The following is a 288,358-nucleotide window of genomic DNA, read 5'->3' on the forward strand; positions in this document are numbered from 1 at the left end:
TGTATGTATGTATGTATGTATGTATAGATGGATATATAAGTTTAGAGGTTGATATCTGTGTAAAAAGGTAATAAAGTTGTTGTTACTCTAATCTGTAATTTTGTTAAAAAGTTAATGAAAGTTTAACAAGGGTTATTTCTGAATAGTTTGCATAACTAGGCTTATAATTTTTTTTAATTTAAACTGTAAGAAGGTATCATTTCTAGTTTGGTATTAAAAACTGATAATCAGAATTAGACAGTCTACTTTTAACTTGTGAAATATTAATCCATATGAAATTAAGCTGCTATTGAGAATTTGAAGCCAGGTATAAGCTAAAACAGGACCCCATGAATAATAATTTTGCTCTTTGCTTTGTATATAATAAGGTGTCTTCAAGTTTTTAAATTGTTACTTTTAGTGTGGTTTATATCTATGCTTCATCTTATTTTGTACACCAACTTAATAAGAAAATAGCTTTTTAGGGAAATGTGGGTTTAAATATTCTTAAATCCATGAGATTAGTGTATTAAAAATGAATAATAAAAATATTTCAAGATTTTAAGGAATCCTATTAAAGCTACCTAGCAATGATGCTCTTTTTTGATTTTGCCAAGTTCAAAGTATAATGCTGATTCAACAGCAGATTATTTAGGTGCCTTAGGGCTTCTTCCTGAAGAATGAATAAACAATTTTAGCACTTTTTCTTGTTTCTCCAAATTCTCAGTACTGATTTTGAGGGTCATGGGGTGAGGCCCATCTGTTTAATCAGGTTTCTGCCTGACGATGCAGGTAGACTGGAAAGTTGAAACTCAACCACGCTTTCCTTTAAGTATTGTAATTAGCCTCTTCTGTCCGCTTAGAATGTAAGTAATAAGCATATTTAAAAATGCAATCATAGCAGAATGTAAGTTTGGCATGCTTAAATTCTTCCAAAATTCCCATGGGTTGAGTGTCTTCCTTCAGCCAAATTGGATGAGGTTGGTTTAAAACTGCCCTAACATATCACTCAAGGATGTAGCCCAATTTATTCACTTAGATGTCAAGAGCTCTACTGAAGTAGGACAGAGTCATGTCATAAGTCTAAGGTTTATTTATTTATTTTTTTCTTCCCAAATGTTCAGATTAAGTATGGACATTCTTTGCCCTTCAGGAAAAAGACTTAGGAGAAGTTCTGTTTGTTGACTATTCTTTTTCTTCTTATGACTATCTGTAACACACAGGCACAGCTATATAGATTTTGCCATAGATATTCCTTTTAGGCAACAACACAGTAACAGAAAAGAAGAAAATAAGAAAAAGACTCATTCAATAAACTCTTAAGGTAACAGTGTGAAATCCTAAGGAAATCAAGTGCAAAATAAAACAAAGTTAGGTTCATGACCAATCCCAAAATTTAGGTGACTGAAATGGACTGAACGAAAGGAGGGTAGTGTCAGATTCCACTAGACCTGTCTGTGCTGTCCAGCAATGTAGATCGCCACACAGCGATGGTCCAATTTGCATTCATTAAAATTAAACTAAATAAAAATGTGATTCCTCAGTTATACTATCCAAGATTTCACACGCTCAATAATCACATGAGTATAGTGGTTAAGATATTAGATAGCACAGGCATAGAACATTTTCATCATTGCAGAAAGTTATTGGAATATATTGCTTTAGAGTAATGATCCTAAGGGAAATTTATCTCACTGTTTGGTTTCAGTGGGTCATGAATTCAAAGAGTAGCTACTATCATTTAAATGAAAAGAACTTCTCAGTTGGCCTGAAGCTACCCTTAAAAAAAATGTTATTTTTGAATCACTTTGGTCAAAGGTACTTCAATATTGAGGCTAATCTTTTCCTACTTATGTTCAACAATCAGAATCTAGCATTTGTTTTTAATAATAATCTATTATATGTAACTATACTATGTATATTAGGAATAAATTTTGCAGCAATTACATTTTTAACTATGGGAAAGTGTGGAATTTATAATATCAGTGCATATACTAAATTAACTTTGTTTTTGCATTTGTTTCTTCAGGATCACCAGTTAAACTCATTTAACATATTTTAGCTATTTCTTATAAATATTCTGCATTATAATTATTTTACATAATTGATTTTTATCTCATTTTAAAAATTGCTGAGTAAAGTTAAGTATATACCCTTTACAGATATTTTAATCATGCTGGTTTAATTTCCCCCCAGTTTTGGCAGGCTTATAATTTTTCTCTCATATATTTCCTGAATTTGAAAAGCATTCTTTTCACCTTCTTCTATTCTGAATGTTACTTACTTTAAATATTTGTATATTGACTTTGATAGCTTTTAATTTTTATTATTAAAGGAAATATCAAATATATTCCAAAGTAAAGTGTATAGTGTAATAAACGCTTAACAGTACCTCACCCAGCTTTGACAATTATCAATGTATAGGTAAACTTTTTTCATCTTTACCTCTTCTCATTCCCACCAATTCCTAATATTATTTCAATGTAATTTTAAAATATGGTATTGTGTGATTCCATGTATATAACATTCTTATTGGAACAAAAATGTAGAGATAGAAAACAGATTAGTGGTTGTCATGGCAAAAGAATTACATGAGAGTGTTCCTTTTTGTGGTAATGGAGCAGTTCAGTATCTTGCCTTCTGTGGTGATGGCATAGACCACTACCTAGAATAAAACTGAATAGAACTACACACACCTATACACATGAAACGCAGTTTTAAAATGATGAAAACTGAATTCAGTCTACAGTCTGTACAGGTATCACTTTTTTTGGTTTCCGTATTACTGGAGCTATAAAAGTGTCATCATTGAAAAATCTGGACACTTTGTACTCTCTATAATTTCCCATGGGGATATAATGACTCCAAAATAAAAATATTTTTAGAATTAATCTTAATGGAACTAACCACTTAAATATTTAGAAATGTATTTAATAAAATAAGTGAAAAACCACAAAATGATTTGAAGGAAAATATAGAGATCTCAATAATTGGGGAAATATATCATGCTCATAGATTAGAAGATTCAATATTTAAAAACACTAATATCACAAAATTAGTGTACATTTTCAAAGTAATCACAATTATAATCCCAGTATAATTTTCTTTTATAAAATTCTTGACATGCTGAATCTATGATTTACTTGGAAATGCAGATCTAAGAAAAACCACAAACTATAAGAAAATTATTTTCAAAATGTAACTTTCACAAGACTTCAATTTCATATATATAATATATGTTTAAACAACTCGCTGACAATAATAAAACGACAAAAAAGTCCACAAATTAAAAAAGTGATATATAAAAATGGGCAAATAAAAAAAAAACTAAGAAAATAAACATTATTTTTAATCAAGAAAATTCAAATTAAATCACAGTAAAAATATCACTACAAAACTACAAGTTTAGCCAAATGTTAAAACTCCAAAAACACCAAATGTTGGCAACTATGAAGAGCAGTTAGAACTCTTAAACACTTGTGGTGGAAGTGTAAAATTACACAAGCAGAATGGAAGAAAAAAAATGATGCTGTATTTAAAAGCTAAAAGCTATCCCATGACATTGAAATTCCAGTCCTATTTAGTTTTCTAAGAGAAATAAAAATACATGACCACAAAACATGTCTTCGGGGATATTCATATCAGCTGTATTTGTAATCACCACACTAGAAACTACTCAAATGTTCCTCATTAAGAATAAAATGATTTTCATATTCATATTTAATAGTAAAAAATTGCCAAAACATGAAACACCATGCATGAATCTAGCAGACATCAAGCTGAAAGAATCCAGGCACACAAAAAAGACATATTATGCAATGCTCTTTGTACAGAGTTCTAGAAGAGGCGAACTAATACATAGTTTTAAAGAAACTAGAAAGTGTTTGTCTTGGGTATAGATATGTTAACTGGAAGAGAAGAGAGGAAATTTCTGAGATTCTGGTTAAGTTCTGCATGTTGATAAGGGCTGGGTATATAAGTGTACAAATTTTTCAAAACTCTTCGAATGAAAACATAAAATTTGTACATTTCACTAAAAAATATATTAAATATCACTGTAAAATATTAAAATTTAATTGTTTTTAATTTAGCTGTGGTATCAGCAATTTTGAAACTATCTTTCTACCTATAGAAATAGAGAGTATATGTGAGAGAGAGAATACATATTGAATTATTGAAGATAGATTTCTTACTGTTAGAGAAGTGAGTTATAAATATGAAAAGAAATAGACTACAATGTACCATATCACTTAGAATTGGAGGTATCATGGTGAACTTAAAGATTTTAATAAAGACAGATATAGAAATAAATATAGATATAGGTAAAGGTTGAGAAATAGGCATACCTATTTACAATTTCTGTCTCCTTAGTGGGTTTACAGAAATATCACACCAGAAGAAATATGTTTAAGTTTGTATGCAACATTCTAGAAAGTCGTTTCTAATGAAGTGATATTTTTATAAAGCCCTGAAGAAAGCTAAGGAATTAAGCATTAATTCAGAAAAAGGGCATACTATGTCCAAGAAAAAAAAAACTACTGAAATTGGTCATATGAAATGCCTGATATGCTAAAAAAAAATTAGAAAGAAGATAAATGTGAAGGAAATATGGTTGATAATTTCAAAATTTTAATACAGTGCAAAATATTATAAGCTCTCATGAATCTTTGTGAGGACTATTTGCTACTGCAGAGTTTAACACAATGGAAGGATCTATCTTGTGAACAGACTGTAGAAAGGCAATAGTAGAATATCTGTCAGTGATGATGATGATGATTGGGTATAAGATGATAAATCAATATGACTTAAGAAGTGGTAAGGTTTTAGATATATTTAGATTTAAATTCCAGAAATTTAGATTCATAGATGTATAGGTGTGTATGCTAAATATACAGATTTAGATGTTAAATATTTAGATCTAGGTAGATCTCGCACAAGATTTGTCAAGGACTGGGAATTAAATTTGAAATAATGAGAAGAACCAATGAACACTTACATATGAGTTTTATTTTACTTCTATTGGAAGATCTTCAGGACAAGCAAGTTTAGGAGAAGGAATAGGGCTTCATTTTAGACACATAAAGTTAAAGATCTATTAGACATTAAGAGACATCAAATAAGCAACTAGAAACTTGTCTAGATTTGAGCAGAGCATTTCAAATTTGAGAAATGTCCTTGAGAGCCCTCAGTGTGAGATAAAATCTTGAGCTATGAGTTTGCATACAGCTATCAACAAAGTGGAAATACGATAAGTTGATAAGAAATTCAAGCCTGATCCCCAGGGTACTCCAGAGTTTAGAGTCTGAGAGATAAAGAACTGTTAAAGGAGACTTAAAAGTACTAGATGAAGGTCTAGTAGTAGAAGAGTCAGATGGTGTGCTAAAATCAAGAAGACACTTTCAAGATATACTGAGTAATCCCTTCTGTCAAAGACTGCTAAAAGCAAAAAAAAAAAAAAAAAAAAAGGAAGACTAAGGTTTTATGGTTATAGGGTATCCCTGATCCTAATAAAAACAATTTTGTCCAGTAGTAAGGTCAAAAGCTAAATTAATAGGGTATCCCTGATCCTAATAAAAACAATTTTGTCCAGTAGTAAGGTCAAAAGCTAAATTAATAGGGTATCCCTGATCCTAATAAAAACAATTTTGTCCAGTAGTAAGGTCAAAAGCTAAATTATAAGGTCTAGTGGAAAGGAGAAGAATGCCTGATTTCGAAAGGAGTAAATTTACTCAAAATGATAAGAATTTTGTTAGAAAACATGTGAAATCAAGATGAAAGAAACTGATGCTAATGAGAAAGATGAAGTATGGAAAAATACAAAGGCACAAAGGAGAAAGAAAAATTGCTGGGGCAATGTCTTTGAACATGAAAGTTAAAATGGGGCTAGTATTGGGGAAATACAATTGAAAACAAAATCTTCAGCTAACTCTGAATGCCTCTCCACAAAAGCAGAAGAGAAACAAAACAATTATATCATTGAATGAGCTTTAAACTAGAAAGAATTTGTATTTCTGGACTTGAAAGCAGCATTTATCACACTGAATTCATCCTTGATTCACCTTATAATTGGTTTGGCCATCTGTGTTTGCTAATTGGCTTTATCCAAACTAAAAATAAACTTCTTGTATTGTTATTAGAGGAGGTAATTTTAGAACTTGAAGTTAGGATCTTATCTTCCCACAGAACTTTTGAGATTAGGGTGCTCTATTCCTTGATGTTACATTTCAAATAGATGGCTCTAGGACCTTGAGAAAGACATTTCTGTTTCTTAAAGCTGGAAAGCAGCTTATTTGCATTTAACAAGATTTATATACAGTTTAAAATAATAGAGAAAGAACCTACAAGTGCCCTAAAGGAAATGGTCTAAGAAAAAGGAAGTTAAGTCTCTTATTTTCAAAGGGGAGAATTAAGCTTCTTATTTTAAATTTGTATTTCCCCTTATAAGCCTCTTATTTTAAATTTGTATTTCCCCTTACTAACACAAGTAGAGATACAAATCTTATTTAGGGGCACAACTTTCTTTACAGAAAGATAGTATAATGTGAAGGCAGATAAAAGGTCCACAATCCTTTATCCAAGACCTTTGCAGACAGAGGTGTTATGAAATAAGAATGTATTTGAATCTTAGATAGGTAAAGCTATGATATGCACTTCATATATTAAGTAAAACCACAATAAAGTTTTAAGAAACATGCAGTAATCAAAACATTAATAGGTCTGTGGTGAAATATATGAATATTCACACTCATTAGGATAAAAAGAGTTATATATCAGTTTCAGTTAGGTCTGTTCAGGCCAAGTTTTATAACCAAATGAGTTATAAAATCTCATTTTCACAGCCTTTTGAATTTTTGCTTGTAAGATAGAAGATTTGGAATTTTGGAAGGAGTGGGACAGTTAACACATGAATCAACTATAGTGTGATTCATGAAAAATGTCTGAGGACTCATATGATGCCTTAAAAATTTCAAAGAAGAATAATCAGCAAAATTGCATGTTTCTATCCAGCCATGTTCATCTGTATGTTAACATTTCAAATAAACTAGAACATTGGACTGAACTGTATCTGTTTCTTTCCAGGCAAATAGAGAAAAGGGGGAGGGGAAGGATTTGAGTATCAATATGAGTAAATGATTATAATAAGATCTGACTCCAACTTAGGAAGGAGAGAAATTAGGTAGTGAGTGGATGGTACACTAACATGAGTAGGTGACATAAGTAGAACTGAAATACTTGCAGGGCTTAATGGTTATAAAACTATGGTTTTTACAGACATGAGATGGAAAAACAACAGGTGATGCACAAAGAGTGAGATTCAAACTTATGTTCACAAAGGGGTTTCAGGTGGTAATAAGCAGATCAGTAGTATACTCATGAGAACTAGCGACCAAGTCAAGGCAGAAGACAGTCAGCTGAGGAGAATAGCTTAGATTATTAGAAAGAGCACCTGCATGGAAATGGAAATAACAGTAGTTATAATAGGAGTAGGACTGGAGACAGGAACAGTAAGCAAAAAACCAAAATATTCAGAGTATGAGAGGAATGACCCTCTGCAGATAAGTGTAACAGCCAACTTTATGTTAATCTCATTTAAATTAAAGACTTTTTTGCTTTTCTTACTTTTTCTTTCTGGGAAACTAAGGTAGTTTTATGTGTTTCTATGGTTACATTAGTAGTATAATTTTTACTAAAGAAGAGTTTATTTCTCTTGGTCAGTTATTGTTTCATTATTAAATCACAGTGCAATGTTTAAAATCACTAAAACTCATGTATCAAATAAAACTTTAAGATATATTTAAATTAAAATTTAATCTACTTTCATGCACACATTCTAATCCAATTTTATAATGTCAAAAATGATGCAAATTATGCAACATGCATAATTTATTAATTCAGTATTTTCCAGCCTCTTTAAAAATAAATACCAAAAATAAGTTTGACTTTTAGAGTTTTAAGTCAGTAACTATGACTAATAAAGTTTAATAATTGGGATTAAGTAAATTGAATTTAGGCACAGAAGTTGTCAAGATAGTGTTACAGTAGGTAGCCAGCCAGATGTGAGTAGGGCAGGAAAAGGTCCCCACCACTGCCAGGAATGTCAGGCAACCAGCAAGTGATGGTTAGGCAGTTGGCAAGCTGTTTCTCTAAAACATTAATTTGTCACAATCACTACCAGAGAAAGACAGTTTCCCAATAGATAGGAACACATGAAGCTGGTGATCAGTAGCCTCCCAATAATATCTCAAGAGTTAGGCCAGTGGGATCACTCGTGCACTAAGAGGCAAAATGGCAGACTTTAACTGGTACATAAACTTGTAGGAACATTTAGATTGGAAAGGGAAGAATGCCTGAATCGATGATGTGTATAACTCCGGTAAACAAAGTGTACATGCAACCCTCCCAAGTCCTGGCAGGCCGGCCGCTGCAAATGCAAACAGCCCACCCCAAGGAAGAATGGGGAGAAGGGATGCAACCCCAGAAGCATGCCAATGTGTAAGACTCCAAGTAAAAGGTCAAACTGAGCACTTGATGTCTCAAGTCACTTTTGTCCTCTTCCAAGTATACTTTATTTCTTTTCATTCCTGCTCTAAGGCTTTTTAGTAAATGTTTACTCCTGCTCTAAAACTTGCCTTGATCTTTTCTTCTGCCTTATGACCCTCAGTCAAGTTCTTTCTTGTGAGGATGCAATAACCGAAGTTGCTACAAACCTGTATGGATTTGCCACAATAACATCCTTTGGTGCTGTGTAACTCAGATTCTCCAGTGCTAATACTCTTCTATACCTCTTCTTCAGCTAGAGGAGTTCAACCTCTGTATTTTTCTTCTTCCCTTTTATTCTCCTGATCCCCGAACCATTTATCTCAGCCAAGGTACTCTGCTTCCCGTGGCTGCTCTCTCAGCTCATCCTGATGGGTCTTTCACTGGGGTGAGAAAGAACTTGGAGTCTGTATCAAGCAGGAATAAGACACTCATGGCCCTCCTCGATAGGAGGCTCATGAGAATGGTAGAGCTAAAGTCCAACACTGTACAATGTCTGTGTTTTCTTCTGCTTTTCCAACTAAAATTGTCTCTTTCCCCAAAACCGCACTGCCTATCCTCCTGTTTTCTTTGTGTGTATTCTGAAATGGCCTTAGGCACCCACCAGACTGTCCACTTTGGAGGTGAGTCCGCCCCTTTGCTTTCACTTTGCCTGCTAAATGACTTTGTAAACTCACAGTCCCTTTTATTTTTGTATACACTGCTCTTGCTGTGTTTGTGTGGCCACAAAGACAAAGGTTCTCTTAAAAGATCCCCTGAGATTTATGCTTATTTTTACTATACCAGCTTAGATGACCTTCAACCCTTCCCCTGTTCACTGGCACGTTGCCGGGAGGACATTAATTGGAACCCCAGCTCTGCCAGCTCCTTATGACTTACCATATGCTTTTTATTCCTTTATGGGCCAAAGGCCAAGTTTGTCTGTGGCTTTTAAAGCAGTTTGTCCACCTGCATAGACCCTCACCCTCTGGTCCTTTAAGGATCTCACCTACTTGCTTTTTTTCTTTAGTTATTACAGCACCCTTTGGAGAGGAAGGGAAATTCTGCTTTTGCAATTTGTGAGTTCTCACCCTAAGCTCCAGAGATTACTAAGTTTGTCAAGAGAGCAAATAAATATTACCCTCTCTAATTCAAGGGGTGCTTTCTTTGCAAGAATATGAAGGCTTTCCACGAGTATTTCTCTTTAGTTCTCCCACTGCCTCCGGTAGCCTCATTTCCCTAATTACTTCCATGCCCTACCCAACATTCACTACCACATTGAAGGTTATACTTGAATAGACAGAAGTCCAAAAGCCTTGTTGGGAGTTAGCAGAAAAATAGGCTTCTTGTCTACTGAAAGAACATGGTAAATGGGAATATGAGAAAAGGGATAATCAAATATATATATAGGCCAGCCCAAAGCCACAGGAGCAAGATAACCACAGGGCAGAGATGGATATTTGTCTCAGGCTAACAGATAACCATTAGAACAGAGACAAAGGCAAGGTTATAGGTACATGGTAAGACAGGTTCATTCCAGAATCTTAAGGATGAATGGGGTATGTCCTACTCAGGATAATAGGAAAGTAAGAAGGGAGACTTTTTTTTTCCTTTTTTTCTCCTCTATTCTCTCTTAACAGACAGATAATCATGTCTCCATACCAAAGGACAAGCCCCTTGGTTACATCTCCCAAAATTGGAAAAATTTTGATTGTAAACCTCAAATAAACAAACAAATACAACTGGTTTTTCTTTGTAATATTATTTGGCCTAAAAATGAACTGAGAGGAATTTACAAAAGTCAGCCTTGAAACTCAGTGCCCTTGTGTAGAAAATCCTTAAGTCAGCTGCCTCATTCTTTCATAACCAAGATTAGGGCAAGGAAGACAGGGTTAAGGCAAAGGAGAAATGCAGGAAGAAGAGGTAGGCTTGACTACTGGCTGTTCTGTCAGCCCAGCCCACCAATCCTCTCCAGGTACCTATAGGGACACTCTTCCAGGTAACTGCCATTATTGCAGGAAGCCAAGCTACTGAAAGGCAAACTGCCGCAATGAGATAAATGGGAAAAAGTCCTGCCCATCTCCACTCTGCCACAGGGTCAGCCACTGGAAACAGGACTTTCTTAAGGGCCAAAGGGCCCATGGGATAGAATCTCAACCCCTGATGGCCTTGAGCTGAAGGGGCAGTATGCTAGGGCTGGCTTCTAAATCAGACACTATTATCAACAGAACAAAGCCAAGGGAAACTCTGAATGCAGCAAATGAATTATAAATTTTCCTTTTGGTTTCAAGAGCTGCCTCCTCAGTGCTAACTTTCTCTAAGCAACTGCCTCCATATCGCATTATGTAATGGGGGCAAATGGTACCCAGTCCCACCAAAAGAAAGATTCACACCACTTTGAGGCACAAATATGCTTTCCAAGATGGGAGCCTGCTTAATATTTACCTAAGTTCTAAATACGTCCTTTCCTTTAATAACCCTGTTTCTCCTGAGAAAGCTACGTAAATCTTTAACCTGAACACTCTTAGTTAAGAAATACCCTACACTTACTTGACAAACTCTACTAAAAATCTAAGCAAGCAATTTTTTGAGGGAGGATAACGTCTACAGTATGTAGATGACCTCTTTATCTGGTTCCCTTTCACAGGATTCACACAGCAACATGAATTACTTGTCTAATTCAAATGTTATAATATTAAAGAGGTATTTTTTGGTAAAGAAGGTTACAGAGGAAAAAACATTTTATATGAGAAAATATCTTTTATGGTAAATTCTTGTTCTGAAGTAAAATGACTAGTTATTTAAAAAGATGGATGTCTAGGACATGTAAGAAAGTCTACATATGTTATAGGTGTTCTGTGAAAGTCGTGACTAGATTTGCAAAATGGAATTTATTAAAATTGTATAGTTTTAAAGGGGATTAGGTCTATTAAGTGATTTAAGGTTATAAACTAATATAAACTGCTCTTAACTGTAGAACTTGCCTGTTTTAATGTTAGGTAAGTTGTGATGACATATAAAGTTAGCCATGCCCCCTGGCTATGTTAGAGTCAGAGCTTACCTGCACTTCTCTCTGGTGTCCTGGGCTCCACAACTAGTACGAAATTATGATCAATTGCTTAACAGTTTTTTTCACCAAAAGTATATGTAGATAAGAGTTAACAGAGTAACATGTATTAGAGACTACTGGTAAGATAGTTTTACTTGCAAGGCATGTGAGGAAAGTAGAATGTATTTTTGGTCAAAGATGGTAAGAGAACACGGAAATCTGAAATATTTTGCCTAGTTTAGGGGATTAAAATATTGTTTCAAGTTAGATAGGATAAAGTTGAAGGTTTAACCAAGTTGCGGGAGGTTTATGAAAGAAATTTGTAAAAGAAATTCTGTGTGTTGAGTGATCATATTGACTAAAGTTAAAGGAGTATTATTTAATTTATCCATAAATCAAACATCAAAGTAAAATCAAAATTGACTTTTCTTAGAATTGTTCTGCTTTTTAAAAGAAAATTGTAAAGGCATAAAAGGTATATGAGAATCTTACCTTATGGTTAAACTGATTAAGATGGAATAGGTTTATCTATGAGGTATAATAAATTGGATTTGACATCAATAGTACACTAATGCAAAGGTAAAATCTGGCCTTATTTGGGCTGTATTTGCATAAATGTGTTGTCATGTGTTCCAAAATTATGCAAAAATCCTGTAATTGTGATATGACTTAATATATGTTGTCAGTAATCATCATAATTAATTATTGTGTGCAAAAGAGGTAACAAATTTTCTTGTCAACTGTCTTTTATTGTGGCTGCCTTGAGACTTTACATCATCCACAACAATTGTTGTCTTGTTTTAGTTCCCTTTAAAATGTGTGTTTATAATCAGCTATTGAACTCTTACAGGTGCTTTTATATGCAGATTTCTGATAGCTTTGCAGGTTATGGTATTAGAATTGAGGGAAAAAAAAATTCAGGAGACTCATGGAGAGCTGAAATGTTCATGAATATCTAGCAGAAAAGAAGTTAACTGCATGGACTGAACTAATAAAAGACAAATGTAATTCTTTTACGACTTTTTGTCTGGAACACTGCTAATCTTATGTTTGTTTTTCAAAGGCAATAAAACTTTTCTTTTGAGCTATTTACAGCTTTTAGCAATTAAGTAAAGTTTAATTACAAACAAAATTTGCAGCATATTTTTCTCTACTGGATTTCTCCAAAATCTGGAAACTAATTGTGAGTATTCTTAACTTATTGGCAATATAGTTATTTGCATAGTATAACAATAATCATTCTTTTGCATCTCATCAGACATGCATGTTTGCATAAATGATGAAGCCAACCAATTTTACGCCTCCTTAATAATGCATTCTTCAATTTAGTTTTAAGAAAAGCATTTGCTTATTGATCATGATGCATTATCCACACTCTGGAAAGCACCCAGCAGTTTGCATTTTCTAAGTTAATTCTGAATAATTCAGGAAGTTATATGAGTTGTGTTTATTTTCATTAAGTTTTTAAATACATACCTGAAAGATAGTGACATGTAATTAGCTATACCTAGTTATGAGCATGGTGCTATTGCTTTGTAATTTACAAACATCATGGCTTGCAGGCAGAGCATATATAAATTTCTAGTACCATCTTAGAATTATCCTATAACAGTTATATAGTGTCTTTTATTACATGGTTTAGAACAAAATTCTTTCATGGTGATTATTTTCTTTACATTGGCAAATGCTATAAAAAATGAATTCTTGGGTATAAACTCTATAAAAATAAGTTATGTTAAAATTGATAAAAGATAAATTTCTGTAGACAGATATGCTTTCTCCCAACATATTATATTGTTGTTACTGTTATTTTTAAAGTATGGAATAAAATTTTAAAATTATTTTGGCTGAGCTTCTAATATAAAGCAGTTCCAAAATAAACGGAGCCGGGGAGTATTTAAGCATAATTTTATGGAAATAGTCAATAAATAATAGCATACTTTTTAAAATAATGTATCAAGTTCCAGGTTATTTTGGCTTGGAATTAAGTAGGCAAGCAAGAATAACAATCCCAAAAGTAAGTACAGTTGACCCATTTATACAGTCAATAGATCCATGCACAGGGTAAGAGAGGTGGTTTAATTCTAGGCCAGATAAATATCTATTTCCAATTTTCTAAATTTAAACATGCATTTAATTCAATGTGGTCCAAATACATATTATATAGTTTATACAATCTGAAGCTAAGTCTCATCCAGATAATTGTTCCTATCCTAAAAAAATAATTTTGAGGCAACATATTAAAAATACAAATCTTAAAACAGTACACTAGCATTTTGTCATGTTTTGGAAATAAGCTTATCTATTAGAACATAGAAAAATCAGCATTAGGAGTAAGTTTAACTTGTAAACGTGTAGCCACAGAGAAATTTGATGAAAAACTATACATACTTTTTAAGCTTTGTCTTTTTTCTTGTATTATCTTGACAGGCATTTTACTCATTTCTAAATTGCATAAAATCAAGTGACTCATTTTTCCTTTATTGCTGTTTTGCTAAAGAATGAGTTAACATACAGTATTAATAACAATATACTGCAATCACTGGTTTAACATTTTAACAAAAAATTTTAAGTTCTTTTAATTAAAATAAATTTGTTTGGAATTTGTTCTCTGAAAAGCTAAACAAAACAAATAACGAGGACAAGTTTCTTCAGTAAAACAAAACTCTTCCCACATGGTATAGTGGCTGGAACAACATAACAATAAAATAAATGTATTTTATTTTACTTTTAAATAAAATACTGCTTCCAACCTACATAGTGACTTGTCACTACAATATATATGTTCACAATAACATAAAATAAAAAAATTCTATTTTTTTCATTGAAGACCTGAAAACTAGTATCTTTCAATATTGTTCTGCTAACACATTAGACTTCCATGAGCTAAGAAAAATCTCAGAGAACCTGGTTTGCATTTGGTTACTTTCCTATAATAAACTAATGCAGCGAAAATTGTAGAGAAACTTAGAACAACTCAACATCATTTACTTCCATAAATAATCATAAGATTTGAGTGGCTTTTTTTCTAATCTTAATTTTAGAAATGTCTCTTTTTATAAAACTGTATGTCTGTAACATATTATAAAGGGCAATGAGAAAAACAGCAAGAAATAAAATTTTAGTAACAACTTATATATCCTGAGAACTTTACATTTGATTCTCACTTATGGGCAGCTTTACTAAAATAAAAGGTAGACAGACAAAGTTTATCTATCTATCTATCTATCTATCTATCTTTCTATCTGTGTTTGCATGTGTGTATACAGAAGGAATTGAAAATGATACTTTTTCTTTTTGTTTCCCTATGAGAATATATTATCCTTTTTATATTGCTATGCAGCCATTTTCCATAATATCACAACATAAAATTATTAAGCTTAAGCCTCAACTATTCAAATTGAATGATTTGTCATGTTGAGATTCAAAATATATTGAGTATTTTCAGATTAATTTTAAATATTTGGAGAAAAAATAGTTCAAAGTGGTGTTTACTAAGATATTATTTCAAGCTAGCTTTTAAAAACTATTAGGGTAATCATTTGAAAGTTCAGCATGGAACTTACTTCCTATTGAGGGACCTAATTACCAAACATTTTTGCTCATATTTTCTGAAGGTTATGATTACAACACATTAAAAAAACAGCAGATTCAGATCTAAGTGAACAATAAGGTACATAAGGTGACAAAAGGTCTTCCATGAAAAGCACAAGGCCACAGCCATTAAGTATCATCTATGAGAGCACAATCATTTAAAAATCAATACAAATCTTTTAGAGAGTCAGTGTCCAGTAAAACACAAATGAAACTGCCAGGAAGAATGAGAAATTCTGAATTTTATATGAGGTAAACTAGAAACTACATGGAAAATCATAGGGGAAAAAACGACTTAAATTATTCAGATTTGTCAAAAATAAAGCTGTTCGACCTGTCAAAATTGTTGTTACAGGGCATTGCTGCATAATAATGGTAATAGACACATCTCTTTAAAAATTGACATAAACTATATGATTTAATTTACATACTTAAAATATAATATGTTGATTTTCTTGACATTTAAGTACAAAATATTAAAAATGGTTAATGTATTTAAAAAGAAAAAAAATGAAGTAATCATCTTATGCCTGGAAATTGTTACTTACACACTGTATCAGGCCATTTTTGAATTGCTACAACTGAATAGCTGAGACTGTAATTTTATTTATATTTATATATATACACATACATATATATACATATGTCATATATGTGTGTATATATACATATATATACACAGCATTACTATATATATATATAGTAATCCTGTGTAACCTGGGTGAAACTGGGAAGTCCATAAAGCAAGGGGCTTATTGACTCCTGTAATAATTGAAACATAAGATAACTGTTAGACCAGAAAGGAATTATGAAAGACAGATTGTAATAGCGTTGTCTCAATATCTTTAGACATATACTGAAAGAAACATATCTGAAGAAATTCCATCCTTCATGTTGTCTAACATATACATAGAAAATTAGAAAAGTGCAGGAATTTTTGTGTTAAATATAATCCAATAAAGCTATTAAAGAAAAAGTTGCCACTCCCATAAACTTTGTAAACCTAATTTAAAAATAAATAAAATAAGATATTGAAAAATATAGACAAGGAAAATGAGACATTGAAGAAGGAAGAAATGGTAACACAACTACTTTTAGGCTCCTCCCAAGGAGCAAAACAAGTAAACTGCCAGATGTCTTGGCATAAAAATTGTTTTCCTATGAAATGACTTTTTCCTGGTATCTACTTTCTATCTTCCATAAGAAGTTTCTATTTTTGCCTTAAGTCCCAAAAACTAATGTCAACGGCAGCACACAAGACAATTTAGGGGACCAAGTCATTTTCAAGAATGACTTGGGAAGGTTTCTTAAGTTATTTTACATAAAATTTTTTTTTTTTTTTTTTTTTTTTTTTTTTTTCAAAACAACCACCACTCAGGAAACCAGTGAAACACACTTTGTAAAGCAGACTTTCTATTTTCTTACTCTTAATGTCTGACAGCAAGAAAACCTTGTTCTAAGAAACTGAAATTAGATAAACTGTGGTTGCCACTTTTATTTTGGCAGATCAATATTTTAAATAAATTTACACAGCATTCAATTCCAAACCTAATAATGTGCAAACATCGGTCACTTTCTCTAAAGATCAGAAAATACAGAAACATCAGGAGAGATGTTAAAAAATTCACTTCCAAAGAAATGTACATTGCTAAGAAAACAAAGTAACAAATTTCTTCATAAAACAGAATAAAAACTTAAACAGATGATATTAATTGCAATATTTGTGATACATTTTCATGTGATCTTGAATCAGAAATGAGAAGTTTTGCTGAAAGACAGATTTTGCAATACAATAGACAGTGCATGACATATCACATATTATTTAAAAACAGGACAATATTAGAAATTATTTTAGAATTTTTAAGAGAAATAATAAGATACCAAAATAAAGCAGGCACGGAATATGTGATCCAATATTCATAAAACAGTAATTCTGGGAAAGAAGATAATAGCCAGAGAAGTAAAAATCAAAGTAATATAAAGAGAGATTCCTATGCAGAATCAACATGATACTTTATAATGAGGAAATTCAATAAGAACTGATGGTATTAATTAAGATGCCCACACTTAAAAAAAATATTTTGTTAGTTTTCACTTTCCAAGTTTTAGATAAACTACAATTATACTGATGGAAAACACAGTTTACCAGTGCATAGAAAATACATTTTAAAAATGCATAGGAATTATAATACAATGAACCAGATCCTGATGTAGATTTTAGAAAATCTAAAATTCCAAAAGAGTCTTAGAGTATCTCTCTGGTTTGTCTGTGACAGACCAGCATCATTCTTGAAGTGAAAGTAAAGCAGGAGGGGTGAGTCTGCAGGTAGAATCATATAAAATAATTTAGAGTGTGGTCTGTGATGAATTTGTGAGGCTTCCAGACTGGAATTTCCAGATGTTACATTATAAATTGGTTATAGGAAGTGGTAAAATTGTTTAAGCTGTGTGGAGTTGATAAATTAGTTTTCTTAAACATTAAAATTTTAATTTAGCCGGGCGCAGTGGCTCACGCCTGTAATCCCAACACTTTGGGAGGCCGAGGCGGGCGGATCACAAGGTCAAGAGATCGAGACCATCCTGGTCAACATGGTGAAACTCGGTCTCTACTAAAAATACAAAAAATTAGCTGGGCATGGTGGCGCGTGCCTGTAATCCCAGCTACTCAGGAGGCTGTGGCAGGAGAATTGCCTGAACCCAGAAGGCGGAGGTTGCAGTGAGCCGAGATCGCGCCATTGCACTCCAGCCTGGGTAACAAGAGCGAAACTCCGTCTCAAAAAAATTTAATTTATACCTGTCACTTACTGCATTTTAATTTATTCCATTGAGTGCTTATTCTATGCCTGATTTTAATTTGAATGGTTTAAATAAACCATCTAATATAATCATTATAATAAAACTTAGTAGTACAGATTACTATCTCCATCTTAAGTAAGAAAACCTGATATTCCCATTTTATTTTGAGGTCTTTGGTAATTCATGCAATTTGACTAGAGCCTGAGTTTTAACAGCTTTCTAACTGGTGATTTTACCATTAATCACTGCTCCCTGCTGCCATTTGCCACATTGAATCCTGATTGATGTTCCCATTGCCTTCAAGATAAAGTCCAAACACCACCACGTATTCCCTTCAAAATCTGGACTTCCTCGTACCTATTTGCTGAAATGTTCTATACCTCACTCTTCTATGGAAACCTCAGTGTCGGATTTTGACACATGGAGCTGTACTCTTTTGATAATCTTTGCACTTTCATGCAGTTTCTTCTGCTCTGAATCCTTGTCTTTGGTCTCACACCAGGCTAAATTCTGTGAACCCAAAGTACCTGAGACAGGTCTGAGTAAATGTAGAAAGTTTAGGACATCCGTGTGACACTACCTCAGGAAGTCCTGACAATACGCGCCCAAGGTGGTTGGGGTACACCTTGCTTTTATACATTTTAAGGAGACAAAATACATCAATCAATACATGTATGATATACATTTATTCTATCTGGAAGGACAGGGTGTTAACAACTCAAAGTTGGGGAGTTCCAGGTCACAGGTTGATTTAAAAGAGTTCTGACTAGTAATTGGTTGAAAGAGTTATTATGAGTAGAAAGGAATGTCTGAATTATAATAAGAGGTGGTGGAATCCAAGGTTTTATCATGGAGATGAAGGCTCCAGGTAGTGGGCTTCAGAAAGAATACATCATGAATGTTTCTTATCACACATAAGGTCTGTGTTGATGTTAATACTGGAGGGGTATAATGAGGTATATTGGAACTCCTCTTCCATCATGGCCTAAACTAGTATTTCAGATTAACGCTGGTATGTCCAGCTGAGAGGAGGATTCCATGCAGATGACTGGGGGCCTTAGAAGATTGTTTTTGATTTTTAATTTCATATGGCTTTTGGGGCTTTTGTAAAGGTCATTTTCTCTAAGTAGTGTCCCCTTACTTTCCTGAATTTCAGATAAATATCACTTACTGTGTGCTCTCATTTCCACTCTGTTCATACATATGTCATTGTACTTTTTAGACTATTCTGTAGCTTTCACTTTGTTTTCACTTTCTCCATTAATAGATCTTAAACTCCCTGAGATTATTTTTTATAATTTAGGAGTTGTTTTTAATCTCTAGTGTTTGACACATTTTTAGACATAATCAATTCTCAACTAGCATTTGTTGGATGAGTAGATTAACAAACAGAAACCTAAAGGGAAAATTTATATAAATTCATAACTTTAGGAACAATATTCCAACAGAAATTGGAAAATTCATGTTTAAGCAAATGCACATTGAAAACATCTTTAAATTATTAGAAGTAAAACAGAAAATACAAAAGTATTTTTATAAATGTATAAATATATAAATAATGCCATTACTGGAAAAACATAAAAATTAGAATTCTAAGACAGTAAAAAGTATAGCAAAGTATATGAAGACACTTTTCACAATTAGGTAAATGAAATATTTAGTTAATATGAACAATATTCAACCACAATATGAATCAAGATACGTAATTTTGATCAATTAGCAACTATTAAACAATTTTATTTGTTATGATGATGCATAAGTTGGGCAGAACTTTCCACAAACTCATAGTGGGACAATAAATAAGAATGGACTTAGTATTGATGGGACTTAGAGAATGCTACCCCAAAATATGGCCCCGTGGCATGCTGAGTATGCCAGTATGCCAGATGCCATATTTTGGGGTAGCTGAAGAAATTTGAGAGAGTCACAGAAGCCATAAGTTTCCTCCTAGTTTTGCTCCCCTTCTATCCTCAATCAGGTCATAAAACTGAGAAAGAATTCTCTGAATGTTCCCTGGAACAAGTCATAAGATTTTCATGTGAGAGATACCCACCCTAAACCTAGAGAAAAGTTATGTCATTATCCTGGAAGACACAGGGACGTAGAGAAGAATCTGAACAAACAGGCCTGGCTAAGTTCCCCTCAGCTATCACTATTAGATCATACAACTTTTTGTCCAATCAGACTTCTCTGCAACTGCTCTTCATCAAGCCGATGCATAAACACATACAAGTATCCCTGTTTCTTTAGGTCTTCATTTATAAGGCTCCTATGCCAAGAAAAACTTGAATAAATGTTTAGGCTATTCTCATGTTAATCTGTTTTTGCCAGTTTTATTTATAGATCCAGCTTGGGACCTTAAGAAGGTAGAGGAAAACCTTCCTCCTCTACATTACAAGTAATATAATTGTATGTCTAAAGCATTGGTGGGGAGGTCAGGGAGGGTAACATGGGGAGAAATGCCAGATGTAGGTGACAGGGGGGTGGAGGCAGCAAACCACATTGCCATGTGTGTACCTATGCAACAATCCTGCATGATCTGCACATGTACCCCAGAATCTAAAGTACAATACAAATTATTTTTAATTTCTAAAAATTTTGAAAGGGTGTTATCTTAGTCATAAATTACTTTTAAAATAGCAAAAAGGATTCCAAAATATATAGACAAAGATGATCATTGCAAGGTTATTCATAAGAAAATTAAAAACCACTTTCATGTTAGATATTAAAAATTATGTCTACAAAATAGTAAGGATTATATATACGAAATTTTTATTTTTTCATATTTTTTCTCTAGTAAGCATATTTAATGATCAGAAAAAGAGTAAGCTTAATATCTAATAAAAAAGGATAATACTATTATGGAAATCAGCAAAAAGTAAATAGCATGAACTATGAAATATCTTTACATTCTAAACACTAATTCATTGAACTACTTTTGCATTTGCTACTCAGAATATTATAAATATAAAATCAAACTATTCAGAGCCCGTGGAATTCAGGTTTTTATTGTTTAGATTATGTAGGTATATCTGAAAAGGGATTATAAGACCATTGAAATCATCAATCAATCTTACAATTCTTTTCAAGTTGGCCTAACAGAGCCACATGCAAATTTCTATAGCTACATCATCTAAATAAAAAATAATCCTTACTATATCATGTAAATAGACACACATACACAAACATATGTATAGAAAACACAGTGATCAAATGTACTGACCACAAAGGTTAGTTATAACCAGCAGAGAATCACCAGAAAATGGCAGATATATTCTGCCAATTAGGAATAAAATATTCTAGGTTATGTAAGGTGATCCTACTGTTTGCTCCCAGAGCAGGGAATTCTGCATAGAATACTGTATTATTCTGACAACTGATTAGCATTTTGACGTGCTCAAAATTTGTTCACATAAAAATGAAGTATTAGGGCAGACAGAAATTCAAAGTAACAGATGAAACAGTTGCACAAGGCCTTTTTTCTATATTTTTAAATAATTGGTTGCCAAGGACTATACTCGAGATTCATTCTACCTTCTCTGATTACCACAGAAGTAAAGCTGTAACCAGTAAAAAAAAAAAAAAAAAAAAAATAGATTTATATATTGAGACAAAAGTGTTTCTGCTGTCAATTTAGTCTGCTAAAAATTAAAGCAAAACCCAGAAATTATTTTTTTCCTTAGTGAAAAATGATAAAATATTTTAGCTCAAGATTACCAGAGAGTGTTGATGCTAAATTTTCTCTTACATAGTAGACACAAAAAAAATGAAAAATCATAAAATGTATTTTGTTACTCAAAGAGAAGTATCTTGAAATTTGTAAAGTATATTTCTACAAAGCTTTTTCAATTTGCAACATTTCATACTCTATTAATTGCGGTTAGAATGTTGCTCTAAATATATACTCTATAAAAACAACAGTATTCTTGGTTAAACTTAAAATGTGATTGTCTTTTATATAGGATAAAATAAAAATACTACATTAAGATGATGAAGATGAATGTTCTTTTTTTAAAAAATGCAATATTAAAAGTAAATTACAATAAGTTGAAATGTGTTTAAACTGTGCTTGGTCCTAATTGTGAAAAGGAGCTCCCAGCTTACATTTGGAATATACATTTGCTTTTTTGAGTCACAGTGTATTTAGTAAATGACCTCTTCTACCATAGGAAATGTTACCTCAATGGCTCAAAAGTGCTAATGTACAGCCAAAAATTGCCAGCGCTCATTCCCAGTGCCACTTCACCCTTACAGTACCATGCTTGCAGCTCCATTGTTGATTCACCTTTCAGAATATAGGAATAGGTAACTATTTTCAGCATGTTTTAGCATTGTCACAAAACAGTTCAATCTCTCTTTTATAATGCAAAAGGACCATATTTGGAGATCTGGTAGATAACATTATAAAAATGTTATAGGCAAAGACATTTTTATTCTATTTTTATTTTTATATTTTTATATTCTATTCTATATGACATTTCTTTTTTTTTTTTTTTTTTTTTTTTTTTTGAGACGGAGTTTCGCTCTTGTTACCCAGGCTGGAGTGCAATGGCGCGATCTCGGCTCACCGCAACCTCCGCCTCCTGGGTTCAGGCAATTCTCCTGCCTCAGCCTCCTGAGTAGCTGGGATTACAGGCACGCACCACCATGCCCAGCTAATGTTTTGTATTTTTAGTAGAGACGGGGTTTCACCATGTTGATCAGGATAGTCTCGATCTCTTGACCTCGTGATCCACCCGCCTCGGCCTCCCAAAGTGCTGGGATTACAGGCTTGAGCCACCGCGCCCGGCTCTATATGACATTTCTATATAAAATGCAACAAATATTTTTGAATCAAATATACATTTTAAAAATTGATTATAATGTATGTGTTCACTATTATTTGCTTTTTCTTTGATCTTAATTCCATTGACATTTGCTCATTTAAAAAAATACCTCACACTGTTTAAAATACAGCAAACCAATGTCATCCCTGTATTTCCTGTGTAGCAATGTGCAGTTTGAAAATGAAACCACAAGAAGATAATGTAGTCTGTTCTTTAAAAAAATGTATATTTTATGGATTGTAAGATATTCTATTCGCACAAGTAACATGAACAATGTTTATTAAGACAAACGATATAAACGCTGAGATAGAATTTGTAGCTGCTGCCCTATGATTTAAATGTTGTTGAAAATAAGAGAACATAATTTGCTCTGGAATGAACTCCGTAATAACCACCTAATACATACATTTATAGATAGCATTTTCTTAATTAAAAATGTGCTTTATTTTCCCAATTTGACTTTTATAATTAATTAGTTTTAATCAGTTTTAGCATATCCTGTCTTTCAAAAAAGCCTAGTGTTTTAAACTTAAGATCTTTGAAATTATTCTCAGCAATATCACATTTTAATAAATGTACTAACTTCAAAAATTTCCAGAAAAAAAATACATCCTTACAAAGTGATTTGCAACCAAAGCAAATTCTGAACTTTAAATATTATTTTAACAATGAATTATGCAACCTCGGTAATACTATTAAGGACATAGGCATGGTAAAAAAAACTTCATGGCTAAAATACAAAAAACAATTGCAACTAAAGCCAAAATTGACAAATGGGATCTAATTAAACTAAAGAGCTTATGCACAGCCAAAGAAACTACCATCAGAGTGAACAGGCAACCTACTGAATGGGAGAAAAATTTTGCAATCTATTCATCTGACAAATGGCTAATATTCAGAATCTACAAGGAATGTAAACAAATTTACAAGAAAAAAATAAAATCCCATCAAAAAGTGGTCGAAGAATATGAACAAATGCTTTTCAAAAGAAGACAATTATGTGGCCAGCAAACATATTTTAAAAAGCTCATCATCCCTGGTCATTAGAGAAATGCAAATCCAAACCACAATAAGACACTATCTTACACGAGTTAGAATGGCAATCATTAAAAAGACAAGAAACAACGGATGCTGGAGAGGATGTGGAGAAATAGAAACACATTTGCACTGTTGGTGGGAGTGTAAGTTAGTTTAACAATTAATGGAAAACAGTGGGGCAAATCCTTAAGTTCTAAAACTAGAAATACGATTTGACCTAACAATTCCATTTCTGTGTATATACCCAAAGGCTTATAAATCATTCTACTATAAAGACAGACACACATCTATGTTTATTGCAGCACTATTCACAAAAGCAAAGACTTGGAACCAACCCAAATGCCATCAATAATAGACTAGATAAAGAAAGTGGGGCACATATACACCATGGAATACTATGCAGCCATAAAAATGAATGAGTTCATGTCCTTTGCAGGGACATGGATGAAGCTGGAAACCATCATTCTCAGCAAACTAACGCAAAAACAGAAAACTAAACACTGCATGTTCTCACTTATAAGTGAGAGTTAAACAATGAGAACATATGGGCACAGGGAGGGAAACATCACACTCAAGGGCTTGTAGGAGGTGGGAGGTAAGGAAAGGGATAGCATTAGGAGAAATACCTAATGTAGATGACGGGTTGATGGGTGCTGCAAACCATCATGGCACATGTATAACTAAGTAACAAACTTGCACATTCTGCATATGCATTCCAGTACTTATAGTTAAAAAAAGATTATTTAAATAATTATGCACATGTCTTCAGCAATTCCTAAGGAATTGATGGTCATTAAAGTGCTTAAAATGCATTCTCAAAATACATGTTATATGTTTGTTATTTTTTAAATCTACAATTATACAGCAACAGTTTGAAATATAATCGGTGTCAAATTCATACCCTCAAGTTTTTCTGAAATATATGTGGTGGCTTTGTGTTTTTAATTAGAGATTACCGTATTTTGTGGCTTTACATTCTATATATGATTTTAAGAAATGTAGCAATATTGTTCTGTTCCAAAAAAGAAAATGTGGTGTATGGGACATCACAGATTTTTTATTCAAGATTTGAGGCAGACTACTTAAAATACTATAGAAATATTGATTTTGAAGGACTGCTCATGACTGCACCAAATGCATACATCATCCGTGTTCACCTGCTTTATGAGTAATAATCTAGGTATGCTTACTTGTAAAGGCAGTAATTTGTGGTTCAATTTTAAATACCTTCTCAGTCATTAATAATATATTACATATACAGAAGACATGTTAACTTAAAATAGTAATATGGTCAACTGGTGAATATAATAAAGAAAATAATTTCAATAAATAACACTGCTGTTTAATACTAGATTTATTTTCTTTAGAGGCATAGCTATATGAAATCTAGCAATCAAAGTAATGGTTTTTGCAAAAATATAGTGTGTTTCAAAGTATCGGAATAGTTTTTTATATGTATTTGAATTTTTTGAGCTACCTAGAATACATATAATACTATTAAAATATATAATGTAAGCCACTACTTAAACACGTTAATATCCCTCTGGCTAAGTATCTAAATCAATTGCAATTATCTCTACTACTTTATATATTGTATTAACAAATTTCTTATACAATGTATTTGATTTTATAAATATTATCTGTAGCTCCCCCACCTCTTCACCACAAAAGAAAAGCACAGGATGAATTTTGATAAAGTGAGTTATTTTTTAAAAAACTCAAATATATGGTGATTCTGTAGGTACATGTTTTACCTAATTAAGGCATAATATTTAAACATATATATGTATGTTTAAACCAAACTGACCCAAACTGAAACACTGGTTCTCTGGCATTTGAAAAACAAACTATACTTCTTATTTGGAGCCATCAGCAGTGTAGAAACACTGGAAACACAATACTCTGATATGTTTTCTTGACAATATATCAGGAAGTATTATATTGATTTGTGGGCAGCAGGCTACTTAGAAGGCAAGACCTTCTATAAGTTTATAAAAAACTTTCTTACTTGTTTTGGTGACTTTTATAATTTGGGCAATATGCTGACATGGATGGAATCTCTTGTTCTCCTCTGTAAAAAAGTGAAATTTGCTTTTTATTCAAGTATACTGGATGAACAATTAAAAAGTTACACTTGTTGACTGCAAAGGACTCAGAAGCTAACAACTCTTTTCCCATGAGCATTTATTCAGAGCCTTGGAGATGTGTGTGCACTAAAAATGCCTGTAACATGTTTTGCACATTGAAGGAGGACTTTTAAGACACACACCACAGTACTGGGATTTTAAAAACAAAAAGACAGGATTTGCACCAAGGCTTTTTTGGCCCTTTTAAGATATATACTTATGAATATTAGATCAGAGATTAATAATGAGTATGGTGAGTAATTTATAAGCTAATTAGAAATCTTGTAGCTTCGAGAAACATTTTTATTACTCAATGCTACAGGGAAATTCTACCACATATAATTACTCGTAGAGATAATAGATAATAATAAATTATATAAAATATTCATATAAAAATAAATTAGATAAAGACAGAAAAAATCACTGAGTTTTGTTTTATAAGCTGAAAAATGAATTTGTCATTTTTATGAGTTCAAATTCTGATTTCTCTTCTTACCACTTCCTTGAGTTGGAGCAAGTCTTTTTAACAATAATGCACATTTTTACTCTTCTGCCCAGTGAGATAAGATTGTCTTATTTATTTGTCTTTATGATTAAATGAGATATATATTTCTCATTTTATACATTTAAAGAAAATTTAAATGTGCTGAGGCAATATATTACTAGAATTCAAGTTTCTAATAGTCTTGATGAATAGACAGTGCCCAACAGGATGCTGTTAAAAGCCAAACAATAAGAGAAGCCTTATGCTAAGTAGATTTTGAATACAATTAAATTCCTTTAATATGAATACAGGTAATTAATAGTGGCAAAGAAAAGTTTGTTTCAGACAGTAGTTTAACAAATTGTGCTAACTTCTGTTGAAAACTATTCTGGTTAGTGAAAATAAGATAGTATTAGTTGATTTCTGTATTTAACCACAAAAAGCATTACATACTCTGCCAAATACAATGATAAATAATGAGGACACCAAATTAAATAATGCATGTTAAGTATATGATATTAGCAAAGTATTATAATCCTTAAGAAAAGGGGATCCTATTACATAAGCAGAGGAATTACAATTTAATTCGGCCATTGTATTAGTCCATTCTCACATTGCTATAAAGATAACCTCAGCATCCAGCACTCATAATCAGATTATAGTTCAATGAAAGACTAGAAATGAACAAAGAAACTAACAAAGAGTCAACAAATTTCAAAATCTAGGGAAAAACCAGCAACCAAAAAGTGTTGACAATTAGGTAATATTGTAGATTCAGAAATCCTGTGAAAGCATAAATTCACTAAAGATTTATTTCATCTAAAGGGTATTTCAGGAGCTGTACTTCTGTACAATCCCTTTTTCTCTGTCAGATTTTAAAGGCATTATGTAGCTCCCTGATTAATTTACTTTACAAAAGAATGCAACCAATTTATATTATAAGTTGCAGACATTTTTAAGAGCATGTCTACTACAGAGAAATGGCCAACAAAGCAATTGCCTAAAATGCTCATTTTTCAGAAAACTACAGACAGACAGACACACACACACACACACACACACACACACACACACACACACAGACACTCTTGCTGACTACAAAATAAAATTGGTTATTTGATTTACTTTAACTTTTTATGAAAGCATTAATTAAAAAATGATTATTTGGAAAAACAGTTCTGCTTGGTTTTTCAACACACATAGACAATATGATTTCAGTTGCATAGTGCTACGAATTTGTAGAAGATATAAAATATGCAAAGCATATTGAATAAAGCTTTAGAATTCTGGAAAAAGTAAATTAAATATTTTCTTTTCACTTCATCATTTAGAAAAGATGTTGATTGCACATACACAATCTATAGCCTCTCCTACACTGTTATGTTTCTAAAATATATTCTAGAACCGTGAATCCAGCTAAATGTGTACAGGTACTTATCAAGTTAGGCAACCCATTTAATTGCAAGAATTATTTTTGTTGTTCCTGCAATCAGTTTGCAATCAGCTAGGAGAGCTAAATATAACTTTATTGCCCTCAGTCTTTTAAGTTTCTCATTTTGGGCTTTCTTAGGTCTAACATAGAACCAGAAAATAACATCTTTGCTAAGAAGGCACATTTAGATTAATATAATTTTAAAATATTCATATTTCAAACATTGATTTCCTTTAACATTTTGAAACACTATCATTTCTTGGGATATGTTTCCACATAATTACTTATATAATGAATTTATTTTATGTTAATGATATAGACAAAACCAAGTACTTGAATCAAAAGCAAAATAATACCTATCATTTGAGTGCTTACAGTGAAGAGGCATTGAATTTATTATCCTTTAACATAAGAGCCATAAATGATGTTGCAATTACTCTAACTTTGTGGAGGACCAGGGACATGAGAATCGCTAACTATACATAAGGTCACAGGAGTGGAAGAAGTAGTTCTGAGATTGGATATAAGATTTATTTAGTTCTGAAGCTGTAGTTAAAAAGCATAGAAATTTATTATGTGTCTTTTATTTTCTTTAGACAGAATATAATAAGGTTATAACTGTGAAGAGCATTGGTGAAACACTTCCGCTACATGCAATAAATATATTAAATAACTATAGAAAGAGTTCCATGAAAATCAGCACTTTTGAAATCAACTCTGCATTTGTGCCCATGGCTGTCAAGTTGGTGATTACAAATATGTAACTGATTTAGACTATCTGATATCAGAAACTGTTAAACTTATTGGAAGATAAAAATCATAGAAATTTTCTGGGATCCTTTTATTTTTCATTTCTTTTTTTTTTTTCTCCAACCCAGATCTATTGACACCAAAGATCTGGCATCCTTTTGTAACAGAATCTTCCTCTGCTTGTTAATGAAAACAGGAGAAATGAATTTATTTCCAGCAGAAGATTGGCTTGGTATATATCATAATGCAAACTAAGCTAGGGAAAGTTTGAGTCTACATGTTTTGGGAATGGATGGATTCTACACATCAACAAAAGATACAAACATGTATTAAATGCCCACAAAATGCATACAATTTGAAAGCTACAAATGCTGATTACATGCAAATACAGAAGAGATGTTTTCATTTCACCAGGACTTCTACCTGGATTTAAGTATGATAAATACTTTAAAAATATTAATTATAAAAATATATAGTTTATGATTTTTCTAATCTAAACAGTACTGAGCATCCCAATAAGTCTTTTCTCTTTTTGTCAACTTTTCTATTTAGCTTTCCTTTTGGACCAATAGAAAAATATGTAATTTTAAAGAGCTTTCAAAACAAAATATTTAAAATTTAATATTAATAATTGATACCAAGTATTTTGTATGCTACTGATTGTCATAACAAAAAGTAAACATCTTAACAATGTCTATTTCTCCATAAGAAAGACCTAGAATTTACTTCTACAATTTTATGATGTGGTGATTAATGTAGAGATTATATGATGTTTTACTTCATTTGCCTCAAAATAGCTGACAGTACTTTAAAAGAAGCTGTGAGAAAACAAAATGGAAAATATCAATTACAAAGTAGGGAATGTACTATATATACAATCCATACAGAACTAGGAAAAGCTAACAGAATATACATGTAATTGAATAATTCATTAAACTGTTGAATACATTTCAAGTCAGTTAATATTGATTTAATTCCAAAAAACTAATTTTAACCTATAATCATCAAGTACAACTTGTAAATTCTAGGTAATTCTTTTCATTATTTCAATGATTCAAAGTAGATACTAAATTAATTGTGATCTTCAACATTTCAGAAATCTCCTAATCATACTCTGATTAACCATTTTCCTAACATAGATGTTATTTTTTAAATAAATTTACTTTTATATTTTAAGAATATTAAAACATGCATAGTTATTTACTACACATTAAGTTTCAAATAACAAATGCATGTTGATATTATGACAGGACATCTAAATAGATGATCATAGACAAGTATCTTGATGTATTTATTCAGGATATATTTTTTACCTAAGAAAGAAAATCATATAAATGATACGATTTCTTCTTATTAAATAGATCTTTTCATATATGGTATGTTTCTATAAAAATTCCACAATGATACCCCACTGAAAATTAAAAATGAAAGTAGGAGAGGCGATCACAATGCTTAACTTATTAATGTAAGAAAGAGGAGACCTCAAAATAATAGAGGACATGCGCAGAGATTTAAGTTCAAGCGGTCACATTAGCCATCATGACCAACAAAGCTGGAGGGAAGGCCAAAGAATACTGACTCTCAGAGAGCTGTTAAGATGGCTAATAGAACATGGTTTGCCAATAGGCAAAAATATAAAATCATGGAGAAATAGAAAACTCAAACAGAACAATGAATAAGAAAATAAATGCAGTAATAAAAGTGTTTTAACCAAAAACAAAACAAAACAAAAAAAGCCCAGGATTCACTGGCTTCAATTATAAATTCTATCAAACATTTAAAATTAGCTAATATCAATTCTACTCAAACTCTTCAAAACTATTAAAAGATCATTTAACATGATTGAGATTCACTCCAAGAAGCAAAAGTGGTTTAACATATGCAAATCAATAAACGCAACAAATGTGATATATTAAGGGATACATCAGGAACCAAGGAACCAAATATGAAAATTTGGTTCATTTATGAAATTTCAATATGAAATTATCTATATGATAATTTCAATAGATATTTTAAAAGCATTTAACATAATTAAATATTTATGATTAAAAGAAACATATTTCAAAATGATAAAGGCAATATATCTGCAGCTACCATCTTACTCAATGGGAAAAAAACGCATTTCCTCTTATATCTTAAAAAAGAAAAAAAAAAAAAGAAGAATGCCCACTTTCACCACTTTTATTCAACCTAATCTTAGAAGTCCTGGCCAGAACACTTAGGCAAGACAAAGGAATAAAGGGAACTCAAATTATAAAGGAAAAATTAAGATTATCTTTGTTCACTGATAACACCATACTGTATTTGGAAAAACATAGACTCCACCAAAGAACTCTTAGAAATGATAAATGAATTCAGTAAAGTTTGGTAATATAAAATCAACATACAAAAGCTAGTTGAATTTATATATTCTATCTGTGAACAATCTGGAAAAAAAAAAAGTGAAAAGCAATCACATTTACAATATCTACCAAAATATAAGCTATCTAGAGATAAATTTAAACGAATAAGCAAATGATTTCTACAAGGAAACTGCATACTGATAAGATAAATTGAAAAAAAAAAAGAAAAAAAAATCCCATGCTATTGAATTGGAAAGTTAATATTATTAAAGTCTCTGTATCCAAAGCAATGTACAGAGTCAATACAATTTCTATCAAAATACCAATGACTTTTTTTAATAGAAATAGTAAAAGCAATCCAAAAATTTGAACAGAACCATAATGGAATCCAAATGCCAAGGTACTAATGAGCAAAAAGAACAAAGCTGGAGGGACTATGTGTATGTTATAAAGTCATAGTGACCAAAACAGCATGATACTGGCATGAAAACAGGCACACAGGCCAATAGAACAGAATGGAAACTACAGAAATAAGTCTACATATATACATTCAACTCATTTTCAACAAAGGCATCAAAAACATAATGGTTGAAAGGATACTTTCATCAATACATGGTGCCAGGGAAACTGGATATTAATTTTCAGAAGAATGAAGCTAAACTGTATTTCTTACCTTACACAAAAATTAAATCAAAATGGATTACAGACTAAAATATTGGACTTGTAACTATGAAACTACTAGAGGAAAACATTGGGAAAATGCTTCAGGACATTGGAGTGAGCAAATATTTTTGGGGTTTATCACATGCAACAAATGAAAAAAAAAATAGACATGTAGAATTATGTTAAAAAGTTTCTGCACACCAAAAAAAAAAAGTCCAAAATGAAGAGTCAACCTACATAATAAGAGCAAATATTTACAGACTATTCATCAAATAAAAGATTAATAACCAGATTATATAAAGAACTCAAACAACATGTAGCAAAATATCCAGTTAAAATGAGCAAAGTGTCTAGGCATTTCTCCAAAGAAAGCATACAAATGAGCAGTGCATGGGAGAGAAAATATTCATCATCATCAGGCAAACAGAAATCAAAACTACAGTGAATATGTCCTCACCTCAGAACAGCTATTACCAAAATGAACAACAAACAAACAAAATACATAATAGATGCTGGAGTGTAGGGGGAGAAAGTGGAACTCTCATATACTATTAACAGAAATGTAAATTAGTACAGCCACTATAGAAAGCAGTATAAAGGTTCTCTCAAAAAACTAAAAATAGAACTATCATGTTGTCTAGCAATCCCACTGCTGCGCATATATCCAAAGAAAAGAAATCAGTATATCAATGGGATATTTGCACTCCTATCTTTACTGTTGCAATATTCACAGTAGCCATGCTATGGAATCAACCTAACTGTCCATCAACAGTTGAAAGGAAGAAGAAAATGTGGTATATCTATGCAATGGAATATTATTCAACCATAAAAAGAATGAAATCCTATCATTTGCAGCAACATGGATGGAAATGGAGGTCAGTATGTTAAATGAAGTAAGCCAGGCACAGAAAGACAAATTTTGCATGTTCTCACTTATAGGTAGGAGCTATATAAATGGATCTTGGCTGGGCCACAGTAGCTCATACCTGTAATGCCAGCACTTTGGGAGGCTGAGGCGGATGGATCACTTGAGGTCAGGAGTTTGAGATCAGCCTGACCAGCAATGGTAAAATCCCATCCTTACTAAAATTACAAAAATTAGCTGGGTGTGGTGTCACATGCCAGTAGTCACAGCAACTTGGGAGGCTGAGGCAGGAGAATCACTGGAACCTGGGAGGCAGAGGTTGCAGTGAGCCAAGATTGTGCCACTGCACTCCAGCCTGGATAACAAGAGCGAGACTCTGTCAAAAAAAAAAAAAAAAAAAAAAAAAAAAAAAAAAAAAAAAAGTGGATCTCATAAAGGTAGAAAGTTAGTGATTACCAAAGGCTGGAAAGAATAGAGGGCTGGGGGGGATGAAGAGACATTAGTTAATGCACACAAAAATACAGGTAGTTGGAATAAAATCTAGTATGCAATAGTAAGTTGGGTGACTATATTTAATAATAATGTATTGTGTACTTCAAAATAACTAGAAAATAAAAATGGAATTTCTCCAAAATAAACACAAAAACACATGTTTGAAGGGGTTTTACTGTTTTGAAAATTACCTGTTATATGCTGTATCAATATATCACATGTACCATCCAAAATATGTACTATTACATATCAACAAAAAAATTGTAAAAATAATTTTAAAAGAATTAAACCCAAAACTTATCATGTCAAATTAGCCTTGTAATTATAACCATCCATAGTCAGTGTATCTGAACTTGATATTGTACAACCTTCTTATAAGATTCTAAATGAGATTAATTATTTTTTTTTCTTTTTTTGAAAAATGAACAAAGGTAATGTAACACAAATGTATGCCTAACCAACAATAACTTTTTTTGCAGGGCTAAAAATTGTTACCAAACTTTCATAATGAACACAGGTACTATTCAAATTTTATAGGCTATTATTAGACATAGTAAGTATGATTTGGGGGTTCTTATAAAAACTGAAGTCCTTGGGAAAATAAGATTAAGAATTCCTGATGTTTCTTAAAATTATTTCATTTCTGCTGTTCTCTATGTCCATTCATGGTTATGACTAGAAGTTGATAATAAGAACATTTTTAAAAAAACATTTTAAAAATTACCGATCCCATAATTTTATTATGCTTTATTAATTTGCATAGGTTCACAGCAGTTTACTGGTATGGAACTTTTACAAAGAAAAGTAAATACAATGAAATTGTAATAATAAGCTAATTGCCACTGTGGCATCAATCCTTTTTTAAAATATGATATCTGAGGTTGCTCCACAACTGGAAAACACAATCAAATAGTTCCTATGCTACAAACAGTGAAGTATTTTTGACGTAATACAGGGTTTTTTTTTTTTGTCTTTTTTTTCTTTCTTTTGCTTCTTTTCTCATCCTCCCTTCCTTCTCTTTTCTTCTCTACTTTTAAGAAGAGGTCGCCTCGGAATTTTCAAAACATATTATATACCTGGCTGCTGCACTAGCAGCTTTGAGTACAGCATAAAATGTGGAACCTGCATTCAAAGCTTCTCTGAATATGCCATCTCAGAAAATCATTCAGAAATATAAAAACTTACTATGAATAATCTATTTATAACAGCAATGTCTAACCCCTCAGTTAAAGAACTCACATCCACCTAAGTCTAGTTGACAAACACAGCTTTCTAAATTTATTTTCTCCCTGATTGAATGTCGCACAAATTCTCTGCATATGATTAACTAGTAATGCTGACATTTGGCATGCCACAGTCAAGCTCACTGCTGAAAATCTAAAATTTTATAAATTTATATTGAAATTCAAAGAAAGATGACTTTTCTCCACAACTGATCACCACTAGTAAATTAAAAAAAAAATCTGTTATATTGAAAAGTGATATTGAAACTACATTAATTCCTAGTCAAATATAAGGTCCAGTTGCCCTCATTTATCATGAGTCCCTATACTTTTTATCTATTTTTCTAAACTCAAAGTTTATGTATAAGTTCAAAATTGGAATGATACTATCACATTTGACTGTACATATGTGCTACTAGCCTCATTTTTTTTCCATAGAACATTTACCCAAGTAGAGGGTCTTTCTTCCCTCTTAATCTAAAAGTAATTCAAAAAAACTAAAATTTACAATGAAAGACAGTAGAATTTATGAAATAAACAGATTTTGGAAACAAGTTTATCTGTGTGTTAATTTTTCCAAACATAGCAGTTACTAGAAATGTCATAACTTGCTTACAGTGTCTTAGTTGCTCTTTTCATAAAAGCAACATTATTATCAATTTCCCCTGATTATTGGGAGAAAGTGCTGAAAGTATCTGGCATACACTAGAAGTTCATCAGTATACATCTTCCCCTTTGCAAGTGTTAAGTAGAGCCTCAATATTTTCAAATAACTGGAAAATCATAGCATTCCTAAGAGAACCTCAGTTCTCATTATTGGATACTTTTTCTCTTCACAGCCGAAGAGTTGAGGGTCATCAGTGTCTTACAGAGAAAAAAAAATATATAAATATGGGAGTATATTCCCAAGAAACAACCAACAATGATTTATATTACATAAAGGAATCACCAAATTGTATGTTTCATTTCCAAACTAGATGCTCTTAGAAAAAACAAAAACCTCTACTTCTCTCCATATTATTCTTCCTTCACTTCCTCCCCCTCCTCTTCCTGCTCTTACTCCTGCTCTTCTTCTTTTTCCTTTTCTGCATAAGCATCAGTATATTTTGAATATATTTGAGTTAGGCACTTAGTTAATTGATTTACATATCCAGCTACGAAATATTTCATTTATTTATCCTGAATACTGGCACCTACCCATACTAAGAAATAGAAATGGTATTGTTCATCCTAACTCACTGAATGCGGTACTCCATTAGCATAAATAACAGCAGATATTGTATTAAGAGGCTAATATTAGTGTAAAATGATCAGATAATAGTGTAAAATGATCAGATAAATTAATAGGATGCTTTATCCAAAGTCTAGATTTATAGATTTATTGAAGTCTTTCCTTCCATTTTTACTAAGTCCAAACGATTCTCCATTTGGTGCTAAGGAACAGTCATTATTTAATTAGTGATAGACTTAAACCCAAATTTGCATGATAAATCATGATGGAGAAAGAAAGGGGGAGGCAAGCCTTGTAGGTTGGTGCCTACAAGGTGATGATAAATTAGAGGACAGGAAAAAGAGAAAATATTAAGAAATGGTATCTAGGGGCAATGGCTGCTACTTTCAGTGAAGAAAAGCCGAAAACTGAAGCCCTACATCGGTTAACCAAGCTAGACAAGCAACTTGAATTGGTTAGAAAAGTAAGTCTGGAAATTCGAGGAAGATAATTAGCTAAGAGTAGGATCATCTTGAGGGTAGAGAAATGGAACAGTGCCTTTTATTTAACCTCGTTTAATCTGTACAACCTATGAATTAGTGATTATCATTCTTATTGTTCAAATTAGAAGTCCATTCTGAGAAACTTCTATAACCTTACCTAAAGAACCACAGCTGGTAAATTTCAGGGCTCTGATGTGAAATCAAGCCTTTTCTAACAACACAGGCCAAGCATTTAATTACTAAGCTTCTTTTCCTTTAAGGCTCGAATCATGAGATCTATGTAGCTGCAGTGTAAGTATAGAATAATCAGCCTAAGTGTCTAATCCTATTTATTGTCTTAAAGCTTTTTGGTGGAAAAGCTTTTGGTTCTTCTAAGAGCATCTAGTTTGGAAATACAACATAAAATTTAGTGATTCCTTTATGTAATATGAATCATCGTTGGCTGTTTCTTGGGAATAGACTCCCACATGCATGCTTCTTTCTATACAAATATATGTCATTTTACAGAATCTTTATATTTTCTATTTAATATCAAATATACTTGATATTGAAGATGTTCAAAATAATAGAAATAGAGATAGACTGAAATTTCATCTCCATTTTTATTCTTACTAGTCTCCTTCCCTCCCTCTTTCCTTCCTTCCTTCCTTATTTCCTTCTTCTTTCTCTATACCTCCCTTTCTTCCTAACTCTCTCCTTCCCTTCTTCCCCTCTTCTCCTCCACCTCCTTTACTTCTATCTCTGTTTTAAAATGTCTTTTTTTTCCCCTCTGGGCTAAGGTAAAGAAAGGATTCAGTGGTGCCCATCTATTCTGAAATATTATTGTTTTAAGTAAGTGTGTATTTCTAGTGGCTGGGTATATGCATATATTTTCTTTTGTAGTGCTTGCATATCAAATGCCTTCTTAAAACATTAAAGTACGTACTTGAAATGAAGCAATTATTTTCCTTCATCCCAGAGAAAAAAAGAAGTGAACAAATAACTTTTTTTCTATTTTCTGGTAGCCTGCCACAGATGAAGTTTACACTAATTAGAAATCGTCTGGAGGCACAAGAGCAGATTGAGCCTTCGGCTGGAAGTGCTTCCAGACAGGTGGTTCACCACAAAGCAACATTACAATTACCTAACACACTGTTTGATTTGTGTAAACCTCATTACTACTCACATTATTTAATGAACTATGAGCATTCCTTCACCTCCCTGCAGATTGCAGTGCTCCATTTCCATTTCCATTCAGAAATGAAGCTTGCATGGCTTAAAATCATTTGTTTTTTAAGAGCAAATGTTGCCTTGAATTCAAAATTCTGAATTTGAATAGGTTTAGAATATCTACCTAAAACTTATCAGTGAAACATGCAGATGAAAGTTTATTCATGTTAATATTATTAAGATTTTACCTTTTAGTTCATATTTCCCCATGAATAAAAAAGAAAAACTAACTTCTTCCAATGCATGAGGATGTGTGTGTTCAGTGTGTGTTCCCATGTGTAGTGAGGTGAAAAATTGAAGCAATTACCCAGATAATTCAAGTCTCAAACCACAAAATTGCCTCAATTATTAAGTTCTCTTTGTATGTGACTGCATATACTGAAAGTCCATTTAAACAAAACTAAAATATTGTATTTTATTTTCTAAAAAATGTCTAAACCTTTTTCTATCTGTTTCAGCATAAAACTTCATGTTTTAATAGCTCATGCATTTCTATTCTTAAAAGAGAACAAAGGTATTCACAATTTGATTCCAGAGAAGTGACTTTGACTAACAGAACCTAGATATTAGTCACAAGCTATTTTGATAAATAATTTTATCTATTCCAGATAAAATAGATAGAACATTCTGTAATTTATGCTATTAAAATAGGTGGCCTAGTATGTGCCTACCACTGTGTTAAATTTGTGGAGTATAAAAAAGTCTAAGGCAATCTCCATTTTGAAAGTATATGTAAGTATGCATAGAAGACAAAACTGAGTAGAAACAAATATGTGTTAAATGATGATGAATTCTGTGTTTTTACTGGTTATTAAAAGGAGAAAAAGGAGGCATTTTCTATTGCAGATGCAGTTGCCACTCAAGTGACTGACACTTGTCTTTAGTTTTCACCCTGTAAGTTACTGAGCTGACAGTCGACTAGAACATTACTTCAGTCCTCTTACATTCTTATAATGAATAGACCAGTGAATTATTTACTGTCTGGAGCTAAAGTTTGATGTTTTCAAATTTAAAAAATATTGACATCATTTTACATTCCAGATATTAATCACTAATTGTCTAATTATTAACTTTCAGAAGCTTCCATTCCTATCAAATGGTTTACTTAATATCCTGTACATATTCCTCCACTCAAGCAATTTCCTCACAAAGATACTCTCTAATTTTCTTCCAGTGCTCACTCACCAAAGGTCATTCAGTAAAGAAGTGACTGAGCCCAGCTCTGAGTGACTTTGAAGCCTGACTTTTTTATACTGTCTATCTAGCTATCCAGATCCGTTAAAAATACTCATTAGCAGTTATGATGACCTAACCATGCTGCAGTTACATACTACCTCTCAAACCTGTGACTTAACGATGCACAAGTTTCTCATTCATAGTACATTTCCAATCTCAGTTGCTAGAGCTACCTTCTCAATGTAGATAGGAACATAGACAAATGAAAGGTTGCTCTTAACATGTGCTTCCATTATCATGAGAGCTGAATAAGTGAAATATGAGGAATCATGCAATCACTCTGTGGCAGATTAAAGATAGTTGAGATCTTTTTCTTATTACTTTAATTAAAAAATGGAGTTTAGTTCCCTTTCTTTGAATTTGGGTTGGCTTTCGTCACTTACCTGATAAATAGAAAATTGCAAAAGTGAACATGTATGACTTCCAAGTCAAGATTTGAAGATACCCTAAAGCTTGATGTCTTAGAACCCTCCCTCAGGAACTTCTGAGACACTAAGTAAGAATTCCAGCTATGATGATACCGCCGTGCTGCAAAGTTCATCTATAGGAGCTTTAAGCAACAACCTTGGCATGCACTATATTTGAGTCTTCAACCATCAGTGCCAAGTAGCCAGATCTATAAATGAAGCTATTTTACACCCTCCAACCAGACCTATTGCCAGCTAAAAACTACTAAAGGATTTCCCATCTGATCTCTGAATTCTTGACCTGAGAATTTGGAGTTATAATAAAAGTTTTTAAGCTCCTACATTTTGGGGTAGTTTATTACACAGAAATATCTAAGCAGAACAAACTCTTAAAGCCTTTATTAAGTGACACATGTTCATTCCTTCTCATGATTAACGGGACAAAAAGATGTCAAATGGGCTGAGGAGTGCTAAATCAAAGACGGTAACACCCATTACTGTAACAAATAACATCTTTTTTTTTTTTTTTTTTTTTTTTGGAAGGTAATCTCTCCCTGTCCTAAATTGTTTAGAAATTACTGAGTTGGCAGTTATTGTGTGCTTCTGTTGATATATTTTCTGTCATCTTGAATTGTTAGTATTTTCAAATATGTCCCCTTAATATTTTATTTCTCATAAATTGTATGGCCACTGAGCTTAGTTGGCAAGACAGAAATGGTCACTGTAGATAAATGTAATAATGAGTATAATTTTAAGGATTAGATACAACAGAGGAAAAATGTTAGAGAGACAGTAGAGAGAGTAGAGTGGTAGGGAAGCACTATATAACAGATGTGAAAAACCAAACAGAGGGTTTTATGTATAGTTGATGCAATATTTATTTCAATAATATTAGAATAGCGTAATGAATATAGATTTGGGGATATATTTCTTTTCAGTGAGTTGGAAGAAAATAGAACTTGAGAGAACTGATAGGATAGGTTTTATAATTCATATGTTCTAGACAACAGCAACCATACTGGTAATTTTTAAAAAATTAACCTGAAAGACATTTCAAAATGTCAGGTTTCCATGATGCCTGTAAGACTTATAAATGAATCCAAGTTACCCAATATGATAAAGGCCATTATGGAATCTTTTTCAAATAAACCTTGTCTATACAGTATCAAATGTTTCTTATGTTTCACACTAATTCCTCTAGAAAGTAGAGCCATAGCTGGTATTTCTTCATACTTAGCACAATATTAGACAAATAATATATTCACATTATAATCTTAAAAACAATAGAAATATTTCCAAAGCTCTTACTCTAACCACCATGCATGCTGTTTGAAATTGCATTGGTATATAGTCATATCTATATATAATTAGGCCTAGTGTTGCTGTGTGCCATTTTGAATAATCCAATACCGAAAGAAGGACATAGGGAATGTACTTTAAAATGCATTTTCAAATAGAATACAATTATTTTGAAATATGCACAATGTAACCAAGAGAGCAGATGGAGCTCTTAGTGAGTTTATGAAAACTTAATTGCAAAATTATTTTTCAAAGATATAAAATGTTAAGTCAGGGGTAACTGAGTTATAATAATAAATATCCATATTTTATATTCCAAAGAAAGACTCTATACAAAGGTCACATTAATAATCTGAGGGATAGCTGTGAGAAATAAAATATAAGCAAATTATAAAGTATATTTTTTTCAGAGTGGGATGCGTTTGATAAAAGGCCAGGCACGTTGGCTCACGCCTGTAATCTCAGCACTTTGGGAGGCCAAAGATGGTGGGTCAGCTGAGGTCAAGAGCATGAGACCAGCTTGGCTAACATGGTGAAACCTACTAAAAATACCATAATTGCTTTATTTTCTTGTATATCTCTAACAAGCATATTTTGGAAATTAAGAATATATTTCTTAATAAATCAAGTATATCAGTAAGTTTTTATAATTTTATCATACAAAAATGTGGCAGTATATTACATTGTAATTAATTTTATTTCAAAACTGAAAGAAGTACATGGAATGATGTGTATTTTATCCTTCAGTTCTAGTCACTGAAGACAATTAAGTATTATAACAGTCTTCAGAGGCTCTTAAACTTTCTCTTTCATTAAAGAGTCAATCTGGATTTTAAAATTTTACAGAAAGACATACTGTAGCCCCTCTCTATTACACATGAGGAATTTGAGACAAATTACATCTGTGGTACACTTAATAATGGTCTCCAAAGGTGTTCGTGTTTTATTTTATAATTGTCAAAACCTATAAATATGTTATCTTACAAAGCAAAAATGTAAGATCGCCATGTAATCTTACTTTCGAACATGTAACTAAGGATCTTGAAATGGTGAGATTATTCTGGATTATCTGAGTAGGCCCAAGATAAACACAAAGGCCCTTGTAAGACGGTGGTAGGAGAGTCAGTTAGGAAATACAAAATATAGAGAGAAGCAGAGAGAAAGAAAGAAACTTGTGCAATAGGTACAAAAGCCAAAGAAATAGAGAAAAAGGGAAGGTGAAAGAGAATTTAAGACACCACTGATGGCCTTGAATATGAAGGAAGAGACAACAAGCCAAGGAATGAAGGTGGCCTTTAGTAGCTGGAAAACACAAGAAAACATATTCTTCCTTAGATGATCCAGAATAAATACAGGCCTGATGAGACACTCATTTTAGAATTCTTGACACCAAGAGCATTAAGATAGTACAGTAAATTATCTTTAGGACACTAAATTGGTAGTGACTTTTTACAGAAGCATTAGAAAATTAGTACATTACTTAACTTCACTTTCTTATAGTAAAAATACTTCAACCAGGAACTCTGACCCCAACAAATGTTTCTATTCTATAACAAATTAGTGACATTCCAAAATCCTACCTCAGTCCTAAAACAGATTTTAACATACATTGAAAGATCAAAATATCTAGAAAGCAAATTACTAGTTGTATCAACGGACATAAATGGTACAAAATTCTAATAAAGGGGGGAAAAGACTATTACATGAAATTAAAGACTTTAAAGGAGAATGATTTATTTAAAAGAGGGTAAACAATTTAATCTGAAATACAAATGCACAAATTCTTACCCATTACTTAAGTAAGAATCCTAGTAACTAGTAAAAACAGCAAAGCCGGTCAAACTCAACTAGATTATTAGGTTTACGAGCTTATGAGCACAGAACCTTTATTTTGCCTACTCATTGTTGTGCTATTGCACATAGCATGATTGTCCTGTAGTATTAGGCAGATAATTATGTATCAAATAAATTTCATCTAAAAATTAAAAGATAACATTTCAAGACAAAGACACCTTCTAGGTAATATAAGCCTTGTTTTTAAGCAGAAAACAATATTGCTAAAACTTCAAGTAAATGATTTAAGACAAAAATCTAATATTTTACATAATCTGAGTATGCTAAATATTTTCTGATACAGATTGACATTATCGGCAACTAACCAGTAGATTCACTGTATGATCCATTACATCAGCCAATGTTCCAATTATAGTAAAATGAGAGCCTTGTGAAAAAAGGGAAATGATCATTTTAAAAGCAGAAGCAGATAGATGATAGAGAAGCAGAAAACATGGATACCACTGAAATTTAGTGAAAGAAGTAAAAGTTTAAATATTTTAACATATGAGAGATACTGAATTATGGGTGACTATATGAATGAGAATCATTAAGCAAAACTAAGTCCAAAACCAAGTGATTATTAAGTGTGATACAGCTAGTTTAATTCATAGGGTTCTTTGATCTAAGAGATGAATTGCATGGGTTCAGAGAACATGACGTGGTATATGCAGTGTATTTTGTGGTATATGAGATTTGCAAACTAATAGGAGACTCAAGAGGTTATGAAACTTAGTTATTATCCTTGAAAATTGATCTATAATTTTTTAGAGAGATTATTCTTAGGATTAAAATGGCTGGTTTCTAAAATTATAAAAGTACAGGACTCAATTCGATTTCAAAAAAATAAACAAGAATTGATCTGTTATACTAAGATATAGTAAGATGTAAAGTAGTTTTAAAAATATCTCATATTTTTTATAACCTTTCTATTCTCATTTTAGGCTTCATGATCTAGATTCCCCATCATCCTATACATCTGCTTTTAAAATATTGGAGTAACATTGGAAAGTAAGTATGTGGGCAATGTAGTTGTATCATTGTGCCATAAAATATATTAAAGATTAACAGGCATTTTGTATTATATCATAGTACCTATATAAATTGGTATATGTATTCTTTTAATTATAAAGAAATTCAAGTGAGATAATAGTACAATAAACATGCATATTTCCATCATCCAGCTTCAGCGAATATTCACTCATGGCCAATCTTGTTTCCTTTCTACTTTCATGTCCAAAGACCTCAAGTTCAGATTATTTAGATTATTTTAATACAATTCCAGGCTTTGCATTATTTCATCTACAAATATTCTATTTATGTGTTTCTAAGAGATGCCTTTTGTTATTTATTCCATTTCTTTTATATATGTAATTTATACTACTGTATGATTTTCTCATATGAATTTGTTATATAACTTTTACTATTCTTTTAGTGTTTAGTACATTTTTGATTTATTATTGACTAATTCTTAGTTTTTCCAATTCTGAGAATGTTGTCAAACCTTCCATGGTTTAAAATATTTTCCCCTCAATTAGATTTTTCCTTATTTTGACATGCATGGTTTTCCCTAACATAACTTGAAGTCTAAAAGACATTGCAATAATTATTTTGTTCAGTCATTAGTTATTTTTTTGACTTACATAATATTAAACTCCTCTGATAATCTATATTTCCTCCAGAATGCTCATGTTTCTGTCTGTAAGTTTTTCTTTGTTAGAAGAACTACATTTACGTTTTCTTTTAAGTGCAGGCCTGTAGTGACAAATTTCCTAAGTTACTGTTCGCTTAAGAATGTCTTTATGACGTAAATCAATAAGAAAAAAAAGTAACCCACTAAAAAGTGAGCAAAGGACATGAAAATGACACTTCTCAAAAGAAGACACATAAGAGGCCAACAAACATTTCAAAAATGCTCATCATCACTCATTGTCAGACAGATGTAAATCAAAATCACAAGATGCCATCTCATAGTAGTCAAAATAACTATTATTTAAAAGTCAGAAAATAACAAATGTTGACAAGGTTGCTGAGGAAAAAGGAATGTATATACACTGTTGGTGGGAATGTAAATTAGTTCCAACACTGTGGAAAGTAGGTAGAAGATTTCTCAAAGAACTAAAACCAAAACTAATATTTGACCCAGCAATCCTATTACTGTGTATATACCCAAAGGAAAATAAATCATTCAAAAAAGGCATATACACTTGTGTGTTTACCACAGCACTATTCACAATAGTGAAGTCATGGAATCAACCCAGATGCCCATCAACAGTGGCTGGGATTTTAAAAATGTAGTAAATACATGCCATGGAATACTACACAGCCATAGAAAAAGAATGAAATTGGCTAGGTGCGGTGGCTCCAACCTGTAATCCCAGCACTTTGGGAGGCCAGGGTGGGTGGATCACCTGAGGTCTGGCTTTGGAGACCAACCTGGCCAACATGGTGAAACCTCACCTCTACTGAAAATACAAAAATTAGCTGGGCGTGATAGTGGTCACCTGTAATCCCAGCTACTCAGGAGGCTGGGGCAAGAGAATCACTTGAAACTGGGAGGCAGAGTTTGCAGTGAGCTGATATCTGCACAAGTGTACTCCAGCCTGGGCAACAAGAGTGAAACTCCAACTTAAAAAAAAAAAAAAAAAAGTAAAAAAGAAAAAGAAAAAGAAAGAAATTATATATTTTGCAGCAACACGGATCCAAGCTGGAGTCTGAATTAACAAAGAAATAGAAAACCAAATGCCATATGTTCTCACTTGATAGCAAAACATTCAGTATTACAGACAAAAAAATGGAAAAAAATAAACACTCCCGACTCCAAAAGCAGGGAGAGAGTAGGAGAAAAAGGGTTGAAAAACTACCAATCTGGCTACTTGGGTGACAGAATCCTTAGAATCCCAAACCCCAGCACCACACGATGTACACATATAACAAACCTGCAAATGTACCCTCCGAGTCAACTTCTTAAAGTCTTTTATTCATTTTTACTTTTGAAGGATGTTTTTACTGACTAGAAAAATTGGAGGTTTGTGCAGTCTTTCTGTCACCACTGTAAAGATGTCTTACACTCCCTTCTGGCTTCCAGTGTTTCTGTTTAATAATCAGTGATCTATTATATTGTGGGCCCTTTGTATGTTGTTTTGTTCCAACTTCTTTTCAACTTTTTTTCAAGATTGCTAACAGGTTTACTACTATGTGCCCAGGTGTGACTTTTGTTGAGTTTGGGTTTTGCTAATTTCTTGAATCTGAGTGCTGATATACTTCATCAGTTCTAAAACTTCTCAACCATCATCTCTTCAAATATTAATTTTGCCATACCATTTCTCTTGTCTTATTCCAAATAAAACACAGGTCAAATCATTTGGTGTAACCCACATGTCTCTTATATTCTATTCTTCATGTATTAACATACTTTTATATTTTATCTGTTTTTATATTGTCCTGTCTTCAAGTCTACTAATCTCCCATTTGTTGTGAAATCAATTCACTAAGTTCTTAATTTTACACTTATTTCAGTTTGGAATGTTCATTTTCTTGCTTTTTTTAAAAATAGATTTCTATTGTCTTTTGTAAGTTTACATTCTGCTATCTACTTTTGTCTTATTTTTCTTCTATTTTCTTTATTACTTTTATTATAGTTATTTTAAATATAGTATCTGCTGATTTCAATAACTGGACTGTCTGTATGTTCTACAATCCTTATCTACTTTACTTTTGGTTATTACCCATTGGTTGTTTTTTTTTTTTCTTTCTTTTTATTTTTTTTTTTTGAGAAAGAGTCTCCCTCCATCTCCAGGCGCCAGGCTGGAGTGCAGTGGCGCCATCTTGGCTCACTGCAACCTCCACCTCCCAGGTTCAAACAATTCTCCTGCCTCAGCCTCCCGAGTAGCTGGGACTACAGGCGCACACCATTTTTTTTTTCTTTTTTCACATGCCTTATTATTTTTAAATTATTACATGTTGAAAATAGTGAAAAATAACTCCAGAAGATCTATTATTTCACCAGACTTAGTCTCTTTTTAATCTTACTATCTAAAGCAATCAGAAACTGAGTTGGATTAGGTTATATTGCATTATTGTGAAAGTCAGCCCATCTCAATCTTATGCTTATTGTTAAGGCATTGCCATCCCAGAGAAATGGGTCACTCTCTTCCTATCCCTACAATATCATGACAGATGTAGCTCTGTCTGTCCTTCAGAGATTACCAACCAAGACCTCTTGCTGTTCCAAGAAGCTCAAAGTCTAGCATATACCTCAAGGAGAAGAAAATTGTTGTGCTTGAGCTAAATACTCTCCAAAGTAAGTCTTACTTTCCTCAGCACTGTAAGATGTGAGAGATCTACTGCGACTTTTGTAAACTTTCAATCTAGTTCCCCAGTCTCCTGTACAGCATCAAAGCTCAGCAAATGTTCAATGGGAAAAACTATGATGAGTTCATTCCTTTGTCTTTAGTTTCCAATTGTTCCCATCAGGCACACATGACCATTAAGTTCTAAGGTTAATGATTCATTTATTCTTCTCCTAACACATTTTCTTTCTAAAAAAAAATCCCAATGTTTAGCTTATTCTAAGAATTAATGAATACCCAGAGAAGTGCAGCAACTTCTCTTAGAAAAGTTCCACTGTCTGGAGCATTTACTTATCTAATCCTCAAAGCATTCACAGCTCTCTAATATCATTAAAATATAATTTTATAATTGATATATTTTTGAGGGCTGAACCATATGAAATTGCCATTTTTAGGGTCAAAACCAAATTGTCACAGGCGCTTGAGCTAGCCATGACCTATTGTATCTTATTTATAAGAAGAATCATGACACAAAAGAATTTTTTAAACATATTTTTAGTAAATTAAGCAGTTCACCAATACTTAAATTTGAAATCCAATAAAAATATTCATGGATTTATAACAAAATAGTTAATACATACCTATTATTTTTGTAAGGCTCAATGTTACATGTTGATGATGCAATAATTGGCAAGACTGATTCAGTTCCTACCCTGATGAACTTAAGTGTTTAATCAAGGAGGCAAACATTAATCACAAATTTATAGGAATACATAATCATAAATTGTGTTTTGAGAACAAATTCTGGTGGTATAGAAGTGTTTATAAAAGGAATCTGGCATAGTCTGAGGATAATAGAGAAGCCTTCTAAAAAACTGTTTTAAACTGCAGAGCTAAAGAATGCATTAAGTAAAATAAAACTAGAATTTTATATGTGAATAAATTCAGATTAAAAGTAAAATATAATTACCAAAAATTAGAGTACCTTATTGTAAAAATGATTTAAAATTTCTATAATAAGACACACAGAATTATAAGAACATTTGAGTGCCATTTATTCTGACTTTAGTAAGCTAGAATATGTTCTCATAGAATTTTCCATGTAAGCTCACACAGGAAAGCGAAGTTCATATTAATCATGAAATAGGGAAATTTTACATTTTGACAGAGGAAATTTAAAAGAAAAACATGACAGTTCTTTAAGATATTTAAAAATAATTTAGACAAAGATAATGGATAGCTATCCAAGAGTTTTAATCAGAGAGCTGCCACTATTAGCTCAGCATTTTACAGATGACTAAACCCAAAGTGGTGAAAGATTTGGAGAGGAAAAGACTATAATCAAGATGTGACTGTTCTGGGAATGGAAGTGAGCAATCAAAATTCCAGGGAGTATGTGAAGAGAGGCTGTTGGAGGGATTTTAGAAGACTGACATGTCAGGATCTCTCATTTGATTGAACCTAGGGGGATTATGGGAGGCAGAAGTGAGTATAGGATTTAAGGGCAGAAAGCAGCAAGCTTGTCACCTAAGAGAAATAAGTTATAATTTGACACTGAAGATGTCTATTTTTTATGAAACTGAAGCTTAAACATGGGCTATGTAGGGAGTTAGTTGCCAATGTGCTGAAATAAAGCTCATTTGAGTTCAGAAGAATGAAACAACTAAGAGGTTAATTTATATAAAATTAATCAAAGTGGATATGGAAGTCACCAACACGGATAGGCATTGGAAAGATGTAGTGGGTAGAATGACATTAAGAATGCTTAGAGCATGTAAAGCTTATAACATCCAATGTGGGTAAGGAGATGAAATGGTCATGAGTTGAGAAGATGACCTCACACATGATCTTAATTTCATTTCTAGTTACTCATGTTTTATTTGTTTTAATTGTATTTTTACATGTACATGCTGCCACTTTTGTTTTGATGTTAGTATAAAGACCAAAAGTATGCCAGCCACAAAAGTAAATCACAAGAGCTCGAGAGTAAATCATTTGAGAAATAAGATTAGCTTCAATAACAATGTATTTACCTAAAGAGTAAAGTTTAGCTTATATAAATACAGCAAACATCTTTGTAAAATAGGGAATTCAGTGTAACCACACACACACACACACACACACAGGAAAATAATATTTGTGTGTTGTCTGGAGAAAGTAAATTTATAGCATTGACAAAAATGTTCCTCGTTGTACTTAGAAGAGCTTTTTAGTAAGGAAATCAGATAATATGTTAGTTTTAATTAAAAGCTGCTACATGCAAGAAACTTGGACTTTAAAACGACACAGAAAAGCAAAGGAATGTATATAGGACAATCGTGACAATATTTTAAATCAGTCCTAACTCATGAGTGCATATTGGGGGAAGAGAAAATACTGGAATGTTATTTTATCTTTTTTCAATGTTTAAATAAAAGTGTACCATTATATAACAGATGCATTCTTTCCTGAAAGAGTACTTCTGGAATTAAAATATCAGAAAAGTACTATTTTATTTGCTTAGTGGGTCTTGTACAAATCATATTCAGATAAACAATCCAGGAAAAAAAAATTCCATTAATATATAAGAGGCTAAGGAAACAGTGACATCTACAGCAGCAACAGTTAACCAAACATTTATAAATGATATTCAACATAAACCATATACATCCATTTCACCTTTAGCCTGGAGAGCAGGGGCCCAGCTGCCACATCTGTGTGTGTATGCTATCTAAGTGATGAGAAATGAATCATTCAAATAATCTGCTTTAATGAGAACAGAGAAACCTGCTGCACCAAGACCAGAAAAAAAAAAAAAAAAAGGATTGTCCCATATTTGAGTGATGTATGAAATGTACATTGTGTAAAACTGTTTCCTTTGTGAGGACATGAAGGGAGCTTTTGCATGTAGAAAATGATTTTGGAGTATTGTGTCTCAAAACAAATCAGAACTGTGGGCCCATATATTTCTTTTCCACCTCAATCTTCTTTAAAAAAAAAAAAATCTAAGCAGAGAAAATAAGCAAGAAAAGGAAAAGATTGAAATGTCATCTGAAGTCTTGTTTTCCCCTAGCAAGTAAATCTCTATATCATTTCCTCTACATGACTCATTAAGTTCCACCTCTGTGTCTTGCACATGCCATTACCTCCTGTCTGCTCTCTGAATAGCTATCTACCTCTTACCTCAAATCAGATTATTTCCCAATTACCTTCAAGAGCTAGGCTTGCAGTCACCTTTTTCTAAAAGCATCTCTACTTTCATTGCTGGATCCAGGCTAGGGTCAAACAGGTACCACCAGTTAGTGTTTTCAGTGGTTATGTAAAACATGTTGGAAAAGGCAGTTTGCATGGGGTATAACTAAATCAGGCTAGACATGGAACATTTCAGAAACCAGAGGAATTCAAAATAGGAAAGGCAAAGTTCAATGACAGAAAATGTAATAAGGCTTTACAAAGACTCTGGTTCTCTGAGTCAGGGACGGCAAAACTACCTGTGTCAGCTCCCTAAAAGGCACATGAAGTTGACAAATCTCGGTTTAAATTAAGGAATTCTATTCTCTACTTTCAAACAATACTTCCCAAACCTGGCCTATTGGTGTTTTAATAAGCTTTTACTGGTTTCCAGAAGAACACATTGTGAGAAAACACACATAATGTGAATAATTGTTTCTATGAAATTTAATTCAGACTGTCCTGTATTTGGAGATTATGTCCTTCCTACATTTTTTGTAATAATAAATAATAAATGGAACTTACTTTGTTTTTCTTTATGTTTTTATTCTGCAAATTAAGTATTAGAAACCATAAGTTAATTACTATTTCTTTCTCTTGATCTGTAAAAAAATCAAAGGCTTTATTGGCATTTGGTCGCCCTCTAGATAAAATTCTCTTTTGGATATGATGTAGCATAGAATTTTATAATTATGAAAAATCTCCTCCATTACTCAAAAGACGTTAATCTTTGTTCATTTCTTCAACTAATATCACTGTATACCAGCCACTATGCTAGTTACTTATGATATATGTGAAAAAGCCAGACAAATTTCTTTTAGTAACTTCAGAGATGCAGAAAAATAAGCATATAATTGAATCTGAATTTATATACAAATAACTCATACATAAAATCATATAGTATATGCTATGTATAAAATTAAATTCTGTACAATTATGTGATTCTCACTGTGAAGGTATTTATATTTGGATGATTGTAGAAAGTCTGTCTAATACCGTAACATTTTAGCTCACATCTGATTGACAGGTTTAAGCCAGCTTTAACAAAACTTCTTTTAAGAAGATGCAAGAGCAGTTGTCAAAAAGGCTCAAAGGTGTATTGAAGTAGGATGACTGATGCCCCCTGGAGTTGTGCAGTGTAGCAGGACTGTACAAAAACAGAAAGAAGATAATTTACTGAAATACATTGATCAAGACTAAGAAAAAGAAGTAGCTTATGGCCAGAGAGATAGAAAGTATGTGAACAAATTTATTAGTAAAGGAGGTAGGCTTCGATTTCTTTTAAATACAATGAAGAAATACTGAAATGTTTTAAGTAGGGAAATTACAAATTTATATTTACATTTTCAAAAATTACTCTGATTTGATTCTGGAAAATGGATTATAAAGAGATAAGAATGGAAGCACAGAGCCAAGTAAAGAAACTTGCATTTGTCTACAAGGAATATTTTGGACAGATAGTGGTAAGGAATGAAGAGACATAGGTTACTACAGATCATATTTCAGAATCACAATTCATAGAAATTAGCGACAGTTATAGGTGGGAAGCAAAGCAAAAAGTGACTCAAGGATAACTCAGATACTTGGCTTGAGCAATTGTGTATAGCAGTATCTGTTTTAAGATAGGAGCAACTTGGAAGGAGCAAGTGTAGAGGGAAAATATCAGATATTCTATCTGGTAACGTCAAATTCGAGTATACGTTGTGTAAAGAGGTGGCTATATGACTCTGCAGTTCAGAAAAGGCATCACTGTGGACATGAATATCTTTAGGCAGTTGCTGAAATAAAAAATTATATTTAGTTCATGCATAGATTAAATCATTCTCACACTAAGCATTTGATATATTTACTTTTTAAATCTCCATTTGACAGAGGCAAAAAAGGTGAGGTACAGTAATCTGTGCCCTGCCACAAAGCTAATAAGAAACAGTGTTTGTGCTCATGCAATATAATTCTAAACTTTTAAGAAGCGTGTTACATTTATTAATATGTTGGCTTGCACTTATGACCATGCCATAAAAAGATGGATGCCCTTAACTGATGAAGTTTAAATTCTACTTGAACATAATTGAATTTGGCTAAAAACTATACAACTGATATAAACATTAAAATAGGCTTACACATATGTGCTTTTGACTGGGATTACATGTTATACTCTTCATGTTGTCTGTTATGCTGAAGATGAGCTCATGAACATCGCTTTATAGCTGCAGTTCCTAAATGAGACAATTTAGTCCTCCCAAAGGACATTTGTCAATAAACGGCAACATTTCTGGTTGTCTCATCTGAAAGGGATAGAGGACTGTTACTGGCCAGAGATGTTGCTCAACATCCTAAAATAAACGAGACAAAGCTCACAACAAAGAATTATCTGATGCAAAATGTCAATAGTGCTGAGATTGACAGACTCAGCTTTATAATCATGCAAATGGAAAAAAATATTCTGTGAGTTTCTTTCTGAAAATCTAGATGTTGTTCATATCATGAATACAGCTTACAGTAAGTACTTGTTATTCTTTCTAGTTGCCGCATGTATGAACACCTTTTCTGTCTTTGGGAAAGTCCTTACTTTATGATTCTTACGGAGACAGCCTCCAATTATTGTAGCTTAAAAATGTTGATTCTTTTTTTTTTTTGGAACTGGTACATGGTTATACAATGTGTGTTCAACAGCAACAATGAAATAATCCATCCAGTCCTTTAATTAAAAGTTGGTGATGCAAACAAGGGAGATGGCTAAAATCTGCCTTTGGCAACAACTACAGGAAGGCAAAATTCCTGGTGTGATGAGACACAGTGATAAGGGGTAATCCTGTTGGCCATTCAAGCTATTTGGTGCTTGGCAGCTGAACTGTGATTGGAGAGGTTGTTCCTGGATGCATAACCTGGTGCTATGAACCCTCAGCAATTATGAAGTTGCCCAGTGTTTAATAAAATTGCCAGAATAGGATTCAGTTGATTTTAAACAACAACAACAAAAATTTGGATGAGCTGTTTTTTAATCTTGATGTCTTGATATCTACGTCTTTTGACTACTACTATTTTGAAAAGATACAGATCAGTGTACATATTCAATTAGGTGTTTCTTTGTTATTTTAGTTATGTACAAAGCACAAAGAATATAACTTTTTTTAAAACAGCATGCAAATAAAATTTTAAAAATAAGACTTTCGAGGGAATGAAGTATTCTCTATGTGCCCCTAACATTTGCCCCACCTGTCTCCAGTGGCGATAAGTACACTGAATATTTATAAAACAGAGGCTTTGTGAATATGTGTTTGTGTGTGTGTATGTGTGTGTGTGTGTGTGTGTATCATGTATATACAAACACAATATGTATCCTGATTTTCAGTATATCTGGAAATGTATTTATGGCTTTTGAAAGTTACTGAGAGCTCTAATGCTTCCTGACTGCCACTGATAATGAAAATGAATTTAGATATTATGGTTATAATCTATTTTCAAACACTGATATCTATTTGACTGTCAAATGCTAATTTTTTAAGCACAATTCAGAATTCATAAGATAGAATCTCTTTGATTGGTAACCATCATTGCAAACAAGTTCTGGAGAGAGTATTATACATTCTTAAAGTTAGAAAAGCTCTATTCTCTTATATTCCATGGTATTAAAAATAGTATCACTACTAATAGACTTACAAACAATCTCAAGAGGAAATGTCTTCTTAAGACATGCTCTAGGACTTGAATTACTGAACAATATTAGGGTACTTTATCTGCCCCAAATAAACTTTGTTAGCTGTATGTGTTCCAAAAAGTGGCCTTTCACTTCTATGACTTTTTTCATTAAGAAAGACTGTTAATTTTGATACAGTGAACTTTACCAATCATTTTCTCCATGTTTACATATTTTATTATTTTTTAAACAGTCTTCTCTATCCACAATCTTAAATATTTATTTCTATTTTTTACTGTAAATAATTTACCTTTTTTACATCTAAGTTTGGCATCTATCTGAAACTGACTTTTTAAAATATGCTGTCATTCAGGCATCTAATTTTATCTTAGTATTATTATACATTTATTATCATTTTTGGCATTTATGTAGAATTTATTTATATTCCACCCAACGTTCCTCAAAATACAGACGGTGACAGATATAAGGTTCTTCTGATAAATAGGTGATGTGAAATTCATTAATTTTCTGTTAACTTAGATCAAATCCTGTTTGTCACCTAAAACCGAGTTAAGTATCATATGTATGGCCTCTATGAAACTAAACTATAATTAAACAAATGAATCAGCTTTTCTCTGATGATTACATCTGCATCTTTAATCTCCAAAATTCAAGTCTCTGACTGCAGTTTACTCACAATGTTCTCTCACTAAGGGACACACTATGATCTAATTGGCACTTCAGTCATTTAACTCATCTTCCTTGTTCTGGTTAATATTTCTACTTCTAGTTGTTATTTTCTCCTAGATCAAATCTAAATTACATGGTCTGTCAAATCAACTAATCAAACTTACATCCCCTATATTCCAGTGTACCAAGCAAGTATATTTTCTGGATGATTCTACCCATCTATCTTCTCTGCTCTCATACTATTCTAAGCAGTATGTGTTTGTGGGGGAAAATAAAAACTATCTGTGAGACTCTGTATCACTGAAATTTGTCATTGTTAACCTCTGAATTCTTAGTGCAAACTCGGATAACTCACGATAACATTTCTCCTATTTGTGTTTAACATACTAGAGATTATCAGTTCAAATAAAGATCATAAGGCTAATATTCCTGAAGGTGTTATGCAACTAAAAACATTTCTTCTTAAATGCAAACTCTTAGTCACTTTATTCTTGTCTATGAAGAAAAGAGAATTTTTTTTTTTTTTAGGATTTTTTTCGGTGGATGTTGGCTCTTTTATCCATATCCTGGAACCCATCTTCTCACATCTTTTCAGACAACATAAATATCTTTCTCTACAGCAGGTTTTAAATGTCAATATGCATACTTTCAGCTCTTTGTGAAGCCTACAAATGCACATTTTCAACAAGCCCATTCTCTGTGAAACTGCAGCAGGCAGCCTCATCGCCTCAAACCCTTTGAGGATCGCAGCTCCAGTGTAGCATTTTTAACCACACATTCTCTCTCTTCTCTTATGCCACCTTCCTCTCAGATTTCCTTAAACATGTTTAAGATTCCTTAACATTATGGAGAATTCTATCAATTTGTTTCTTTTAAACATTGAAGTTCCCCTACCCTCCAAAAAAGTAGTCTGCATTTTGTTTCCTTACATTACCTCACATTAATTATTCACTATATTAGATCTGCCCTCATCTATCATAACTCCACTAAAACTGCTTTTGTTAATAATTCCTAGTTATAAAACCCAAAGTCCTGTTTTTTAAATTTGCAATTTCTCACAGTCATCTTTAGTAAGGTTCTTCTCCATTGTGTTGAATTGTCTTCTGTTCTAAACAATTTTCTTAGATGCATTTTTTATTTTATTTTTAAATTTCCATAAGTTATTGGAGAACAGCTGGTGTTCAATGCACCCATCACTGGAGCAGTACACACTGAGCCTGATTTGTATTTTTTTAAATTGTACTTTCAGTTCTGGGGTACATGTGCAGATCATGCAGGATTGTTGCAAAGGCGGATACATGACGAAGTGGTTTGCTGCCTCCATCTCTCCATCACTTATCTGGCATTTCTCCCGATGATATCCCTCCCCAACTTCTCCACCCGCTGCTGTTCCTCCCAGTTTGTATCCTTTTATCCTTCACCCCCTTCCCACCCTTTCCCCAGGAGTCCCCAAAGTCCATTGTGTTATTCTTATGCCTTTGCATCCTCATAGCTTAAGCTCCCACTTATGAATCAGAACGTACCATGTTTGGGGTGTGTGTGTGGCGGGGGGGGGGGTGTGTGTGTGTCAGTTTCCTTATCCACTCACTAATTGATGGGCATTTGGGTTGGTACCACATTTTTGCAACTGCAAGTTGTACTGCTATAAACATGCATATGCAAGTACCTTTTTCATATAATGACTTTCTTTTCCTCTGGGAAAAATATTTCATATCTACCAACCTCCCCTCCTGTAGTAGGGGGATTGCTAGATCAAATTGTATTTCTACTCTTAGTTCTTTAATGTATCTCCATACTGTTTTCCATAGTGATTGTACTAGTTTACATTCTGCTAGCAGTGTAGATGTGTTTCCTGTTCACTGCATCCATACCAGCATCTCTTATTTTTTTATTTTGATTATTGTCATTCTTGCAGGAGTAAAGTGGTATCACATTGTGGTTTTGATTTGCATTTCTCTGGCCATTAGTGATGTTAAGCATTTTTTCCTATGTATTTTGGCCATTTGTATATCTACTTTTGAGAATAGAGAACCTAGAAAGTAAGCCAAATATTTGCAGCCAACTGATCTTTGACAAAGCAAACAAAAACATAAAGTGGGGAAAAAGACACCCTATTCAACAAATGGTCCTGGAATAATAGGCAAGCTACATGTAGGAGAATGAAAGTGCATCCTCATCTCTCACCTTACGTAAAAATAAACTTAAGATGGATTAATGACTTGAATCTAAGACCTTGAAAGTATGAAAATTCTAAAAGATAACATAAGAAAAACCCTTCTAGACACTGGCTTAGGCAAGGATTTCATCGCCAAGAACGCAAATGCAATAAAAACAAAGATAAACAGCTGGGAATGGCAAAAGGAATAGTCAGCAGAGTAAACAGACAACCCACAGAGTGGGAGAAAATTCTCACAATCTTTATATCTGACAAAGGACTATGTCCAGAATCTACAATGAACTCAAACAAGTTTACAAGGACTAATATCCAGAATCCATAAGGAACTCTAAGAAATTTACAAGAAAAAAGCAATCCTGTCAAAAAGTGGGCTAAGGACATGGATAGACAATTTCCTTAGCTGCTTTTCTACTTATCTCTAGATGTCACACGTGTACTAATAAGCCTCATGTTTATACTGCCATCCAAGTGACTTTCTTACTGAGATTCAGACTGCGTAACAGATGACTCCATCCTAATGTCCAATAAAAATCTAGAGCTCAGCATATTGGAAACTGAAATCATTTTCTTCCTACTTAACCAATGCTTTGTTTGTTTTGCTTCTTGGTTAAATCCACCAACTTTTACCTATTTATCACAGTAATAATGTCAAGAATAAGGTTCAACTCTATTCTCTCTCATTTTCAATGTTTTGAGAATTTGTCTTTCTAAACTGATCAAAATTCCATCTGCCTCATTTCCATGCATTTTAGCTGACAGCACTCTGGTTAAGGTCACTATCATCTCTTGTTGGTTACTGCAATATTGTAGTCTCCTAGCAGAAATCTTTATCTGCAAAATTATTCTCATCTTTTATCCATATTCAACATATTCACACTAGTAAACTTTCTAAAACAAAATATGAAATTCACATGTCTTTTGAGAGTATACAATTGCCATTTCATATCTACCAACCTCCCCTCCTGTAGTTTATACAAATTTATAGTTTTGACTCACCTTTATTTTGTCTCCTAGGAAAAAATTTTTCTATATTCCTGAATAGTTCCTGTATTTCAAACTGAATCCTTATCCTTTGTTACTATGTGACATTTCAAATCATTCTCTTAGGTATCTAAATTATCATCATCATCATCGTCATCATCAGCCCTAGCACTATCATTGCTACCATAAGTGTATAAATAGCACCACGTTAAGCAACACACATATATGACACTATTACCCTGAGGTTATTTACATTGTAAAAACTGAGGCTTAAAAAGTTAAATAGGCCGGGCACGGTGGCTCAAGCCTATAATCCCAGCACTTTGGGAGGCCGAGGCAGGTGGATCAGGAAGTCAAGAGATCAAGACCATCCTGATCAACATGGTGAAACCCCGTCTCTACTAAAAATACAAAAAATGAGCTGGGCATGGTGGTGCGTGCCTGTAGTCCCAGCTACTCAGGAGGCTGAGGCAGGAGAATTGCCTGAACCCAGGAGGCGGAGGTTGCCGTGAGCCGAGATCACGCCATTGCACTCTAACCTGGGTAACAAGAGCAAAACTCCGTCTCAAAAAAAAAGAAAAAAAGTTAAATAATTTCACTAGCATTAGTAAGTTAGGATGCAGTAAAGAAAATGAAAAATTTAAACTTTGATTTTTGAATCTATCATAGTGCCTTAGTCTAGAGTACCACTTCTGTAGTTTTCATATACAGATTGTATTACATATAGCACATATTGTATTTATTATGTAAACATTTGTAAATTATTCATTGAAAAATAAAAATTTCTCAGAAATAAAGACTTTAATATATTTTTGTGTGTATCTAGCATCTGACAAAGTTTCTGGCAATTTATGGTTATTCTCTTGTAACCATAGAACACTGAAAATAAAAATAGAAATGACAAGTGTATGAAAAGCGTATATGTGAAAATCAACATTATAATAAAGTCTGTAGCTTTCAAACTTTAGAGTTTCCAGTTAACTTCACTAAAATAATTCTGAAGAGTTTTCTTTTAACTGAAAATATTAGCAAAAATAATAGAAAATGGTAGTAATCTTAAAAATATTAAGAAAAATAGGATATTATTTTTATAGGAATTAGAACATGCCATCAAAAATGCAAATGAAGAAAATGATGACATAATACCAAGGAAAATAGATCATGAAGAAAGCAAGAAAAACCACAGAAAAAAATCACTATTATGATGTAATTTTCATCTTCAATTATTGAAGAAATATTTTTAGATATTTATTTTAGGTATCTCAGGTGATAATCAGTGTTCTCCAAAGACATATGACCTATAGATAATATACAGAACCGAAAGGTATATGATGAACAGATAGATAGAATAAGATTTATTTTATGACATTGGCTCGTGATTATGGAGGTTAAGAAGTCCTATTATCTGCCCTTATATGTCCAAGTTGTAAACTCATGAAGACAGTTTGTATGATTCAAAGGCCTGAGAGCCAGAAAGCAAATGGTGTAGATTGCAGTCTACAGACCTGAGAAAAAACATCCCTGAAGGAAGGAGACTAATAACTCAGACGAAACAGTTAGGTAGTGTGGGAATTCAACCTCCCTCCACCTTTTTGTTATGTTCATGCCTTCAACTGATTGAGTAATGCCTCCCCACCTGTTTGAGCAAACTGTGCTTTACACAGACATACCCAGAAATAATGTCTAATCCTCCAATTAGGCATCATGTGGCCCAAGTAAGTTGACACACAAAACTAAACATCATGGCCAGCATGGTGGCTCACCCCTGTAATCCCAGCACTTTGGGAGGCTGAGGCAGGTGGATCAGGAGGTCAGGAGCTCTAGACTAGCCTGGAAAACAGAGCAAAACCCCATCTCTGTGAAAAATACAAAAAATTGGCTGGGCGTGGTGGCAAGCACCTGTAATCCCCACTACTTGGGAGTCTGAGACAGGAGAATCGCTTGAACCTGGGAGGCAGAGGTTGTAGTGAGCCTAGATGGAGCCACTGTACTTCTGCTGCAGTGACAGAAAGAGTTCCTAATATTCTATTATTCTCTTCCTTAAATTTATTTCATTGAAAGCATTAGAATTATAGACAAAAGTTTACATTTACAGATGATAATTTTGGTATTATACATAATTATAAAAATAAAAAAATTAACATTTCAACAATCTATAAAAATTTATTAAGTATTCTCATATAAACAATGTCAAATTATGAAAGTGAACAATTTTATCATTCTATTAATAAAAATATTCTTATTTTTATTTTTATTAATAGAATGTTTCCACAGAAATTTTCTTCTAACTATATCTGATTAAAAATATTCCATCCAAAAAATCTGATTTAAAAGTAGGTGAAGAATATGAACAGACACTTTTCAAAAAAAGACATTCATGTGGCTAACAAATATATGAAAAAATGCTCATCATTGGTCATTAGAGAAATGCAAATCAAAAACACATTCAGATACCATCTCATGCCAGTTAGAACAGTGATCACTAAAAAATCTGGATACAACAGATGCTGGAGAGGATGTGGCGAAAAAGGAACACCTTTACACTGTTAGTGGGAGTGTAAACTAGTTCAACATTTATGGAAGACAGTGTGGCTATTCCTCAAGGATCTAGAAATAGAAATTCCATTTGACCCAGCAATCTGATTACTGGGTATATACCCAAAGGATTATAAATCATTTTATTATAAAGACACATGCACATGTATGTTTATTATGGCACTGTTTGCAATAGCAAAGACCTGGATCCAACCCAAATGCCCATTAATGATAGACTGGACAAAGAAAATGTGGCACATATACACCATGGAATACTGGAGAGCCAAAAAAATGAAGAGTTTGTGTCCTTTGTAGATACATAGATGAATCTAGAAGCCATCACTCTCAGCAAACTGACACAAGAACAGAAAACCAATATAAATATACACACATACACACAAACATATATATATATATACACACGTATATGTATATATGTGTATATATATATGCACATGTACCCCAGAACCCAAAGTACAATTTAAAAAGTTGCCTAAAATTTTACAAATACTCTAATGAAACTTACAAAAATGACAAATGAAAATTTAAAAAATAAAAACTTTAAACATATTCAACAAATGTCACACTGCCTATGGTAATCTGGTATGATTTTTATGCTGTGCATTTTTCTGCTTTCCAAATGTTTCATTATATTGTTTTCACCAAAATAAATACTGTTAATAATTTATATTAACATTAAGCCTCATAAAATTTTCCAAACATGTTATGCAAGATCAAAATTAGATAAAAATTAAATATTTATATATTCTTATTTTTTAAGAGATGTGGTCTAGCTATGTTGCCCAGGCTAGACTCAGAATCCTGGGCTCAAACCATCCTTCTCTCCTAGACTCTGAAGTAGCTAAGACTACAGGTGCCCACCACCCCAATAAACTTGTATTTTACACATAATTACAATTTTCAATATATTAAATGTTTTAATAAAATTTAATTACTGCATATTTACATAATATTTTGAAATAAAAGCTGCCTTAGTAATATATAACATATTTATATACTGTAACGTGAGCCATCCTACAAAGTCACACTGAGTAACTAATGCTAGATGTAAAGAAACATGAAATTCAAAATATCATTATTTGATTCCTAATATCTTAAAAATAAAGGAGAAATAATTAACACTTTCCCCAATTTAATCCAATGCCTAAATGTATTTAACAACAATCAAATACATATCTTACAGATGACTTGAATCATGTTGTATATTGTAACCCTGATTTGGAATCTGGTACTTAACGGTATATCTATGACCACAGCATTAGAACTCAAAGGATAATTTCAAATAGAAACATTTAGATAGCTAAGAGGCATAAATGCAACTTGAACTGTGGAAACTAATTTACTCTTAAAGTAGTAATTTTTCTTTTTCTCCACTATTTTGGTGGATGACATCACAAGGTCAAGATGAGAAACGTTCTATTTTTTTAGGGGATGACTGCCTTATGCTAAATTATTTTCAGTTTTCACATTAGACAAAATACAGAAGTTGAAATTTTAAAAAGTTGGAAAACAATAAATTCACTTATAATAATTTGCATAGATACAAGTACAACTTAATTTACTCTTTGAAAAAAATAAAGATAATTGAATATTTTAAATGGCTGGGGGAATGAAAGATTGTCAATACTTTAAAATTGTTAATGCCCAAATTTTAGAAGTATCTTTTATATCTGCACAATATTCATACTTTCACATAAAACAAATGTTTGCTTCTCCAATAGTTTTTAAGTCTTTACTTTTAAAATATTAAATACTTTTTCCTATGCAGATATAGTGATTCTAAAGTGTAAGATAACTTATTAACCTTCAAAGTAAGTAAAAACAACACATAATTGCCTCAGGTATTAAAATATCAGTGTACAACTAATAAAGTTTACTTGGAGCTGACTTTTATGTCACAAAAGCTTCTGAGGTTATCTGTTACTATTTCATCTTTCCCAATGTTCAACTAAAATGTAGCTTTAAGATCAATTGTAATTTTAAATAATTTATAGTCCATATTACTAATTTTAAAAGAAGGTGAGTAGAATGTCTACATGTGTCAATTGTTTGTTCTCTTATTAATACTATAATTGATTTTATTTAAAGTCAGAATAAAAAAATTGTGCATCAAATTATGTTGCTAGAACATGAATGTAAATACAAAGTGAAGGTAAAGAAAAATTAGCTACATCAACATTTTTAAAAAGCTATAGGTTCCAGAAGTATTTTTAAAAATCAACTTCTCAATATCAACTGTATTTGGCATTCACATTTCCTTTTGAATTCTAGAAAAAATATTTAAAAAATATTCAAAATGTTTATAGCCTTAGCATATAGCAGCTGCAACTCATTCAAATTTTTACACTGATTATACTCATTAATTGCAACTGAGATGTAAAACAGATTTCATATTAATGCTATACTAAAATGAAATAAATTAAAACAAAACTATGTTTTGCAAGTATGATATTCTTCTTCAGACTGTAGATTTTAGGGCAGCATTGGTCAATTAAAATACTAGGTTAGTGCTTCAATAAACCATTAAAGCAAAAGGTTACTTTCACACTTGAGTGATATACGTCAAAACAGACATTTTGCCTGTTGGTCACCCTTGCGGCAAATGAAACAAAAAGCTACACTATACAATAAAAGGTGACAATTTGTGCAGTTCTATATTAAATAACGAGTTTTAAGAAGCCTTTTTGTCACCTTGGTAGGCTGTCTAATCTCAGCTCCCTCTTCATTTCAGCAATACATATTTCACTTATTTGTCCTTGTATATTCATAAGGCATTTGTGTTTCAAGTGCAAGTATTTTATTCATAACTAACTTTATCCTTTCAGAATTGAGCCTACTGGAGTGTGACATATACAATGCCATGTAATTTAAAAATCTAATATATTCCTATATAAAGTGTGGATTCAATATTTCTAACTTCAGACACAAAATTGTTTACAAATGAAGAAAAGCGAACCACTCTGGCATTAGATTTTAGAACTATATGCTGGGTAAAAGTAATTTGCCTGCCCTGAAAGTAATTCCTGACCTGATAGGCTGATTGGATAAAGGTTTAACATTGAATTTCAGATGAAAAAAATTGAAGTAGAATAATTCAAGTAGACTTTTGCACTTGTCGTTACTGTTCTGGTAACATTCTCGGCCAACTTCTATCTCCATGACTTTGCTTATTCTGTTTTGTACCTGTAATGACTATCTTTCTCATTCTCAGCATATAAATTGCATGTACCTTTTATACCCTGAGTCAAGTTACAAGTCTTTGTGAAAATCTTCTCTTACACATCAGTAAATAAACAAGTTTACTAATCCTTCTAAACTGCCTTTTCTTTTTCTTATACAAAGCTAATTAAGACGTACTTAGAAAAGAGCATAAACGTTGTAATTAGAGGATAATCTGAAATTTGTCTCTGCTATTACTAGCTGATGTCACTACCTCACCTCAAAAAGAAATAATCATGACACATTAGAAGATAATGAAGAGCAAATATTTTAAAGCAAAAGGAATTGTGTGGTAAACAAGAAAAGTTTTTATATTTTAAAACATATTTGTATTTACTAATGTACTTTCCTTTTTATGCAATTGTTTTAAATCTATATACTTTCTAATATTCTTTAGATTGTAAACCCCTGAAGAGCTAGAATTGAGTCTTGCATATTCACAAATTTTGATTTGTACTTTGCAGATTTTTGGTACATTTATATAATCAATGAATGAACTAATGAATCTACCTACCTAGCCATCATCTATATATTGTCTATTATGATATCAGAATGGATAAATGGCCTAGATCATCACAGAGAATAATGCAAAGGAGAAATGTTTAAATAGTTAAACGTATGTTGACATAGTAAGAATATTTAATTTTTGTCAAATTGTATTATAACCCAAAAAAAAGCCCAGTAGAACAAGTATAATTTTGTTTAAGAAATAAAAAAGCGGCCGGGCGCGGTGGCTCAAGCCTGTAATCCCAGCACTTTGGGAGGCCGAGGCGGGTGGATCACAAGGTCGAGAGATCGAGACCATCCTGGTCAACATGGTGAAACCCCGTCTCTACTAAAAATACCAAAAAAAATTAGCTGGGCGTGGTGGCACGTGCCTGTAATCCCAGCTACTCAGGAGGCTGAGGCAGGAGAATTGCCTGAGCCCAGGAGGCGGAGGTTGCGGTGAGCCGAGATCGCGCCATTGCACTCCAGCCTGGGTAACAAGAGCGAAACTCCGTCTCAAAAAAAAAAAAAAAAAAAGAAGAAATAAAAAAGCAAAGTGGACTTGATAAACAACTATAAGAAATTATGTAAGCAGAAGCAGTAATATTAAACTGCTCACAAGTAAAAGCAACAATCACTGGGCAGGAACATATCAATAGTAATTGTTTTTTGAGTGATAAGAATTTAAAAGAAAATAAACATCAATAATAGCAGAAGTAACAGGTGTCTTAATTATTACAAATAATTAAATGCTGAAATCTATATTTATCCCCAATGATGTCTTTCTATGTCTGCGATAATCTCTTTATGCAATATAATTGTTATATTTAAAGACCAGCAATTGTCTTTAGAAATTCATAGTCAAATTAAGGCCAACATGTATTTATAAACCATTAATATGGCAAGCAAACCAACAGAAAGTGTTTTTGGAGAGGTAAAATTGCCAAAGTAGACCACCTGAAAGGAAAGGCATCTGTTTCTATGAATAAACATTGTCACAGACATTGTCTTAGGAGAGAGAATTAAAATGACAAAGACCTGGTTATTGCTCTGAAAGTTTTAATTCATAAACAAAATTAACAAATTAAATAATATATGCTGCTCTAATTGTAAAATGACGGTTTATAATACTTAGATACTACTTCTCATGCCCACATTTCCTCTTTCGAATATTCACAATCCCCTACTCAGGCTACTTGAATCAGCTGAATTTTAACTTCTGTCTCCAAAATGGATTTCACTTAAGCATGAGGATATTCATTAATTTCTACCAGCACTCAGGAGGTAATAGTGAGCATGTACTGCTAGAATTGTTCTGACTTAGTGTCTCCCTTTTAATATTTGAGTTTTTACCTTTTTCCATTTCCTATATTTTATTCTTACATCTAGTAAATAGAAGTTTCTCTATTACAGCCTCCATTTTGGTTGCCTAACAGTAATTCAGTTATTTTGGAACCTGCAACTTTTTCCAAAATGTTTCCCTAACCAAGTACCAGACTATGACCCATAAACCTCTGATCCATACACCCTGCTAAGAGTAAATAAATATTCTTCATGGCACTGTCTGTTCTATTCGAATTTCTTAATCTTGTGTCTTGACTTCTGAACTCAGTGATACTAGTTTAATGGACACATTCAGTTTCTTTCAGATGAGTATCCTAAGATTCTCTGCTGAACTACAAATGCCCACAATCTCTTATACGGTGAATATCCTATGTGTCCTACCAGATCTTTCTAAAATTTATTGACTTGTGCCCAGCCATAGTGGTTAAATCTATTTTTGACTCGTTTCTCTATAAGACATTCCCATCCCTACTCTTAAAATGCCTTGTCTGTGGTTCACTAAGATGCATCAAAGCCAAATTACAGAACAAATAATGATTATTATATCCTGAGCCTCACTAGGCTATGGATGTGTTTCTGTCAGATAATTTCCTAAATTAAAGACCTCCCAAGGAAGAAAAACCTGTTAATCTCTCCAAGTGTCTTTAAAATGGGTAGCCACAACATTTAACTGGGTTGTCAATCTGGTCAAATTATGAGTAAAACCATAAGAAAAAAAAGAAAAAAAATCCTGGAGAATTGCTTGCAACTGTAGAAGGCAAAATAATGAGTCATAAATATGTCCATGTTTTTATCCCAGAAACGTTGAATATGTTATGTTACATGGCAAGAGATAATTAAACTTACAAAATGGAATTAAAGTTGCTAATCAGATAATCTTAAAATAAGCAGAGTAGCCTGGATTATCCAAGTTGATATAATAACAATGACCCCTTAAATGTGAAAGAATGAGTCAAAGGGTCAGAGTCAGAATGATGTTAAGTGAGAAAGATAAAACTGTCTATTGCTACCTTTAAAAATGAAAGAAGTGGCCATAGTCCAAGAAATGCAGGCAGCCTCTAACAAGTGGGAAACTCAAGAAAATGCATTCTCCCCTAAAAAGCTCTAGAAGATAAACAGCTCTGAAACACTTTGATTTTAGCCTGGTGTCATCTATGTCAGAATCTCAGTCTCTAGACCTGCAACACAAAATATTTATTATTTTAAATCATTAAATTTGTGGTAATCTGTTACACTAGCAATAAAAATCTAATACTTCAAAAATTCAACACTGCTAACAAACTTCCTCAAATAAAGACTTATAATTCATGAGCACATGATGCTCCCTTTAATTATCGTCATATCTTGAATAAAAGTATTACAGCTTCTTAAAGCAGGATGAACTTTATTGGATTAGAATAGAGATGTCAAGACCAAAAGAATCAACCTCAAGCCTCAAAATACAAAACCATTTACAATTGATAATCATATTCAAAAAGGCTTCCACATTGTTTCTTCATGTTTAAGTCCCTTGTCTCCATTTTATCTCAAACTTAACATTCACAATGCGTTCTATAAAACTTAAATGCTACTCAAGAGTTTGTCCATGTGCTTACAAGAAAATAGCTGAAAGCATTATCATCTGAAACAGGCTCATTTCTGACGTAACTGGGGTCTGTTGGAGCAAGTTACCACTCATGGGTAATTAAGCTTGGTCCACATTTTTACACTCTTTCTCTGAACACAAAACTCCTTGAATATAGAGAATTTTGGCTGTGCCCCTCTTTTATGTAGCCGAATTTGTTTTATTATCCCTAGTGTTTTCTATGGCTACATTTCTAAAAGATTCTTCTATTTTAGTTTCTTGAGCAAATCAGATGGAGAAAAGAAAAACAAACTTACTCTACAGAGCTCAGTAAACACAAGCTACACATCTAATTACATTCTAAATGATACCATGCCTATGCCAGCGCCATCTAGTGAAACTGTTATCACACTTCATTTTGAAAAATTTGTGAATTGGCTGCTCTATGTGAGGTACTAAGGATCTTCCACCAAATTAAGAGGCACTTCACTTTTGTGTGAGTCATGACCTTTGCTGACCTTAGAAAAGAAAATTGATTTATTATTTATATCTTGGAAAGTGTCATACAGCATTGTTAATGGAGTGAATTTTAAAAGATAAAAATAAGTCTGTCCAGCATCAATTTGTTATGACTATTACCTGAATTTTCTTCAGAAACATTAAAATTCAATTTATCCTTTGAAGAAGTAGTGTTGTATGTGGTCTGAATCCTAGTTGCCACAAATATTAGAATGTTCTTGAACATTTGATGCTTTGAGATAAAATATAAATTAAAATTCTAAAATTTTATATAAACAGAATAAACAGAATTAGAACATTAAAACCTTTAAATGCTTTTCTATAAAGGAATAGTTGTACCTTTATATAAAGATATTTTAAAATATTTTTATTACTCTATTTTCATGTTTGTATTAAACGGTAAAGAGCTTTATTCCTCAACAGGAAATATACTATTTTCTTAACAAAACTAAAGGACATCTTTGTACTAACACTTGTAAAGTATCATGCAAAGGCTGACATATTTGCAGGTTTGAGTTAACAAAATCTGTGCACAATATCATTTGTAAAAAGGTTGAAAAAATTAATATCTCTAACAATCACTTCAGGCTACATACTGCTTTTGTCGAATTATTTAATTTCTCTCCCAGTAAATATATTAGAGATGCTGCATCACTATCATCTTGGTCACCTGTTTACACTTCTTCAATTAAACGGTTTCTGTGAAGCAATCCATATTTAAGCAACCATATTGAGAAATGAATATAAACGTTATTTGATAGAAAAAATATTCAATATATAATGTAATTAGATTTTTTAAGATGTGTGTATGTGTGTGTGTCTGTAAATGAGTGTGAGAAAAAAATTACAACTACTGATTTATAGATCACAATTAGGTCAATATTGTAGTGAACTGGTACATTAGAAACAATCTGAATGATTAGCATTTTACCTGATTTTAGGTTAATAGTTTTAGGCTACCAAATATTTTGGAATTTTCTTTTAAATAATGATTAACTTATAATAATGAACAGTTATCAATTGCTTGCTCTGTGCACATTACTGAATTAAGTACTCTCTAGGCACTATCTCATTTACCATCGAAAACAATGCCATGTAATAATTATGGCAATTATCCATGTTTAAAATGAATAAAACTGAAACTTAAACAAGTTAAACAATTCCTGTGATGACCTTATCATCCAAGGTAGACAGGGCACCGTAGATAGAGAAGGGGAAGCTATGAATAAGCATCTAAGTGACTATCAGTATATATCAGAATTAACTTGCCAAATCAAGATACATGGTTACTCTATACATAGAGTCAGTACCAAAATTAAGACTCAACCCGAATGCTGGGAAGATGGCCGCCTAAGAACAGCGCAGGACTTCAGCTCCCAGTGAAAGTGCAGAGGGTGAGTGGACGCCGCATTTCCAGACAAACTCTTATTGCCCACAGACCAGGAGATACCCAGGCAGAGGGGTCGCCAGCGCCACAGTCCCAGCGGGTGCCGCTGTTTTGGCCCCTGTGGGGCTGATTCCGCCCGCGCGGCTGCTGCGACCACGCCCTGTTGCTGCGGTTCTCCGTACAAAAGCCACTGGTCTGGGAGCCCTCAAAGCTGGTGAGCAATGAGTGCCCACATGAGAAGAAAGGAGAGATCGAAAATTGACACCCTATCATCAAAATTGAAAGAGCTAGAGGAGCAAGATCAAAAAAAACTCAAAACCTAGCAGAAGACAGGAAATAACTAAGATCAGAGCAGAACTGAAGGAAATAGAGACACAAAAAACTCTTCAAAAAATCAATAAATCCAGGAGCTGGTTTTTTGAAAAGATCAACAAAATAGACAGACCACTAGCCAGATTAATAAAAAAGAAAAGAGAGAATAACCAAATTGATGCAATAAAAAACGATAAAGGGGATATCACCACAGATTCCACAGAAATCCAAACCATCATCAGAGATTATTACAAACAACTCTATGCACATCAACTAGTAAACCTGGAAGAAATGGATAAATTCCTGGACACCTGCATCCTCCCAAGCCTAAACCTGGAAGAAGCCGAAAGCCTGAATAGACCAATAACATGGTCTGAAGTCGAGGCAGCAATAAAGAGCCTACCACCCAAAAAAAGCCCAGGTCCAGATGGGTTCACAGCTGAATTCTACCAGACATACAAAGAGGAGCTGATACCATTCCTTCTGAAACTATTCCAGACAATCCAAAAAGAGGGAATCCTTCCCAAATCATTTTACGAGGCAAACATCATCCTGATACCAAAACCCGGCAGAGACTCAACAAGAAAAGAAAATTTCAGGCCAATATCCATGATGAACATAGATGCAAAAATCTTCAATAAAATACTGGCAAACCGATTGCAACAGCATATCAAAAAGCTCATCCACCATGATCAAGTAGGATTCATCCTGGGGATGCAAGGCTGGTTCAACATACGCAAGTCCATAAACGTAATTCACCACATAAACAGAACCAAAGACAAAAACCACATGATTATCTCGACTGATGCAGAGAAGGCTTTTGACAAAATTCAACAACCCTTTATGCTAAAAACCCTCAATAAACTAGGTATTGATGAAACGTATCTCAAAACAATAAAAGCTATTTACAACAAACCAACAGCCAATATCATACTGAATGGGCAAAAACTGGAAGCATTCCCTTTGAAATCTGGCACTAGACAAGGATGCCCTCTCTCACCACTCCTATTCAATATAGTACTGGAAGTTCTAGCCAGAGCAATCAGGCAAGAAAAAGAAATAAAGTGTATCCAAATTGGAAAGGAGGAAATCAAATTGTCTCTATTTGCAGATGACATGATTGTATATCTGGAAGACCCCATCATCTCAGCCCAAAATCTCCTGAAACTGATAAACAACTTCAGCAAAGTCTCAGGATACAAAATCAACGTGCAAAAATCACAAGCATTCCTATACACCAGTAATAGACTTCAAGAGAGCCAAATCAAAAAATGCTCATCATCACTGGTCATCAGAGAAATGCAAATCAAAACCACATTGAAGATACCATCTCACACCAGTTAGAATGGCGATCATTAAAAAATCGGGAAACAACAGATGCTGGAGAGGGTGTGGAGAAATAGTAACACTTTTACACTGTTGGTGGGAATGTAAATTAATTCAACCATTGTGGAAGACAGTGTGGCGATTCCTCAAGGACCTAAAAATAGAAATCCCATTTGACCCAGCAATCCCATTACTGGGTATATAACCAAAGGATTATAAATCATTCTACTATAAGGACACGTGCACACGAATGTTCATTGCAGCACTGTTTACAATAGCAAAGACCTGGAACCAACCCAAATGCCCAACGATGATAGACTGGATAGGGAAAATGTGGTACATATACACCATGGAATATTACGCAGCCATCAAAAACGATGAGTTCACGTCCTTTGTAGGGACATGGATGAACCTGGAAACCATCATTCTCAGCAAACTGACACAAGAGCAGAAAATCAAACACCGTATATTCTCACTCATAGGTGGGTGTTGAACAATGAGAACATATGGACACAGGGAGGGGAGCACTACACACTGGGGTCCATTGGGGGGAAATGGGGGAGGGGCGGGGGGGTGGGCAGGTGGGAAGAGATAGCATGGGGAGAAATGACAGATACAGGTGAGGGGACAGAAGGCAGCAAACCACACTGCTATGTGTGTACCTATGCAATAATCCTGCATGTTCATCACATGTACCCCAAAACCTAAAATGCAATAAAAAAAAAGATGCAAAAAAAAAGACTCAACCCTAAAGAAACCAAGTTACTTTCCAAACATATGAATTAACTACACAGTAAATCTACATAATACAAATAACAGAATTTTAAACATTCCATGATTTGTTTAGCATCATGAGCCAATATCCTAATCAAAATTAAACAATTTTCCTGTCACTTGTCTCTTATAACTTTTATTTACCCAATACCAAGCCAATGTGTATATCTTAAGATGTAAGAACTGACTTAAGTTGTTTCATTCATTTCTGTATCTCTGTAATGTTTTTCTTTCATCTCTAAGTGTCAAATCTTTATTCATATATATGCCATTTATAGTTTCATTCTCAGATAAACATTTCCTTTTCCAAGATGTCTTTCCATATTCATCCTTGATCATTTCAAAACATGTTATTTGTATTGTTATCTTGATAATTATTTCAATTCTCACCATATTCATTATACTTTTATGTACACTTTGTCTTCCCTAAATAAAACCTTATCTTTTACACATGACTGAAATTTTACAATGTGTTTAGTAATATGCAAATCCATGATTCTTCTTTAAAAATTTTGCTTCTTTTTAGAATGATCAAACCCTTATACACTTATTCTTTAGTTTACTCTGGGCTTGAGGTTAAACATGTAGATACCTCACATAAAAATCATATTACATGAAACCTGTTATATTCACAAGCTACATGGGCACTAAAGATAAATCAATTTGGGCTACCAACTTTTTGTAAATATTTGATGCAGTTATATATTATATATTGTGATATGAGTTTAATGTTTTTCTCATCCAGAGATTTTCTAATTTTAAAACTCAAGTTACATAAGTTTGTCTAGTAATTTTTTATTTATTTTATTTAGTAGACTGGGCAAGCTAAACTTTTTATATCAGAAACTTTGTCATATATATTTTCATCTTATCAATGTCTTTTTAATTGAGTAGTATGCAGAAAAATCGCTTTGCAAAATGATCTTTCTTAAAAAGATACATACTCACATACATTTATTCTGGCATTTTAAGCTGAAAGATGACATTGGAAGTTATTTATATGTCATTATAACTATTTTTAACACAAGAGTTTCTTCCGAATGCCACTGACAGAGAGAAACTAATTTGTTCCACATGGATGATGCTAAACACTGGTTTAAGGCTAAATGAGAGCTATGTGCCGTATGTATTTCCAGGATCCTTTCAAGAATCACCTCACTTAAATAATCTGTCTAACTATATTTCCACAGGGCCCAAATTTCTGTCAATTAAAGTCACTCCTTAAGTGTGTTGTCAAGAAAATGAGCTTGGAAGGCATTATTTTAGAGGAGAATAGCCTGAGTATAGATTTATTTTTATTTAAACTGGACTCTAGCAAATGGAAGAATCCAGAGGTAGTAAGTTAGCAAACAAGTACATTTTGATGTTAGAAGCAAGCAGAAACAAATTTTAAACTAATGAGTCTCTATCAAGAGTATGAATTCCCAATGACTTACATTTTTATAAACATAAGACACTCTAATCCTACCAGCAAAGGCTTTTAAGTTAAATCCTATAAACTAAAAATAAAACAGTAAATTTCTTCAACTGACTGAACAGATTCTCTCTTGGCCAAGGGACCCCATAGAAACCTTCAAATCAGAATTACCAGCCATAATGGATGAGAGATAAGACAGGTCTCATTACATTCCCATTCTTTTGCAGCTTAGATGTACAACTGATCAATATTAATATTAAAATAGAGATCATAAGTGTGACAAAACAGAATTTTTGTGGTCATAAGATACCAAATTATAAATAAGGCCTAAAGTCATGCCAAAGGTTTAATTATGCACCCCTACACTTAAAGAATAAACTATGTTCTGTCAGTTTTTCTTCTTTTCTAGCAGCCAAAGAAGCACTGGCTTGAGATTAGCCATATTAAAACAATTTGCAGCTTATCCACTGTCAGATGCTAACTTACCTCCCCTATTCCACAACCCATAATTACAGCTTTGGTTGGACAAGAGACTGATTTCAGTAACTTTCTCCTCATAGGAAGATCACCATCCTCCTCATAGGAAGATCACCATCCATGGACAGGTACTGGTTGGTTTACAGAGGCTGCGCACTTGGGTCCCTTCATGTCCCTGCTTCACCTTTTAACATATAGGCCTAATTGTAATGCATTTAAATGTTAAATCTCCACCCAAAAGTGAACATGGTTCATATATATGCAACATGGATGTTTATTCAGTACACATGCTTTAGGAGCTCTTTATAAGTATTCCTAGCTCCTTCCATAATCTGTTTAACAGGTATACTTTGCCAACTGGTTCAGCACACACTCCTGTTTCATCTATCCTTCAATCATACTGCCTGCTTTCAGTTTTGGCTGGAGGCATACTCCTAGCCTGTCAAGATTTATTTACTTAAAAAGAAATGAAGTCTGCATTCTAAATGTGATGTTTTCTAATTGACAATCCCAAATAATCTCAGTGTGCATCATAGTTGAAGGAATGGAGAGAATTCACTTTGTGTTTTCTGTATCTAGGGAGGATCTTTAGGCCTGGAGAAGGTCCCCAGCTCCAGGAGGTACAGAGGCAATAAAGTGCAAAGGGAGAAACAAGATAATTTTGACATATCACATATCCATCTAAAAGTTTTGGGTTGAATATTTCCCATGTTCACTCCAAGTACATCTATGGACTTTGGTGCTTTAATTCTGAGCAACTCAGTGGAATCCTAAGCAATGTTTTCCTTCTCGGAGGGTTATCCAGAGCAGGGCATCCAGCCAGTTTGAAACTATATAGGAAGTGAGTTATCAGACTTAATGCCTTATGAGAGTTTGGTTTGATTTTTAACGATACATATCTGTTAGGTAATGCAGTACTGTGAAAGGAGAATTTCATTTCCTCTACATAGAGGGAGAGAAATCTATCTTCTAAGCAATGGGTCTCAGGAGGAACTTCCTACAAAGTAACTGCATTTGGACTTAATGATTAATATTGTTGGACCCTGGTGAGGAAAATACTGCAGTGTTATCACTGAGGGTCCTGATGCAAAGAAACCTGCTGGTCAAGATAAAAAGAAAGAAAAAACAAGAGGTAGATGATATTGTAATCACAAGAGAAATAGATACCTGTTCATTCTGGCTGAATTTTGATCTTTTGCTTACCAAACGAGTTTCTATTTCATAATTTTCAAAATAGACATATTGAGACTGAGGGATACGTTTTACACACACACACACACACACGAACATATATACATAATGTATATGTGTGTATATTTGACACACACACACAAACATGTATGTATAAATATATGTATATATACACACAAACATATGTATATATGTATATATATACACAAACATATATATATATATGTGTGTGTGTGTATGTATATATGTGTGTATGTGATCAGTATTTTTTTCCATGGATATTACATATTTATTATGCTCCCTTTCAAAAATGTTAAATCATTTTATATATATATTTATATACATACACACACACACACACACACACACACACATCCTTCAGATTCATATTAAAGATTTTCCTCAAATGACCTTTTTAAGAAACCTATAAGAAACCTTCTGAAATGCTCCTGGATACTCCTTGATTATGATGTTCTAAAACTGGAAATTTCAGAACAAAAAATATGGAAATTGAGAAACAATCTACCTATTTTCAGTTTTTTGAAGAAGCTTCATATACTTTTCCATAGTGGCTGAACTAAGCTACATTCTTACAAAAAGTGTGCAAGTATTCTCCTTTCTCCACATACTCTTCAACTTCTGTTATTGTTCATGTTTTTGATAAAGGCATTTTAAATTGAATATGAAGATATCTCATTGCAGTTTTGATTTACATTTTTCTGATGATTAGTGATTTGAGCATTTTTGCTCACACCTGTGGCCATTTGTATATTTTGAGAAATGTCTGCCATATGATCCAGCAATTTCATTGCAGTGTATGTGTCCAAAATAAACAAAGACAGCATATTAAAGAGGTGTGTGCTCTCTCATGGTTACTGCAGCAATATTAACAATCGCTACAATAAGGACTCAACCTAAGTATCCAGTAATGGATGAATGGTTTTTAAAAAGTGATAATGTATACACAATGGAATATTAATTAGCCACTAACAAGAATAAAATAGGCTAGGTATGGTGGCTCACACTTGTAATCCCAGCAGTTTCAGAGGCTGAGGCAGGCGGATCACCTGAGGTCAGGAGTTCCAGAACAGCCTGACCAACATAAATAAACCCCATCTCTACTAAAAATACAAAATTAGCTGAGTGTGGTGGTGCATGCCTGTAATCCCAGCTACTCAGAGGCAAGGCAGGAGAATTGCTTGAATCTGGGAGCCGCCCCTCAGATTCACTTGTTGCAGTGAGCCAAGATCGTGCCATTGCGTTCCAGCCTGGGAAACAAAGCAAGACCCTATCAAGCAAACAAACAAACAAACAAGAATGAAATACTATCATTTGCAGCAACCTGGATGTAACTGGAGGTCATTATATTAAATGAAATCAACCAAGCACAGAAAGACAGATATTGCATGTTCTTACTCCCATGTAATTAAATAAAAATGAACTCATAAAGCTAGAGTGGAATCATGTTTAATAGAGGATGGTGAAATTAGTGGGAACTCAGCTCTGGACCAAGTAGACCTAATAGACATCTACAGAACTCTCCATCCCAAATCAACAGAATATACAATTTTCTCAGCACCACATAGCATTTATTCTAAAATTGACCATATAATTGAAAGTAAAACACTTCTGAGCAAATGCAAAAGAACAGAAATCATAACAAACAGTCTGTCAGACCACGGCGCAATCAAATCAGAACTCAGGATTAAGAAACTCAATCAAACTGCACAACTACATGGAAACTGAACAACCTGCTCTTGAATAAATAATAAAATTAAAGTAGAAATAAATAAGTTCTCTGAAACCAATGAGAACAAAGACACAACATATCAGAAGTTGTGGGACATAGCTAAAGCAGTGTTAAGAGGGAAATTTATACCACTAAATGCTCACATTAGAAGCCAGGAAAGATCTAAAATGGACACCCTAACATGAGAATTAAAATAACCAGAGAAGCAAGAGCAACAAATTCGAAAGCTAGCAGAAGACAAATAACTAAAATCAGAGCAGAACTCAAGGAAATAGACACACACACACACACACACACACACACACACAAAAACCTTCAAAAAAAAAATCAGTATCCAGGAACTGGTTTTCTGAAAAGATTAACAAAATAGACCTCTAGCCAGAATAATAAAGAATAAAAGAAAGAAGAATCAAATAGACACAATAAAAAATAATAAATATGATCCCACCGTAATGTCTATAGAAATACAAACTACCATCAGAGAATAAGATAAACACCTCTATGGAAATAAACTAGAAAATTTAGAAGAACTGCATAAATTCCTCTACACATACAACCTCCCAAGACTAAAACAGGAAGAAGTCAAATTCCTCAAGAGACCAATAACAAGTTCTGAAATTCAGGCAGTAATTAAGTGCCTACCAGCCAAAAAAAGCCTTGGGCCAGACAGATTCACAGCCGAATTCTACCAGAGGTACAAAGAGAAGCTGGTACAATTTCTTCTGAAACTATTCCAAAGAATGGAAAAAGAGAGACTCCTCCCTAATTCATTTTATGAGGCCAGCATCATCCTGATACAAAAATCTGGCAGAGACACAACAGAAAAAGTTTCAGGGCAATATCCCTGATGAAAATCTATGCAAAAATCCTAAATAAAATACTGGCAAACCGAATCCAGCAGCACATCAAAAAGCGATCAAGTTGGCTTCATCCCTCGGACGCAAGACTAGTTCAACAGACACTAATCAATAAACGTAATCCATCACATAAAGAAAACCAATGACACGAAACACATTATTATCTCAATGGATGCAGAAAGGGCCTTCGATAAAATTCAACACACCTTCATGGTAAAAACTTTCAATAAACTAGGTATTGACGAAACATATCTCAAAATAATAAGAGCTATTTATGACAAACCCATAGCCAGTATCATACTGAATGGACAAAAGCAGGAAGCGTTCCCTTTGAAAACTGGCACAAAACAAGGATGCCCTCTCTCACCACTCCTATTCAACATAATACTGGAATGTCTGGCCAAGGCAATCAGGCAAGATAAAGAAATAAACGGTATTCAAATAGGAAGAGAAGAAGTCAAATTGTCTCTGTTTCCAGACGCCATGATTGTATATTTATAAAATCCCATCGTCTCAGCCCCAAAACTCCTTAAACTGACAAGTTCAGCAAAGTTTCAGGATAAAAAAAAATCAATGTGCAAAAATCACAAGCATTCCTACACACCGATAATAGACAAACTGAGATCCAAATCATGAGTGAACTCCCATTCACAATTGCTACAGAAAAATAAAATAAAATACCTAGGAATACAACTTATAAGGATTGTGAAGGACCTCTTTAAGGAGAACTACAAACCACTGCTCAAGGGAATAAGAGGGGACACAAACAAATGAAAAAACATTCTATTCTCATGGATAGGAAGTATCAATATTATAAAAACGGCCTTACTGCACAAAGTAATTCATAGACTCAATGTTATTCCCATCAAGCTACCATTGACTTTCTTCACAGAGCTAGAAAAACTACTTTAAATTTTACATGAAACCAAAATAAGCTCTTATAGCCAAGACAATCCTAAGCAAAAATAACAGTCACATTACCTGACTTCAAACTATGCTATAAGGCTGGAGTAGCCAAAACAGCATGGTGCCAGTACCAAAACAGAGATATAGACCAATGGTACAAAACAGAGACCTCAGAAATAACACATCTACAATTGTCTGCTCTTCCACAAACAGATAAAAACAAGCAATTGGGAAAGGATTCCCTATTTAATGAATGGTGCTGGGAAAACTGGCTAGACATATGCAGAAAACTGAAACCTTACATGTTATACAAAAATTAATTCTAGATGGATTAAAGACTTAAACATAAAATCTAAAGCCATATAAATCCTAGAAGAAAATGTAGGCAATATCATTCAGGATATAGGCATAGGCAAAGACTTAATGACTAAAACACCAAAAGCAATTGCAACAAAAGCCAAATAGACAAATGAAATCTAAATAAACTAATGAGCTTCTGCACAGCAAAAGAATCTATCATCAGAATGAACAGGCAAACTACAGAATGGGACAAACAATTTTGCAATCTACCCATCTGACAAAGGTCTAATAATCAGAATCTACAAAGACCTTAAACACATTTACCAGAAAATAACAAACAACACCATCAAAAAGTGGGCAAATAATATGAACAGACACTTATCAATATAAATGTGGCCAAGAAACGTATGAAAAAAAGCTCTTTATCACTGGTCATTAGAGAAATATAAATCAAACCATGATGAGACACCATCTCACTCCAGTTAGAAATACAATCATTAAAATGTCAGGAAACAACAGATGCCGGTGAGGATGTGGAAAAATAGGAGCAATTTTACACTATTGGTGGGAGTGTAAATTAGTTCAACCATTGTGGAAGACAGTGTGGCAATTCCTCAAGGATGTAAAACCAGAAATACCAGTTGACCCAGCAGTCTCATTACTGGGTATATACCAAAGGATTATAAATCATTCTACTATAAAGACACATGCACACATATGTTTATTGCAGCACTACATACAACAGCAAAGACTTGGAACCAACCAAAATGCTCATCAATGGATAAAGAAAATGTAGCACATATACACCATGTATTACTATGCAGCCATAAAGAAAAATGAGTTTGTGATCTTTGAGGGGACATGTATAAAGCTAGAAATAATAATTCTCAGCAAACCAAGACAGAAACAAAATATCAAACAGCATGTTCTCATAAGTGGGAGTTGAACAACGAGAACACATGAACACAGGGAGGAGAACATCACACAGCAGGGCCTGTCAAGGGCTTGGGGCAAAGAGAGGAAGAGCATTAGGACAAATACCTAATGCATGTGGGGCTTAAAACCTAGATAGCAGGTTGATGGCTGCAGAAAACCACTATGGCGCATGGATACCTATGTAGCAAACCTGTGCGTTCTGCACATGTATCCCAGAACTTAAAGTATAATAAAAATAAAGGTGTTATGAATACACAATGACATACTATTCAGCCATTATAAACCAATTAAATACTGTCATTTGCAGCAATGGGGATGGAACTGGAGGTCATCATGTTAAGTGAAATAAACAACACAGAAAGACAGATATTTCAGTTTCTTACTCATAAGTAAGAATTAAAAACTGAACTAATGTAGATAGAGTGGAATCATAGTTACCAGAGTATGGGAACGGTACTTGGAAGGGGGCTGGATAAAGAAACAATTTTAATTGGTAGAAAGATACAGTTAGATACAGGGAATGAAACCTTGTGTTTGGTAGCACAACAGGGTGACTATAGTTAACAATAATTTGTTGCATATTTCAAAATAAAAATAGAATTCAAATGTTTCTAAGAAATCATAAAAATTTCAGGAGATGAACATCCAAATTACTCCAATTTGATCACCATACATTGTATAGTTGTATCAAGTATTTCCTGTGCTCCATAAATATATTCAACTATTATGTATTCATGTAATAATTAGAAGTAAAATTTCGAAAAATAAATAAAAATTTTTCTAACTAAAAACACTTTTGGTTAAATATTCAAATACTAAATGGATACCACAAAATTTCTGTAAAGAAAAACGAAAATGCAAATGCCACATTTGCAATTAAATGGTGACTGTGGGGGAGAGTATAGGTTTAAAGATACACAGGGCCAATAGGAGACAGGCAAATATCCATATATCTATATCTCTATGTAGGGAAAGAGAGAGGCGGGGCGGGGGAGGGAGAGAGAGAAACAGATTTACGTTGAGGAATTGACTCACGCAATTGTGAGCTTGATAAATCCAAAATCTGAAGTGTCATACAGATTGGAGAACCAAGAAAGAGCTGATCTTGTAGTGTTAGGATGAAGGTAGTATGTTGGCAGAATTTCTCTTCATTATGTGAGGTCACTCCTTTTTTTTTTTTTTTTTCTATTAAGGCCTTCAATTTTTTATATTAGGCCCAGATTTGTATTATAATTATCCAGAATAAGGTTTGATCAAGTAGCTGGATATCACACTATAAGCATGTTGACATAAAATTAACTGCCACAATTTATATCAATAAAAAGTAATTAATTTCTAACAGGACAAAGAGTAAGCTAAGAGAAATCTCAAAGAAGAAATTATAAAACATATTTTTAAGCAAGTTAACAAAATAAAAAAATTACAGGTAATTATTCTGGAACTATTATGTATGAAAACAGCTTATAATACTGTGATTCGTGCTATATTTGTAAATAAAATGTTTGCACATTCAGAAGCTGAGCTTGCATTATCACTTTTAGAAATGTGAAAATCATGTAATCCACAAATTATTTTATTTGAATAATAGTGAAAACTATTTTATACTTTTGATTGCAGAATTATCTGTTTTAAATTGGAAATCAAAATGTTTCGTGTATGATTATAATAATGAATATATTATGCCAGATTGAAACTGTAACACTTACTTGATGTGAAGCAAAATTTTCAGTTCAGGAGTTCATGAAATGCCAAATAAAAAATTGGAAAGATTTTTATGAAGAGTTTATAATTATTCTTTCTAATCCAATTTTTTGTTTTGTTCTAAAAATTTTAAAAAGATTATAAATGTATAATGTCTGTGCTATTTACATATATAAAACATAAGATTGATGCTTTCTACCACATTGGAGGTTAAAGAGATGGTTAGATAACTAAAAGAAAAGAGGAACAGGCCGGGCACGGTGGCTCAAGCTTGTAATCCCAGCACTTTAGGAGGCCGAGGCGGGTGGATCACGAGGTCGAGAGATCGAGACCATCCTGGTCAACATGGTGAAACCCCGTCTCTACTAAAAATACAAAAAATTAGCTGGGCATGGTGGCGTGTGCCTGTAATCCCAGCTACTCAGGAGGCTGAGACAGGAGAATTGCCTGAACCCAGGAGGCGGAGGTTGCGGTGAGCCGAGATCGCACCATTGCACTCCAGCCTGGGTAACAAGAGCGAAACTCCGTCTCAAAAAAAAAAAAAAAAAAAAAAAAAGAAAAGAGGAACAATGTCAATAAAGGATCAAGCTCACAAAAATGAGCTCCAGAAAAGCTTCAGTGCTGATTTGGTTTTAGGTTCTTGAAATTAAATCAATATGGCTGTCACAATTTATTTTTTAAATATTGCATCATTGTCACCTACGTACCATATGGTATATCAAATGACAAAGCAAAAGAGTCCATTAGCATAAGAGTAAAAACTGTCACCATTAAATCAATTCCATTACAGAAAAAATGAGAAATAAAAATATGATTTTAGTATAGCAAAAAAGATGTTCTTCCATGAGTTCATGAAATTAAGAACTATATAAACCTGCAATCTAATTAAATGTAACATCAGGCCTTACAGATACTAACATTAGGTTTGATTTAAAGAAGTGTTCCAGGCCGGGTGCGGTGGCTCAAGCCTGCAATCCCAGCACTTTGGGAGGCTGAGGCGGGTGGATCAACAGGTCAAGAGATCGAGACCATCCTGGTCAACAAGGTGAAACCCCGTCTCTACTAAAAATACAAAAAATTAGCTGGGCATGGTGGCACGTGCCTGTAGTCCCAGCTACTCGGGAGGCTGAGGCAGGAGAATTGCCTGAACCCAGGAGGCGGAGGTTGCGGTGAGCCGAGATGGTGCCATTGCACTCCAGCCTGGGTAACAAGAGCGAAACTCCATCTCGAAAAAAAAAAAGAAGTGTTCCCAAAAAATTTGACTCAGAATATGTTTATCTTCTTTATTCTAAAGATAAAGTTAGTTCTGTTGATAATTTAATAGTGAATCAGAGTCAAAATCTTGTTTACAAATAGTTTAAATGAAAAACTGTCCTCAGTCATTTCTAAAGAAAAGTCTAAAACAGAATAATGTCATTGTTGTCTTCTAAAAAGCTGCAAATATTTTTTTTAAATCTAAATTTATTGTAACATGGTTCTAAGCAAGCATAATTTCCAAAAAAAGTTATTGTCAGATTACATTTAGTTGATATCTATACATATTAATCATAAACAGAACTTTCTAGAAATTGTTCTTAAGAGAAGCTTCATTAGCTTTATTTTCAATCTAATATTATTTATTTTCCATCACAAATTATTGAAAAGTAACCAAAAATATAGAAAATTAAATCCTTTATTTTTGATATATAAAAGGAAGTTTCTGATCCTACCAAAAAATTAGATCTTTTAAAAAGAATGTAAAAAATTATTTTTTAATACCACATCTAACGTTGTATTTGAGTTTAAACAACATTTAGCCTTGTTCTTTGGGTATTGTAAAAGTTGTTAATTTTAGCAAACCAAGATTTTATGGTGCATTCATTTGCCTGAATGTGTGTATTTGTAAAGATGTAAAAATTGCATTGATAACTAATTAATAATGTTAGTTACAATATTTCTTTTAAATTTATAGGCAGATGGTATGGTTAATACAAAGAAATTTATATTTAAACTGATTCACAAAGTTAGAATTTTTTATCATATTAGGAAAATTTCCAAATAAAAATCTATGAGAGCTTTATTTCTTTTCTAATTTTTCATATAGTTCAACAGCACAGACTAAATTCTTATAGCCAAATGTTTAAATAAAATATTTCTCCAGAAATTTGTAGGCTGAATAGAATTACATGTATACATAAAATAGCCTAATGCAATTTAACAAATCATATTTTTGTTAGTTGCAAGAGAGGATAAAATGAAATAACAGATACTTTAACATCGCTTGCTGAGAGAGAGCCTATATCAGGAAATTTAACATTCCTACATGACTTCCAAAACATTTATTGAGAAGTATAAAAAAAAAGAATAACTTATTTCAGCAATTTCTGCAAGTATTGAAAGTTGTAAGAGAGTTTTTCACTTCAGTAGATTCCACTTTAATCAAATAATAATTTGAAATGAATTAATACATTTTTGTAAAAACCACAATTAAAGCATTAATAATACCTCTAAAAAACACAGCAATTTAAGTGTATTATCCGAAACAAATATTTTATATGTATTTTTAAAAATAAAGTATGAATCCAGTTTTTGGCCTATGTACGAGAAAAAAATAAAATAGCGTGACCAGTTTGTGTTAATCATCTTTCACCCACAACACTGCAGTCTCAGCAATGAGAAGCCAATCTGCAATTTCAGAGGGCAAGCAGTTCCTGAGATGATCTTGATGAAGTTAGGCAAGATATTAGCAGCCAAACATCACCAGCTTTCCAGATCTATGATTTGTTTTGCTGTCTAAAGTGTATCTAGAGAGAGAAAGTTAGCGGTTTTCCTTCAAATTTAATCTGTCAACTAATTCTGTAGAATCTAACTTCAAAATATGTTCAAAAATTTAACATTGTTATCATTTCCATCTTACCCAAGTAAACTTCATCTCTTGCCTCTTAGCAAGTCTTTGTTTTTGACAATAGCAACAGTACAATCTCCTCTCCATAGAATAGTCAAAGTCATCTTCACATACATAACTCATAGTGTTCACTGTATGATCCTGGCAATTAGTCCTCTTCTGCCTTTGTGTTAGGAAAGAGTTTTGGAATAGACTATAACAGGTTTCATAAAACCATATGTCATTTTCTGTTTATATGTTTTATTAGGAAACTTGACTTTGGTTTCTCACTTAAATTATCAACACCGTTGAATTCTTTTGATTCTCCTTTTTTTGTTATCTCCTTTGATTTTTCCATGGAACTGCTTCCTTCTTTCAGTACTTTTTTTAATGTGCTACTGAGGTATGATGGAGTTGGGGAGTGGTCCACATTCCCTGAGAAATCCCCATGGGTGAATGGATGACTCGTATTGCTTAGGACTATCTGGAGAAGGATAAATTACCTCTTATATATAGAAGTATAGTGGTTTTCTCTATCACTCAGGAAAAGTGAAAGGGGGAGGAGTGTCCCATTAACAGTACAGCTTTTGGCTACTGCAGCTGAATAACCTCTTGCTTTCCCTGCCTTGCTTACTCTCTTCCAACACCTTGGCCTTCCAGGTGTTCTTTAAAACTGCCACTGCATCAGGCCTTTTGCTCTTGCTGTTTCCTTTGCCTGAGATGCTCTCCGTATTTCCACATAGCTTTTCATGTAACATTTAGGCCATACTATGAAATCTGATTTTTTGAGAAATCTTCTGAGAGTATTCTATCTCACTAGCACCTCCTATCACTCTGTTCCCTTGCTGTTTCAGTTTTCTTCACAGCATCTATTAAGTATATCTAAAAAAATTATCTGCATATAATGAAGCATTGAACAATTTTCAGTAAATTAATGATTAAGATTTATATTATGTATAAAATAATTTAGGATAATTCCTATCAAGCCAATTTACCCTAGATCCTGTTCTGTATTTCTCTCCATTCTGGGCCATAAAGCTGTCTTTAAGCATTAAGTTTGGAAAAAAAAAAAAAGAATCATTATACATTTGCAGAGTAGACTCTATAATAGTGTAGTTCCTGGTTTCCTAAGTGGAATGACTTGTGTTACTCAGTAAATGCAGATTTTTGCCACTTTCAGGAACTCGAAAATTCATCTGAATCAGAAACTCTAGGGGTGGTCATCTGAAACTTTTCATTTTTTAAAACATATTAGAGGAAATATTTATGCATATTGAAATTCAAGAACCACTGCATAATAGCTTTACTTCTGTTCTGTCATTTTATGAAACTGATTTGTACTATCCCCTTTTCATGAAAAGCCTCTGACAAGAATACAGGGCTAAAAATAAGTAACATTTTTGTACTTCAAGATCTTCAAAGAGCAATATTAGATGCATTACCGTTGTGAATCTTAGAATATTTTAAACATAGGAGGAAGTCTCTGAATTAGTATCAGAACTGTTTTCTGCTTGTTACTAAGTTTATCATGATCATAGAATTGAAAGGAGACTGGAAAAATATTATATTATTTTCACTTCTACAATCATTGTAATATATTCTTTGTGCATGTCAAATTTAAAATTCCCCAAATCCTATTTTATTATGGCTATCATGTCATTCATAAAGCACTCCAAGATCATTCAAGTTAATTATATTATTTCATAAAATATAAATTAGTTTCTATCTTCACTTAAATTTCTGTAGGAATCCACTGGGCAAATAAAATGTCAACTCAACAGTATGTATCATAGTAATTACAATTACTAATATACTTATACACAGATTTAATTTTAATGTACAGTGTTGCATTTATTTGTCACCTAGTAAAAGTTTTATTTTTAAAAATCAAGCATAGTTTTAAATATACATGTAATAAGATTTTGTGCATGACCCTGTATAAGAGAATATATGTACATATGCACAGATAGATCAAAAATATATGATTATAAATATGAAAATATACATAAATTTACACTTACACACATATATACACACACACATATATATATGTGTGTGTGTATATTATATGTGTAAGCCTAATGTATTTTTTTATGTATATATATATATATATGTGTGTGTGTGTGTGTGTGTGTGTGTGTGTGTGTGTAGAGTCAACTTGACTTACTTTTCAATATATAAAGAGAATGTTCTAGTTCTGACTAGAAGGCCAGATAAAAAATAAGAGAATGAGGAAATGGGTATATATACACAGTTACACATCTAATGTTCTCATATAAATTTTTGAATACTTCTTTCATTTATTTTAAAGACTCATTTAAATGGACCTTACAATGGGAAAATATCAGTAAAATAATACTCTAGTATTATTTTACATATTAGATTAGAGGACAATCACAATGTATTTGATACATGTTCTTATAACACAAAACCATAGCAGCTTATGTAGCCATATGGTAAGCAAACATATAACATCTGAATGCTAAAGAATGAGTGTGAAATATTAGGTGGCTCCTCTGCAACTTTTCACGACTCTCAGTCTTCAATATTATTATTGCTAAACTTCTGCTTTATGAGACCTATGTGAATTGTCTGCAATAAATAAAAATGATTTTATCTTCTCATTGGACCTATATGTCATCTGTAATAAATTTAAATGATTATTTTATCTTCTATTAACATGTAAACTGATACAATGTTCATATGGCTGAGTAACTATTATGATTTTTAGCGACTTGAGATTCTTCATATGATTCTTTCTACTTAAATAGCCCTTTAAAATATGCCAAACACTTGATCATATATAACCTAATTCAGTCCCTAACAAAGCAAATAACTGAAGTATTTAAATTAGACATCATTATAATCCTTCATTTCATACTATGTAAAAGAATGACCAAAGCAATTTGTCCAAGATTAGATTTCGTATTGAACATGCTGACAATGCAAAAGGATTCATAATATTTAAAATGTTGAAATTAGAGAAAAATCTAATTTTTAATATCTACATTTCATATATAGATATTACATATTTATTTTATTTTATTTGTCTTATTTTTGTTTTTACATTTTTCTTTTTATGAAACAGGAAAGACATGTTGATGAGTTGACAAAAAAGACAGTAAAAAGAAGTCAGAAGAAAGGATATTGTTACCACATGAGGACAGATAGAATATCTATAAAAATCACTCTAACCTCTTGGTGACCCTGATTTATGGTAGAGAATGTCTGGAATGACAAAATAAACACAAGGGAAATGCTTTTGCTGTTACTGTTAAATATTTTTCTGTACATCAAATATGTGTATTTAGGGTTTAAAACTGTTGCTAAACAGGCTGGGCATGGTGGCACACATCTGTAATCCCAGCACTTTAGGACTCTGAGAAAAAAGTATCACTTGAGGCCAGGAGTTAAAGAACCACCTGGGCAACATAGCAAAATCCTATCTCTACAAAAAATAAAATGAAAAAAATAAAAATAAAAACGGCCAGGTATATTAATGTGTTCTCATACTGCTATAAAGAACTGTCCAAGACTGGGCAATTTATAAAAGAAAGAGATTTAATTGACTCATAGTTTAGCATGGCTGGGAGGCCTCAGGAAACTTACAATCGTGGTGGAAGGGGAAACAAACATCTTTTTTCACATGGCAGCAGAAGAGAGAAGTAGAGGGGAGGGGAGGAAAAGCCCCTTGTAAAATCATCAGGTCTCTTGAGAATACTCACTAGCACTAGAACAGCAGGGAGGTAACCGCCCCCATGATTCAATTACCTCCCACTGGGTCCCTCCCCATGACACATGGGGATAATGGAAGAACAATTCAAGATGAGATTTGGGTGGAGACACAGCCAAACTATATCATCAGGCATAATGGTGAGCACCTTTAGTCCCAGCTCCTCAAGAGACTGAGATGTGAGGAAGGCTTAAGCCCAGCAGTTTGAGGCAGCAGTGAGCTATGACTGCACCACTGCACCATAGCCTGGGTAGCAGAGCCAGACTCTGTCTTAGAAAAAGAAAAGAAAAATTGAAAAAAAGAATTATTATTAAAATCATAAATTGGATGTGAAAAAGTCTAAAATAAAATAACTTTCAGAAAAAATTTTTTTATAAATAATTGTGATAGGAATTTCAAATAAAAATCACACATTATCTAAAATCATATATATCCAGTAAGGCAAACTTTTTATCTTTCATTTGAATATTGACTTAAGAACACTCGTATCAGATGGCCTATGTGTTAGTCCTGGCTTTGACACTAAATAGCAAATATCTTAAACCATCGTGCTTCATTTTTTAATCCATAAAATCAGAGTCTGGACAAAATGTTGCTTAAGATCTCATCCTAACTCTTTTTTTTTTTTTTTTTTTTTTGAGACGGAGTTTCACTCTTGTTACCCAGGCTAGAGTGCAATGGCGCGATCTCGGCTCACCGCAACCTCCGCCCCCTGGGTTCAGGCAATTCTCCTGCCTCAGCCTCCTGAGTAGCTGGGACTACAGGCACGCGCCACCATGCCCAGCTAATTTTTTGTATTTTTAGTAGAGATGGGGTTTCACCATGTTGACCAGGATGGTCTCGATCTCTCGACCTCGTGATCCACCCGCCTCGGCCTCCCAAAGTGCTGGGATTACAGGCTTGAGCCACCACGCCTGGCAAAATAGTTTCTTCTTTTTTTTTTTTTTTTTTTTTTTTTTTTTAATTTAAGACCGGGTTTCACCATGTTGGTCAGGCTGGTCTTGAACTCCCGACCTCAGGTGATCCGCCCACCTTGGCCTCCAAAGTGCTTGGATTACAGGCGTGAGCCACCACGCCCAGCCTCATCCTAACTCTTAAGAGACTATACCTTTAAAGTTTCCTAAAGCAGACTGTAATACAGTAAACTACTTCTTTTAACCCTCAAATATTGCCATGCTGAGTATTACTTAGGATAAAGAAGCCGTCAGCTACATATGCAATTATTCCATTATCTATAATGCCTTTTAAGCTTGGTATGAATAGTGTATGACTATTTTATCTTATTAGTTTTAATCATTTGTTCACCTTAGGAAATGATTATGGCAGTTAAAATGGCATTGTCTACTGTTAAGTCTCTAACAGTAACATTAATTTGCCATTTTTGACTAGGTAAATGGAAGACACACATAAATGACTTTAGGTTATTTTAAAATTGCACACTGTAAAAATATACTTCCTAGATAAGGAGAAGGATGTTACCCTAAAAACAGTAAGTCCATTTAAATATTTGTTCTTACGTTGATATAATTCAAAAATATTTCTACTACAGTGGTAGAAATGACCGATATTCCAGGTATCAAGATTTGGGGTATTTTCTTCTTTTGTGTGAAACCTCTAAAGTTGTTTAGGATTCAAAATGCTTAAATAATATTATTAATAAAGACTTAATAATTGGGTAATATAATAAGAAAAATAAGATATTAACATTGTTTCTAGATTACAAAATGTATATTTAAAGAGAAAAATATCCTAAAATTACTATCTGTGCAAAATACGTTTTATTTATTTATTTAATTATTTGAGATAGGGTCTTGCTCTGTGTCCCAGGCTGGTGTGATCACAACCCCTCACTGCAGCCTCCACATCTGGGGCTCAAGCAGGTTGCCTGCCTTAGTCTTCTACATAGCTGGTACTATAAGTACATACCAGCTATCCCATGGCAGTGCATACATGTAGTACCAGCTGTGTGGGAGGTTAAGGTAGAGATGTCTTCTTCAGGCTAGCTTCAAACTCATGAACTCAAGCAACTCTCCTGCTTTCTATGTACCAGCTATGTGGGAGGCTAAGGCTGGGATATCTTTTTTTTTTTTTTTTTTTTATTGCATTTTAGGTTTTGGGGTACATGTGATGAACATCCAAGATTGTTGCATAGGTACACACATGGCAGTGTGCAAGGCTGGGATATCTTCTTCAGGGTAGCTTCAAACTCATGGACTCAAGCAATTCTCCTGCCTCAGCCTCTCACATGCTGAAATTACAGATGTGAGCCACTGCACCCAGAGATGTGCTCACAAGTTTTTAAGCTCTCCACTGAATATATTTTTATTTTTAAATAAATATCTATGGCCAGTTGTGATAACACTAGCACTGTGGGAATCAAAGATCCTTTTCACTATCGGCTCTCTGTCACTGCTGGCCCAAGACTTATGCCTTAAATAAACATAAGATTTACATATAGGAATTTGTCAAATCTCGTTTATAAATTTTCTGTTTACGGTTTAATGGCCAGTCCTCATTTATACACCTCTCTATACATAATCAAAATGTTTCCATGGAATTCATATTTTTATATTATTTCAGCTGAAAAATCTACAATCTTTAAATAAGTTAACTGGATGTCTTATGTCAGTAATTTTAGTTGCATAAATAGGCTAGATTTTAACGTTTTATAGAAATATAATACACAAACGTCACAAATATGTTGTTTCTCTGTCCCTTTTTTACAATGAGAGAATAAAGGGATAACAGATTGATTTTCTAGATGTCCCTGTTACTAATATTTAAGGTAGCCCCTATAGTTACAGAAGTATACCAGAAACTTTGTGTGATATCATTTTAAGGTAATATCTGTCTGGTGAATGATATTCTTTAAATGCTATTTTTTCCCTGACACGAAAAACGTATATACTCCTTAAGGATTGGAAAATTAGAAACTTTATTTCTTCATGGTTTAAGCTGTTGGCAGTTGAGATGGATAATTTTATGTTTCAAGCTGACTGGGCCTTGGGAGTCCCAGATATTTAATTAAAGATCAATTTTAGATGTGTCTATGAGAATGTTTCCAGAAGAAAGCAGCACTTGAATTGGTTAATTGTATAAGGCAAACGTCACTTCCCAACTGAATAAAAAAGTGAAGAAAAGGAGAATTTACTCTCTCTGCCTGACTATATAAACTGGGACATCAGTCTTCTCTGCCCCTCTGACTACAAATTAAATCATTAGCTCTCCTTGTTCTGAGGCCTAAGAACTAAGGCCAACTTCGCAAAAGCTATATAAAAAAAGGCCCTTGCAGAGAGATGCCAAAGCAGCAAGGCCATCCAGCAGACCCATGAGGATGACACGGCCACCCAATGGGCCTAAAAGGTTGGGGTCACTGGGCCAAATAGCTTTACTCTCAAACCTTAAGATCCAGTGCAATTTGTTTTGCTAAGTCTATGAATTGTCCAGGGACCTTTCTTGTTTTATATTTTTCACTTTTGAAATGAAAATGTCTACCCTATGTCCACCCTATTACTGAATTTTGAAAGCACATACTTGTCTGGTTTCAGAGGTTCACAACTGAAGAGGAATTTTGCCTCAGGAAGAATAGTACTGCCAATTGTACCCATAATCTGATATAGGTAATATTTCGATGAGACTTTGGATGTCAGATTTTAGAAGAGAAATATAGTACAAGTTTAGAGTTTTGGGGCTGGTGAGATGAAAAAAAAAAAAAGGAGAAATCATGAAAAAGAACCAGATAACACATTTGGAGATTAAAAAAAAAAGACAATGACAGAAATAAAATGCTCAATAGAGAGTTTCAACACCAGACTTGAGGAAACAGAAGAAAAAAAAAAATAGTAAGCTAATTCTTTACTCTGTAACTTGTAGTGTGTAAACTAATCCTATCATAAATAAAAATAAAAATAATCTGAAAAAGATTAATAACTACAACTTTTCAAGACACAGAAAATGCAATAAGACAGAAACAGCAAAAAGGTACAAAGCATGAAAGCAACTGTGTGAAGGTTTTTATCAGTGTTTTTGTGCTTATTTGCTTAATTGTTTATAGTTTGTATTGTGTTCATCTGTGTAAAAAATGGGTTATAAGACCAGGCACGGTGGCTCAAGCCTGAAATCCCAGCACTCTGGGAGGCCGAGGTTGGTGGATCACGAGGTCAAGAGATCGAGACCATCCTAGCCAACATGGTGAAACCCCTTCTCTACTAAAAATACAAAAAATTAGCTGGGCATGGTAGCGCGTGCCTGTAATCCCAGCTACTCAGGAGGCTGAGGCAGGAGAATTGGCTGAACCCAGGAGGCAGAGGTTGCGGTGAGCCGAGATCGAACCACTGCACTCCAGCCTGGGTAACAAGAGTCAAAAAAAAAAAAAAAAAAAAGGTTATAAGTTATTATCTGTAAGCCTTACGGTAACCTCAAAATTCTCTTTTGGAAGCATTATCCTGCGGTCTCCTCCATTTATTTTATTTTATTTTAATTTGGTAACCGGTTTTAGATAAATAGTTTAGGGACACAGTGAGTTTCTGAAGAACTATTTGACAACTGAACCTGGTGAAAAACATTCTGTATAAATTGTATAGTTGACATATTTTCTTAATATATCAAGCAATTTAGTCTGATAATTAATAATACACGTAATTCTGACATACACACATGTATACACTGGCACACTTTTACTGATTCTCTACATTTACATCAATGATAATAAATATTTATTTAATAAGTTAATGACATTATGTACTAATGTCTACTATATTGATCCAATATACTATCTCTATTTTTGCATTCTTGAGATTTACAAACCATTCAAGAAATATAATCTCCCTAAGCATACAATTAGAATATATTTTGTGATAGTTCTAAAACATGCAGAGCATTTCATCAAAATAATGAAAGCCAGGAACATGAGGAAAAGAAAAATAGGGCCACCATGTAGTTTATTTGTGTAAATCACAGGTATCATAAGAAAATATAATATTTTGTCATATTTGACTTTTTAAAAACTAAGCTTCATTCCCAGAGAGAATTTTCTCAAAAAATACACTTGCCTCTTAAGAAGATAGATTACAAAACAGAAATTTCAATGTGTAACTGTGTTCTTTCTGGGATTAAAACTTCACCCTCTTTGCATAATGATAAGAATGTTTCCATTTCTTCAATATTTGCTTTGAATTTGTGCTGCTCTGTTATTCTCTTAAAGGTTGTTGTTGATTGTAAGAGTATTGATAACAATTTCCCCAAGTAGAGGTTTTGTCAAATAGAGTTTGCTTTCAGCAATTCTTTTTGAATTAAATTGATTCATATTAAAAAATCTTTATAGAAGCATTTACATGTCAGTGTTCCTTTTGGCTATAGAGAAATGTTATCAAACATTAAATAAGAGATGTATTATTCACTTATGTGATAATTAAATGTGTAAATTGCTAAAGGGATAAAATTGCTCCTACAAATTTTCATGGAAATAAATGAAATGGCACAAATGTATTAATTTCTGCTTAAAATGTAAGTTTTGTTATGGAAAGTTTAAAAATAGATTTGCATTTATTTTAATGACTTTCTTATCTTGAGAAATAATACCACATCAAAACTAATTTAATCTCTGAGAAATTAAAAGAAGTGAGACACATGCAAACCAAGATGAATATTTTCCACAGTGAGAACCTTACACAATATATATGGCATTTCTGAGAAAAAAAAAAATCAATGTTTTACTCATGCCCTAAGTATGTACATGATTCATGCCTTAAAGCAAATTTTTGATAACTATCCAAATGAGACATACAGCTGTCTTGTAATTGGATATTGATTGGATTATAAAGTTATTAATCAATTGTTATAGCCAACATAATTGATGGAAATTTTAATGAAAGAAAATACTATATATCCTTTAGATTTCCTACTATAAATTTATCTGACATAGCATTCCAAGAGAATAGATAATGTGATAGAGCCAATCAACAAATACAAACATAAAAAAATTAAAATATCATGAAAAATGGAAGGATTACAATGAAACAACAGTTAAATGTATTCAATTATGACATAAGTGCTTTATGATAAAACTGTAATAAATATGCATTACACTTATAAGAGAGGTGCTTTATGATAGAGATGCTCCTTATTATGATCTCTTCCATGACAGACCAAATAATACCTATAGAAATACATACTTAGGTCCCTAAATGCCACTTTCTGGTTGGATGATCTTTGTTTATAAACTAAGTAAAATGAAAGATTGAATTTGACAAATACACACTGAAGGGAAATCAAACAAATTGATAAAAAGAAAATGTATATTTAAGTAAACATAACGTAGTTAAAATATTCCATTGCTAATATTACTATAATTCCCATAATTTTGTTTATGTCCTCAGAAATGACAAAAGTAAAATACATAAAATGAATTCATAAATTATAGGTGGGCAAAAGCACAATATTTTATCAGTTTTTCCTTATTGAATAAAATATAAATATTTGACAAAGGCACAACCTAGAACAAATGTGTAAAATATGAATAATTTTTAAATTTATACAATATGATGCATTTACAGGGGTACAATATATTAGCTTCTCAATTTTTTAAATTTTGACATTTTATGTAATACATTTGGAAAATAGATGAGGAAAAAAATCATTCAGCTCTTGAGGTTTCTGCACTTACATTGCTCTGAAAGCATATAAACATCCTACCTACTTAAAAAAAAATTGTAGCTATTGAAAATGGTGGCTTAACGCAAGAAAGATTAGTGAACCCAGATGCAATTAAATCCCTTGTTCTTTAGTTAAATAGTACAAGGTCGACAAGAGCATTATTATATTTATTTAAGCAATATGTATAACACATAAACAAATGCATTAAAAGTTTTAAGCACTGTAAACTAAAAGTCGATGTTATATAGTGATGCATATTAGTTTTCCTTTAAAAACATCTTTAGTATATTTGAATAATATTTATCTATATTCTTTCAGATAAAATATTTCTCTTTCATAAAGTAAAACTTATACATACATATTGAAATCTCTTTAAAATATCAATTTTTAAAGTTGTAGTTATCTCACGTTACTATTCGTAAGTGAATATTATTTCTTGCCCATGCTATATAGTAGGAAAATATTTCCTCTCATTTGCTTTTTACATTGGAAAACTCAGAAATACCAGCATAGGCTTCTTTAGCTTATTCAGTGACAGTATTTGATTCAGTGATAGTTGAGTATATGATTGAAAAATGTTCATATGCTTTTTTATAGGGCTTTTTGTATGATTCTTTTGCAGTCACATCATTAGTGAAGTTTTGATCACCTATATAACTGTATATCACTGCTTATAAATGACTTTATTGTCCTTGTTTGAAATCCAAATTTGAGAGTTTAATTTTGACTTTATTCTGTGTTTAAAATCTCTAAGTGTGTGTATGAAAGATTAGAGACAGTTCAGTTCGATAATGTTGACTTTATTTTGAATTAAATTTAATTTAAATATTATTTAAATTTAAGTTTTAAATTTTATTTAAATTTTTAATTTTATTAAAATTTTAATTTAAAATTTCCTTGAGTAGCTAAGCTTTCATAAGAAAACATGTTAAATGTCAACCTAAATATTTACAGAAACTTTTTCAAAACTCTTTTACAAGACATATGAGGGAGATAAAAAGACTCCTATGGCTAAATGGTATTTTTCTTCATGATTATGTGTTTTCTTTTCTGGAAGAGGATTTTACTTGGCCTTTATTTATTTGTTTTTATTTTTTTGGAGGCAGAGTCTCACTTTGTTGCCAAGGCTGGAGTGCAGTGGCACAATCTCAGCTCACTGCAACCTCCTTCTGCATTCAAGTGTTTCTTCTGCCTCAGCTTCCCAAGTAGGTGGGATTACAGGTATGCATCACTACATCCCGCAAGTTTTTTGTATTTTTAGTATAGACGGGGTTTCAACATGTTGCCCAGGCTGGTCTCAAACTCCTGAGCTCAGGCTAATCCAACCACCTGGGACTCCCACAGTGCTCGCATTACAGGTGTGAGCCATTGTATCTTGCCTGGTCTTTGTAACTAAATCTTTTTCTGTTCTTTCCCAAACCATTGGAAGGCTTGCCTTTTAACTTACTTACTTACTTAGTATTTACTTATTTATTCATTTATTTATTTGACTTTTGCCAGATGTGAAAAGCAGCTTCATAATGATTGTGTCAGCTCAGTTTCTTCTGCTCCTGCCTACGTTTTCTTATGCTGTTCCATTAGTTTTCCTTTAAAAAATAACATCTTTTGTATATTTGAATATTTATTTACCTATATTATTCCAGGTAAAATATCTCTGTCATAAAGTAAATTTATAGCTATATATGAAAATATCTTTAAAATATCAATTTTTAAAGTGGATAAAGTTGTAGTTATCTCATGTTACTGGTAAGAGAATAGTATTTCTTGTTGGTAAGTGAACATTATCTGGGAATAATGAACATTAACACTCAAACAGCAAATCTCAAAAGACGGTGCTTTCTCAACCTGCATTGCAGAATGAGAAGATAGTTTGGAGCAGAGCCACAAATCAGCCCACAGTCTATATATAAGAAGTACAGAAAATAAAGTTTACCCTCGTAAAACCCCTGAGATTCTACAAGCGGTTAGTTACACAGCATAACTCAATGAAGGTTGATTGAACAGTGCTAGTGCCTACAAAGCTACGTTTCCATTTCCACTAGATGTTTCTGCTCTCATTTTTCACTACTACATATCTTGGAAACACTGCCTCGTTCAGTGGGCAGCACAGCGTCTTCCAGGTACATGATTTCTAACCATCCCGCCATATTGCATCAGGTAATTACATTATTTCAACAAGGTTTTCTCATTTCCTCCTGTATTAGTCTGTTTTCACGCTGCTATGAAGAAATACCTGAGACTAGATAATTTATAAAGGAAAAAGGATTAAAAGACTCACAGTTCTGCGTGGCTGGGGAGGCCTCAGGAAAACAGTCATGGCGGAAGACGCCTCTTCTCAGGGGCGGCTGGAGAGAGAATGAGTGTTAGCAGGGGAAGTGCTGACGCTTATAAACCAGAGCTTTTGAGACTCACGGATTACCGCGAGAACAGCACGGGCAAAACCACTCCCCTCTGATTCAATTGCTTCCACCTGGTCCTGCCCTTGACAGGTGGGGTTTATTACAACTTAAGATGAGATTTCCGCGGGGAAGCAGAGCCAAACCCTATCACCTTCTAAGCAGAGTGTCTCTTGCAATTCCACTGGGCACTGTCTTACCTGATTGGCAGCATCATCCTTCACGTTTCATTATGTCATTCAATACCAGAATCTACTCAAACGCACCTCCAATACCACAGATTTTTTTATTCTATGGGTTAAATCATCTGCGAACTTTCTAGTATACCAAAGCTGTCTCCATTGCTTTCCAGAATTGGAGATATGCATCTTTTCCCATGATAACATAATTTACTTTTAGCAATGCAGTTGTATCTATTTATGTTGTCACTTTTCTAAGTACTTCTACTTCTGCTACAGAGGAATGATAAATAACACATCTAAATGATAAAACATCATTCTGTGCTTAGAATTTTCCCCAAATATTTGCAAGTACGAGGCCATATAAGTGGTCTAAATCTGTTGACTTTCATAGCATATAACTATAAGCATTTTCTAAATGCTGATAAACATTTTAATGCACAGTTTTAAAACCGTCAAACTTTGTACGTGTTTATTAAAAATTATAGAAATATTTACCATTTTTCTTCTCTGTTAATAATGTATTTTTGAAGACTAAATTTTTAAAAATAACTAATACTTTATATGAATTAATTCTGATTCTTCCATCACAACATAAGAATTCTAAGAGGAATCAAAAAGTTATTTCAAATTTTGGACCTGGGTCACAGTGAAATATATATCTACAATGCTGAACATACAATGTCCAAACCCAAGTACAAAATATTTCATAGTTCATAATACTCTAATTTCTTTTCTTATGCATAGAATTATATGACAATCTGTATGCACATAAAAAAATCTGTGCTATGTATATATAATCAAACTCTGACATTTTAGATCTAATACCTTAAATTGCATTGCTTTTAATGTTAATTACGAAACTGCAAATGGAATTCGGAAATAAAAATAAAATGAAAGTAAATTGGGTTACAATATATAAATAGGGTAATTTTTGTTTTAGTTTACAATGAAACTAAGAAAACACAGAGAAAACTAGGTGAAAGTAATGATAAGCTTCAGAACTTAACTCTTTTATTGATCCAAAGTAAGTTGATAGCATTTGCTTGATCTGAAAATTAGTGAGTAATCTAATAGCTATATATCTTTTTTTTAATGAAAATGAGTATTTAAGATACACCATGGAATACTATGCAGCCATAAAAAATGATGAGTTGTGTCCTTTGCGGGGACATGGATGAATCTGGAAACCATCATTCTCAGCAAACTAACACAAGAACAAAAAATCAAAAACTGCATGTTCTTACTCATTGGTGGGTGTTGAACAACTAGTACATGTGGACACAGGGAGGGGAGCATCACACACTGGGGTCTGTTGGGGGAGGTAATAGGGGAGGGAAAGTAGGGGATAGGGAGGTTAGGAAGGGCTAACATGGAGAGAAATGCCAGATATAGGTGACCGGGGAATGGAGGTAGCAAACCACATTGCCATGTATGTACCTATGCAACAATCCTGCACGTTCTGCACATGTACCCCAGAACCTAAAGTGAAATTAAATGTATGTTCATATATATATATATATATATGAACACAGACTCTAGAACCAGGAAAAAAAATAACTACCTTGTTGAATAAATGTTAATCCCCACCAAAAAAAAAAAGTTTAAATTTTTACATTTCTGTGTCCTGGACAGATCCAGGAAAAATAAATTTTAAAATACCTGCATATAAAATTTAAAAAAAAAAATTGAACATATGGCTAAAAACAAAGAAAAAGACTTTTTCATACAGATTATTATAAGCACCAATAACAAAAGTTTGTAAACATGTTGATCATTTTTGGCTTAAAATATGTTATATGGACGGATACTAAAAAGCTTTTTGTAAAATAAGTAAGTGATAGTAGATGGAAATTGTACAATATCTATGTTTACTTTTTTATGACATTAACATTTTTGCTTAGTAATACTGTTATATAATACTCAGTTTCCTCTATTCTATCTTCAAGAATATAAAAATAACTTCTTTTTTCAAGATATTTTGCAAGCAATCTCAAATGCTTTATGAATGAGAAAAGCATATTATGGGTCTGTAGTTAAATTCAATTTTTTGTTGGCTTGTTTTTTTGTGTTAATAAATACTTCTGAGCACTGTACTAAGTTTTGGAATGTGTTACCCATTTCATTACTCTTATTTTAAGTCATTTTATACTGCATTACAAGTTTCATATTTACCTTTTATAATCTAATACATTGTTTTTGTTTTAGGAGGATGAATATAAGCCATCTGAATAAAAAATGTTAATTATTTTTATTTCTTAACACAAATCAGAATTTTCCTTGTGAAATGAAAGAGAAGAGAGAAATCAGCAGCATAAAATAAATAAACAAATAAATAAAACAATACAAATTCCTACATTAAGCCTGTTCTTATTTTAATCAGTATCTTTGGTCTTATTGCTATTAGAGAAGAAAATAAGTAACAGTCATAGTTCCAAAAACACAGTGCATGTTGCAGCCCCTGTGGCATAAGACAGTGGGCAAGAGCACAGACTTTATTGATAATAAACTTAAATTTAAGTTCTTACTTTGCCAATTACTTGCTATGGGACCTTGAGCTAGTTGCTTAATTTTTAAAAGCCTTAAGATTTTCATTAGCAAAATAGTGATGATCATATATAACCCAGCATACTGTGAGGATTAAATGAAAAGTGAAATGTAGAAGCAATTAGCACTGAAAACAGTAGTAAATAATAGTCGTCCTATTGAAATTATTATTATTACCACTATTAGAGAAGTGACAGGTGGTCCAAAAACAGTCCTGGGTTGAGAAACGTCACCTCCTCCAAGATTCAGAATTAGTTGAGTAAAAAAGCAAGAAAGACTGTTTTGCTGCATAGTATTAAATCTGCCATGATTTCCTCTATTACTTCCTTTTATCTGGTGATCTCATGGGAAATGTCACCAGAACAATGGATTCCTCTCAAAACAAACCACTACGGGGCAGAAAATAACTGTGCTCTGGCCTAACAGTTGACATAATTATTACTACTTATATATGAGTTTTAAAAACATGTTCAATTATGCATAGCTATAATATTTAAATATTAATATAAAATTAAAATCCATAAATATAATGATTTTAATTTATTTTTATTTATGTATTTAATTTATTCATTTATTTATTTTGAGATGGACTCTCACTCTGTCACCCAGGCTGGAGTGCAGGGGCATGAGTTCTGCTCACTGAAACTTCTGCCTCCCAAGTTCAAGTGATTCTCCTGCCTCAGCCTCCCGAGTAGCTGAGATTACAGGCATGCATCACCATGCCTGGCTAGTTTTATTGTATTTTTATTAGAGATAGGATTTCACCACGTTGGTCAGGCTGATCTTGACCTCCTGACTTCAAATGATCCACCCACCTCAGACTCTCAATGTTCTAGGATTACAGGTGTGAGCTTGGATCCAGCCGAGAATTTTTGTTATGCATGTGAAAAACATGTTTAAAATGAAATTTTAAAATCCTTTTTAATTTTCATTATTGTGAAAAGTTAGAAGTATAATTCTAGCATATCTACCTATTAAAACAGACATACTCACACGTATTACTATACTTTTCCTAAAGTAAGTTTTTTCTAAAAATTCCTACTGATTTCTTTTTTATAATGCATGGAACTTTGTAAAATAATGTAACCGTATCAGTATTTTTAAATCAATAGCTAATACTATTTGATTAGCCGGGCGCAGTGGCTCAAGCCTGTAATCCCAGCACTTTGGGAGGCCGAGGCGGGTGGATCACGAGGTCGAGAGATCGAGACCATCCTGGTCAACATGGTGAAACCCCGTCTCTACTAAAAGTGCAAAAAATTAGCTGGGCATGGTGGCACGTGCCTGTAATCCCAGCTACTCAGGAGGCTGAGGCAGGAGAATTGCCTGAGCCCAGGAGGCGGAGGTTGCGGTGAGCCGAGATCCCGCCATTGCACTCCATCCTGGCTAACATGGGCGAAACTCCGTCTCAAAAAAAAAAAAAAACTATTTGATTACTAACATAGTAATAGCTTTATTTGTTGAGTGCTTAACTTGAGGCAACACTGAATTGCTATTCAATTATTTTTTAAAACTTTGGGACATAATATTGTTCTCATTTTATAATTAAGGAAACTGTATGTAAAAGTTGCTGTAATATTTCTACAATAATAATATTGAAGTAATAGCTTTTTGAGAAATCTCTGAAGTCAATAATTAACCCTCAGGTGTATTTTTAGCCCCTAAAATGTGATTTGATTTTTTTGGTTAGTGTCTTCTTATTCGGTACCTCTTTTAACATCTCACATCTATTTTTGGAATAATATAAATAGTTCAGCTTACTAGAGAAAGTGCTAACGTGTCAAGTCCACACTTCCTCTCTCATTTAAGGATCCAAAATGCCAGACTATATAATGTAGTAATATCACCAGTATAAAAAACACAAACACTGCCCCAGTCTCTCTCATATATTATCTCTTGTCTCCTTTATAGTTCTAAGAGTTAATATCTGAAATAGCAGTCATCTGAAGTGAACTTAATTTTTTTTTTCTTTAGACAGATTCTCTCTCTGTCGCCAGGTGCCAGGCTGGAGTGCAATGGCACGATCTTGGCTCACCGCAACCTCCACCTCCACCTCCTGGGTTCAGGCAATTCTCCCGCCTCAGCCTCCTGAGTAGCTGGGACTACAGGCACACGCCACCACGCCCAGCTAATTTTTGTATTTTTGTATTTTTGTATTTTTAGAAGAGATGAGGTTTCACCATGTTTGCCAGGATGGTCTCGATCTCTTGACCTGCCTCGGCCCCGCAAAGTGCTGGGATTACAGGCGTGAGCCACTGTGCCCAGCCGTGAACTTATATCTTCAAGTTAAAAGTACCTCTTGTCTCCTTCCATCTGCATTGCTTCTGTTCCTCCTTTCCTTCTCTGTCCTTCACATTCCACATTAAATCCATTATTAAAGTAATGGTTAATAATAAGTCTAAGAAATAGGCCTAATGTTGAATATATCAATCCATTAGCAAATTAAAGTTCAAAAGACTTGAGTAAATATTTATGAAGTTGTGTATTGTTAGATATATTGTATCTGCTTTAACTAGTTAATTGGGGAAGAAGGTTGATGGTAGAAGGTAGAAGGGAAGGGAAGGATTACCAAGAGGCAGCTTGAAAACTGGTTCTCCTTGGAGATGTGTGTATGTATAGGTATACGTTCACACACAGCTCTCCAAGGTACATGGATTTGAAAGTGTACCTCATGTATATCAAAAATATTTTAAGCAGCTTGTAGAATATAGATTGATCTGGCAAATTATCAGCCCAGTAAGACTAAGCTGTCCTTGTAAACACTGATGCAAACAGTTACTCATCACCCTATCAAATAGATCCCAACCTTGCCGGACATTCATTTTGTGGTCAACCAAAAAATGGAAGTTAAGCATGGAAGTCTGAGAAGCTTTCCGGACTTGATATAAAAGGTCTTTTAAAATAGCTCTCCAGAGAGGCCTTCATTGGAACTGGGATGATAATGTCAACTTATTGAATGACTCTGTCTCCAAAATACCATCAGGGATAATTATTCATTGTGCACATTTACCATTCAGTGGCAAATAAATAAAAAGAAGCCTATGAAAAAAAAGAAAAGAAAAAGAAATGCAGCTTTGCTACTTTACTTTGTATTTCTGGCCTCCAGAGCTGTGAGATAATACATGTGTGTTGTTTTAAGTAACTAAATTTGTGGTAATTTGTTACAGCAGTCATAGACAAAAACAACAACTTAAAATTTAATTTTGGTTACTTTCTATAGACATGACTTTAGAAAACCGATTACCACTCAGCAGAAATTATTCTATAACACATATTTTCATGCACTTTAAAATAGAATTGTCTTTCAGAGATTTCATTTAAAAAAAGTTAAAAGATTAAAGTTGGGAAAAGCATAATTTTTATGAATATAATTTTGAATATTAACTTTAATATATACATTCTCCTCAAATAATTCATTGATTTAGTGAAATAAAATGTTCTGGGGAAAAAGTATAAAGAGATAGAAAATCTAGGCTCTGTTTGAACATTTAAAAATTTAAAAGTGTATTATAAATCTACATTTATTAAAAAAAAAAAAAACCTAGCCGGGCGCGGTGGCTCAAGCCTGTAATCCCAGCACTTTGGGAGGCCGAGGCGGGTGGATCACGAGGTCAAAAGATCGAGACCATCCTGGTCAACATGGTGAAACCCCGTCTCTACTAAAAATACAAAAAATTAGCTGGGCATGGTGGCGCGTGCCTGTAATCCCAGCTACTCAGGAGGCTGAGGCAGGAGAATTGCCTGAAGCCAGGAGGCGGAGGTTGCGGTGAGCCGAGAGTGCGCCATTGCACTCCAGCCTGGGTAACAAGAGCGAAACTCCGTCTCAAAAAAAAAAAAAAAAAACAAAAACAAAAAAACCTGTGGAAGTGAAAACATAAATAAGGTAATGAAAGATTTATACAGTTTACAATCAGACCTAATTATATCTTTAAAAACAAGATAAGTTTTCATCAATGGAAAAAGGACTGACTATCCTGTAATTGGGGTAGTGTGTCTACTGGCTGAAAATTTGGAGAAAATCCTTAAACTTCCACTCTTATCTCATCAAAAGCGTTAAAATAAATTTAAATTGATTCGACAGGTGATTGTAAGGAAAAAAGTAAACTAAGTCAGAAAAGTCCAGAATATGATGGAGAACATTTCATTTCATTTCCATTATTTCCAGGAGAACATTTCATTTATTAAATACTGGGGGAATTACATATTCTTTTAGATATTCTGGAGAAATCACAGTGACATACAGAGTTTTAAAAATGGGCATCAATGACCTAGAAATCCCACAAATACAAATTTCTGCATGGAAGTTATTGAACAGGTGATCAGAAGTGCAAGTGCACAGTTATTTATTGAAGCATTACTTATAGAAGAAAGAGAACTGATTAAATATAACATCAAATATAAAATATGCAGTAGAAAAATGTGTCTCAGTTGAAATTATTAAATATATGTATACAGATGTCAATAGCACAGAGATATACTTGTAACATCCTAATGTATAACTAAGGTTTAAAAAGTGAGAAATGATGGAAATATAGAGTTTATTTTTGAAGGTATGAAAATAGTGTGAATTTAAATTTTGATGATGGTTGCATAAGTTTGTGAATATATAAAATAACCTTAAATTGTACACCTTAAAAGGGTTACTTTTATGGTCTATGAAGTATGTCTCAATACAGATATTTTAAAATATAGATATATCATTATTCGAATGTGGTGTGTATATGTGTTTATGTATATATGCAATTGGTAAGATTAATGTGATTATTTTTGTTATCCTTTACCTGCTTTTAAAATACTCATCATTCTGATTATCAAAATGATTTTAATTAAAAATGCATTCCAATATTAAAATACTTGTGTTCTAAAATTTTAATACTTTTTAACAATTTTACACTATTTAATGCTGCACAAAAAGATAACTTCAAGGTTAGCACAAATTAATGTTAAACTAAAGGATTGTATTATTAGAAATAACATTTCAAATGTTTTTTATTAGTTTTATGAGTCTACCAGATTCATCAAAGAACATTGACTTTGATATTTATAGACTTCTTGATTATATTTTTCCTCTCTTTGGTGACTTTCTGCATAAATTATTACAAAACTTAATGCACAATGTGAAAATTGTGCATTAATTTTTGTAATAATTGTGCATTAATACAATATTCTGAATTAATATTTTCTATGACATATTATTATACTTATGTTGGTGACAGGCATAGAGATATTGAATCCTCATATCAACAGACATTTAAACTTCAATTTTGATTCCATAAGTATTGCAATGAAGATAACATGATAGCCTAGAGATTGAGGTTATTTTATTTCTAAAGATGCATGCTTTTCAATTTTGCTTTATGAAAAACATACTAGGAGCTGAAAGAGCTCTGAAATAATCATAGTGGAAAACATTAAGAAATAATTCCATGACCAAACTAAAAATGCTTCTGAGAGAAAAAGAAAATCATTCTAGGTAAGTACTTTTTCCAGCTACAGAGAAAGGGTATATGAAATTATTCTATTAATTTCATTAAAAAATAATGCCCAATTTACCTCTTCTTAGAATTAAAAAACAGTCTCCGCATAATAGCATGCTTTAGGAAATTGCTTGGGAAATTTGAAATGACAGGCTGTGTGTGTGTGTGTGTGTGTGTGTGTGTGTGTGTGTGTTGCTACTTTTTACATTAAACGTTTTACATTAAGCATTTTAACATTTTCCTTTTTAATGTTTCTTCTTAGACTATTTTTTCCATAAATAGAAGTGGCACCAGAAATAATGTGCTAAGAATTTCTGAAGGTGAAAAAAATAGGATTTCCAATACACAGAAATTAGAAGGCATACATTAAAAAATGAGAAAATTTATAACTTAAGCAAACTGAAGTTTAAATATCTTTCTATCTAATTTTTTTCTTAGTTTTATCTTTTTTAAACCTTTATTTTAGGTTTGGGGGTACATGTGAAGGTTTGTTACATAGGTGAAGTCATATAAACTGGGTTTGTTGTACAGATTATTTCATAACCCAAGTATTAAGCCCAGCACCAAATAGTTACCTTTTCTACTCCTCTCCCTCCTCCCGCCCTCCACCCCACTTGGCACTTCTCCACTGAAACAGACCCCAGCCTCTATTGTTCCCTTCTTTGTGTTCACGAGCTTTCCATCTTTAACTCCCACTTAGGAGTGAAAACATGCGATATTTAGAATCTTTCTAATATTTTATTTGCTAAATGAGGCATTTGAGCAGTAGAGAAAACCATTTTTGAAAGTTAACTTACATTGAGGGTGAACATGTGACACTAGCACTTGATAGTAGAATTTGACTTCTAGTGTGAATCAAAATTCCAGAAGAACGTGAAGATTATAGATGATTATAGCCTATATAATAACATAGACTTTCATGTTTTCTACTTGGTGTGTGTGTGAGAGAGGGTATATAATGTTCTCAATGAATAAAGAGGGGAAATAATTCGTATTTCTGGTTTTTCACAAAACACTAAATAGAAACTTAATAAGACCAATACATGTGATCAGTTATTAATATGATATGCTGACATGACATTATTTTCAGTAATTGGTTAATTTTCTATCTACATTTGATATTTTACAGAATCCACTAACTGGTTCTGTCTATCCAGATGGAAAATAAAACCTCCAATATTTTTGCCACCGCACCATTAAACTTCTCTTATTTTTAACTATCTTGGATAGAGTCCATGTCTGCTTGACACAATTAATGTCCTAATCAAAAAGTAACATGACTCAAGAGCCCATTTATTCAGTGACAAATATAAACTGACTCATGAGTTTATAATGTATAAATAAAATGGTTTACCAAAGCATGCATGCAACATTACAGCAATGCAATACTATTAGCATATTATATCTTCAATTTTTTTATATAAAATCAAACACGACTACAAGAAATCTAGCAGAAACCATTACAATTGAGCATATAAAAGCTTACTTCAAACAAAAGATTTAAATAATATAAGTAGAAAGTTAAAAAGTGTTTTTCACTAATAAGTAAATGGCATTGGTCAATATAACATGTCTCAGTGAAATTATTTTCATATTAATATTAGAAAGGAATCAATCCATGTGTAATTACTTTGCCATTCCTACTCTGTCTACACATAGATATCAATTTTGCATGTATTATAAATACAGGGGTAACTATTGAATCATATTTAAAGCCACTGCCTGATATACAAAGGATTTTAATAAATATGGATTATTTAAAGAGAGAAAGAGAAGGAAAGAAAGAGAAAGAGAGACAAAAAGAGGGGAATGATAGAAACTGAGGCCGGGCGTGGTGGCTCACGCCTGTAATCCCAGCACTTTGAGAGGCCAAGTGGGGCGGATTGCCTGAGTTCAAGAGTTTGAGAGCAGCCTGGGCCACATGGTGAAACCCTGTCCCTACTAAAATACAAAAAATTAGCTGGTCATGGCAGTATGCTTGCACTCTAGCCTGGGCACCTGGGCAACAGAGTGAGATACCTTCTCAAAAAAAAAAAAAGAAAGAAAGAAAGAAAAAAGAAACTGATTGCGTTCTTAAAATTAAAACAAAGTAACAATTCTATAATGTTTCATTGGCAATATTAAATGCATATTAGGCAAATGTTCCAGACTTCATGTAAAAAAATGGGTTTAACTTTCTACTCATCAACTAATCAGTTGATTCATTCATTTTGTTTGATTTTTCTCCCCCACGAGAGGGAGTCTGGCTCTCTCTCACCCAGGTTGGAGTGTAGTGGCACGATCTCGGCTCACTGCAGCCTCCACCTCCTGGATTCAAGAGATTCACATGCCTCTGCCTCCTGAGTAGCTGATACAGGCGTGTGCCACAACACCTGGCTAATTTGTTTTTTTTGTTTGTTTGTTTTTTATTATTTATTTATTTTTTAGAAGAGACAGGATCTCACGTTGCTGGCCAGGCTAGTCTTGAATTCCTGAACTCAAGTGATCCTCCTGCCTCGGCCACCCAAAATGCTGGGGCTACAGGTGTGAGCCACAACACTAGGCCTGTTGGATATCTTAAGGCAATAAATCAGCAATTCCTAACTTTTTTTGGCACCAGGGACCAGTTTTGTGGAAGAAAATTTTCCACAGATGGGGTGTGGAGCATCATATTCCCTTAAGGAGCACACAACCTCCACACGTGTGCAGTTCACAATAGGGTTCACGTTTCTGTGAGAATCTGACGCCCGGGCTGATCCAACAGGAGTTGGAGCTCAGGTGGTAATAATGCTCACTAGCCCACTGCTCACCACCTGCTGTGCCGTTTGGCTCCTAACAGGCCACGGAGAGGTCTAAGGGCAAGGGGCTGCTGAAATAAATTATTTCCAGATATTTTAGTCTATTATGTCTTTATGTATTTTTACTAACATAAACATTTAGTAATTAACCATAAGGGACTCTTTCGATCACTTTCCTAAGACAGGCTGAAAAGACTGACAGGGCCAGAAACAGAAAGCAAAACCCATAAATCAGTATTTAGCAATATAATTTTGTTGCTGAAAGTTTAAGTTACCAAATAATATAAACAGTGGCCAAATCTGTCTGTGCATCTGTTCATGTTACACTCACACACACGCACACACACAGTGTACCCAAGTATGTGCTAATTATTTGAATGTCATGACAGAATTATAAGACACAGTAATTACTCTTAAAATGTCATTTAGAACCTCGTCTCTACTAAAAATACAAAAAATTAGCTGGGCATGGTGGTGCGTGCCTGTAATCCCAGCTACTCAGGAGGCTGAGGCAGGAGAATTGCCTGAACCCAGGAGGCGGAGGTTGCAGTGAGCCAAGATTGCGCCATTGCACTCCAGCCTGGGTAAGGAGCGAAACTCCGTCTCTAAATAAATAAATAAATAAGTCATTTAGAATGAAATCAATATGAAAGGAACATATAATGCAGTTAGCAAAATATAGATACATATTCACTGTGTTCTGTATTGTGTCTGTTTGGAAGAGACATTAAAAAGTTAAGTTTGATGCTTGAATACATTGATTCCATCCTGAGGAGTTGAAATTTTAAAAAAATTTGAAATCATCAAAGATTTTTCAGCAGTGAATCCAATATATGTATGTTCTTACTGTGCAATAGTTTAGACATATATGCCTATTACTCCAGTCAGAAGTTTCATTCCGTGAAATCCAGAAGTGGGTTTAATGTATCATTATATATATGTTACCTAGTAAAATAACTAATAGATAGCAGACATTAATCCAGATCAATATTAATAACATCTTTTAAGAAAACTGTCCCCTAATTTACTGGGTGATGCCCCATTAGCCATATTAACACTTTATAACCTACTCATCACCCCCAACCTTGCTTATGGTTTAGAGATTTGGGGTTAGATTCCTTCCTAAAGCTAGACCTGTCAGGACTATTCTTTCAGAAAAATTTAATTAGGATTTCAGATTGAGTTTGTGCTTTATGGAGGAATCAGGGATGTTTTAAAAAAGAAAAACCTGAGGTGTTATGAGACAGTCATATTCCTCTATGAATTTAGGAAGGCAGAACAAGCAAGTCTGTAGAGACAGACACAGAAAGTAGATGACAAGAAAGAAATTTCTAGTTCCTAATTCCAGTATCATCCTGGGGTCTGGCTATACTGGAGAGTGAGGAGTCTGAAAGGAACATACACATTTTTATATTCACTTCTTCCTTTGGCACAACTTCTTAAGATGGTTCACACTGCTTGCAAAGAAAACATAAATTCTAACTAAGAAGATATTGTTCAACTGAAGAATGAAGATTGTGACTTAGGTACAAAAATCTAGTGGCAAAATGTAGCCGCAGGTTGGAGGGAAGAAAAACATAATAAAACTAATTAAAATCAGGTAGAAAACCAATGAATTTCTATAGTGAAATTATTGTATGTTCTTATAGCCTCAGCTTCCACTGGAGTCTGTGACTGTACTTAATCTGAGTATGGCAAGAGTATTTCTTTTAACTACTTTTAGTAGTAAATAATACAAAATAATCTTAGGTCAAACAAAACAACTAAGATTTCATTCCTTCTTTCTATTTCTCAGCTTTTCAACTTTGGGAAATCATTTAAGTAGTCTAGATTTTATGTTCCCTAAATCTAATAGAGGAAATCGCTTAAAAAAATATGAGTGGCTTAGAAGAAAAAGTTAATACTGATTAGGTAGAATAAAGCCAAAGCTAATTACAGTACAGATCTGAATTGTGCAGCTACACTTTTAGTGGATTGATTTCAAGCAAACATGCATAGAAAGTATAGCATTTCCAGGATGCAAAACCCACAAACACAGCGGCCAACTTTTCCTGTAACCAGTTCCACAAGGCTAACTGCCAGACTTGAGTATGTGTGGATTTTGTTGCATGCAGATGTCCTGGAACCATTCTCCATTTTATACTGAGGGATGGCTATACTAATGTGATCATTTTGGATAATTATTTATTAACTTTTAAAATTATTTGTTTTTTTCAGGAAGTTTTTGGTTTACAGAAAAATTGAATAGAAAGTAGGGTGTCCATATTATCTTTTCTTCCTGCATGTTCCCCTGTAATTTACAGCTTGCTTTTTTGTTATATTTGTTATAAGTGATGAATCAACAGTGATACATTCTTATTTAGTAAAATTCAAAGTTTACATTAGAGTTCACTCTTTTTGTAGTACAGTTCTGTTACCAAATAGCAGGGGTGTAGTCTAGGATCTGTTGCTCACAGCCCAGAAAGCCAATCACTGAGATAACACGTATTACCAGGGAAGTAGGATTTATTCCGGTGCTATAGCTGAGGAAAGCAGTCTATCAGTCTCAAATCTGTCTACCCAAGGGACCAAAATTATGGAGATTATATAGTAAGGGAAATTGAGAAAAAATTAGGGATTAGTAAGAAATAATCATGATAGATGAAGGGTCTGGCATCCTGTGGTCCAGATGTAGTGGTCTGAGTTTCAGTTCCTTGTCTGAGGGTTGATTCCAGAAGAAGGAACTCAGAGTTGACTAATACAAATTTCAAATTTAAAGAAAGAGGGTTTTGATGTTTATTATAAAAACTTGAAAATATCAGTTCTATGAAACAATTGGGCTAGTTTTAATTCTGTGGTTTTTGAAACTTTTTAAATACTAACTTCTGCCTAAATATATTCTTAATAGTTCAGATTTTTTTAATATTCACTGAATATTTCAATTCGCTTTCTCTTCTAGTATACACTGAATTGCTCATATTCAAAAATATTAATTATGACTGTTAGAAAGCTGTTGGAATGTGTGTATGTGTATATGTAATTATTTTGTTGAAAAAACTTTTCATATCTACATTTACTTTATCTCATATAATTTATATAAATATGATTATTTTCTATATGCTTATTTTGTAACCAATAGAAATATTTTGAAAGACAATATTCTAAAATTCCAATGAGAAAAAAAAAAATCTTGAGATCTTGAAAAGCAATGATGATAGGTAGCAAATTCTCTGTGGACACTCCAATAATCTTTGTCTTTTCAGGCCAGATAACATAACTGTTCAGAACAAAAGCAAAACATAGCCAGAAAATCTCGGATATTTTTGAATTCAGCTATATTTTTATCCTGGACTTCTAATGAACCTTGATATAACACCTCAAAATTCTAAATATTGTTATGGAATCTTTTTTGAACTACTTAATCTGTTTAAAAGCAGAGACAAATGAGGCCATCAATACTTAAATGATTTCTATTCCTCATGGGGATTTCAAAATGAATCTCAGCTTGCATTTAAAGTTCTGAAAAAATAAACAGTTGCCATCACAGACTCCGTGTATCAACAGGGAAGAATGTGTTTTTGCATTTGAGATATTTTTGATTATTTGAGATGAAGAACTTATGGTAGTGACAAAGAAGGGGAAAAGCTCAGATTTTGAATAGTGATAATTGTTTTGGGTAATTTCAGTTAACATAGGAGGAAGAAGAAACATGGAAATCAGTTTCTGGTAATCAAGGAAAACCAGTTTCAAGATACGTTTTAATTTTCAATGCCAAGATATATCTAAAAATTTTGTGCTATGATATTTAGAACTATCCCTCCACCTACATTTCCTAATATCTGACATTGATATACATTTGGTTTTTCAATGATAAATTGTTAATAATACACTTTTATTTCATGATCTTCTAAGAAAACTTTACGTGAGATGATGCTATTAGATTCCACATACTTCTAACTTTTCTCCTCCTACCTTCACTCATTATTTGTGGTCTGTCTTCTATCAATATCTACATTATTGCTTTTATGATTGCCAAGTCATTAATATTCATGCTGTCTCTGACTGCCAAGTCTTCTGCACTTTTTCCCTTAGTTGATCCTAGATGTTGAAAAAAAAAATTAATGGCATTTATCTTACTGTGATTATGCAATTATTTTCACTTCAAGTGGAGTTCTGGGATTTTATTTTTTCTCTGTGGGTAATGTGTCTGGATCTCTAGGGCACTTGAAGGAGAAACTGATTCTTTTTCTCTCAATTTTTTTTTTTTTTTTTTTTTTTTTTTGTGGGGGGGGCCGGAGTTTCGCTCTTGTTACCTGGGCTGGAGTGCAATGGCGCGATCTTGGCTCACCACAACCTCCGCCTCCTGGGTTCAGGCAATTCTCCTGCCTCAGCCCCCGGAGTAGCTGGGATTACAGGCACGCACCACCATGCCCAGCTAATTTTTTGTATTTTTAGTAGAGACGGGGTTTCACCATGTTGACCAGGATGGTCTCAATCTCTTGACCTCCTGATCCTCCCGCCTCGGCCTCCCAAAGTGCTGGGATTACAGGCGTGAGTTACCATGCCCAGTCTCTCTCAATTTTTTATATGTTCTTAGTTTCTTGTTTGTTTTATATAATAGAGCCACATTTTAATTAGCTTTGGGGTTGAATTGTTAATTTCTTTTAAAATATTTTTCTCCTTTTTTATATGTTTATTAAATATTGATGTGTTGTTTTTCTTTCAAATATTTCCATTTTAAAAATCAGTTTTCTCTCCTGACAACTCTGTCTTCCTATCCCTGAAACGTGGTCTCCTGTACAGCACTGACATTTTCTAGATCTCATACAATCTACTATTTCATTTACTTCCACTTGCTGAAGATAATCTCAACTAACTTTATAAGAAAAGGGTAAGAAAGAGAAAACTACTTTGAAAATGTTTATGTTTGATAATCATCTGATTTTTTTTTGATAATTTACTGAGTATATGCTGCTTAGTTACAAATATTACCCCAAAACATTGTGAAGACTTTGCCTCCTTGCCTGCTTTTTAATGTCCAACAGCATTATACAGTTGTCTGCTCACTTCATAGCATGAAATTCTTACTTTGAGGATATCTTACTATTTCAAGTATATTTATTAAAGTTGTTTTTAAAATTTTTTCTTTTCTTTGCCAAATTATTATATCTTTTTCATCTATTTTTCTAATATTGTTATGAATTGGCCTTTTTGTTTTACATATTACTGACCTGTTTATATTTTTTTGGTCATTGTCTTTTCATAGTACAGGCCTAAGAACAAAAGTGCTAGGAGCTATCCTGTGGTATAAGTCGGGCTTCTCTGCTAGGTGTCTCAGTGTGACAACTGTTACTGTAAGAAGCGTGTATTTTGTCAGGACAAATTTCACATTAGAAAGAGCTGGCAGACAATGGATTGTCAGGATGAGGTTTCTCCAAAGCCTGAATGCAAGGTTTTTATTTGGTGGAACTAACTCCTACACTAAAATAATTAACTTTCCCCAGAATAATTATTTCCTGCCTCTACAAATAATTCTTTCTTAGCCAAAGGGGTGTCCTGTATTTTGCTTAAGGGTTATTAATAGGCTGCCTATATTTTCAGCTAAATCTCTCTATGTTCAATAAACACTCACTCAACCTTCATTGAATTTTCTATTTATGTAGTATGTAATTATCAGGAGACAATTTTTATCCTCTTTGTTTTTGAAAAATTAACTGCAACTTTATCTGCCAGAAATGCTTTATCCTCTTGATTATCTTTGTGCTTTTGGGCTTTTCCTTTGGTTCTTTTAGTTTTATATTGTAGACAGGGTTTCAGTGAGATGTACAGTAGGTCTGGATATGCACTAGTTTGAAATTATTAATTTCAAAATGGCACTATTTAAAGAATTACCTATTATGAGATTGACATTTTTTGGATTATTTAACATTCCAAAAAAGTTTATAGGAAATTCTGTTTTTGTTATACTCTTGTTATACTCTTGTTTTCTGTTCTTGTTATATTTAAGTAACCTTCCATAAACCCGTTTTAATTTCTATATCTAAATTATTTTGTAGACTATGAGTTCTTTAGGAACAGAAATCAGGTATTACATCAGTTTTAATTATTTTCTAAGTTATACACTATCCTCAGGTGCTGCATTAAATGCAGATATTATATATGTAATATATACATTATAGTTACTACTTATCTAGTCCTATTTGTACTTTTTTTTTCAGCTTCTAGCTCTTATTTTATTGTCATAGGCAAGGCATAATGTGTGGTTCTTCTTAGTTTGATCTAAAAGTCAGGAGAACCATGTTATATTTTTATTTCAACAGCAATCCCATATCATGGTTATATTTTTATTTTTATTTATTTATTGTATCTATATTTTTATTTGGATTGGAAGATTACAAATCTTATATCTATCACATATGGGAAAGAGACAAGATTTTATTTCAGCATTTTACTCAGACTATAGGCTATAGTCAATTAACCCTTTATGTAAGTGTGAGAAGGAAAATCACCTTAAACTTGATATAAATATTATTTAACCTCATGCTTGTTGAGTTCCAGAGACCCTAAACTATTGTAAATATTAGTTTCTTCTGCATATTTTCATAATACAGTATCTTTTGTAGATTTTGATAACTGTATACTAACATCACCACCATGGTATTTGAATATATACTTAGCTTGTTAGTAAAATGTTAAACCTTTGTGAAATGTAGTATACAAAGTGGTGTCTTCCTAGTTCAGAGCTCTAAGATGGTGTTCAGAAGCTATTATAAGAGTGACTACCTGCACCACCTGCAACCTTGCAAAACATTAACTTGCCGTAAACCTTTGAAGAAGACCAAACCACCATGACCACAACATCCTGGAAAACAGGCGAATTTCATCAGTGCTGCAACTTTTATACAGTGACAATCAATGAACTGTGAATACTAAGCCTGTTGCCTACACCAGAGATATTTCCTTCAAAACAATTGGTATGATCACTCTGTGTCCTTTTAAAAATCCCTACTCTCATCTTTCTCTTCAGAACACAATTTGGTCTTTAGTGGAATCTGCTTTCTGAAATACAATTTATAAAACCCCAATAAACATCTTGTCTTATTGCTTCTCAGTTGATCTTTCACCTCTTCTTGGTTGACTCCTTCAAATCAATTAGATTTAGAGTAATTTTCAATATAGATATGATGAGGCTTTTATTTTCTTGTTACAAAAATCAAAAATAATTTTGTTATTAGAACAGATGTTTGAAGTAATCTCACAGATGTTTAGATCTTCTAGGAGAGATTTGTTAAAGGTCTGTAATTCAGATTGTGTGACGTACTGTGAGAATGGATTTTGTGTTGCACTTTAAACCTCCTGCAGCTCATCCTGTATGAAATGTCAAATCATGTCTCAGAAAGTAGATTGAGCCTTTATGGTAATTTTTCTCTATAAAATTAAATGGTGTCCAAAAGTTAACTGAAGAGTAAACTTACGGAATAACACTTAAGCTTAAAAACAATATAATACTGCCAAAGTATATTTATTTAATTATGTCATTGAAATTAGGTATAAGAGTAAATAATTCTAAAATTTTTTAAAAAAAATTAATGAGCATAATTTTTCTTTGGAAAAATAGGAAAAATGCTCTATAGTATTTTATTTTTATTTTTCAAATATTTTTATAAAATTATGCGTTTTGATTAAGTGCACATTATCTATTATCAAGTCACCATTCAAACCTAAGATGACACATGCAGATAGATTTGGTTTTATTATTAAAAGAAAACATTTGTGGTGAGATGTTGAGGTTATATTTCTTAAATTCTTAATTGGGAAATGTATTTATATGTTTTGAAAATGCTATCTGAAGGAGGACAAAACAATCTTTTCTGAGGCTGTTAAGGATGTGGATTCAAGGTCAGACAAAGCTTTCAATACTTTAAGAATAAACCGAAGCTGGAGACTCAGGCTTTTAAGAGTCATTAAGTATTTAACAGTTATTAGCCAAAAGCCTCTGGCAATTTTGTTTGCTACAAAGAACTTTTGCTTTCTTGGCTCCATAGAAAAACAGCTTAGAAGTTCTGATTGATTTATTAGGGCGACTTTGGTTTATTTAGAAAAAAAAAATGGTAACACAATGTCTGTATCTAGGTTATTGTTTGAATTTATTTGATGATACAATTATAACTTTAAGCAGTGGGAAATATACAAATAAATACAATTAAAGGACATCGTATAGGGCAGAAATTGTTTCATCATATTGTTTTTTGTGTGTGGGTCATTACTATGTTATAAATTTGATGTTAAAATAAATTAAAAGTGTATATTTCAAATCTGCTTCTGAAACAAAACTTGGTCTGTGAGGTTAACACCAAATATGAGCAAGCCCTGGAATAACCATACACTTATGGTGAGTTACAAAGTATACAACAGTACATAAAAGTATCTCTAGTAAAGTGAATGCTTGCTCAATTGAACGGCTCCACTGACTTGGAAATCTATATTAAAATAGAAAATGACCAGATAAAGAAACAATTTGCTCTTGTTCAGAATGTTGTTTTCTGGAAAAGGTTTACTAACCGTTGGGAGGACACTAGTGACTTTTGAGAATTTTGCATGTTAACCAGTCATCTTCTGGGAATGATGACCTAAATATTTACATGAATAAAATTTATGTGTCAATAAAAATTTAGTTGTATCTTGGATTACATACATATAACACTATGCTTAAATAATAGCCTAATAATTGACTTCATATTAAAGTTTCAATCTTACAATATCACCTATGTAATATTTTTTGGCATTTAAATTTCTGCTTGTTAAGCTTGACAGATGTAACTTTATTATATATTATATTTATATAATTATATATTATTTATTATGTATAATATATAAATGTATATAATTACATGAATATATACTTACATAATAAAAATGAGATAGTATGTTAATATATTAATATATGATACATATATAATATAGCTTTATATAAAATTATATATTTTAATTAAAGTATATCTTAACTTTTTTTTTTACTCTAACAAAAGAAAGAATTGTTTATAACTAAGTATAAAAACAATACATATCTGTCATTGGTTCTTTTTTTTTTAACCCATTTATTTTAATTGGACCACACTATTTAAAAATACTCCTTAGCACTGAGAATTTCAAATTTTCTTTGAACTGAATTATTTTAATAAATAATAAAATATACAATTTAAAAAAATACTGACGTACTACTTCTTCACTAAAAATTACGAGCACAAGACAATATAAACTAAGTAGTTCAAACTTATATTTACAGAACTATTGGTTAAAAGGATGACTATTCTAGGCTAATTAATGCAAATATCATTAATGATTAAACCATGTTATTCCTTAGAGCAAATGGTGCCACAAACTAGTCTGAACAGTTTTTCTTTTTCTTTTTTCTTTTTTTTTTTTTTTTGTTTTGGTTTGTTTTTTGATACTTACCATCATCTTTGGTAATATGAGCCTACAACAGTAAGTCTGAACTGTAGTCAAAATAGTGCTTTATTGATGGAAGTTCATTATGTACTCTAAATCCACATTAAAGGAAGCCAGAGAGGCGGCCTTATTGAAAGTAGAGAGAGGCTTTTTTCCCTTATTGCTGACATTTGTACTATACAAATGATAAGGTAACAGTAACTTCTGTCCTTTGGTCTCTCTCTTTTCAAAATTAAAAAATTGCATAGGACATCGCAGAACCTACAGGACTAGAGTGAGGACCATTTTTCTTTTTCAAGGTATGGGTACCTGAAAGTTTGGCATATGGCAGGAATTTAACGCATGATTCAAGAAGTTAAGAGTAGGCAGATTTATTTAGGAATTTAAAATACAACGCATCTGAAACTGAACTAATTATGTATAGCCCAAATTTCGCTCTCTTTTGAGTCATAGCTCAAATGCTCTGGAATCCCTAGCTGACAGAATTTTTTTTATTTCTTCCAACAGATATAAACTCTATGGATCTACCAAAGAAAATCTGAACTGAACAGTCATTAAGTGAAAAAAAAAAAAAAAGAAAAAAAAAAGAAAAAAAAAAGAAAAAGATAAAAAACCAACAAACCTTAAAAACTACTGCAATAGAAGAAAAGAGGCATCAATATAGATCTGGCTCAATTCTGAATATCACATGGAAAAGTGGTGATTTGTAGCCAAGAAACACAGTTGGAGGGCTCAAGTAGTGGATGGAAAATCACTGAGAGAAACTTCAAGGGTAAAGGGGGATTCCTGGTTAAGCTGACTTGACAGGGTTTTTGCTGAAGGCAGGCTAGGATGATGAAATATCATCTTGTTGATAATGGGGTATGAGAGATTTGAGTTGATATGGGGATTAATCAGGTATTGAGGGTGATAATTCTGGCTAAACCAACTAAGCAGGTTTTTTTGCTAAAACTGAGGGATACAAAGACAACCATAGAAGTCTAAAGGTCTAGTCCTACTTGATCAGAGGATTCAAAGAAAACTGGCTGATGTCTGGTCAAAGAAAGGATGTTTGTCATACCCAGGATGCTTATTATTAATAATGCTCTTATAGTACTGATCTCAATGACTTTATTATATGACTCTTTTCTTCATCACAGTGGAAGATTACTGTAGATCAGTGGTTCTAAATGGGGGTGATTTTGTTCCCCATTGGATATTTGGCTGTACCTGAAGACATTTCTTTTGTTGTCCCAACTGGGTGAATGCTACTGATACCTACTGAGTAGAGAAAACAATGTCACTAAACATCCTGCAATGCAAAGGACAGTCCCTCACAAGAAAGAATTATCTATTTCCAAAGGTCAGCAGTGGTGAAGCTGAAAATCCTTGCAGCAGGTCAGGAATTGTGTCCCACTGCCATGTCCCTAAACTTTTGTCTGTGTGTGTGTTTCGTATGAAGAGCACTTCCCAAATGTTATCATCAGTGCATAAAGAGGCTAGGCTGTCTGTTAGAGGTAGCTCATGACTTTTACATACTGAATGCATTTTATACAGTAACATTGTTTTTCTTATCCTCTTATTTTGTTCTTTCATTATAAAATATTGTAATAAAATATTCTTTATAAAGTATTTTACATATTGAGTAGTTTTGATACATGGCATAGGCTACAATAGAGGGACTCCAAATGTAGAGGCTTTAGCAAGGTAGATATTTCTTTCTTTCTCATTAAAAAGTTCAAAAGCAAGTGATTCTGGAAATAGGATGGCTTCACATCATCAATACAAGTTTTCTTAAACCTAAGGTAGTGTCTCTATACTTCTTCATTTCCAGTCAACTGTCAGGGAAAATAGGTGGTGACTATATATACATTTTCAGTGGAAAACATCTTCTAATGCCTATTGGTCAGAGTCTAGGACCAATTGATTATACTAAGGCTGGAAAATGTTTTCTCTTGATGGAAGACTCTGCAGAGCTAAAGTACAGGCATTCTACAGTACTTACAAAAAATGGGGAATGGATATAGGTCAGAATTAGCAATCTCTGATGAGTGAAGTAAGATAAAGTTTGAAAAATATGGAAAGAAAATAATTACTCAGTTTTCAGGGTATTGACTTCCAGTTTTCTAATGCTATTTTAACAAAATATAATAGTATTATATACAGACATTGTTTAATATTTTATTATGAATATTCTTTTATGTAAGTTAATGTTCTTCAAAAATAAAGAGCTTTGATTACTACAACGTGTTTCATTATAAATTTATGACATTATTTCTTAAGCATTATAGGTATTTTAATAGTTTGTTATGATTCATTGATGCAAAAGTTACTAATGAATATCTTACACAGATATAGGTACATCTTTATCATGATTTCCTTAAGGGTGTTTCCTAAAAATAAAATTTGCAGATTAAATGTTATGAGTAAATGTTTTATAAAAATCTAAGACACATTGGTAAGTTGTGTTTCACAATGGTTGTAGCAATTTACACCCCATCAACATGTGAGGCTGTATATTTTACTCAATCTTTGTCATCAGTTATATTACTGCAAAACTATAATCATTGATATTATTTTTTCTTCTGTGAATAGAGAATTAAAACCTATGATTCCATTTTGCTATGCCAAATAAAGCTTAAAGCTGAGTTGTGTAATAAACTGGCTTTCCTTTTTTTTTTTTTTTTTTTTTCTCCCTGAGTCTCGCTCCGTCACCAGGCTGAAATGTAGTGGCGTGATCTCAGCTCACTGCAACCTCCCACTCCCTGGTTCAAGCAATTCTTCTGCCTCAGCTTCCCAAGTATCTGGGATTACAGGCAAGTGCCAACACAACTAGCTAATTCTTGTATTTTTAGTAGGCATGGGGTTTCACCATTTTGGCCAGGATGGTCTCAATCTCCTGACCTCATGATCCACTCCAATGGGCCTCCCAAAGTTCTGGGATTAAAAATATGAGCCACCACACCCAGCCCTGCCTTACCTTTTGTTTCTAGAAAGATAGCTAAGAGATTAAATATCTTCACAGGTAGCTACTCTATGTTCATCATGTCTTATATAAAATGCAAATTTACTGAGTACCAGATAGATAATTGACTATTCCCCTCCCTGTTCCTTTCCTCTTACAAAACGTGAATACAGTAATGTGACCACACCCTCCCTTTTTCCCCTCCAGCCTGCTTCTTTCCTTTAAATATTGAAGCCCTCAAAATTCTCTTTGGATAAAGGCACAGATCTGTCTCCAAGGCACATCCTTACCCATGGCAATAAAATTCTAAATTGATTGAGTCCTGTCTAAGATACTTTCTGGTTTCTAAATTGGTGACCACAAAGTGACTTTGTGGAATGGAGGTGGCCCTGACCCTTGAGAAATCTCCTATCAGTGTTTGGCACCACCTTGAGTTATCTTTATTGCTCAAGCCAACAGGACAATATTCTGAGGCCTGGGACCTCCTGCCTCCAGAAAATCCATGATCTCCCCAAATTTATTTGACATCTAAGTTTTGTTTTCTGATCAGCTCCTTTTCTGGACTTTTAGTCACTTCCAATAAGATAGGTGCATTTTTCTGCTTCTGCAATGATGGACAGAGAGCAGGAAACTCCTTTCTGAAGTTTCAGCTCACTTCCAAGAGGGAAGGTGAGTTCTAGAGTCTTCCTGTTTCTAACATGGTGCAGAGCAGTCTTTAGCCAGGGCCCAATTCCTAGGTAAGTAGCTGAATTGGGGTTATTCTTGGAAGTTAATGACTAAAAGTTAAGATAAACAACTAGCTGGTTTTAATTTCAACTTACCATTAGTGCATACAGTAATTGTATAAACTGTGGAATTATTTGTTTGGATCAACTCTTTTTCATTTGTTTGTTTCTGTTTGGGTTGTTGCTTTTGTTGTTTCAGTCTTTTGCTCATTGGGTTTGACCAATTCTACCTGACTTGATCAAATCTGAAGGAAAATTCCACATTATGGGGAGCATAACCCCTCAACTGACTAAATTCTTGCAGCTAGAGACAGACAGAGAGAGAGAGAGAGAGAGAGAGATTTTTTTTTACACTACCTGAGGGCCTTTATTTAAATAACAAGGCCACCTTCTGCTAACCCAGCGAAACTGACAGAATAATGGCAGTTGTTCCATGCTACAATTCAGCGGCTAAAATTCTGCCTTGTTTTTTTTTTTTTTTTTTTTTTTGAGACGGAGTTTCGCTCTTGTTACCCAGGCTGGAGTGCAATGGCGCGATCTCGGCTCACCGCAACCTCCGCCTCCTGGGTTCAGGCAATTCTCCTGCCTCAGCCTCCTGAGTAGCTGGGATTACAGGCACGCGCCACCATGCCCAGCTAATTTTTTGTATTTGTAGTAGAGACGGGGTTTCACTATGTTGACCGGGATGGTCTCGATCTCTTGACCTCGTGATCCACCCGTCTCGGCCTCCCAAAGTGCTGGGATTACAGGCTTGAGCCACCGCGCCCGGCCCAATTCTGCCTTTTTTTCAGCAACCCAGCCTGGGTTTGGATCCTAAGGCAGGTCCTTTCTGCTTGATATCTGTGTTACTTTTGAAACATCAGCAGTTTGTACCAGCTACAAAATGTTAGTAAGATTTAAAAGAATTTTTGAAGTGCTCAATGGTTAAGTGTCAGTTTAATTACAAAAATATATGCTTATGTACATATGTGTATATTTTTATATATACCTATATACATATATGTGTGTGTATATGTACACGTGTGTGTGTGTGTATAAAAAACCAAGATTCTGGGAGAGAAAATAAGCATAAATATATGCTTTCACATATATATGCGGTAAAGAAATATGATATATGTTAAATATGTAGATGCACATATACACACACATATACATGTGTATATATATACACAAAGATACATAATCCATATATTTAATCATTTAATTAATAAACAAATATACATATCTATATGTACATATGTGTATATGTACATATATATACTTAAAGGAACTTTTTGCTTATTTTTCTTTCCTAGGATCTCAGTTTTTGATAAATTTTTGTTTCTTCTCAGTCAACTGAATTCTGTTTTATGTGCCCATAAAAAGACTTCAGCTGGCAGAGCAACATAAGCTTCTGGCTGATGCAAGCAGTTGGGGATACAAGCTGCTGAGCACTGGGGATACAAGCTGCTGAGTGTCAGAGACTATGGATAGATGGATGGATGCAGCTAAACTCAGATCATGCAGCTTCAGGGAAAGATCACCTCCCCAGGTGACCTCCTTTCCCACTCCCATCCTGCTAAGAGCCACCTTTATCGTCCAACAAAATTCTCCACATACACTATCCTTCGATTCTTTCGTGCGATCTGAGATTTCTTGGATGCCAGACAAGAAACCCGGTACTGAGAGGGCAGGGCTTGGACACTGCTCCCACCCGAGAGGAGTGACCAGTTGGTCCCGGCATTCATTCCTTCTGGTTCCTGCACTCGCTTGCAGGCTCACTCTTGGGAGAAGTGGCCAACAGTGAGTTGAGTGAAACGAGTCACTCTCGGGGGTCAGGGTGAAGGGAACAATCCTGTCTCATCTAGGGGTCCATATGGAATATGAGAAAGGGTGAGTTAAAACGCGGAACTGCTGAATTTGTCTCTTTTCCAACACACTGCCACCTCTCTCTTTTCTTTGAGTCAAAGGAATGTTGGCTTTGTTTTCCTTTATGGAAGTTTAGCTAGTCTGAACCAGTGGAGGAATATAGTGATTAAAGAAACCCATTTGCACAGAGCAAGAGGCTCTTCCCTCAGGTCCCTTCCCCCACCCACTCCCCACCCCCGCTTAAGCACTTTAAGCTTTCTTTTCTAAGCAAGAGGATTCTCTTCCTACCTCAGCACCCTGCTTATGATAGGGAGGCAACAGAGGAACAACCCCTGTTGATTATTAGTTATAAATTTGGCAAAGCCCATCTGGGACGTAAGCTAAATGGATCCATGCAGGCCCTGAAATAGCTTTTCCTGTCTCAAACTTAGTTCCAAACTTTAGGTTGAGGGCCTGGAAAGGAAAAGTAGCTCTGAGGGATCCGAAGTCAGGCAACAAGCACAGTGTAAATGGGCAGACCAACTCCTGCCAATTAAACTCCTGCTTCATGGAAGGCCGCTGTGCTACATGGCATAAATGAGGTACCAGGGACTCAAACTGATGATTTACCGAGCATGAGAAGGATACATAATTGACTAGTCCCCATCCGGGCCCTTTTATCTTGCAACCTGTGGATTCAGTAAGGTGACCACACCCTCTCTCTTTCTCCTCCAGCTTGCTTTTCCCCTTACATATTTAAGCCCTCAAAATCATCTTTGGAAAAGGCACAGAACTGTCCCCTGGGCATATCCATAACCTTGAGAAAATAAACTTCAAAATTGATTGAGACCTGTCTCAGATACTTTTTGGTTTTTTTTTTTTTTTTTTTTTTTTTTTTTTTTTGAGACGGAGTTTCGCTCTTGTTACCCAGGCTGGAGTGCAATGGCGCGATCTCGGCTCACCGCAACCTCCGCCTCCTGGGTTCAGGCAATTCTCCTGCCTCAGCCTCCTGAGTAGCTGGGATTACAGGCACGCGCCACCATGCCCAGCTAATTTTTTGTATTTTTAGTAGAGACGGGGTTTCACCATGTTGACCAGGTTGGTCTCGATCTCTCGACCTTGTGATTCACCCGCCTCGGCCTCCCAAAGTGCTGGGATTACAGGCTTGAGCCACCGCGCCCGGCTACTTTTTGGGTTTTTACTTCTTTTTAAATTAAGCTTTTAAGTTTTGGAGTTAATATTTTAAGTGTCTTTATTGGTTATTATTACTCTTTTTAAAATAATTATTCTTATTTCAGGTATTTTTTTCTCACTGTATGAATAAAAATAATGTTTAATTAAAAATCTTATAATTTTATTTATGATAAAGAAAGTCTTAAGGTCAATCAGTATTGTTGTACTGGAGTGAGCACAGAAAGTCAACACCAAGACAAAACTATGCCAAATTGCATGGTATTTATGCCGGTAGGCAGCCACAGAGGACTTGAGTTCTCCAATCAGTGCCCGCCCCCGCCCCCCGCCCATCAGTGCCACCCCCCCTCCCCCACCCGCCCAAAGGAGGGGTGTCAAGACCTTTCATGCCCGTAAACCACCTAGGGGGTGAGGGTGAGGGTGGGGGGGGGTGGGTTTGAGGGGCTTCAGGCATTCTTAGGGCCAGTGGATTAAATCACCTCCTGGGCGGAGATGAGGGTGAGAGGCTCCAGACATTCCGATTGTTACTTAAGTGGTTCACAGAAGTCAAGATAAGCCTTAGTTTACACATTGCCTGGATAGGGTGGAAATTATAGACCTTAGTTACTTATTACAAGTCTCAGGGGCCAAGAGGGCGTGGGTTTGGACTGCTTGCCTGTCACATCAGGGTTACAGAGAGCAGTTTCAACAGAAAGCCGAGGTTGAAGCATGCAGTTTTATGGGGCTTTTTACCGTGTTACATATACCTTAAAAGCAAGAATGTAATTTTAAACTAGTTGTCACTTCAATTTTAATTTTTTGGTTTTTTTTTTTTTCCCCTAATTTCCAAATATTTTCAGTAAATGAGAGAATATACTTAGCAATTGTTTCTGATTTTACTGCTCTTTCATTAGGGTTCCTCTCTGCAGTCTGCCTCCCTCATTCCACAAAGAGGCTTACTCAAATTAGTCTGAAATAAAGAAAGTTTCAGGGGAAAACAGGAGTCAAGAAAGAGGGAAGCTAAAATAATTGTGTGTAAGAATTGATGATTCTGCGGTGGGACTAAAATTGTGTTACCAAATCAAAGCAAGAGAAAAGTAGTATTATTTCAGAAACAAATCACTAGAAACCCCATGGATATGCTCAATTTGCTTTCATGAGTTATTAGGTAGGTGGGGCTTGAATGCAACAAGATTGCTTCACATATTTTAAAGTAAAAAAAGAAATGTCCTTAAGTCACTATCAGGAAAAAAGATGTTGCAGTTTGAATTAGAGTCATTTATGCTTATTGTTTGTGCCAAATTGCTTCTCATTCCTAATATATAAGGTGAATCCATTTAATATTTTAGTTGGCTTATAGCACAGTAATACGTTCTGTATGTGTATTACAAGTCACGGTAGAGTTCAGTTTTCAAAATAAAACCAGTACACAGATTACTATGAATTCTATACTTATTTATGCTCATACTCTGTACTTATTTATGCTCATTTATTATTTTTGACTCTTTAAGAAGTAATGTTTGCTGGACTGCCTAACAAAATGACCTTTATGGAAACTTTAATGCAAACAAAATCTGTCCCATTTCAGGCATATTCAGAATAAAAATAGTCAAAATGTATTTAAAACATTAGTCATTTAAAATATTTAAAAATAACATTTAAAAGCAAGTAATTACTTATGATAAATAAATTTTTATTTAGCTTATTATGAAAGTAATAGTACTCATAGTATATACACTTTGGGTCACTTTCTCCTTTTTTAAGACTTTTTTTAAGAGAAGTTTTAGGTTCATAGCAAAATTAAGAGGAAGGTAGAGATATCTCATGTCACTCCTGCTTCCACTCATATCTAGCTTTCTTTATTATTAACATCCTCTAAAAGAGTGACACGTTTGTTATAACTGATAACCTACATTGAAAGACTTTTGTAATTCAAACTCTGTAGCTTATATTCAGGATTCACTCTTGGTATTGTACATTCTATGGGTTTGGACAAATGTGTAATGACATGTGTCTACCATTATGATATCATGGGGCATATTTTCTCTCTGCTCTGTAATTCCTCTGTGTTCAGCCTATTCACCTTCCCTCCTTTGTTAATCCCTGGCAACCACTGGTCTTTTAAAACTCCCTTAAACTCACCAAGCAGAAAACAAACAACCTTATGTAAAAATAGGGGAAAGACCTTAACTGACACCTAACCAGAGAGGATATACGGATGGGAAATAAGCATATGAAAATATATTTCCTATCATATATCATCAAGAAAATACAAACTGAAACAACATTGGGACACCACTACGTATCTGTTATAGCGACCAAAATCCATAACACCTCACAAAACCAAATGGTGCTGAAGATGTGAACAACAGAAACTCCTTTGTTGCTGCTGGAAATGTAAAATGTTACAGGTATTTTGGAAGAAAGTTTGGCAATTTCCTATAAAACTAAACATACCATAAAATCTAGCAATTACACTCCTTGATATTTACTCAAAAGAATTGATAACTAGTATCCAAACAAGTATGCCTATGGATGTTTATGGAGGCTTTAGTCATAATTGCTAAAACTTGGAAGCAACTATGATGCCTTTAAGTAGGAGAACGTATAAATAAAGTGTGATGTATCGATACAATGGAATACTATTTAGTGCTAAAAAGAAACGAGCTATCAATCCATGAAAATACACTTAGAAAACTTAAATGCATTTTACCAAGTGAAGGAATCTGAAGACTAAATAATACATGAGTCTAATTATATGACAGGTTTAGAGAGATAAAACCATGGAGACTTTTTTTATGATGAGAAAAAGAAAGTGACTTTCCAGCATTTACTAATTTGCACTGATATTCTGTAAAATATCATCTTAATATATAACGTTCAGGTTGATTTCTAGATTCTCTATCATCTTTCTTTAATTTATTTATCTATCTTTTACAATATCTCAACTAGTGTAACATACCAGTGAGTCCTGAAAGTATGTTGTGTAATTTCTATAATTTTATTATATTTTTCCAAATAAGTTTTGTTGTATATTTCAGGTCTTTTCTGTTCTATATAAAGTTTAAAATTAGCTTGTCAAATTCTATAAAAAGTCCAGACAGAATTTTGACAGTGGCTGAATTGCTTCCAGAGATTACATTGAAGTGAATTTACATGTGAAAATAGTGAGTCTGTCATGTTTTGTAAGAGACTTAGCACATCTTTTATTAAAAGTATTTCTAAGTGTTTTATGTTTTTTGATGTTATATATATTTGCTTTTATTAAGAAACACAATTTATTTACACTATATATATTATTTCACATTTACAGAAAACTTGCAAGGATTACACAAATAAGTCTTCATTCAAATTCACCAGTTCTTACATTTTCTCCCACATGCTTCACGACACTGATTTTTTTTTTCAGAACCATTTAAGTGTATTTATGTCTTGCCAATTTAACCTAAAGTTGTGTGTGCATTTTCTTAATACAACAACATTACCTTACATTACCTCTGTGCAGTTCTCAAAACTGGGAATTATGTCATAGATAAAACACTAATACCTAACTTTAGTCCATATCAGGAAACACATGATGTTGACTTGTTCCTATATTTGTATTGATACAATTAGATCACTTGTATAAGATTTTGTCTGCCAAATTTCCTAACTGTAAAGTTAATATTATTTTTCTTGGTAACTGTATGTTTTATAAGAGATACCTAAAAAATGTAAATATGAAATATTTCAAAACATCTTCCATACATGAAAGTATAAGTATATGGTCATGCATCAAATGTTCATTAAGTAGTTTTAGCATCCATAGATATCTTTCTAACTCCATTATTCACTCCATCATTACCATTAGACATTACACAATAGGAAGTAGTTTTACATTCTTTTCTATTTATTTATGCATTTATTAATTTGTAGTCAGAAGGACTCATGGAATCCTATTTTTTCTAATAGATTTTATTTTGTGATGCTTACAATTTATTTTAATCTCATAATTTCCCCAAATTTGACCAGTAAGAATCCTTCAAGCTGGTTATCATATTATTTTTATATGTCTCTTCATTCCTTGAATGTTTATTTACTTTTTGCTATAACATGATTTCCTTAGCTCACTTTACAGTTTTCCTGACTGACCTCTGGAATCAGCCTTTTCTCTGATTATTTTATTTTAGTAAGATATGGAATTTAAAAATCAAAATATAGGTCTGTTGTACTCATTGCCAATGGTATATGTGTGCTACTAGTTCTTTGCTGTCAGATATAATAGCTACATCAACATGTGGCTATTTTAATTTAAATACAAATCAATTATTAAAAAATACTATTCCAAGTCAGTTTTTCAGTCATACTACCCACAGTGCTTAATAGCCAAATATGGCTAGTGATAGACTGAACAGCACAGACAGGAAACATTCCGTCATCTCAGAAAATTTTATTAGATAATTCTATTCTAGACCCACTCAGTGAAAAAAGCTAGAATTTATATCTACACACATATATAAACTACACACATATACGGATTGAGCATTCTTACTCCAAAAATTCAAAATCCAAAATCCTCCTAAATCTAAAACTTTTTGAGTGCCAACATTATGCTATAAATAAAAAATTCCACATTTATCATCTTTGGTTTCTGATGGCTCAACATATACAACTTTGCTTCATACACACAATTATTTAACATATTGTATAACATTACCTTGAGACTAGGTGTATAAGATGTATATGCAATTAAATATATTTTATGTTTAGAATTGAGTCCCACCTATAAGATATCTCATTATACACACACACACACACACACACACGTATATATGTGTGTATATATATATATATATATGATTTCAGAGTTTTTGCTATTACTTCAATAATATAAATTATATAAACTTTCTATTTTTCCCCTTTAAATTTTAACTTACAAATCCAGTAGTGAAAATTTTGTCTCCTTTTATCATCAACATATTTCATATTTGTTCAAACATCGATGATACAGAAAATAGTTCAGAATTTCTAACCTGTACTATGGCAAACAGAAAACTGAGTAAGAGAAATTCAGGTTTTTTTTTTGTTTTTTTTTTAAGTCTTGTGACAAAATTTGCATACACTGTAGTTCTAGTTCTGGGCATGGTTTCTAGGTGAAGTTGTTCCACCTCAGATCACTGGACATTAGAGTTTCTCAAAAGGAGTGCATAGCCTAGATCCCTTGCATGCACAGTTCACAGCAGGGTTCCAGCTTCTGTGAAAATCTAATGCTGCAGGTGATCTGAGAGGAGGAGAAGCTCAGGCAGTAATACTCACTCACTGGCTGCTCATCTGCTGCATGGTCTGGTTCCTAATAGGCCAGGACTGCTACTGGTCTATGGACTTGGGGTTGGGGACTCCTTCTCTAATGAATCTTTATAAGTCTCAAGCTTATTCCTGAAGTGTGCATATATAGGATAGACCTAAATTACATAGTAAAAGTATTGAAAATTGGATTCAGATGTAAATTACTCTGCAATTCTCAGAGTTAACCTTAAATAGCACATTCCTTAGATTCAAAGTAGTGTAATAAAAGTGTAAAAAGAATTACTTAGAAGAAAAGATAGAACATAGAATTTGCAATCTAAAGCCAATCATATTGATTACCTGCTGATTATTCAAAAATTTTCTAGAGAACTGCATAAATACCCACAGTGTATAAAATATAATATTCAAATTGTCTAGGATACAATCCAAAATTCCTCAACACACACTAATTTGAGACATGTAGACGTTTCTCAAGAAAAAAAAAATCAATAGTTGGCAATACTGAGATGATGCATCTGTTTAAATTATCAGAGTTTAAGGTAGCTATTATAAACATGTTCCCTGAGATAAAAGTAAACACATTAAAAGAAATAGCAAGGTAAAAGTTTTCAGCAAAGATATATAAACTATTAAAGATAAACAAATAAAAATTTTAGGATGAAACAACACAATTTCTGAAATTAAAAATCTGGTTATGCTCAATAGCACAATGGAGGTGGTTGACAGAATAGGCATTGAATTTGAATAAGCCAGTAAGAATTATTTAAGTTATAGAAATGAGAAAAAATTTAATAGAACACCAAGGACTCTGAAACAATTATTAAAAAGACCTAGTATGCATGCCATTGGAGTATATAAGGAACATCAACACCAACCGTACTCAAAATAGCTAAAACCTGAAAAAAATACAGATGTCCAACAGGACAATGGTTAAATGAACCATATACTACTTATTCATTAGAATCTTCTAACCCGTGAAAAAAATCACACTGTTAAATGCCAACTAATATTAGAGAATTGTAAATATATTATGTTAAACAACATAAGCCAGAAATAAAAGATTATATTATATATCATTTCACTTATATGAAATAAAATAATAGGTGGTATGAAGCTGCAGATATAGAAATTGGAACTTGGTTGCCTTTGGGTAGAAGGAAGAGTGGTAGAAAGAAAATATTTGGAAATGGAAAAGGGAAACATTACTGGGTGATGAAAATGTCCTATATCTTTATTACATTGTTGAGTTATATGAGAGTAAGCAATACCAAAGTCATTAAACACTTAAGAGGCATCATTGTATTGTTTGGTAATTATACACCAACAAAAAATTAAGGAGATAAACTTTTATTTATTTCACATAGGTAACTGAAATAGTATACACTTGTTCAGTAATACATGATGATAAGTAGATTTTAGTGTTTCTTATTAGCCGAGTTATATTTTCCTTTGTGAAGAGACAGTTCCCCCATGCTCCACACATTTTTTGTTATTTTTCATCTTTTTCGTTGATTTGTAGGAGCTTTTTGTATATTGTTGATATAAATACTTTATCAAATGTATATTTTGTAAATAATTTCTATTCCTTTATAGGGTAATCACTTTTTTTTTCCAATCATAACTCTTTATTTACAAGCCCAATGTTAATCATCCTATGGGCCCTTTGCTACCACCTCTTATGCTTGAATTTCAAACTTTCCTGCCAAATATTTCTTTTATAATCAATAGTACATAGATAACTCTTGAAATTAAAACCTGAAAGAAAACAGTCTGAAACAATTATCTTAGAAGTTCCCATAACAAATCAGCTTTTAATCCTGACTATTATTCTAGGCACTGCTATTTTTATAGGGAATTCCTACAGGTTCATCCATGTCCCTACAGAGGACATGAACTCATCGTTTTTGATGGCTGCATAGTATTCCCATGGTATATATGTGCCACATTTTCCCTGTCCAGTCTATAATCGATGGGCATTTGGGTTGGTTCCAAGTCTTTGCTATTGTAAACAGTGCTGCAGTGAACATTCATGTGCATGTGTCCTTATAGCAGAATGATTTATAATCCTTTGGATATATACCCAGTAATGGGATTGCTGGTTCAAATGGAATTTCTATGTCTGGGTCCTTGAGGAATCACCACAATGGTTGAACTAATTTACACTCCCACCAACAGTGTAAAAGTGTTCCTATTTCTCCACATCCTCTCCAGCATCTGTTGTCTCCAGATTTTTTAATGATCACTGTTCTAACTGGCGTGAGATAGTATCTCAATGTAGTTTTGATTTGCATTTCTCTAATGATCAGTGATGAGCATTTTTTCGTGTTGGCCTCATATATGTCTTCTTTTGTAATGTGTCTGTTCATATCCTTCACCCACTTTTGAATGGGCTTGTTTGCTTTTTTTTCTGTAAATCTGTTTTAGTTCTTTGTAGATTCTGGATATTAGCCCTTTGTCAGACAGGTAGATTGCAAAAATTTTTTCCCATTTCTTTCTTGCCAATTCACTCTAACGACTGTTCCTTTTGCTGTGCAGAAGCTGCAAAGTTTGATTAGGTCCCATTTGTCTATTTTGGCTTTTGTTGCCAGTGCTTTTGGTGTTTTCGTCATGAAGTCCTTGCCTACGCCTATGTCCTGAATGGTTTTGCCTAGATTTTCTTCTAGGGTTTTTATGGTGTTAGGTCTTATGTTTAAGTATTTAATCCATCTGGAGTTAATTTTAGTGTAAGGTGTCAGGAAGGGGTCCAGTTTCTGCTTTCTGTACGTGGCTAGCTAGTTTTCTCAACATCATTTATTAAACAGGGAATCCTTTCCCCATTGCTTGTTTTCGTCAGGTTTGCCAAAGATCAGATGGTTGTAGATGTGTGGTGTTGCCTCCGAGGCCTCTGGGCCTCTGTTCTGTTCCATTGGTCTACATCTCTGTTTTGGCACCAGTACCATGCTGTTTTGATTACTGTAGCCTTGTTGTATAGTTTGAAGTCCAGTCGTGTAATGCCTCCATCTTTGTTCTTTTTGCTTAGAATTGACTTGGCTATTCAGGCTCTCTTTTGGTTCCATATGAAGTTTAAGGTGTTTTTTTCCACTTCTGTGAAGAAGGTCATTGGTAGCTTGATGGGGATAGCGATGAATCTGTAAATTACTTTGGGAAGTATGGCCATTTTCACAATATTGATTCTTCCTAACCATGAGCATGGAATGTTTATCCATCTGTTTGTGTCCTCTCTTATTTCATTGAGCAGTGGTTTTTAGTTCTCCTTGAAGAGGTCCTTTACATCTTGTTAGTTGTATTCCTAGGTATTTTATTCTCTTTGTAGCAATTGTGAATGGCAGTTCATTCTTGATTTGGCTCTCTTTAAGTCTGTTATTGGTGTATAGGAAGGCTTTTATTATTTTGAGATATGTTACATTAATACCTAGTTTATTGAAGGTTTTTAGCATAAATGGCTGTTGAAGAGAATAAAATACCTTCTGAAGCCTGTTTCTTTCAATTCTTCAGGCTTATTCTCCATCCAGCCTTGTTCCCTTGCTGGTGAGGAGTTGTGTTCCCTTGGAGGAGGAGAGGTGTTCTCGTTTTGGGTGTTTTAATCCTTTTTGCACTTGTTTGTTCCCATCTTAATAGATTTATCTACCTGTCATCCTTGTAGTTGTTGACTGTCAGATGGGGTCTCTGAGTGGATGTCCAGTTTGTTGATGATGAAGTTATTTCTCTCTGTTTCTTCGTTTTCCTTCTAACAGTCAGGCCCCTCTGCTGTAGGACTGCTGAGGTCCAGTCCAAGCCCTGCTTGCCTGGAAATCACTTGCAGTGGCTCCAGAACAGTAAGGGTTACTGCCAGTTTCTTCTTCTGCCATCTTTGTCCCAGAAGGATATCTCCCAGATGTCAGTCTGAGCTCTCCTTTATGAGGTGACTCTTTGGATATACGGGGGTCAGGGAAATGCTTGAGGAGACAGTCTCCTTTATAGGAGCTCAAGGGCTGAGCCATGAGCTCCATTGTTCCATTCAGGGCTGCTGGGTAGGTATGTTTAAGTCTGCTGCGGTAGAACTTATAAACGCCTTTTTCCCCCCAGGTGCTCTGTCCCAGGGAGTTAGTGCTTTATTTACAAATTTCTGTCATGCTGCCGCCTTTTTTCAGGGCTGCCTCGCCCAGCAAGGAGGCAGCCTAGTCACAGTCTGCCTGCAGAGGCTTTGCTGAGCTGCTGTGTGAACTTCCCTGCAGTCCTATTTATAAGGGTGTAGTTAGAACTGCCTCAGCAATGGCAGCCCACCTCTGTCATGGTGGACTCTCTCTCTAATGGCAGACTGCCTCAGCAATGGCGGACTACCTCGGTAGTGGTGGACGCCCCTCCTCCAAGGAGCTGGACCGCCCCGGGTTCAGCTGTGCTTGCCGTGAAACTCTCAAACCAGAGCGTTTCTAATGGCTGTTTTTTGTAGGGGTGGGACTGGTGGAGCCTGATTACCTGGCTCCCTGCCTCCCTGCCTCAGACCCCCTTTTTTTTTTTTCAGGTGAACGGCGACTGTCTCCCAGGCCTCCCAGTTGCCAGTTGAAAAGGTGCCCGGATTTGTGTGAGATTTTGTGCAGAGACCCACTGCGCTGGCTGAAACAGCCGCACTGGGGGTTTGTGGCACTTTCTCGCTGGGGAATCTCCTGGCCTGGTTCCCTGTTTCAGTCCCTTCTTTTTTCACTTGAACGGGCGACCTATCTCCCAGGCATTTCAGTGGCCTGTTGAAAAGGCGCCCGGATCTGTGTGATTTCCTGAGCGGCGACGCCCTGCGCTGGCTGAAATAGCCGTGCTGGAGATTCCTGGTGCTTTTTCGCCCAGGAATCTCCCGGCCTGGCTCCCCGTTTCAGTCTGCATGTTATCAGTTGAATGGGTGACTGTGTCTCCCAGGTGTTGCAGTTGCCTGTTGAAAAGGCGCCAGGATCTGTGTGAATTCCCGCGCAGCGACCCACTGTGCTGACTGAAACAGCTGCACAGAGATTCATGGCGCTTTTTTGCCCGGGAATCTCCTGGCCTGGCTCCCTGTTTCAGTCCCCATTTTATCAGCTGAATGACTGCCTCCAAGGAGCTCCAATCGCCAGCTAAAATGGTGCACAGACCCTTGTATTTTGTGTGGAGACCCCCAGCGCGGGAGGCGCTGGCCAAAGCAGCCGCTTGGGCCAAAGCAGCCGCTCGGGCCAAAACAGCTGCTCTGGCCAAAGCAGCCCCGGGGGCCAAAACAGCCACACTGGAGACCCTTGGGCTCCTCCATCTGGGAATCTCCTATCTGTGGGAAATAAAAATCCGTCTGGAAATGCGGTGTCCACTCACCGTCTGCGCTTTCTCTGGGAGCTGCAATCCTGAGCTGTTCCTGATCAGCCATTTTGGATCCTCCTCAGGTAATCATTTCCTTAATAGCGAACTGATGAGCACAAGGCTTTTAGTTTGCTAATCTTTTATTTTTATTTATAGATGTTGCCTTTTGCTTTGTGTCTCTCAAATCTTTGCCTGCTTGAAGATCTCAAAAATCTCCTTTGTATTCTTTGAATAGATTTATGATCTTACCTTTTAAATTTGGCCAAATTTAACTCTAAGTATTTTTTCTATCCTTAGGCACAGGATTGTGGCTTCTCTTTCATGGATATCCTTTTGTTCCTAAAATATTTTATGAAAACATTATCTCCACATTACATTGATTTAGAGTATATACTGTAGCCTCACTAAATTAAATTATTACTTTTAGAATTTGTTTTGTGATTCTAGTACAATTTTTATATTAAAAAATCATGGTTTAGCCGGGCGCGGTGGCTCAAGCCTGTAATCCCAGCACTTTGGGAGGCCGAGGCGGGTGGATCACGAGGTCAAGAGATCGAAACCATCCCGGTCAACATGGTGAAACCCCGTCTCTACTAAAAATACAAAAATGTAACTGGGCATGGTGGCACATGCCTGTAATCCCAGCTACTCAGGAGGCTGAGGCAGGTGAATTGCCTGAACCCAGGAGGCGGAGGTTGCGGTGAGCCAAGATCATGCCATTACACTCCAGCCTGGGTAACAAGATTGAAACTCCATCTCAAAAAAAAAAAAAAAAAAAAAAAAAAAATCATGGTTTCAGGCCAGGCACAGTGGCTCACACCTGTAATACCAGCACTTTGGGAGGCTGAGGAAGGCAGATCACGAGGTCAAGAGATCTGGACCATCCTGGCCAACATGGAGACACCCCCTCTCTATTAAAACTATAAAAATTAGCTGGATGGGGAAATGCACACCTGTAGTCGCAGATACTCATGAGACTAAGGTAGGAGAATCACTTGAACCCAGGAGGCAGAGGTTGCAGTGAGCTGAGATTCAAATTCAAACCTCATGATAATATGAAAGATTGAATAAATTATTAAATTTCTATTCCTTTATTGAATGCTAATTTCTTTGTTTTATATCACACTTAATCACGGTGTATTATATATTTTTCATATTGCTTAGATTTGCTAATATTTTGTAAAGAATTTATGCTTTAATGTTCATGAGATTGTTGATCTGTGGTTTCATATAATATCATTGTCAAGTTTTTATTAAGATGGTTAATTTGGCCATGGAATGAGATGTCTAGTATATTTCTTCTTTAATTATCTGGAATAATTTTAAAAATTGGTACTTTTTAATGTTCATGTGATCAACAGATAATCATGTGAGTCTTTAGTTTTCTGTGTGGAATGCTGTCTCATAATTTGTCTTAGATATAGGATTTTTCTGCCTTTCTAGTCTATCTTGTGTGTGATTTAGTAAATGGTGTTTTTGAAGTAATTTGTCTGTTTAAACTTAGTTGTTGAATTTATTGGTATAAAGGTGTTTATAATATCATACAGTTATCCTTCTTAATGTGCAGTGGAATCCTCTCTTTATTCATGATGTTGATAACTTGCATTTTTTCTTTTTCCTTATTTATCCTCATTAGCTCTTTAAGTATTTTAATGATTATTTTGGAGGAAAATGTTGGGTTTTGTTAGTTTCCTCTATAATTGGCTTTTTAAAAAACTTCAGTGATTGCTGCTTTTATCTTTACTATTTTCTATATTCAACTTACTTTGGTTTTAATTTGTTTGTCTTCCTATAGCTTCTCATGATAGAATCTGGGTCAAGTGTGTCTTATCAACTGGTTGCGTTATCCCCCTTCTTTTTGGGCAATATTTTCTTGCTTATTTCATATGTTTTGTAGTTTTCCTTATTACATTAAAGACATAACAAAGAAAAGAACAGTGGAGTCTGGAGTAATATTCCACATAGTGTAAGGCCTTTTGTTTTGGGGATTATTGGCATAAAAAAGAGTCCAGCTGATTTGGAGGCAGGCCTGCATCTTTCCTCATATTGAATTGATCTCTGATTAAACTAACTCACAGCCAACTCCTTAGATTTTGACAGAGTATAAGCTGGAAGGTGTTTGAGCAGTATTTCCATGAGTTTTTCCTTTGCAGATAGCTTCAACTCTGAAGAGCCTAGGAATTCAAACCCCATGATAATTTAAAAGATGGAATAAATTGTTAAATTTCTATTCCTTTCTTGAATGATATTTGATTTGTAAAGTTTGGAGCTGGAGACAGTGAAAAATTGAGATGTTTGTTAATGGTTTTTTTTTTTTTTTTTTTTTTTTTTACATTCAGAGCTCTATTCAATTTTAATCTGCCCTAACTGTCCACACTGTTATTAGAATTTCCTGATTTCTCCTCACCCATACAAAATCCATTTTTCTCCCCAGTTAACTAGAAAGATTTGAATTCTTCTTAAATTCAACTTATTAAGACTTATTGCATCCACCAGTTTCAGTAGTTTTATAGAAAAATATATTGAATGGTTTTCTTATTTGCTCATCCATAGAAGAAAAGCAATTTCAAATCCTCTTCAATATCTACTCTCATTTTAAGTTCAAAGCTACCTTTGCAAGTTAAACTGAAAGATCTTTATTAAACATTAAACTTATGCTTAATCTAATCACAAAATAGTACCATTATATATTTATAATTATTAAGTTTCATGGCTTCTAAGTAGAAGCATTGCTATGTGCATATATTAAACACTTCAAATATTTGAAAAAAATCTCAGGTTTATATCATACTTTAAAATAATGGTTCTTATAACCTAATTGAATAAAAATTATTTATCAAAAGCTAGTCTTAGTATCAGTAATATTTAAAATGCTGTAAGTTCTCTTGTTAGTGATTGTATTTTCTAAGAATGTAATTTAAACTTACCAATATCAGATCTTGTCAACATGAAAACATTCTAGCAAAAGAGCCTTAAAAGATTTCATTTTTTAAATGCTTGCTTTTGATAGACACACAGTAAAAATATATTAGAAACACACTATTATGTTTTACACATCTAAATCAGAATTATTGCCACTAAATTCAATAAAGTTAAGAAGTCTATTTACATAATATAATTTTCTGTTATAATTAGGTCAGGGAGATTCAAATATTGAAGTTGACTTTCTAAAACTTAGAGATGCTGTCTTGACTAATTATATACACTAAATTACTTGTTAATTTAAATTTAAACTGCAAATTTTTACTCAAATTTTATGTAAAGAGATAACTGAAAACAACTTCAGTACAACTTACTCAACATTTTAAAGCTCCAAACTTTAAAAGTTACATTTGTCAGGCTAATTTCCATACACCACAAAATATGATTTACAGTAAAAGTTATAAAACATTGTTAGCTAGTGGTATATTGAATTGAGTATCATTAAGCCTCTAGGGAATTTCTTAAATTTAATTAAATTAGATTTACTGAATGAGCATTTACTTCTCCCTCATTTAATTTCATTCATAAATTCTCAATATTTTTATTTAACACAATGTTCAACATAATCCATAAAGACTTGTGAATTATTCATACAATGGTACTGCAAATATTTACATTTTAACCATTATAGCAATACCAACATTTATAATGAGAAAACTAACCATTTTTATACTCCAATCTTCACTCTTCCAGTACCCTCATATCAAATATAACATTTTTAACAATCTGGCATATATAAATCTGTGTGCAACAAGAGCCTTATATATATCATTTCTTACATTTGTTCTTGCTCATATACAAGGTTTTAAAAAATCCTAGTTGGTAATAGGATTACTGCTTAAATATAACACCATAAATCTGCAACCTGCTATTTTTATTTAAAAATATACCCATAACATCTCCAAATAATGTACACATGGATCTATCTCATTCTTTTTACATTTCTAATTGGTATGCATATGTGTTATCTATAAATAATATCTATTAAGCTATTAATTTAATTTTAAACTGACACATGGAAACTCCATATAAATTGTGTACATACACATAATAATACAAATTGCTATTGTCTTAAAAAACAAGATGTGATATTACATACTTCATTATAATGTGATATTACATACTTCTTTATAATTTTTCTCAATAAATAATCATGTGCATTTATCTAGTCAATGACTATATAATTCACCAACATATTAAACAACTACATGATGCTCTGCGTGTATCTATAACACAATTGATTAAAACATTATTGTTACTCTACACTTACTTTGTTCCCACTATATAGTCACTACAAATAGCACTGTAATAATAGCACTATATTTCATCACATAACAGCATTTTTAATAATTTTAGATAGAGTTCTGAAGTGAATTTTCTAGGTCAAAGAGTATGTGAAAATTTAATTCTGAATAAATGTTACTCTATTGTTACCTGCAAAGGTACCACTAGTATTATGTGAGAATATACCATTTTCTCATCCATTCCAATAATTTAATTATTTCTCATATCTAATAGGCACATAAAATATTATCCAGTTAAGCATGAGTGAATTCTCTTAATAACACCAGCAAATATAAAATTCTCTATAATATTTCTTAAACATTTAAATTTAATTTTCTAAAATAATTGTATTTGCATATTTGGCTATTCTATTTATTTTTTCTTGATAATTAGAGATGTTGAGTTAATTTTGAGTTGATGATAAAAATTCTCTCTGTAATTCTTTATTATCTATCTATTAATTTAAGTTGTATATTATTAACTAGTTCAAGTTCGTTACCTTCCAAAAAAAATTTGCTTTTGTAATTATTATATCATTCCTTTACTGTCCTTAAGATCACATTTCTCTCTTTTCTAAATCGTTATTGTTTTTATTGTATTTGTTTTTGTTCTTTCATATTATGATAATTTCTGTTACTGAATTTTCATCTGATTATTGATATACTCAGATTTTATTAAATTTTACACAAGTATCTTTATATTTTGCAATTCTAAATATTCTACAATTTCAGTTTTGATTCTCATTTTGATAAAATAATTGTGTAATGAACACACATACAGCATCAAATATACTTGCCTGTCATTACCATGTGAATTTTTATTATGAATTTTTAATATTGTATTTAATTTCAAATTATATTGTATTTTATCAGAGAAAAAATATGTAATCTTTGTCATTTTGAAGATTGTAATTTTGTCTCATCAAAATGTTTATGTTAAAAACAACAGAGATTCTTTATTTTCAGTGTTTAAATTTCAACATCTATTAGACCTAATTTATCTATGATATTTACACACTGCACAGCCTTATTTTATTTTTCTAATGTTATGATCTTCTGATAGGCAAATTCCTGTCAAAATGTACTTATGGCTTAGCTCTGTTTGATTTATATGTTTTAATGACACATATTTGGTATGAAAACAAGCCATAGATCACCTTTATGCTTTTTAAAATTTTCCTGCTTTGACTTTTTCAGTTTTAACAACTCTTGCCTTTGGTATTGCTTATTGCATTAATTAAATACTCATGTATCTGTTAGTGTCAGTAATTTAAAGTAGCCCTACTTTAGATGAATTTCTAGTAGCATTTAGTATTATTTTTTCACTGAGTCAGAGAATACTTTTGCCCTCATGTAAATTTAACTGAAGCCCAGTTTTAATATAATTGATTTCTTTATATCAATTCAGGTGCATATTTTATTATATATTCAGTTTTATTTGTGCTATCATTTTTCTCTGTTGGTATATAGCCTCTTATTTTTGTGATTTTAAAATTTATATTATTTAACATATTCTTTTTAAAAAAATAATTAACAATATAACATTTAATTTCTGTAAACTTGTCTTTCACGATTTATTTCCATTTGGTAGTACTTAGTACACATACGCCTAATCATATCTCTTCCATTGTCTATTTTTATGTATACTGCTTTATATGTTCAAGGTTTACATCTATATTCCTAATTGTAATCATAATTATCAAAGACTGTTATACCTATTTCTTCATTAACAGAATGCTTTGCATGTGTATCAACTTAGTGACTACTAAACATATGTATTAAATTTCTATTTTTTTTACATTTGAAGTACAAAATATTTGATTCTAAAATTCTTAGGCTTCCTTTTTTTCCTATTAATAATTGACCCTTTTTCCATTAAATATTTATACATGAAAATCTGAAACTTGATTTTCTCATATATATATATATTTACTGCATGAATTTCCACACATTATTTATTTTTGCATTTTAATTTGGAATTTTAAAGAATAAAAACATATTTAAAGTGTTTACATGAAGTTCAGTACTTTTTTGAAATTGGAAACAATAATAACCTTTTTTAAAAATCTTTTAAGTTCATGGATAAATGTGCAGGTTTGTTAGACAAGTAAACTTGCATCATGGGGGTTTTTTTATACAGATTATTTCATGACCCAGATACCCATTACTTACTTTTTCTGATCGTCTCTCTCCTCCCAACTTCCACCCTCTGATAGGACTCAGTGTGCATTGTTCCCTTCTATATGTCCATATGTCCTAATTTAACTCCCACATATAAGTTAGAACATGTGGTATTTGGTTTTCTGTTGCTGCTTTAGTTTGCTAAGGAAAATGGCCTCCAGCTCTATTCATGTCTCTGCAAAGGGCACGATCTCATTCTTTTTTTAAAATTTAATTTTATTTCAATAGCTTTGGGATAACATGTGGTGTTCGATTACATAAGTTATTTAGTGGTGATAGCTGAGATTTTGGTGCACCCATCACCCAAGCAGTGTACACTGTACCCACTGTGAGATTTTTATTCCTTTACCCTCTTCCCACCCTTTCCCTCAAATCCCCAAAGTCCATTTTATTATTCTTATCACTTCAGTTCTCAAAGAGTAGCTACTACTTATGAGTGAGAACATAGTTTCTGGTTCTCCATTTCTGAATTACTTCACTTGAATAATAGTCTCCAGTTCCATCTAGGTTGTTGTGAATGCCATTATTTCATTCTATTTTATAGCTGAGTAGTATTCTTCGGTATGTTTGATTGCTGGGCATTTGGGCTGGTTTCATATTTCTGTAATTGCAAATTGTGCTGCTATAAGCATGCATGTGCAAGTATCTTTTTCCTGCAATGACTTCTTTTCCTCTAAGTAGATACCTAGTAGTGGGATTGGTCTATCAAATGTAGATCTACTTTTAGTTCTTTAAGGAATCTCCATACTGTTTTTCTTAGTGGGTGTACTATTTTGCATTCTCACCAGCAGTGTAAAAGTGTTCCCTTTTCACCACATCCATGCCAACATCTTCTGTTTTTTTATTTTTTTGATTATGGCCATTCTTCCAAGAATAAGGTGGTATCACATTGTGAATTTGATTTGCATTGCTTTGATCATTAGTGATATTGAGTGTTTTTCCATATGATCATTGGCCATTTGCACGTTTTCTTTTGAGAATTGCCTATTTGTGTCCTTAGCCCACTTTTTGATTGATTTTTTTGTTATTTATTTATTTATTTATTTATTTTTGCTGATTTGTTTGTGTTCTTTGTAGATTCTTGATATTAGTATTTGTCAGACATACAGGTTGTGAAGATTTTCTCCCACTATGTGGGTTGTTTGTTAACTCTGCTGATTATTCCTTTGGCTGTGCAGAAGCTTTTTAGTTTAAGCTCCATGTATTTCTCTTTGTTTCTGTTGTATTTGCTTTTGGATTCTTGGTCATAATTTTTTGCCTAACTCAATGTCTAGAAGGTTTTTTTCCAATATTATCTTCTAAAATTTTTATGGTTTCAGGACTTAGATTTAAGTTTTGGATCTATTTTTAGTTGATTTTTGTATAAGGTGAAAGATGAGGATCCAGTTTTATTCTCCTGTGTGTGGATGTAAATATTGGGCTTTGTTTCTGGGTTCTTTAGTCTGTTCCATTGGTTTATACATCTATTTTTACACCAGTACAATGCTGTTTTGGTGACAGCAACTTATAGTTTGAAGTCAGGTAATGTGATGTCACCAAATTTGTTCTGTTTGCTTCGTCTTCCTTTGGCTATGGGAGCTCTATTTTTGGTTTTATGTGTATTTTCTAGTTCTGTGAAGAATAATGGTGGTATGTTGATAGAACTTCCACTGAGTTTGTAAACTGCCTTTGGCTGTTTGGTCATTTTCATAATACTGATTCTACCCTTTTACGAGCATGGAATGTGTTTCCACTTCTTTGTGTCATCTATAATTTATTTCATCAGTGTTGTTTAGTTTTCTTTGTAGAGGTTTTTAACCTCCTTGGTTATGTATATTTCTAAGTATTTTATTTTGTGTTTATTATTATTTTTTGAAGCCATTGTAAAAGGGGTTGAGTTCTTGATTTGATTCTCAGCTTGGTTGGTATTGGTGTATAGCAGAGCTATTAATATGTACATTAATTTTGTATCCTGAAATTTTGCTGAATTTATTTACCAGTATAGGAGCTTTTTGGATGAGTCTTTAGAGTTTTCTTTGTATACAATCATATCATCAGCAAACAGTGACAGTTTGGCTTCCTCCTTACCAATTTGGATGCCTTTATCTTCTCTGGTTGCTCTGGTTATGACATTCAGTACTATGTTGAACAGAAGTGGTGAAAGTAGGCATCCTTGTCTTGTTCCAGTTCTAAGCGGGGAGCTTTCAGCTTTTCCCCATTCAGTACAATATTGGCTGTGGATTTGTCATAGATGGCTTTTATTACCTTAAGTTATGTCCCTTCCATGCTGATTTTGGTGAGGTGTTAATTATAAAGCAGTGCTGAATTTTGTCAAATGTTTTTTCTGCATCTGTTGAGATGATGATGTGGTTTTTGTTTTTCTGTTTATGCGGTGTATCACGTTTATTAACTTGTGGATGTTAAATCATCTCTTCATCCCCCATGTAAAACACATTTGATCATGGTGGATTATCTTTTTAAAATGCAGTTGGATTTGGTTTGCTAGTATTTTATAGAGAAATTTTGCATCTGTTCATCAGGAATATTGGTCTGCAATTTTCTTTTTTGTTGTTGTTGTTATGTCCTTCCCTGGTTTTGTATCAGGGTAATACTGGATTCATAGAATGATTTAGGGAGGATTTCCTCTTTCTCTATCTTGTGGAATAGTGTCAATAATATCGGTAGCAATTCTTTGAATGTCTGATATAATTCACCTGTGTATCTATCTGGTCTTGGACTTTCTTTTGTTGGCAATTTTTTATTACAATTTGAAACTCGCTGCTCGTTATTGATCTGTTCTGAGTTTCTCTATCTTCCTGGTTTAATATAGAAAGGTTATATATTTCCAGGAATTTATCCATCACCTCTAAATTTTCTTTATTTTTTTATTTTTTATTTTTTATTTTTTTTTGAGACAGAGTGTCGCTCTTGTTACCCAGGCTGGAGTGCAATGGCACGATCTCGGCTCACCGCAACCTCCGCCTCCTGGGTTCAGGCAATTCTCCTGCCTCAGCCTCCTGAGTAGCTGGGACTACAGGCACGCGCCACCATGCCCAGCTAATTTTTTGTATTTTTAGTAGAGACTGGGTTTCACCACGTTGACCAGGATGGTCTCGATCTCTCGACCTCGTGATCCACCCGCCTCGGCCTCCCAAAGTGCTGGGATTACAGGCTTGAGCCACCGCGCCCGGCCTAAATTTTCTAATTTATGTGCATAAAGGTGTTCACAGTATTGCTGAATAATATTTTATATTTCTGTGGTATCAGTTATCCCCCACCTCCCATAATCCTCATGTGTTGTGGGAGAAATCAGGTTTCTTGCACACACTCTCTTGCCTGCCACCACATAGGATGTGCCTTTGCTACTCCTTCATTTTCTGACATGATTATGAGGCCTCTCCAGCTATGTGTAACTGTGAGTCTATTAAATCTTTTTTTCTGCATAAATTACCCAGTCTCAGGTATTTTTCAGAGCAATATGAAAATGAACAAATAGAGTAAATTGGTACTGGTAGAGTAGGGTACTGTTATTAAGATACCCGAAAATGTGGAAATGACTTAGGAACTGGGTTACAGGCAGAAGTTGGAACAGTTTGGAGGTCTCAGAAGAAGACAGGAAGACATGGGAAAGTTTGGAGTTTCTTAGAGACTGGATGCTTTTGACCAAAAAGGTCCAGGCTGAGATGGTTTCAGACAGAAATGAGGAACTTTTGGGAACTGGAATAAAGGTGACTCTTGTTATGCTTTAGCCAAGAGACTGGAGGCATTTTGTCCCTGCCCTAGGCATTCGTGGAACTTTCAACATGAGAAAGATAATTTAGGGTATCTGGCAGAAGATATTTCTAAGCAACCAAGTGTTCAAGAGGTGACCTAGGTGGAAAATTTGCAGCCTCACATGTGATAGAAAAGAAAAACCCATTTTCTGAGAAGAAATTCAAGCAGGTGGCACAAATTTGCATAAGTAACAAGGAGTCAAATGTTAATTATCAAGACAATGGGGGAAATTATTGTCAAGGGACATCAGAGGTCTTCACAGTGGTGCCTCCCATCACAGGCACAGAGGACTGGGAGGAAAACATGGTTTCATGGGCGGGCCCCAGGGCCTTGCTGCTTTATGCAGTCTTGGAACTTGGTGTCCTGCATCCCAGCTGTGATTAAAAGAAGCCAACATATATCTCAGGCAGTTGCTTCAGAGGGTGCAAGCCCCAAGTCTTGGTGGTTTACACATGGTGTTGGGCACCTGCAGTGCACAGAAATCAAGAATTGTGGATTGGGAACTTCTGCCTAGGTTTCAGTGGAAATATGGATACACCTAGATGTCCAGGCAGAGGTGAGTTACAGGGGTGGATCCCTCATGGAGAACCTCTGCTAGGGCAGTGCAGAAGGAAAATGTGGGGTCAAAGCTTCCACACAGAGTCTGCACCAGAGCACAGACTAGTGGAATTGTGAGAAGAGGGCCACCATTCTCCTGATCCCAGAATGGTAGATCTTTTGACTGCTTGCATTGTTTGCCTGGAAAAGCTACAGACATTCAACACCAACCCGTTCAAGTATCCAGGAGGGGAACTGTACCCTGCAAAACCAGAGTGGTAGAGCTGTCTAAGGCTATGGGAGCCCATCTCTTACATCAGCATGACCTGGATGTGAGACATGGAGTCAACGAAGATCATTTTAGAGCTTTAAGATTTGACTGCCCTGCTGGATTTTGGACTTGCATGATCCTATAGTCCCTTCATTTTGGCCCATTTCTCTTATTTGGAACAAGTGTATTTACCCAATATCTGTATCTGAATTTTATCTAGAAAGGAACTAACTTGTTTTTAATTTCACAGGCTCATAAGAAGAAGGGACTTGCCTTATCTTAGATAAGACTTTGGACTTGGACTTTTGAATTAAGGCTGAAATGATTTAAGACTTTGGGGACTGTTGGGAAGGTATGATTGGTTTTGTAATGTGAGGATATGAGATTTGGGAGGAGCCAGGGGTAAAATGATATGGTTTGGCTGTGTCCTCACACAAATCTCATCTTAAATTGTAGCTTCCCTAATCCCCATGTGTCGTAAAAGGGACCTGGTGAGAAGCCATTGAATCATGGGAGTCACATTTCCCCATGTTGTTCTTGTGATAGTGAATAAGTTTCATGACAACTGATGGCTTTATAAAAGGGCAGTTCTCCTCTTACCTGCCTCCATGTAAGACATGCTGTTGCTCCTCCTTTGCTCTCTTCCATGACTGTGAGAACTTCTCAGCCATGTTGAACTGTGAGTCAATTAAGCCTCTTTTCCTTTATAAATTACCTAGTCTTGGGTATTTCCTCATAGCAGTATGAAAATTGGCTAATACAGTTGTAACACCTGCTGTTTTGTTTCTAAATGAGCTTATTTGGATCTTAGCTTTTTTTCTTGGTTATTCTTGCTAATTGTCCATGAATTTTTTTTTTTATCTTTTCAAATGCACAGATTCTGTTTTATTTATGTTCTGCATTCCTTTTGTTTCAGTTTCATTAATTCTGGTCTGATCTTGGTTACTTATTCTGTTCTGCTGGATTTGGGTTTGGATTGTTCTTGTTTTTCCAGATTTGTGAAGCATGACCTTAGATTGTCTATTTGTGCTCTTTCAGACTTTTTGATGTAGCCATTTAATAGTATAAACTTCCTCTTAGCACTGCTTTTGCTGTATCCCAGAGATTTTGATAGGTTCTGTCACTATTGTCATTCAGTTCAAATGATTTTTTAATTTCCATCCCATTTTATTGTTGACCCTATCATATAGAGCAGATTATTTAATTTCCAAGTATTTGCATGGTTTTGAGGGTTCCTGTTACAGTACATTTTTAAATTTTATTCCACAGTAGTCTGAGAGAGTACTTGATATAAATTTGATTTTATTAAACTTACTGAGACTTGATTTGTGACCTATCATCTGGTCTATCTTGGAGAATGTTTCACATGCTGATGAATACAATATATACTCTGCAGTTGTTGGGTAGAATATTCTGTAAATATCTGTTAGGTGCATTTGCTGTTAGGTTATAGTTTAAGTCCATTGTTTTTTGTTGTTGTTGTTGATTTCTGTCTTGATGACCTGTCTAATATTGTCAGTGAAGTACTGAAGTCCTCTATTACTATTGTGTTGTCATCTAACTCATTTCTTAAAACTTACAGTAATAATTTTGTAAATCTGGAAGCTCCAGTGTTAGATGTCTATATATTTAGGATTGCAATATTTTTCTATTAAACTAGTCCTTTTATCATTACATAATGTCTCTCTTTGTCTTTTTTAGTTGATGTTTCTTTAAGATTTCTTTCATCTCATATATGAATAGCGATTCCTGCTTGCTTTTGGTGTTCATTTGCATGGAATATCTTTTTCCACACCTTTACCTAAAGTTTATTTGAGTCCTTATGTGTTGAGTGAGTCTGCTGAAGACAGCAGAAACTTGATTGTTGAATTTTTATTTCTTTTGCCATTCTGTATTTTTTAATTGGAGCAGTTAGGCCATTTATAGTCGACATTAGTATTGAGATCTTTACGGTTCTATTTATTGTGCTATATGTTTCCTGAATAACTTTTTAAAATTTACATTGTGCTTTTGTTGTATAGGTCCTATGAGATTTATGCTTTAAGCAGGTTATATTTTGGTGTATTTTGATACATTGTTTCAAGAGTTAGAGATTCTTTTAGCAGTTTTCATAGTGCTGGCTTGGTAGTGGTAAATTTCCTGAGCCTTTGTTTGTCTGGAAAAGACTGTATCTTTTTTTTTTTTTTTTTTTTTTTTTTACTTCTAAAGCTTAGTTTTGCTGGATACAAAATCTATGGCTGACAAATGTTTTGTTAAAGGAGGCTAAAAATAGACCCCAATCATTCCTAACTTGTAGGTTTTCTGCTGAGAAACCTGCTGTTACTCTGATGAGATTTCTTTTATAGGTTACCTGATGCTTTTTCCTCATAGCTCTTATGATTCTTTCCTTCATCTCAACTTTAGATAACTTGATCATTATGTGCATAGGTGATAATCTTTCTGCAATGAATCTTTCAGGTGTTGTTTGAGCTTCTTGTATTTGGTTCTCTGGCAAGACCAGGGAAGTTTTCCTCAATTATTTCCTCAAATATATTTTTCAAACTATTTGAAATTTATTTCAAATTATTTCTTCAAATATATTTTCAAAATTTTAGATTCCTCTTCTTCCTTGGAAACACGCATTATTCTTAAGTTTGTACACTTAACATAAGTCCCAAACTTCTTGGAGTGTTTGTTTCATTTTTTAAAAAATTATTTTTTCTATGACTTTGATGGGTTGGATTAATTTGAAAGCTTTGTCTTTGAGCTCTGACATCTTTCTTCAGCTTATTCTATTCTATTTTTCAGACTTTCCAATGCATTTTGCATTATGCTAAGTGTGTCCTTTATTTCCATAAGTTGTGATTGTCTTTTTACTATTTATTATACCATTTTACTAAATATCATGTCACTAAAGAGACCGTGAAGCTACTAAGAAGAACAAACTCAGCCTACAGATATTTAAACATATGCTTAATTTTTCAGAGTTTCACTCTTTTTTTTTTTTTTTTTTTTTTTTTTTTTGAGACAGAGTTTCACTCTCCTTACCCAGGCTGGAGTGCAATGGCGCGATCTCGGCTCACCGCAACCTCCGCCTCCTGGGCTCAGGCAATTCTCCTGCCTCAGCCTCCTGAGTAGCTGGGATTACAGGCACGTGCCACCATGCCCAGCTAATTTTTTGTACTTTTAGTAGAGACAGGGTTTCACCATGTTGACCAGGATGGTCTCGATCTCTTGACCTCGTGATCCACCCGCCTCGGCCTCCCAAAGTGCTGGGATTACAGGCTTGAGCCACCGCGCCCGGCCATATGCTTAATTTTTGTATACATTATATATCTGGAGGTAAGTGAGTTGGTAGCTTAGATAATTAATTTGGTACTCAGAAATTCTCTTGTCCTTTATGTATGTTCTATTATAGCTTTGACCTGGTAGCTGATGCTTCAGATATAATATTGGGATTACAAAAGAACAAATGGGAAGGCAAGGTCTGTCCCTTTTATTATAAGAAAGAAAATACAGGCCGGGTGCGGTGGCTCAAGCCTGTAATCCCAGCACTTTGGGAGGCCAAGGCGGGTGGATCACGAGGTCAAGAAATCGAGACCATCCTGGTCAACATGGTGAAACTCCGTCTCTACTAAAAAAAAAAACAAAAATTAGCTGGGCATGGTGGCACGTGCCTGTATTCCCAGCTACTCAGGAGGCTGAGGCAGGAGAATTGCCTGAACCCAGGAGGCGGAGGTTGCGGTGAGCCGAGATTGCACCATTGCACTCCAGCCTGGGTAACGAGCGAAACTTCATCTCAAAAAAAAAAAGAAAGAAAATATAAGTAAAAATAAAGGAGGCATGCTTCTGATTTTCTCCGTTGGGAACTGTATCAATTGGCAACCTTTACACACAAAGGAGGCCAAGACGGTGACATTTTTAATCCTCCAGACTCAATTGTAAAGGTCAAGAAAGAACTATGCTGAAAATATATATTTGTCTAGTCAAAGAAACTTATCTTCCTTATTCTAATTTGGAAAATTTGAATTGCTTTTTCTTAGCATTCTCTAGCATCTTTCTCGAAGGATATGAACAGATATTTTACAAAAGAAGACATTTATGAGGCCAAGAAACATGAAAAAATGCTCATCATCACTGGTCATTAGAGAAATGCAAATCAAAACTACATTGAGATACCATCTCATGTCAGTTAGAATGGCAATCATCAATTTTCATAATTTCTCATTATTTATAATAATGATAACAATTACTTTGTTAAGTGTTTGTTTCATATCATGTACTAAGAACAACTGATTATTTTTTAAACCACACAAATTCTTATTAATTAAATATTGGTATTCTAATTTTGGCTATTAACTAGATAAGGCCTAGACATGTTAAATTGTTTAATCATTATACTGAATTAATACATAAAAAGAACTGTGATTTAATTACCAGTTCATACCTAACATTACAAAGACCAGAGTATTGATTTTATGGTGATAATCAAATATTTTCTGAAAAGCATGGTATTTGAGACCCAGACATGTTAAATACCTCACCTAACTGGTAGAATTACTAAGTGAGAATCAACTGTGATTTCACTATTAGTTGATCTTTTCCAAATAATAAATATTTGGAATATATATTGGGAAAAAGGCTTACAGTTCATCATTGAGTTAATCTGTACAGTTTGATCATTTATATCATTTTTATCAACAGAATTTTACATATTGACACACACCAGATGCAGTAATATTGAATGAATATGTAATTGCTGAAGAAACAAAACCACTGAGCCATTAGTGCTCAATATTAAAGGAAAAGCTGTATCAGTTTGGATTGGGTTTGCTTTTCTATATTGTAAATTTACTGATATCAGAAACTACCACCAGTAATAACACACTGGACCTTAGGTCCAACATAGAAAACCAAGTAACAATTAGAATTTGGTTAAACAAACACCTTTCACGACTCCTTTATGTAATATACATAGCAAAAATAATAATTTCAGTAGTTCAGTTTCTTTCCTGTTTGCTTTAATGATGATTCTAGTTTAAAATATAAACAATATGCACTTCTAACATTAACTTTGATTACATTCAAAATTCATAATAGCTTCTCCATTTTGGAAGGATTCTGATTTTGAGACTCATCCTTGTATGTATTTGCATTTTATATTTTCTTTGGAAGCTTGCTAATGTACAGCACAAATAAATTTATGTTACACAATGCAATCAAACCCTGCACTGATACGGGTTTTTGTTGTTACACTGCTATGGCAATACAAATGAAAATTTCTCAAGAAAACTATTTGTACATTTCAGGTCTTTCTTTGGTATGATGTCAAAGTTAGAAAAATATTTTTGTTAGAGTTACATTCTGGCAAGAGACTTTTTTGTTGTTTGCTGCACTATAAAAACAACAAAAAGAAAATGTTAAAGAAAACAACTTCTTTCAAAAATTATCTTTCACAGGTAATTTTCCAGGAATAAAAAAAAATCAAGTAGGCAATAATTACGTGCTTCTACAATGACATATTGTAAACCTTAAGGGGTAGAGAGTAAGAGAAAATGAGCAAGCTGAGAGTGTACCATCTCTAACTAGGCTTCTACAGTACAGATTGATAAACTTTTTCTGTAAGTGGCCAGATAGTAAATATTTTAGTCTATGCAGGCCAGATGTTTTCTGCAATAATTACTCAGTTCTGTTTCTGCAGTGCAAAAACAGCCATTGACAATTGGCAATATTGTATTCCCATATAACTTTCTTTATAAAAGTAGGCTGTGGATAGATTCTTCTCATACCCCTTAATTTGCAACTATTAATGTAGATCATCTGCTTCCACTGACCTTCTCTGAAAAGGTTCTGGAGTCACTGGCTGCACAGTAACACGAACCAGAACATGGTGACGTCACCTTATTTCTGTCCGGAATGCAAATTGGCTTAATATTCAATTAATTTATTAAAAGCTCATAGGTTCTCTGTCTGAACTCATATGTACACCTGTTTGTTTTTACTAGTATTTTTGAAATTGCCTTTTCAGAGGGAAATTTGTATTGAAAGGAAAAAAGGAGGTAAAATGAAAGTTGAAAAGGCACTCTTTCTCAAGGTTATTCCACATAATATCAGTTTGGGCTCATAAGGAAACATACCTTTCTTGTTCTACACTATTCTGAACAAATAAAAAAGGGCCTTTGTGTAGTCTGACTTTTAGTTTTCTTTAAGTGAAAGGTTGAGATTGATATGCAGGTATTTTGAAGTATTTTTGTGAGGATTAAATGAGATAACATCTAAAAGCTCCAAACAGTTTTTGGCACAGTCTCTTCTTTTTAATATATGTATTTCTATTTTCTATCTTTTTGCTACTTTCTTTATCTTAAGCATTTTTCCCCCCATGACATTAAAACTGTTTCAAATTTGGTCTACACAACCATGTTCTCATTCTCTCTTTTTAAGAATATATTATTTGATTATATATTTATTTAATACACATTTGAGTGCTTAGTATGCTCACATATATAATAATATTTTATATTCTCAATTATATGTCTTACCTCATTCTCTGCATTAGTATAAGTATTTAGATATTTACTTAAAACTGATATTTAAGTATCAGTTTTAAGTAAATATCTAAATACTTAAATATCAGTTTTAAGTAAATATCTAAATACACTAAGGTGGAAAATTTTCTCAACTAATGCCATCCTTTGTCACGATGTTGGAAAAATGATCCCCATAAATGTCTAGTTATCAATTATATCATGAAATACTGCATATAAATACACATAATTTAAAAACTGAAGAATACTAAAGGGCAAGAAGTCTTGAAGTTATTTTTTATATTCCTAATTTCTTGAAAATAACAAAACTCAGTGAACTGTTTTCTTTTAAGATCTCAGTTTAGAGTTGAAATTGAACTCTGTTGTCTGCAAGTGGTAACGTTTTCACATTACCACAATACTTGCCAATGCAGTGACTGTTTTTGTACCTTTAAAAATATGATTTCCCTCAAACAAATACCTGTAATGACTGGCATTAATGCTGAAAATATGTGAGTTAAAATAGAGTTCATTTTCTATTTTTATTAGTAATAGATATGTCTTTCTTACCCCATATTTATGTAATTTGCTAAATTTTATTTGATCATTCTCAAGACTAATACGGTTTGTGAGTTGTTGGAGATAATAGAGGTTAACTATGTATGACCTTTTGTTTCTAAGTTTTAATTTTTCATTTCAGAATTACTTTCTCTGAGATTTCCATTTTAAAGAAATGAAGAAATTTATTATCAAAAAGACATTTGCAATATCCTTAATCCTTTGTATGACACAAAACTTCTTAAAAAAACTAAATTAAATGATCAGTAATTCACTTTTTTTTTCCTAATGAGGAGTCAGACAGAGTTAAAATTTCAGTGTATTGAAGTTCTCTTTAAGGCTTGAAGGATGCATCCAATTATGGTAATGAAACAATCAAGTCCCTGTTGCTAAGAAAGTACATGAGAAATATCTCAAACTGGAATAAATTGACCTCTCCAAAATAAAAATAAAAAAAGAGAGAAATTTTTTCTCATATTTTCCAAAGTAGTTAATAAGGTTGGGACATCTCATGAATTTGATTTAAACCAAATGATACAGTAAATTCTACTTCAATAAATTTTCATGTATTTTTTAACAGAATGGGATACATTGCTTCTATGCTCTAGCGTGTAATATAAAGGAGAACAGCATATGGCACCTTGTTAGAAACATTCCCTAGTGAGCTTCAATAATAGTCCGCAGAATGGGCAGAGGTTATTTACAGCAATAGCAAACATTAGGGACTTTCTCTTCTAGCTGTAGGGTAGCATATAGAGAATTTGAAATGTGTTTACTGCTTCATTTTATTATCCTCTTTATGAAACATTGTCTATTTATTATGCTAACAGTGGTCAGGTTTTTGGTTTTGTTTTGTTTTCAAGTAAGAAGAGTGATTAAAAAGTCCTGGTAAATCACTGGATGGTGGTACACAATAAAAGCTTATTTTTTCATTCTCACTTGACCTGAATGTGCTTAAAAGCATTCAAGTATATAATTAGAGAATAGAATTAAGGTGTATGATGGTTAATACTGAGTGTCAACTTGATTGGATTGAAGGATGCCAAGTATTGATATTGGGTGTGTCTGTGAGGGTGTTGCCAAAGATTAACATTTGAAGTTGGTGGACTGGGAAAGGCAGACCACCAGTAATCTGGGTGGACACCATCTAATTAGCAGCCAGTGCTGCTAAAATATAAAGTAGGCAGAAAAACGTGAAATGACTAGACTGGCCTAACCTCCCAGCCTACACCCTTTTCCCTTGCTGGATGCTTTCTGCCCTTGAACACTGGACTCCAAGTTCTTCAGTTTTGGGACTCGGATTGGCTCTCTTTGCTCCTCAGCTTGCATATGGCCTATTGTGGGGCCTGGTGATTGTGTGAGTTAATAATACACTCCTCTCTCTCTATCTGTCTATCCATCCTATTCATTCTCTCCCTCTAGAGAACACTGATTAATATAAGGTGAGTTGAGAGAGAACAGTATTTATCTAACAATTCAATCTTAATTATCTAATGGTTCGGTTTCAAGTATACTTTCTCAAGGCACCACCGTGTCTCTGCAAATTTTCGTTTTGGTAGAGATGGGGTTTGAGGGTGTTGGCCAGATTCATCTCAATCTCCTGGCCTCAAGTGGTCTATCCCTCTCGGCCTCCCAAAATGCTGGGATTTCAGGTGTTAGCCACCTCATACAGCGCACACTTCTGTTAAGAATAAATGCTTGCAATTTATTATATAGTTAGATAAAGGCACAACTTATTTTATTCTTTACTAATTTTTATAACCATTAGTATTGAAAAATTATCATTATAATTATGCCTCTAGCTGTTTAGAAACACATTATTTGATAAATATAATCACGAAGTCTATAAATATCAAAGTCAGTGTTCTTTGATGAATCTGGTAGACTCATAAAACTGATAAAAAAACATTTCAAATAACATTTTAAAAAGTTATTTCTAATAATGCAGTCCTTTAGTTTAACATTTAATCTGTGCTCACCTTGAAGTTATGTTTTTGTGCAGCATATAATACTGTAAATTTATTAAAAAGTATTAAATTTTTCAGGACATAAGTATTTTAAAATTGGAATGCATTTTTAATTAAAATCATTTTGATAATCAGAATGATGAGTATTTTAAAAGCAGATAAAGGATAACAAAAAAATTCACATTAATATTACCAACTGTATATACACATAAACACATATACACACCATATTAGAATAATGATATATCTGTATTTTAAAATATCTGTATTGAGATATACTTCATAGACCATAAAAGTAACCCTTTTAAGGTGTACAATTTAAGGTTGTTTTATATATTCACAAACTTATGCAACCATCACCAAAATTTAAACTCACAGTATTTTCATATCTTCAAAAATAAACTCTATATTGCCATCATTTCTCACTTTTTAAACCTCAGTTATACATTAGGATGTTATAAGTATATCTCTGTGCCATTGACATCTGCATACATATATTTAATAATTTCAACGGAGACACATTTTTCTACTGCATATTTTATATTCAATGTTATATTTAATCAGTTCTCTTTCTTCTACAAGTAATGCTTCAATAAATAACTGTGCACTTGCACTTCTGATCGCTTGTTCAATAACTTCCATGCAGAAATTCATATTTGTGGAATTTCTAGGTCATTGATGCCCATTTTTAAAACTTTGTATGTCACTGTGATTTCTCCAGAATATCTAAAGGAATATGTAATTCCCCCAGTATTTAATAAATGAAATGTTCTCCTGGAAATAATAGAAATGAAATGTTCTCCATCATATTCTGGGCTTTTCTGAGTTAGTTTCCTTTTTCCTTACAATCACCTGTTGAATCAACCTAAATTTATTTTAACGCTTTTGATGAGATAAGAGTGTAAGTTTAAGGATTTTCTACAAATTTTCAGCCAGTGGTTACACTACCAATTACAGGATAGTCAGTCCTTTGTCCATTGATGAAAATTTATCTTGTTTTTAAAGATATAATTAGTTCTAATTGTAATCTGTGTAAATCTTTCATTACCTTATTTATGTTTTCACTTCCACAGATTTTTTTAAATTAATGTAGATTTATAATACACTTTTCAATCCATCAGAGCCTAGATTTTCTTTCTATCTCTTTATACTTTTTCCCCAGGACATTTATAGTCTTTAAAAATAAGTATTACACTAAATCAATGAATTATTTTGAGAATTTATATGTTGAAGTTAATATTCAAAATTCTATTCATAAAAATTATCTTTTTCCTCACTTTAATCTTTTAAATTAAAAAAAAATGAAATCTCTGAAAGACAATTCTGTTTGAGAGTACATGAAAATATGTATTATAGAATAATTTCTGCTGAGTGGTAATCGGTTTTCTAAAGTCATGTCTATAGAAAGTAACCAAAATTAAATTTTAAGTTGTTGTTTTTGTCTATGACTGCTGTAACAAATTACCACACACTTAGTTACTTGGAACAACACAAGTATATTATCTTACAGCTCTGGAGGCCAGAAATAAAAAGTAAAGTAGCAAGGCTGCATTTCTTTTTTTTTTTTTTTTCTTTTTATTTATTTGCCACTGAATGGTAAATGTGCACAATGAATAATTATCCCTGATGGTATTTTGGAGACAGAGTCATTCAATAAGTTGACATTATCATCCCAGTTCCAATGAAGGCCTCTCTGGAGAGCTATTTTAAAAGACCTTTCTTATCAAGTCCTGAAAGCTTCTCAGACTTCCATGCTTAACTTCCATTTTTTTGTTGACCACAAAATGAATGTCCAGAAAGGTTGGGATCTATTTGATAGGGTGATGAGTAACTGTTTGCATCAGTGTTTACAAGGACAGCTTAGTCTTACTGGGCTGATAATTTGCCAGATCAATCCATATTCTACAAGCTGCTTAAAATATTTTTGATATACGTGAGGTACATTTTCAAATCCATGAACCTTGGAGAGCTGTGTGTGAACGTATACCTATACATACGCACATCTCCAAGGAGAACCAGTTTTCAAGCTGCCTCTTGGTAATCCTTCCCTTCCCTTCTACCTTCTACCATCAACCTTCTTCCCCAATTAACTAGTTAAAGCAGATACAATATATCTAACAATACACAACTTTATAAATATTTACTAAAGCATTTTGAATTTTAATTTGCCAATGGATTAATATATTCAACATTAGGCCTATTTCTTAGACTTATTATTAACCATTACTTTAATAATGGGTTTAATGTGGAGTGTGAAGGACAGAGAAGGAAAGGAGGAACAGAAGCAATGCAGATAGAAAGAGACAAGAGGTACTTTTAACTTGAATATGTAAGTTCATGGCCGTGCACTGTGGCTCACGCCTGTAATCCCAGGACTTTTGGGGCCCGAGGCGGGCAGATCACGAGGTCGAGAGATCGAGACCATCCTGGCAAACATGGTGAAACCCCATCTCTACTAAAAATACAAAGATTAGCTGGGCGTGGTGGCGTGCACCTGTAATGCCAGCTACTCAGGAGGCTGAGGCAGGAGAATTGCTTGAACCAGGGAGACGGAGGTTGCGGTGAGCCGAGATCGCGCCATTGCACTGCAGCCTGGCACCTGACGACAGAGAGAGAATCTGTCTCAAAAAAAAAAAAAAGAAAAAAAAAAAAGAAAAATGAAAAGAAAAAGAAAAAAAGTAAGTTCACTTCAGATGACCGCTATTTCAGATACTATCTCTTAGAACAATAAAGGAGACAATAGATAATACAGGAGAGAGACTGGGGCAGTGTTTGTGTTTTTTATACTGGTGATATTACTACTTTATATACTGTGGCATTTGGATCCTTAAATGAGAGAGGAAGTGTGGACTTGACATGTTAGCACTTTCTCTAGTAAGCTGAACTACTTATATTATACAGAAAATAGATGCGAGATGTTAAAAGAGATACAGAATAAGAAGACAGTAACCAAAAAATCAATCACATTTTAGGAGCTAAAAATAGACCTGAGGTTTAATTATTGACTTCAGAGATTTCTCAAAAAGCTATTACTTCAATATTATTATTGTAGAAATATTACAGCAACAACTTTTACATAATAGTTTTCTTAATTATAAAATGAGAACAATATTGTGTCCCAAAGATTCAATTATTTAAAAAGTAATTGAATAGCAATTCAGTAATTGTTGCCTCAAGTTAAGCACTCAACAAATAGAGCTATTACTATGTGAGTAATCAAATAGTATTAGCTATTGATTTAAAAATACTGATACAGTTACCATTATTTTACAAAGTTCCATGCATTATAAAAAAGAAGTCAGTAGGAATTTTTAGAAAAAACTTACTTTAGGAAAAGTATAGTAATATGTGTAAGTATGTCTGTTTTAATAGGTAGATGTGCTAGAATTATACTTCTAAAACTTTTCACAATAATGAAAATTAAAAAGGATTTTAAAATTTCATTTTAAACATGTTTTTCACATGTATAACAAAAATTCTTGGCTGGATCCAGGCTCACACCTGTAATCCCAGCACATTGAGAGTCTGAGATGGGTGGATCATTTGAAGTCAGGAGGTCAAGATCAGCCTGACCAACGTGGTGAAATCCCATCTCTAATAAAAATACAATAAAACTAGCCAGGCATGGTGATGCATGCCTGTAATCTCAGCTATCTCAGCTACTCGGGAGGCTGAGGCAGGAGAATCACTTGAACTTGGGAGGCAGAAGTTTCAGTGAGCAGAACTCATGCCCCTGCACTCCAGCCTGGGTGACAGAGTGAGAGTCCATCTCAAAATAAATAAATGAATAAATTAAATACATAAATAAAAATAAATTAAAATCATTATAGTTATGGATTTTAATTTTATATTAATATTTAAATATTATAGCTATGCATAATTGAACATTTTTAAAAACTCATATGTAAGTAGTAATAATTATGTCAACTGTTAGGCCGGAGCACAGTTTTTTTCTGCCCCGTAGTGGTTTGTTTTGAGAGGAATCCATTGTTCTGGTGACATTTCCCATGAGATCACCAGATAAAAGGAAGTAATAGAGGAAATCATGGCAGATTTAATACTATGCAGCAAAACAGTCTTTCTTGCTTTTTTACTCAACTAATTCTGAATCTTGGAGGAAGTGACGTTTCTCAACCCAGGACTGTTTTTGGACCACCTGTCACTTCTCTAATAGTGGTAATAATAATAATTTCAATAGGACAACTATTATTTACTACTGTTTTCAGTGCTAATTGCTTCTACATTTCACTTTTCATTTAATCCTCACAGTATGCTGGGTTATATATGATCATCACTATTTTGCTAATGAAGATCTTAAGGCTTTTAAAAATTAAGCAACTAGCCCAAGGTCCCATAGCAAGTAATTGGCAAAGTGAGAACTTAAATTTATTATCAATAAAGTCTGTGCTCTTGCCCACTATGTTATGCCACAGGGGCTGCAACATGCACTGTGTTTTTGGAACTATGACTGTTACTTATTTTCTTCTCTAATAGCAATAAGACCAAAGATACTGATTAAAATAAGAACAGGATTAATGTAGAAATTTATATTGATTTGTTTGTTCATTTATATTATGCGGCTGATTTTTCTCTTCTGCTTCATTTCACAAGAAAAATACTGATTTCTGTTAAGAAATAAAAATAATTAACATTTTTTTATTCAGATAGCTTGATCCTACTAAAACAAAAACAATGTATTAGATTATAAAAGATAAATATGAAACTTGTAATGCAGTATAAAATGACTTAAAATAAGAGTAATGAAATGTATAACACATCCAAAACTTAGTATAATGCTCAGAAGTATTTATTAATACAAACAAGCCAACAAAAAATTGAATTTAACTACAGACTCATAATATGCTTTTCTCATTCATAAAGCATTTGAGATTGCATGCAAAATATCTTAACAAATAAGTTATTTTTATATTCTTGAAGGTAATATAGAGCAAACTGAATATTACATAATGCTATTACTAAGCAAAAAATGTCACCAGAGTAAAAATAGATTTTGTACAATTTCCATCTGCTATCACTTACTTCACAAAAAGCTTTTTGTATCTGTCCATATAACATATTTAAGCCAAAAATGATCAACATGTTTACAAACTTTTGTTATTGGTGCTTATAATAATCTGTATAAAAAAAATCTTTTTTCTTTATTTTTAACCATATGTTCAAATTTTAAAAAAATTTTATATGCAGATATTTTTAAATTCATTTTTCCTGGATCTGTCCAGGACAAACAAATAACAAATGTAAAAGTTTAAACATTTTTTTGGTGGGGATTAACATTTATTCAACAACTTAGTTATTTTTTTTCCTGGTTCTAAAGTCTGCGTTTATATGTATATATAAACTTTAGGTTCTGGGGTACATGTGCAGAACATGCAGGATTGTTGCATAGGTACATACATGGCAATGTGGTTTGCTGCCTCCATTTCCCCCATCACCTATATCTGGCATTTCTCCCCATGTTATCCCTTCCTAACCTTCCTGTCCCCCATGGCCCCTCCTGTATTACCCCCACTACAGACCCCAGTGTGTGATGCTCCCCTCCCTGTGTCCACATGTACTTGTTGTTCAACACCCACCTATGAGTGAGAACATGCAGTGTTTGATTTTCTGTTCTTGTGTCAGTTTGCTGAGAATGATGGCTTCCAGATTCATCCATGTCCCCACAAAGAACACAACTCATCATTTTTTATGGCTGCATAGTATTCCATGGTGTATTTTAAATACTCTTTTTCATTAAAAAGAAAGATATATAGCTATTAGATTACTCACTAATTTTCAAATCAAGCAAATGCTATCAACTTACTTCGTATCAATAAAAGAGTTAAGTTCTGAAGCTTATCATTACTTTCACCTAGTTTTCTCTGTGTTCTCTTAGGTTTAATTGTAAACAAAAACAAAAATTACCCTATTTATATATTGTATGCCAATTTACATTCATTTTATTTATATTTCAGAATTCCATTTCCAATTTGGTAATTAACATTAAATGCAATGCAATTTAAGGTATTAGATCTAAATGTCAGAGTTTCATTATACATAGCACAAACTTTTTTATGTGCATACAGATTGTCATAATTCTATGCATAAGAAAAGAAATTAGAATATTATGAACTATGAAATATTTTATACTTGGGTTTGGACATTGTATGTTCAGCATTGTAGATATATATTTCACTATGACCCAGGTCCAAAATTTGACATAACTTTTTGATTCCTCTTAGAATTCTTATGTTGTGAGGGGAGAATCAGGATTAATTCATATAAAGTATTAGTTATTTTTAAAAATTTAGTCTTCAAGGCCAGGCGCGGTGGCTCACGCCTGTAATCCCAGCACTTTGGGAGGCCGAGGCGGGTGGATCACGAGGTCAAGAAATCGAGACCATCCTGGTCAACATGGTGAAACCCCGTCTCTACTAAAAATACAGAAAAATTAGCTGGGCATAGTGGTGCGTGCCTGTAATCCCAGCTACTCAGGAGGCTGAGGCAGGAGAATTGCCTGAACCCAGGAGGCAGAGGTTGCGGTGAGCCGAGATCGCGCCATTGCACTCCAGCCTGGGTAACAAGAGTGAAACTCCGTCTCAAAAAAAAAAAATAAATAAAATTTAGTCTTCAAAAATACATTATTAACAGAGAAGAAAAATGGTAATTATTTCTATATTTTTTAATAAACATGTATAAAGCCTGATGGTTTTAAAACTGCATTAAAATGTTTATCAGCATTTAGAAAATGCTTTTAATTGTATGCTGTGAAAGTCAACAGCTTTAGACCACTTATGTGGCCTCGTACTTGCAAATATTTGGGGAAAATTCTAAGCACAGAATGATGTTTTATCATTTAGATGTGTTATTTATCATTCCTCTGTAGCAGAAGTAGAAGTACTTAGAAAAGTGACAACATAAATAGATACAACTGCATTGCTAAAAGTAAATTATGTTATCATGGGAAAAGATGCATATCTCCAATTCTGGAAAGCAATGGAGACAGCTTTGGTATACTAGAAAGTTCGCAGATGATTTAACCCATAGAATAAAAAAATCTGTGGTATTGGAGGTGCGTTTGAGTAGATTCTGGTATTGAATGACATAATGAAACGTGAAGGATGATGCTGCCAATCAGGTAAGACAGTGCCCAGTGGAATTGCAAGAGACACTCTGCTTAGAAGGTGATAGGGTTTGGCTCTGCTTCCCCGCGGAAATCTCATCTTAAGTTGTAATAAACCCCACCTGTCAAGGGCAGGACCAGGTGGAAGCAATTGAATCAGAGGGGAGTGGTTTTGCCCGTGCTGTTCTCGCGGTAATCCGTGAGTCTCAAAAGCTCTGGTTTATAAGCGTCAGCACTTCCCCTGCTAACACTCATTCTCTCTCCAGCCGCCCCTGAGAAGAGGCGTCTTCCGCCATGACTGTTTTCCTGAGGCCTCCCCAGCCACGCAGAACTGTGAGTCTTTTAATCCTTTTTCCTTTATAAATTATCTAGTCTCAGGTATTTCTTCATAGCAGCGTGAAAACAGACTAATACAGGAGGAAATGAGAAAACCTTGTTGAAATAATGTAATTACCTGATGCAATATGGCGGGATGGTTAGAAATCATGTACCTGGAAGACGCTGTGCTGCCCACTGAACGAGGCAGTGTTTCCAAGATATGTAGTAGTGAAAAATGAGAGCAGAAACATCTAGTGGAAATGGAAACGTAGCTTTGTAGGCACTAGCACTGTTCAATCAACCTTCATTGAGTTATGCTGTGTAACTAACCGCTTGTAGTATCTCAGTGGGTTTATAAGGGTAAACTTTATTTCTTGTACACATATAGATGTTTTTTAAAGGAAAATTAATATGTATCACTATATAACATGAACTTTTAATTTAAAATGCTTAAAACTTTTAATGCATTTGTTTCTGTGTTTAGTTATACTTATTGCTTAAATAAATATAATAATGCACTTGTCGATATTGTACTATATAACTAAAGAACAAGGCCATTTAATTGCATCTGGGTTCACTGATTTTACTTGCTTTAAACCGTCATCTTCAATACCTACAATTTTTTTTTAAGTAGGTTGGATATTTATATACTTTCAGAGCAAGGTAAGTGCAGAAACCTCGAGAGCTGAATGATTTTTTTCTCATCTATTTTCCAAATGCATTACATAAAATGTCAAAATTAAAAATTTGAGAAGCTAATATATTGTACCCCTGTAAATGTATCATATTTTAGAGATTTATAAATTGTTCATATTTTGCACATTTGTTCTAGTTTGTACCTTTGTCAAATATTTATATTTTATTCAATAAGGAAAAACTGATAAAATTCTGTGCTTTTGCCTACCTATAATTTATGAATTCATTTTATGTATTTCATTTTTGTCATTTCTGAGAACATAAACACAATTATGGCTAGTGATATTAGCAATGAATTATTTTAACTACACTATGTTTACTTAAATATACATTTTCTTTTTATCAATTTGTTCTATTTCCCTTCAGTGTGTATTTGTCAAATTCAATCTTTCATTTTACTTACTTTATAAACAAAGATCCTCCAACCAGAAAGTGGCATTTAGGGACCTAAGCATGTATTTCTATAGATATTATTTGGTTTATCATGGAAGAGATCATAATAAGGAGCATCTCTATCATAAAGCACCTCTCTTATAAGTGTAATGCATATTTATTACAGTTTTATCATGAAGCACTTATGTCATAATTGAATACATTTATTGTTTCATTGTAATCCTTCCATTTTTCATGATATTTTTATTTATATGGTTATATTTGTTGATTGGCTCTATCACATTATCTATTCTCTGGGAATGCTATGTCAGATAACTTTATAGTAGGAGATCTAAAGAATATGTAGTATTTTCTTTCATTAAAATTTCCATCAATTATGTTGGCTATAACAATTGATTAATAAGTTTATAATCCTATCAATTTCCAATTGCATGACAGCTGTATGTCTCATTTAGATAGTTTATCAAAAATTTGCTTTAAGGCATGAATCATGTACATACTTAGGGCATGAGTAAAACATTGATTTTTTTTTTCAGAAATGCCATATATATTGCGTACGCTTCTTACTGTGAAAAATACTCATTTTGGTTTGCATGTGTCTGACTTTTAATTTCTCAGAGATGAAATTTGTTTTGGTGTGGTATTTCTCAAGCTAAGAAAGTCATTAAAATAAATACAAATCTATCTTTAAACTTTCTATAACAAAACTTACATTTCAAGCAGAAATTAATACATTTGTGCCATTTCATTTATTTCCATGAAAATGTATTTGTAGGAGCAATTTTATCCCTTTAGCAATTCACACATTTAATTATCACATAAATGCATAATATATCTCTTATTTAATGTTTGATAACATTTCTCTATAGCCAAAAGGAACACTGACATGTAAGTGCTTCTATAAAGATTTTTAATGTGAATTAATTTAATTCAAAAAGAATTCCTGAAAGCAACCTCTATTTGACTAAACAAACCCCTATTTGGGGAAATTGTTATCAATACTCTTATAATCAACAACAACCTTCAAGAGAATAGCAGAGCAGCACAAATTCAAAGCAAATATTGAAGAAATGGAAACATTCTCATCATTATGGAAAGAGGGTGAAGTTTTAATCCCAGAAAGAACATAGTTACATATTGAAATTTCTGTTTTGTAATCTATCTTCTTAAGAGGTGTATTTTTTGAGAAAATTCTCTCTGGGAATGAAGCTTAGTTTTTTAAAAACTCAAATATGACAAAGAAAATATTATATCTTCTTATGATATCTGTGATTTACACAAATAAACTCTGTATGGTGGCCCTATTTTTCTTTTCCTAGTATTCCTGGCTTTCATTATTTTGATGAAATGTTTTGAATATTTTAGAACTATCACAAAATATATTCCAACTGTATGCTGAGGGAAATTATATTTATTGAATGCTTTGTAAATCTCAAGAATGCAAAAATAGAAACAACTTTCATCAACTTGTAATTACAACTCAATTTAAATCTTATTTGGACAAGTAATACAAAATTTGTTTTCTAAGCTTTTTTTTTTTTATTGGCTTGACTTCTGAAGGTAATTTACACCTTTATGCTTTCGGTTCCTACTTGTGCTAGTCTTTTCTCCTCTGCCATATAAAGCAGTGATTTCAAGATAAGTGCTTTAATAATAAAAACACAAAATGCTTGCTGTGAAATTTAATGTAAATCACAAATGTAATTTTTTAATGTCAAGAATTATAATATTTCTGCATTAATGGTGTCTTATATAGCATAATAAATGTGTTCACTGAACAGTTACAAAAAAAAATGTAAAAATAGAAATAGTATATTGGATCAATATAGTATACATTAGTACATAATGGTCATTTAATTATTAAATATTTATTACCATGGATGTAAATGTAGAGTTTCAGTAAAAGTGTACCAGTGTATACATGTGTGTATGTCAGAATTGCATGTATTATTCATTATCAGTCTAAATTGCTTGACATATTAAGAAAATATGTCAGCTATATAATTTATACAAAATGTTTTTCACCAGGTTCAATTGTCAAATAGTTCTTCAGAAACTCACTGTGTCCTTAAACTATTTATCTAAAACCGAAGCTACCAAATTAAAATAAAATAGAATAAATGGAGGAAAGAGACTGCAGGATAAAGCTTCCAAAGAGAAATTTTGTAAAAAGGAGATTTTGAAGCTTAACCATAATAGTGATTGAACTCTTAATATATGCCAGGCACATTATGGTGAGCTTTACATATATTTCTTATTTATACAATTTATAGAATGTTCCATTCAATCTCCTCAAGACAAATCTATCAGATAGTTAATATTACCTGCATTTTCCAGATAAACGAGAAATAAAGCTTCAAAGGTTATGCATCTTGCCTAAGATCATATAGCAGGAACTGTCAAAGGCAGAATCCTCCCAAGTGTAAGTAACAGCAAAATGTGTGCTTTTCAACACTTGTGCACTATTAGATGCCTAACTGATATGATTGGTCAGGTTTTCCAAAGAAACAGACCTAATTACATACATATGTAATACATGAATATATAGATATATGAGATTTATTGTAAGGAAATTGCCTCACACAATTATGAAGGTTATGGAAAGTTCTGAGATATGCCATCTGTAAGCCGGAGACCTAGGAGAACTGGTGGTGTAGCTCCAGTCTGAGGTCAAAGGCCTGAGAATCAGAAAAACTGAGAGGATAGTTCCAGCCTAAGAGCTGGAGAAGACCCAGGCTTCTAGCCAGTCAAGTTGGCACATAATATTAATCATCACAGGTACAACCCTAGTCAACTAGTGGCCCATATGTACCTCTTTAAACCATACATAATTTCCAAATAAAAATGATAGCAAAGTAATAACTCTGCCTAACATGATATAACTATTCCACATAACATACAAAATGCACTAACCTAGTTTCCTGAAGAGGAGGTAAAGTACTTTGGCCCTGTTAACTCTTCTCCTTGACATCTCATAACACACATATATATTTGCAATACACACACACACAGGTACTGATTAAAAAACTAAAGAGAAAATGCTTATGACAATTACAATATTCATTTTTGTAACTGGTGGTCATATTATTGTAGTGGTATTTATACCTACCTACTTCCATTACTCATTCTCTATCTCCTTTGCCTTCAGCAAACACTTCATTTGATTGGGATTCTTTACCTAGTAGAGTAAACCAAAGCTTCCTTCCTGAAGGGTCTAGAAAATTATTAGTTCTGCTTGGAATAAGTTGTTATAGTTTTCTGTTTGATTATAACCACAGGGTATGATAATACTAACAGACACCCCAGGGAATCTTCTGTATTTCAAACATATTCTTACCTCCATTTTGGAACAATAGTCCAATGTCCCCTTGGTGATTGTGATCAATAACACTAGCCAGCACAAAATCTCTTATCATTTCCTGTTATTATTTTGTTTTTCATTTTTCACCTGGCTTTACTAAGGTATAATTGAACACTAAATTGTGTACATGTTTATTGTATACAATATGATTTGATTGATGTGTACATTGTAAATTGATTAAGACAAGCTAACGTATCCATCACTTCACATACCTTTTTTTCTGTGGTGAGAACATTTAAAATTTTCAAGTATAGATTACACACTTTAAAATATGCATTAAGTTAGGATTAAAGTCATCATGTAGTACAATAGGTCTTAGTAACTTATTTCTCCTATTTAACTGAAATTTTGCATTCTTTGCCAAATATTGTTCCCTGCCTTCTATACCCTGGCAAACACCCTTCTATTGTCTACTATGAGTTTACTGTTTTTAGATTTGACATATGAATGAGACTTGTGATATTTGCCTTCCTGTGCCTAGCTTAAGTTGCTTAGCGTGTTCTTGAGATTCACATAGGTTGTTTCAAATAACAGGATTATTTTCTCTTTTTTAAGCTAAATCGTATTCCATTGTGTGTGTGTGTGTGTGTGTGTGTGTGTGTGTGTGTGTGCATGTGTGTGTGTAAGCAACATATTTTATAACTTATGTATATGTCCATTTTATATATGTGTGTATATGTATAAATATATACATATACACACATATATAAAATATTATCTATTTGTGGAGGGACACAGGTTAATTTTATACTTTGGCAATTGTAAATAATGTTGCAATGAATATTAAAATGGAGGCATGTCTTTCCATATAATGATGTTATTTCCTTTGACTATATACAGGGCAAATCTCAGAAATATTTTAGATCTGGTTTCAGATCACGAGCTAATGTGAACATTGGGTTTCTCAGTGCGTATAAAAATTATATTCAGACAATACTGTAGTCCTTAAAGAGCTCAGTAGCATTATATATATTTTTTACTTCGTTTATATTGCTTCATTTAAAAATACTTGTTGCCAAAAAATGCTAAGGATCACCTGTGCCTTCAGTGAGTTGGAATCTGTTAGCTAGTGGAGGGTCTTGCCTTGATGTTGATTGCTGCTGTTGATCAATGTGGTGGTTTCTGGAGGTTGGGGTGTCTGTGGCAACTTATTAAAATAAAACAATGAAATTTGAAATATTGACTCTTTCATCAAATATTTCTCTGTATCATGAGAGGATGTTTGCTAGCATTTTACTCATATATGACTTCTTTTAAAATTGAAATCTAATCTCTCAAACCCTGTGACTGCTTGACCAACTAATTTATGTATTATGTTGAATTTGATTTTCTAGCACTTTTTTGAGAATTTTTGCATCAATGTTCATCAGGGATAATGGCTTGTAGTTTTCTTTGACATTTCTTTGTCTTATTTTGGTGATGAAGGTAATACTGGCCTCCTAGAATGAGTTTTCAGGTATTCCCTCCTGATCTGTTTCTTTGGGATTAGTTTGAGTAGCATTAATGTTAGTTCTTTAAATGTTAGGTATAATTCAGCAGCGAAGCCATCGTGTCCTGGGCTTTCTTTGCTGAAATACTATTTATAATAGCTTTAATCTCATTACTTGTTATTGGTCTATTAAAGTTTTAGATGTCTTCATGGTTAAATTTTGGTAGGTTGTATATGTCTAGACATGTATCAATTTCTTTGAGGTTTTACAATTTTTTGGCATATTGCTGCTCATAGGAGCCTCTAATGATCCTTGAAACTTCTGTGGTTTCTACTTGCAATGTCTCCTTTTTCATCTCTGATTTTATTTATGTGGATCTTTTATCTTATTTAGTCTGGCTAAAGATTTGTCCATTTTGGTTATCTGTTTCAAAGGCCAACTTTTTATTTCATAGACTTTTTGTATTGTTGTCATTTTACTTTTATTTATTTATGCTCTGTTTATTTTTTCTCTCTTCTAACCTTGAGTTTTGTTTGCTGTTTTCTAGTTTATAAGATTTGTCAGTAGGTTGTTTATTTGAAATCCTTTTTTTATTTAGGTACTTATAGCTATGAATTCCCCTGTTGATACTGCTTTCACTGTATTCTATATGTTTTGGTAGGCCGTGTTTCATTTTCATTTGTTTCAAAAATTTTTAAATCTTTTTCTGAGTTTTCTGATTGATCTACTGGTCATTTAGGAGCATATTTAATTTTCATGTGTATCTGTTGTATGTTTTCATGTGTTTGCATGGTTTGCAAAATTCCTTTTGTTGTTTATTTCTAGTTTTGTTCCATTGTGCTCAGAGAAGGTATTTAATGTAATTTCAATTATTTAAAAATTTTTAAGACTTTTTTGTCCTAACACCCAGTCTATTCTTGAGAATGATCTATGCGCAGAGGAGAAGAATGTGTAATGTGTAGCAACTGGATGAAATTATCGGTAAATATCTATTACATCTATTTGTTCTGTAACACAAATAAAGTTCAATATTTCTTTGTTGATTTTCTGTGTGAATAATCTGTCCCATGCCAAAAATGGTGTATTGAAGTCTCTAGGTATTATTGTATTGGGATTTACCTCTATCTTTAGCTCTAATAATATTTGCTTTATATATTTGAGTGCTCCAGTGGCTGAGTGAATATATATTTAGAATTGTTATATCCTCTTGCTGAATCAGTGCCTTCATCATTATATAATGCTTTTCTTTGTCTTGTTTTATAGTTCTTGTCTTGAAATTTATTTTGTGTGATGTAAATGTAGCTACTTATGGTCTTTTCTGTTTTCCATTGGCATAGAATATCTTTTTCCATCCTTTTATTTTCAGTCTATGTGTGTTTTTATGTCAAAAGTATTTTTCTTCTAGGCAAAAGGTTGCTGGGTAATTTTGTTATCCATTCACAAGTCCATATCTTTTGATTGAAGACTTTAGTATATTTAAATACAGTGTTATTATTAATAAGAACTTACTCTTCCCATTTTCATATTTGTTTTCTGGTTGTTTTAATGTCTTCTTTCTTTTCTTCCTTCTTATCTTTCTTTTAGTGAAGATGGTTTTCTCTCATGTGGTATGTTTTAATTTCTTGCTTTTTACTTTTCGTGTTATCTATTGTATGTTTTCAGATTTTGAGGTTACCATAAAGCTTACAAATAATAACTTAAAACCCATTTTTTTACACAGATGAACACAATATAAACTATATAAACAATTAAGCAAATAAGCACAAAAACACAGATAAAAACCTTCACACCCTTGCTTTCATGCTATATACCTTTTTGTTGTTTCTATTTATGTTTAATTGTATTTTACATGTCTTAAAGTTGTAGTTACTGATTTTTGTCAGATTATTTTTATTATTTTTGTTTATGACAGGAATAGTTTACACACTACAATTACAGTATTATATTAGCCTGTGAAAAACAAATTGCTGTTGTTTGTAAGCCACTCAGTTTATGTGTTTTCTTATAACAGCAGGGATAGACTAATACAAAGACCTTCTTAAATTGGGGGAAAAATTGCTTTCTCAATCCTGAACCAGAAATTACAAAATAAAATATTGCTTCTCTGTGTATTTCCCGTTTGGTATAATTTTGCAATTCACCTTTTGACCTGTGAAAGTATCAGTGAAATACCCACTAGAATTTTTTGCACTGTCTAAACAGAGAAGGAAAACTCTCTTATGAATCCTGTGAAGTTAATTCTTTGTATATCTGCAAAACTCAGCAGCATGATAAATCTGGCAATAAAAATCAGAAAATTTTGGAGTGCATACATGCTCTTTTATTTAATACATTATAGTTACTTATGGTATAAACTTTGATTTAATGCAGTCTGGAGAAGCTTCATCACCTCATAAATGGTTGACAATTAGATATGCCCACACTACTCGCTCATATATCTGAATAAAATGTTGACAGTTTCTGCCAGCCACATCATTAAAATCAATTGTAGTTCATCACTTATGGCGATACCTGACAGAATTATTACACCATCACTATTAATATATAGCAATTACTCGATATACATCTCTATGGAAGGTTATCAGTAAGTGAATTTTGATGTAATAAACACTCTCTAGATCAACTTCAGCATCAAAATGAAGCTGTTTCAAGTAAAACAGAAATAACAAAAATATAATATCATATGTTCCCTTCTTCAGATAATCCTTTATTGACAAAGATAGAAAACTTGTTTTTACTGAAAATTCCACAAATCGTCTATTAAAGCACTTTTGAAATTGGTACTTCTAAAATTGCAAGATGACTCACAAAATTAAAACCACCAAGTTAACTTGCCCAGTTAAGTCTTAACCTTAAAAAAGGAACAGATTCTGCTTCAAGTCCTGTTCTGCTTCTACTACATTATGCCAACTCTGAGAATACAGCCAGTTCTTGGCATTGGAGTTGCACTTACAGCAGTGTCTACTTTGGATTAAATTTGCATCAATGATAAGTGACAGCAGTGTTCCTAGGCAATCTATGGTTAGATGTGCAGAAGCAGAGAAGACAGAGTAAAAAGTGCTAGGACTTGTGAAGGACAAACAGGAGCAATGGAGCAAAGCTGTTTCACATTAGGAAACAGAAGTAGACAGAATCCTTGAAGTCTGGAAATATAGTATCAGAAGAATCATTTTGGAACAAAAGTGTCATCAGTTTCTCTGTGAAATATAGGAGATATTCCTTGATTATAACTCTACTTAATTTAGAAAAAAAAGCCTTATAGAAGGTAGAAGAGTTCAAAGTATTGATATTTTTATTCACATTGACATGTCTTATCACTTCAAAATGATTGTAGACATTAAAATCACATCATTAAAATAGATAATTATATATCTTATGACATAATACACAATTAACTAAAATTAATATTTTGTATAGGCCTAATTCTCACTACAAATATATCACCTAGAGACCATTTTTTATGCTCTCAGTCATGGGTGATCACAGGAAAGGTTTTGGTCCTATCTGTTCATTTCCCAGTATATTTCTAGAGCCATATGCTGACTTGGTTTGGAATGCTGTCTTCCTTGAATTAGACTTTTAAATTTCATATAGAAAGAATCTGCTTTTATCCCTTAGATCTTCAAAATTTATGTTTTACAAACACTTTATCCTTTGTGTTTCTATGGTATTTTTTTGATTCTTTAATGCCTAGTAAATGTCGATACCTGTCTAAGATCCCTTCCTGAGTTTCTCTGTCATCCAGCTGTTTTCCTCCAACCTGTGCTCTTCTAACTTGACAAAATTCCTAATTTCCTTGTCTACTAGAACATCTTCTAGAATAAACCTAACCCGAAAATGTCCCCTCCCTCATTAGAGTCACAAGCTGTCAGGTTGTAATTTATCTCAGTTTATTGTTTTATTCCAAGAATATTTTATTTCAAGAACATTTTATCCCAAGCACGTTTGTCTAAGGTCTACAAATGTCTCACTTTCTTCTTTCAAGTTACCTTCTTGGATTTTTGTTTTTTATAGAAATAGGTATTGTATAAACAATACATTTATAAATTGTTTCATCGGACAATTAAAGCTCTGTCACTGGGCCATGGTCTAAAATTATGTCTTATTTTTATCTTCAGAAAGGATTTCCCATACCAGTAGACAAATCACTTCCATTCAGATTCCCCAACTGCTTAGTCAAGTTGGCTATTCAGTCCAATGGAGAACTGAATATGTCAAATTATACATAGAGTTTTCAGTATTTATTGTAAAAATCTGAATAAATAGCTAATTATATCTAAATTTAGAGAAACATTTATCTGTAGTTGGAACCATTTATTTGTAGTTCGATTCTGAAATTTCATCAGAATTTGTAATCTGTATGTTATGGAAAGAATGCAAATTTTGAGGACCATTCTAACAAGTATACCTAGGGTCAAAATCAACTTGAGTCAAATGTTATCACAGGCGTCTTAACAAACACTTGTTGAATTCTTCCTATTATATGATACTTGAATAAATGTATATGAGGAAGTCCAAAAATTTTTAAATAATTACCTGAATTTTTTATGAATTTGAGCTATAAAACTGTAAATATAATATCTCTTTAGTATTTATTATGCACTGAGAAAATTTATGAGTACTCTACATGCATTTCCTCATTTAATTAATACATTATGCCTTTAGTTGAGTACCATAATTACTTCAATTTATTAATGAGGAAACTGAGACACAGTTATATCATCAACATGCCTAAAAGCCACCAAAACAAAATGTGGAAGCCAAGATTTTAATTCTCATGCTACCACTCTTAATCATTGAGCAAAAAAAAAAAAAAAAAAAAAAAAAAATTGAACATATATACATATATATATATACATGCACTCACATATGATTTTGTTATAACAAACATGTATGCGTGTGTATGTATTTGTGTCTCATTACAGCATAGTGGTTCCATACTCTGGGACTAAACTGACAAGGTTTGAAATCAAATCAAATTATTAGTTAATAAGTTGTCTTATAATGAGCCAAACTTAAACCACTATGCTTGTTTTCTTATCCATAAAACAAGTATCATTATAGCACTCAGGTTATGGAATTATTGTGAAGATTAAATGAGTTGATGTGTGTAAAGAGCTTTAAAAGCTTTTGTGTATTGATGTATGTATTTATATACATCTTTGTGTTTATAAACACACATAATAGTATGCACACCTATATGTACATTTATAGATAACAATGTGTTTAGAGTATGTTGAAGTTTAGTTAGCACCTTCTGTGACTTCATTCCCACCATAATTTTAAAATTAGTCTTCATTTTGCTTTCTCTTTAATGTCATGGTTTAAGAAATATTCATTGATATATTTGAGGAAAAAAAATCCCGGTGTCTCCGACTTGGTTGTTCTTGTTGGCACTGTCGACTAGTAGAAAATGAGTGTGGTCATTAAATTTCATTCGCCAGTAATCAAATCAAATAGCATCTGTGGTTTGCTCAAACTAAATACCTTACCTTTGATGGTTTATCATATTGATTTGCTTCTTATATAGCCTTTCAAAAGTGGAACTATGAGATGAAGCATTGCGATTCAGGATCTTTTGTATTATCTTCTATGTTATCATGATGCAATAAAATAATGAGTAGAATTATGGTTTTTGTGACCCCAACAAACAAACAAAAAATGTGTAGTAATGGCTTTAATATTGTCAGCATCCTCAAAATAATGCCATGTGTTCTAGAGGTCCCCAAGACTAGCCTCAGGATTGATGATTCATTAAAAGAACTCTAAAAACCTCAGAAAACCATTAAACTCAATTATATTTTATTAAAGAGAAATAATATAGATTAAAATTATCAAATGAAAGACGCACATAAAGTAGTGTACAGGAAAGACCAGGCATGGAATTTTATGTTGTTTTCTCCCTGTGGAGTATGTAGAGTGCCTACTTTTCTCAGAAGCCATGTTTGGCAACAAGTCACTGTGCATTAATAATCAGGGAAGCTCACCTGGGCCATGGAATCCAGACTTCTCTTTGGGAGTTGGTCACTGAGATATGGCTGTCCACATGTCTGACCTTATGTGATTAGGTCAGATAATACCTTAATAATGATACCTCCTAGAAGGGATTTAACCTTCTAGGAGGTATCATTATTTAGATAAATACTTGGAATTACTTGATAGAAGTGCCTTTGCTATTTATGGTGGAATTTTTGACCCACATCTTGTAGTTTATGCTAACAAGATGAGTTGGAGTTGGGGCTGGCTATGACAGAAAGACCAACCATGCAGTTAGAAGTTTGGGGGTTTGGGCTATGTGATATCGGGTTGATTTTAAGGGTTGGTATGAGGGGCCAGTTAAATTGAGTTCAACCCATTGAACAAATGCATCAATCATATATAAATAATGAAGTATCAATACAATCTCTGGATACAGAAACTGTCATGAACTGCCTGAGTTGGCAGTACTCCATATATATGGCCACATGTGGATGCCAGAAAAATAATTCATCCCTGAGGACAATGGAAGCTTTGCATTTGGAATTCTTCCAGACTTTGCCACATGTTTCTCTTTCTTTGGTTGGTTATGATTTGTATCCTTTTCCTGTAGTAAATGTGACCGTGAATACAATAGTTTTAAAGGAAACGTAAGCCCAGCAAATTGTTGAACCTTAGGTAGTTTGGGGAAACCTCTGAACCTGCAGTTTGTGTCAGAAGTATTGGGCAGACTTAGTAGTCTGAAGGATTGTGCCCCTAATCTTCATTTTGGCTTAATTCCTTTGTAATTTATTATCTAGTTCCTCCAGAGGTCAATACCTCTGATACCCTAAGCCTAAAGCCGCCACCATAAATCACACTGTCAGTATGCTCTATCATGCATATCTACTAAGGTAACTCCTAGTAAATGAAGAGGATGTTAGGAGGGAGACCATTTCATGGGCTCGGATGTTATCACCAAAGTCCTTGAGGAAGAAACGTTCACACTTCTCTTTGTGCAAGGATAATCCTTTATCATATATCCACCCACTAGCATTTGAATATATAATTTCTTCTACCTTTTCCATGCTCATGAACTGAGTAACAGTAAAAAATAGTATGCTGAAGTCTTAAACCCCAGTGTGACTATATTTAGACATAAGCCCTTTAAAGGGTAATTAGGGTTAAATGAGATAATAAGGACAGGGTTGTCAGTTTGGTAGAACTGATGTCCTTATAAGAAGAGGAAGAGTTACCAAGGATAGGCACATTCAGAGAAGAGACCCTGTGAGCACACAATGACAAGATGACCATCTGTAAAGCAAGGAGAAGGACCTTTGGAGAAATAAACTCTGCTGGCACCTAGATCTTGGACTTTCAGCCTGGAAAAGTGACAGAAAATAAATTTCTGTTGTTTTAAGTCATCCACTCTGCGGTATTTTATTATGGCAGCCATAGTAAACTACTACACCTATGAAAATCCACAAAGTTTACGACAAACCAACAGCCAATATCATACTGAATGGGCAAAAACTGGAAGCATTCCCTTTGAAATCTGGCACTAGACAAGGATGCCCTCTCTCACCACTCCTATTCAATATAGTACTGGAAGTTTTAGCCAGAGCAATCAGGCAAGAAAAAGAAATAAAGGGTATCCAAATTGGAAAGGAGGAAATCAAATTGTCTCTATTTGCAGATGACATGATTGTATATCTGGAAGACCCCATCATCTCAGCCCAAAATCTCCTGAAACTGATAAACAACTTCAGCAAAGTCTCAGGATACAAAATCAACGTGCAAAAATCACAAGCATTCCTATACACCAGTAATAGACTTCAAGAGAGCCAAATCAAGAACGAACTGCCATTCACAATTGCTACAAAGAGAATAAAGTACCTAGGAATACAACTAACAAGGAACGTAAAGGACCTCTTCAAGGAGAACTACAAGCCATTGCTCAACGAAATAAGAGAGGATACAAACAGATGGAGAAACATTCCATGTTCATGGTTAGGAAGAATCAACATCGTGAAAATGGCCATACTGCCCAAAGTAATTTACAGATTCAACACTATTCCCATCAAGCTACCAATGACCTTCTTCACAGAACTGGAAAAAAACACCTTAAACTTCATATGGAACCAAAAGAGAGCCCGCATAGCCAAGTCAATTCTAAGCAAAAAGAACAAAGCAGGAGGCATCACACTACCGGACTTCAAACTGTACTACAAGGCTACAGTAATCAAAACAGCATGGTACTGGTACCAAAACAGAGATCTAGACCAATGGAACAGAACAGAGGCCTCAGAGGAAATACAACATACCCACAACCATCTGATCTTCGACAAACCTGACAAAAACAAGCAATGGGGAAAGGACTCCCTGTTTAATAAATTGTGTTGGGAAAACTGGCTAGCCATGTGCAGAAAGCAGAAACAGGACCCCTTCCTGACACCTTACACCAAAATTAACTCCAGATGGATTAAAGACTTAAACATCAGACCTAATGACATAAAAACCTTAGAATAAAATCTAGGCAAAACCATTCAGGACATAGGTGTAGGCAAGGACTTCATGACCAAAATGCCAAAAGCAATGGCAACAAAAGCCAAAATAGACAAATGTGACCTAATCAAACTCCACAGCTTCTGCACGGCAAAAGAAACAGTCAGTAGAGTGAATCGGCAACCAACAGAATGGGAAAAAATTTTTGCAGTCTACCCATCTGACAAGGGGCTGATATCCAGAATTTACAAAGAACTAAAGCAGATCTACAAGAAAAAAGCAAACAAGCCCATTCAAAAATGGGCAAAGGATATGAACAGATACTTTACAAAAGAAGACATACGGGGGGCCAACAAACATATGAAAAAATGCTCATCATCACTGGTCATCAGAAATGCAAATCAAAACCACATTGAGATACCATCTCACACCAGTTAGAATGGCGATCATTAAAAAATCGGGAAACAACAGATGCTGGAGAGGATGTGGAGAAATAGGAACACTTTTACACTGTTGGTGGGAATGTAAATTAATCCAACCATTGTGGAAGACAGTGTGGCGATTCCTCAAGGACCTAAAAATAGAAATCCCATTTGACCCAGCAATCCCATTACTGGGTATATATCCAAAGGATTATAAATCATTCTACTACAAGGACACATGCACATGAATGTTCATTGCAGCACTGTTTACAATAGCAAAGACCTGGAACCAACCCAAATGCCCAACGATGATAGACTGGATAGGGAAAATGTGGTACATATACACCATGGAATATTACGCAGCCATCAAAAACGATGAGTTCACGTCCTTTGTAGGGACATGGATGAACCTGGAAACCATTATTCTCAGCAAACTGACACAAGAGCAGAAAATCAAACACCGTATATTCTCGCTCATAGGCAGGTGTTGAACAATGAGAACACATGGACACAGGGAGGGGAGCACTACACACTGGGATCCGTTGGGGGGAAATGGGGGAGGGGCGGGGGGGTGGGGAGGTGTGAAAAGATAGCATGGGGAGAAATGACAGATACAGGTGAGGGGACGGAAGGAAGCAAAGCACACTGCCATGTGTGTACCTATGCAACAATCTTGCATGTTCATCACATGTACCCCAAAACCTAAAATGCAATAAAAAAAAATCCACAAAGTATTAAGACATTAAATATGAAGTATTGAACAGCTTTATAAGAGACACTAATTAAAGTACATGTGAATCTCATGCCCAAAACAGGTACAAACATTATTGTAATATAGTCATACTAAAATAAATACAGTATTTCTACCCACTGACAACTCAGGATTTATTATCAGCAGCAAATGTATCCAGTCCTGCTATTGCCATATTTTTAAAAGGTTCTTCTATTCCTTACCTCTTTTTAATTAAAATAAACTAGGTTGTTGTAGAAAAGATTAGTACATTTTTATTGTCTAATATATGCATGTTTTATTTTTATTTTTTGAATTCTGATTTTTTGAAATAGAAGCAATCACACTTTTTTCTATTTTAAAAAATTGTAAGCAAAAGGTACAAATTGCTGTACTTTTCTACCTGATATTTAAATTGAGATTAGTCATATTTTCTGCACACAGTATAACCTATATAAACAGGTTTTTGCTTTAGGTTTAGAATTTGACTTAAAAAGTGAAGATCATTATTTTTTCTCCTCTTAAGTGGTTCTGTTTCCTTTACTTTGAAATTTTATAGAGTGATGAATCAGATTTGTTGTTAAGAGTTGGGTAGACAAATTACCAATATTTAATGACAAAAAGGTGTTAAAATTCTCATATGTATTTTGCACTTGTTACATGGAAGCCACTGTTGTGGGTCTTTAGTATGTACTATCTCATTTTCACTTTATAGTTAATTCTGTTCTTTGTAAAATTTACATTTGCAAAGTTATAACAGGAATTAGTTCAAAATAGAAGTAAAAACAAGTAGAATCACTTTTCATGTATTTTCAGTTTTGTTTTTCTTAAGAGTCTAATAATGTTCTTTTACTACATCAACGAAATTTCAGACTTGAGATCAGTAAGCATATCTGTAAAATGTTTCTTATAATTGACTATTCTAATATCAGAAGATCCTTTATACATGTTTTGATATTTTTCTTCACTGTGTCTTATTTGGAAGAGATAATAATGAGATTTTAGGCAATATTGCAGTGATAAAACTTTCAGGACAACCAACATAAGGAAATCACCCATACTGTGCTCAGTTAATTTTTTATGTATTAGCAAAGAGGTATATACATCCCTGTGATTAGTTCACAGCTGGTTTAATTAAAACACAACACATGTGGCAACAGAGTTTATATTTGATTCGTAAATACACAAACTATTTATCCCCATATTACAGAGGCAGAGCAGGAGTATCCTAGTGGCTCAAAAGTAAATGCACCTCTTTGGAAGTCTAAATTATATACTCTGTAAATTAACAGTATGTTAAAAACATGTTAAATTCTCCTTTGCTATTTTGTTGTATGGTAAAAAGACTTCAAAACTGGAAGTCAGGAAGGATGAACCTCAGGCATGAGCTGCCCTGGTGGGATGTGCTTATCACAACAGTTGGTAGAGCCTTCATTGCAACAAATGGGGAAGTAGATTCAAGTGTATATTTTAACAAAAATCTTGAATACTGGGGAAAAAAACTAGCATGAAGGCTGGCCAGTATAGATTTCTCCTCTTCTCTAATTTGCCTCTAGAACAAAAAGCAGCTGGAACATGAAGGGCAAATAATAAATATGTGTAGAATAAATGAAGGCTTTCCAAAGCAAACAGATATAAGATTCAAAGGATACTTCTGTCTTCTGTATGCTGTATGACATTGGAAAAAGTTCTTAGCTTTCCAAACATCAGTTTCCTAATCTATATCATATTCCTCATAGGGATTAACTGAAAAGTAATAAGCTGAAATACAGATATAGATACATAGATATAAATTTGAGTGTAGGTAGCACAGAATAAGCGTTTGATATATAACTGTTTAATAACAATGGTGGCAGTTATGCTTCTGTGACTTTTTAAATTGAATGTGATCATTAACTTTTACCTATGAATATAAAAATGGAGCAGTTTTTTAACTACTCTTGAAAGATTATCCCTGAATCCAAGATTATTTAATTTTTCATGGAACATAGGATTCTATGAATCACTTCATACATAGGTTACTTAGTCAAAAGTCAAATCTGTAATTTCATTTTCAAATTTAATTCTCTCCGGTTGCTAAATCTTTACCTAGACTGTGAGGGAACATTTCAGATAAGTGAACATTTCAGATTCAGTGAAGAAAAAATATTAGTATTTCTTCTGAGAATTTTCCTTAATGAATTGTAAGTTACTGACCTTTCAAAATAGAGAAATTTACATTATTTAAAAATTCTTTTTTGTAAAATTTTATTTTTCTTCTTTCTTAAAAAATACATAAAGTAAGCTGGGTACGATGGCTCACGCCTGTAATCCAGGCACTTTGGGAAGCCACAGTGGGCAGATCATGAGATCAAGAGATCGAGATCATTCTGGCTAACATGGTGAAAATCCATCTTTACTGAAAATACAAAAAATTAGCCAGATGTGGTGGCATGCACCTGTAATTCCATCTACTCAGGAGGCTGAGGCAGGAGAATTACTTCAACTGGGAGGCAGAGGATCTTGCCACTGCACTCCTTCATGAGCAACAGAGGTGAGGTTCCATCTAAAAAAAAATTACATAAAGTAGTCTTATTATCTTTGGAATGTTAACAATTGTTAAGTACACTTATATATCAAATATTAATAATCTAATAAAATAGAAAAATCTTGGCCGGGCGCGGTGGCTCAAGCCTGTAATCCCAGCACTTTGGGAGGCCGAGGCCGGTGGATCATGAGGTCGAGAGATCAAGACCATCCTGGTCAACATGGTGAAACCCCGTCTCTACTAAAAATACAAAAAATTAGCTGGGCATGGTGGCTCGTGCCTGTAATCCCAGCTACTCAGGAGGCTGAGGCAGGAGAATTGCCTGAACCCAGGAGGCAGAGGTTGCGGTGAGCCGAGATTGCACCATTGCACTCCAGCCTGGGTAACAAGAGCGAAACTCCATCTCAAAAAAAAAAAAAAAAAAAAAAAGAAAAAAAGAAAAAAAAAGAGAAATCTTATATCCATATTGCTAAGTTTTGTCCTAATAACTATTGCTGAGGTACGCTTTTTGTTTCTGAAATCCTCTACTCCCTACTATTCTAAAATTTCTGCTTATTTAATACAACTTTTTATATACTTTTTTTTTTAAAATTGTACTACAAGTTCTGGAGTACATGTGCAGACCTTGAAGGACTGTTGCATAGATACACATATGTCATGGTGGTCTGCTGTACCTACATCAGGCATTACTCCCAGTGTTATCTCTTCCCAACCTCCCGCCCCGTGCTGTCCCTCCCCTAGCCCCCAACCCTCAACAGACCTCAGTGTGTGATGTTTCCTTCTGTGCCCATGTGTTGTCATTGTTCAACACCTACTTATGAGTGAGAACATGTGGTGTTTGGTTTTCTGTTCTTGTGTCAGTTTGCTGAATATGATGGTTTCCAGATTAATCCAGATTCATCATATATGATGGTTTCCAGGTTCATCCATGTCCCTACAAAGAATATGAACTCATTTTTTATGGCTGCATATCATTCCATGGTGTATATGGGCCACATTTTCTTTGTCCAGTCAATCATTGGTGGGCATTTCGGTTGGTTCCAGGTCTTTGCTATTGTAAACAGTGCTGCAGTGAACATACATGTGCATGCGTCTTTAAAATAGAACAATTTATAATCCTTTGGGTATATACCCAGTAATGAGATTGCTAGGTCAAATGGAATTTCTATTTCTAGATCCTTGAGGAGTCACCACATTGTCTTCCACAATTGTTGAACTAATTTACACTCCCACCAACAGTATAAAAGTGTTCCTCTTTCTCCACATCCTCTCCAGTATCTGTTGTTTCCAGATTTTTAATGATCATCATTCTAACTGGCGTGAGATAGTATCTCAATGTGGTTTTGATGTGCATTTTTCTAATGACCAGTGATGATGAGCATTTTTTCATGTTTGTTGGCCTCATAAATGTCTTCTTTTGAAAGATGTCTATTCATATCCTCACCCACTTTTGAATGGGTTTATTTGCTTTTTTCTTGTAAATCTGCTTTAGTTCTTTGTAGATTCTGGGTATTAGCCCTTTGTCAGATGGGCAGATTGCAAATTTTTTCCCATTCTGTTGGTTGCCAGTTCACTCTAATGATTATTTCTCTTGCTGTGCAGAAACTCTTAAGTTTAATTAGAACCCATTTGTCTATTTTGGCTTTTGTTGCCATTGCTTTTGGAGTTTTAGCATATTTTTAATAAATTATTATAAACTTTCTTCTGTAGATCTATTAACCAGGATAGTTCCTTTGCAAATTGTTCAAAATACTGTCTCTTTATCCTTTTCTTTACTTCTAAAAATATTATGAATAAATAGTCTTGACTGGGAGCAGTTGCTCATGCCTGTAATCCCAGGACTTTGGGAGGTTGAGGCAGGCGGATCACATGAGATCAGGAGTTCAAGACCAGTCTGGCCAACATGGTAACATTCTGTCTCTACTAAAAATACAAAAAAAAAAAAAAAAAAAAAAGGCTGGCATGGTGGCAGATGCCTGTAATCCCAGCTACTTAGGAGGTTGAGGCAGGAGAATGGCTTGAACACAGGAAGTCTAGCAACAGGAGTGAAACTCCATCTCAAAAGTAACATAAACTAAAACAAAATCTCTCAAAGTATTTTAGTACTTCTTTTAACAACTTTCACAAAAAAAAAAAACACATTATTTTTTGCAGTTTTAAAAATGCAACTACTAAATATTATTTTCTTTAAAAAAGTCATTAAAATGTTATATTATTTAGAATAATATGTTAATTTGGGTAATGATAATATAAAGTGGTTAATTGAAAGACTTAATGGTTTAATCACTAACGGAGAATAATGCTTGTTAATATTTGGGTTCAACAAAACAACCTGCACTTTTGGGATTGCAGGGTCTTCGGGAAGGTTTTTAACAATAAAATTCATTTTGTTTTTTCAGTTAGCAGAAACCAAGAATTAGTAAAAATAAAGTAAAATTTACTAATAAATTCTATTTTTGTCAAATATTTTTGACTTCATATACAATTTAGTGACTATTTGTGCAATATTGTCAAGAGACAGGTACTTTATTATTATCTAAAAATTGTAAATGAACATCAAATGCCTTGCCTATGATGGCACAAGTTTGTGATCTACAGTCTGTCTCAAAACCTAGACTATTAGACTACCAATCTCTTTGTTCTTTTTAGTCTGACAAATTATATTGAAGCCAAAATAAGTGTTAAATCAAAACATGTTTATTTAAACATTATAAATTTTAAAATAACCTGGAACTTATTCATATCATGATTAGGCCACTGTCTTAGGGGTAATGGCATTTGTTTTGACAAGCCAAAATTTATTTTATATCATTTTCCTATTTTCAATATTACAACTTATATCTTTTTTGTTTGTTTGTTTGATATGGAGTTTTGCTATTGTTGCCCAGGCTGGAGTGCAATGATGGCAGGATCTCAGCTCACTGCAACCTCTACCTTCCAGGTCAAGCAATCCTCCTGCCTCAGCCTCCAGAGTAGCTGGGATTACAGATGTCCCGCCACCACGCCTGGCTAATTTTTTGTATTTTTAGTAGAGACAAGGTTTCACCACGTTGGCCAGGCTGGTCTCAAACTCTTGACTTTAGGTCATCCACCTACCTTGGCCTTTCTAAGTGCTGGGATTACAATTTATCTTTAGTAAAGAACTAAATTACTTTTGCATTTTAACAACCGTAATTAGTTTGATTTTTTTTTTTTAATGTGATGGAAGTGAAGTCAGTTATTATACACAAGACTATATAAGCAGACTGCACCTAAGTAAGTATAAACTTAATTTCCACACCAATGTCTCATTTTAGAATGTATTTGATGTTAAAGAAGAGTGTGGGTAGTGTGGGAATATTACCCACATTTTTCTCTAACACGTATACTTGGTCTATGAAAAACACATGAGTCACTCTGAATGCATTTATTTGCTTAATTTTAGAATTTTGTAAATTTTGAAGTCTCAATGCTTCCTACTTCAGTACTTTGTCTTATAAGCCAAACAGGAGTTTGAGTGCTCAGTTTCTCAACAGATGCAGATCTAAATTATAGTGAGAGAGGTTACTCTAAATAAGGATTAGAGGCTACAGCCACCATCTGTTAAAAACATTCTTCACTTTTATGTTCATAAATCCCATGAATGTGTCCATAATATTGAAGAATTTGAAGGAATTAGCTATTTACAGACAAAAGAATTTTACCTTCTTAAGAAATAGAATCATAACTCTTCTGTAACTATAAAAGCATCATTTTAAAAAGTCAAACTTTATCACAAAGTACAATAAAATTAGGTTAAATTTTGACTTCAGTATTTCTGGATCTTTGGTTACTTGTATCTTCAACTTCTTGGAAAAATGGGGCCAAGGAAATAGGAAAGATGTGTGTTAAAATAAGAAATAATAAATAATTTTTCTTTAAACAATAACTGTAAAGAGAGCCACATATTTTTATTAAAATTTTATCATTAAAATCTTCTCCACAATTAAAATGCTGAAGAACATTTCCCTGAGTCAAAATGTAGTACATGACATATATAATGTGCAGTGTTGAAAAAACACAATACATCAAACTGAAGAAAATTTGCACAAAAATTGATCATTTTTTGAAGTAAAATCTATAACACTGAAACTTTATAAGATTTCTAAAGCCAAGCTAAACTTTGCACATAATATTTTTTGACATATTTCCCTTGAGGTAAAGACTATTCTAGATTTGTGAGTGTTACTTTTACATCTGCAGAGAAGGTCACATTGGAAATGTTCATAAAAATCTCAAGACAATAAGCAAGTTTCTATGTATAATTCATTTTGGTCTCCTCTCTTCTTGTGCTTTATTCTAGGTCTTAAATGTTTCAAGTAATATTGTATAAAATGGCCAAATGAGTATTCAGTAATGGAAAAGTAACTGCATTTGTGATCTAAGATTTTTAAGATAAATATCAACTATTAATACAGTTGGCATCAAAATCTCAGATATGATGTCTAGAATAGAAGTTATTGCCTGGAGGAAAAAAAACACAACACTTTTGGCTAAGCAGATAATTCTGCATGAAAACTATCATTTTGAAACTAGTGTGAAACAATATATTGTATATTTTTTAAGTTTTCCACTAATGTAAAATAATTCACACTGTATAGTCAATGGAAATGTTAGAAATAGAAAATTAATATGCTAGTATTGAAAGATGGCTACAGTCAAGAAAAGTTTAGTCTTGAAAATAAACAACTTTGTCACAACTAGAAAGAAACTTAAAGTTTCCTAAAAGTTTCTTAAAAACAAGATGTTCTAGAAAGTAACTATGATATTTATACACACACACATATATATATGAGTATTCAGTAATGGAAGATGTAACTACATGTAAACATATACATAAACCTATTTTCAGACAAAAGAATTCTACCAAACTTTTTTTTTTAGAACTTTAAAGAAAGGTCTTGTGTGTGTGTGTGTGTGTGTGTGTGTGTGTATGTATATATATATGTGTGTGTGTGTGTGTGTGTGTGTATATATATATATATGTATGTTTTGGCAGAAACATTCAAACACCTGTATTTACTTTAATAATTTGTTTTTAAAACATCTCTGTTCTAGTACATTTCTGATTAATCTGGGTAAGTACACCTGTATAAGGCTATGTACAAAAAATTAAATTTAAAATTTCTGAGATAGATGTGCTCAATTTTCAAAAAATGAAAATTTCCAGAAATACTGACCTCCTTGGAGACTACTCATCTAAGTATTTCTCTATTTTTTCTAAGTGAATTACAAGGCAAAATTTTTTTTCATGTGTCCGTAGAGTATTTGGTTCAAATATATTTGCCAATTTTTTTTTTTTTTGTATTACAATTTTCCTTTTGCTATCAACTTACTTGAAGTTAATAGAAGCTGTTAGAAAGCAGTGTTGCTTTTGTTAGTGTTGGAGCCAAGGGAAAGCATCCCCTTTTCCTTCTGAAGTTTCGCTAAAAATCACCAAAAAGGCAAACTAATAGGAGAAAAAAAAATATGAATTTATTTAATGTGCACATAGGAACCTTTAGAACTAAGATGCAAAGACAGAGGAAAATTTTGTCCATTTCTATGCTGAGTTTCAACAAAGTATAGAAAATCGTATAGAAATGTGACTGGACAATAAGGATATGATCTAATGCAAATAAACTGAGCGTTGAAACCCTGCAGGACCCATCCTTCTAGATTCTCCTTGGCCTTTCTGTGTAACATTTACCCCTTCTGGGTATGGAGCAGGACACTTTCTGGAATAGGGGCCTTAAGACCTACCTTGATAAAGCGTCGGTCCTATAGACTCTTTATGGCCAGTTTTTACACAGAAATGCAGAGGGAAAGTTAAAGTAATATTTTTAGATTTTACAGTGAGCTTTGGAAAAGGGGGTTCTGGTTTCTGACTAGCTAAGGGGAAATGGGTTTCTAGTTTATATGGCTAACCTGAGTTAGGAGGGCAGGAGAAGTTTAGAGAAAAACTTTTGCTTCTGAGGCTGTCTCTAAGGCCTTCATGTTGGGGTATTGTTTTCTGAGATCTAACATTGGCAAATCCATTAGTACTATAAAAATGTGGTAATCAATATTCTCTAGACGCTATCCAAATTGTGAAAAGTGAGAAAAGCAGTGTGTATGCTTAAAGGTAATGGCTAAATGAAAAACTGTTTAAGTTTAATCACTTTTCTTCTATCATTATTGATTTCCTTTACTTCCCTTGTCTAGTATGCCACACTCAATAACTTTTTGATCACTAACTAACCAGAAATCAAGCACAGGCCTTAAAGCAGGAAGAAGAATGTTCTTAACCAGTTTTGGTTGATCTCAATATTCTTGATTCTTTATTACTAATAACCTTTTGGAAAAACTTGATTCACTTATTGAATCATATTTTCCTTGCAAGGTATACTTTCCCTGATCATAGCTCCATCAGATATGAACTTATTATTTGGCATTTTAATCTAGGCAAGGTAAGCATCAGCTCTAAAGAAGACAGTATGGAACTTTAACCGTAATATGCATCCATGTTTATGTCTAGCACGTGTATAGTCTAGGCAGTGCGTGCTGATGGTGAGAACAAATTATGACCCTAGTGTTTATAGAGCTTGTAATAAAACAGGGAAAACAGGAATGGTTCAGCTATAACAGTTAAATAAAAGTAAGTGCTAAATTATGCAACATTCATTATATACACATTCCAAGCCCACAAAATCATCTGTTAATATTAGCAAGAGTGTTATGCTAAAGCATTAAAGTGAAATAGAAAAATTCAGAGACATAATGCCTGGATTGAAACCCCGGCTCTGCCTCAAGCTGCCTCAGTTACCCTGGCCAAGTTTCTTGACCTTCTATGCCTTGTGTTTCTCACCTGGAAAATGGGACTAATATTGTACTCAGATCATGAGACAGTTGAAAGCATTAAGTGAGAGGACACATTTAAAGCAGTTAGCACTCAAAAATTTATCAGTATAATGGAAAAACAATATGAGTGATAAAGATTCAGTGAGAAACAGCCAGGCTTGTATGACATGTCAGGATTGAGGTTGACCTGGGTTTTAAGGGGTGATAAGTAATTCTTTGAGACAAATGAATTTCATCCTCATGGAGGGTGTTCAAACTTTTCCCTGCCAGGTAAATTGTCAGAAACTCTTAAAATAAGGCTGTAGAAGAGGGATGGTATATCATATAACAAGACGGGCCCCTGAAGGATTTGGGAACACAATGTATCAGTAAAATAGCAGTGACCACATGTGGCTATTATGCACTTTAATTATGACTTGTCTGAATAAAGAGATCCTAGTTAAAACATATACTAGGTTCATAAGACTTAGGTTAAAAAAATCTTTTTAATATTTTATGTTGATTAAGTGTTGAAATGACAATATTTTGGATATATTAGTTTATATAAAAATATACTACTACACTTAATTTTATCTATCTTTAAACTGTGTTTTCTAAAAAAAAACAAAATCATATGTACAGCTTGCAATACAGTTCTATTTCACCATGCCTGTCTAGGGGAATGTATTTCGTTTATGCTGTTAATCACTATTGATTAAAGTTCTTAGACTTTTGGAAGTTACTGGCTAACTTCTAGATATTTGACTAACAGAGACACAAATAATTTCTGTCCAGGAGAAAAGATAACTCTGAAAATATATGGCTTTGTGGATATTAAACTGCTTCAGAAAATATATTCTAAGATTTTTTTTTGTTGTTAAATTGTCTATATATGTTAGTTTCTCTCATGCTCATTGAAGCATCATGACACCTTATTGATTCCCTCATTAATTAAAGAATTAAGTAAAACTTTTGAATTTTGAATTTAAGTAAAACAACCCTGAATTTGTAATAGTTGGTAATAAAAAGCACTTTGGCTATGGGAGAGTAATCAACAGAAGATTTTCATTATTAACTTAGTTTTGGATATGCTACTCGAATTGTGTAGGCTGTCAAACCTCTCTGAGGGGCTAAAAATTCATCTGTAAATTGCATTAATAACACTGGATTCAAAAATGTCAGGTTTAAATATAACATACTTTAATGTCCACTATAGTATTTGAAATATAATAATTATTCAATAAAAATATTTATTGTTATTTTTATAAACTATTTATTTTAAGTCAAATGATCTATAAAGTTTATTTAAATTACATCCATAGGGTAGTTACAGGAGCGGAAAAAGAAATATCGGGAAAAAGCAACTTCGAAAACACAGGGTGCAGTGCAGAAGATCGAGAAAACTGGTGAATAGAGTAAAAAGGAAAATGGAGGAATGAATTCATCAGGTGGAACAGTAAAATTTAGTGACATATTAAAAAGAAGGTCTGTTAAAGGAAGACCAAACATAAAGAATGGCAATGCCATTCACAGAACTATGTAACTGTGAAGTAGAAGGTAGTTTGCTGAGAAGCATTTCTATGTTTTGCTCATGTTGTCTTTGAAGTAGATGGAAACTTCCGTGGTTTGAATATTTGTCCCCTCCAAGACTCATTTAGAAATTTAATTGTCAATGTAACAATATTAAGAAATGTTACCTTCAAGAGGTAATTAGGCCAGGAGGACTCCATTCACATGGGTAGGATTTGTGCCACCGGAAAAGAAAAAGCTTGGCTCTCTTTCACCCTCTCTGCTGTGAAATGACACAATAAGAAGGCCCTTGCCAGATGCTGGTCCCTGAGTCTTAGACTTTCCAGTTTCAGACTGTGAGAAATATATTTCTACTCATTATAAATTACCTAGCCTCAGATATTCTGCTATAGCTACACAAAACAAACTAAGAATTTAAAATGATGATTTCTAGAGGCTTCTAGAAATTCCTATAAACATGCAAGTGAAAATTTAGAGTAGTTGGGTTTCTTCAGAGATAATTCACAATGGCTTTAAAGCTATGAATGTATGATCTCAGGAGTCAATCAAGGGAGACAGAATTATCTACAAAATCAAAATGAAGAGGAGTCAACATAGAGCACAGAGATGATGAGAGTATACAAATTTTGAGAGAAAAACCAAGTGCAGAATCAACTAGTCTGGAGTTTTTCCTGATATTCTATATTAAAATTATTTGATTAATTTCTAATTGCTATTTTTTCCAGAATCTGATATATTTAACATGTGTGTTTTATAATGAATGCAATCTTCCTTCTACAACAATAACTACACCTAAACTATAAATTTGAAACCATCAGTGTATTAGGCACACTAGCTTCTGAAATCAGGAATTAGCTATTAAACAACAGACATATTAAAATCCATTTTGACAAGATTTTACATTTGAAAAACTAGGTAAAAATTGCATGTGTGTCTGTGTTTAAAGATCTTAGTCTTTCTTAAATAATGGATTTTATCTTTAATTCTGTGTAATTGCCAAATAAGACATATTTAGATAAAACATTTGTGTCAAATCATCATGTTACTTCTACCTATTCATTAGCCTAATACACATAGCACATTACTATTTTTATATATAAACTTAAACAGAAAGTCTTTCTTATAAAACTGAAGGGTAACCGGGCACGGTGGCTCAAGCCTGTAATCCCAGCACTTTGGGAGGCCGAGGCGGGTGGATCACGAGGTCAAGCGATCAAGACCAACCTGGTCAACATGGTGAAACCCCGTCTCTACTAAAAATACAAAAAATTAGCTGGGCATGGTGGCTCGTGCCTGTAATCCCAGCTACTCAGGAGGCTGAGGCAGGAGAATTGCCTGAACCCAGGAGGCGGAGGTTGCGGTGAGCCGAGATCGCGCCATTGCACTCCAGCCTGGGTAACAAAAGCGAAACTCTGTCTCAAAAAAAAGAAAAAAAAAAAAAAAAAAAAAAAAAAAACTGAAGGGTAAGCATCTCAGCCATTTATTCTCAAATTCAGCCATTGCTATTATTAGTGCATAGTAATAAGAACTTAATTTTTATTGAAATAGGAGAAATTTTTAAAATGCTAACAATGAAATATAAATATTCGATGAGATTATCTTCCTTACATGACTGGCTTTATTTTTAATTGTTTATCTTCATTATAATTCAAAAAATTGTCTCCTTTTATTATGAATAATGTGTATTTACTTCTATAAGTCACATGCCAGAAATTTTGGCTGTTCTCCTTGAAATTTAATTAGTTTCAGAAGCCTCCTCAGTAAGAAATAAATCTAAGCCACTCTATTTATTTTGAATTATCTCAGAGAATATATGACAATGATGACTAGTATATATCCTGAATAAACATATTTTATTAAAATTGTTGTTGAACCAAATTATAACTTATTAAATGCAACGCTTAAATATCATAATGAATCATAATAAAAAAGCACAGTTTACAGATTTTTCTTTTCTAATCACTTTCAATTAATGCAATAAACATTTATTTTTCAAATAGGGTTAATATTTGTGTTTCTTTAAGACAATTTCCCTAGTGGAATACATTCAGTGTGGTAAATTTGAGTGACATCATTGATCCATCATGGATAAAATGATAACATGTTTTTCTTTTATTTAGAAACTACTGTGTCCATTTGTTGAAATGTTTTTCACAAATGTAAGCAATAAGGCCAAGAAAATAATAAATCCTATGAGTAATGAATTCTTTTGAATCTTACTACATTACCAAATTCTCTGTCTTCTAATAGAACCAAGAAGTATCAGGGAGCTTAAAAAACATAGTGGGCCTTGGGTATCTGAATTAATTTGTTATAGTAGAAATTATAGAGTAGGTATCAGCTTTTTCATTTTTTTGATTAAACACAAATTCTCTTGGATAATATGTAGAACTTAAGTATTAGTAAAATTTGACAATTTTAATTTTGTTTGATCAACTTGCCTCAAAAGATGCAAAATTAAAGGGCTCTAGCAGTTAAAGATGCTTTTTTAAAATTAACAACTAATTGATTTTCAAGTAGTAAATTGTTGGCAGGGTCTGATGGCTCACACTTGTAATCCCAGCATTTTGGGAAGCCAGACTAGGTGCATCTCCTGAGTTCAGGGGTTCAAAATCAGCCTGGCCAATATGCTGAAACTCCATCTTTATTTAAAAAAATAAATAAATAAAATAGCTGGGCATGGTGGCAGGCACCTGTAATTTCAGGTACTTGGGAGGCTGAGGCAGGAGAACCATGAACTTAGGAGGTAGAGGTTGCAGTGAGCCAAGACTGTGCCATTGCACTCCAGCCTAGGCAACAAGAGCAAAACTCCATCCCCCACAAAAAATTATTTGATAATAAAGCATATTATAATAAAATAGAATGATAGAAATTATTCATATATAGCCCCTGACACTACAATAAAAGTAAAAAATACAAATAAATAAAAAAGTAAAGATCTAACTTGTTCTGAAAATTTAATTAGGCTCCCTGACCATGTTTAAGCTAAAGTTTTATGAAATTATAATACTACAGAATAAGAATAGTTTAAAACAAAACAAGCTAATAGTTCTTTTATAATGCAGACTTAAAATATGTTAAAGAAAAATATTACTAGAGAAGCTGTGCAGTAGATTGGAGCTGGTACAAGAAAATTAATGAACGTGAGGGTTGTTCAATATATACATTTTACAATTTGAAGAACAGAAAGAATAAAGAATTAAAGAAAATAAAGTCTCAGAGGAACTAGGACATCATTAAGCAAATTAGTATATGCAAAATTGGAAAAGCAGTGGGATCAGAGAGAAAAAGGAATGAAAAATAAATTACAAATAATGGATGAACATTTCTCAAATATGACAAAAGCACTTAATAATCTTTGAATGGAATGAATCTTCCTCAATATTATAAAAAAACATCTGCAAACAACAAATAGCTAATATCATAATTAATGTTGAAAAGTTTTTCCCCAACTTTGGAAAAGGATATGCACTCCTGCAAGTGTAGAGACATTTAAGATGTGGTAATTTGAGTCTATAAAAAACCTGGTAATAGACTAACAGGAAAAAGAAGGCATATAAATTATACTATATGTGTTTTTGTAGATGAGAGGTGTACAAAATGTAAAAACTCCAAGACATAATGCCTGGTGCTTTTCTACTATCTTAAGTTTACAGAAAGAATAGAAACAGTTCTGAGTAACCATCTTAAAATATGTTAAAGAAGTATATTTTGGGGTAAAGTTTTGGTTTCCTTTTTCAGTTTTGCTTAACATGGCACCGAAGTTCTAATAAGGGCAATAAGGTAAGGAAAATAAATAAATAGCATCCGTATTAGAAAGGAAGGAGTAATACTATATTTGTAGATGCCATGATCTTGCATCTAAGAACTCAAGAACCATACACTAAAAACTATTATACAAGAAATGAATCTGGCAAAAATGTAAGGTGTACAATCAATATACAAAAATAACATTCAGAAAATAAAATTTAGAAAAGCTTCATTAAAATCTTATCAAAAAGATTAAAGTACTTTTGTTATTATGTTTATCAAAAAAGTACAAGGCTTGTACACTGAAAACAATAAGACATAAACAAAGAACTAAATAAATAGAAAGACATTTTATGTTGATGGATTAGAAAACAATGTTATTAAGGTCTCATTACTTCCTAAATTGATCTACAGATTCATTGAAATTCCTATAAAAATCCAACAGCTTCTTTGCAGAAATGGACAAGTTGATAGCAGAATTCATTCATAATTGCAAAGGATTACAAATAGCCAAAACAATCTTTAAAAAGAAGCACAGAGTTGGAGGGTTCATATACCTTGATTTCATTAATTAGTATACAATGACATTAACTAAAACAGTGTAGTACTGGCATCAGGATAGATATGTCCGTATACTAAATGGAACTGAAAGTCCATAATTCAGCCCACACATCTGTGGTCAGTTGATTTTTGGCAAGGTGTCAAACCAATATTGTGGAAAGAATAGTCTTTTCAACAATTAGTGCTGGAAAAACCAGATATCCAAGCAAAATAATAATTATTTTTTATTTCAGACAATACACAAAATTATTTCAAAGTAATCAGAAACCTAAATGTGAGCTAAACCTATAAAACACTTAGAAAAATATGGGAATATTAAAAATAAACAAATTGGACTTCTTCAAAGTTAAAAATCTTTGTCTTCAAACATCTTTAAGTCCAAAAACAGCACAAAATTGGAGAAATTTTTTAAAATTATGTGTCTAATTGTAATCTCCCAAAGGATTCATCTTGCCCACTGCCCAGAAAAGCAGATTCATTGAGAACAGCAGGTGGAACTTAAGAACCTACCATCACTAGGTTGGAACGTATTCTTGAGGATTTCAATATATTTGAACTCTCCCACATGGCATAGGAAATTTTGAATTCAGTTTTCCAGTTCCTCAAAACATTAAATACACAGCTAACCTACGACCCAGAAATTGCACTCCTAGATGTGTACCCAAGACACATGAAAACATGTATCTACACAGGAAAACTTGTACATTATTGTTCACAGCAGTAATATTTGCAATGACTCCAAATTGCAAATAACCCAAGTAGGGGAAAAATCATTTCTTTTTCTTCTCATTTAAGGTTCTTAGTTGGGACATTCTCCTGAAAACAAAAGTCAGATTAACAAAAGGAAAATAAACAGAGGTTTATTAATGGGTGGTGTACTCATCATGCAGGAGAGCCCTCAGTTCAAAATCATTTCTTTCTTAAGGCAGGGGCTTAAGGGCCTTGCTTAAATACTATTTCTACAAATAGCCATAAATTCTATATAGTGACAAGACCAAAGAGTGTCTTCAGGCTTCCAATAGGCATGAACATGTAGGAAGATGACCTCATTGGAAGAATGAGGCTGAGCCTGGATCCTCAGGTGCTGCTGTCCCTGAGCTCTGTTTCTGAGCTGATAAACAACTGTTGTAATCAGACCTTCCTTTAGGTAGAAAATGCAGAGGGGAAGGGCAGAGTGTGCCTCTCTGTTTTAATCTTTTATCTTTAATTAAAATCTGCAGCATTTGAAAGAGGAACATATTTGTTTTCTTCACCCAATTATCTGTTAAATAACAAATGGGTTAATATAATATGTCATATTCATATAACTGAATATTACTATATCAATAAAAGTAATGAAGTACTGATACATGCTATATCTCTAAATCTTCAATGATTCATTTGTATTGTCTTGGGTGAATCAAAAGAGGAAACCCCAAATTTTGTATCGGGAATAAGCCTGAATGTTAAAAAAAATAAAGTATTTATATTTTCCTTAGTGATATAATAAAGGACAAAGACACGATGAAGGTCAGTCATTGCGAACTCTGCCCTTTTGTATTTTAATAAGAAAGACTGGAATACCACTTGCACGTATTTCCTTTAAGTGTACATTGGCTGGAAAAAGTTTATTCCCACGAGAATATAGTGCTGAATAGCAATCTGACACTAGAGAAATTCAAAGGTCTTTTCTGAAATAATGAAGAGATTTGTAACTCTATTATTTACTTTTGTATTAATTCTGTTATTTTTAGAGAGAAATTTCACTGAGGTATTTTTAGACATTAACTCAAGCTATGGTTAGTTTATTAGGTTGGTGCAAAAGTAATTGCAGTTTGTGCCATTACTTTTAATGAAAAATGAAACAAGATTCAAACAAGAAACGAGACTCAGTCAAACAGGGAACAAGACTGAATATTATTTCATGGCCCCTTTCGGTAAGAATCAAAGAAAAGTCTTCTGTTAGTTCGCAATGTTTTCATCATTTTTCTTCTTTACAGTTAAAAACTGCGGGTTGTATTATCTTATGCTTTAAGGTATTAAATTTTATTTTCTTTAACAAATGAATGGAGAAATTTCAAGAGAGATCTGATGTGCTCTTACCTCTGATAGTCACCATTGGATCTTGAGGCCCATATGAACCTGAGGCTGAGTAAAACGCACAGAGGACATTGGAAGAATTGATACCTTTGATGTAGGTATTTTCTACCTTTTCAGAACTGTAATTGTTTATTGACAGGTGTAAGAATATCTAGATACAGAATTTTTTCTCCTCATCTGAATTATTATATTGCAGCAGGTGTCCTCTTTTCCTGGCTCTCTCTTGTGCCATTTACATTCATGCTTTACATGGCCCTGCCTGCTAAATGTACACAATGCACAAGTCAGTGCGTGTGTGTAACAGACAACTTGGAGAATTCGCTTCATAACCCAAAACTTAATTACAAGAAAAAATGATTACTTAAAGTCAACGTTTAATAAAATAGCTCAAAAAACCCTAAATGTCTTAGTATGTGCTTTAAGCTATTTATTGAAAAGGCCAAAGTAGCATTAGCTTCTCAATTAAATATTGTAGGATAATTTTAATAAATATAATATTTTTTAGAAATCCAAATAATTTATTTAGAATTTGAGCTAAAAAACAATTTGAGAAAAAAACTCATCAAGATAATATTAGAGATAAGATAAAATAATAAAATGTGTTAGCACAGTATATCAGATAATGAATGGCATACTATTTATTAATATAGTTATTTAATATACATTTTATTAAACTATTTATAAGTATGAAATCTTTAATAACAATATAAAGAGATAATTGTTTAGAGTTCTTATAATACATTTATCCTTTAAAAAAATCCTCCCCTTGCATATCTACTTAAACTTAATGGTTAAGGTGGGGATAAGCCAAGAACAATTTTTGGCAACAAATACCCCCAGCTGTTCAAACTAGGAACTCTTAATCCAGTTAGTTATTAACTGCCAAGTAATGTCTACCAGCGATGTATTTCTCAAGCTAAAAATTCAAGACATATATGTAAATAGAAAATTATATTGTATCATCTGGGGATATAGTACTCCAGCTATATGGTATATTTATATAGTGTGTGTATATATATTAAAACCTTCCATACTGATTATTGAGGCAATTAAATAATTTGAGAATGTTTTTAACTTTGATTGCTAAAAAATGTGTTTATATATAGTTTTAACAATAACTGGCAAATATTAATGGTTAATAAAAGTTGCTTTGGAAGCTATCCCAGTAATGAGTAGCTAGTATCTGGATTCTTTCATGCTGCCATATTGGTATGAATATCTTTTTACACCTTCAGGAGTTTCAGAATTGTAGAACACATCTTCCATATTTTTAAGTCTCTAAATAACAATAAATGTTAGTTTCAGAAATGTGTAACTTCTTAGTAGAGTTCACTTTTCTTGTTTCTTGTTACTATTTTTACCAAAATAGACATATATTTTACTTACTACACAAAAATAAAATTAAAGAAAACAAAAATAAGCATAGTGGTTATGTCTGTGATGAGTCTTTAAAAATTATTTTTAGAGATACATTTGTAATTATTTTAATTGTTAAGAATTCTTTCCTTCCACAATCTACTATCCTACACTGTCTTTAACTCTCAGATATGCTTTGTCTCTCTTAGAAAAAGTACTCCAGGACAGTCACTCCAACAGTATGTAATTATATAATTTCCATGAAATGTAATTGTATATGTTCCATAGAATGCTATCTCTTTTGGCTAGACTTAGATTCTTCCCAACTTAGCTGTATGAAGCGATTTCATTCATTTAACGTTGAAGTGACTTCTAGTATGTTCTAAAATAACATTAAAAAATAACAATTACGCTGGAGGTAATGGATTAACATATGAATTAACTGCATTTTAAAAATTATCACTACATTTTCTTAGTTTGAGTTTCCCTAATTAGTTGTCTATTCTAGTTTTAAAGTGTTCTATAAGGGTTACTTAATGCAAATGTTACTGCTCACCTGTTCACCAATATCTGATAACTTAGCAGAGTCTATATATAAAGCAGTGCTTTAAAATTATGCTAGCTGCCGTAACAGGTAGACCTTGATGAAACAGATTATTGTACAGTAGTTTGACAATATAAATTCAGATACTCAGATCACAGAAGTTCTCTAACCTCCAAACTTGGTTCCAAGTTTACCTTAGACACTGGAAACCATCAAAAAGAGAGAAGAGACAATACAGTATATGAGATTTGATTAGCCCAAGACTTAATATGGCTTAATGTGGTTTTATATGGTAAATATAATTTTTACCCTTATTTAATTGGCCAAAACCAGAAGCCCAGATCAACAAAAAGAAGTCAGGATTATGTGGGCCAGCAATGTGTTCAGGCAAGAGAAAGAAGGTTGAGAATACTTAGTTTTACTTGCTGAAAAGCTAAGCAATCTAAAATTCTTGACAGTGCAACCAGGATTTTACTTAAATTTCAGTTACAGTGTTAACATTTTACCTTTGTCATATATCTTCCAGTCCAAACATATCGTTTGTGAAGTAGAATTTTATGTGCCTGGACTCGTGCTCTTCTTTTACTTTAAAATTCACTGCCCATTGCCAATCAGAATTGTCAATCTTTTAAAATTTGCTAAGTATTTTGTATTTGATCTAATGATATTCCATTAAATTTTCCCTATCAAAGACTTTTAAAAAATGTTTTCTTTCTATTTTTTTACAGTATTAAAAAGACTTCCACCACTATGAGTTAGGTCATTTTACTACAAAATTTTAAAATAGTTACAAACTAATTTATAGTTAAAATAATAGAATATTTAATTCCCATATGAATATTGTAGAAAAATTATTTGGTTTCATCAAATAATCTTAACATATTTTGCATATATTGATTATCTTAATGTATCAAGGAAATGAATAGACATTTGTATCAAATCCCTCCAGTATTTTCAATCTGTTACTTTCCCTCAAATAATAGGATTTTTAAGGTGCTTATGAAAGTTATCAGAGCAAGACCTAATGATTATTATTTCCTTAAATCTTTTAATTTAATGTAACACAGACTTTAGTTTTCTACAGTTTTTATATTATTTAGCCCTGAACATTTTCCATAATTTAAACCACCTGATATAAAGAAGACAATAAATAAAATCCCCTCAATGAGCCAAAGTTTTAATCAGGATTTTTTTGTTTGTTTGTTTTTTTGAGACGTAGTCTTTCTCTGTTGCTCCCTGGAGTCCAGTGGTGAAATCTCAGCTCACTGCAAACTCCACCTCATGGGTTCAAGTGATTCTCCTGCCTCAACCTCTCAAGTAGCTGGAATTACAGGTACCTGCCACCACGCCCGGCTAATTTTTGTACTTTTAGCAGAGATGAGGTTTCACCATGTTGACCAGGCTGGTCCCAAACTCCTGACCTCAGGTGATCCACCGCCTCTGCCTCCCAAAATGCTGGGAATATAGGTGCAAAACACTGCACCCAGCCTTAATCAGGATTTTGATATTACTGAGTGTTCTTGGGTTTCATTTTATTCTGCTACTTGTCAGAAGCTACTTACCAGAAAAGGAGAGACATCTATTTTCATATAGGTATTCTATTCCAACTTGGGTATTTTTATTCTGCCTTAAAGTACTATTACTCAATTAGGTAACCACTGTGGTCACTGACAGCCTGAGTTGCCAGTCGAAATTTACCCAAACACCTCATTAATGTCATAGCATATTGAAAGGGTAATTTTTAATGAAACACTACCTTTGAGATTTTTATGCAAAAGACAAAAATCCATCCATCATAGTTATGTATTCACACTTTGTGGGCATAAATATTTATTATAAATTTCTTTGGTTTAAAAAAGTTGCTAATGTGTAGTTGCATTAAGCCCAAATTAACAATTGTGAACATGACTAATACCTGCTCTGCCAGCCTTACAGCAAAAAAACAGTATGAGAAATAAGTTTGAGTAAAAATATAGATACGATGCACAGGAACATGGTGTTGTGACTCCAATGGGACACCACCTCTCTTTGCTGTAGGAGGTCATTGAAGATTGCCTGGAGAAAGCCATATTCCATGGGCACATTTGTAGAATGATGTGAGCCAGGTATTTGTGTGTCTGTGTGTGTTGGGGTTATGAGGGAGGGAGTTTGCTGTAGAGGGGCAAGTTTAGGAGTTGGTAAGTGCAAAGGAAAGTGTTTTAGCCACTGGAAGCAGAAAGTTCACCAACCAGATGATGAAAATGGATGTATTAGGTTGGCACAAAAGTAATATTTTATAACAAAATTGACAGAAAACAAGCAATCATTTAAAATAAGATATGGCCATGTATCAGGAAGAGATGAGGCTTGAAAGATGAACAAAGATGGATACACTTGATAGATCTTTAGATAACGTATATTTAGGTAACATAAAAATATAACTTGAAGACTTGTTTGAATTAAAGCGCGGGATGGAGGTGATAAAATTTATTTATCAAAAAGACTCTCAGATTTATGACTAGAGGTGAATACTTTTCATAAAATTGAAATAAGGAAAGAGATTCTGTGGGGATACAGTCAGGTTTTGGAGATGTTAAGAGTATATGTGTGGGGCTACCTGGTGGTTTTGGCATTTCTATTATAAACAGTAGGAAATTCAGAATAGATGTATCTTTTGGAGGTAAAGTTTATGAGCAGAACCTCTTTTCTGTGGATTTTGATGGTATGTCATTCAGAAATCCCTTTTTCAGTAGTATTCAAGCTGGAGTAGCATTTCAAAATTTTGCTTTTAATAGATATCAATTACCATTAAAATTAATTTCATATTAGTTGTTGAATTTAAAGTTTATATCTGTTTTAACTCCTATTTACAAGAGGCAGTATATGTCTGAAAAATCTATTTTGTTGTTTTTGCTGTAGTCAGAATACTTGGAGCCTGGAAGCAAAGAATTGGCTATTTTCACAATTATAAATGATTCACAAAGGAAGTGTTTCTGTCTTTCAGTCTTTGTCCTCTGCTACTTTAGTGTTCTTGGTGCATAAGAGAAAAACGCATTTACTAGAAGACGTAATGATTGTTTTGTGGAACTGAAAGATCAGACACCTGACCATTTTGGCTCTTCATAATGCAGAATCAATAGGCCAATAAAGGCTTTACTATGATGCTCAAAAGATTGATCCAGATTCTTAAGGGACCCTTATACAATGGGTTGAGTGTGTCTGAAACTCAGAAACCTTCAAAACAAGTTCCAACTGGCGTGTTTCTTGTGGAAAATTCATGTCAGATTACTATTATACAATAGGAACATTTCCAAATGTTTGACGTATGCAGGAATGAATAATTGGTGTGCCCTATTTGAAGAATACTAACTGAGGTTTTACTGAAGGCGAAGGTCAGATAAAATGTGCAGTGAAAGAAATTATAGATAAAAAGTACAGCATTGTGGCCCGTTATAGAAAAAAGGATTTCATTTTCTACCCATACTATATTCTTCAGTCTCTATCTATCTATCTATCTATCTATCTATCTATCTATCTATCTATGCATCCATCCATCCGCTAATCTATCTCATACAAGTTCTATTTCCTTCTCTCTCTAATATTATATGTAACATACAGATCTTGGTGGTGAATCATTTTTAAACTTAGCTCATTTAACACAGAATATAAAGAGAAATATTGATTTAATTGTAAAAGGAATGAGTACCACTCAGAAACAGGTACATTGATGGCTGTAATCTTGGATCCTTTCTTTGCTGGTAGAGGGTAAATTCTTTATCTTTATGGAGCATAAGTGTATTATGTTGAATGGGAACATATTCTTACTGCTAGTGTTATTGTTTGGAAGTTTGCACATAAATAGAAAGGCATGTTTGGATAATTAGTGGCCAGTCAGCATCAATTTCTTGTGGTGAACTGTATAAAGTACTAAATACGGAAAGTTAAGACTTGCGTTACTCTAATTTTCTTATACCTGGATGAATGTATTTTATTTTTATTTACAAGATGTAGTTGTGTGAAATATTGTATTTGGAAACCATGTTTTCTGATAGTTCAGCAGCTTCAGTTGGTAAGTTCTATGATGGAAATGTGTGCATTTCTGTCATAGACTTTGGATTGTGTGTATTCACTCTTCTGACTGGTTCATTATTGTGAAAGCAAATTACAGTTCCCTTGATAACACAGTTCTATAGTATGGCTTTTAAAACCATCACTAAAAGCTCAGTCTGCAGTCTTCCTTTAATATCTGCATGCATTTTGCAAGCCATTTAATACCACTAATAAATTTCTTAGGCTTGAACTAGCCAGAGTGAATTTCTTTTCTTACAGTGAAACACTGATTAATACAATGGAGATATAAGAAAGCAAGTTTATTATTTTACATATTTTATATTTTTTATTTTTGAAAAAGGGTAATTTCTGAGTTTGATATGAGCAAGAATTCTGTAGTAGTAAACACCATTTCAGAATGCTAGAAGAAAAAGAAGAGGAAAGAGGCCTCTTATTTGGTAATTAGCCATTTGTAGTCTTGGTCAGCTAAAAATTAACTCTACCCTCGTCATATCTGAGGTCCTTCTAATTATGTGGATAATTATTTATTGAATAATTGGTTAATAATAATGTTATTAAAAAGATACCTCCTCTTTCCATCTTCTTCCTTATATAAACCACCTTATAAATGAATCTGTTCTTTTCTAACCGTAAAGGTACAATAAGGGAATGCTAGTTAATAAGTATGTCAGGAAAGACAATTTGACTTTGACTCATTGAAAATTATCACAGTATTAGACCGTTTTCTTAAAGTGTCAATGTATTTCAAATAGAAAATTAAAAAGAATGTATGCATCCTTGACAGAACAGGGACAACATGGAATGAACAGGGTTCCCAGCCATTTATTTCATTCTGTTAGTATTTGAACGAGCTTAGTACTTGTATCTTTGAGAAGTAAATGGATCCTGAGTTTTTACTGACATAATTGTTTCTCCAGAGCAACTGCAACTCCTCACAAAGATCCGAAAATGTGCTGTGCTAAAATGCCTACTATTAACACTCCTTCTTAATGACAGTGAATGTGATGTTCCTCAATCTTTATATGGACCTTGTGGACAGGAGTAGCAGGCATACACAGAGACCTATTGGAATAGAAAAAAAAATGTAGAAATGTTTCATTTTATAATGGTAGTCACCAAAAAGTAGTATTTTAAGTAAATTATTGTGCATTGCGGGGTTCAGATCAAGTCTAGCTGCTGCATGTAATAACTAATGGAACTCAGTCAAGTTTTTTACTATATATCAATTCAGTATTACTGCACTTATTACAATACTATGGTGTATAACACTGAACCTAACCAGCAAAGAATAGTATTTTCTGTTATCACCTTATTAAAATGTCCTGGAACTTACAAAATAACATTATTTAAAAATATTTCTTTAAGGTGATTCCCCACGTCCACCTTAGGAAATGTTGTGGAAATTAACTCATATTACTTCCTATTAACAAGAAACCACCAAAAAACTGCAAGAGTCGGAAATAATTTCCAAAAAAAGTGGCTCCAGTTAATATCTTTCCCAAAGCCTGATTTATTTACACTAACTCAGACTGGTCTTTAGAATACCTATCTTCCAGTGTCCAAAAAGAAGCTCCAAAAAGGAAATGGAAATCTAATTTGCCAAGGATATCGAGGGGTTAATTTAAAGGGCAAAGGAGCTGCAGGGTGCTATCTGAGGTAGGAAGCAAAGCAACCTGCTCTTTAGAATGTGGCTGGATGTCTTATTTTAGTTTTCTTATGATTGCCTAGCTTTGGACAAGATTTTGCTTGTTCATTTTTTTATTCTTTTAGGATTTACCTGAGTTTATGTCCTGCAGGAATTTGAGACAGTTTAGAGAATTAAATACAATATTAAACAAGGAAATACATTTTTAAAAAACGAAAACACACTTGGATTCCTGGCCTTGGTCCTACCCATATTTGGTTTCAGATTTGTCCTTGACTTAGGCATTAGCTCCTCTTCAGTTCCTACTTGGGAAATAGGAGATCCTGGATTCTTGAAGGTAAGAAGTGCCCAACTGTCAGAAGGAGGCCTGTTAAGGTATTTGAAATCTGAGAAGAGCGTCTTAGCATTACTTCCTACGAGATTGCTTAGTAATCTAATTTTTTGCTATATATGAGATGGCTATGTTTGGGGGCAATGGATCCAGAGTTTATAGCTAGTGGCAGTAGTAACTGATTGAAGTCAGTCAAGCTTTTGACTACATGTCACTTTAGCCTGGCATCCTAACTCACACATTAATTTAATTTACCAGATTAGCAAATGAAATATCAGATATCATTTAAATCTGATTTTCAGATAAGCAACACATAATTTCTTTGTGTTGAAGTATGTCCCAAACATTGCATAGGATTTTTCTTGGAATTTCAGTCTCCTCTTTCATAAAAAGATTATAGTTACACATGCTTGGCAGGATTGTTATAAGAATTAAGAGAAAGAATATGGTATATGGGACCTACTTATACTAAAACATTTATTCTCCATTTACCTGAGAATCTAATTTAACTGGATATTTTCTATCTTATCTGGTAACTGTATGCTAACATCTAAAAGATTTTCCTGGTGCCATCATTACATACTGTATATCCCAAGTTGATAGCTATCAAAGGTCAGGCTTTTCTGGCTGAGACATACTTGCCTTCTGTTTTCTTTCTGGTCTTCACTAATTTATGTGAGTTAATTACTCCCCATTTTTTTGAGTGGCTCCCTCTCAGTAGTATGACCTATGTCTCTATATGAATTTCCTGTACTTGCCTGAAGTCTTGTGTGTGGCTGGTAAATCCCTGAACATGCCCAGTCTCATAAACCTCTCCCATCTGGCCTGTTACTATGGCTTCACTGACATTAAGTCCTAGTTTTGACTTGGGCAGTTCTATTAAAAGCAGCAAATAAATATGAAACATCTACTTGGTTCCAGGCATTGTGAGAGAGATTCTGCAACTGCAAAGAGAAAAAAGCCATGAGCTCTATCATCAGGGACCTCAGAGTCAACAAAGAAATAGGCATTAGAGTGATGATAATATTAATAACTACTTTTTTGGATGTTTAGTACAGGCCAGAAACATTTTCTTTCTTTATTCTGTAGCAACCCTGCCAAACATGTGTTAAATATCTTCTCTAAGAGAGGGAAAACTGAGATTCTGGGGATAATCACTTTTTCTAAATAAACACTTTCATGGACAGAAATGGAATGGGAGTCTAGATCTCTCACTTTAGATTGATTATACATTGCCCTGGCCCAGCCTCAACTGAACCCTGTGCTGATAGCTTCTTGTGCAGATAGCTCAAAGGGGCTTCCTCAGTTCTAGGCTCCACATGACATTTCAGCTCAGCTGCTCACAGCTGTCGTGAAAATAGTCCCTGTTTTGAAATTTCACCTTTCCAGGAAGGATATTGATTATCCCAGGTCCTACACAACGTAGTATTTTTTTCTCCTGAAAATGGGCTTCCCTGGAATTACTTGTCTAACTTTGGTTTTATGAACTGGGCTAACAAAGCAGAAGGTTTAAACAAATGTGGTCACTCAGTAGGCATTGTGAGAGGAGAGGCAGATTGACTGCAGTGGGGACAGACACATTCCAAACCATGTCTAGCAAAGATGTGTTCCTAAACATAAAGCTACTGGGAATTTTTGGCAGCAGCACTGATATTCCCAGAGAAGCAGAAATTCTGGACTGAAATTGCTAGTTCAAGAAATTCCTCAGCATGTGTGAATTCACAGGATTGTGAAGGTGTCTTTACATCTCTGATGATCTGCTCTAAGGAGCCTAGGTATAGTTCAGTTTCAGAAAGTACTAGAAGGACTTAACTGACAGAGGCAATAGAGCCCAGGTGCAGGATCTTTCTCAGTAGCTTGTTTTTGAGATGGAGTCTCATTCTGCCAGGCTGGAGTTCAGTGGTACAATCTTGGCTCACTGCGACATCTGCCTTCGGGTTCAAGTGATTCCCCTGTCTCAGCCTCCTGAGTAACTGGGGCTGCACATGTGAGCCTATAGTCTATTTTTTGTGTTTTAGTAGAGACAGGGTTTAACCATGTTGGCCAGGATGGTCTCCATCTCCTGACCTCGTGATCCACCTGTCTCAGCCTCCCAAAGTGCTGGGATTACAGACATGAGCCATTGTGTCCAGCCAGTGCCTTTTAAATATATTATTGGATATATCGTCCAAATAATGCAAGCCCTTGAGATCACTAACATTTCACTAGTGTCAAATTTCCCTTTTAAGCTTTTATTTAAAATATGCTAAGTATTTAAATAAATAAGCACACATGGCACAAATAATAGAAATGATGAGGCATCTTGAAATGTGATGACTCAGTAGTATTCTATTCTATATTGAGGAATTCAAATCCGGAATCTGAAAATAACATCACGGGTTATTCAATATGTAAACATTGCTTTTTAAATACATTTCAAATTATTGTATCCCTCCTTTTCATTCCCATCAAATCTAGCTTAATACAGTATCTCTCTAAGCCATATTTTTCCTAACATAGAGGCATTGTCAAAAGAGGGGAAAAAAAAAAAGACAGGTAATTGATTCAATAAGTAGTTCCAAGTACTGGTACTGTAGAATACCTTTTCTATACTCTGTTTACATGTGGAAGCTAAAAAGATTAAGGGAATGAACAGGAAGAGAATTTTGTAAGCACAAAGTATATGTATATACAGGTAATATATACACACCCATTTGAAACAAAATAAGATGATTCCCTATAAATATTAAAAATCTTTCTGAGGCTATGAGGCAGTCATAGCAATGAACACAAGACTGCATATTTAAGCTCTGAATTTATGAAAACTCTATCACATTCCCTATAAATATTAAAAATATTTCTGAGACTGTGAGGTAGCCATAGCAATGAACACAGGACTACACGTTTAAACTCTGAATTTATGAAAAATATATACATGTAAGAATTTTAATGAAACTGAAAAATACGTTTTATGGCTATTGGTGCTCTATTATTTTCCAGGCTGCTGCTGACCATTACCACCATTAGCTGCACTACCATTTTGTCATTGCTAAGCATGAGGAGTCATCCTTAACATTCTTCTCTCCAGGTTGCTTGGGAAAACTGAAGCTATTAAGGATAAGTGATGGCATGTTCAGTTATTACACCCAAATCTCAGAGCTTGAACTAGCTTGCCTAAGAGTCTGGGAGAGCAACTTTGCTGATATGATGCTAAATAAGAAAACCTTCCAGAAATTACAATGTAAAAGGAAGTTTTATTGTATATGACTGATGAATCTCAAATACCTGCTAAGTTTAATAGACGTACATCTCTAAAACATTTTTTTTAAAGTCTGGCTATCAGCACTTTTAAGGGGATCAAATTACAAATAGAACACAAAATTTTCAGGTTGGCCACTTTGCTAAGGTTTTAAAGTTAATTGAAATTTTTAAGTTAACTAATTTCTCTCTCCCTTCTTCTCTCTGTTCCTCCTTTCCTCTATTCTTTCTTTTTATTCCTTTTTCTGTTATTAATATTTTTTATTATTATACTTTAAGTTCCAGAATACATGTACAGAAACTTCAGGCTTCTTACATATGTGTACAAGTGCCATGGTGGTTTGCTGCAACCATCAACCCATCATCTACATTATGTATTTCTCCTAATGTGATCCCTCCCCTAGCCCACCACCCCCTGACAGGCTCTGGTGTGAGATATTCCCCTCCCTGTGTCCATGTGTTCTTGTTGTTCAGCTCCCATTTATAAGTGAGAACATGCAGTGTTTGGTTTGTGTACTGTTCTTGTGTTGGTTTGCTGAAAATGATTGTTTCCATTTTCATCTGTGTCTCTGCCAAGGACACAAACTCTTTCTTTTTCATAGCTGCATAGCATTCCGTGGTGTACATGCATTACATTTTCTTTATCTAGTCTATCATTAATGGACATTTGGGTTGATTCCAAGTCTTTGCTCTTGTGAACAGTGCTGCAATAAACATGCATGTACATGTGTCTTTACTGTAGAATGATTTATAATCCTTTGGGTATATACCCAGTAACGGGATTGCTGGGTCAAATGGTATTTCTGGTTCTAGATACCTGAAAAATCACCACATTGTCTTCCACAATGGGTGATATAATTTACACTTCCACAAACTGTGTAAAAATGTTCCTATTTCTCCACATCCTTTCCAGTATCTGTTGTTTCCTGACTTTTTAAAGATCACCATTCCAATTGGCATGAGATGATATCTCATTGTGGTTTTGATTTGCATTTCTCTAATGACCAGAGATGATGAGCTGTTTTTCATGTTTTTTTGGCTGCATAAATGTCTCATTTTGAAAAGTGTCTGTTCACATACCTTGCTCACTTTTTGATGGGGTTGTTTGTTTCTTGTAAATTTGTTTCAGTTCTTTGTAGATTCTGGATATTAGCCCTTCGTCAGGTGGATAGATTGCAAAAAATTTTCTCCTGTTCCACAGGTTGCCTCTTGACTCTCATGATTGTTTCTTTTGCTTTGCAGAAGCGCTTTAGTTTAATTAGTTGCCATTTGTCAATTTTGACATTTTTTGCAATTGCTTTTGGTGTTTTAGGCATGAATTCTTTGCCCATGCCTATGTCCTGAATGGTTTTGCCTAGGTTTTCCCAGGTTTTCTTCTAGGGTTTTTATTGTTTTAGGTCTAACATTTAAATCTTTAATCCATCTTGAGTTCATTTTTATATAACATGGAAGGAAGGGGTCCAGTTTCAGTTTTCTGCCTATGGCAAGCCAGTTTTCCCAAAATCATTTATTAAACAAGAAATCATTTCCCCATTGTGGTTTTTTTTTTTTTTTGGTCAGATTTGTCAAAGATCAGATAGTTGTAGATTTGTGTTGTTATTTTTGAGGCCTCTGTTGTGTTTCATTGGTCTACGTATCTGTTTTGGTACCAGTACCATGCTGTTTTGGTTACTATAGTCTTATAGTAGAGTTTGGGGTCAGGTAGTATGATGCCTCTAGCTTTGTTTGTTTTGTTTAGGATTGTCTTTGCTGTATGAGTTTATTTTGGTTCCATATGAAATGTAAAGTAGTTTTTTCTAATTCTGTGAAGAAAGCAAAGGGTAGCTTGATGCAAATAGCATTGAATCTATAAATTACTTTGGGCACTATGGTCATTTTTCATGATATTGATTCTTCCTACCCATGAGCAGGGAATGTTTTTCTATGTTTGTGTTCTCTCTTATTTTCTTGAGCAGTGCTTTGTAGTTCTCTTTAAAGAGATCCTTCACATCCCTTTTAAACTTTATTCATAGGTATTTTATTCCCTTTGTAGCAATTATGAATGGTTGTTTATAATTTGGCTCTCTATTGGTATATAGAAATGCTTGCAATTTTTGCAAATTGATTTTGTATCCTGAGACTGCTGAAGTTGTTTATCAGCTTAAGCAGTTTTTGGGCTGAGGCGATGGGGTTTTCTAAATATACAATCATGTCATCTGCAAACAGAAAATTTTACTTCCTCTCTTCCTATTTGAATACTCTTTATTTATTTCTCTTGACTGATTGCCCTGGTCAGAACTTCCAACACTATGTTAAGATGGAGTGGTGAGAGGACATCCTTGTCTTGTGGCAGTTCTCAAAGGGAATGCTTCCAGCTTTTGCCCATTCACTATGATATTGGCTATGGGTTTGTCATAAATAACTCCTATTATTTTGAGATACGTTGCATCAATACCTATTTTACTGAGTGTTTTTAGCATGAAAGGATGTTGAATTTTATTGAAGATGTGTTCTCCATCTATTGAGATAATCAGGTGGTTTTTGTCATTGGTTCTGTTTATGTGATGAATCACATTTATTGATTTGCATATGTTGAACCAGTCTTGCATATCTGGGATGAAGCCGACTTGATCATGGTGGATAAGTTTTTTTGATGTGCTCCTGGATTCAGTTTGCCAGTATTTTATTGAGGATTTTCACATCAATGTTCACTAGGGATATTGGCCTGCAATTTTCCTTTTTCACTGTGTCTCTGCCAGGTTTTGGTATCAGGATGATGCTGGCCTCATAAAATGAGTTAGGGAGGATTACCTCTTTTTCTATTGTTCAGAATAGTTTCAGAAGGAATGGTATCAGCTCCTTTTTGTACCTCTGTAGAATTTGGCCGTGAATCCATCTGGTCTGGGCTTTTTTTTTTTTTTTTTTTGGTTGGTAGGCTATTAATTATTACCTCAATTTCAGAACTTGTTATTTAACTATTCAGGGATTTAAATTTTTCCTGGTTTAGCCTTGGGAGGATGTATGTGTCCAGGAATATATCCATTTCTTCTAGCTTTTCTATTTTATTTGCATAGAGGTGTTTATAGTATTCTCTGATGGTAGTTTGCATTTCTGTGGGAACAGTGGTGATATCCCCTTTATCATTTTGTGTTGTGTCTATTTGTTTCTTCTCTCTTTTCATTTTTATTAGTCTGGCTAGTGGTCTATCTGTTTTGTTAATCTTTTCAAAAAACTGACACCTGGATTCATTGATTTATTGAAGGGTTTTTCGTGTCTCTATCTCTTTCAGTTCTGCTCTGATCTTAGTTATTTCTTGTCTTCTGCTAGCTTTTGAATTTGTTTGCTCTTGCTTCTCTAGTTCTTTTAATTGTGATGCTAGGTTGTTGATTTTAGGTCTTTCTGACTTTCTCCTGCAGGCATTTAGCGCTATAAATTTCCCACTAACCACTGCTTTATCTGTGTCCCAGAGATTATGGTATATTATGTCTTTGTTCTCATTGCTTTCAAAGAACTTACTTACTTCTGCCTTAATTTTGTCGTTTACCCCGTAGTCATTCAGGAGCAGGTTGTTCAGTTTCCATGTAGTTGTGTGGTTTTGAGTGAGTTTCTTAATCCTGAGTTCTAGTTTGATTGTACTGTTGTCTGAGAGACTGTTTGTTATGATTTCCATTCTTTTGCAACCTCTGAGAAGGGTTTTACTTCCAATTATGTAGTCAATTTTAGAATAAGTGCTATGTGATACTGAAAAGAATGTATATTCTGTTGATTTGAGGTGGAGAGTTCTGTAGATGTCTATTAGGTCCACTTCCTATTTTTTCTTTTCAATTTTCTAATTACTGCTAATTATAAAAACTGAGCTCCATACGTAGATTCATCTGTTATTAATTGTGTATCTTTGCTTGGCAAGCTTTGTCTTATATAATATCTAATAATTTACCATTCAGATCTGCCAATCTCAAAGGACTTTTCACATAATTAATTTTCCATCAGTGTAAATTTCTAGCTGGTGGGTTTTAAAATTGGACAGCAAAAAATCTCTTAAGGAACTCAATCTGCACATTAATGTGGAGGTGATGTTGGGAGCTTATCACTGGGCTTTTGGGTTATATAACTGACAATTTGTTATAAGCACTTGCTCACTTTAGCTCATGGCATGTTCTTTTGGAAGATTGTTTAATCAGGTAGTGAAGTATGGCAGAAAACTAGCATGTGATATTTAGAAAAACATGTAAACATCATTAAGTCCATTTCTGTACTCCAAACATGAATCCTTTTAAAAGGGAATTGAATATTAATATCTAAAACTTTGTTTGGATATCTCCACTGAATTCTTCTAGATGACTAAGATTGTTTTCAATAGAATGTTTGACAAAAGGAAACAAAAACGGTTTATTAACAGAATTCTCACATCTAATTAATAGTGTATAATAGATTGTTTTGAAATATTGTGCATATGAAAGTCTATTCTTTGCACTTTTAACTCTTAAGAATTAATATTTCATTAGATTACGCTGATTACTTTCAGAATAATTTTAGAAAAATACAGTTTTTTTTCTTACAGTAATATATTTCTAACTAATGCCATTTGGGCATGTGTTTTACAATTTTCAGGATACATTCTCAATATCTTCTCATTATAGAGAAAAATAATTTTTAAAAATCAGAATGAAAAAATGCTCATCATCACTGGTCATTAGAGAAATGCAAATCAAAACCACATTGAGATACCATCTGATGGCAGTTAGAATGGCGATTATTAAAAAATCTGGAGACAACAGATGCTGGAAAGGATGTTGAGAAATAGAAATGCTTTTACACTGTTGGTGGGAGTGTAAATTAGTTCAACCATTTCGGAAGACAGTGTGGCAATTCCTCAGGTATCTAGAAATACAAGTACAATTGAACCCAGCAATCCCATTACTGTGTATATACCCAAAGGATTATAAATCAATCTATTATAAAGAAACATGCGCATGTATGTTCTTTCTGACACTGCTTACAATAGCAAAGAATTATGCCCATCAGTGATAGACTGGATAAAGAAAATGTGGCACATATACATCATGGAATACTATGCAGCCACAAAAAAGGACGAGTTCATGTCCTTTGCAGGGACATGGATGAAGCTAGAAACCATCATTCTCAGCAAACTGACATGAGAACAGAAAACCAAATACCACATATTCTCATTCATGAACAATGAGAACACGGGGAGGGGAACTTCACACACCATGGCCTGTTTGGGGGTGGGGGAGCTAGGGTAGGAGTAGCAGGGGGAGAGGGGTTTGGGGAGGGATAACATTAGGAGAAATATCTTATGTAGATGATGGAGGGATGGATGCAGCAAACCACCATGGCATGTGTATACCTATGTCACAATCCTGCACAATCTATACATGTATCCCAGAACTTAAAGTATAATAATAAAAAAAAAATTATCCAAAGCTAAAAAAAATCAAAATGGTTTATTTTTTCCAATTATTTCTTTTTTTCAATTTCTATTTTCCCCTTTGTATTTTTAAGATTTCAGTTTTTATTTTAGATTCAAAAAGTATATATTCAGATTTGTTACATGAGTATATTGCATGATGCTGAGGTTTGAGTTAAAAATGATCCTGTCATTCAGGTAGTGAGCATAGTATCCAATAGGGAGTTTTTCAACCCTTGCTTCCCTCCCTCCCTTTTTTCTCTAGTAGTCCCCAATATCTGTTGTCTGACAGGATCGTATAATGTTAAATAGATTGCCTGCTTCTGTATCTTGACTTCATATATACTCATTTTGTGATTCTTTTTGGCAATTCACTTAATCTCCCTATACTTCATCTACAAAGTAGAGAAAATATTACTTACCTAATGCCATTAATATGAAAATTAATTCATGTATGCTCAATATATTATAACAATGCCAAGGATATAATAAACTCTTTCTAACCCAGGTAATATCTTCTCCATTTAATTCATTAAGTGGAAGAGAGCTAATCCGGGACCAGTTTGTCTTTTTATAACCACATACTGATATTTGATGACAATGATAATGATGTTCATACCTTTCAATTTTGTTTGTATAGAACTAGTATATCTTAAAAGTATGTTCAGAACTGATATACATACATATCTTAAAAGAAGGAATGAAAAAATAAAGAAAAAGAAAGGAAGGAATGAAAGGAAAGATTTCATCACTGTGGGATTTGAAGAGGCAGAAGCAACAAAGTAGACTGAAATTATTCAATAAAGCTCAATCCCTTAAGCAGTAATACATTAGGTAAATGAAGGTATGAATCTCACTAACCCATATTTATAAGAATGGTACAATATTTATATATTTATATATTGAATATATGGTTGGGTCAGGGAATACTTCTTGAAAGTAGCACAAGAAGAATCATAACAATGAACTGATGGTTGATACTGAGTGTCAACTTGATAGGATTGAAGGATGCAATATTAATTCTGGGTATGTCTGTGTGGGTGTTGCCAAAAGAGGTTAACATTTGAGTCAATGGACAGGGAAAGGCAGATCCACCCTTAATCTGGTGGGCACAATCTAATCATCTTCCAGAAAATATAAAGCAGGCAGAAAAATGTGAAAGGAGAGATGGGCCTAGCTTCCCAGCCTACATCTTTTGCCCATGTTGGATGCTTTCTGCCCTCAAATGTCAGACTCCAAGTTCTTAAATTGTGGGACTCGAACTGGCTCTCCTTGCCCCTCAGCCTGAAGACAGCCTATTGTGGGACCTTGGGATTGTTTAGTTAATACTTAATGAACTTCTGTATGTGTGTGTGTGTATATGATATATATATGATGATATATTTCATACTTATATATATAAAAGGATATACCCTATTATATGTAATATATAATATATAATATAACTAATAGGATATATATATATATATATGATCTATAGATATTTTTATATATATCCTATTAGTTCTGTCCCTCTAAAGAACCCTAATACATTAACTAAGAAGGGTACCCAGCTATAAAAAGCAAAAACATTCTAAGCAAACTCAATACAAATCCAAAATTATGCCAAGAAAAATGGTAGATCTTTCTGGAAATGAAGAGTAGTTTGTGAGAGTAGGTATGTATTTGGGGAGAAAGTTGAAATTGGAAAGGGAAATGAATTAAGTGTCAGGCCACGAATGTCTGATACATTCTGGTGCAAATTTAATCCTGAGTTGAGTAGTGATTAAATGATTTACAGTAAGGAATTCCTGACGATGGTTTGCCTTACCAGAATGTCACTGTTAAAGAAATTTGAGGTGTATAATACTAGTGAGAGGGAAACTAGGAAATAGTAATGTTAACTAGGAAATAGTAATGTTAACAATATTTATAGATTTGCTTAACTTGTACTTTAAAAATAAACTTTGCTTTGGAGCAATACATATTTAAACAACTGTGATACTATGTTGAAGTGTCATTAAAAAAATCTTTAAATAAAATACTTTGGACATTTAGAAGAGGGAAATGTGACTTTAGAATAGATGACAAATGAACTAGTCCCTAAAATATGTTTAGCTTATGAAAATGTGAATATCTGGAATAGGCTTCTCTAGATGGAAAGATAAGATTCATACAGAATCTCAGATCTGGGAGATAGTATGGCATGTGTGGTGAACAGAGTTAGTTATATTTAACCAGAGAAGAAAATGCATGCTGAGTGGAAAGGAAATATAAAGTAGATTGAACAAGATTGCAAACGGTCTTCAGAGTCAAGGAAAGAAGTGTAAATTTTCTTCACTGGCCTTAAAGGTCTGTGAGTCATATTATCACTTTCCTGTGGTATCGTTATAGATAACTTTTATTATCTGTAAATTGTTCTTTTGAAACAATTCTTAGGAATTATATCTTTTAATTCTTTTTCAAATCAAATTGTATGCAGAACTCCCACTTATACAATAAAAAATTTTAAGTGTCTCTTTTGAAGGAACACTTGCTTGCCTCTGAGAAACACACTTTGGAAAGCCTTTGATATGGGACATATATTATTTTCCTGTGTTTCAGAGAACGGGGTACTGCAGCAGAAAGGATGTCCTTCAATTTGTTAGAAAGGCACTGCATGAATCCCTGTAAGACTCCAAAAATTAAACCAGGAGCTGTTTCAACCTGCTCTCTGTTTTACATCCATGTGGGAGAGTCTACAAGCATTCATGTGGACAGTAAGTGGGGCTCAAGTGCAGTCAGTACACCCTGCTGTTGGCAAGTGCCCAGAATAGCAGATGTTCCTTTGTATAAGGATGAGCAAACTGGAAAAAATCAACATGAAATCTATAAAAAATTCTGCACCATAAAGGACTAAAGAGTGCTACCCTGAAAAAGAATTGAAAAAAAAAAAAATCCTACTTCTAAAAATCACTTTCTAAAGCAAGTAGAAAGTGATCTGCTGTGTTTGTAGGAAGGTATTAAAAAATGTAGCTATTGATACAGCTGACATATATACAAGTATGTATTTATTTGTATAAATATATAAACTGAGCACATTACTAGTCTACAGCTTGATCATTTTTTATGTACATACAAGTAGGTATATATTTACGTAAATATACAAAGTGAGCAAGTCACTAGTCTACAGCTTGATCATTCTTTTAGACTGAGTCATGTAATCACAAACGGATACATGGAACATTATCAGGCCCTCTAAGTCCCTTTTGTCCTTGCTTTCTGTTGCTACCTAATTCCTTTTACATGCTTACCAATGTAAATCACTACTCTCCAACAGGGTAAATTGGCTTCATATGTTATTACTTGTACGTCACTTTTGTAAAGTGTTAAACTTTTTACTCACTTTTCCCTACTGGATTGTCTATCTTATGGATTTGCATGATTTTGTGTGTGTGTGTGTGTGTGTGTGTGTGTGTGTGTGTGTGTACTGGTTACAAGTATGTTTGTTTGATGTAATGTATGTATTATGTGTATCTTTTCCACTCTTTGGGATGCCTTTTCACTCTTTTACTGGCCACTTTTGGTAATTCTAATTTCCTAATCTTAGTATACCTGATTTAACTTTTGCTTTTTGTTTTTTGTTCGCACTTGGTGTTTCTGTGCATATGTTTAAGAAGCTTTTGCCTACACTGAAGTCACAAAGATGCTCTCCAATATGTTCTTTCAAAAATCTTATAGCTTTACTTCTAACATTTAGACCTGTGATAAGTTTGGAATTGTTCTGTGTTTACAGTGTTAGATAAGGTTATCCAATTAATACAATCATTTGTTGAAAATATTTCTGACTTTGCTTTTGCCTTTGTAATAAATCAGTTGATAATATATCAACTGATCCAGAAGTCTGCTTCTGGAATCTCAATTTTGTTCTATTGATAAATGTGTCTATCTCTTGTTTTAACTACTTCACAGATATTAAGTAGCTTTATCCCCACAATGACACAAAAAATAGCTACAACTAATACCCCCATATTATAATTAAGGAAATTGGGGCAAAATGTTAAGTAACTTGCCAAAAGCCACATTGCTGAGGCAATAGCAAATCCAGTCATTTAAGCTCTAGTAAGCAAAATGCAAGCTGAGCTATGGGTTGAAATGGGAAAAGGGTAGATTGAAGAAATGATTGATTGTGAGAAGATAAAAACTCAATAGCAAAAGTATTTTACACACCATTAGTTGTGAAGTAAGGCATAAAACTCAGTGTTCTTTTAACTTCATCAACATGTATTTCCATCTCAAGATAAACCTTATCCTTATCTTTTGGGACCCTAACTCAATCACCTATATGATTTCTGTAGAATAATTATATACTTTATATCAGGCGTCCCCAAACTACAGCCCGCGGGCCGCATGCGGCCCCCTAAGGCCATTTATCCGGCCCCCCCGCCGCACTTCAGGAAGGGGCACCTCTTTCATTGGTGGTCAGTGAGAGGAGCACAGTATGTGGCGGCCCTCCAACGGTCTGAGGGACAGTGAACTGGCCCCCTGTGTAAAAAGTTTGGGGACACCTGCTTTATATGATCACTCTTGAAGGAGAGGTAAGTAAAATACTGAAAAGTAACTAGATATTAGCAAGATCAGTTTTAATGAATTTAGGCTGAAGACAGAAGCCAGATTTCCAGAGTTTCTAGGAGTTGATGAAAAGCAAAAAAAAAAAAAAAAAAAAAAAAAAAGGAGACATTCAAAAATATGTGACTCTGAGGAACATGAGGAAAACTACAGGGTTTAGATGGAGAGATAGGTTAACAAGTGTATTTTAAAAATTATTTTGTGTTTTGTCCAAAATACTTGGAAAGTAAATGTGCTGATGAAGAAAAAGATGAAACAATAGTGGATACTTACATCTGCAAATTTTATGTGGCTGCTTTATGCCATTTGTGCTATCTGGGCAGTATAGAAACACCACCATAGGTCGCTTAAATTTTTTACATTCAGAAGAGACAAACTTTAGTGAGAAAAAGAAAACAGAAATCAGTTTCTGAATTATTTAGAAATATCACAGGAGATGAAACTGCTTAATAGTTTCCACTGTGTAGATAATGCATCATGATCAATAAATAAATGCTACCCTTACCTTAAGAGCAAGTATAGCCATGCATTATTGAAGAGGATTAAAATTGGTTACCTTCATTATTCCTGCAAATTTAATGGTATGTGTATGGCTTAGAAGCCATACTTAAATTTTAATATGGCTCATTTTAATTGGACCAAAGACGAATCAAAAAGAATTTTTGTGTAGTTGCTCTTTAGAGACTTTATTAGTTTTAACCAGGGAAGTCTCTCTCATTTTGCATACTGAGAACTAGAGGCTTTCTTTGGATCCACAAAGAATTTGGGCTTTTTGGAGGAATCTCCTGGAGAGAACAATCCTCTCAGAAAGTGGATGTTTAAATTCAGGTCACCCAATGTTAGAAAAACAGACACATTCCATCCATCTTTACCATTTATTTTGAAACTTTAATTTGGAAATTTTTCAATTCACAGAAGTCATTATCAATATAATATCCTGATCCCTTTACCCTCTATCCCCCAAAATAACCATTCTCCTGAAGGATGAAGTTTGTGTATTTTAGTCCTATGTATTTTAAAAGTATTTGGCCCATACATGTACATTCATATAAGAATACTATGCATCATTTTCTATTTTATTTGAATGATTTCATACTGCTAATAAACTTCTGCAAGTTTTCTCTCTGTATTATGTACTTTTAGTTTGATTCATGTAGATATACATGAATTTAGTTATCTATAGAAATAATGTTATTGCAATAAAATGTAATTTATTACTATAAGAAGTCTATATCTACTTTCATCATTAATTAAATAGTAAAACAGTGAATCTCCTGAATCATGTAAACTTACTCTCTTGTACTGGAGTATCTCTAGGATAAAAATTTTAAAAGGCAATTGATTTATTTATTTCCACTTCTACCAGAAATATATACACTGTACCATTTTCTGAATGCCATTGGAAGCACTTAATACTATCAGATGCTAATTTTTGACAATATGATAGTTCAAAAATGTCAAAATGCAAAATGATGGTTGTTTTGGATTTTTTTTCATACATTATTTTTAATTTTTTTTTCACTTTTAAGTTCGAGATACATGCGCTGGTTTTTTATAAAGGTAGGTTACACATCCTGGGAGTTTGATATACAGGTTATTTAGTCACCCAGGTGATAAAGTACCTGATAGTGGCCTTTTGATTCTCACTCTCTTTGCATCCCTCACCCTCAAAGAGGCCACCATGTCTGTTGTTTCCTTCTTTGTCTCCGTATGTACTTGCTGTTTACCTCTCACTTAAAAGTGAGAAAATACAAAAAAATCCTGTGTTCACTTAGTATAATGGTCATCAAGCTCATTCCATGTTGCTGCAGCGGACATGATCTCGTACTTCTTTGCTGCTGCATAGTATTCCATGATTGATTAGTATTTCTCTGGTTACTGGTGTAACTAGTCATTTTTCACAGCTTTATGTCTGGTCCATTTGTTGTTTTGTTGGTGGTGGTGGTGGGTGGGGTGTGTGTGTGTGTGTGTGTGTGTGTGTGTATGAGAGAGAGAGAGAGAGAGAGAGAGAGAGAGAGAATTTCCTTTTGATAGGCTTTCCCAGTTTCATTTTTTGAATGTTTGATTTGTCCTGATCAGTTATTGTTGTTTTCAAAATTAAAACAAAAACATTATTATGTATTTTAGATACCAATATTGCTTTTGTTATTAAAATGTAAATATATATTCCCAGTTTGTAGCATGTTTTGTTTTGTTATTAAAATGTAAATATATTTTCCCAGTTTTTAGCATGTTATAAAACTGAAGATGTTTTTGTCTTTTAACGTGACAAAATTTATAATCATTTTCTGTAGATTTTTGCTTTTTGTCACAATATTTAAAAATCTTTTCTACACCAACATAACAGGAATTATCATAATCACCTAATAATTTCATATCTTCAGTTTGTTCTGTGCTTCAGTGTTTCAGTCTAGTTTAAGCTAGAAAGGTTTTCTCCTATTTTGGTATGTAGTTGTTGTAATGCCATTGTACCTTATCTATTATGTTAATGCATCTCTTTTTAATTTGTTTTATTCCACACACAAATATTTGAGTACCTACCATATTCAATACACAGTGCTAAGTGGTAGAAAGGAGAAATAAATATGAACAATACGTTGTTGAAAATCAGTTTTTACAAAAAAACTTTATAAGCCCATTGATAATTTCAATGGTATGATAGAATGGGTGGTGGTGGTGGAAAAGTGTATTTTCAATTTCTGTTTCAAATTTGTAATATCTGCATTTTCAGCCCCCCATAAACAAAATGTAAAATAATCCCAGAATATTTTATCATAATCAACATTTTTAAAAAATGATTTTAGCTACTTTCCAGGAAATCAGTATCACTGGAATATGTACAGTTTTAGTACTCTTCCAATTTCAATTATATTTGGAAATTCATCATATTTTCTTTCTTGAAAATTTTTAATCTCTAGGCAGTAGAGATTAATGCCAGTATCTTTATGCCAGTATCTGGTTCCACTGATGTCTCCTCATTTTAATTTCACACTTTAAACACTTTATTTTTCTTAAATAGCCAGTCATTTACTATTTTAAGAAAATAGATTCCACTGTTTACCTTCTCTAAATTTTGAAAACACATCTAATATACCTCCCTCTTCTTCATCTTCCAAATTAGGTTACCCCACCTACAATTCTCACTACCATGTATCATGAATGTATTGCATTCTTTGTATAGCTTTTTTGTTTGTTTGTTTGAGAGGAAGTTTTGTTGTCTGGGTTGGAGGGCCAAAGTGAGACCTCTGCTCACTGAAACCACCCCGTTCAGGGTTCAAGTGATTCTCCTGCCTCAGCCTCCCTAGTACTGGGAGTACAGGCATGTGCCACCATGCCCAGCTCATTTTGTATTTTTAATAGAGACCGGGTTTTGCCATGTTGGTCAGGCCGGTCCTGAACTCCTGACCTCAGGTGATTCTCCCACCTTGGCCTCCCAAAGTGTTGCGATTATTGGCATGAGCCACCATACCCAGCCTCTTTCTATAGCTTTCTAGGGGGTGCTGCAATAGTCTTCAGGGTGTACACTGCCTTTCTAATCTTATTCTCGTCTAGTGTTTCCTGTTATCACTGCCAAATTAATATTCTTAACTTTTACTTGATCTTTTAAATCTATTGTTTAACAAATTAAATTTGTGTAAAATATATAGGAAACATTGTACTAAATTATTCAGAAAGCATTGAAACCTGGTCACTATTTAATTTTTCCACCAAATCTATTCTTATTATTATTCAGTCATTAACCTATGCATAGTATTCTATTCACTGGATTCTCCAAACATACTAGGCTAAAATTATTTAAAGTCTTCTTCAAATATTATTTGCTTTAAATTTTTTTTTTCAATACTCTGGTTTAGCCAATCATCCTCTTTAGTATTTATGGCACTTACTTCTTGTACAAGGCATGAATGTTCTTCTCTTTCCATGTTTCCTGTTTTTAATTTTCTTTATTTTTTTTGAAATAAAAAATATTATAAAAGCATAAGAAACAAGTTATGCTGCATAACTTGTAAGCCTTAAAATGTTTTCATGAGATGCATTTACAAAACAAATCTAGCAAGAACAAAAAAATATACATGTAGGATAGGCAGTGGCTCATGCCTGTAATCCCAGTACTTTGGGAGGCGAAGGTGGGTGGATTGCTTGAGGTTAGGAGGTCCAGACGAGCCTGGCCAACATAGTGAAACCCCATCTCTACTAAAAATACAAAAATTAGCTGGATGTGGTGTCATGAGCCTGTAATCCCAGCTACTCTGGAGGGTAAGGCAGGAGAATCCCTTGAACCCGGGAGGCAGAGGTTGCAGTGAGCCAAGATAGTGCCAATGCACTCCAGCCTGGGTGACAGAGTAAAACTCTATTTCAAAAAAAGAAAAAAAAAAAAAAAGAAAAAAGAAAAAGAAAAAGGGAAAGAAAAGAAAGAAAGGAAAAAAGAAAAGGAAAACATGTAGACTAAGTGGATGTAGCCTCAATATGCACAGTGGTTTTTAAAAATATTTTAAAATGACTTACTGTAATTAACCATATTAATAAAATAACAGAGAAAATAATGCAACTATCTTAATGGTTACAGAAAAGGTATTTGCAGAATTCAACATTGCTTTTTAATAAACCTTCCAAAAAAAAAAGGAAACATTTTGCAATTTAGGAAAGGGCAGTTTTGAAACAACTTCAGCTGGCATCATACACGTTAATGAAAATCTGAATGCTTTTTCTCTAAAATTTGGAATGAGATAAGGATTTCTGTTTTCATTATTCTAATCAACATTTTACTGGACTTCCAAGCCAGTGTAAAAAGGGAACAAAAATAATAAAAGATGTAAAGATTGAATTGGACTGGATTGTGTATTGCTTTTTCCTTAAAAAGCAAAAGTGTATTTTTTCATAGAAAACATTGTAATTACAAATATCTTCGGTAATTTAAAAAAGAGACTAAAATCAGCAAGTGAGTTTTGCAATATGATAGTACAAAAATTATACAAAAATACATCATTGTACTTCTAATACTAACAATAAAAAATAGAAAATTATTTTTTAAAAATAGGACAATTTACAGCAGCATCAAAATATTAAATATTCAAAAAGGTAAGAAAATATTTGCCAGACCCTTATATTAAATTATTTCACTTATATGTTTTTATTTATTTATTTATTTTTAAATGTGGGAAATGGCTTTAAACTGTCCTGGACACATGCAGAAATTTTCTGTTCCTCTCCTTCAATGCACTTTTTAATTTAAGTTAATTTTTCTGCAAGTTAGTGGGGTACAGGTGGTATTTGGTTACATGAGAAAGTTCCTTATGGTCATTTGTGAGACCTTGGTGCAACCATCACCCGAGCAGTATACACTGCAGAATATTTGTAGTCTTTTGTTCCTTCTCCCTCCCACTCTTCTCCCCAGGTCCCCAAAGTTCATTGTGTCACTTTGACACCTTTGTGTTCTCATAGCTTAGAACGTATGTTTTAAAAAATGGACAAAATTAATCTTTGTGTATGTTTTTTTATTAATGTTTATTTTTTTAATTTATTATACTTTAAATTCTGGGGTACATGTGCAGATTGTTCAGGTTTGTTACATAGGCATACACATGCCATGGTGGTGGTTGGCTGCATCCATCACCTCATCATCTACATTAGGTATTTCTCCTAATGCTATCCCTCTCCAATCTCCCCACTCTTGCTATTCCTCCCCTAGCCCTCCACCCCCCAGGCTCTGGTGTGTGATGTTCCCCTCCCTGTGTCCACGTGTTCTCATTGTTCAACACCCACTTATGAGTGAGAACATGCAGTATTTGATTTTCTGCTCTTGTGTCAGAATTCTTTGCTGAGAATGATGGTTTCCAGCTTCATCCATGTCCCTGCAAAGGACATGAACTCATCCTTTTTGTGGCTGCATAGTATTCCATGGTGTATATGTGCCACATTTTCTTTATCCAGTCTATCATTGATGGGCATTTGGGTTGGTTCCAAGTCTTTGCCATTGTAAACGGTGCCACAATGAACATACATGTGCATGTGTCTTTATAATAAAATGATTTATAATCCTTCAGGAATATACCCAGTAATGGGATTGTTGGGTCAAATAGTATTTCTATTTCTAGATCCCTGAGGAATCACCACACTGTCTTCCACAATGTTGGACTAATTTACATTCCCACCAACAGTGTAAAAGCCTTCCTGTTTCTCCACATCCTCTCCAGCAACTGTTGTCTCCTGATTTTTTAGTGATCGCCATTCTATGTGACTTGAGACGGTATCTCAATGTGATTTATTTTAAATTAATTTTTGAAGTAAATCTTGTCAAGGAATGACTTAGATCTTTGTTAGGCAGGTCTAGAATTAATTTACTCTTAAAGACCACTATATATTTATAACTACAACTGCATCTTCAGCTACAGCTACAGCTACATTATAGTTATATCTAGTGTATGTGCAAATATAATTTATTTTAATTTGCTAAATCAATGACTAAATTAAATTATACTCAACTATATGTGTTCTGTTGTAATTATTAATGTCATGAAATATCTTTTATAAATAGTTAGAGCTTCTTCACATAATTAAACAGCATGATATTATTTATTGTCCATGAGGACTCAACCATTAATAGCTACAATTACAAACTAACATTCTCCTAGAATTAGCTTTTATATTTCTCATTTTTATTACATTTAAATTACATTCAGAAGAGTAATCAACCAACCATTACATACTACATGTTGATTATAGTCTATTTTAAGTCCTTCGTGTATAGTTTAGTTCTATTTTGGGAGTACATGATTAATTAATATACAAGCCATGTTTTGTAACTTCCTTTGTATAGGCAAGTATTTTAGAATTTGAGACAAAAACAAACTCTTTACATGAAATGTTGGCTATTTCATTATGGTTTTAATAACTCGATTTCAGAGGTCAAAGACAATACAAATAAATCTTTGCAAACAATTGTTATTCATGACAACTTTTTGTATGTTTCTCTAACATTTTCCTTGGAAAATTTATATACCTACTTTTCTTTTCTTTTTTTTCTGAGACAGAGTTTTGCTCTTGTTGCCCAGGCTGGAGTGCAATGGCGTGATTTTGGCTCACCATAACCTCCGCCTCCCAGGTTCAAGCCATTCTCCTGACTCAGCCTGTCAAGTAGCTGGGATTACAGGCATGCACCACCATGTCCAGCTAATTTTTTGTACTTTTAGTAGAGACTGTATTTCTCCATGTTGGTCAGGCTGGTCTCGAACTTCCAACCTCTGGTGATCCGCCCACCTCAGCCTCCCAAAGTGTTGAGATTACAGGCGTGAGCCACTGCACCCAGCATATACCTACTTTTCTAAGTTATAACATTAGTAACATCTGCTTTTCATTGTGGTGATAGCACACTTGTTTATATCCTAGATGTTATCAGCAGAAGTTGCACATCTTCCAAAGTTATAAATTAAATCACTTCCTTTCCAACCACAATTTGTGATCCTTCCAGCTCATTCATGCATTTAGATCCATGATCAAGGTTTGACTGTTTTTGGTACTCTTCTCTTTTCACATCCCTCGTTCTTCCTTAAATGCATGCATGCATCAATATAAATTAAAAATATTTTCCTTCTCTTTGCCTGTAGTCTCTCAAAGCATTGCATCTTCATGGAAATAATCCAAATTGTCAGTGGTAGGTATACTCAAACACACATTTTCTTTGACTTTACCTATACAACTAAACATAATGGAAGAAAGGCACAAACCTATTCCAGCTGCTATCATTATAAGTTAATGGTTGTCAACTGCAAAGGAATTCTTAAATTATTGTAGGCCACAAAGCAGTGGGATGAGGGGCAAGGCAGAGCCCACCATGGGATATTGAAGCTTGAGTGGAGTAAGAGAAATATACATACTAGGGATTGCAGCAGTACAGTACAGAGCTCTTGTGGGGTAGGGAGGGCACTTTGATGAGGAGACAAATTAATATAAGGTGTTGAAGTTAAACCAGGGTGAGGAGGGCATACATGAGGAATGATGGGTTTTACGGCAGGTGTCAGATCAGAGCCACAATGAGGTAAGGACCACATGCATACAGCATGAGGCAGAGGTTGTGTGTGAATACTGGAACCAAACAATATAACACCTACATATTTATTCTAGTTTCCTCCATCTTCATATCTATCACTTCCTCTATGGTAAAGATAAGTTTGGCTCCCAGTTTCTTCAAAATGTGTACATATTTTATTAACTTATTAGTATTAATTCAGTCTCTTGTAGTGAGCAGATAGGGAAGAAAGGTTTACAGAAAATTAAGAAAGTAGAAAAAATATGGTGACTACTGAGGTGTTACGTTGGAGATAATATCACCCACTCATACTTCTACAATTAAGAAATATTATTGTTTAAATACCAATTACCTTACATTTAATTTATCATGACATGATCCAGAGGAACAATTTCTACAATATGTAGACAAGAGTCTGAAAAACTTGACCATCTTATATATTAGTATACAGGAAGAAATGTCATACTTACGACACTATTTACGGTTAGCCACAGCAGAATGTCTTAATCAATGATGAGATTTGTCTGATTCACTTTTTTGCAAATTCATTTATTATAGCGACTTCATTTTCATTGACATAATTGAGTTCAGGCTAGTGAGGCACTGAAGAGGTAACTCAGTTAACCCAAACTCAGATATCTACCCCATGGAAATCGTCAGGTAATACAATTTTGTTATATCAACCTGGATTGTGATAATATATTATGCAGCAATATAAAATGAATACAATTTCTCTCAAATTTCTATCAAAACTGCCTGTGACTGCAGCAACTATAGTTAAAATAAGTGTGTCTGTTTCATGGACTTTTAGATGAGTTACAGTTTCCTTCTGGGACAAATATTTTGCTATAGTTAACACGCTCCTGTTTTCAACCATCCTACCAACTTGGATGTGATGGCATGTAGATTTTATTAACCACATTCTCACAATATAAACAAATCTATTTTATTAACCACATTCTCACAATATAAACAAATCTTTTGGCTTTTCTCTAAAGGCATGAGCATAGTTCCACTAGAGTTAGGGAAAATTCTTCACTTTTATGGTTGAATACTTTGTATACTATACTTCAACTATCAACTATCAACTAAATATCAAAACTTTTTATTTGATTGTAATAAAAGGTAAAAGAATAACCAGCAATAGAAGTAATTCAATTTACTTATGGTTAAAACTAAGAAGGCTAGTAAAATATAAATATTTTATGAGCCTTTTCTAGAAATCGTAGGTTCTTCTTACTTCACTAATTTGTCTAACCTCTTATTCACCTGATTTATGATGCCGGATTATGTAGCTTCTTTTGCAAAACATTGACATTTTAATGACCCTTCTCAGGAGATACTCTTCTTCTACTGTGGCTAGTGGTTGTAACTTTTTAATTTTTTATTTTTTTTTTGTGGTGGAGTCTCTCTCTGTTGCCCAGACAGTAGTACACTGGTGCGATCTTGGCTCACTGCAACCTCTGCCTCTTGGGTTCAAGCAATTTTCATGTCTCAGCCTCTAGAGTAGTTGGGTTTAGAGGTGCCTGTGTAATTTTTGTGTTTTTTAGTAAAGACAGTGTTTCACCATGTTAGTCTGTCTGGTATTGAACTCCTGACCTCAAGCGATTCTCCCACCTCAGCCTCCCAAAGTGCTGGGAATACAGGCATGAGCCCCCATGCCTTGCCAACTTTTATTTTTAAGCTTTTTGGCAAACATAGTTTTAATTAGTTCCAGCCAAGAACACCTTGTTAGCATGAATTATGAGTAACTTGGGAGAAGTGTGAGGGAAAATTTGTTTATTATTATTATTAACTTTACCACATTGAGATACCACCTCATGCCAGTTAGAATGGTGATCATTAAAAAATTTGGAGACAACAGATGCTGGAGAGGATGTGGAGAAATAGGAACGCATTTACACTGTTTTTGGGAGTGAAAACTAGTTCAATCACTGTGGAAGACAGTGTGGCGATTCCTCAAGGATCTAGAAATAGAAATTTCATTTCACCCAGCAATCCCATTACTGGGTATATACCCAAAGGATTATAAATCATTATGTTATAAAGACACATGCACAGGTATGTTCATAGTGGCACTGTTTACAATAGCAAAGACTTGGAACCAACCCAAATGCCCATCAATGATAGACTGGACAAGGAAAAGGAAGCACATATATACCATGGAATACTATGCAGCCATAAAAAATGATGAGTTCATGTCCTTTGTAGGAACATGGATGTATCTGGAAACCATCATTCTCAGCAAACTGACACAAGAACAGAAAATCAAACACCTCATGTTCTCACTCATAGGTGGATGTTGAAGAATGAGAACACATGGACACAGGGAGGGGAGCATCACACACTGGGATCTGTTTCGGGGGGCCTAAGGGAGGGATAGTGGAGGGGAGGCTGGGAGGTCGGGGAGGGATAACATGGGGGAGAAATGCCAGATGTAGGTGACAGGGGGATGGAGGCAGCAAACCACATTGTCATGTGTGTACCTATGTGACAATCCTGCATGATCTACACATGTACCCCAGAACCTAAAGTACAATAAAAAAAATAATAATCACAAAATAAATAAAAGTTGGCCAGATGGTGGCTCATGCCTGTAATCTCAACATGAGGCAGGTGGATTGCCTGAGTCCAGGAGTTTGATAATAGCCTGAGCAACATGGTGAAATCTGGTCTACAAAAAACAAAAATGTAAAAATTAACCAGGTACAGTGGTGAGCGCCTATAGCTGCAGCTTAACTGGAGGCCACAGCAGGAGAATTGCTTTGGCCCAGGAGAGGGAAGTTGCAGGGAGCCCAGATTGTGCCAATGCCATTGCACTACAGCCTGGGTAATGGAAGTAAAAACCCTGCCTGAAAAAAAAAAAAAGTTGATAACTATTATATTTATTCATTTCCCTAATATCAATCCTGAAATTTTTGCTTCGTTTTCCAGCCTCACATATTTGTTGTAAATTTGTAGTTTATTCTAAAGCCTTACTTTACATTTCCCAAATAAACTTCAATGATAAATTCTAGAGACAAAGTGTTAAATGTTTCTCATGCTCTTCTTTCCATTATTCCTCAATGGCTTATTTAACAAATCATTTTCATCTCCAGAAATATCTTTTCTTATTTTGTCTCATGATAATATATTCTTTTTGGTTCAAGTTTTAGACTTCTTTTCTCTTTTCTTGTCAACATTCAAAAGATCCGTCTATTCTCAGCCTGTGAACCAAGTCCGTGTCTGTCATAATTAACGTTTGTTCTTTCTCATCTTGATTTTTGGACATTCTGTGTGGTTTGTGTCTATAAACTAGTATCTAGAGAATCTTCTTTTTGTCCTTTAATGCAAAAAAAATCACACATTTCTTCTGTATAAAACATAATATTAGTTTCTATATTATAAAATTTTACATTAATAAAATTATTGTCATTGCAAACTTTGTACTTTAAACATTTGTGACGTATCATTACCAAAATTATTTCTGATACGTATAGAAAATCTTATTTTGATATTAATTTTTATGTTCTTATATTGAAGAGCTCAAACACATTGGTTAAGTACATTCTTCTGATATATTAAAGAGAGTTGCTATATCACCTGTCACAAGGTCACATTTTATTATATTTTCACAGCACTTACTGCTTTATTTTTTCCATCTTAATGTCTTTTATGTATAGTTTTAGCATAATCATTTATAGTTTCTAATATCAGATTAAATCTCTCTACATGTCTCTTCTCAAAATAGATTGCGTGGGTAACCTCACTTGGGATAAAAGTGAATAGAATTATGTACAAATGCACACACACACACACACACACACACACAAATGCGAGTTCTAAAAAAAGAATGCAGTTCATTCCACAAGCAATATGTTAATGTCAATTTTCTGGTGTTGCTATTGTACTACAGTTACATGGCATAATTGGGTGAAGTCAGATAAAGTGTAGACAGAACTCTGTACTGTTTTAAAAAATTCTTGTGAGTCTATAATTATTTCATAATAAAAATTTAAATAAGCAGTTTAGTCACATGGGAAATGCTCAAAATTAGCATTGTTATTATAACTGTTAGTTTATATAGCCCCTTAAGATTTTTATTGAAAAAATAATTTCTACCATTAGTAATGAATATTTAATTTATTGATAGTTTTGCACAATTTAACTAGAAATTTTAAGTGTGTGTAAACATGTGTGTATCAGTTTCTTTTTTGTTTTTGTTTTTTGTTGTTTGTTGTTTGGGAAAGGATCTCACTCTGTCACCCTGGGGTATAGTGGCACAATCTTGGCTCAATGCAACATTCTCCTCCCAGGCTCAAGTGATCTTCCCACCTCAGGCCTCCCAAGTAGCTGGGAGTAAAGGTGCACTCCACTGCACTCAGCTACTTTTTGTCATTTTGTAGAGATGTGGTTTCACTATGTTGCTCAGGCTAGTCTTGAACTCTTGAGCTCAAGTGATCCTCCTGCCTCCACTGAGTTTCTCAAAGCAAGAGAAACTTGTTTTTTTTTTTTTTTTTTTTTTTTAAATACAGATAAATTCTGAGGTGAAAGCGGGGATTGAGAAAATCAAGTTAATGTTTATAAACAGTACTGCTTCCCATTAATAGCAAATAGGGTTTTAATTAAATATAATGCTAGTAAATCAGTCTATAAGCTAATTAACTGACAAGAATATATGGGAAATTTAGATTATTTTGTATTTATCTAGTAGAAATAGTGTTTTAATTAGCTAACAAGATGTCCCTTATCAATGTTTAAAAGGAATATTAATAATGTATCAATTCCTCACTACATAAAGAGATCTTCTGGTTCTGAGATTATTGATTATGTAGTTATGGGTGAGCATTGATAAGCCATATTTTTCCCCCTGACATCCAAGTCTCTCTCCAGCTACAAGTCCTGCTCTCAGGGAGACACATTTATTCTTTTAGGTCCTCTGCATTTCATTTAGGGCATCATTAGTTTAATAGAGACTTCTGCTCTAGTGTACCAAATGGTATCACACAGGCGTAAAGCTGGTTAATCTAACAAATTCAATGCTCGTCTGAAATCTTGAGAAAATATGATGAATTCAAATGTGAGATAGCTGAAATTTGTGTTATAATTTTGCATTGGGAATAAGGTCATGTGGGGTCTCAAAGGAAACCAATCACTACTTATATAGGCCATGGATTCTGAAAGAATCTATTAGCCTGTTTTGGAATGGGAATGTGACGTGGGAATGTGAATGGAAATAACTCTTCAGGGGTCTTATAATGTTAAAGCCAGTACTCTTTCAATATATCTTCTAATGAGAACTGGAAACAATATTCACTTGTGCGTATTTAGAATAATATTAGTAAGAACATCTTATACTCTTCACAGTCACTTTGAAGACTAAATTCTCTTATGCCATGGTGCTACTATTTTTGCCATCTTACTCATTACATATTTTCTACATTTTATGCGAGGTCTTCATTAGAAGCTTTTGTAATTTCTAAACCTTTGTCAAAAATATTTAAATATAATAATCTATTCAACAGATATTCATCGAATGTCTATTACTTTTCAAGTACTTTAGAGAGGAAATGCAAAAATGACTGGAATACAGCTTCTTTGCTAAATTGTTTAAACTGAAAATTCAGTTGCATTAAAAATTTAGTGTTTATCATATGACAGTGACCATGCTAGATATTTTGTACAACTACTCCAGTTAATTCCTTTTATAATTCTATGTTGTGTCTGTTAATAATCAACGATCCAATGACACCAGGAATAAAACCGTAATCAAATTAGACATTCTATTGCTTGTGATAGCAAGGAGATATTAGGAAACCATGAAGTATCTTAATAAAGTGTTAGGAAGAGCTTATTTTAGGATTTGGCTTTGTGTTAAGTGATTTTAAGGAAGGATTAAGGAATTGAGGGTTACTCTGGGTGTGTAATTATTGAGAAGCAGAGATAATTCTATGATTGAGTGTTTTAAAGAGCCTTGATGAAGCTGGAATAACAGAAGGAGACTAAAATTCTAATTGCTTAGGAAGCATAAGCACTCCAAGTTAGCAAGGAAATACATGTTTGGTCATTTATGTAGTTTGTACTATGGCCTTGTTTTTAATCTGTGCTCAGGCATGATGACTCTCTTAATCATTGTCACAAAGTGACCCTATCTGAGGTTGGTGATCTGTGAGAATGATCAGGTTCATCAGAAGTACACCAAGACCAAGACGTTCCTGTCACACGAGGCCCTCCTTGTCAGCAGCCACTTTTCTCATTGGAAATGTACTATTATTATTCTAGTAGATTTAAGTAAGACGCCGAGGCTTAAAAAAGCAATCAAATTGTAATTCTATTAGCAATAAGATAACTGCACTTTGGTTTTGCATTTAAGAGAGAATATCAAAATTTCAAATACCTACAGAAAATTTATAAACTTGTTATCTTAGACTTTAAAATTGTGTATTTACCTACATACACATATGTGTGTGTGTGTGTGTGTGTGTGTGTGTGTGTGTGTACATATACACAAAATGTCATGCATCATTTAATGATGGAGATACTTTCTGAGAAATACATTGTTAGGTAATTTAGTGCTGTGGGAACGTCATAGAGTATAATTCCAGAAAACAAAGTGCTTATGGCCTACTACACACCTATAGCCTATTGTTCCTAGACTACACACCTTTATAGCATGTTCCTGTACTGAATACTGTAACACAGTGGTAAATATTTGCATATCTAAATATATCTAAGCATAGAAAAGATACAGTAAAAATAAGATATTATAATCTCATGGGACTACCATCTTATATGCAGTCTGATGCTGGCTGAAACATCATTCCGTAGCACAGGAATATATATCCAGAGCTTCAAAATAAATAAAGTAGTAACTGATAAAGTTCAAAGAAAAATGGACAAATTTATAATTATATTTAGATGCTTTAATATCTCTCATCTGGTAATAGGTAGAACAAGTAGGAGAAAAATCAGTATGTATTTAGGTGCCTTGAACTTAACTATTTATCAGTTGGACCTAATTTAAGTTTATAGAACACATCAATCAATAACAACTCAACATACATTTTTCTCAAGAACACATAAGACATTCACCTAGGTAGACTATATTCTGGGCCATTAAACAAACTTTTACAAATTTAAAATAATGCGAACTATACAAGTGTCTTCTTAGTTGATAGCAGTTTTAAGCAAAAGCCAATACAAAGATAACTAGAAAATTCCAAAGTAACTGGGAATGGTACTGCAAATTTCTACACAATCTATTAGTAAAGAATAAATCTCAAAAGAAAATTTAAAAATTGAAGTGAATAAAAAATCAAAATACAACACAAAATTTGTGGAATGTAGCAAAGATATATCTTATAGGGAAATGTATAACAGTGAATACTTATTTTAAAAGTATGCCTGAAATAAGTGTGCTAAACTTTATCCTTCACAAGGAACAATTAAATAGAATAAGGTAATAATAATAATAATTAGAGTACATGTAAATAAAATTGTAAACAGAATAATAATACGAAAAAAAATCAGTGAGACAAAAACTGGTTCTTTAAGATCAATAAAACTGACAAATATCTAGCCAAACTGACTGTGATGGGAAAACTCTTTCATGACCCCCCAAATTTTTACTTCCTGGTGTTTACACCTTTGTATAATTCTCTCATTTTTAGTGTGGATGGCACCTAAAATTTGCTTCTAATCAATAATATGGCAAATGGGATAAGATTTCACTCCCATGATTACCATATGTTATCATAGGTAATCTCTGTCTTGCTAGCAAAGATTCTCCTTGCTAACTTCATAAAATATGTGGCCACATTGAGGAAATCCATGTGGCAAGAGATTGTAGACAACCTCTTGGATGTTCAGGCAGTCTCTAGAAACTGATTGCTGCCTTAACTGGTAGTCAGCAAGGACCTGGAGACCAAGAACCTACAGTCACAAGACAATAAATTCTACCAACAACCTAAGTGAGTTTAAGAGAGGATTCTTCTCCAATTGAGCCTCCAGATTGAGTACACAGCATAGTGATATGTTGATTGTAATCTTTTGAGATCCCAAGCAGAGGACCTATTTCAGCTATACTCAGAATCCTGACCCACAGCAACAGGGAATAATACATTTGTTTGTGTGTGTGATTTTTTTTTTAAGCCTCCATATTTGTGCTAAGAGTTTACATAGGAATAAAATACTGATGCACTGAACAAGAAAAGAGAGAGATGACATAGATTACCATTACCAGGAATGCAAGAATGGATATCACTACCGATAATACTGACAATAAAATGATAATAAGCAATTACTATAAACAATTCTATGCCCATACATTTTACAACTTAAACTAACCCATTCCCCAAAACACAGCAACAACTACATAAATCCACTCAAGAAACAATAGATAATCTGAATAGCTCTACATCTACTAAAGAATCAAATCTGTAATTAAAAACCTCCAGGACCATATGGCTTTATTGGTAATTCCACCAATCATTTAAGAAAGTATTCATATATATAAAAACAAGCATTCTATATGATCTTTTCCAGTAAGTAGAAGAGAAGAGAATATTTCAAAACTCATTCTTTGAGGCTGGTATTTTGCTAACACCAAAAACATGCAAAGATATTATAAGGAAAAAAAAACTCAAAAAATTCAGATGAAGTCCCCTGAAGAACATAAAGACACAATAATTCCTGAAATGCTAAAACTGAATTCACCAACATATATACACACGTGTGTTTGTGTATATGTATACACATAATGTGTGTCTGTAAAGTTATACATATGACCTTGTGTAGTTTACCATAAGAATTCAAAGCTGTTTAACAATCAGAATCTACCAATATAATTCCAATATAATTTATTTACAAAAGTAAATAAGAAAAGCCATATGATAATCTCAATAAATGCAAAAAAGCATTTAACATCTAGTCATGATAAATATTCTCTATAAACAAAGCATAGAAATGTAAAAACCCTAATCCTCAGTAATATAATCTAGACACTGAACTATTACTCAGCAGTTAATTGGAATTAATTATTAATGCAATAGTAAGGATTAATCTTAAATGCATTTGCAAGGTATAAGAAATTAGAAGCATAAGGTTACATATCATCTGATGCCATTTATATGAATTTTGAAAAACATCAAAACTATTGGTATGAAAAATATGTCAGTGTTTGCTAGGGATTGGATTAGCAGTAAGTTGACCATGAAGGAGCTGCGTAAAGAAATGTTTAGTTTTATGAAACTTTTATGTATAGTTTCATTCTGGTGGACACATCCTTTTCTGGTAGACACATATTCTTACATTTGTTAAAACCATGGAAGTATATATGACCAGTAATAATCTATGCAAATATATATATATATAGAAAGTGGAATGTGGGAAGAGCCAGTATGGACTACAAACTGTAGTAATTGTATTTAACTGTATTTCAATTATATTAGATAATATAATTGAAAATTATCTTACCAAAGTGGCTGGGGAAAAAGGAAGCTGAAATAAATAGCAGGAAATCAATGTTTTGGCAAGATAGGGTGAAAATTAAAAAAATTAAAATATCCATAGATGCTGCAGTATAGTTGTGACATTTCTTTCTCACTATGGTACAGATTAATAATTCTGACATGTGTAAACTAGGGTTGGATAAATAAGTTCACATATTGTAGATAATGAGGTCCAGATTTCTCAATGTTAATGAAAAAGTTACAATGATAATTAAGACAAGAAGGCTAGAATTAATCCTGTTTTGCTGAATGTTCTAAGATATTAGTAAAACTCATATATATATATATATATATATATATACACACATATATACATACAAGAGTAATAAATGTAGATATATATGTATAAATGAGTTAGTATGTATCAACACATAATCTCTACATGTTGAGTATATCTATACATAATATATAATAATTTTACATTTTACATTTTATAATAATTAGTATACTATATATGGAAGTACACATATCATATTACATATAATGTACATAACATATGAGATAGTGATATAAATACCTACATATGTATGTGTGTATGTGAGCTCTGTGATTCTTTCCTTGGTTTCGTCTACTTTGCTGTTAACAATTGCATCATGCAATTCTTGGAGTGCCTTTCAGCTCGGTCATATTAGTTTGGTTCTTGTTTATACTGTTTATTTTATTTATCAGCTCCTGTATTATTTTATCGTGATTCTTAGCTTCCTTGAATTGGGTTTCAACATTCTCCTGAATCTTGATGATCTTTAATCCTATCCATATTTTGCATTCTGTCTCTGTCATTTTAGCCATTTCAGCCTGGTCAAGAATCCCTGCTAGGAAACTAGTGTGTCCATTTGGAAGAAAGAAGACACTATGCCTTTCTGAGTTGTCAGAGTTGTTGGGCTGGTTTTTTCTCATCAGTGTGCGTTGGTGTTCTTTTAACTACAGTGTAAATTGAGTACAGTCAGTAGACTTCTTTTTTGAATACTTTCAGAGGGCCAAGGCTTTGTGCAGGATCTTCATTTGTAGCTAAATTTTTATACTGGGTTTCACAGGGAGCTATATTAGGAGAGTATTTTTGGTGTTGATGTTTCGGGTTGTGATCCAGTAGGTGGCTTTTAAGCATAATTTCCAGTAGGTATTCTGTTTCTCAGTCATGTGGCTCCTTACAGTTGCATCTGTGCTCCCTGTTAGTGCTCTGAAAACATGGGCTCCTCCCCCACTTCATTCTGGCTAAAAATTGTGGCTTGGAACTTCCAAGCTGCACACCACACCTCTAGGAAGATCTGAAGCTTTATGTCCTTTCCCCAGCTTGGAGGCAGCAGGGGAAAAGACCTTAGCAGTGGTTGTGACAGAGGGTTTTTCACTTGTCTCCTGGAGCTCCACCTCAGAAAGAAGCAGAGCTGCTGTCAATCCATGTGACTGGCCCAGAATGGGGCAGCTGTGCTGTGATCCCAAGTAAGTGGGGCCCTGACTTGCGACAAATAGTGGGGTGTGAGTAGGGCTTGGGGAGAGAGACTGGCGTCTTTTCTTCAGGGCTACTACAGCTTGCCGGAGGTGCGGTGAAAGCACTCAGGGTCTTTGCTCCTTCCTGGGCCTGAGGGCAGAAAGGGAAGTACCCCTACAGGAACACTGGCAGAGGGGCTTTCGGTTGCCTCTGGGAGCTCCACCTCAGAAAACACACAACCACTGGTACTGGGGATGTTCACGCAGGGGGTGGGACAGCTGCTCTGCTGGCCTGAGCTGCAGCCTCTGTTAGAGAGTACAGGATTGAAGGCACACAAGGATGAGATACTGGGCTCCTCTTTCCGTGTTAACTGTGGTATACTGGAAGCTTGGGTGAAGCCCTTGGGCTCTTGGTTTCTTTCCCAGACTGAGGGCAGCAGAGTTAGAACCATTGCTGTGGCAGTGGCAGAGAGGCTGTTGTTTGCCTCTAGGAGCCCCTCCCTAGGGAGTCACGGAGTCACTACCAGTGCATATGTTCATCACGGGTAGGGTGGCTGCTCTGTGGTCCCAAGCCAGGGACCCTGCCTGGTGAAGAGTCAGGGGTGGGGAGCTCACTGGGAAGAGAGACTGGATTCCTCTCTGTATGGTGGCTATGAAGTGCTAGAGCATGATGCTTTTTGATCCTCCAGGAGACCACCTAACTGATCTTTTAATTTGGCTAAACTGGTGGTTCCAGCAGTGCATTAGTTAGGCAAATGGACAAGAGGAAAAGAGGAAGGTTTTTTTTCTTTTTTTTAACTCCTTTATTTTCTCTCCATCTTGTACTACTTGGCAATGGGTCCTCTAGATGCATCTCGTTTCTTATATAAATTGTAATATTTGTCAGTTGGGAAAATGCTAAAGAGTCAAGACCCTGAACTATCTTTGAATAGGGACTTAATTTGAAATTTTTGAGCTACAAGTAACATGTGGATGACAGTAATGTGTGGATGATGATGCACTCTGTTAGCTGGTGGTGACAGCATTGGCATCTCTTTTCTGGGGAGGAAGAACCTCAAAAATACTTTGATTATCTTTCACCACTGGCTCAGTAGGTAGAGGAATCTCTTGCCTTTTTTCTTCTTTTGCCAATATTAGATATAAAAATGGAATAGCGTGTTTTGTTGGCCAAGTGAAAGCTGTTTAAAGAAACATTAATATTCATAACTGAAAACCTCACATCATTATGAAGTCATCAGTAAGTTTTATTGCAAAAGCAATGATAGTGAGCAATGATGTTGATGGTTGCTTTGGTATTCTAGGAGGAGTGCAATGGGGTTGCAATTCAGGTGTTAGAGTGCACCTAAGTTAGTCATGCTTAGAGATCTCGTGATGTGGAAAGCAAGCTCTGGAGAAAAGATTCTGTCTAGCATGATTACTACCAGGTGAAGGCAACAAGAGAGCAGCAATTCTTTCATCCCCTCCAGCTGGGAACAGACTGACGTGGTGGAGGCTGTTAGCTATACTAAGAATGCAACAGAAAAGTGGGGATGTAATTTTGGTTATCACCCCACAGCAGGGATCAATAAAAGTTCAAGAATTTGCAGGGGATTACAAAAGTGGGCAGAAATAGCTCATATTTTTAAAGACATGCCAGACATTTAAAGAAATAGATACATAAAAATATTATCATAATATGTTATCTAAAGTGACAAAACTAGGCATGGAGTATCATAGAGAAAAGGTCTCTTGTATAACATGTTAGGCAGGTGTTGGAAGATGTGTTAAAAGAGAGGCTTTTTGATTAAACTCTTGCAAGGAGATTAATATGAGGACAAATACAGGTCTGAAACAGTATGCTATATGTGTAGAAAATTCTGAGGGGTTCTGGATGGCTAGACTGTGAAGTTGAAGACTGTCAGCAGTAGACAATGATACTGGAGAGACAGAACGTTATGATTAGCAGGATATTCTGATCTTGTTTGAATAAATGGTCAATTTAATATCATATTTTATAAAACATTCATGATTTTCAACAAAAACATTAGTTATTTATTTTATATTTATTGAAGTCTGATTCCTCCAGTATATAAGTTTTTTTAATAGTATGATAACTTGATCGTATGTCCTCATTTTTTCATATAATCTTCAGCATTTTCTACTATTTGTCAGAAACTAAAGGATTAAATAACTGTAGATTTCTTAAAATGAACCTGGAAGTATTTCAAAAACCCAAGTCTGTTCCCTCAACTTATTGTGTGTTATTAAACTAACATCATTTCTGTGAGTAGACTGCTTAGTGAAAATCATGTCAGTGATATGTTCTAAAATCTGGATGCTTGAGATAATTTGACACAATTGAGTGTCAAATATGTCAACATTTCAGTGTATAAAATGTATTGGAATATTATATGTGTCAGTTTATTGCTTCTCTTGAAATAGATTGAAAATGAAGTGTTAGAAATAAAGAAGAAAGTGTTTATAGCAGCACTACACATTTGGCATGCTCATTGTTTTTTCTTTTTTTTTTTTGTCTTTTAAATTTCATAGTTTCCAAGAAGTGCAGAAATGTGAAAAGAATAATTTTTGTAAAACTCAGGGTAATAAATATGCATGAGCACTTTTCCAATTATATGAAAATTGCTTTTTGTAATTTATTTCAGATTTTGTATTAAAATGTTATAATTATAAGATTACTGGCTCTACATTAATGTTTTCCCATGTCAACTGGGGAATATAAAATGAGCATGTTGAACAAAATTTTCACAAATTATATTTAGTGTAATTTATGAAAAAATAGAGCACATATATTTATAAGTATGAAATATATGCATAGTTCCAAAAATAGAAAACTTGCTCATTATTTTTACTTGCACAACTTAAATCAGTTTGTACTGTATTTCTGTTTTCTCAAGTGGGCTTCTTTAACTCCAAGAAGATGATAAAGAAAGATTAAAATCAAAAAGAGAATTTGCTGGAATAATATGGATGTATCTTCTGAGACCCAATGTCTTAATTGCAATGAGGCTTTTGAAAAGTCTGACTCCAGGAAGCAAGCCCTGAGAAATCAAGGATATTGCTCTTTTTCCCCCACTCTTAAACTAGATCTTGTTCTCTCTCACCATCTCTGCTTCTCAGTATTCCTCTTTATTTAAAGTTGTAGGATTTATTTTTCTGCTCCTTTTGTCTTAGCTGCTTCCCTGCTCTCTCTTTCAGGCCCAGCATTTCTTCTACATGACTTTATTGTTCACAGTCTTCAGAAAGTGGTTAGAAACATTAGGGTCCAGTTTAAATTCCAAAAAGGAACTCTCTCTTGTTAGCATCTATGATCAGATTATCCAACATGGTCCAATTACCCATGATTCTGGCATAGAGCCATGTGGATGTAGGAGGCTTCTTAAAAAAAAAAATTAGAAAGCCAGTTGTACATCCTTGAGAAGGAGATGTGGGAGTGGGAAGAAAATGACCAAAAGAAATATATTTGTCATTTCTGGTAAGTGGAATATTTCTTGGGATTCTTCATGTAAAGAGTAAGTTTGAAGGGGATATATAGTTTTGTAGAAGCTGAAAGTAATTTTTTTTCTCTAGAATTTTCAGTTTATATGTTTTACAGCCAGGGTAAGGCTCATTTGATTTCTCAATAGATGTTTCTGTATGATGATATTAGAGATACTATTTTTCCTCCCCTAATGACACAGAAAGATAAAGTCATTTGGAACCTTATAGGCCTGAATTTGAATACTGACTTTAATTTATCAGTGTTTGGATGTGAAAAATATTACATTCTCTGCATTTATGCTTTTTAGTTTATAAAACATGGAAAAGTAAGCCTAACTCATAGGATTTTTGTGTTGATTAAAAAAACACTCTCTTATTATAGTACTTAGCATGCATGTATTTAATCTATTAAATAATACAACATAGGTATAGGTCCAGCATGTAGTATCTACCACATGTGTGGAAACAATTGTCAATTCTGATTTGCCTGTGGTGATTTAATCTGTTTCCAAATTAATTATATTTTAAAGGATAGTAAAAAATTTTTTAGAATAAATAAAGTTAGAAAAAAATCAGTGTATATACCTATGTATAAAAATATATTCAATTGCTTGGTGATACATTTTTGCTAAAAGTTAATATGCTTCTCTTTGCCAGTCTGGAATAGAACCCAATAACTAAAAAATAAGATGTCAAGCAAAAATATAACATGATTAATATTAAACAAAGGCTAATATTAATAAGAAGAAAATGCATTATAAAATATAACTTTAATTTAAAAATAAAACAGAATAAAAGTTAATGTTAAACTTAATATTTTATAGCCCTTTCTATTTTGAAAAACATATAAACAAAAATTAAAATACTCTTCATGCATTCAGAAGGCAATGCTAGATAAATTTATTAAAAATTGGTGTATTAAACACAAAGTAACTCATGAATATGAAATGAACATCTTTTAATGGAATGTTCTAATAGAATGGTAAATTTGGTATATATTTTGGGTGGTTTGTCAAGCATAGAATATAGAATTTGAGGCAATTAAGTTATGGTAGGTCTTATTTATTACCTGCTAACAGTCGTAAAACGTAATTTCTCTGACTTCCCAGGGTGGAAACAGTGATGGATTCTAAGACAAATTTTTGTTTCTGAGTAAAAGAAACATGCAAGAACACCACCATTTCTTTCCTGTCTGTACGATTTGCATTTTATAACAAAATGCAGTTGTGTGAGAATATGATAATGCCAGGAGCAGCAATGATTAAAAAAATGCAAGCCCATATACAAAATGTATCCTATAAAAATCAGCAAAAATATTAAATGCAAGTCCATACATAGTCAAGTGAATGCTTGAAAATGTCGGAACAGCTTATATCCTTAATCATGTTGAGATGTTGAAACAACCATGAAAAGACTACTGTCTGTTTTTCATGTGAAATGACTAATTTTTTTTTATTCTGGTGAATAAACAGAGCATAACTTTGCCGTTTTAACCATTTTTATGTTCAGTGGTATTAAATACAGTTAAAATGTTCTGTAACCCTCATTACCATCCATCTCCCTAACTCTTTATTTTGTAAAACTAACACTTTATATTCATAAGACAGTAACTCCCCATTCTTTATTCTCTGCAGCCCCTGGCAGTCGGCTTTCTGGCTCTACAATTTTGGCTATGCTAAGTACTTCATATAAGTAGAATCATACAGTATTGATTTTTTTGTGACCAGCTTATTTCATTTAGCATAATATCCTCAAGGTTCATCCACATTGCAGCATATATCAGAATTTCTTTTCTTTTTAAGGCTTAATAATATTCTATGTATGTATATACCACATTTTGCTCATTCATTCATCTGTCAATGGACACTTGGGTCGCTTTCACATTTTAACTATTGTGAAATTCTTCTATGAACATGGGTATACAAACAACTCTTCAAGGTACTGCTTTCAATTTTTTGGTGGGGGGATATTGCCAGGAGTGGAATTACTACTTGACATGGTAATTCTGTTTTTAATTTTTTGAGCTGCGATACTGTTTTCCACATTGGCTGAATCATTTTACATTTCCATCAACACTGCACACACACAAGAGTTCCACTTTCCTTATGTCCTTGCTGATATTTGTTACTTTCTGGCCTTTTGGTGGTAGTCATTCTAGTGAGTGTGAGGTGGCATCTTATTGTAGTTTTGATTTGAAACATGATTTGTGATCTTGAGCATCTTGTCATGTGGACATTTTATTCCATTTTATTTATTTTGAGATGGAGTTTCACTTTTGTTGCCCACGCTGGAGTGCACTGGTGCAATCTTGGCTCACCACAACCTCCGCCTCCTGTGTTCAAATTATTCTCCTGCCTCAGCCTCCCGAGTAGCTGGGATTACAGGCATGCACCACCACACCCAGTGATTTTGTATTTTTAGTAGAGACGGGGTTTCTTCATGTTGGTCAGGCTGGTCTCCAACTCATGACCTCAGGTGATCCTCCCACCTCAGCCTCCCAAAGTGCTGGGATTACAGGCATGAGCCACCACTCCTGGCCTTCGTGGACATTTGTATACCCTCTTTGGAGAAATGTCTATTCAAGTTCTTTGTCCATTTTTTTAAATTGAGTTATTTGTTTTCTTCTTGACTTTTATGAGTTATCTTCAAATTCTGAAGATTAATACCTTATAGATATAAAATTTTAAAATATTTTCTGTCACTTTGTTGGTTGCCTTTTCATTATGTTGGTAATGTCTTTTATTGAACATTTAAAAAAATGTTATAAAGTCCAATTGGTCTAATTTTTCTTTTATTTCCTGCATCTTTGGTGTCATATCTGATAAATCATTTCCAAATCTAGTATTGTGAAGTTTTTGCCCTATGTTATTGCCTAAGAGTTGTATAAGTTTTGGTCTTACATTGAGGTCTTTGATCCATTTTGAGTTAATTTTTGTATCTGGTACTAGGATATGATCCAGTTTTATTCCTTTGAAAATGAAAATCCAGTTTTCTTAGTACCATTTTTGTTTTAAAGATGTTTCTTACATTAAATAGTCTTGGCCCCCTGCAAAAACCCATATGGCCATATATGAGAAGACTTATTTCTGGGCTATCTATTCTATTCCATTGGTTTGTACATCTGTCTTTATGCAAGTTCTACACTACTTTGCAGTAAATTTTGAAATAGAAAGAGTGAGTCCTCCAGCTTTATTCTTCTTTTTCAAGATTGCCTTGGCTACCAGGGGTTGTTTGAGATTCCATATTAATTAAAAGATAAATTTTTCTATTTCTACAAAAATATACTTGGAGTTTGATAGGGGTTGAATTGAAACTATAGATCACTTTGGGCAATACTGATATCTTAAGAATATTAAGTCTTGGCCAGGTGCATTGATCCATACCTGTAATTCCAGTACTTTGGGAGGCCAAGGCAGGTGGATCACCTGAGAGCAGGAGTTTGAGACTGGCTTGACCAACCTGGTGAAACCTTGCCTCTACTAAAAATACAAAAAAAATTAGCCAAGCATGGTATCAGGCACTGTAATCCCAGCTATTCAGAAGAGTGAGCTGGGAGAATCCCTTGAACCTGGGACGGGGGGCTACAATGAGCTGAGATCACAAACTGGTCTGCCATGCAGCCAGTGCTGTGTTAAAAACTCTTTTTCTATTGCAAATTCTCTGTCTTGGTAAGTTGATCCTGTCTACATAACCAGGCAAGGTGAATCTGTTGACTGGTAACACGTGGTTTTTTTTGGTAGAATGATTTTTGTTCCTTAGGTATATACCCAAAGTGGGACTGTTAGATCAGATGGTAATTCTGTTTTTAATTCTTGCCGAAATTGCCAAACTGCTTTCCACAATAGATGAACTAATTTACATTCCCACCAGTGTATAAGTATTTCCTCTTCTGTGCAACTCCACCAGCATCTGTTGTTTTTTTTACTTTTAAATAATAGCCATTCTGACTGGTGTGTGCTGGTATGCCTTTGTGGTTTTGATTTTGCATTTCTCTGACAATTAGTGATGTTGAACATTTTCTCATATGCTTTTTGGACACAAGTATGTCATCTTTTAAAAAGTCTGTTCATGTCCTTTGCCCAATTTTTAACAGGGTTGTTTTTTGCGTGTGAATTTAAGTTTATTATTTGAGCCACTATTAGTCATTGTTTTCATCACCTCATCTTCACCCCGTTGATATGATAGGGATTTCCATCCTAGAGCTATGCAGATGGCTGAATACTTGATGCCCAACATTGAACAGATGATATTGACAATTTAGTAGTCACATAATCACAGTCCCCATTTCATGCAGGGCCACACAGAGGCTATACTCAAGAACCGAGTGAAGAGGTCATGGGCTCTTAGGGAAAGGTTGTAGTATCAAGGGTTTGAAGTAATCCCTAGTTCCCATGGAGTATGTGACTTGCTTGTTTGAATAATTACATAAAATGACAATAAACTGAAACCTGCTCTCTAGAGATACATGAGAACTGCATTTGTTCTATTTGATAAAGAGGGGTGTTTGGCTAGGAGACTTTATCTACAGGAGCAGAGTAGGGTAGACAACTCACAGGCCATTTGAAATCCTCTCAATATTCCCAGATGTCAAAGCAGCATATAATGTTAAACTGTAATTTTAGTACTTATGCCATGGCCACATATTCTGTTACTTGCAAGTGAAAGTGCCCTAAGTAATAGACATGTGGATGAAGTGGCTTAAGTACCTTTCCTTTGAACCTGGCTTTGAGAATTTTTTCAAAAAGCATACGAAGATGTAATTTGATGGAGAAGACATTTAAAGTGATAGTAAATACCCATATAGGTCTTTTGGACCACTCACCGACATGGTCTATCAACCCAATTAAAAAGTTCAGAAGATCATTTATTCAGTAATAAAATTGAATATATAGGCTTACCTTAAATACTTAATAAAAAAAGAATCTACCAATAAGTAAGTAAAAACAGTCAATTTTTTTAAGCAAAAATTACACTTGTGCCACGTTTATACTTCTAGATGATATCTGTAGACTGAAAAATGTGTTGTTAAATATTTGACATAATTTTAACTAAATAACTTTAAAGGCAATTCATTTTCATTTTACTTTCACTTGCTTTATTTGACCAGGATTTAGGTTTTATAGTAAATGAAATTGCATATCCTTGCTCTTATATCCATTTCTCCACTACCTTATTACACAAATTCCTAGATAATTTAATTATGTAATAATTATTGTATCAGATGTTTTGGATGTTTGGCTACAAGTTTCCCCACTACATTCTTTTAGGATTTATCTTTTGTAATCTCCCCTCTCATTTTCTAACTTGTAGTAAAAGGCCTACAAATGGGTTCCATTGTGTGTGACTCTATCTTTCCCTCTATAACTTCTTATGTAAATTTCTGACTTTCTGCTTGTATCCAACCTAGAAATTCTATTCATAATTTGATGTTTTGCCTGTCAACTTGAATACTATGCTTCTGAGTGGCTCTTCTTGATACTGATAGCACTAACTTTCCATTTTACTCCATTTCCCACTACTTGTTCCAACTGTCTGCCACTCAGACCAGTGCCTTATTCCTCTACTTTCATAATTGCAGAGTTTAATTATTCAGTTCTGACTGAGCATTTCTTTCCTCCCATTTTCTTAACAGCTGGCCTGAAAAGACTCTATGTATTGTTAGATCAACTGAATTCTGGTAGTTTCATCTTGATCTCATGACAATTATTAGGTTAGGCTAGAAAAGGAGAAAAAGAATACCATACAGCCAGATTATTCTTACTGCTTTTAGTGAGTGAATTCTTGCAAAAAGAATTTTTTTTTGTTAATTTTGCAAAGGATATTTAATCTAATAATTGGAAGAGCAAAATTAAGTAAAAATTATTCATACAATATAAACAGTTTAGTGACTTCCAATACTTGCCAAGGAATATATTAAATTCCTGTTAATACTGCAGAACTCATTATTTTAATTGAGCGAACGAATTTTGAATTTACATGAAAATAGAAAAAAGAAGTTCAGTTCATCATTAATGTTGCTTGGGCAACTGTAACTCCATTCCTTTAAATATATAGTTAAAATACTTTCTTTCTATTAAAAAAAGTATTTTAGCATCAAAAGCCAAATTTCTACAGATATTGTTAAGTCTCAGAATGTTCAAATGAGGTATGCATATTCTGTTTTTCTTTGCATTTAAAATGTTGACTTGAAATCAAGCGTTTAAAGAGATTTTATACATGTACACCCACATACATGTCTATATATATATATGTCCCCAAATTATGCAAATAAAGATCAAAGTTTGAACAATTTTAAACATTTTTGTCTAAAAAGATCATATACATTCAGATGTAAATTCAGGGTAATTTTTAAAAAATCATATATTTTATTTGTTAATATGTCCAAAATATCGTCATTTCAACATGTAATTAGTGTTTTTATATTTAATTAAATTCTATTGTCTTTTTCTTTCTTTCTCTCTTTTTTGAGATGGAGTTTTGCTCTTGTTGCCCAGGCTAGATTGCAATGGCACAATCTTGGCTCAAGCAGTTCTCTTCCTCAACCTCCCAGGTAGCTGGGATTATAGGCATGTGCCATCATACCTGACAAATTTTGTATTCTTAGTAGAAACAGGGTTTCTCCATGTTGGTCAGGGTGGTCTTGAACTCCTGACCTCTGGTGATCCACCCACCTTGGCCTCCCAAAGTGCTGGGATTACAGGCATGAGCCACCGCACCTGGACAATTAAATCTTAATTTCTTTTTCAACTTTTATCTTAGATTCTGGGGTATACATACAGGTTTGTTACAATAGCATATTGTGTGATGTCCGAGTTTGGAGTACAATTGAACCTGTAACCCAGGAAGTGAGCCTAGTACCCAACAGGTAGACTTTCAGCTCTTGTCTCCCTCTTCCCTTACACTTCTGTATTCCCCAATGTCTTTTGTTTCCATCTTTATGTTCATGTGTACCCAATGTTTGTCTCCCACTTATAAGTGATTATCCTAAGCAATAATAAGTGATTATCCTAAGCAATGTTTACCTCCCATTGATAAGTGATTATCCTAAGCAAACGCTGGTTGTGCCCTAGTTTGCTTAGGATAATCACCTCCAGCTGTATCCATGTTGCTGCAAATAACGTAATTTCATTCTTTTCTGTAGTTGCATAGTATTTCATGGTGCATTGTATCACCTTTTCTTTAATCCAACACTGATGGGCACCTGGGTTTGTCCATGTCTTTGCTATTGTGAATAGTGCTGTGATGAGCATGTGGGTATGTGTATTTTCAGTACAGTAATTTATTTTCCTTTGAGTATATACCCAGTAATACTGTGTCAAATTGTAGTTCAAAAATATCTAAACTGCTCTACATAGTGGCTGAGCTAATTTATACTCCCACTAGCAGTGTGTAAGTGTTCCATTTTTCTCTGCAACCTAGCCAGTGTCTATTATTGGTTGACTTTTAATGAAGCCATTCTTACTGGTATGAGATTGTGTTTCATTGTGATTTTGATTTGTGTTTGTCTGATGATTAGTGATGCTGAACACTTTTGGGTATGTCTTTCAGCCACTTGGATATCTTCATTTAAGAACTGTCTGTTCATGTCTTTTGGCCACTTTTAAATGGGGCCGTTTGTTTTTTATTTGTTGATTTGTTTCAGTTCCTTTTAGATTCTGGATAAGAAGGTCTATGTCAGATGCATAATTTGCAAATATGTTCTTCTATGCTGTATGTGGTCTATTTACTCTGTCGATAGTTTCTGTGTAGAAGCTCTTTAGTTTAATTAGGTCCCACTCATGAATTTTGTTGCTGTTGCAACTGCTTTTGAAGACAGTCATACATTATTTTCCAAGGCTAATGTCAGAAAGTTATTTCCTAGGTTTAAATTTAAGATAAAATGCTTTCATTTTATCTTAAAGTTATTTCTGAGGTTTTCTTCTGGTATTTGAATACTTGCAGTTGTTATACAAACATGGTGTTTGATTCTCAAATAAGCAAACATATCCTCTTTCACACTTGGTAACTTGTTCAAGTCCAGAAACTGTGGATCAGGCTGCAGCCACACAGGTTGTGGGAAGAAAAGGCTTAGAAGCCTGTGGTAGAAGTCAGCAAATTTAGGGTAACTGGAGAAGAATTGCCTACTCAGTTCCTTAATTGGTGGCCAATAAATGACAGTAACTTACTATAGTTATTCAGTTATATGAATAGTGATAGGAATTTCCCTCAGTTATCAATCAAATAAAAGCACAATATTTTATGGGATTTTTCATTTAGAATTATAAGGTTTGATTAATTTTCTAGATATAATCATTTTATCTTAAATATGTAAAGAAATCACAATAGAATTGTTACCTATAAAATACTAATTTTGAGATATTTATTTGGGTCTAATACATTTAATGTGCTGTTTATTTTTTTGACTAGTTGCCCAATTTAAGCAATTATACTCTGTAATTGTAGATAAAAGGTGAAATCTTAAAAGTAAAATATGTTGTTTTGAATCTTTCGGTATTATATTTAAATAAAATTCCATTTACTTGGCAATCATAGGAAGTTAATCTATTTCGATTAACTTTCCTCCCTTTATCTCTTTATCCCTTTCCTTCCTTCCTCCCTTCCTACCTCCCTCCCTCCCTCTCTCTCTTTCTTTCATTTCTTTCTTCTTCTCTCCATTTTTGTTTTATTTAGAATTTCAGATTATTTTATAATCTTTAGATGCTAATCTTGAAAACAAGTTCACAATCCAGACATGTTAGAGAGCTACCTAGTAGAATTGTATCTTTTTTCACTGAAGGGAATTAATGTACAGCAATATTCAGTCTTATGCATTGGAAGAAAGAAAAACATATTCAGGAATTAATGTTTAAAGAGGATATCTGAATTGTGGCAGATTTTGTGTTATTTTTATATTTTAGTGTTGTGGTAAACATATATTATTTTCTTAACTTTAAAATCCTGGTATTCTAAAAGTTGGAATAATAGTATAGAAAACTTTACCATTTGAAGTAAAATGTCTATTTTCAATGTTAGAGTTTCTAAGAAACAGTAAGACCTTCAGATTAAAAAAAATTGGGCCAGGTACTGTGGCTCACACCTGTAATCCCAGGACTCAGGGATGCTGAGGTGGTAGATCACCTGAGGTCAGGAGTTTGAGATCATCTTAGCCAACATGATAAAACCCCATCTCTACTAAAAATACAAAAATTAGCTGGGCATGGTGTTGGGCACCTCTAATCCCAGCTACTTGGAGGCTGTGGCAGAAGAATCACTTGAACCTGGGAGGCAGAGGTTGCAGTGAGCCAAGATCATGCCATTGCACTCCAGCCTGGGCTACAGAGCAAAACTCCATTACAAAAAAAAAAAAAAAAGGCTATGATCAGAACAGTGGTTCAGTCTGGAAAAGTGGGACCAGTCAAGATGAAGGTGGGACAACTTGAAGTGGGAGAGGGCTTCCAGATCATAAGGAAATAAGATACAACAAATCATTCAATTTTTTGAGTTTCTGATTAGGCTTTCCACAATAAGACAATCAGGTATACATTTAACTCAGTAAGCAGAGGGGTGACTTGGAATCAAATGGGAGGCAGTTTGGCCCTAAGAAGTTCCCAGCTTAAATTTCCCTTTAGCTGGGTGATTTTAGGGCCCCATGATTTAGTTTCCTTTCACAACATTGTTAACTCAATTCTTACCAGATTAAATGCCATCCCATATTTTACCCTTCTCATCATCATCCAAGCAAGCCAATCTGCAGACTTACCTGGGCAATATGATGAGGATCTGATTCCAATGGGTTATGTTCTAAACAAGCAGTGAGAAACAGCATTGGTATTGAGAGAGAAATCATCTCTCCAGTTAAGCCTAAGAGACAAATTACAAACAGCAAATTTAGAGAGTAATGAAAGGAAACTTTAACTGGGACAGAGACTATATTTTGTTGTCAACAACAAAGAGAATGAGAACCGGAATTATAGCCAGAGCTGTAGAACCTTAGAATATTACAGTTTTGGCCATTACATTTCTCTGTTGATAGATACATGCCTAGGTTGGCATGGCTGAAATATATGGAGTCAAAATAGTAAAATTACTGCCGTGTTCAAGCTCTATTGCTTTCCCAAATCCATTGTACAAGTCTTGATTTAATTGCCCTGTGCCCACTTGAATTATGATATATGACTACTTAATAAATGTAATATTATGAAATATTATAATATATGGCTTAAATATAAATTTAATTCAATATCACTTAGTTTCAGAAAGCATTTATGATAGCTTTTATAAATCAAGTGATCAATTTTCATAGCATTAAAATATCCATGCATGTGATTTTTTCTAAATAGGCTTATGTTGGTTTAATTTACTTAAAAAACAAGACATATATAGATCAATTAATTTATTATTTTTTTTTTTAGAAAGAGTTTCACTCTTGTTGCCTAGGCTGGAGTGCAATTGTATGATCTTGGCTCACTGCAACCTCCGCCTCCCAGGTTCAAGTGATTCTCCTGCCTCAGCCTCTGAGTAGCTGGGATTGCAGGTGCATTCCACCATGCCCAGCCAATTTTTGAGGAGTCATGGGATCAGGTCTGGTAGTGCAAGCTGAGTGCAGCCTGCTGGGCCAAGTATGCTGAACAAGTAGAGCAGGCCTGAGCAAAACTCCGGCAAAAGCACCACTGGCTGAGACGTCGACCACTACCTGCAGAAGTCTGGCCTGCAGACCCTGACTCCACAACGGATGAATGAATGCACTCTCACACCATTACAGTGATACAAGTGGGATAGGAATAGCTGTTGGTTGCTTTCAGAGGGTGAAATGCAACCAATTGACCAAGACCTCTGTCCATCCACACGTTTATTTATAGCAGAGGTTCTAAGTCAATAAACTTGTGGATAATTAACATGGTTGAAAGAGTGGTTTTATGAATAATAAAAGGTTTAGGTTCTGGGCCTAGAACAAACACTATTAAGGTAATTCCCTTTTGATTTCCATCACATCTCAATTACTTTTGAGAGGGCCATCCAGCACAAACTTATATGAGAAAACAGAGTAGAGACAAAGGGATGTGGGGTAAATAGACTTAAGCTGGAAGAAGTCTCTTAGTGTCCCGTTTTCTCCCTAATTTAATGAACTGGCTGGCTGCCTTTGGCCTGCCCCAATAAAACCATTCAGCCTTCCAAAAAGTTTGCAGTTATAATCTATAACTTTCCCTAATATTCTCCTTAAGATTTTGTCATCACCCCAAGTGAATCTTAATAACTGGCCACAGAGGTTCACAGCTGGTGAAGCGGCAACCCAAGGATCCTGTGACAGTGACATAGCGTGTATTCATTATCTAATGCTGCATAATAAAAATTACCACAGTTATAGCAGCTTAAAACAAAACACATCGATTATCTATAGGTTTCTGTGGCCCAGAAATCTGGGCACAGCTTACCTGGAACCTCTTGCTTCAGGGTATCTCCAGTGGTGTTCACTTTAGCCCCAGATATTCCACAACATTCATCCTGGATTCCTAAGTCCACCTGTCAAAACACAGAGGCAAATGGATATGCCATGAAATTAGGATTTGGTCTAGTAAGTGAACCATGGTAAGATTCATTTATTAATTGTATCCTATCGATGGAGATATATATTTAAATTTCTCTCCATTTTTAAGTTAAGCTTATAATGAATTTTGAAACTTTTTAAAATCAGAATTCATTAACATTGGAAAAGAATTATTTAGATTCTTCCAGTAAAAATTCTTCTGTGTTTGCTGTGTTTATAATCTTAAATAATGTATATGCTGTTTTGTATACATGTCTTACCTCCCAAGCCAGATTCCACACCTCTTGCAAGCTGAGTCCCAAAGTGTTCTGCACATAATTTGTGCTCTCAAAATTGGTGGAAAGAATGAAATGAATGTAATATAATGACTTCAGGCTATTACATTAATGACTATTCGTAAATTTAATGTTTCAGTTTAAATATACATTGTGTTTAACAAACCATATTTTACCTCCTTTAAACTGAGAAAATGCATTAACCTTTTTTTAATTGCATAAACCTGGCACTTAATAGCACATTTCTGGCATTATAAACAGTAGGATTAGGTTGTCATTTGAATGCCAATTTCAAGCTCCAAGTTTTCTTGTACTAAATGTGACAGCTTTGAATACACTTGTACGTCTGTGATTCACTCACACCATGGGGATTCAATTTGGCAAGTGGTGATTTCCACAGCAATAAACAAAATGAGATTCAGAAATGTAAGAGACACACACTGATAAAGATGACATTTTAAAAAGCCCATACTAGTTAGTTTTAGTTTTTTGTTTTAAACTGTACTCCAGAAATTTGGTTTTGCCTTTACAATAAACTTCCTCTTCCATCATTAAAATTGAGAAATATTTTGTCAAGAATTTAACAGAAAAAAATGTAGAAATGTTTAGGTATGACTAGGGATAAATATACTGTTGGCATCCTGTAAACCTCCCCTCTTCTTTTAACTTGACCTATTTAATTTAGATGTAAATGATACTTTACATAAATTACTCTTTATTTTATAGGTGTTTTAATTCTTTGTAAAAATGTAATCACTTGGAACAATAAATTAAAAGTCTAGAAGAGTCAAAAATGACAAAATGACTGTGTATGAGCATCTTGTGCTTAAGTTGTGACTATATTTAAATTCAGTAAGAGGAGGGTTACAGACATTGTACTGTGTACTTGGGAAAAATTAATTACATTCTTCCTATTTACAATAGTTAGTGACTGTGCAAATGTTTATCAAGCTTGTAATGACATTGCATTATGAACAACATTAAAAACATAGAATTTGTCAGAAATATTTTGAAGAATATGAATAGGATTTGAAAATTTATAAGTGTAAGTTTTAGGAAGCTAACTTGTCCATTATCTGTATGTTGATTCATTAATTAATACATGTTTTTTGAACCCCTAGAATACTTCTGATTTATAAAGTGTGTGGTAATTTTGGGAATGCAAACATATTCAGACAGAGGACTAATGGGAGAGCAGAGGCAGATGATGCTGGAGATGAGTTTGAGATGGATTATGTCACACAGATGGCGATAGTTAGATGACATCCTGGAGGTAGCATCTCACAGTTCTCAGAAGCTTTAGTTTTGAATCAGGCAGAACAGGATTAAGTTACTCATCTGCCATCTAGTAACCGTTTTGAATATCTCAATTGACTTAATATCTCCAAGTTCTTAATTTCTTTTATACAAAAATGGTAAGATTTTATCATGTCTGATAGCTCTAAAGTTTAAGCATAGTATATTCGAGGATTTACTATGCACTAGAAATGATGTTGCATCATTTCATTGAAAATGATGAGGTTAATCATGGCAATGGAAATGGCTATAATTTTGTCAGTGACGATTTTCCAGAGGGTAACTGAGAGTCGTTTTTCAGGGTGTTCTAGGTTACCTCTTGTCTTAGTCTGGGTTCTCTGAGAATCAAATACTGAGACTGGATTTAATGTACCAACATTTTATTAAGAAAATCATGATGTTCTGAATAGTTATACACACCTCCTTACCAAATTCATATGTTGAAAACTAATTCCCAATGTGTTGATATTAAGAAATGTGGCCCTTGGGAGATAGCTAGAACATGAGGGCACAGCTCCCACTAATGAGATTAGTGTCCTCATAAATGAAGCCCAAGAGAGCCAGTTTGCCCCCTCTACCACGTAAGGATGCAGCTTGAAAGTGCTGCCAATGAGGAACACGCTCTCATCAGACACTAAATCTGCCAGTGCCTGGATCTTAGGTTTCCCAGCCACCTGAACTATGAGAAATGAATGTTTGTAGTTTATAAGTCACCGTGTGTGTCGTAGTTTTACTCTAGCAACCTGAACAGACTTAGATAGAAATTGGTATGGAGAGTGAAAAAAAGTGTGGAAAAAATGTGAAGGTAGCTTTGGAACAGGGCGATGGTACAGCCTGGAAAAGTTTTAAAGTACATGCTAAAAAGTCTACATTGCTGGAATATAATGTTAAGGGCAATGCTGGTGATGGCTCAGAAGAGGAGAGCTGTAAAGAAAATGTCTGTTTTCTTAGGGATTTTGTAGGTGGTCCTGACAGAATCTTCATAGACATATAGGCAATAAAGGTCATCATGAGGAGGTCTCAGATAGAAATGAGTAACATGATATTGGATACTGTAGGAATGGTGATACTTGTTATAACATGCCAAAGAACTTTGCTAAATTACATTTTGTCTTAGTTATTTGGAGCATAGAATTGTGAGTAATGAAATTGGATATTTAACTAAGAAATTTTTATTTTTATTTTTAGAGACGGGGTCTCACTCAGTCACCTAGGCTGAAATGTAGTGACACAATCATAGCTCAAATTTTAGGAGTCAAACTTGAGGGCTCAAGCAATCATCCCACCCCAGCCTCCTGAGTAGCTAGGACAACAGCCTGCACCATCCTGCCTGGCTGATTTTTTAGTCTTTTTTTTTTTTTTTTTTTTTTTTTTTTAATAGAGATACAATCTTGATACGTTGCACATGCTGGCCTTAGTCTCCTGACCTCAAGCAATCTTTCTACTTGGCTTCCAAAAGCACTGGGATTATAGGCATGAGCCACTGTGCCTGGCTGCCTGAGGAAATGTCTAATTTACATTTAATATTTACTAATATATTTAAAAGTAAGTAAATGTATAATAGTTCCCAAATAAGTCAGCATGCCCGTAATCCCTGTGCTTTTGTGTGTGTGTATTCATCAGGGTTCTTCAGAGAAATAGAACCAATAGGAGATAGATAGATAGATAGATAGATAGATAGATAGATAGATAGATAGATGGATGGATGTATTGACAGGGTATTTATTAGGAAATTGACTCACTTGATTATGAAGGCTAAGAAGTCCCACAACAGGCCATCTGCAAGCTGGTGAACCAGAGAAGCCAGTAGCATGGCTCATTCAAGGTTGGAAAGAGCCATGCTTCAATGCTTATAGCAAAAAGCAGAAAGAGAAAAACAACTTAAAGACAGAATTTTTAATCAAAATGGAAGCATAACTTAAAAATTTGGCAAATTACCAGCCTGGCCATGTGATTAATAAATGAGAAGCGATGTCTGGTAGAGAATATGAGGGTGTGGCAAAGTGACTGATAAGAAAATTAGTATGAATCAGTAGAATTCAGGCACCATTCATCAAAAAAGTGGAATAATGACCCCAAAGGCATTTCAAAGGGTATTAGTGCTGCTCCTCACATCACAAACCATAATGCCAGGGCCTAGGGGACAAAATGATGTCAAGGGAGGGTCCTTGGGCACCATGGGACCATAGCACCTGCTGAGACGTGGCACCTATGTTTCCCCAGCATTCCAGCACAGAGCTTCTCAGCGGAAGCCGTATAGCTGTGGCTCCAGCCTTCCACCATGGTATGGGCCACAGCGTTCACCTCTATAAAAGCCCAGGTGGTAAAGCATGTTGGCATCCTCACAGTGCCATGTTTATAAATGCCCAGCAGTTGAAGGATTTTGAAGGATTAGCTACCCAGAGCGTTGTGTACTTTATCCAGGCAAAGGGAAGCCTCTAGAGTAGGATCACTGCAGAATTTTGAATTGACACTGGAATGGGTTAAGACTTTGAGCACTGTTGAGATAAAATGAATGTATTTTGCATGGAGGAAGGACATAAATTTTGGGGGAATCAGAGATGGAATGCTATGGTCTGAATATTTATGTCCCCTAAAAATGTACTGAAACTTAATCCCCATTATGATGATAATAAAAGTTGAGACTTTGAGAGATGACTAGGTCATGAGGGCATAGCCCTCATAAATTGAATTATTGGTTTTATAAGAGACTCAAAGGAGCTTCTTTGTCCCTTTTAACATGTGAGCACACAATGAAAAGTTGCTGTGTATGAGGAAAAGTCCTTCCTAGACCAGTTTTTTTGTCACCTAGATCTTGGACTTCCCAGCCCCATGCAGAACTACTGTGAGAAATGGGAGGGTTTTTGGTTTGTTTTTTGTTTTTTTAGTTATAAGCCCGGATTCATGTTATTTTTGTTGTAGCACCCTGAACAGTCTATAATAATATGTGTGTGTATTAGGATTCTTCAGAGAAATCAAATCAATAGGAGTGTGAGAGACAGAGAGAGGGAGAGAGATAACAGATGTGTTGACAGAGGATTGATTAGAATATTAGCTCACTTGATTATGAAGGCTGAGAAGTAGCAGGCCATCTGCAAGCTGGTGAACCAGAAAAACCAGTAGCATGACTCGTTCAAGGTTGAAAGAACCAAGAACCAAATAAGTCAATGAAGCAATTCTCAGTTGACAACTGAAGCTCATGAATCCCAAAAGGCCACTGGTGCAAGTCCCAGGGCCCCAAAACTAGAGAATTTGGAGTTCCAGTTTTCAAGGGCAGGGGGAGAAGGGCATTTTGTTCTAGAAGAGAGAGAAATAATTCACCTTTCTTTTGTCTTTTTGTTACATCTGGACTTCCAGGTGATTAGATGGTGCCTACCTACACTAAAGGCAGATCTTTCCTACCAAGTTCACTGAATCACACACCAATCTTTTCCAAAAACATCCTCGTAGGCATACTCAGAAATAATGCTTCATCAACTATATAGAAATCGCCCTATCCAGTCAAATCAACACTTAAAATTAACCATCACAGTGGAGAAAATGGGAAGAGAATGGGTGAAGGCTGCGAGAATTATGAGACAGCATGCAAATTGCATCACAAGGAAATGAGAAAGACAGCCTTAATATCTAGGAAATGTTCAGGTGGTCTGCTGGCAGTCTCAGAGTCTAAGTCAAGGGATTTTTATGTTTTCCCAGAAAAGGTCTGACTTAAGTATTTTTACCATGCCTAGTCATTGAGGAAGAACCTTTGTAAAGGCTGACTTTGGTGAATTTCAGAGAGCAGCAGGTGATGCCGTCAGTCAGCTATATCCTCCATAGTTGAAATTCTGCAAGACCTCTTTCCTGTATGGCCTCTCACCCAGAAGCAGTGTGTTGGATGGATTCAAATGAGCTGTTTAGGAGGAGAAAAAAAAATTCCTACTATTGATTTCTACTTTACAGGAACCCTAGAAGTTACATATTGGTTTCTGAAAATTTACTATTAAAATATATTTCTCTTTCAGTCAATGCCAATGCTATTTCCAACACATCATTTCCCATTAAAGAAATCCCTTATAGCGTTATAATATGCTCCCATTTTTAAAGTGTTTGTTTATATTATTTATCTTTCCAATTTGAACTCCACAAAACCTATAAGTGGATGATGGTCAAAATATCATCTGAGGAAACTGGCAGTCAGTGAGCACCTTAAAGGGGTAAATGAAAGTTCCAAAACCCCAGGAATTTGCCTTAACTCTAATCCTGATGGTGATTCAAGTGGACCACTGTTAGCAGGTGGTTAGAGTACCAGCGGAAAGTCTCAACAAGTAGTGTGACAAAGATCAGGTTTGAAAGACCTGCCCAAGTAAAGATTATATTGTAAGTTGAGTGGATGATGGAATAAAGAAGAGGAAACAGTCAAAGGCAGTGTTTTCAAGCCTGTGTGGCTGAAAGGACAAGATCACAAATAAGATCAAAGGAAATCATTCACATGTTTATGCCCCTTGGTGAGGTCAGTTTGAACAGTCACTATTTGGAAAGGAATTTTATTGAAACCCTATGCCCTCAGCACAGTCAGTTTGAAAAGTTATTTGGAGATTTTACTGAAACTCCCGGAAAGACATCCTTTTAACCATATTTCTTTTAGAAGCAAAAATAGAGTGGATGTAACCTATATCCACTCGATTTTTGTTATTTAATTAAAAAAGATTTTAGAGCTTGTTACTTAATATTTGAAAATTGGGAAAATCACACAAAAATGTTTTTATTGCTACACAAATTTATCATTTTAGTACATTTGATACCTAATTAGGTAATTACATAAAAACAAGATTGTGAGATACTCACAATCTTACTAGACTCATATGGGAAATCAGTCTACAGGACACAATGTTAACTACAAGTTGATATATATTTATTTGTAGGTAATAAATGTAGCAGAGAGTATACAGATTAAGAAACCATCATTCTCAGCAAACTGACACAAGAACAGAAAATCAAATACTGCATGTTCTCACTCATAGGCAAGTGTTGAACAATGAGAACACATGGACACAGGGAGGGGAGCATTACACACTGGGGTCCGTTGGGGGGAAGTAAGGAAGGAACAGCGGGGGTTAGGGAGGTTGGGGAGGGATAACATGCGGAGAAATGCCAGATATAGGTGATGGGGAGGAAGGCAAATAAGTTTCATTTTAGTTTTTTGTTTGTTTTTTGCTTTTACATTTCCTGTTAGGGAAAGAACAGTAGAGAAGCTAATTTTTGAAATTTCAAAACTTCCCTTGAGATTTTACAAATATGTTGCCTGTCTTTGTTTTGAATTGCACTGAATTTAGTAGATTAAATAATAAAATGTAGTAAACTCATATATTGCTAAATTCTGTGGAATTTTTTGCCAGCTGTTGTGGCTTTATTGAGTAATACATTATCAGTGTGATGGTGTATTTGTGGTGATAAATCACACTGTTGCATAATTAGACCAAGTGTTTCCTGGTAAAATATTAACTCAATGACTCAGTAGCACAGTGAAGAAAAACATTTTAGAATTTCTGAATCTACGTGATTATTTTTAAAGTACATTGCGTATATCATTGAAGTAAATTGTAAAATAAGGGCTCAAGAATAACAAAAAAATGCTTTCATAAAATCCTTCTACTTTATAATGGGAGTACTTCAGGGATTTAAAAAATAAAAACTGGAATTTAGTCCTGGTTTAACTATATTTTCAGTTTTCTAAACATGACTAATTATTCTGGAACTCAATTTTTCCACCTGTGAAGTGGAGGTCATAATGGTTATCTCAGGGTGTTACCATAAAAATACAGCGAGTTTACCTGTGTGTGAGGACTTTGTAAAAGAAGATAAAAAGGCAGCATCACCTTGTTCTTTATGGTAATGGCATGGATTTACATATGGCCCTAAAATTCGCCAGTTCTATTACTTTAGGGAAATTAATTGACTTCTATACGCCTCAGTTTTCTCATCTGTCAATAGAGTTACTATCCAGGATGTTTAGGTAGCTTAATTGAGAAAACATTGAAAGTTTCTTAAAATAAGCCTGTTTAATACACATGTTTGTTAAATAAACGAATTAAAAAATTTGCCACAATGTATATTTGTCACTATAATGGTTAATTTTGCATATTAACTTGACTGGACCACAGGGTGCCTAGATATTGGGCCAAATATTATTGTGGGTGTTTCTGTGAAAATATTTTTTAGTGAATTTATCATTTTAATTGATAGAATGAATAAATAAGATTGTTCTCCTTCATGTGGCTGAGCCCCATCCCATTAGCTGAAGGCCAGAATATAACAAAAGACTAACCCTCTTCAGTATAAAGGGAACACCTCTCGCCAGACTGCTTTCAAGCTGAGACATCCGTGTTTTTCTGCCTTGCACTTGAACTAAAACATGAGCTTTCCCAAGCTGCAAGCCTGCTGGCCTTACAACTGAAATACCATCATTACATCTCCTGGATCTCCAGCTCCTGAACTGTAGATCTTGAAACTTACTAACTTCCATAATCATGTGAGTTAATTTCTTGTAATAAATCATTATATAGGGCTGGGCTTGGTGGCTCATGCTTGTAATCCCAGAAATTTGGGAAGCTGAGCTGAGTGGATCACTGGAAGTCAGGAGTTTGAGAGCAGCCTGGCCAACATGGTGAAACCCCATCTCTACCAAAAATACAAAAATTTAGCCAGGCATGGTGGTGGGCACCTGTAATCCCAGCTACTCGGGAGGAGAGGCTGAGGCAGGAGAATTGCTTAAACCAGGGAGGCAGAGGTTGCAGTGAGCCAGTATCATACCATTGAACTTCAGCCTGGGCAACAGGAGTGAAACTCTGTCTCAAAAAATAAAAATAAATAAATCATATAAATATATATATCCCATTTACACACATATATTTATATATAAATAATTGTGGTATATATAATTATATATTATATATAAATTCAAATATACATATATTTGAATACATATGTAAAGATTATATATAAAGATACGTGTGTGTTTGTTTCTCTGGTTAAGCCTGAGAAATGCAGTTAGATATGTGTTCCCAACAAATAATAAATGATTATTTTTCTTAACATAAAATGTTGTAATATGTTAGAAAATGTGAAAAAATAAATACAAAGGCTGAATATGCATGATATCATAAAATATGTAGTAAAAGTTACATTATACAATTCTTACAGAGATTTCAAAATTTAAAGGACTTCAAAATAACTGTACATTTATAATAGAATCAAATACTTTGACAATTTAATTTTTAGTTTGTCATGAGTCCATATGTATTAAAATAGCAGAGTAGAATGAAATTTATATAATATTTCTTCAGTGTCTGCCTGAATTCTTATATGATGTATAAAGAAAGCCATACGTATAATTATTAGGTAAATGTTTCATTTTTGTGAATTGGTTAGTGATATTAGGTTTTATTAACTTTTTACTGTGATACTAGTTATTTAAAAAATAAATAGATGTTTGAATGTTTCCACAATTTTGGTGCCAACACAGTGAAATTTGATGAGACACAGACAAATGTAATGATGCAATTAATTTCAGCATCGGCATTTCTGCTTTAGGTCAAAGAAACTAATTTCTAATATTGCTAATTCTCATTATTTGCTGTAGTTATGTTCTATGAAGTCATCACAAACACTGGGGTAGCAAACACCAAATCTTTGCTCACAGGGGAGATGCAGATTGAAGTTCCTGTGCAACCTTGGTTAAAATATGTTTACGAGTTAATCAATGCATAACCTTGCCTGTTGTATTTTTGAAAGACATCTCATTTTAAAACACACATACACACACACACACACACACACACACACACACACACACACATATTATGTAGAGGTACATATGTAAATATAGAGCTTATTTTATATGCACACACACACACAATTGAATCATTAATATTGTACCCATTGCCAACAACACTATAACTCATGCCTAAAGTGTTTCTTCCTAAAGTCATATTGCAGCCTTTTTCCACTTAGAAACACTAGACAGTACTTCAGCATCACACTTGGGGCCCATTTTAAATATCAAAATCACTAACAAAAATGCAAAAAGATTGACATTGAATGGATCACACAAAGGACAATTTACAGTATGAGAGCTGGCACAAGAAGGCAAAGCATTAGCTTGTTTAAGCTTGGCTGGGAACATATGCATCCAGTAATTCAAATTTTTAACCAATCTGTCCATGTATATAAAAGATACATTAGTATTTATTTGGGTGTTGAAAAATAAATTTTAGCGAATAAGCAAATTTTAAAATGCAGAATCTATGAATAAAGAGAATCCACTGCACCCTAATATTTGAAGTATTTTTGATACTTCAGTATTTCTGTTAATAATTTGCATGGTTAACTAGGAGAGAGTTCTTTTTGAAATTTTTATTGTTAATTATTTTGGATACATAAAGTTGTATATATGTATGGGGTATATGTGATGTTTTGATATATAAAATGTATGTATCATACAATGCATTTTATGTGTTGAGGAATACCATGAGTAATGATAAAACTAGAATAATTGGATTGTCACCTAAAGCCTTTATCATTTATTTGTTTTAGGAACATTCCAATTCTACTTTTGAAATTATTTAAATCTATACAATAAATTATTAACTATAGTCATCCCATTGTGCCACCATATAGTAGATCTTATACATTCTGCCTGCATTTTTGTTACCATTAGCCAATCCTACATCTCCAACTCAAGCTAGTTCTTGCTTAGTTTTCCTAAACTAAATGAATATGAAGTTTAGAGAAAAAAATAATTTGAGTTAAAGTATGCTCATAAGTAAGAAAATAGAACAACTGTAGCATAATTTTAATGGCACAGGTACAGATAAATTAATTCAAGATGACACAGCACAATGATTTAATAGATGAATAATTCTGAACAAGTGAAATACAGATTATGATTAAAACTACAAAATATTATGATTATGGTTAAAATAAGTTGTGTTTTGTATCCAAGCATATTTCCAGCAGAATCTAGAAATCTGATGGTTCTGGTTAAGTATGCAAAGTAGAGACAAAAATTTGCAAGTTTTATTTATATGCAACAAAAGTGTTCAATTTGATGTCAGTTATGAAAAGGCCAAAGAATGCCCCCTCCCATCAGGATCATACTGAAACAAGGCTTGAGAACTATTTCTAAGTCATATAGTTCAAGTACAAAATCATTGAAGCAGTAGGCATGTGCAGATGTTTGTATGTTAATCACCATTAAATAGAAAGAATTTGCTCCATTATTGTCAAATAACTAATAGGAAGGTTAGAATATTATAACATGATGAGTTTTACAATTAGACACACCTGGCTTCAAAACTGCATAGTCTCTGCTGTGAAGGTGAATGATTTCAATTTCGCTAATAGACTTCAGTAAGTCTCACTTTCCTCCCAAGTTGTTGGATATATAATAGAATGATGATAATAGCCATTAGTTCTGAAGGAATATTACCTTCCTCAGAATTATGGTTCTGCCACCAATGAGTTAGTGAGAGAAATTTATTATCTTTTCAAAATGCACTTTTCTCATCTGTTTAAAGGATATAATGATAGGATCACCCTATATTAGTCCATATCAGTTACAAATACAGAATTAATTCTCACTAGATTGGACAAAAACTGACCCTTAAAAGCTTTTGGAAACATTGAAAAGACTGAAAAATAGACTCTACACTTGCCTGAACAACAAGCAATTTATCATAGGACCATAGTTCCCAAAGTGTGGCTACACAGAGATGCCAAATGAAAACTTAAATTGTTGGGGCCAACATAACGACATGTATTGGTCACTGTGGAAATTATTTCTATTAAGTTGTTTGACCTATTTAATAGAGCCTAGTACATGTGTTAAAGATTGCACTGTACAAATATGACATGCTGCTATGGAAATTGTGTTCCCTTAAAAGGCATTTGTTAAAATCCTAACCCCAAAAGCAATGTCATTAAGATGGAGTGCCCTTGAAGATAATTAGGTCATAAGAGTGGAATTTTCAGAGATTGGATTAGTGTCTTTATTAAGGAGGTCCCTGAGAGCTCCTTTGTCTCTTTCACCATCTGAAGACGTGGCAAAAAGATGAGCATCTGTAAACTAAGAAGCTGGCCTTTACCAGACTTTGAATCTTCTGTCACCTTGAACTTGGACTTCCCAGACACCATAACTGTGAGAAATAATTAATATTTTTATAGGCCATCCAGTTTATGGTATTTTTATTATAGCAGCATGAACAAAGTAAGACACATTGGATTTTGGAGATTAAATTCCTACTGGCACTGGAAAAAGATAGTTGCCAAGAGACCAAAGGCACTATGAACTGAAAAATATTTGGAAACTTCGGTCACAGGGTTTGCAATAGCTCACAAAATCATTGGGAAGCATAAATAAAAGAACTCTAATCTGAGTTTTCCAGGATATTTACAAAGCCACATTGTGTGAACTACCAAGGAAACTACTGCTTGTCTCCCAAATTAGCAAACTGTCACTAGAGCTGTTGGCCCCAGAAACTATTTATCTATAATCCACAAGCCTTGACTCTCTCCCTAATAAACTTTGTTCAAAATTTAAACTCTCCCTGAATGCATCAGATTAGTGGACTTTAAATCTTATTTATCTCACACTATTAAAATAATTAATTAAAATTACATACAATTCAAACTTCCATTTCTCACACTAGCTCAATAGATTCACTTAAAGTTCTTGGTAATCTTAGGTGGCTAGTGGCTACTGTACTGGACATGGTGCAGATACGGCACTTTTCCACCATCATGGTCAGTTCTATTGGGCAATGCTCTTTGGATACACCGTTAGCTACATCTGTCATAGTTTTATGTGGATACTTTTTTACTTGTATGTCCTTTCTTGTGTTTTTCCTTTCCTTTCTGTCACATCTTGGGTCAATCTAGGATAGAACACAATCCTATCGAGGCTTTTATATAAACTCAGATTTCTGTCTCCCTGAGTCTAATTGCTCAACAACCTTCCATCAGCTGCAGCTCTGACTCTTCATAATTTACTATTATAGATCAGGGTTGCTCAACATTAGCACTATTAACATTCTAGGCTGCACAACTTTTTCAGGGTGCCTGTTCTTTGCAGAGTAGGATATTTAGCAGCATTTCTGGGCTCTTCTCACTAGATGCGAGCAACTCCAAGTTGTGGTAACTCAGAATGTTTCCAGATGTCACCAGTGCCATCTAGACAACAAAAGAACTGCTGGTATAGAAGGTCTATGCATGTTGAACATAAGAAGTTCCCACTTTGATCAGTTGGGTGCTGAAAATTAACCTATTTCAGGTAACAAAGAAGTGTTTTGTTTTGTTTTTTTAATTCTCTTTCTGCTGGATCTCTCTCCTCTCTTTCTTTTTCATGTTGTGGCCATTGCTTTTTTCTTTTCTTTTCTTTCTTGCTTTTTTTTTTTTTTGAAAAAGTACACAATTTTAGGCTTTATATTACTGGCAAAATATTTGCTTAAGTTATAGAAACCATAACATTGCTGTCACACAAGAAAGCTACCCCCTGGCTATAAGCTCTCAGGAACTTATTATTTTATAAATGCCTCCCTGTAACTTTTAATGATACATTTTTCTTCTTCCCAGAAAAAAATCTCAGATGAATCTGTAGAAATTGATCAAGATTGGTTAGGCCGTGGAACCTGACATTATACTTGCCATCTTTCAGCACTAAAACTGTATATAAAGAAGGAATGAATAAAATTATAGATAAGCAACATATGTAAGGCAGTCACGAGGAGAATACAGTAAGCATCTAGTAGTATCTACAGATGACTGAGGGAGTGTTGGAACAATGAATTTCAAACAAGTTGATTATAATACAGTGCTTTTCAACTTCTACTGCATATTAAAATCACTTAGTAAGCTTAGAAATGCTACCTAGACCTGCATCTACTCCCAAGATTCTGATTAAATATGTCTTGACTGGGGTTGCAGAAATATATTTTTAAAGCCTCTAAGGCAATTCTAAAATATTACAGGTTTGCTAATCTTTACAACATAGACATCACCTGTGGAGGTTACAGACCATTGATCTCTGCGATGTGGGTTGGTTTCTATTTCAATAGGCTTGGAATGTGTGCTTCAATAGTAAAGGTTTCTTTAATTCTTTCTGTAATTAATTTATGTAATCACATTTATCAAGCACTTTCTTAGCAGAGAAAAGAAACCTAGAAGTGGAAATTTTCCTTTGTGTTAGGCTATTCTAAAGGGGCAGGGCCTCAGTATATTGGCAGATGGTTGGAGAAACTTGGATAATAGCAAGAGGATGCACAATATATGTGGGAAAAAAGTAGGAGAAAGCTGCATTGGGGACCAAGGTCTAGGGAAGAACTCCAGGCTAGAACATGAGGCTGAATTAAAGCAGGCCGGGAAAGGAAACTGGTAACTGGATAGGAAAGGTTCTCAGCGATTGTAACAGTAATGGAAGTCAATGATTTTCTTAGGAAGAATAAGACACAAAATTAAAAGAAGTGCATATCCTAATAGGCAGTAGGGCAGAGGGCTGAGCCTTGAATTACTTTGATTTATGCCATCTCTTGCTAGTAATCAGATGAAGCTTTGAGCCTGCAGATGGGAATTAAATGATCAGTTTAGGATACTGGGGGTCTTGGAGTAAAAGTGGGTCCAACAATAGACCGTGAACACTTTGCAGCTTTTGACATTCATGCTGCATGTATTTCTCTGGTCCTAAACAGGATACTGCATGTGTTTCCCAAGACCCAGATCACTTTTCATTTTGAAAATATGATGCTCATATTTTTTCACGTTTTAATGAGAAGATAAGCTATTATAAATTTAGACAAAACTTGCAGAGTAGTTGAAGTCATTGCAATTGTAGCAGTCATGACCTACTAACATCGGAGCATTTTTTATTTTCTCAAGTCTTCAACTAGAAACATTCAGAATCCGCAAAACTCGAAGTCAATTTTTGAGTCGTTTTACATTTTTCGAAGTAGCAGTAAATAGTTCCTCCCTTGAAATTGAGTAGTTTTACATATTAGTACATATGAGATAGAAAAAAAAAAGACTATTTAGTCCTAACCAATGGCTAATTATTAATTAATGTCTACATTTTAAAAACTTTTGAACAAACAACTTTTGGTCACACAATAAGTGAAGCGTCATCTTTATTTTAACTTGTTAATAAAGTAATAGTAAATTCATTTCTTTTTAAAAAAGTAATCTTCATCTATCAAGAATTTAACAGATTCCAAAAGCCATATAAATGTAGACAGGTGTTTATTTGATGACACACAGTTTAGATAAGCACTTCTTCAGAGGTCCTCAGTTCAAAAGGTTTGTAACTTTCCCTCCTATTTTTTACTAAAGCTATTTTCCCAGAACTACTTAGTTGTTGAACCGCTTAGCCTCTCTATGCTCATAACATTCACTTTTTTTCTCTTTGTCCATAATTCTTATAACTTAAAGTATTACAAGAATAAATTGAGCAATTGTTAAACCACATACATTTGATTCTAGCTACTAAAATTAGTGACATACAGTCTCATTCTTACCTGACTAAACTGTGCTCTTTTCAGCTTGCAAAGAGAAAATATCTTTCCGTTACATGGCAATTATGATGAGAGCCCTGTTTTAATAGAAGCACAAGACACATCCCTCCAGGTGTACATGCCTTTTTGAGAAATGAACAAATATAATCAGCTATTAAATAGAAAATCAGCTAAAAGTTTTATATCTGTAGCTTTTAACATAAACGCTTTGAGCCTTTTGCACTTGCTTTTTGCTGCTCCTTAAAAGAGTCTACAGCTTATTTTCATGGCTGGGCTCCTCTGTGTTATTCATGTGACACAGACAGACACACACACACACACACACACACACACACAAAATTGCTTCTCAGGTCCTAATCTGACTACCCAATTTATAATATATAATCCTTTGCTATTTTCTACAGTCCATTGAAATTATCTCATTCTTGCATTTATTTGTTCATATTTTTTCTCTCTACTATACTTTCCTATCATAGGAACAAAGACTTTACTTGTTCTTGTTCACCACAAGTTTGCCAACCATCTAGCAGAATACCAGATACATTAGAGACGCTTAATATTTATTGAATAAATGTGAATAAGAGTGTATTCTTCAACTGTCTCAGTTTCAGTTTCCTCAGCCTGAAAATGGTGATAAAGAAAATATCTCTATCATATGATGGTTGTGAGGATTTAACAAAATATGACATCCAGGAAAAATATGTTAGTTATCAGTAATGATGCATGTTGTCCAGTGAAAGTTCTAGTGCATGTTCTCAGTGCACATGTAGAAGTAATTGCTTTCCATACAGTCATCATTAAACACTGCACAGGAACATTGTTTTTAATACATATAGGGGTCTATAGACTACGTACCAGAATTACCCCTGCTACTTTTCTCCATCCATGACTTTCAGTCTAAGAATGAAGAAAAGGAAATAAGTATTTTTAAACAAGACCTCTGGACTATTTTACGTGTAGAGTTTGAGAACCATTATCTTATATACCTTGATACTTGGACTAATGAAACTTCTAGGAATAGATTCTTTTGTAATATATTCAATCCTGCTAAATGACAAAAAAAAAAAAAAAAAAAAAAAAACAACAACAACAACAAAAAACTTATCAATCATGAGCTTTGAGGTTTGTACCTATTCATGCAGCTTCTCTTTGTTCCCACTAAGGTGACAGTAAATCTGTGTAATGCTTTTAAAAACGTTGAAGTCTTTAAAAATTACTTAGTTGGAAACTACCATTTCTAGAGCTTCTTCATTGCTTACTCTTGCCTCAGACAACAAACATTTACTCCATTCAAACCCAGAATGATTTTTACCTTCTTTAAGTATTTTTCCATATCAAAGTAGAAACAAACAACATAAAAAAATTAAAGTCCGTCTTTACACTTGACATTTTTTATTATTCTTTAACAAAAGTAAGCATCAGAGTGTTAACATGGAAGCAGTATGCCTTTTATCTCTAATAATAAGTAAATAAATAAGCTTTTTTTCCAAAGAAAATGAACACAGTCACCAACATATTTATAGACAAATAATTTGTTATGTGGAGGATGTATATGGAGTGTTCTCATGCAATCAAATCAAGACTGATCCTCAAATGAAATGCAACTTTTTTTCTTTTTTTAAGAGAACCTGAAGGAGATTACATTCTGTCAAAGAAAGAAAGATATAGTTAAGAATTAGAGAACATGTAATATAAATGGTTATGGTCTAAAAAAGGAGAAATCATTTGTATTAAAGGCATCTACATCACTTTTTAGAATTTTATTTCTAAATAATTTTTTGTAGAATTTTATTTCACACCTAGGGTTACTGTGTTACCTTACCCTACTCAAAGAAGAAAATCTGTGCAAAATTTTGGAAATATATTAGTCTTTTTACCTCTATTTAACAATATTGCAGTACAATAATACACAACCTGCCTAAATTTCACTTTCTGGAACACACCTCTAAGCCTTTTTGGTTCCATGTGATAATTTCCTTTCTTGGGGTGGGAATATCACTTAAATGCTGAAATTCATGAGCCTTGTTCATGGAGTAAGTCACCTCACTGCATTGTGTCTTTGCTACCACGTAGCAGGGCTCCTCTGATTAATGTCTTTTATGTTTTACTGGAGCTCAGTGACAACTCTATTTCTGAGAAAAAAATTTAAAAAAACAATTATTATTAACATCAATAGTAATATATTCATATCACTCAGACTATAATGCATAAATAAATATAAACATGTTTAAATGTTATAGTTAATAAGCCCTGGGTATGCAAATACTATATAACTTTGTGTCATATGTATCTTCTTGTATGTCTTACCTCTGATGCATTTGATACATAAAAATCATGTTTATTATTATTCATAAAATGATTATGGGACATATATTTAGAATTTTATATTTTTTAAAGTGCACTAACACCCATTTTATTAACATTATTACAAAGCCTGTTTAGTAACAAGAAAATACAATCACTAGCAAGAGTACAGATCTGAGACACTAATTTAGACTTGCAATTCCAAATTCAGGTTTGTTATTTTTTGTTTTTTCCATCTAACTCACTCTGTCTCTAGTTAGTGGTTTAATATTTCACTTTTTCATCAACATGTGACTTGTCTTTTGCTAATTTTTTTTAAAGAACATTTTCTTTTAATAATAGATATAAAGCACTGGTTTCTTTTTCTATATGATGAAAGAGCTATTTTATTTTTTTACATATGCTGTATTTATATATAGTTTTAGGTCTTTTTTTTTAAATGATGCTCTTTCTTATTCTCTAAATGTGAATATTACCATGGAAGATCAACCATAAACTACACATTAATGAAATTCGAATATCTTAGCAAGCTAATGAAACAGTAACATAATTTCCTCTGGAATAGTTATTGTATTACTTAACATGTAACTTAGAAATCTATTCTCAGATTACATATTTATGTAATGTTTTTCTAAGTATTTCAAGTTGTATAACATAATTGTCAGACTATGTTAAATTGTATGATTTGGAATTATAATTTTTGCATAGATATGTGAGACTATCATAACTGAAATTTAATTTAGGCTAAAACATTCATCTGTTTCCCCATAAAATAGACTCAATAAATATGTTCTGTTTTTAGTTTGTTTTTGGTAATCACCAACTAAATTTGGGTAATATCAACAGAAATCATTTGTTTTTTGAGTCTAAAGTTTTCAGTCTCAGCAATAGCATGGATATGTGAAGGTAATTTATGTAACAACACTGGTTAGGTAATGTACAACCAGGAATCACAAAGTAAAGATATTTCTCTAGCTATGATAAAAAAACACAATCCATATTCATGTATGTTTTATTTAGAAGTCTTTTCTGTTTTCTGCCTGGATTTCTCTCAATTCTGTGCTCTGGGATGGTAGATGTTTCTTCCAGTTTCAGAAATAGATTTGCCAATTAAATTAAAGTTTGTTGTATTCTTTGTTTTTGTTTATGTTGAATGATATCATTAATTATAGATCATAGGTTATAATATTAGTTTTCCTCATTGATGTGAGGGGTGTGTGTGTGTGTGTGTGTGTGTGTGTGTGTGTGTGTGTGTGTTGGGAGGACATGCTGGAATATTCCAATTTAACCTTCTTATCCTATAGAAATCCAGAAGACATTTTCTCATTCTCTCTTGAACCCAAACCAGTCAGGATTTTGGTGGGATTCCTTTGTTTTTATTGTTTTTCAAAATACTATTTTGGATCTAGGGAGTACATGTAATGGTTTGTTGCATGGATGTTATACACATAATGGTGAGGATTGGGTTTCTAGTGGACCTATAACTCAAATATTTAACATTATACTCAATATGTCATTTTTCATCCCTTCCCGCTCCCCTACTTTCTCCCTTTTTGGAGCCCCCATAGTTCATTATCTTCATCTTTATGTCTGTGCATTTTCCTTGTTTAGCTTCCACTTATAAGTGAGAACATATGATATTTCATTTTATTTTCTGCTTCTGAGTTAGTTCACTTAGGATAGTGGCCTCTAGCTCCACTCATGTTGTTGCAAAGAAAATTATTTTATTCTCTTTTATGGTTGCATAGTATTCTATAGTGTATATGTACAATATTTTCTTTCGACAATCAAACATTTGTGGACACTTAGGTTGATTCCATGACTTTGGCAATAAACATATGAGTGCAGGTATCTTAAATATAATGATTTCATTTCCTTTGGGTAGATATCCAGTAATGGAATTGCTAAATGTTCCATGACTGTGAAAAAAGTTGCCGGGTCAAATGGTAGCTCTATTTTTATTTCTTTGAGATATCGCTATACTGTTTTCCATAGAAGTTTAACTAATTTATATTCCACCAACTTGTATAAATGTTTCCTTTTCTCTACCTTTACTTTGCATTCACACCAATATCTGTCATTTTTAAATTTTCTATTAATAGCCACCTGGGCTGGTTGCAGTGGATGAAACCTGTCAGGGAGGTCAAGGTAGGAGAATCTGTTGAGCCCAAGAGTTCAAGACCAGCCTAGACAACATAGTGAGACTCTGCTTATACAAAAGAAAAATATGCAAAATTTGCTGGATATGGTTGCACACAGCTGTAGTTCTAGCTACTTGAGAGGCTTAGGTGGGAGGATCAATTGAACCCAGGAGGTTGAGGCTGCAGTGAGCCATGAATTACACCACTGCACCCCAGCATGGGCAACAAAGTGGTATCCTGTCTCAACGATACATGTAATAATGAAAAACAGCCATTCTGCCTGGTATGAAATGATATCTCAGTGTGATTTTAATTTGAATTTCTCTGATGATTAGTGATGTTGAGCATTTTAATCATGGATTTCTTGGCCATTTGTATTTGTGTGTGTGTGTGTGTGTGTTTGTGTGTGTGTGTGTGTGTGAGAGAGAGAGAGAGAGAGAGAGAGAGAGAGAGAGAGAGAGAGAAATGTCTGCTTATATCTTTTACCTTGTTTTTAATGTGGTTGTTTTTCTCTAGGTGAGTTGTTTGGGTTTCCTATAGATTTTAAATGTTAATCCTTTTTTGGAGGCATAGTTTGAAAATATTTTCTCCCATTCTGTAGGTTGTCTGTTTATTTTGTTGATTCTTTCTTTTGCTGTGCAGAAACTTTTTCAATTTATTGGGTCTCATTAGCTTATTTTTGTTTTTGTTGCAGTTGCTGCTGAGTTCATCATACATTTTTTGCCTAGGCCAATGAGCAGTATAGTCTTTCCTACGTGTTAGTCTAGGATTTTCACCTTCAGACAAATGATATGTCACATTTTCCATTTAGGTCTTTAATCTATCTTGTTTTAATTTTTTGCATGGTGAGAGACAGGGGTCCATTTTTATTCTATTACAAATGGCTGCCCAGTGTTCTCAGAGCCATTTATTGAATAGAGAATTCCTTCTTTGTTGTGTATTTTTGTTTATCTTTATTAGATACATACCTAAATAAAGGTATGTATCTTTATTTCTGAGTTCTATATTCAGTTTTATTTATGTATGTGTCTATTTTTTTTTTTACCAGTACCACCCTGTTAGTCTTTTCTTGTGTTGCTATGAATTAATACCTTAGACTTTCTAATTTATAAAGAGGTTTATTTTGGGTCACAGTTCTGCACTTTAAAAGTAAAAATAAAAAAAGCTTTCACATGAACTCATGGTGAGAACTCATTCATTACCATGGATATGACACCAAGCCAGTCATCAAGGATCTGCCCCCAGAACCCAGATGTTTCCCACTAGGCCCTACTTCCAACATTGTGGATCACATTTCAACATCAGATTTGGAAAGGACACACATCCAAACCATATCAACTATACCGTTTTAGTTACTATATCCTTGTGACAATTTGAAGTCTTGTATATGATGTTATAGTCTTGTATAATTTCAAGTCAGGCAACGTGATGTCCCTGGATTTGTTCTTTTTGTTTAGGCATGCTGTTGCTATTCAGTCTCTTTTTATTTCTCCATATAAGTTTTAGGGTTGTTTTCTTTTTTTTTTTAATTCTGTGGAAAAAAATAACATTGGTTATTTGAAAAAAATTGTATGGATCTCTAGATTGCTTTGAGTAATGTGATCATTTTAGTGATATTGATTCTTCCTATCTATCAGCACAGTATGTTACATCATTTGTTTGTATCTTCTACAGTTTATTTGATCAGTGTTTTGTAGTTCTCTTTGTAGAGATCTTTCACTTCCTTGGTTAAATGTATTTCTAGGTATTCTATTTATTTGTGGCTATTGTAAATTGGATTTTGTTCTTAATTTGTTACTCAGCTTAAACATTATTGATATAAATGCTACTGATTTTTATGCATAAGTTTAGTGTCTTGGACCTTTAGGGAAGTCATTTATCAATCTAGGAGGCTTCTGGAGGAGTGTTTGGGGTTTTCTAGGTATGTGATCATGTAAGCAGTGAACGGAGTTTTGACTTTCTATTTTCCAATCTGGATGTCTTTTATTTCTTTTTTTTTTTTTTTCTTTCTTTCTTTCTTTCTTTTTTTTTTTTTTTTTTTGCCTGATTGCTCTGGTTATTACTTCTACTACTATGCTGAATAAGAATGATGAGAATAGATATCCTTGTCTTGTTTTAAATATTAGAGGAAATGCTTTCAGCTTTTCTCATTCATTATAATATTGGCTGTGGGTTTGTCATATATGGCTCTTATCATTTTGAGTTATGTTTCTGTGTTTACTAGTTTGTTGAAGATTTTTATAATGAAGACATATTAGTGTGGGAAACATGCCCGTGTGAGACCCCCAAAAGGTGTGGGTCTCACTATATAGTGAGTTTGATCCCAAACAGTTTCCTACTGGAGGTAGTCGAGCTATTGGGAAGAAGGAACTGAAAGATGGATGATCAGTTTCTAATATTAACCATGATATCGTTTGGGCTTAAACTATGCGGTGCTGCTAGATTGAGTGACTCCCTACCAGCAACCAGTTCTGCTTTTAACTTTTAATAGCTTTAACCTTTTCTTTACTTGCATGACTGCCTTGTACCCTAGATAATGGTTTAACTGTTGGGATATTTACAAAGCAAATGCCACTATACGGGTGGCTTTGATCCCAGACTCAGAGACTCCTGAATAGGGGGAGTTGAGATAAGTTGAGTCAGGAGCAGACAAAGGAGAATCTGGTTAAAAGATATTCTGACATGCAAAACCAGAAAACATTTTCACATGTGAGTCCTAAAACAAGATCAAACCAGAAATACCTGCAGCCATGAGGAATAATGTCTGGATGTAAATAAGCTTTGTGATCACAGGATATTCTATTACTTTTTACAACCACTGATTGTGTATCTGAATTCTCTATTGTATAGGCCATGTAAGGTATAGATTTGCATTTCCTCTTGCAATGCCATAAACCAGAGCAAAGAAAGTGTATTTATTCCTGGCCTTTGAAAAATAAAGGCTGCTGTTTTTAGGCATGGCCTATACAGCCTTCCAGACCCTGCTTTCTGTCTCTCTTTATTTCTTTAAGCGCACGCTCTCTTCCAGGTTTTGGGGCCCTCTTGCAGGTCGAGAGACCCCCAGCAGACGTGCCTACCCTGCCCGGTCGCCAACATATTAGATTTCATAGAAAGCTTTATTTACATGTATTGAGATGAGAACATGGCTTTTGTTTTTAGTTATCTTTATTTGGTGAATTATGTATAGTAATTTGCATATGTTGAACCATTCTTGCATCCCTGGAATAAAGCCTACTGGATTGTGATGAATTAGAATTATCTGTCACACCTATTCACCTATCCTGTCATTCTTAGTGTTTCATGACTATATCAAGCATGCACTGATCACATTTCATTTTGTACTTTTTATCCCCTTTACCTAGACTTCTTTTTTCTCAGTTACAAACAGAGTTTAATTCTTTTTTTTTTTTTTTGAGACAGAGTTTCACTCTTGTTACCCAGGCTGGAGTGCAATGGCACAATCTCGGCTCACCGCAACCTCCGCCTCCTGGGTTCAGGCAATTCTCCTGCCTCAGCCCCCGAGAAGCTGGGACTACAGGCGTGCGCCACCATGGCCAGCTCATTTTTGTATTTTTAGTAGAGACGGGGTTTCACCATGTTGACCAGGATGGTCTCGATCTCTTGACCTCATGATCCACCCATCTTGGCCTCCCAAAGTGCTGGGATTATAGGCATGAGCCACCGTGTCTGGCCCAGAGTTTAATTCTTAATTTATTCGGGTACCCATTACAATTTAACATTCTAAAAGTTGAAATACATGATGACACCGTTTATGTGAAGTACATGACAATACTGCTGTCCAGCATTATAGTCACCACTGATGTATGTATGCATGCATATGTGTATGAATCTATCTACCTAGCTATAATCTATCTAGATAGCTAGCTAGCAATACTTAATATAGTTATTCCCCCACTAGAATATTGCATCCAAGAAATAAGACAATCTATATACTTCATTCATTGGCATATCCAGTGTTTGAACAGTGTCTGCATTATATAAACTATAAAAAGAGTTTAGAATAACCTTTATAAATGGTGTATTCTAATCAAAATCTCAAAGTTGTTTTATGGAACTTGAAAAATTATAAGATGATTTTTATGGAAATGCAATAAACACAAACACATTTCACACACACACACACACACACACACACATATATATATATATACACACACACACACAGTCCGAGCATGGTGGCTCATACCTGCAGTCCCAGGACTTTGGGAGGGCAAGGCAGGCAGATCACCTGAGACCAGGAATTAGAGACCAGCCAGGCCAACACTATGAAATCCCATCTCTACTAAAGATATTTTAAAAAAATAATTAACCGGGCATGGTGGCACACACCTGTAATCCGAACTACTCAGTGGGCTGAGGCAGGAGAATCGCTTGAAACCAGGAGCTGGAGGTTGCAGTGAGCCAAGATCGCACCATTGCACTCCAGCTTGGGTGACAAGAAAAGAAAAGAAAAATATGTATATATAAATATATATAATATACATTATATATATATTTCTGTTTCAAAAATATATATGTGTAAGTTTTATCTATCTATCTCTACACACACACACACTTATTATACAAATTGGCTCATGTGATTATGGAGGCTGAGAAGTGCCACCATCTGTTTTCAGCAAGCTGGAAAATCAACACCACAAATACTATAATTCAATACAAAGTCCTGAGTCTAATTCAGAAGGCCCGAGAATGTTGAGGACTCATTTTCATTTTATCTTTGTCTTTACAGATTTATATTACTGTATTAATTTGAAGTAATTTTAGTAGGCTTTTGGATGGGAATGAAGATTAATCTGTGCTGGATTAAACATGCCAAACTGAAGCATTGCTACATTTTGTTGTCAAACTGACAGCTTACTTATGTAAAAGCAATACTACACTTGAAACACTTAAACTACTACTACTCCATCTTAAAGGTATTTTGGAAGAAAAAATAACTCTAAATCACAACTGTTTGAAAAGTTTCCTTGGAAAGCCTGTTTGATACAGAAGTATAATTAACCTACTTGGGCTGTCTTCTGTTGCTAGGTGGAGGGACCATAAATGACAGGTTTGGATGGTCTTTAGATGAGCCTGAACATACCAGGAAAGAATATTGATTGGGGATCTTGTGATAAATAAACAGGGGAGACACTTTCCATCCCTACCAGGCCTGACACTTTCCAGTGTCCTTTAGCAGACAGAACAGTAGAAGACACCCAACTTCGGCAGTGGAAAAAAGGTCCAAAAAGCCTTTTAATCCCAGAGATACCAGGACAGACAGATGAAACTAGGAAAAGGAAGATAGCCACAACAAATGGCCTGGTTTGGGAAGCCTCTTTGTCCTTATCAGATCTAGACATTCTCTTCAGAGACACTAAGGCAGGAGGAGGACATTCACCAAAAGTAATTAGAGGCTTGATCCGGGGGAACATTTCTTTCCCCTTAGGTAGCACCAGTAGAAAAACACTGGGAGCCCCAGCAGCATTACAAACACCAAGAAGACTGTGATAATTAATTTTATGTGTCAGCTTTACTCGGCTAGGAAATGCCCTAATCAATAGTAGAACATTATTTCTGAGTGTGTCTGTGTAGTGTTTCTGAAAGAGATTAGCATTTGAAACAGTGACTAAATAAAGAAGATTGTCCTCACTAATGTGGATGAGCATGACCCAATCCACTGAAGGGCCTAATATAACAAAAAGAGAAATGACAACGTTTCTGTCTCTTTTTGACCTGAGACATCTATCTTCTGCACTGAAACATTGGCATTACTAGTCTTTGGGAGCTTTGGACTCTGTGATCCATAGTATGAGTTCCCCTTGTTCTCAAACCTTTAGGATCAGACTAAATAACATCACTGACTTTCCTGGATCTCCAGCAAATTGTAGGATTTCTCAGCCTCCATAATCGTGGGAGAAGTTCCTATTATGTGTGTATATAGGCACATGTGGCTAGTGGCTAATATCTATTCTATGGGCTCTATTTCTCTGGGGAATGTTGACTAATACACAGACCAACATAGCACTACAGACTCTGATAATTAAACTGTCCATGTATCTGTCTATTAAAACTGAGTTGGATGACAGTCTACTAATACAAAATGTTTAAGCAGGATCTAGATTCTCCTTACAAAATTGATGAAATTTCCAGAATACAATTGAAAATCACCTATCATACCAAGAACCAAGAAATCACAACTTAAGGCTGCATGTGGTGGCTCACTCCTGTAATCCCAGCACTTTGGGAAGCTGAGGAGGGTGGATCACTTGAGGCCAGTAGTTTGAAAGTAGCCTGGCCAACATGGGGAAACCACATCTCTACAAAAAATACAAAATTTAGCCTGGTGTTTTGTTATGTACCTGTAGTCCCAGCTACTTGGGGTGGCTGAGGCACAAGAATTGCTTGAACTCAGAAAGTGGAGGTTGAAGTGAGTCAAGATTGTGTCGCTGTACTTCAGCCTGGGAGACAGAGCAAGATTCTGTATTTAAAAAATAATAATAATAATAAAATAAAAAATAAAAAATATTACAACTTGAATAGGGAATGATTAATGCCAACATTAAGTTGGATCTGATGTTGGAATTATCTGATAAGAATTTTAAAGCAGCTATTACAAAATAATTCAACAATTACAGATTCTCTTGAAATAAGTAAAAATAAAATCTCAACAAGTCTTAAAAATAGCTAAGTGGAAATTAGAGAATTATAAGTACAATAATATAGATTTATAAAAATGCTCACTGGATGGACTCAACAGATTGTAGATAACGAACAAGAGAATCATTTGAACTAAAGAAAAGAAAAATCAAACTCTCCAAGTATAATGCAGAGTAACAAAATACTCAACATAGGTTTCATCAGAGTCTCAATCATAAGTCTCAGAAAAGGTGTGGAGCTACAAGAATATTTGAATAAGTAATGGCTTAAAACTTCCCAAATTTGGTAAAAGGCAAAAGCCTACAGATATAAGAAGTTGAGATAACCTCAAAATGGGATAAACCTAAAGAAATTTACACCAAAACATATAATAAACTTTCAAAACTAAGCCAAAAAGCAAACAAAACCTTGAAAGAAGTCAGAGCGAAATGATGCTTTTTAGGGGGACATCAATTCAAATGACAGTATGTTCCTCAAGTGAAACCATGAGATAATATTTTTCAAGGGTTGAAAGAAAAAGAATAAAAACAATGAAAACCTCTAGCCATGAATTCTATATATGGTAAAACTATCTTTTAGGAATTAAGGACAAGATATAGTAATTCTCAAGTAAAGAAAAACTAAGTATTTGAAGAGAACCTACTCTAAAAATTGGCTAAAGAAAATTTTTCAAATAGAAAGCAAATGATAAAATAAGGAATCCTGGAATATCAAATAGAAGGAAGAATAAAAGTTAAAGAAATTTGGGTACATAAAATAGACTACCTTGTTCTCTATGAGCTTTATACAACATATTCAGTGACAAAAGCAAAAGTTATACCACCATCTGATACACAAGATAATATTATTTAAATGTAGGGCAAAAAGGGAAATCAAATGGAAATAAAGTTTCCAAACTTCAATGGAAGTGTTAAATGCTGATAACTGTAGGCTGTTGTAAGTCATGTTTGTAAATTATACATAAGTCGTGTAAAATCCCCTGTCACCACAATAAAAATTCTACAAAGAGGTACACTCAAACCACAATAAATAAATCAAAATGTAATCCTAAAAATATTCAAACAAACTGCAGGAAGACAAGCAAGTGAAACAGAGAGATGGGAATCAGAGGAAATAGAAAACCAATAATAAGGTGACGTAATTACACATTAACATTACAATAATTACCTTAAATGTAAATGGTCTAAGTACACCAATCAGAAGACATAAATTGAAAGAGTGGATTTAAAACAAAAACAAAAATGTATTTTGCTTACAAGAAACTCACTTCAAACTCAAGGCTAAAGGTTGATTGAAAGTAAAAGATTAAAAAAAAAGATATATACATGCAATTGATAAAATGCAGGAGTGGCTATATTAATATCTAATAGACAACATTATAGTATTGTATAGTATATAGTATAGTACAGAAAGAGAAGAAAAAATAAGTGGAAATGAGAAACTATTTGAAAATACAATGAACAAGAATTTCCTAAATTAAAAAAAGGGAAAATAATTGTTTGAAATATTTCATAAAGTATCAAGTAAGATGGATGAAAAAAAGTCACACCTGGATGTGTTATAAAATTTAAAATCATGAACCAAAATAATATGCTCTGTATCTCTCCTTTGTCATATAATTAAAAAAAAATAAGGATATAGTTGTAAAATCTTAAAGAGAAGAAAAACTGATCACCTAAGAATAAACAACTCTCAAATTATAATCAGATTTTCCTCCAAGGTTCTACTTGCGAGCAGGCAAAGGAGTCATATTTTATAGGGGTTGAAAAAAAACACTACTGTGTCCTGGGATCAGGGTAAGTACCAGCTACACTGCTTGTTGCTTGCTAAATCTCAGAGGCATAAGGGTAGCAGGTGCTTGTTTTTCTCATTTCCTAATAACTTGTGGATAAATTCCTAATAACTTGATCCAAACTTGAACTGAATGCACTAGATACCACCTCCTGTTATTGCATCTTTTTATGGGATAGCTGTTTGACATGAAATGACAGCAACTTAAACAACCACTGGGAAAATAGTTTCTTGATCTCTGCAGAGTTTCGGTGGAAAGGAAGCCATGAATCCCAAGGGAAATTGGGATTGAGTACAACTTCTACCCCTGGGGCGAAGGCATAGTCCAGATACAAAACAAGCTTCTGGCCAGGCAACGTCAAAGATACCACATAAAAAAACATGCTTGTCTCCATAAAAATTATATACAACAGAACTATCACTTGAAGACAAAAATGAAATAACATTTCTGAAAGCAATCTTATAGTAATTAGCAGAATTAAATATTTAAATGTTTGTATTCTCATCAATTCACCAATACCATTCATTTACATGTATATATGATAATGTGCCATAAACTGAGGTGTTTGAAAGTCAGCTAAGTGAAAACATCAGAACTCCCCCAACAGTCAATCAATTCAAATATTTGAATTTCTTTTAAATTAAGTAATAAGTTCAATGTAATTATCTCAATTTCCAAATAAAGCAATTGCTATGGCCAAAATTTAACACTGCGACTCTCTTATGAATTTAATAATCAACAAGGAAATATTTTTGTGTTAAAAACAATCTACATTTAAATTAACAGTAATCATGCTTCATTTGATCAAATGTTAGAAAATTATCTGAAAGGTTGTGTTGAAATGGGACTACCGATCTTGCTGATTTTGTCTTCTCTAAATTTATTAGTTTCATAAATGTTGCCTAAATAATGTTAATCTTGTACTTGTTAAATTATATTTCTAATATTATTCAAATTAGCCTACCTCCTCTTTACTTTCTCATCTAATTTTTAAGAAAATATGAACATATACAGAAGGGAGATAGTGTAATAAAATAAAAATATCTTCTGAATCAGTAATACTTGGCTACAAATTCGGTTTGTGCAATGTGTAATTTGAATTTGTTTTACCAGTTATTCTCGTGTGTGAAATGGGCATCATATGTAATTCAGAGAGTGATTACAAGGATTAACCAGTTTAAGAGTCAACACACCTAAAACAGTACACAGGTAGCAAAGAACTCCCCTACCCGCCTCACAAATAGCATCATGATGTCAAGACAGTTACACGTGATTCAGATACATTTCTTGACATACCATGAATGCTAAAAACTGACTTTTTAAACAAACACTATTCTTTCTTCTGTTTTCTCTCATTGTTTTCATAAATGTAAAGTAAGCCTGAAAATTCCCTTAATAACTGTCTCTAAAATGTAAAATTTATAAAAAACATTTGGATTAACTACTATTCTTTGCTTAGTTGTTTATGTGTTAAAATGTAGCAATCCTTGGTTATAACAATGCTTTAGGTTTGTGCCATATCCTACCAAGGGTTTCAAAATCCCTTTCATGTATGTTACCTCATTTATTTTATGATAATCCTATTTTCTTCCATGTACCACATAAGAAAAATAAGCTTCAAGGGCCTATAAAATAGTTTTTCAAAAGTTTTTAAATCCATTTTTTCATATACTAGAAGCAAGGCTAAACTTAAGTCTTTGAATTATAATTCCACTACTTGTCAGAAATGTTGCCTAGATATTATTTGACATTTTTGAATTAATGAATTATATATTATTGCCATTATTTAATTTTTCTGTTTGAACACTTTTATGAATTCTTTAAATTTTTAGAGTAATGTATTTTATTTATTTTAGGCAAAATATAAGAATGTATCAAATTTTATATCTTGCTATTATTTGCAATATCATTAAAACTTTTAATATGGCATCTGATTTTCTAAAGTGGTCACTTTATTTTCCTTACAATGTTATTAAATAGTAAATTATTTAGTTGCATCACAGTATTATGTAGGAAACCTTTTATGCTTCGGAAAATTAGCCCATAATATGCAATGGATAGAAAGCATAAGACAACCAACCCATGAACATAAATAGAAACTGTTTCTTATAAAGTACATGCTCTATAAGACGAAAACTGACCATTAAACTACTAACACATCATTAATAGCTGTTATTCAAGCATAGCATTAATAGTTTGAAAACTGCTACTTAAAATAGGAATAAATTCAATGTGAATTATTATTATGCATTATTCTACTCCAAAGCTTTTAAAGGAAAATGTACAGTTTTCCACCTTCTATTTAAAGAAACTTCTGAAAGAATAAACTTAGAGGATGTATATGTTTCTTGATAAGACATTAGGCATCTAAACTTTGGAAAATTTGTAGAATACGAATGCAAATTAAAGTAAACATTCTAAATATAGATACTTGTTGAGATTTAGAGAGTGTAGATCGTTTATACTACTAATCAATCTATTGTTAGAATGAAACACAGTACAAAACATCACTTTGGGGAGTTCCTCTAGTGTGTGAATTCTCAAGACAAGTTATATTTTAAGAAGAAATTCAGTATCATTGGACTTTCACTTGTTGAAAGTTATATAAAAAAGATAAACATCAAACTTTATATTCATATCACTTCATTATTTTTTATGAACTTCATGATTGATAGAATGTAAGAGCAGAGAATAGACAGCAAAAAAGAGGAATAAAATGCATTTGCAGTTACTGAGATAAAAGAGCAAATACCAGTTCTAACTTCACTAGTAATTTATTTTAAAGTAAGTTATTATTTTGTACTTATATGCTAAAAGTAATTTTGGGTGAGATTTTTAAAGACTTTATTACGTTCAAGTAACTATGAGCTAATCTAAATTCATAGATATTTAATCATAAAAAGAATATACTAACATTAAAATGTTCTGGAAAACAGAGCTGAATGCAGTTTCTTCCCTTTTACTCTGAACTTTACAATTTTTTTATCTAGTACTCTGTGGAGGTTCCATGGTATCATGGGTTGGACTAAAGCTCTTGATTGAATGTTAAAGTTCACCTTGTCTCAGAAAAAGCTGGATTCTCTGAAATAATTTGATTCATACATGAATGTTAACACAGTGAGGATGTGAATAAGTGGTCTGGGTCCCTCCTAACCCTGAGACCTTATGAGTAAGGAGAGCCAGGTTATGTACTTCTGGTGCATCAGCTGGTGAATGGCAGCCTAATGCTGTATCCTCATGATGACAGAGGTAGAAAACGCTTTTTATGACATATGCACAGTTTAGGTGGTGCTGCATCAACTGGACCAGAAGCCCAAAAAATAATGTTAAAAAATATAACAAGGATTTCAAGTAGCAAGATAAGAAGAGCACTTAAAAATGATACAGACCAAGGAAAACAGAGCTGTTGATACTGACAAGTATCTACCTGAATAACAATGATAAAAAGCAACTTATTAGGTTCAAGTGCAGTATACACACAGAAAATATGTATTTTAGAACTAGAATACATAAAAAGATATAATTTCCCAAATGAACAATTTAGTAAATGAATTGAAGACATAATCTCTGTTGAGATCAAAATTTGGCCTAAAATATCAAGTGAAACATTCAAAGCACAGTAGAGAAAAATGTAAGTCAGGGACAAATAACACAATAGAAAAATATGGAAATGATATTGAAGAAGCAATTCACAGAGGAAAAATCCCGAACAGTTAATAAGCATATGAAAAGACACTCAAACTAATTAGTAGTCAAAAATGCAAATTAAGATAACATTGAACAAACATTTTATACCCATAAGACAGGATATTTTAAACATCAAGATAATACCTAATACAGATGAAGAATCAGAGAAAATGTATCATACATAACTATTGGTAATGGAAATAGTCAAAGCAATTTTAAAAGCAAAAGGATTACTTCAATTAAAAACAATAAAAACATTTATTGGACTCTGAGCCATAATTTCCACTTCTGAAAATCTATCTTATAGGAATTGCATGAATTGAATGACCCCACCAAACTCATGTTGAAATATAATTTCCAATATAATAATGTTTGAAGACGGAGCCTTAAGAGGTGATTAGGTCTCGAAGGCTCTAGGCTCATGAATGGATTAATACTCTTAGTACCATGTCCCTCATGCTTGCTTTTATCTTCTACCCTTCCACCATAGGATGACCCTTGACTGATGCCAGTGCCATGCCCCTGACTTCCCAGCCTTTAGACCCATAAGCCAAGTCAACTTCTATACTTTATAAATTACCCAGCATGTTGCATTCTGTTACAGCAGCAGAAAACAATGATAAAAATTGACATTTAAAACATATATAATTCTATAATTCTTTGTCAAATTAAAAAATGTATTTTGAGATTTTGTTTTAGTGCCTACTCCTGGAATTAACATGTACATCCTATGAGAATCTACCTCAGATTTATACTGACTTAAATCTATAATTACACCTTCCCCTTTTTGTGCTACTGAAGTCTTAAAGTATTATTGTTACCTATACTTCCTACAATGTTACATGTTTTTTATGAGTATATAAAACATACACCATTTATTGTGTATCTATATAATACATAACCCTTTACTGTTTCATATAATGATTATTTCATATTCATATTTACAAAGAATTTAAAAGAAGAAAGCAAAAAAAAAAAGCATGTATTTATATAGTCCTCTATATACATTGCAGGTTTGTTGTTTCTAGTAATTTTCAATTTTTCCTGTGGATTTAACTTATACTATGGTGTCATTTCCTTGCTCAGCTATAATTCCATGTCTTCCCTCACATTTGTCCCATTGATTACATATTGCACAAAATATCATTATATGATTATAAGACCAACTTTTTTTTAATCTTACAATTATTATTTTATGTGATGGTTATTTGATTGAAACTATGTCAATCCTTCCTATTATCTATTATTGTGTGCTAACAAATCACACACATACACCCATCAAGAACTCCATCATTATATCTATAGTTCCTGTTAATATATCTATAATAATATGTTATGTATTCATTAATTTTGTTTCCTGTTTTAATTAAATATTGCAATGTATTGCTTAGTCATTAGTTTTATTTCTTATTATAAGTAAATAAGTGATTGGCTACAAATGACCATTCTGAGAGCTGAAACTCATTCACTAGCTTGTCACACACAGAAAATTAGTGAAGCAATTGCAACATTCATATCTATAAATAGAGAAATGTATGCATTTATGAGGGGAGGGATTTTTTTTTTGTACTTTTTCTAATGTTGTACCTCAGTTGTCCAGAATAGCACCTGGAGTATTCTAATTATTCAATAAATAGATGTTTAGTGTATATATATGATAAATAAATGCGGCTTTTTATTTTAAAAATATTTAAATCCTCAAACCTAAAAAAGTTTCAACTGCAATACAAACAATAAACATTTTTTCCTGAACATTTTGAGAGTTAATTTTCTAACATAATGCTTTGTCATTCCTGAAATGTTTAGTATGTATTTTCTATAATGGTGGTCTCTGACATAGTCACTGTACAACCATCAAACTTTAAAAATTAACATTGATAATATTGCTAATATCTAATCCTCTTACTCCCCTCAACTTTACTAATTGTACTCATATTGTCCTTTGTAGCTCAAATATTAATTTATAATAATGTTACATTTTGTTAAAATCACTTTAGTTTCATTTAATCAGAGATAGTTATTCAGCATGTTCTTAATATTTGTGACATAGACATTTAAATATTACAGAGCACTTACTTTATAGAATGTTTTTTAATTGGAACTTTGTCTTATTTTTCTGTATAGATTTGGGTTACTCATCTTTAGCAGGAACAACACAGAAGTGCTATTTTATTCTTATTGCCACCTCTCTGACAGCATGTAATCTTGGTTTATCCAATTATTATTATTAAATTAAAGAACTTAAAGTCATGTCTGCCAGGTTTCCTTTTGTAATATTACATTATCCCCTCTGTAATTAGTAAATTATTTAAATATATGTGAGAGGGATTTAAATGTATTTGAGACCCCTGCAAATATTCTATCCCTTTACTAATTTCAATATTTATGTTTATTTGCTCATATCATCATGAAGTCACAATTTTTTATTTTTTGATAGATTATAATCTGTTCCTATCTGTATTAATTTCTGAGGGCTGCTGAACAAAGTACTTAAAACTAGGTGGTTTAAAACAAGACAAATTTATTTTCTCACAATTTTGGAAGTTAGAAATTCAAAATCAAGCTGGAAGCAGAACCCACTTACTCTAAAGGCAAAGGAAAGTTCTTGCTTTTTTCTTAAAAAAAAAAAATCGGCTTTTATTTTAGCTTCAGGGGATACTTGTGCAGGTTCCTTACAAGGGAATATTACACAATGCTAAGGTTTGGGCTTCTGTTGATCCTGTCACCCAGATAATGAACAGAGTACAGAAGATTATTCAGCCCTTGCCCCCCTTCTTCTTCCCTCCTATTTCAGTCTCTAGTGTCTCTATCCTATCTCATGTCCATGTGTACCCAGGGTTTAGCTCCCACTTACAAGTGAGAAGATGCGGTTTTCGGTTTTCTGTTTCTGTATTAACACAGGATGATGGCCACCAGCTGCATTCATGTTGCTGCAAAGTGGATAATTTTATTCTTCCTTATAGCTATGGAGTATTCATTGGTGTACATGAACTACGTTTTCTTTATTTAGTCCACCATTGTTGGGCACCTTTCCATGTCTTTACTCTTGTGATTAGCATAGCAATGAACATATGAGTGAATATGTCTTTTTTGATAGAAAGATTTATTTTCTTTTGGGTGTATACACACTAATGAAGTTCCTGATTTGAATGATGGTTCTAGTTTTAGTTCTTTTAGAAATCTCCATTCTGTTTTCCATAGAGGTTGTACTAATTTACATTCCTACCAGCAGTGTATGAGCATTCCTCTTCTGTGCAGCTTTGCCAGCATCTGTTATTTTTTTAAAAAAATTTTTAAATGGCTGCATTACCATTTTGTCCGCACTGCTCTCCAACAGCTTTTCTACATGCCTGTACTATTTGTTTATACTCTCCCTCTGTGGCTTGTCCTGATTTCTTGTATCTGGCTCATTCCTATTTTTCTTTCGAGTTTCCATGGTTCTGTACTAAGCCAATTTGATGCCTTGATTTCCTTTTTTGCTTTCTACCTGATTAGCTAAATTTCCCATGTGCCTGTGAAGGTTGTTGCTTAAGGAACATGAAGTGTACTTGAATTTCTCCAGCTTTATTCTTATTACTTTACGGTTGTTAACATAAAATTTGTGTAAGTTCATGGTTTTTTTTTCCCCTATGTTTTCCTCTTTGTTAAGCTGGTAGATATTTATTGTTTTTTTTTTTTGTTTTTTTTTTTTTCTTTCTTCCTAAATAATAGATTCGGAAAGCTATATATGTACTACTTATTTATTTCTGCCACAATCACTCTTTTAAAATATGTTCTGTTCTTGAGAGGAAAAAAAGGAAAACTACAGGTCCTCAACACTACTACTACCTAGTTTCTAATTAGGTTTAACAGATGAAAGGCACCGAGGAAAGACTGAAGCTAATAATAATGAAAGAAGGTACTCACTTCTTTTCCACCTCTGGTAGACATCCCCTGGAAGCTAAAGACAGGTTCAGCTCCATTCTGGGCTCCCGTGGGCTCTCCAAAAATCACTATCTCATGTTTCCTTAACGGTCAGCAGAGTAGTACCTCATGGCATCTGGGGACATGTGGGAGTCCCCTCACCTAAGCAACTGTATTCTGATAGCACCACTCCTTTCATTTTTCATCTTGTAGGGTTTGTAGCTACATCTTCATTACCGCTTTCTCTACTTAAAAAGAAAAAAAAAAATCAACCTTACATAATCTGAGTAAATAGTTGATTCCTTTCATTAAATCTACTTTGTTAAAAATGCATCTGGGGGTCAGATGCAGGGGCTCACACCTGTAATCCTAGCACTTTGGGAGGCCAAGGCAGGCGGATCACCTGAGGTCAGGAAGTTCGAGACCAGCCTGGCCAACATGGTGAAACCCAGTCTCTACTAAAAATACAAAAATTAGCAGGGCATGGTGGAGGGTGCCTTTAATCTCAGCTACTCAAAAGGCTGAGGCAGGAGAATTACTTAAACCCCAGAGGAAGAGGTTGCAGTAGGTGGAGAGATTCCAGCATGAGCGACAAAGCGAGACTCTGTCTCAAAAAAAAAAAAAAAAAAAAAAAAAATGCATCTGGTAGTAGATATATAAAGTTCACTTTGAATTTTTTAAGTATTTACATTTTACTTATTGACTTTATTATCTCAAAATATTTTCGTTCTAAATTTTTTTTCTCATTGTAACCTTTCAATTATGCCAATGAATATTTATTAATGATTTTTTTTAACCTGGAGTTAGAAACATTGGCATTTACATGAAGCAGCACAGACAGTGAATTAAAGATAAAATAGTTACAAAAATAGCTGCCCTTTTAAAGAGAATATTATATGCTAAGTATAATCCCTTTTTAGAAATATTCCATTTAATCTTCATAACAACCTTGTGCAATTATTATTTCTTAGTGTTAAGGACAGAAATTGTGGCTTAGTAGTAAAGTGAATCAAGGTCACAGTGCTAAGGATTGGTGGAAACTGCTTTTTTTCTATATGTAAATATTTTATTGTGTTTTAGGTTTGAGGGTACATGTGATGAACATGCAGGATTGTTGCATAGGTATGTACATGGCAATGTGGTTTGCTGCCTTCCTCCCCATCACCTATATCTGGCATTTCTCCCCATGTTATAAATTGCTTTTAAGCAAGATGTGCTCATTTGAACCCTCTTCTTTTAATCACCAGGAGTAAACGCTGGCAGATTTGCAACTTCCAAACAGTAATTGTTAAGTCTCCAATACAACACAAGCATATCCTCGAGCTTCTATTTCAGAGTATTGCCTTTCAAAGAGCATTTTGAAATACCAACATTTTCCATGAAAATTTGAAATTTCTAACATCAATTTTTCAGACACATTTCTACTCTAGTTAAGAATAGTAAAACTTAAACATGCAAATGAAACTTAATATTAGGTTATCACAGCTCAAGCATTGTGGTTAGAAATTTTAAAAATATGAAACCCTACCCTCAAATTTCTTAACCAGTTCTGTGGAACATTGTTTGTTTAATTTAGAAGGCATTTAAAAATGTGTAAGCATTTATCAACAAAATGAATACTTTTATTACAATATAGCCAGGATAAATATTCCAAAAAATTGAGGGATGAAACAGATGAAGAGTAGTTTAAGTGTAATAGTAAGCATTTTATTTAATTTACAAGCATTATAGATTTATTGAAAATATAATTTTTAGAAATACTTAAGGATTAAACAAGTGGCTGAAAGAGAATTTTAACAATTTTAAAAATTCACATGCATATATAAAAATTTACCAATACAAACTGGTGAAAAAAACTATGAATAATAATCTTTACTGTAATTGCATTAGTTCACTTTTTTACAGTTCTGAGCAGTCTTGATTTTCTATTAAATGTGTATGAAGCCCTTATAATACAATCAAAACAAGTAAAAGCTAGGATTATAATCTTCTAGAAATAAGGATGTTCAATTAGTTTAGAAGTATATGTGAATGTGTACTTAAGCATATTGAAGTTCTCTGTTATGGCCAGTTAGTAGAGAAGCAGCAATTACTAAATTATAAGTGATAGCTTTCCGTGTATGTAACAGACCAATAGTTTGCCCTTAATTTTGATGTTTATAAAATGATGGAATATAAAAATTACTTCCACATTATTCTACATTGGATCAAAAACTAAAAACATATAACTTTATGTGATGGCCAAGAACTAATTTATTGATGCTTTTTTATTTAAGAAAATATAAAACAAAATATTAATCTGAAGTGCCTAAATATTTGATGTTGTATTTCCAAAGAAATATCAGTGAATCAGATTATTTTGTAAAACCAAGACTTTTCTTCAGTTTTTCATTCAACTCTTTAGGGAGCTGTATACATTCATTGGAGACAGTAATACACTGTTCCAAAGGACAGGCGCAAGGTTTGTTTTCCTTGGTTCATTGCTAAAGTTAATTCTTCATTTGCAACTGGACAATATTTATACATTATGAAAATCTAGCTCAATAAACATTAAAGGATTGAGAAGATTTCCTTCCTAACATAAGGGTTTTGTTTTTGTTGTTGTTGTTTTTGAGACGGAGTCTCACTCTGTGACCCAGGCAGGAGTGCAGTGGCGCAATCTTGACTCACCGCAACCTCCATCTCCCAGGTTCAAGTGATTTTCTGCCTCAGCCTGCTGAGTAGCTGGCACTACAGGCATGCACCACCACACTCAGCTAATTTCTGTATTTTTAATAGAGATGGGTTTCCACCACATTGGCCAGGCTGGTCTTGAACTCCTGACCTCCTGATTCACCCTCCTTGGCCTCCCAAAATTTTGGGATTACAGGCATGAGCCACTGCACCCAGCCTACTTCCTAATATAAGTATTAACTCCAAAGCATAACATGCTCTCCACAAAGTCTTCACATTATTTTATTTCTCCTCTTTTTCTCTGCTGTAGGTAGGAACATAAGCAGAGTTCAGTCATAACTTATGTGTCCCCAGGTTAACGGGAAAATCAATAGATGTAACTAATGTTGAGAATGTTTAAATGGAGCGACTACCTTTGATAGGACTTTTACATAGAGTCTACAACAAAAAATACTTGAACGCAATTATGTGTTGCTTAATGACAGACATATGTTCTGCTAAACGCATTACTGGGTGATTTTACCAACGGGTGAACATTATAGAGTGCCTTTATGCATACCTACATAGTATAGCCGACTGCATACCTAGCTTATACCGTGTAGCCTATTGCTGCTAGGATACAATCCTCTACAGTATGTTACTGTGCTGAATGCTGTAGGCCATGGTAACACAATGGTTTTTGTGTATGTAAGCATATGAAAAGTATTATGTTGTGCTAGGATATTACAATGGCTACAACATCAGTAAGTGGTAAGAATTTTTCAGCTCCATTATAATCTTATGAGATCACCATGGCACATGTGTTCCATCATTGGCCAAAAGATGATGATGAGACACATGACTCTATTACTATAAATCCCAAAATGTGGCTTATATTTTACCAAATTAAACATACATAATACAGCATGCTGTGTAGGTTATAATTTCTGATACACAGGGAGTTGGCAACAGTGAACGGGCCAGAGGTTTTGAAGGCCATATTTATTGACTTTTCTTCTTCTCCTTAGTGTGTATTATCCATCCACAAACTGCTGTGTGAAAATATAGTACTTGTCTCTCAGGATCAACTATTATTTCTTAAAATATGTCTAACCTTGTTGCTATGACAAAGAGATTAGTCTATCCTTCCTTTCCCTCCTAGCTCTCTTTTCTGAAATGCAAAGCTAAAAGCTAAAGTCTTTATACCAGAAAAATATAGCAAAAAACAAGAAACAAGAACAACAACAATGGAAAAAAAAAAAAAAAACCAGGAGAAACAGAAACATTCGAGTAATTAGACAGCTTCAAAGATGCATTGGGGGAAATGAGTAGAAAGTTAAAACAGATTCAACCATATGTTTTACAAATTCTTAACTAACTCCTCAGTCACAGTGATGCACATTGCCAGCACTGATTGCTTCATCCCTCTGGCCTCCCTGCCATGTCCTCTATGAAGAATATCACAAAGTCTACCAATATGTGTCTATAGCATCTGCTCTGTATGGAAGCTGGAGATCAGAAAAGCAACACCATTTCCTTCAAAAGATAAAGAAGTTATCTGCTGGCCTCCTCATGATGCACACATTGCTACCTGGTCAGTCTTCA

The sequence above is a fragment of the Saimiri boliviensis genome, chromosome 9 (genome assembly GCF_048565385.1).
Source record: "Saimiri boliviensis isolate mSaiBol1 chromosome 9, mSaiBol1.pri, whole genome shotgun sequence".
NCBI lineage: Eukaryota > Metazoa > Chordata > Mammalia > Primates > Cebidae > Saimiri > Saimiri boliviensis.